This window comes from Thamnophis elegans, chromosome 2 (genome assembly GCF_009769535.1).
Source record: "Thamnophis elegans isolate rThaEle1 chromosome 2, rThaEle1.pri, whole genome shotgun sequence".
NCBI classification, from domain to species: domain Eukaryota; kingdom Metazoa; phylum Chordata; class Lepidosauria; order Squamata; family Colubridae; genus Thamnophis; species Thamnophis elegans.
In genome coordinates, this window is record NC_045542.1 from 129573085 (window position 1) to 129861442 (window position 288358).

General features: G+C 37.7%; 1 protein-coding gene across 1 annotated transcript; it reads left to right on the forward strand.

Moving 5' to 3' along the window:
• Positions 1–67692: 67692 nt before the first annotated feature.
• Positions 67693–176860, forward strand: LOC116524011 (contactin-3-like). The gene is given in 23 exon segments (XM_032239109.1): positions 67693–68007; positions 74085–74160; positions 80949–81044; positions 93180–93383; positions 98184–98286; positions 99617–99801; positions 104341–104391; positions 104394–104476; positions 118478–118607; positions 122254–122413; positions 147651–147778; positions 149638–149813; positions 157725–157842; positions 159931–159939; positions 159942–160088; positions 160181–160330; positions 161905–161975; positions 163544–163778; positions 163940–164055; positions 165211–165397; positions 169228–169340; positions 171723–171891; positions 176766–176860. Coding segments are annotated over 23 exon segments (3117 nt in total).
• The last annotated feature ends 111498 nt before the right edge of the window (positions 176861–288358 follow it).

Genomic DNA, 288358 nt, shown 5'->3' on the forward strand with positions numbered 1-288358 from the left:
ACATCACACAACATTCCACGCGCAGTGCGGCTACGTTGGCGGCGTGGACTCGGCAGGCCTTGGTGGATGAAATCTGCAAGGCAGCTACTTGAACTACTCCTACCCCCTTTATCCACCATTATAAGGTGGATAGATACACATTGGCAGATGCGGCATTAGGGCGGCATGTCCTCCAAGCAGTTCTTCCCTCTTCCAGCTCCTAGGCCAGCCTTTTCTCACCCAGGTACGGCCTAGCTTTGGTACATCTCATGCATGACCGCTGTCTCCACCAACTTTGGAGAATGGGGCATTGGTTCTTACCTGATATGCCCCTTTTCTGGGCAGGTGGACAGTGGTCATCCTCACCCTTTCCAGTCCTGGCCTAGTTCGCAGAGGGAGTTCTGGGAGAAATATTGGATCATCAAGGGATTGAGAGAAATCGAATAGCGCACAGGAGTCTACTTATCTCCTTCGTCAAGAAAAGCAGGACACTCCTCAGAGGCAATGACATCACTTTGGTAGACTCAGTTCTATTGGTTACTGGTTGAGTTAACCCATGCATGACCACTGTCTCCACCTGAGAGAAGGGGCGTATCAAGTAAGAACCAACACCTCATTCTAGTTCATAAACATTCTAAAATGCAATTTGTGACTTGACATAGCAGCAAATATTCTGCACTGACATTTATCCTAAATTATGCATTTAATATAAGTTGAGTAAATTATTGTCAGTTTTAAATAATTGTGTTGGCTATTTATGATTAGATGCCCAGTATACTTATTTTATAGTAATCAAATTTAATAAAATTGGCAAAGTAACAGAATGATGAAACAGTGTTTATTGCTTGAAAATGTAATATTTCCGGGACTAAGGTTCTCTTCATATCTGATTATATTGATTTTTAAAATATATTTTATGTTTTACTTTTTCATTATAGTTTGTAATACAAGGGCATTTTTTCCCTGATGTACTTCATAAATTGGTAAACTTGGTTGCAGAATCTAATTTTACTGTTTGAGTTGGGCAGCTAAATAAATTTGTTTAATAAATGAATAAATAAATAGTATAAGTAAATACTTTTTGTGTTGTCCCATGCGGAAACATTAATTTCTTCCCTTATCCCACTGTGTCACTATTCTATACCAAATGCTGATGTTCTTAGAAAATGGAACCTGTATAGGTGAAATTATTTTGAAAGTCAGCTGAGTTTAAAATTGAGTTTAAAAAAACAACATTCAACTATATGCTTATACAATGTATGTGTCAGGTTTCCAAATGATGAAACCCATTCAAAAAAGAAATGAGCAAAGTCCATTTTTGAAAACAAATTTCTTTTATTTAGGTAGACATTAAATTGGCAAAGTATTGTAATTCCGAATCTGACATAAACTGGAATTACATCACATAATATTGTAAGTTAGAAACATTCCTCAAAAGTCACATTCTCCAATAACACTCAATCCACATTGCCCAGTTTCTTCGAACTCCACCTTCCGTTCTCAGTAGGAACAGCCTCTGTTCCCACAGGAAAGAAGATCACCTAGCCAAAACAATTCTCACTATCTATTCGCTCCTTAGCCCCCCCCTTAAGAATGTGGTGAGCCCAAAGAACCCCTTACATAGTAAAGAGAAAGAAAAAGGAATAAATGAGTATTATAGAGAGCTAAATAAAATGCCTACACATATGTCAAATTCAGGCTTGACAGTATGTAAGACATAATAAATAAATAAAATTCCCAAGCTATGTTATTTATGAATTTGCATAATTAACCTCAATACATTTTAATTTTTAATATGTTAATTGGATTCTCTTTCATTAGCTTTTGAGGTTAGTAGCTTAAATTTCTTACCTTGCTATCTATATTTTTGAATGCCACACTTGACATCTTTTCCCTAGCCCAACTATATGAGAGATTTAGTGCGCTCATACCCTGTGTTACTTTTTGGTAAAATAATAGAAACAAAAATGAAATTCTATAGTACAATTTCTTGGTTCTGTAAATTTGAGTCTGCAGCTAGAGAAATCAGCTATATTCCTCCTCCCTTTGGGGAGCTGGATTGCTCTCACAAGACATAAATAAAATCAATCTTTACTTAAAAAATATATGAAAAGACAAAATTAAATGAAATCCCTTTGAGGCTTTAAGTATTCACAAGCAGTTATTTATTGGCAAAAGAGATAAAAATAACAGTTGTTCAAATCTTAGAAAGTAACTTAAAAGGTTCTTCTGTTGAAAAGAAAACATAAGGTGCTGTGCAAACAACAAAATTATGCTAATCTGTTCCTAATTTGGAGGTATTTCTGTAGTAAAGAGGTTCTACATTGCAGAAAATGCACATGTACTAAGCTTGTATAGATAACATAAATACTACTAACAGTATTCAGCTCTTAATTAAAAAAAAGATTCTCTAACATTAATTTTAAACAATGTTTCTAAACATTTTTATCAATCATTTAAATCAGGGATCCACAACACCCAGGCAATGACCACCACTGGACCTTGAGCCTGTTTCAGGCCGTAGAAGTGGTAGGTGAGTGCATGCTTGCATCCCCACTTGTGTGAGGAGTGAGCAAGCACATGTGTGTGTGTTGTCTATTTGCAAGAGTGGTGGATGCTTGTGCCTGCTGCTCCTGCAAATGCGCTCTTCCCCATTGTTGACATAGAACCATTCCTATTCTCCCCCCGTCCCTCCCAACTGGTCTGCAAAGCCAGAAAGATTGGGAAGCTCTGATTTAAATCATTTTTTCTTCTGTTTCAATTATTTCTGTACTTTTTCAGATATCTGAAAGATTCTAGTCTAGATTGCTGGGAAGAGGAAATAAACCTAATATTTCTTCTCAAAGTTGGTTTCCAGCTTCTGCCTCTGTTTAAAATCACATTTTTTCCTGACGAACTGAAAGAGATGTTTGGAGATTAATCTCCTTGTCTATATGATATCAGTTGGTTTGTACTCTGATTGAGATGTAATGTTGATAGCCGTGAGTGAATGTGGAGTGGAAGCTTGGTTGCCAGTTCACTAATTCAGTGATCAGAATTTTCTGTCTTTGGTTCTTTTCACATTTATTTATTTTTTTGGATCCTTTCATTGTACCCCGATTAACTGGATTTTAAACACATTAAATTTAATAAATACCCCACTTGAAAATATAAACAGTTTGCTTGTGGTCATGAATTACAATAAATTATATACATTTAGCCATTCTTCATTGTTTATATTTCAATATATTTTTTAAAAAAATTGTTTTCTATATCATTTTTATTGAAACTTTTTAAAAAGAAGATAAAATTAATATAAATTAATATAAACTAAGAAGAAAGGAAATACCAATATCAACATCTGGCTGAAATTGCATTCAACCATGATAATACTAAAGAGACAGAGGGGCTAATTCTGGTTGCACAATGCCAAGACTTAGGAACAGATGTATACAAAGCCGGAATAGAAAAGACAGCAACAGATAACAAATGCCATTTCTGCAAAGAAGCTGAAGAAACAGTGGACTACCTAGTTAGTTGCTGCAAGATGTTCACATAGATTGATTACAAACAACAGCATGGCAAAGTAGCAACAATGGTGCCTTAGAATGTTTGCAAGAAATACCTTTTGTCTATAACCTTGATGGCGAACCTTTGGCATGCATGCCAGAGGTGGCACACAGAGTCCTCTCTTTGGACATGCACGCCATTGCCAACTACTCTTCTGGGTTCCATCGTACGCATGTTTACCAGCCACTTGCTCACTTCCAGGTTCCGCTGTGTGGTCTTCATGCAAGTGCCTGGTGCACATTTGCGCCAGAACAGTTGTCCACTATGCATGCACATGATGGAATCCGGAAGAACAGCTGTCCACCATGCGCATGCGCATCGGTCAGCTGCTCTCTTCTGGGTTCTGGTGCTCCCGTGCACACGCTCCATTTTTGATACTCAGTGCTGAAAAGGTTCACTGATCTATAAGCAACAACTGATGGAACCACAACCTAGACAAAGTAATAGAAAATGAAAAAGCTAAAGTGTTCTTAGATGTTAGAATAAGCCCCTGGCACATAACATACTTGTCAATAGGAAAGAAAAAAAATCTGGCTAGTGGATATGACACAGTACCTGGAGACAGCAGAATAGATGACAAAGAACTGCAAATAGAAATAAATCAACCAAGACAAAAGAAATCAAAGATGGTACCATTAATAATAAGCATCTTGGGTGCAATCCCAAAGCATCTGGAAAACCACTTGAACACTGAACACTGTTGGCATTGACAAAATCACCATCAGTCAATTGGAAACGGTAGCTTTACTTGGAACAGCATACATTCTAATGAATTAGGAATTAATACTATCAGACATGAACATCTGCCTATCCCAAATCCTTTGGTAAAGGAATAAAAAAGCAAATCCAGTCTATTCACCTGGCTGACTGTGTGACAAACCATAATAATAATGATTTATTAATCATTTATCCAGGCCATTAATATGTTTAACATCTGTATGGAATAACTGGATGAAGTCATCTGTCAGCTTGGTCATTAAGTCATTAATATGCAGAATATACCCAATGGTATATCTCAATCCAGGCTGCTCAGGTGACACTGTTATTGCCTGCACCCAATCCTTGGAGGCTTCTTGGTTATGGATGATGAGGAAAAGACTGCATAGTTGGACTCCCTGGAGATGGGATTTTTTTAACCTTTGGTCTTCGGTGCAGTTTTTTGAGATACTGTGCAAATTAGGCCTTTTTCTAGACTTACAACTGCTAATCAAAGAGTTTGCCGCTCATATCTTAGACACCCAACAATTGAAATATTCCAGGTACTTCCTCAAGATATTCCTCCAATTTGTAAGGCTAGAAACATCGTTAAAAAATAGTTAAGGGTGTTCTGACAAATTTTACCAGTGTTAGTATCAGATTTGCAGGTGTATAATTTCCTGAGTCGTCCTCATTCCATGTTGCAAAGACAGGATCAGTAATTAAGGCTTAGGAGAGCTAATTTTGGAGTAAAAATGGAAAGTGAAAATTATGGGTTAACATCAGTGATTAAGTAGATAAACATAGTATCAACCACTATGCATAGTAAACATATAATTAAATAGAAAATTAATGAAGATAAGAGGATTCTTCTTTATTATTTAGAAATAATAAAGTTAATAAAATATATTTATTTCCTAAAACATTTGCCTAATCTACATTTTTTAAATGTAGAAGAGCCGAGGTGGCGCAGTGGTTAAATGCAGCACTGCAGGCTACTGCTAGATCAGCAGTTCAGCGGTTCAAATCTCACCGGCTCAGGGTTGACTCAGCCTTCCATCCTTCCGAGGTGGGTAAAATGAGGACCCGGATTGTTGGGGGCAATATGCTGACTCTCTGTAAACCGCTTAGAGAGGGCTGAAAGCCCTATGAAGCGGTATATAAGTCTACTGCTATTGCTATTGCTATTAAATGGCTGACTTAAAATAATTTGACCTAGATTTAAAACACATACCATTATAGTCCCAAAGAATGCAAAAAATAAATATTAGAAACATCTTCAATCCAAAGGCATTTGAATGTGTTGGCTCACATTAATGAAAATACAACTGAAATGTTCTTATCCATAATTAGTCAACAGAGGCGAAGTTTTATAACATTATGTACAAAAGGATTTGAACAGTCCCTAAAGAGCTAGAATCACATCTTCCATTTTCTGTGAAACAGTACATTATATCAAAATTTAGCACATATATAATACATACGTATACATTACATATCACCATTGTATCATAATGATTTCATTGTCTGACTTTTTTCCAACTACTTTCATATTATATTTCTGATACTCTGAAATTGATACTGTGTGTCTTATAGCTAATTGGTTAATTGATAAATAACATCATAAGACTTGACTCCTGGTAGCTATATGGAAAAAATGGTTGTACCACTCTTTATTCCAGTAATATCTTTGATCCTATCAGTTTTATATTTTCCTTTCTTACTTTTTTCCTTTCTCTCACTTATAACAAGCATATATATATTTTAATCCATTACCTCATATATACAAAATATGTGACTTTCTACTAATTGACCATCGGCTCAAGAAAGCAATCACTGTTGATATGATCTAGGAATGACTCTTTTTGAAATTCATCTTATTTTAGTAGTTATTGTAATTTACTAGTCGGTTGGATATCCGTGCTTCACTATGGAACTGGAACAGCAGTAGGTAGTATTCTTCGCCATCACATTCCATTATTCTGCAGCTGTAAGAGACAGCAGCAAACATGGTCTTCTTGAGAGGAACCTTGGTGTTTGGTTTGAACTGAGGTACATTGATGTAATAGCCATCTTCTCCAGGGCAGAACATTAGAGGGTTCTGGAGAACATCATAGGTATGGTGCATCTCACTGATTCGTAACAACCTGTTGCCTCTGCTGTGTAGAATTATATCTCCTCAAAATCCTGGCCAACAATGAGAACAGGCACTTCTGTAGTCGTGGGGGCATTGAAATGAATCTTCTGCTGGTGTTTTGCATTTGGAACAGATTTCAGGTTGAGTGGGGAAGTAGAACTCCTTAGCATGAGAGCATGTTAATAATAATATAGGAAATACTAATACTCCTGATGGTCATTTCAAAAAATCCTTTGTTAGCGAGCACCTAGAAGCCAAGAGGACATACGTGGCAAATATGAAGTTTGTAGGCTTTACGGTTCTGGAGATTTCATGATGATGCATGAGTGGTATTTGCTTTTACATATATAGCAATGAAGTGTCCTGGATGACCTTGGGATAGTGGTGACCTTTAAGGCTGAGATATTTTCCTTAGAAATTTAATGAGAAATATGAAGACATAGAATAAATCTCTTATTTACTATTCTGACCTCTTTTGTTATTTAGGTTCAAAAATGATTATTGCATCATTGTAAAAATAAAATTTATCAAAGAAAAGTGAAGCTGTACAGAACAGTGGTATATTTGTTTATCACAATTGTTGCAGATCACTTTAGAATAGGAGTCCCTAACAATCAGACCTGTGATTTCTGCCATTTCTGGAGCTTCAGACTGAAGGAAGGTGAGGTATTAAGGTATTAAATTATGTATAAGAGTGAAAAACAGTAAGATTCTTTATGAGGGTTAAGGGGCAAAATAAATGCCCTAATCCTTGAAGAGAATTCAGACATCCAATTTATACTTTAAAACCTCCCTGAAGTGGGATTTATTTTTTGAAGGATGAAAGGAATTTCTGAGGTTTCTGCAAGACTTAAAGGAATTATTTGCCTTTCAGCTCTACTTCTCCCAAAATTATTAAAATTTTGATCCACTTTGGCGGCATGAACTATAAAAGGATTCTTGGGAGATACATGCAAATTGCAGTGTCATACGGGTAACCCTTGGATTATGACCCTAATTGGGACTGGAATTTTAGAGCCGAGGTGGCGCAGTGGGTAGAGTGCAGTACTGCAGGCCACTTCAGCTGACTGTTATCTGCAGTTCAGTGGTTCAAATCTCATCGGCTCAGGGTTGACTCAGCCTTCCATCCTTCCGAGGTGGGTAAAATGAGGACCCAGATTGTGGGGGCGATATGCTGACTCTGTAAACCGCTTAGAGAGGGCTGAAAGCCCTATGAAGTGGTATATAAGTCTAATTGCTATTGCTATTGCTATTGCTATTGTCACTAACACAAAATGGTTGTTAAGGTAAAATACCAGGTGACCATGCCACTTACATAGGGGCAGCAGTTGTGGAATATGGGTTGTGGTTGTAGACCAGGGGTGTGCGGTTGTTAGGCAAGCTCAGTTCCTTTCACCTGCTTATTTCCTCCAGGCCCTTTTGGCTGCCTTGAATAGCATGGCTGAGATGAACAAGCCTCTACATTCCACTGCTACAGTATGGCGTCTACCAATGCCCTCAGCTGCTTTTTTTGTCTTTGAAAGCTGTAGAAAGACATGGCAGATAGATTCACATGTTGGTGGCAGTTCTTCATAGAAACAGCTGCAGACAAAGGGTCTCCCCTGGACTTTTGTGTTGAGGGCCAGGAGGATCTGAAGCAGGCCTGCACTAAGTCCTTCCACCCTTGGATGGTTATTCAGGATGGCCAAAAGGGCAAAGATGGGGAAGGACTTGAAGCAGAGGCAGGTCTCACAGAGAAGGAGAACATGTCTGCAGGACCCCACAGCGGTCATACAGTAAATGCTGGCTGGTTGGTTGTAATGTTGGTTGATTGCCAAGTTCTAAAATTTGGATCATGTGACAGTGAAGAGGCTGCTATGGCTGCAGCTTTGAGGAATTGTCATAAGTTAATTTTAAAATGTTATCATAACATCAAACAGTTACTGAATACATTGATGTAACTACTGTTCAGCAACAACCACTCACATATAGGAAGCAATGTGTTCTTTTGATTTTGAACAACTAGGAATACTTGCTCTAGAGCAGGTCTGTGGGCCAAATGCAGCCTCCCCCATCTTTTTTTAAATGTTCTGCAGATGGGTGGCAGATTGCCAAGGCTTGAACTCAGCTGAGCTCTCCAGGGACAGAGATAGGGCATCCTGGGCAAAAGCAGCCTATTTGTGCCTTCTTTGCTGGTCAGCCAAGCTGTGTAGTGGTTGCCTCACCCTTTGATCTTCATACCTACCAGCTTAACTTCACTTCAGCTTCAGACTTGCCCACGGAAGAGAGTGGGATTTGGCTATTTAGAGAAAAAAGATTTTTGCTCTAGAGACTACTAGGTTAAGAAATTTAATAATCTATAAAACATTAGTTGATTCCAACTAATTCTCTATAAAACATTAGTTGATTCCAACTAATTCTCCAGAGGGGATTTTTATTATGAATAAATTTAAATTAAATATTGGGTACACTTATATATAAAAACACTTTTTCTCTGAGTCGTCTAGCCAGTCCAAGTTTGATATTCATTTTCTATGGTGTTATAAAAGAAGGAGAAACATGGAAATGTTCCTTTTGCTGTTATAAATAGGCATACCATAAATGCCTTATCAAGAGGTTAACAACTTCATGCAGTTAAAAATGTTACTCTAGCTTACTTTAGGGCTATTAAAGTCTTAACCTTTCAGAATTTAATAAGAAATTTAGTTCTCTGTAAGCCATGTAGTTAACCACTTCTCCTTCAGAAAAAAAACTTGCCGTTATCTCGGCTTATGTAGCTTCTTGCAGAGCTTTAGTATAAAAATCAGTCTCAAAAGAATATTTTTATCTAGAATTTTTTGTATGCACGAAACATGAAATTCGTGATCTTTTTTACTATCAAATAGGCAAGAGAAGACGTCTGTATGTGGACATATGTTTTACATTGATTAAAATATTGTCTAGCGTATATGATAACAGAATTTTAATTGTGGTAAGATTAAAATTCAAAATTGATGCAAGTACTACTTTAACTGCTCACTTTTGTTTGCCTCAATAATAAGGCAGATAATAAGCTACTCTTCTTTAAACCAAGAATACTCTTAAAAAATTAAAGTATGTGGAAAATATATTCTATTATGAGATGCGACGCTGATAAACCACCTTTGACTAGCTTCAACAAGAGTTTGACCAGTTCATAAAAGTCATAGGGATCAATAGCCATTAGTCTTGGTCACAGTGCAACTGCCTCTAAAGGACATTGTTAGGAAATGGGCTTCTTTGAGCAGTTGGTTGATCACTATGAGAACAGACTGCTGGACTAGATGGACTATAGGTTCAATCTTGCAGGGAACTGTTTATGTTCTTCTCATGGCCCATGCCAGATTATGTGAGTCATTTTATAGATGATTTTAATTGGAAAAAGTAGTCGTGAAGGTGCAAAATAAAACTCCAAATTACTCTATAACCTTTATTTTAAAGAATGCCTTTAGGCCCCATGTAGTCTATAGAGTGTTTTTGGAAAATAGAAATGATGTGTGCGATGTGTTTTATTTGTTTGCAGGTATGCTACCTCATCCTGTGGTTGACGGAGAGGTTAAACTGTGTGTGATAATAGCATGAAGAATAAAGATGAACTTCATAAATTTACTTTTTCATTTTGAAGTGGCTAACCCTACCATGGCAAATTTTGGAAGTACTTGCATCTCTTCTCACCAGTGCACATTTCATCTTTTTTCATAAAGTTGAGAGCTGGAAATAAAAGGAAACAAAAGCTCCAATATTTCAGCGGTGCATCAGTGAGCTTATTTTTCAAACTAAGAGAAACCCAGTTGTGGGTAGCTTAAAGGAGAAAAAATAGTAATAAAAAATTGCCAGATTTTAACCAGTGACCTCACTGAATGTCAGGCTAGGGTTAGAAACATGCTGTTGGGATATTAATGCTAATAGAAGCAAAACTGAGATTGGAGTGCATCAAGGCAGTAACTCAGATGACGTGAATTTTTACTGATGCCTGCAGTAGCCAAGTGATGAAATGTAGAGATTTGCCAAAAGGAGCATAAACCAGAGAGCAACTTTTATGCAGGCACAAACCAGAAAGTGCTGGAAAACATGGGTGGAGATAATATTGAAGAATGGAGCTGTGGGAGGAATGAAGGGCATTTCCATTTGTTCCTGCCATCCAGAAAGATCAGATAACCTGGAGTGATGACTTTTTAAAAGTAAAAATAGAATCAGTGGCCATAGGGAATAGAAATTATGAGGTATACAAGGGCAACATACAACAGGCCATGATTGAAATGGAATATTCTGTCCTAGGATAAGATAAGGTAGATTTGTATTCCTTGCATATGTTAGTTGTCATGGATGAATTCTAGATTTTATGAGCTATATAAAAGTGTGTGCGTATGTGTGTGTGTAAAAAATAGACTTAATAACTACCGTGCTTTGATTTCTGTTTAGTGGTTTAGACTCGAGAGTGGAAACAAAAGACTGAGCTCTAAGAGTGAGTGAGATGGTCAGTTACTCTCTCTCAACCCAACTCACCTCGTGGGATTTTTATGGGGAAAATAGAAGGAAGAGTATTAGATATGTTCATTGTCTTGAGTTATAAAGAGTGATAAAAGTTGGATTTAAAATAGTCCAGCCCAGATTTTCTGCTAGTAGGATATCTTTTTTTTTTGTATTCTTCCCAAAGTCCAACTTTTTTGAGATTTGCAGTCATATTGATTTGATAAAACAAACAACATTAATCTTTAACGTAGTAATATTGAAATATTTTCCAAAGGGGTGGGGTATTAAAACATAATATATACATCACATGAACTGATTCTTCTATTAAACTGTTTCCTAAACAATATAAATGTCTTTGTCAATTAAGATTAATTTATTTTTGATAATTATTAGTGTAGCATATGTTGATATCAAACAAGCCTGTAAGGTTTTAAGGTTTCCGACTGTACAGTCTTTAGTTAGTCTGTGTTTTCCAGACATCAACTTTGGGTAAATCAAATCTGCATTATTGGCCAATAGACTCTGCTTTACTAAGTAATATGGTTGTACGATCAATTTGGAGGGACAATTCATGAAGCCACCAAAGCATCCCTGAAGCAGTTGCATGTGTTTCTGTTGTGCATGGAATATTCTTCCACTTTTAACATGCTACTTAAAGTCTCCATGTTAAAAATGTCTTTATGGATCAGACATGCCTACCTACAAAGTACAGATAAGAGCAACAACTATGATAAGGGATCTGAAGGCTAAATGTACAAAGGGAACTAGAGAAAGCTCTAGGGAGAGGAGGCTCAGGGGAGGTTTGGTAGCAGTCTTCCAAGGAAGAAAGGGCTCATGGGTAGCCGTCTTCCAGGGAAGAAAGGTAGATTTTTCCCCATAACATAGCACCTGAGAACAGGACAAAAAACAATGGGTGAAAGTTTGTCAAAAGGAGACTCAACCTGGCAATAAGGAGGAATTTCTTGACGGTAAGAATGATTAATCAATGGAACCATTTGCCTCCTGGATTATGGTTGTTCCATTGTTGAAGTTTTCAAGAAAAGGTTGGATGGTCATTTTTCCGGGGTGGTAAAAGGGCAGGGGTTGGACTAGAAGACCTACGAAATCCTTTCCAGACTTACGATTCTATGAATTCTAAATAAATAATTCACACTATTCTTTTTTTTTCCCTTTCTTACTAAACCACACTATTACTATTAGTGATAATGTAAATAATTTAGGAGTGTTTCAGAGTTCTCTAACTGCACATTCTGGATGCAGCCAAACTTTCCTTACTGTGGGATATGTTGCTATGGTGAGGATAAAGACTTTTCTCAACGTTCTGTTCTACATTTTGGTATTATTGCTTTTGAAGGGATTAGTTTATCCGGTGATTATAATGCAATTTATTTAGAATCTTTTCCCTTTTTTTTGTTAAATGTTAAATTAATGTCAGGATATTTTAACAATAGCATTCAATTTCTGTGTGTGAAACAGTAAGAATGTGCCTACTCTGGGTTTTTTTAATATTACATATTTATTGACAATAATTTTATTAAAATTATTTTAAGATTTAAAGGAACAGCCTTTTTTATTAAAAATGAATAAAAAGTACCAGAGTACTTTTTAAAGCTACAAGTAGTCCTTGATTTATGACCAGTTTCTTAATGAACATTCAAATTACAATAGACCATACAGCGACCTATGAATCTTTTCACAGTTATGAGAGCAGCATGCATCTGTGCACGCATTCACACAAATGCACACCATGGTCATGTGATCTCATTTTGGATGATTAACACCTGGTTCACTTTGCAGCCATTTCCAGTAGCCTGCAGGTATGTGACTGCTATTTGTAAAAGGTTTTGCAGGTTTCCAGGTTTTACTTAATACAATACAATACAATACAATACAATACAATACAATACAATACAATACAATACAATAGCAGAGTTGGAAGGGACCTTAGAGGTCTTCTAGTCCAACCCCCCGCCTAGGCAGGAAACCCTATACTATTTCAGACAAATGGCTATCCAACATCTTCTTAAAGACTTCCAGTGTTGGGGCATTCACAACTTCTGGAGGCTTCTTGGTTCCAACAAAAAAAATTCCCATTGGGAAAATTGATTGGATTAATGAATACTGTGATTGCTTAACAACCAGCAGGGTTGACTGTCATATTGGTTAAAGACCATCATAAAAGAAACAGTTGTAACTTCAAACCCAACCATGTGATCCCTCAAACGTATGACCACAATGACCTAGTGCCATAATTCTGAGCTCAGCTACCTTCATAAGTTGACAGTATCTGTGCTCCACTAATAGGATAATAAATTAGAATAATAAGCATTAAAACTCAACTATAACCTTTAAACTTTCTACAAATCAGCAAAATTGTCTGGCTTGAAAGAAAAATTGTTTATCAATGAATTATTTAAATTTTGAAACAAAATGGAGGTATTTTTTCCCTTTCTCAGCATTATAAATGGGTAAGTTAATTGTAATTCTTCAACAAAAATGCAATAACAGAATATAAAAATATGTGTTTGTCTATTGGCTTTATTTAGGAAAACAGTAAGAACAAAGTAAGTTGGATTGACAGACTGATTCAAACTCAACCTGGGTACCTACATGTCTGAAAGTAGAATAGAACCTGATTTTTTTTTAAATTCCTAGACTAGTCTCTTAACCACTACATTATACTGCCTGTCATTGACATTGTTTTCCTTCAGATTTTAATTTTACTTCAGACACAATATCAACAGACATGCTGTGGCCAGTGATGAAAGATTACTAAAATGAACAAGGTAATTGTAAATGTGGAACTGTAGAAGGGAGGGGGTGAGAAGGCTGCTGAGATGAGAACGATTCAAACAACAATAGTAGCTTAATTAAATCCATATTTTTCTTTAATATCCATCAAAAAGAAATATTATTTTTGAGCATGAATATCTCTTTGAAATATGGCATAAACCTTTGCCAGTTATTTAATCATGCACAGATACCGAATCAAGAGTTGGAAAAGGGATGTACAAATCCTCAAAAGATGTATCTTGGAAATCACTTAGAAGGTATTTTGCATAACACTAAAGTATTTCTGGAGGATTTTTCTTAACCTAGTTGATCATTTTTCTTTCAGGCTTTGAGCAGAGTAGTGATTTTTCTTTTTGTAGATTCAGAAAATTGAGGAGATTAAATAAATGGACCATTCTGCAATATTTGGAACTTTGGCTGTTTGAAAGTGACTGGAGACAACTTCTGGGTTATGGCTGAAGTACAAATAAGCTGAAGTATAGCTGAAATTATTTATTTGTGTACTTAGTATGCCCGGGACTCTGAATATTAGGCATTCCCTCTAACAAGAGTATGCCTATAATCTTAGAGTATTGAAGGTGCATAACATATAGATCTTTACTGCAGCTTCTATTTTATGAAAAGCAGTGGCTTTATATATATCAGAGGAATGGTCACTCTTCAGACCAAGTCACTGAATCGTCACTAGAGTGAGTGATCAGTTGTGTCACAAATAATGAGGTTACAGTAGCTGTTTGGAATGAATTTGAATTGCTTCCCTCAGTCACTTTTCTGCCTGAAAATGTTGGTTACAATTTGCATGCTATCCTCTGTCCTTAAATAAATGAAGCTGCCTTTATATTGAGTAGGGGATACTGGTCAGTCTTGCTCAATATATTTCTGCACTAGCTAGCCATAGTTATCCAATACTTTAAACATTTTACTTGAAGATACTGGGAAGGAAAGGTTCTTTTGTATCCAAAATGTATTGCACCTGTATGAGAGTATTGTGATCCTTGAGGGAAGAATTTATATATTGATCATTGGTACGATTTTGGGCACTTTCTTGTCTAATATATTGCTGCAAGTCTTTCTGCCTTTCACTTTATAGCCTTAAAATAGCAATAGCAATAGCAATAGCAATAGCAGATTTTTTTTATATACCGCTTCATAGGGCTTTCAGCCCTCTCTAAGCGGTTTACAGAGTCAGCATATTGCCCCCAACAACAATCCGGGTCCTCATATATGTACACTAAGGCATGTAAACAAAGAGGAAAATAACTTGCCAGTAGTGTCTTGGAATTTTTTTTATTTATTTAAATTTTTAAATATTTTAAGACTCTGCTGGTGAGTTAACCTGGAAGTATTTTCTCATCTAATCGTGTATTTAATGATCAGTTATTTTTAATAAGTTAAAATCTTTGCTTGCAGGAAATATTATGTTTATTTATCTAAATTGGCATGCCAGCAATTTTTTCCCCTTCACGACAGGGTATGTAATACAATTAATGGCTAAGAGAATATTACTTTTTTAGTGTAGCCTTTTCCTTACCATGAAAATACAATAATAATGAGTTATCACACTATGAAGATGAGCATTACATAGTTAGTCTTCAACTTTCAACCACAATTGAGTCCAAAATATCTATTGCTAAGCAAAGCCATTATTAAGTGACTTTTGCCCCACTGTATGACCTTTTTGCTACAGTTGTTAAGTGAATCACTATAGTTGTTAAGTGACTTATATTATTGTTAAGTGAATCTGGTTTCCTGCATTGATTTTGTTTGGAAGCTGACTAGGAAGGTTACAAATGGTGATCAAATGGCTGTGAGACAGTGCAGTTGTCCCATACATGCCAGTTGCCAAACACCTGAATTTTCATCTGGTGATCATGAGGATATTGCAATGGTCATGTGCGAAAAGTCACTTTTTTCAGTGTACATATAAGTGATGGTGAAAGGGGGCATACACACTTGTCTGGTCCACAACTTGGAAGAGGAGCTGCCCAGGGAGCATGTGCGTGCCAGAAAATGAACTTCTGGTTTCCGGCATGCGTGTACGCACCATCCAGCTAGTCTTCTGATTATTGGCGCACATATGCATGGGCTGATATGCTGGCCGGCACGCATGCTCATGATGGAAAACGGAAGACCAGCTCTTCCAGCTGATTGTCATGTACGCATGTGCGCCAGAAACCCGGAAGACGAATGGGCGACGCTGCATGTGCTAGGTGACATGGCTACGCATGCCACTTCGGGCACAAATGCCATAGGTTCACCACCAGAGGCCTATATCTTTCTGCTATTTCAGTTTCACCATATATCAATAATAGTAAACCTTCTTCAGGCAATAGCTGTTCCTTAGGTATATTAACCTAGTTAGCTCATATATTAAGAGGCATATAAATATCCTTTACATATAAATTTAGATATAACTTTTTCCCATTGTTTAAATTTTGCATCTATTATGAAAATAACTTTCTGAGATAAAAGTATAATTCTTGGCAAAAATAAATTCGTTTTTGTCAGAGAACTTGTCCCCAACAGTGACAATTTTAATTTCTCCCATCTAAACATGCCTTTCTTAATTTAATTTTATAATTTAATATAATTATTTTGAAATAATATACAATTCATATTTGTCATAGTTCCCCCAACTATTTTACCTTTTTTTCAATCTCAAAGCCATTCTCCTCCTTCAGTTCTATTTGATCTTCTAATTTCCACTTTTTTGTTATTTTTGCCTTTTGATTATGTATCTTAAAACAGCTAACAGTTAATTATAATAGTTTTGAGGGGGTAAAATTATGAAGTTTTACTGCTGTGCTTTGGCACAGTGAAACTGTAATTCATTGTTCATGGAAAGAAAAATAGGTGCATAATGTAGTTGTTTTTAAAGATAAAAAATCAGAATGATTTTAATACCATGACTAGATATTTTAAGTGCATTTATCTAAATGATTTTTCATTTTTTCCCTGAAATATTGCCAGTTAAAAATAAACATTTTTTAAAAATATTCCATGCTGGTTTATTACATTACAATTTTATTATTTGACTCAGGCAGTCTGAAATTTAACCACTTTTTATATATAGAAAAATTGCTGATGATTATAAAGCTCAAAGCTGAGCTAGCGCAATTAATAAAAACAATGCATGGTAAAATATGTTAACTTTGGGTAATTCCGCACAGTTTCCACATTACTATTCTATGCAATCTTGTATAATGCTGTAAAATGGAACAGTGTGCATTTTTGTTTTCTTACAAACAGAGAAATGATTATGGTAACTTAAAATTATACTTTGGACTTAATTTTACAAAATAGAGCTACTTATATTTTATAATACCTCAGGACCTTATGTGAAACATATATTCTTTCTTTAACCATTTTTAAAAAAATAATTAATCTGTGAACCTATAAAGAACATTTTACAAATAATACAATTTGTAGTTTCCCTAGTGTAGTTCCTGAGGTAGATTTCAGATGCAATTATTTTCCAGTTATATAATTCAGCTATGCTGGCTGGTGTTTATGGGAGTTAAAACTTAGCATATTCAGGCACTGCAATGTTGGAAAATTCAATTTATGAGGTAATATTTTGTTGCAAGTAGGAACAGCAAAGTATGCCAGAAAAGTTTACAACCTTAGTAATTAAATACCTTCCTTCCTTCCTTCCTTCCTCCCTCCCTCCCCCCCTCCCTCCCTCTCTCCTTCCCTTTGTACCTACCTACCTACCTACCTACCGACCGACCGACCGACCTACCTACCTACCTACCTGCCTACCTGCCTACCTGCCTATTTGCCTATTTGCCTACCTATTTGTAGGGTACCTCATTCAATTTATATGTATGCATCTCAATCTATAGGAACATTTGTATTTAGTATATGTGCCATTCTATACAATAGAGTTGACATGTTTTAGATGCCATCAATGAAACAATGCCACCTTAATGATTCCTTAATGAATCCTATCGACCAACTTTATTCCATTGGAATTCTCTTGTTTGTCTCCCTGTTGGACTTTAAGGAAGCCCTGAAAACTTGGTTCTTCCCCCAGGGTCCAGTAGTTAGGGGAGCCAAGTGTACAATATAAGCTTGGTTGAAGTCATGGTATGGCATCTTATAAAGCCTTATTATTGTTGTTTAGTAAAAACAAGTAAACAGTCATCTGAATTCATCCTCTTCTAATTCACGCCACCTGCCAATTTCATAAAATTATCCCATATCCAATGAATTATTTCCAGTAATGATTTAATTTTTTTTTGTAATGTGCTTTTTGCTCCTATGAAAAAGATGCATTCTAGTATTTTGGTATCTGACAATATAAATGAGCTGCGGTGGTACAGTGGTTAGAGTGCAGTACTGCAAATTATTTCTGCTGACTGCTGGCTGCCTGCAATTTGGCAGTTCAAATGTCACTAGGCTCAAGGTTGACTCGGCCTTCCATCCTTCTGAGGTGGATAAAATGAGGAGCCAAATTGTTGGGGGCAATATGCTGATTCTATAATGCTTAGAGAGGGCTGTAAAGCATTGTAAAGTGGTATATAAATCTAAGTCCTATTGCTAACCAATTTAAAAAAAAAAACCCTTATCCATGCCAAGCTGCCCTGACACTCTGCATCTTATGTCACTGATTGTCAGGTGTTGATATGAAAAGGATGGTGTAGCTCTACAATACTTTGGATTTGATTCCAAAAGATGTTTCAGAGTACCCTGGCACAAATATAATCTCTCTGGAAGAGAGATGAATCTCTTGGAATTGCATAACAATCAAGTAAATCCCAAAGTCCCCATTTATGCAAAGTATTGCATGTCTCCAGAAATCATATTAGAAAATCATGCTTTTTGAGCATGGTTCTTTTGAGTTACGTTTTCCAAAAGTCTCTTCTGCCATTTCAACTATTTTGTTCTAGGACATTTTAAGGTGAAAACTAATTCTTCACTTGGGTTTTTTAACTTCCTAAAGTAAGAATAAACTATTTTTACAAATCCATGTTTTTAAAAGACATACACCACACTGCAGTATTTTTAGACTAAGGAGGCATATTTTTTTTTAAAAAATTAAAATATTTAAAGTGTAGGACTACCTATATTGTACCATATGCATTTATGTATTTTATTTACCGACCTTGTGTTTTATTTCTAAAAGTAACATTCTTTTTATCTAGATCTTTGGTTCATGTTTTTCATCAAAGAAATTAGAGTTCTTGTCATGTAATAGTTCAGTAGGTGATACTGACAAAAACTTTGGGTTAGCGTTCTAATTATACTTGTCTACTGCATTAATAAAGAAATAAATCAATCAAATTGTAACTTACTTGCAAAAACATATATAGTAAAGAGGACAACCTAATTTGAAACCGTGTTCTCATCTTGCTATCATCTTGAACAATCAGTTAAATGGGTTGCAGACACTTGACCCTTAACATTAAATGCTTAGCATACTAGACTTTCAGAAATAATCTTCTAGCAATTAGTTTGCACCATGCTGCTTTTTATTTTTTGCCCAAATTCATGACCCCTACATAGCTGTAATTACACCCTTCTAAAAATGTTATCAATGGTGTTAGAGTATAATTATACCTACATAGAATCTCCTGGATAACTGAAGATTTTATGATTTCACAGACATTTGTCATGTAATTCATTGATGTTTATTATTGTTTTGTTTATTTTAGTCCTTTGTTCCTCATAATTCTTTCTAGAATGTTTATTGCAGATATTTATGCATTTATTATTTATAATATTCATGAAATCATCTGAAAAGCTTTCGAGTAATGAAAGAACATTTGATGAAAGCAAGATTAAAAGAGATTAAAAAACATCCATTAAAAACAAATGTCAAAACAATGCTCCATCTTTACCACCATGCACCTTTTGTCAGGGTTCCGACCAATGCCCTAATTAAATCATGAACCTCAAGTCAAGCTTCAAAAGAAATTCAGTTATTTATTAGGCGCTTCATATTGACATGAAAAAAGTGAAGCCAACTCTTACCTCACTTAATTCGCACCTGGGCTCTGATCATGTTTCCCCCTCCCCACAAAGTATGTTATCAGTCACATTTCCCGATGAAGCAATTTCACGGGTTGTAGATGTCACTCCCTCCGGTCATTGTGGGTCACCCTGGAGATGATCTTGACACTGACGGCTTGAATGTATTTGGTTTGACTGAAATGCAAGTTCCTCGATGCAGCTGCGAGTCCCCTGCTATGGCAACTCGAGAGCAGTCAGGAATACTTCATGAGTTGACACCTTTCTTCACCTCGCATGCTGTCCTGCACTGCTTCCCTCTGGATTATCTACATGTATTCCTCATGCTTCTATTTGCCATGTCTCCCATCTCAGAATTCCTCTGCCACAACATTCACACATCCCTATGTCTAGCACTCATTTTTCTATAGATTTTATGATTTTCCAAGTGTACCATTTTTCTTGTCTTCTACAACAACATATAATATCAGCTGTTATTTTATATCACATTGTTTTTAAATGCTATAAGCTGCTCAGAATCACTAGTGTAATATAGGCAGCTACATAAACTGAATAAATAAAATAGAGTTATTATTTATTTAACTTGTAGGGAATAAATTTAAACAGAATAGAAAAGAGTCCCTGGGTCTTCATCAAAGAAGGAAATATTATTTTAGAAATTCTAATCCCACCTCTGTCAAGTTAGCAGTTAACTAATATGAAGCGAGTCAGCATTATACAGATAGTCTTTAACTTACGACCACAGTTGAGTCCAAAATGTATGTTGCTAAGTGAGACAGTTAAGTGAGTTTTGTTCCATTTTACCACATTTCTTGCCACAGTTGTTAATCACTGTAGTTGTTAAGTTAGTAACATGGTTGTTAATGAATCTGGCTTCCCCATTAACTTTGCTTGTCAGGAGGTCACAAAAGGTGATCACATGACCCCGAGACACTGCAACCATCATAAATACATGCCAGTTGCCAAGTGTCTGAATTTTGATCACATAACCATGGGATAAGGTTGTAAGTGTGAAAACTGGTCATAAGTCATTTTTTGTAATCAATAAATAAATGTTCGTAAGTTCCTCATGCTTCTATTTGCCATGTCTCCCATCTCAGAATTCCTCTGCCACAACATTCACACATCCCTATGTCTAGCACTCATTTTTCTATAGATTTTATGGCTTTCCAAGTGTACCTGTATAGTGTAAGGATTTTGTACTAAGACCAGGGAGACACAGATTGAGATTCACCCATAGTTCACTGAGAGAATTTTGGACTAGACATTGTGTACTAGCACAACCTAAATAATAGTGCTGTACAGAACAATTGCAGAAAGTATTATATATGCTAATATGAGCTTGCATTTTACTATACTTACTTACTAAAATACATAATATGTGATTAGCCACAATGAAAGTTAATTATCCATTAACTAATCTTTATAAATTGAATACCCTATTCCGTTTATTAAAAAAATAATATCATTGTTTTAATATTCTGTCAAAATGTTTTGTTTACATTGCCCGAAAACAGATGTTCATACCTGAAGTAAGAAATAATTGTACTACTACATTCCAAGCAATATTCATTGGGGTACAAAAAGAGCTTGAAGTTTTAAACAACTTTCTCTGATTCAATTGTTCTTATGTTAAATTAATTTTAAAAGTATGTTGAACTACAAGAATTTTGTTTTCCTAAAGTATAAGCAAGAGGCATATACTATTTCCCCAAACATATCTGTCAACCTTCTCTAATTTTATAGTTTGTACTGTTTACTTCTTAGCTTTCCTGCAATTCGTTTTGTGCTGCAGAAAACCCAACTGGGATAAGATTTTGGATCAGCCATAGGCAGGTCTCAAATTCTGCTAGCTAAGTCTGTTTTCTAATGTTGACAAATATCTAATAAGATCCCCAAGGAGTATATTTTGGTTTTGGAAATATATTAAGATGGAAAGCATCTTAATTATATTGGAGGGGAAGGGTTAAAAACATTTTGATCTGATCCGTCACACTTTAGGATCCTTATGTATTTTGATTATATTTCTTGAGTTTTACCTGAGATTCAAAACATTATTACTTTGGAAGCAATACAGTCATAAATTGAGGTCTACCTTTATTGGGTTGGCATGTAATAATTGTGAATGAGTCAGCTAGCCTGCTATGTACAAACAAGACTAGGGCAGACCAAGAGGGAAAAATGTTTGCTTGCATTTTGAATATGGCTTGTGCAGAGTAGGCCCTTCATCTAGCTTTTTGGGGAGGAATTTGCTGTTTTCTTTTGATATATAACTATCAATTTCCAAGCAGATCAATATTTTCATGGTAAAACGTATGTACTGACTGAGTAGTTGCTGGCTGTAAATCCTTCCAATTTCAAACCTTTTTATAATGAAGAAATGGAAAAAGATGGGAGAGAAAAAAAGGGAATGATTTTAGTTTTTTTTCTTCTTAAAAGGGGGTTTCTCTCAGTTTCATGGTATTATCTCAGGACAGCAATCCTCTGCACCTTTTCTACTATTTGTAAACTAATAGATTGGGTTAACATTAATGTAACCATCTGTACTTGTAGGCTGCAATCCTAAATATACATTTATTAAACAAGAGACAATCAAATGGCTGTATATTTACTTTAATGGCTAGTTTTGTTAGACTCCAAAGTAAAACTAAGAATTTAGTAAGATTTCTTGGATTGCTACTGGATGGGCGAAATACCCACTTATGTCTAAAAAAAATTGTGTGCAAGGTTTACTAACTAATGCATTATAACAATAGTGAGTGTTACATAACCTGTAGCTTATTTTTAGAAAAGATACACAATTGTGTTAACTTCAGACTAATTTCTACAATGTAGGCTTTGTAATCTGAAAACTAGGGAAACAATTTTCAAAAAGGAAACCAATGTAAGTTTGCTCTAACTTCATAAAGGTCAAAGAAAGATAATTCCATTTTAAGTTTTACTTTCTTCTAGATCAGAGGTCCATGGAGTATGTATGTCTCTGAGGGAAAATGCAAAGATTTTTGTCCCATGGCTTTTATCCTCTACAAATCCAACTCTAGCTTTTTTTGGTCAAAATGCTTCGTCCAAGAAAGCTTCTAAGGTCTAGGAGACTTTTAAGACTTAGGAGATTGCCATATGTAAACTATAAGAGAAGATATATGTCAGAAAAATTATTTTATAAAATATTAGAATAGCTCTTATACTGGTAACCAGTTACCTTAAGCTCTGAACAATTACCATCAAATAAGGAATTATTATTTATTTATTACTAGCTGTACCCGGCCACGCATTGCTTGGCCCAGTCTGGTTAAATGGAAAAGGAACAAAAGAGAAAGCGCAAGGGTCATGCCGTTACCAGCAGAGGCAAGGTTCATGAGGGTCTTGCCCACCTGGCGGGCCCTGCCACTCGCTGCACCAGCCACAGCTCCCCCGGCAGAGGTGGCCCCTGCATGGAAGTGAGCCATGGTGGCCCCTGCAAGAGCTGCCACGGGGGACGCTCCTGCAGGCTCTAACCTGGCACCCTCCAAGCTCCCCATGATGGGCAGCCTCTGGAACGACGGGCTGGATGGGTCCCCTCCGGACATGGGCAGGGCGACCCCAGCGTGGGAGGGAGACTGGGGTTTTTCCCCATGGGTGTAGTGGGGTGGGTGCTGTTGTTGGTCAGGCCTCGGGGCTGCTGGGTGGGGCGAGGCTGGTTGGGGGAGATGGGGCTGGGGGCCTCGTGGAAGTTGTTGAGCATCTCCTTGGAGGAGCTGAGCTCAGGCTCCCCCAAGTCAGTGGCCCAGGAGAGTGAGACGTCCAGGATCTTGGAGGAGGAGACGTCCTTGGTGTGCGACTCATCCAGGTCGTCGTAGCTCTCTGTGTCTTCGGCAATGCTATTGTTGGAGCTGAGGCTGGCTGAGATCTGTGCCGGGGTCATGGTGGTGATCTGGCAGCCACTCTTCTTCTTCAACTGGGCACCTGCCGGACCCCCAACCCCTCCTCCCTGGAAGAGCAGCGCCAGGCTCTGTGGCGGAGGTGCCCTGGGGGGGCAGGAGGACACCGATACAGAGGTGGCGGTGCAGGCCGGGGGTGCAGTGTTGGCTGGGCCAGCAGGCCGGGCGGAAAGTCCTCCAAGCTGGCACCGCTGCTGCTGCTGCCAGCCCACCGAGGCAGCATTGCGGGGTGCACCATCTTCTTCCTCTACTGTGCTTACGCTGCTGAGTCAGGCTGTGGCTGCTTCTGCATTGGAGTTGGCAGGAGGAAGGCCCGCCGCCACCTCCGATGATGACAATGCCTCCCTCAGGAACCGGCCTGGCCGGGCTGAGGAGGAGAGGAAGAGGACACAGCTGCTGTCCCAACCTGGCTTCCCTCAGTGGCAGTGGTAAGAGGAGGCAGCCAGCTTCCCCTGAGGAGGAGGAGGAGGAAGGAGCCGCTCCTGATGATGCAGAAGTGAGGCAGCCCCCGCTGGCCACGGCCCCATCCAGAGATGCCGCCTCACAGGGCACCAAGCAGCTGCCCCAGCCCCGCTGCGCCTCAGGCTGATGCCACTGCTGCCACCCTGTCGGAGCCACCTAGGCGAAGCCATAGGTGGCTTGCTGTGAGGAGGTGTGTGGAGAACGCGCATGGCCAGCCAGGCTGAGGAGATGCTCCGCCTCCGCCTCCTCCGGAGCTCTGCTTGGCTGAGCGGGTAGAGGCTGGCTTAAGGGTGGGGGGATGGCGCAGGTGCTACCCTGCCATAGATAACAAAGGCCCGGTGGGAGGGGAGGGGAGAGGGAAGACGAAGGGCTTTGGCTCCCCTTGGTGGAAATGGCCAAAGCTCATCGGAGGAGGGGCAGAAAGGGGAAAGGGTGTGGCCACAGCCCAGCCACACATATAAAGGGACCGTCGGGACGAAGCTGGTATATGATATATGATATATGGTATATGATACAACTCAATTCCAACACAATGTCACACGAAATAATTAAATCAAAATGAAAATAAATCAAAATCTATGAAAATTCAATATAACAATGCAATCAGAAACATTGGAAAGGAATTGTGAAATATTTAGTATAGCATGTGTTGCTTTTACATCAAAACAGATGGCGCTGGTTTTCAAAAAAACATGTTTTTACCTATCACAGGTGTGACATCTATATAATATAGGTATATAAAAACACGTGCGTATTCGAATGCAACTTTGTGTCAAAATTTCAAAGCAGTCGGTGAAGAACTTTCGGAGATTTAAGATTTTGAACAAATGAACATTTACATTTTTATTTATATATAGATGGCCACTATCACAAATCTGAACAATTAGTTTTAGATCATTATTTATTGTTATGTGAACGAGCCTGCAAATTTTAGAGGCAGTGGGGTGTTGTTTGTCTTCTCCTTTCTCTTCTATTGTATGTATGAGCATAAAATGGCTTTCCTCCATTTACAGGAGAAAGTGATAAGTTTTTGCGGCAGGTAATGATTTAAATATTACGTGTTTAGATCATAGGAAATGTATTCCCACAGGGATGTTTAACATATGGTCTAAAATTTTGTTTAGTAACTATAAGCTAATTGCTTAATTAAGCACACAACCAAGGAGACAGGATCACATGTGCCGAGATTCCTTTTAATATGTGGATCAAAATGGCAGCTGTTCCAAAATCTGGCACTTTGAAGAGAAGCTCCTCCTCATTTAATTGCATTATTATTTGCATTATTTCCATTCATTTCATTAGTCAGAACTGAAAAAAAAATAGTCAAAGTTTCACATATCCCCAAGACTTAAATTCTTGCTCAGACTGATGATAATGGCATTTTGTCTGGACCTGAGCTTCAGGAACCAAATTTATATAGTACAAGTACATAGGAATGTTGTGGTAGCAATTGTACAAACATACTGTTTTTCAAATACATTTGAACAATTAGGGAATTTTGCAGGTAGAACCAGAGGAAAAGATATACTTATTGATCCTGCAAATTAATTTTTCATATTTTGGGAGTCAAGTATAATAGAATAGATCTTTTGTCCCAGTGAATCTCATTATTATAAGTATGTGGCCAGTCATTTTTAACAGAAGAACATATTTTGAAGAAGTTAAATAGAATTGTAGCCCTCTGATGAATGTCAGCGTAAGACAAAGATAAGGGCCAACTTAAAAAGTCTCCCATCCTTGGATATTCACTGCTTTGAATAATTCAAGGAGAATCTTTGCACTGTAGTATTACCTATAATTGTAGCTCCAAAATCTAACAAAACAGGAGGATGAACAGCTGGTGACTCTGGGCAGCTTATAATTAGATGGAAGCATAAAAAAGAAAGGAACTAAAAGCAAATCACAACAAACACCCAGAATCTAAAAAAAAAAAAAAAACCAGAATAATTGAATAATTTAAGCCAGCTATTGAATAGACCACACAGATATCTTACGTTCTGGCCAGTTTTATCTCACGATTTGGATCAGTGTCTGGGAAAAGGGTTATGGTCTCAGGGCTTTCAAAAGGTCAGTAGATTCAGGGCTGCCCGAACTTGGTAGGGAATTTGCCATAGATGGTGCTAGAAGGCATATTTTCTGGGTCCTGCTAGGTGTCTTTTTTTTTCTTTTTCTAAAAGCGATCTGAAGCATGTTCTACCCTGCCAGATCTCATGAGATGAGCAGGGATAATTGGAGACAGCTGGTCCCACAAATAATTTAGCCGTGTGCCATGTATTTCTCCCAGATGTCTATACAAAGCAATACAACTACAAATATGTTGGAGGACAGAGGAAATCTACCTCATGGCAGCTATTTTTATTATTTGCAATTTCCCTTATGTGATTACTTTGTGAAATTAATCCTAAGCTTAGAATAGCTTGATTAAGTTTGTTGAAGGGATTATGCACCGTGGCTGAACCATGGCTTTATTGAAAACATTTTGGGGAGACCACTGAACTCCTTTTATATTTTTAATAAAAAAAGATTTGAATGCATACCTGGATGATTTTTTGCAGGCTGAGTACTACTAAATGCAATCTTATTATGAATATTACATTTGGAGTCATTCATTGTGGGTTTAAGTAATATATTTTTTTTAATTCTAAGATGAGACGTCTTAGAGCAGCAAACAGTTTATCAGTCAGACAATGATTTTAGTTGCTGGATATATTCTTGAGCCCTTTTAACATCTAGCACTAGGAAAGAGCTTCAAATTTGCCACACTAAAATATAAAATTTACAATAAGTTAGAATTACCTTTTTTCTATCTTGGAGGATATTAAATTAGAAAAAGTTGCATAAATTGTTTAATAAAATTAATGCTGAATATAGATGCAAACCATCATGAAATAATTTGGTTTTTCTACCAAAATATTTTTTTTACCTTCTATGTGCCTTTATGATTTTTCACTAAAAAATAGGGGTTCTCTTAGGATCAAAATCTGCCACAGATAAAACATTGAATACTGTCAGTAGGTTTTATTTCAATTAAATATATGAGGATGAAAAGCCTAACATTTTGCAGCACTATTTCTTGTACCATAAGATTTTTACAGAATTTGTTGCCAAATTATCTTTAATCAGAGAACATTCTAGGTTTGCAAGAGTCAGATTGCAGTCATATTTGCATTTGAACCTGTTTTAGGCAATTGCCCGACTATATTAAGAATATTTTTAATAAACATTACTAATACACTGCATTTGGCGTTCAAATTAATGTACAACCTGAATTCATCCATCCAGTCCCGGAGGATGTGCTGTCTTTCCATATTTGAAATAAATATTTCATTTTTCTCCCCTCTTACTATCATTCTCTTACTGTGCCTCAGGAATGAGGCCAACAGAATCACTGCCCTCATGTGGCTGGCATTGTTGCTTCTGGAAGCTTGAAAGGTTTAGATGGTGACATCACCATTGCCTGGTTGAGGGCTCTTTCATGTCCCCATGCTTTCAAACGGTTGGTGGGCAGGAGCTGGAATGAAAGATAGGAGCTCACTCAGTTATAGATTGCAGATTTGTTGATTGTCAGCCCAGCATTCTAACCATATCAGTCAGCAAAGTCTACCACAGAGCTAGCATTACATGCTGCTGTTGTTGAGGAGTGAAGAGTGTGAAAAGAAAAGGGATGTTTTTCATTCTCTCTTGCCTACTTTCCCACTCCCACTGCTGGCTAACAGCAATGCCCCACCATCCCAACTCTGCTCACCCTTGTTGCACCTCCCTTATTTATGTGCTTTTTAGATGGCACTACCATTACCCTTAGTGATGCATTCATGATTGACATCCATGTACAAATGGCTTGCCCCATACTTGCTCTTTCTTATAGCTCCTACAAAGTCAGCTCTTACAAAGTCAGACAATACAATTAGCATAAGGAAAAGTTAAATTAATTCATGCATTCTCAGCCCAATATTCTGCATGTAGTTGCAAATAGTATTTATTTGGTAAATAGATACCTATTACCAAATCTAAATATTCTCATCCCTTGGCCATGGTTCATTTTATTCTTCATTAGGATCCAGACCTGATTCATACTTTTATTTAGGCATCATTATTTGCTCAGTGTTGCCCAAATCCAAGTGATTGGTTTGTTTGTTCTTGAATTCTTTTTTTTAGTGAAGCATTACTGTATCAAATTGTTATTCTTAGGTCTCATGTTTATAAACCTCCAAATGACCCTCTTTGCTTTCAGTGAATATTCTTTTGTTTTGGTTCTATTTCCTTATGAAATTAATCAATTACAACTTGATTAACTCATTTTGCTTTTTTCTTCATCCCAGTTCAAAGTACAGGAAAGTACAGTTTCAGATCATTCTAATTAAGTAGGGCCCACTACTTCCTTTAGTTGTAGCTTAATTGTACCTTCTATTCATTTAATGACTGAATTGTACTGATTAATTCCTTGCTGATATTTTTATGGTTCTTCAGACTGTGTCAGTTGTTTTTAATGGTCTTTTGTTTTAGATCATTCTCTTATAAAGTTAGAGAAGATAATTAGCATTTATTATAGTAGACAAGCCATGAGTAAAATGTCAGAAGAATTTTAACTATGTTCTTCAAGTTCTATCTTGTTGGCATGGCTGCTCTTTTTAATTTTCTGAATTTCCCTTATATGTTTGATATTGTTCCCTGGTCTGCATCAACAAAAATAAGCTGCTTTACGGATTGTATTTTTTCTTTATCTTATATAGTTTATTTTGACATTTATATTGCCCACCTAGTAAGGTCCTCATGTTCATGTTGTTCATAGTATATGTTGAAAATTAAATAGAGTATAGAAAACTGTATTAACCTGGGTCCTGTGATTTTCTGCACCAGTCCATTTGTTCTGTAAATCCAAGATTTTCTATTTGTCTGCCTTTTGGATTTCAGGCACTAACAGATAATCCTGTGTAAAGTGGCCTTTGGAATAGTTGTTGGCTTTGCTTTTCCAGAGCTGTCTTCAGTTTTCCATAATTTTTCTGAAGGTCCAGCATTCAGTCTTAAATCACAAGCAGCATAGTTTGCATACATGCTGTTTCCATTTCAAATTAGGTAGGTAGGTAGGTAGGTAGGTAGGTAGGTAGGAAGGATTTCATCATGTGAATGCCAAGACAGAAAAGGCCTTAGGCCCTAGGGCTTACCAGATGTAGCCCCCAAAATGATTCAACCCATCATGTACCCACTCTATTGGATCTGGTGGGACAGGATGAAATTGGGAATAATCTTCCAACAATCTAATAACTTCATGTCATGAAGGTTTTTGTAGTCTAAATTTTAGAATCTTAACAGGAGATATTCTTCATTGATCTATAATATTTGATAGTATATTTAATATACATTTTTTTCATTCTTTACTGTGACTGGCAAATAAAATATTTTTTTACTCATGTTTTAACAGATTAAGGATTTTGTGTGGACAAATACGTATACATTTGAGGCTGGACAACAACTAACCTCATAGTCAGAGATGTTATTCCCATGGAAACTGATGTTTCTGCTTTTCTCTGTCGGCTGCTTTGGAGGTAAGGACATATGCTAATGTTTTCCAATGAAATTATTAAAATAATAAAACTAAGCTCTATATAGCCTAATAAAATGTGCATTGTAACAATAAATATTTTTAAATAGAATTTATTTTTATTTTCAAAACAAACACAACACATAAAAATCTTCCTTCTTTACATATTGTAGAAAGTGTATCAATTGGTTACGAAAGGTTTGTGCATGTCTTCCACAGTCATCAAGCATAATTCATATTAACTCAAGTTTTTTAACTCAAATATTTATATATATTATCCTTATACCTCCATTTTTATTTGACTATAATTATTTAAATGTCCTTCATCATAAAACATACCAAGACTTAATACATAACCACATACTGGCATTTCATTTAATATTTCTAAAATCCTCCAATAACACTGAATCCTTATGTCCTATTCTAGCTAAACATCCATAATATTTAATAACAAAATTTTCTAATCCTCCTTTCCAAATCACTGTTGGCAATTTTCATCTAGTTTCCTTATATTACACTCATACATATATATAGGTTGTCATCATTATCCCTCCTTTATTTGACTATATCCTGTATCATAACATTTTCCCCCTAATAATCAAAACTTAACTGTATCTAACTTAATTCTTTTTTTATCAACCTTTGTATATAATCCAAAAGGATTTCTAATCTTCCTTTCATGGGTACCATTCAATATTCATATCCAATTATTATTTATCATAACACTACATATTGTATACATTATTATCATTATCAATTATTTCTTTAACTATATCTATTATCACTAAATTTCACTAAGTTTAACTAGTTTTAACTTATATTCTTCCATCTATCAACCTGCATCTTTCCAATAACAAAACAATCTCGTATCTTCTGCCATTTGTGGTACCAATCCTCTAGTCATCTTCTTGATCAGCTTTGTATGGACTTCTCTTAGCAAGTCCTTGCTATAAGATCTCTCATATAATCTTGATGGCCTCTTTCTGTTTCCTTATTCAGTTTGTCTTTGATTGTCAGCAGTGTTATCAAAACTTTTCCTAGTGCAATTTCTTTCTTTAAATCCATAGGTTCTTTAATTTTATCTTCTTCTATATCTTGACCTTTGAAATAGATTTCTTTCCATTTAATTCCTCTTTCTGTATTCCATTCTTTCCATTTTCAGGAACAAACCAATTACCATAGATATCAGCAGGTTTGGTCTCTTTATATTCATTTTCCGCTTTGGTTTTTGAGTTTCAATCACCCCGTTTTGCATTTGATGAACATTTTCAATTTTTTCATTATATTTTCTTGTTATGTGCTCTAGGTATTCCAGTTTTTTCTCTACTATATTTGATAATTTCTGTAGTTCTGAAAATATATTTTGCAAAGTCAAGACCTCTATTTTTCCTTGGGATTGTGTCATTCTGACAAGCACAGCTACTCTGGTTTGAAAGATCAACAAAATTAAAGCATAGATTCACAAATCCATCCGTTTCAAAAGGTTTGCATAGATTTGATCCCTGTAAATAACATTTAAAAAATAAGATAACCACTGTCCAAAACCATTCCAAATTCAATTCCGCCACTTGATTCTTCTATTTTTTAATTTAAATTGGTTTTTGAGTTTTTTATAGGCAGTCTCTTCTTTTAAAACAATAAAAATTCCTCATCAGCTGGAAACACTTTTTCTTTCCAAATCCTTCCGTTTTGGAGCCGCCTCGACTTTGTTAGCCTTGGCTGGATTTTTTGTCATCAGCTTGAAGAACTTCTCTTGCTTCTTTCGAGGATTTTGCGATAACCCCGAGATCAGCAAGACATTCTTCCAGTTCACCTTCTCTTTGGGATGGTTTAGGTCCATTTAGACCACCCAGTGGCAAAAGCGTTGGTTGTGGTCTCAGAGCATTGAGACCACACAACCATCTCATCACAACATTGGCTCCTCCTCCTATTGTAACAATAAATATTAATGTGTTATTAAACTAAGTTAATCATTTAGATTTCAGAAGAATGGGAGCAGATGTGTGTGGTTCAGAGACTCTTTAAAGCTCCTGTACCACTGAATGAATGATGGAAATATGGCAACAGGATATGTATGTAAGAGAGGATGTTGTAATATAAACAGTAAGTGACATATATCCCTTAAATCAGAGTAAACCTTGCAATAAGGCTACCACTGGTCATTTAATTGACAAATAAATAAATATTTATTTATGCATTTATTTATTTATATATTTATCAATCAAATTTGGAGACCATACATCTCATGCTCAAATGGACACAAATCCTTAATTCTCATATTTATCCCATGACTGAACTTACTCATTCTTTACCAATCTTATTCTAAGTATTTAATGCTAGAATAGTGATTTTAATTTAAATTAATTAACTATCAATTTATTTATATTATGAAAAAGACAGTTCTTCTGCCATAGCTTCCTATTACCAGGTTTTTTTTTTGCATTTTCCTTTCATATTTGCTTTAGAGATACATAACCCCTTGATAATGTATGTCTGAAATATGACCAACGGGTGTTCTTTCTACATCTAATCTTATTTTATATTGAAACCCAAATTTTAAGAAAAAATACTACAAAAACTTCACTGATTTTAGTGAAGTTTGGAAGTCCAGGAATCTGAACTTTCATTTTTTTTAATTGCACATACATTAAAACTACTCAAGCCTTTAATCATTTGAAACTCTGAAAAGCTAAGCAATTTTCAGATAGCTTGTCTTTTCACAATTACTAATATATATCTATTATTCATCTAATAGAAGATTGCTTTTAATATTGTACATAAATAGTTTGATATGAGAAGGCTATACCCTCATTGCTTGTTTTTATATTTCCATATTTGGAAATTGAGACATCTGCTAACAACTTGCTGCCAATCAAAATATGCATCTCATTCTACCTTTTCCCATCATTCCATTTAAAAATGTTTTTAACTATAGTTCTATACTATTACTTACATTATTCAGGATAGTTTATTGTAATTAAATTTACTCTAACTTTATACTTCACAAAAATGTTAAGATCTTAAAATCAACCAAGTAAAGGAATAATTTAAATAAAATTACCCATCAAAGTTGAAGAAAACCTTCCTCTTGAGGCTAATTATCTTGTATATTTACCAGTAGGTTTTACTCATTCCAACCATTATTTGCTCTTTCCTGTCATTTTTTTTCATCCCAAAATAAAGACAGAGCTCTAATAATAATTTTGAATATCTTGAAAGTCCTGAAGATTTTGGAGATTAAACTATAAGAGCAAAACTGACTTTGATAAGCAGCTGAATGTTTAAAGCTGGAAGACATGATTATAATGCAACTCTGATTTTTAAATATATATTCTTGATGCACTGAGTGGTATTCACTTACCTTCACTACTGGTTCGCAAATTTGAGCTTGTATGAATCTGCACATCCGCTTGGGCATCTGCGCATGCACTTTTGCTAAAATAAATGCCTAAATGGAATGGCATAGAGCTGGGGTGGGTGGGCAGGGCCACCTGCTATTTCTGCTACCGGTTCGGGCAAACCGGTCCAAATCAGCAGAATACCACTTCTGGAATACGCACTAATAAAGGGCAGAGTCCAGGTTCCTCCAAATAAACAAAGCCATCTCTCAGGATCTAGATCTGAAACAGATCTTCCCTGTCACAGTCCCGGACCTCTTGAATGGTATCCCATCAGAGATCCATATGACTGCTACTCTGATGGTGTTCTGAAAGTCTTTGAAAACTAAGCTCCTTCTCAAAGGCTTAGGGAGAGAGGCGAGAGTGATTTTGAACCCCTATTGTTGTTTTGCAGAAAAGTGGAGGTCTCATTGATGATCTTTCTCTTTTCCCTTATTGTTCTCGTCTTTACAATTTAACTTACCCAGAGTCGTAAGGATTGGGAGACTTCTACATTTAATAACATAAATAAAATATCTTTCTGACTTTGCCTATAATAGATATAATTTCATAAGTCTATTTTCTTGTAGCTCTTTTGAAAATCAACAATCTGTAATGAAGACATTTCTCAAATGAAGAAAGAAACATGTTTATAGATAATAATGGAAAACTGATAATAGTCTTTAGACCAAATCTTAGGTGGTATCATAAAACAACAGTTTGTAATTCTGTAAAACAATACCCCAAAAACCTATTAAAATATATTTTGGACACAACTGAACAGATGAAACCTTTCCCTTTCCCTTTCCCTTACATGCACATTACAGTTACTATAGTTAAAGTGTAGTAGAGTAAAATCATTAATAATAAATCTTATTAATTTTTACATTTACTATCTTTATATAATTGTTTAACACAGAAAAGCTTTGCAAATAAAATATAAAGCTACTTTGTTATATTTTCAGTTGTTTCAGTCCTTTTTAAGATTAGAAATTTTGTTAAATAGTTATCATCAGTTCAAACATTATTAGCTTTCTCAAATGTTTAAATATATTGCATATTATAGTTTCTACTATAATTTTTACTTGAATAAGTTGTACTCTCTGATGCATAAAGATTCCAGAATTGGAACTAGGAAGTTAATAAACCATTTTATAAACCACACCAGGTCTCATATTTAATAGATAACTGATATTTAATATATCAGTGACTGAGATATTCTTTCTGAGCATATTGTATAAAACAGTACCTTTTACACATCTTTTCAAATTATTGTTGAGTATCAGAGCAGCAATCATGTTTCAGATTTAGACCTGAATTAAAACAAGACAAACAGATAAGACAATTGCGATTCAAACTGAAGAATAACTATAAGGTTGAAAAGTGAATGCAAAACACAATACGCTTTGAGAGACAGTGTTGTATATAGTTTTTATGTTTGACTAGTGATTCAAAACATCCATGTTAACTTTTTCATTACAATTACCTTCTGTATTTTATTGATCCACATCATATAATTCACTTATTTTCTACTTCTTTAGTTATTAAAACCTATATGGTAAGTTAAAGAGACATGGTAGATATTTTGTAATCTGAAAGACATTCCAGAAGATTTCTCAAATGCTGCGAAACAAGTATAAGAATAAAATAGTAGATATTATGATTTACCAGTATATCACAGAAGTGAGTACAGCCCCTCACATTTTGTAAATATCTACTTCTGGTTTAATGTGTGTGTATCCCTTTTAACTATTAAAACGTCAGCCAGTTTCATCTTTCATCATCATCATTCTTGTATTCTGTCAACTTTAAATCTATATCCGAAACATTCTGCTTTTCATTTACATCCTATTCTATCTCTTCTTTTAAGCCCAGTTTTATTGTATCAGGCAGTCTAGAGAAAACGTTCTGTGTACATGGTTGTCAAATATCCTTGAATTCTTCTGAGTTAAAATACTTTTCTCCATTCCGTAATATTTAATTCTCTCTAGTTCCCTTTAGTAACCAACCTTTAATATCTCCTCTCATTGTGTTTTTCTCCCATCCAGAACATTTTGCAAGAAAATATTTCTTACACTTAAACTCAAAATCTTCATATATTTTTAATGTTTTTAAACAAACTATAAGAAGTATTCTTGTAAGTATTTCAAAATATTACTTCCAGTCCATCTGTCCCTTAGTCCATTTAAAAGCTTTCCAAAATCAACATTCTAATCACCCTTTTGCTGCTTCTTTTGCTGCAAAAAAGGTTTTCTTTAATCTTTAAACTCACATAAAGATTATTTCACTGTGGATTAAAGGAAAATTCCCCAATGTAATGAAACTGGTCTTTCTGAAGGATCTTAATATCCAAGAAGCAATTTGCAAACCATTTCCAGTAAAGGTCATTCAAAGGGGAAGTGGGCCTACCCAGGCTCCTTTTAAAATTAGAACAATTAATCAATGGAACAGCTTGCCCCCAGAAGTTGGGAATGCCCCCACACTGGAAGTATTTAAGAAGATGTTGGATAGCTATTTGTTTGAACGGTATAGGGTTTCCTGCCTAGGCAGGGGGTTGGGCTATAAGACTTCCAAGGTCCCTTCCCACTCTGCTATTGTATTATTGTATTAAAGGCTCTGAAAAGTAGCCTGGAGGAAGATGATCTCTCAGGTCCCAGAACTCTAAAATCCACTGGAGACAGTTCTTCATAGTCTCATTGCAGGGAGCATCTGTAGGGAGAACTCTGGCCAATCCCAAATAATCCCCGACTTCAGGGAGCCGATTCATCGGCTTTGCTTTCTGCTGTGGTTGTTGTTGTCCTTAAAAACATTGTTTCAGTCCACTGTTGTTTTCCTGCAAGTGCTTCAAATGTGGTTATAATTAACACACTGAAACATATTACTTAAAATTTTGTAGATTACATTGTTTCTATCATCTGTCTGTGTTTTATCTTTGGTTCTGGATAATTCATGATGGAGTGGTAACTGTGGGTTTGTGGGCTATTGTTATTCATAGAGGTTGGAGAATTCTGACTGTCTGAAAGAAACAATGTAATCTACAAAATTAACTGTAACCATTGCAACCAATTCTACATGGCGCAAACATCACATCAATTAAAAACCAGGTTCCACAAACACCAGCTGGCAGTCAAACGCCACAATACCAAATCCTTAATCTCTATCCACACTGACATCAAATAGCACCAGTTCAATTGGAGCAACACAAAAATCATCAGAAACACTACCACCCACCACACTCGTGAATTCATTGAAGCCTGGTACTCACAAGCAGTTCCATCAACAGACACATTGACCTACAACAGCCGATGAACCCCCCAGAAGCCAAATCAACTTCACAGCCAATCAGAGACAGCCTCAGCCAATCCACGTTACATCCTACCAGTATTTCACCTCCCAGTGACCCTGACCTGATCCTCCTTATCATACAACCCATCACAAGACCCGTCACAAGACTCACTGATGTCTCACAGCTGATCTCCACTCCTGCAGGAAGGATGTTGCAAAATCTCCATTCCCACCCGAGTCCAGGAGAAGGATACTGCAAAATCCTCATTCCCTCCCCATTCCTGGGGGAAGGATATTGCAAAATCTCCATTCCCACCCCATTCTGGAGCAGCCAGAGGTGGTATTTGCCGGTTTTCTGATCTACTCAAAATTGCCACTACTGGTTCTCCAGAACTTGTCAGAACCTGCTGGATTTCACCCCTGCCTTTTAAACAGAACACTGACACTGACATCCCCTAAACTCTGCTGAAGATGTTACCTAGCCTGGTAATGAAATATTTGGAAACCAACCCACAAACTCAGAGAATGAACCTTCACCCTCATCCTACACCCACGATACAGATGAACTATTGCAGAATTTCTCTCTGTCCAAGATGTTCTCTGAGGATGGGTTCCAGCACGAATCTGAAAACTTCTGGTCGTGGTGACTGACTCTGGTTGGGTCCTGCAACGTTGTCCTGGGTCACTTATATATTCCTTCATTCCTAAGAATTTTATCTAGATATGTGAGCCACAATTTAGGGTATTGTCCTTTCCAAGAACCAATATTTCTAGCAGCATATTTTTATCTTGTAGTCAAGATTTTATGGCTATTTTATCTACTTTATCATCACCACCATCTGTTTAAGATAATAGCTCAAAGCTAAGAAATAATTAATTTTGATTGCTTTATTTGATGATAATAAGATAATAATTGTTTAAAAACTTTTTGCTTACTCTTGTGTATATTGCTTCTTTAATGAATTTGCGCTTACAAAAACGTACATTTCAGAGTGTGCTGTGCTGAACTCTGAATGTAATACATTAAATTCTTGAATTAAAAAAAAATATGTACTTTAATTGCATAAACTTTGTAATTCATATTGACTTTTCCATCTAAGAAAAACAAAATACAGATTAATATACCATTAATATACCATTAATCTGTATTTTGTTTTTCTTAGATGGAAAAGTCAATATGAATTACAAAGTTTATGCAATTAAAGTACATATTTTTTTTAATTCAAGAATTTAATTTGTAGTATTGGTTTAGTAATTGTGTGAAAGTTAACATTTGATTGATACATTATTTTAAGTGTTGATGGTATGAGTTTGAACATTTTCATAACAATCTTTTCCATTTTTCTGATTAGATGAGACTCAGGTGCTACCAAAACTGCAGTAACCAATGAATGTCCACTAATAATATTATGCAGAACCAATTCAAGTGTGAAGGTGGCAATATTTCAGTAGCAAGTTTTTTTTTATTACTGAACTGATAAATATGCCAAAATAACAAACTTCATTTCTTCCCAATATGGCTTTCTCTTTGTATTTTCTCAGTGTATCAATGTCTTACAAATTTACTTTATATTTATTCTGTATTACAGTTCCATGGTTAGTTAAGAAATAAGAAGGCAAAACTTCATCTCACTTTTTTTAACCAAGCTCATTAGAAAAATGGCTTGTAGAAAAATGTACATGTGACCTGTACATGCAGCATGTCATTGAACAAATATGTTCCATCATTAGAGAAAGGCACTGGTTAAAATGACTTGGTCAATGATGTGAGATTTTTTTTATTATGGTACAGAATGGGCTTTCCTATGAAGTAATTTCAATATTTCATTACTTTAGTAATCAGGTTTTTCCTCATGCTAGAAAACTATGACAAACAAGAATAATAAAAAGTTAAAGTCTCTGAAGTCAAGCCTGACTCCTAATGACTTAAGGAACATGTCCATTATGAGTGTGCAAAATTTAATGCTTTCAATGCTTCTGACTTAGAAACATCTGGAACTTGAAAAAGCAATGTTTTAAATTCAGAAAATATGTTTTGACCTTGAAATGGGATTACAGTTTCTTTTGAATTCAAGGTAATGTTTTCAGAAGGAACTATTTCAGCATTGGAATATTTTACATACTGTTAATGTCCGTATAGTTGTCATGGTAACAGTATGTATTTGATTTGCATTGCTAGTGTTCAGGATGATGTTTTAACTTCCCATCTTATGCAGTTATGCACCCTCCCTATATATTGATTAGGTCAGTTCTGCTTAGGTTTTTGAGATCAGTTGATTAGGTATAATAATCACCAACCTGAAACAAGCATCATACCATTTGCTGCAATCTATGTAGTAAGACCTACCATAGATTTATTGAAAATAAGTTCAAGGCCTCTATATCTTTACTCAACAAAATTATTTTGTTGTACAGTGTATAAATGGACTGTTTAAAGTAGAGTTACAAACCTTTTATAAGTAGGTGTTCTATTAAACCTTCATATCTCCATATAAGAAATCCAGTAAATTATACCTTGTTCTTTTTTGGTGAAAATAATATAGTAGGGCTTTGGGCTTTGTCATGTGAGAATAATACCTTGAAAATTTCAGAATAAATTGTGTCTTAATGTATTCATAATTTGTTATTTAGGTCTCCCAACTTTTTGGGCATCAGGGACCGGTTCTGTAGAGAGACATTTTTCCATGGACCGGGAGGGTGTGGTTTTATGTACTGCCTGCATTTAGCGGATGGGCCTTTGCTTGTTTGGGTGGACCAGTTTCTGGCATGCCTGATGTGCAGTTATTCTGGACAGCTTACAATGCAACATACTGATATTAATATACTTAATCAGTATATTGTAATGCAATATACTGATTAACCTCTACTGCAGCGGTTCTCAACCTGTGGGTCAAACAACCCTTTCACAGGGGTCACCTAAGACCATTGGAAAACACATATTTTTGATGGTCTTAGGAACTGTGGTTGGGGGTCGCCACAACATGAGGAACTGTATTAAAGGGTCGTGGCATTGGGAAGGTTGAGAACCACTGCTCTACTGGTTGCCACACAGTATAGACTTCTTAAAATATGGTTTTAATATGACTCCGGCACCTGAGCAGGCCGCTAAGGCGTCCCAGGATCCTAGCAAAGCCCTGTTCAATGAACCACTCCAGGCTCAGGAGATTGTTCCCTCGTCTAAATTATTTCAGGACTTAGTTCAGAGGCAGTTGACACAGCCTGTCATCCTTGCCACTCCCAGTGGCAGTGACAAAAAATTGTACACAGTGGACCCCACCTTTGAGGAACTTCTCAAGTTGCCTTCTGTGGACATCAGGCAGTGATGTAGGCCATTAAAATAGCCATGTCCACATCCTTTTTTTTAATAGGGCACTCTCTGTCCATGATGAAAGGCAGTCTCTTCAGGGAGCCTGACCAACTGACCATCATGACGGACAGCAGCCTATTCAGATGGGGCGCCCACCTGCGCAACCAGGTGGCGCAGGGCAGGTGGTCCCCGCAGGAGTTATCCCATGGTATCAATTGGCTGGCGCTGAGGGTAGTACGCATGGCTCTGCGATGCTTCAGGGCAGAGATACAACATCAACATCTGTTAATCTTAATAGACAATGTAGCGACCATGGCGCATATCAATTGCCAGGGGGCACTTGTTCCAAATTCCTTATGGCGGAGGCAAAGTTTCTGGGAAGATGGGTTGAACAGCACCTCAGCTCCATCAAGGCAGACCACATCTCCGGGGTCAACAACATTCAGGGAGATAGGCTGAGCAGGGCCACCATCAATCAATCAGAATGGCACCTGCACCCAGACTTGTTTCCCCAGATGTTGTTAAGGTTTGGCCATCCAGTAGTCAACATCTTTGCCCACCCAGAGAACATTCACATTCCTAGTTTCTTCTCCAGATTCCAGACTCCTCAGGCAGAGGGAATCAATGCCCTCCACTTCCCTCCCCCCCCGGGTCTCATGTACGTGTTTCTGCCACTACCTGTCATACCCAGGGTTATCAGGAAAATCATAGTGGAAGGAGCAGACGTTCTTCTGATAGCTCCTCACTGGCCCAGGTGACCCTCGTTTGCTGATCTTATCAGCCTTTCCATCACCAAGCCCTGGAGAATTCCCCAGGACAAGGTCTCTCTCAGCCAGGAGTTTTTCCTCTATTCGGAGCCTCAGTGGCTCCAGTTGACCTTCTGGTGCTTGAGAGGGACCTCCTGAGAAGGGACAACTTTTCTACCAAAGTTATCCAAACCATTCACGCATCCAAACGAGATTCTACCATTAGTGTGACCTGGTTGGCCTTTTCCAAGTGGTGTTCCACCAACCACATTATCTCTGTGTCTGCGTCCATTCTGCAAGTTCTGGACTTTTTACAGGATGGCTTCGACAGAGGTCTGGCTCCCAACATCCTCAGACGACAGGTGGCGGCCTTATCTACGATTCTCACAGGTGACTCTCAGCATTCCCTCAGCCACCATCCTAAGGTGTGTAGTTTTCTGAGGGGGGTCACCAACCTTTGCCTGCCTGTTATCCACCATTTTCTGTCTTGGGAGCTCCCCATCGTGCTCCGGGCCCTTACCTGTTTACCATTTGAACCACTCCACGCTTCTAACCTACGGCATTTGACATTTAAGACAGTTTTCCTCATTGCCATCACATCGGCCAGGAGGATTTCGGAGTTGGCCGCGCTTCCCGAGTCAGGGAAGACTTATGCATCACCCTGACAGGGTCATCCTCCGTCTGGACCCTTCGTTTATTCCTAAAATCAACTCCTGGTTCCACAGGGCCCAGTTGGTTATACTACCGGACTTTTGCCCCAAACCAAGACATCCCAGGGAACAGTGTTGGCAAACCCTAGATATTGGAAGGGCCATACGGACATACATTAAGCAGACCACTAACTTAGGAGGTCTGAAGCACTCTTCATCTTCTTCCATCCAGCTTCCATGGGCCGCAAAGTCACCCCTTTGCCCATTGGATGCTGGCTCAGAACTTGTATCGTCTTAGCATATGGACAACAGGCCAGACCGTTGCTAGGTCGCATAACAGCACACTCCAGTAGGAGTGCAGCTACCACAGTGGCCTGGGTGACACAAGCCTCAATTGAGGAAATGTGTAGGGTGGCCACTTGGGCCTCCCCCTCTCCCTTTGCTAGAAACTACAAATTGGACAAATTTACATCAGCAAAGGCATCTTTTGTGAGACAGGTGCTACAAGGGATCCACTCCAGCACAGAGACCCCCAGCTCATCTGCTTCCTACCCTAGTGACGTTTAGCTTGGGTATGTCTCATGTTTGGACTCTCAAAGCAGCGCAAAGGAGAACGATCATTGGCTTACCTGAACAATCGTTCTCTGGTTGCTGCGGGAGAGTCCAACCCCGCCCTACGTTATCCAGGTAGGACAGGTAGTCTTGGACTACTTCCAGTATGATGGGGAAGAACATTGGATTACATTGCATCAGGACCACACCTTCATTGAAAAAACTGACAAGGAACCAGAGACATGGCTAAAAAATTCCAATTCAGGGCATAAGGCAGAATTTAACTCATGCTTGGAATCTCCCTCATCTCCCAGATAACGATTGTTCAGCTAAGCCAACAATCATTCTAAACCAATCATTTTTTACATTGAAGTTCTTTGTTATGCTAACTATAAAAGTAAACATAAGGCATTTTTTTCATGTTTCCTTTTTCATAGGGAGACCCCACTTTATTAAAGTAATCTTTTAAATGATCTTCTGACTCAGTTGCTTATTGGAAAAAGAAAGCCAAGGGAGACCCAGAGCTAGATTTGGCTATTACTAAAAGGTCATATGTAGCAGATTAAAACACGTAGAAGTGGTTTACAGGCAATAATAAAAAACAGATCAATGATAAAACACACTATTAGTTAATAATAAATGTAACTTGCTGGTTTAATTATTGAAAAAATAAGTTTAATGGAAGAGAAATATTTAGCACAGGGCTTGATCTCTAGCATGGAAATCATGTATAAAACATCAGCAAAATGCCTTGTTCATAAAACTTATCTACTTCAAAATTATATTACGGTGTTATAGTGTTGAACAATGTTTTTGTCAGAAACACATATTTCTAATTTTCTGGTCATAGACGAAAATAGCTAACTTTATTTTTTAATCTCTTTCTGCAACCAAACCACCATTCTAAGATATATGATACATGCCTTAAATAAAACATATAAATTACTTACTGAGTCTGTAGTTATGCTAATTATGGCTGCTAATTTATCACTTTGAATCTGATTATACTCCATATGAAATATACAATTTACATGGAGTAATGAAATGCCAAAAGAATGAAGCACAATTATTTTAGGTACAAGAGATTTAATTTGAAATATATCACCTGTACATGGTAATATTAGTTAATACTTCTTGCACATTATTGTTACAAATTATTTTTGTCAAAAACATTCTAGCCTATGAATTCGCTGTCAACCACTTTAATATTAAAGAGTATTTCATTCCTTTTTTTAAAAAAAAGAGGAATAATTCTTAAATTCTTTGTTATTGCGGCCTTGCCTTTAGCAATATTTTGGCCTTTTTCAATAAACTGACACTATTTTGTAAGTGCTTTTTAATTTATTTTTTCTCTAAAACATTTATATAGCTGCCCGTCTTATGACCAACTCTAAGTGACTCTGTGACAAAAGAAATGCAATTAACTATTATTGATGCTATGAACATTTTTGAATTTCATGTCATTATTTAAATTATATAAATCAGGAATCTATTGCAACTATGTCACTTATGATACCTTCAGAATATGTATATCTACTTTGATAGATAGGTGACGCAGTGGTTAAATGCAGCACTGCAGGCTACTGCTAGATCAGCAGGTCAGCGGTTCAAATCTCACTGGCTCAGGGTTGACTCAGCCTTCCATCCTTCCGAGGTGGGTAAAATGAGGACCCAGATTGTTGGGGGCAATATGCTGTCTCTCTGTAAACCGCTTAGAGAGGCCTGAAAGGCCTATGAAGCGGTATATAAGTCCACTGCTATTATAAATATAGAAAAAAGAGAATATGTCCAAAATCTAGGAAGATTCATGTAATTATAGCCATTATTTAAATGCTGTAAGATTGCTTCTGGTTCAGGTTTCAGTTGTTATAAAGCTTTTACTTAAACTTCTGGAAAATAGACTTATACACATGAGAACATAGACTTTACTTCCACAGGTCATTTGCTATGGCTGCTTCCACATTTTAGTTTAATGAAAAGAAGGACTAGGGGAGATAGCAATAGCAATAGCAGTTAGACTTATATACCGCTTCATAGGGCTTTCAGCCCTCTCTAAGTGGTTTACAGAGTCAGCACATCGCCCCCACAGTCTGGGTCCTCATTTCACCCACCTCGGAAGGATGGAAGGCTGAGTCAACCTTGAGCCGGTGAGATTTGAACCGCTGAACTGCAGGTAACAGTCAGCTGAAGTGGCTTGCAGTACTGCACCCTAACCACTGCGCCACCTCGGCTCATGATATGATAGCAGGGTTCCAATATCTCAGGGGCTGCCACAAAGAAGAGGGAATCAAACTATTCTCCAAAGCACCTGAGGATAGAACAAGAAGCAATGTGTGGAAACTAATCAAGGAGAGAAGCAATTTAGAACTAAGAAGAAATTTCCTGACAGTTAGAACAATTAATTAGTGGAACAGCTTGCCTCCAGAAATTGTGAATGCTCCAACACTGGAAGTCTTTAAGAAGAGATTGGTATAGGGCTTACTGCCTGAGCAGCAGTTGGACTAGAAGATCTCCAAGGTCCCTTCCAGCTTTGTTATTCTGTTATTTAGTTGTGAATTCTCCAACGCTGGAAAGTTTTAAGGAGAGATTCAATAACCATTTGTCTGGAATGCTATAGGGCTGTGATGGCGAGCCTTCTCTGTGGGCACCCCAGCCACCGCCCCAGCCCAGCTCCACCACAAATGCACGTGTGCCTCTTGACAGCCAGCTGGTCTTTGGGTCTCTGCCACACATGTGCAGGGGGCATGTTGAGGGGCACTCGCATTGCATTTTGGGGGTTTGTGCATGTGTGCTCCCATTTTGTGCCTAGAAAGCCTTCTGCACCAACCTGAAAGCCAAAAGTGGGCAAGGGGGAGTGGGGGCACATGCGTGGGAGTGCATGTGCAGGCGCTCACATTGCATTTTGAGGTTTCAGGTGCACACTTTGGACATTTGGCACCAAAAAGGTTAACCATTACTGGTATAGGGTTTCTTGCCTGAGCTGGGGGTTGGACTAGAAGAACGCCAAGATCCCTTCCAACTCTTGTGTTCTGCTCTATTCTATTCTATTCTTTAGTGGGTGTGTTAGAAAAGAAAAGATTTGGAAATTTTTATCGGTCAGATCTTTCTGTTGAATCCCCATTGTGTTTTTGTCTTTCAAAGTCTGTTCTCATGCACAGAAAATCTTGAAACACGATTTGTCTATTACTCACTATGCCACCAACAAAGGAGCACTCCTCGTTTTGCAAGAAGATCATGATGATGATGTGATCTCTCCCATCTTTTTATACATTCCTAGGCCAAATATAAATTGATCTCTAAGCTCATTGCCTCTTTGAACTAGGAGTGGGTTTCAACCGGTTCACGGCGGTCCCCGCAAACCGGTTGGTCGGTGAACCCAGAAGTAAGTAACTTCCGGGAACGCCGAAAAGCCCGCTTGCCCGCCCGCGCTCCTTACCAGTCTTTGAAGGCTTCTGCACTTCCACGCAGGCGCATGGCACATACAGCGTTTGCGCGATTCTCCGCGAGCAGCTGGAGCATCACGCAGGTGCTAAGACTCATGCATGAACTGTGCACGAGGACGCCGACGCCGACGAGCAACCCACCACTGCTTTGAACATAAAGAAATATATTAAGGTAATAAACCCAAATTTTAGTGGCCAAGACAGAACTGATAGATCACATCTATCTCCAAATAGTAATTTCCATTCAGTCAGCCCTTTGAGGCAAGGTCAAGAAAAGACAGGACAGAATTCTTTTTTAAAAAATGGTCTTATTTGTTATTAGGTAGAATAAAAGAACTTTGGAAAGCTTAAGCAGGTTATAGTATACCTATTGGCTGAGGAAGACTTGATAAATTCTATGAATGTGCTTTGAACTGGGATATCTGAAGTTATACTGCTAATGCCAATACTGTGTGGTGATTACATGTAGTCTTCAACTTACAACAGTTCATTTAGTGACCATTCAAAATTTCAATGGCACTAGAAAAAGTGACTTACGACCATTTTTCACACTTATGACTGTTGAAGCATCCCCATGGTTGCATGATTTACATTCGGATGCTTGAGAACTGACTCATATTTATGACCTGTATTTCCGAGTCATGTGATTGCAACCTTCCAATAAAGTAAAATGGGGCAAAATTGACTTAACACATTTCTCACTTAACGCCATAAATGTTGGGCTCAATTGTAGTCGTAAGTTGAGGACCATCTATACCTTAGTGTTCATGTTGAGACTTGGATAAAGTGAACAGAAATTGATGATTGCCAAATGAATTAATAGCTCTGTCTTATAGGTGTGTGTGTGGGGGGGGTATATGCGTGAATGTACATATAATCCCTATAGTATGTGTATTTATCAGTCTTGGGTCATCAGAAGCCTTGGAGTTTGAGAATTCTGCACACTACCTTAGCTGTTCCTAGGACATAGAGCTCTGATGTTGTTCCTGGGATCTGTGGAGTCAGAAACCCAAGTACTCCTCACACCACTTGGAACACTTTGTCATTTAGTTTCTACAGCCTCTCTAATTCCTCTTACACACATACAGAGAGAGGGGGGGGGAAGAGGGGAAGACTTGTTCATTCATTTAACTATTAATAGCTTGTCAAATGGGAGTTGATTCCCTCCCTAAATAGAGTTTATGACACCTATCTTGGGTTAAATAACACTTGGATATTCTCTCTGTGAAACATGACAAACTGCAAGGCTGAAAGGTGGCTGGTTCTTCAACTCTGGAACATCAGCTGTTTTTTTTTTTAATATGTTCATCTGATTAGGCCTCCCTGCAGATACTAAAATTTGACTCTTAGTGTTATCAGACTTTAATCAGCAAGAAAAACTGGAATCAGTTACATAGCTCATAAGAATCCAAGAACTTGTAAGTAGCTTGTTAATGATGGAAAGTTAGAAGCTGTAGGAAACGAATTCCAAAGACTGTTGTTTCAAAAATCAAATCCTACTTATAGAATCAAGATTCAACCTTTCTTACTTTTCCTTTTAGTACCTGGCCTATGAAATGGGCTACCTGAATCCATGTTTGAGTGGAAGATTCAGGTTCCACCTGTCTTTTGTTTTGACAGCTGTCAAGGCCACGATTAAGTTCTGAGGATGTTTACATACATGGTTTTGTTTTAAAATCCAGTTAAATTCTAATCTTGGAGTGTTAATGGCTTTTTAAAAAATGTGTATGTGATTCACTCCTTTGAACTTACTTTAATCTTCCTGTCATGTGCTGGAATATGTACAACAGTTTTAAGCAACTGAATAATTTACTCAGACATGGAGTGTAAACTGGGTTTGAGGGCATTCTCTTCTTGTTTATAGTGCATAATTAACTCATTATTAGAACAATATATTTTACATAAAGACTCTATGTAACCTTTAAATTAAGCTTTAAAATCAATGCTAATTTTACAATACTTTTAATGAAATTATGCACTTTTGTGAAGGGAGAAAAAGTCTTAAGTGGTAATTTAAAGGTAGGAATAAATAAATAAGTGTTATATGACCATATGTAGAATTTCCTCAAAATCTGTTTTTGCTGCTGACTGTAAAATTGTAATAGAAGAGCAGTTCCCAAATAATTAAAAGATGATTAGTCCATGTGTTGTGAGTTTAAGAAATTTCCATTGTGTCTTATGATTGCTAGTTGGTATTCATGGATGTACTTCTGTTCTTCTGCATAACACTTAGCTGTTGTTGTTAGTTGCGAAGTCGTGTCCGACTCATCGCGACCCCATGGACAACGTTCCTCCAGGCTTTCATGTCCTCTACCATCTTCTGGACTCATTTAAGTCATTCTCTGCTGTCCCCTTCTTTTGCCATCAATCTTTCCCAGCATTTCCCATCCTTAGAGATGGCTTAGAGATGGCTGTAAAAGCACTATGAAGCAGTATATACTGTATATACTCGAGTATAAGCCTAGTTTTTCAGCCCACTTTTTGGGCTGAAAAAAGCCGCCTCGGCTTATACTCGAGTCAGTGAAAAATTTGCCCGAAATGGAGGAGAAAAAGGGGCGGGGCCATGCCGCTGGGTGACACTCGTGAATGGCCCAGTGCCCCTGTGAGTTTCCCCTCCCTCTGTGTCAGTTTGCCGCGCAGCGCGCACCGCACCATCCCCCCTCCTCACGTTCTAATGTAATGCAGGGCTGTCTTACGATTCCCCTTCCTCCCCCTCCTGCCGCTCTGCAACGATGTCCCACCTCCTCCTTGTTATGGCAAGCAGCCACATAGCGATGTCCCACCTCCTCTGGTACAGTGATCCAATGATAGGAATCACTGTGCCGTGTGTCATAGGAGGCGGGACATCGCTCCCGCGGCTGCACGGGACATCATCATCACAGCGGGACATCAGCATCATGATGTGAGTGAAGTATTTCATTGAATACACCGCTAGTTTACTGTTTTTCTTTGAAATAAATATTCAAAAACATTATTGGTATCTATTTTTATTTTTGAAATTTACCGGTAGCTGCTGCATTTCCCACCCTAGGCTTATACTCGAGTCAATAACTTTTCCAGTTTTTTGTGGTAAAATTAGGTGCCTCGGCTTATATTCGGGTCGGCCTATACTCGAGTATATACGGTAAGTCTAAGTGCTATTGCTATGTTGTAGATGAGTTTACTATTTTTTTTTAATTCTGAGGCTGCTGGGTCCTTTGGTTTATGTAAGATGTTTGGAAGGCCTTTAGTTGTTTGTATGCTATGGTGATATCTTATGGTTGTAATAATCTGTTGGTTTTTGAGATGTTTGTTATATATGACAATGTTATCCTTTTCATAGCTTGTATTGGTTGTGCTGCATTGGGTTATATGATCAGGCACTTTTTGACAAAGTTGTATGTTGGAGTATGTTTTGTAGATAGTTTGTTTCCTTTTTCTGATGTTATGGATTGCTGTGATGCGTTTGTAGTTATGTGAATAATGTTTTACACAGCTCTTCTTACTTGAAATTGGATTGTTATTTTGGTAATGAAACATTTGGTTGGGGTTTTTTTTGATACACTTGTGCTTTTAATTTGCCATTATTTACACTGCTGCTGAGGATATCCAGGAAAGGTAGTGTGTTTTCTTCTTTCCAGCTTAAATTTTATTTCTTTGAAGTTGTTGATTGTTTCACGTGTCTTCTGTAGTTGTTCCTTTTTACTTTGATGGTGCCATCTATATACTAGTTTGATACTTTTGGTTGTATGTGTAGGAGTGTATAGTTTCTAGGCACTGCATTATGGTCTCTGCTATGAGTTCTGAGAGTGGTGATCCCATGGGTGTATCTATGACTAGTTGGTGTATTTGTCCATCAAACTGAAAGTAGATAGTCAGGCAGATGTTGATGAGGCACTTAATTCTGCATATTTATCATAGTTTTGGAGTATAAGACGCACCTTTTTCCCTCAAAAAAGAGGCTGAAAATCTGGGTGTGTCTTATACATTGAATACAACATTTTTTTGCCTCCTGAAGCATCACCCCTTCACCAAAATGGCCGTGCATAGCTTGTAGGAGGCTTTCAGAGAGTCCCTGGGGACTGGGGAAGGCAGAAATGAGCAAAATACATGCTTCCATAAGGCTATGCATGCAATTTTCTTGACAAAAAATGGGCTCATTTTTGTGAAAGATGGGCTGTTTTTTGCTCATTTTTGCCCCCACTCCCACCCCCAGTAGCACTCTGCAAGCCCCCCACAGGTTATTCATGCCTTTTTTAAAAAAAATCTGCCCATTTTTAGGAGGTTTGCAGCATGCAAAAACTTTTTTTTCCTTTAGTTAGAGTGATTTATGAGAAATAGATTGATCAAGTGCTGTGCCAGCAGAAACAAAGTCTTAGGTGCTGCAGATTGTCAGCAATTTCCTTCTCCAGCACATGGGTAAATTCACCTGGAAACATCTACCTACCTACCTATTCTCTTTCTCTCCCTACCAACCTACTATATTTCTCTCTGTGTCTCTCTTCCTCTCTACCTACGTACCTACCTACCTACACACTCTCTCTCTCTCCCTACCTATCTACTGTATTTCTCTCCTCTCTCTCTCTATTTCTCTCTCTATATATATCCCTTTACCTACCTACCTACTTACCTACCTACCTACCTACCTAACTAACTAACTAACTAACTAACTAACTACTCACTCTCTCTCCTTACCTATTTACTGTATTTCTCTCTCTTTCTCTCTATCCCTCTATCTACCTATCTACTTTTAAAAAAAAAATGTCTCTTCAAAACTTTGGTGCGTCTTATACTCCAGTGCATCTTATACTCCAAAATTCAGCAGATCTTGGTGTTTTTGGCTAGATTGGATATATTGTAGAGTACTGTTATTTCACTGATTTATTATTTGGATTATTTCACTGGATTATTTCACTGGTTCTGAATCTATGGATGCAAAAGGTTCTGTGACATCGAATGCAACCTTAATTTTATCGGTTCCACCACAAAACCGCGGATGACAAAATCGCGGTCGACGAAAACGCGCATTTGACGTCATCACAGCGCGACGAAAACATTGCGCTGTGATCGAAAAATGTAAAAATAAAGCGAAAACCTTACCCTAACCCCCCCAAACCTAACCCTAAACCTAACCCTAAACCTAACCCTTAACCTAAGCCTAAATCTAACCCTAAACCTAACCCTTAACCTAACGCTAAACCTAACGCTAACCTTTAACGTAACGCTAAATGTAACCCTAACGCTCTAACCCTAACCCTAACCCTTAACCTAACCCTAACCCTAAACCTAACCCTTACCTTTATGTGAATCGGCTTGCTTTAATTTTATTTTTATTTCAATTTTTAATTTTTTTCGTCGCGCTGTGATGACGTCAAATGCGCGCTTTCGTCGATCGCGCTTTTGTGGACCGCGGTTTTGACGGGTCACGATTTTATCTTCTTAAATTTTTTGTAAGACCTAAAAGTAGAAGAAATATATTCTGAATTTCTCCCAAGTAGTAGTTAATGTTGTTGTATTTGTTTATTTACACAGTTGCCAACAAATGTATGTGAATATTCTATGTTTATTTACACAGTGACCAATAAATGTATTGGAATATGCTATGTTTTATATAGACTTACTTAACATCTCCAAGAATAGATAATCTATCCAGCTAAACATATTGGTTAATACTCTTCTAGCTTTAGAAATAATGGCTTTATATAGCATGTATATATGCAGATGTGTGTGTGTGTGCGTGCATTAATGAATCTGTCTGTTAGTCTTACTTTTATGAATGGAAAACCTCAAATGCTGATATTGAGCAATTCAGCATGCAAACTGATAGGGAGACAAGTTCTGGATAATGATTCCTATAAACTCCATATAACATAGCCATTGTTGGGATTAGACTGTTACAGTCTTATGTGTGTTGAGAACACAAAATAAATAATATACTGCTAACAAATGAAGAATAATTTATTCTGGCATACTATAGCAAATGCATAATATCACTAAGATATTAGTACAAAGAGTTTTCCTTTCTGGAAACAAAAGTTCTAGTAAAAAAAAATATAATTAGGATAAATAGAGAACATTAACTTTTACAACTTAAAGATACTAGAAATCTATAAGAGAAATAATAATACTAGATAGAATAAGAATCTTTACTGGGAATGAGGAAAGATGTTTTAAACGCTTACTGTGTAATTAAATTGTAACAGTAGAAAGGCGCCAGCAGAGCAAAATTACAATAGGAAGCCAGTCTTCATAGTTTTCACCAAACAAAGCAACATTTGTTGTACAACTATTCAGCATTTCCATCAACACCCCTACATGAAGATGATTTATTGGCAAACCCGTAAATGAAATAGTTCTGATAGTAACTGCTATCTTGCTGCATAGCTCAAATCACTGCAGTGCATCATCTCTGAGGATAACCATATCAGGAAAAAAAATCTTCCTATGTTCCACTTCTTAAAGAAATTATCTAAAAAAATAAATTCTTAAAAAGACACATGGTTTGCAATTATCCTTTGCATAGATCGGGTGTCTGTAGCCCATGGCTCCGGAGCCGCATGCAGCTCTTTTGTCCCCCTGCTGTGGCTCCCTGCCGGCTGAACCACCCCTGGCTGGAATATGGAATGAGTCGCTGGAATATGGAGTGAGTCTCCACCGCTCACCATCGCTCGTACCTTCTCAGGCCAAAATAGCTTCATTTATCTAGGAACCTGAAATGACTTTTGATTTAAATCATATGGTAAAAAGCACCCAAAAGAAGAAAGAACAACATCAGGAAAAAATAAATAAACAACAGCCTGTGCCTGGTTTTGGAAATGGTTCAAGAGGAAACATATAGACAAGAGAGAGACAGAGGGAGATGAGAGACAGAGACAGAGACAGAAAGAGAGAGACAGAGAGAGGGAGGGTGGGAGAGATACCTGTTTCCCACAGAAAAGAAAACACCAGGAGCCATAAAATCTGTGTAGGCATGGCTGGGGGGGATGTGACTGCGTGGGAGTGAGTGACGTCAAGTTGGCCTTGCCCACCCAGGTTTTTCTTTTCTGTGGGAAATAGGTTCAAATGGCTCTTTGAGTGTTTAAAGTTGCAGACCTTTGGCATAGATATTGTCATTACAGCCAACAAAGATCTGTGTCCAATCTTCATTGCTCTCTTTGGGGCAGCATAGGAAAATTGTAAACATTGTGAAATCAATCAATCAGTAGAGTAGCATCCTGTTTCCAGTATCTGCTCCTCCATGTAAAGCTTCTGATAGGATTGTGCCATCAAGCCAGGGGGAACTCTTTGCAACCACATAAGAAGACGTTTTTCAGGATATAGCTCCAATCGAGCCTTTTCGTTTTTCCAGTGGCATACCTATTAGAATACTAATTGTATCCACCTACTTTACTAAGGCCCATCCTCTTCTCTTTAATTCCATCATTCTCAGCATTATATATAGTGGTACCTTGGTACTCAACTGCTTTGAAAGTCATCAAATTTGGTACTCAACACATTTGGATGTGAAAGTTTTGTCCCGGTACTCATCATTTGTTTAGTACACAGTGCTCAAGTAGAACTTGTTGCTCTTGGTTGCATTGTGACTCAATGTAGCCATGATGGCGAATATATGGCACGTGTGCCTGAAGTGGCACATGGAGCCATGTCACCTAGCATGCATGGCATCGCCCATTCGTCTTCTGGGTTTCTGGTGTGATGATCAACTGGCCTTCCTGCGTGTGGCAGTGCTGGAAAGTGGAAGAGCTGGTTTTCCATTTTCTGGCATGAGCATGTGTGCTGGTCAGCTGATTGTCATGCACGCATGCGTTCCAGTAACTGAAAGACTAGCTGGCCAGAGCACATGTGCGGGCCAGAAACCAGAACTTTATTTTCCAGCCCGCATGCCCCCCAACCTCTTGCGGGTTGCAGCCCAGATGTGTGTGCACGCTCCCTTTTTGGCACTTGGTGCCGAAAAGATCTGCCATCACTGCACTATAGGATTCTTTATGGGAAAAATTTGTTTGGTACTCATTTTTTTGATACTCATTACACCTCTTGGATCCAATTAATGATGAATACCAAGGTATCACTCTACTGTACTTTTTAAAAAGTTAAGTCTTCACAAACGCTGGTTTGTAAAGCTATGGCGTACTGGATGAAATAAATATGCTCTATTAGGGAAAGCATGCAGAGCAGTTTCTGAATTCTTTCTAATATTTTGCCAGCATGAATAAAGTTCGGCTTTTGTGTTCTTGTGTGCATGTGAATGTGTAGGTATTTTTCATCTGTGTTGCACAGTGTGGACGGAAGGATGCTGAGAATAGCTGCTTGTACCAGAAAAATACATTAGGGAACATTATTCAGGCATGTTCTCGTCCACAGCTCCTGACTGGATGTAGCATATTTTAAAACTTTCTTTTATTTAACAAGTTTCCACCACTATGCCAAATTTTGTCCTGTTTTATGTGTGGGCAGTTATCTGCTGAAAGACAGACAAAATGTAAAGAGCCCAGAGACCATTTACATACAACCATTCTTTGGATTGAAAAATTATAAAAAAGTGCTTTGTGGTAGGATGAAGGAGAAACTAATTATTCAAGCTGGAAATTTTGATAAGCGTACAGTGCTATATGAAGAGATAGTACATAAGCTTTAAAACTACTCAATGAGTTGAAGAAAATGGGGCTTTATATTCACCTAAGAACTTTTTCCATTCATGGCATATTGAGTGAATGACAAAAAATAATTGTAGTTTATTTCATCGTGTTATGGAATTTGAAAGAAACTTGTTCAAGTTGAAACTGTGTATTTAATTAGTATTGTTGACTGTTAGACACCTCATAGATTTTCTTCAGGACATTCTGCCCTTTACCTGCCCCCCTCAGGTTTTCTAACTTTGTAACTGAATCCGTCCAATTTGCTTTTGCCTCTTTTCTCTTTTCTTCCACCTTTCCTCACTCTGTAGACCATTCCAGAGAGCTAGGTCTTTGCCTCATGTGTCAAAAGTATAATTTGAGCCCTGCCATTTGTGCCTTAGGTGACAATTCTGAGTTGATTTGTTTAAAGTTCCATTCGATTCTTTTCTTAGCTATCCATGGCATTCTCAGCAATCTTTTTTCAACACTAGAGTTCAAAAATGACAATACTCTTTATTTCTGTTTCTTTAAAGTCCAATTTTTGCTTTCCTAAAAATGTCACAGGGATCAGCATTGACTGTGTACTCACCTTTGTAGATAAGAGATATGTCCCAGCAGCTGACTCCCCACCCCAAGGCTTTGAATTTTTTTTTACTTTTCTAGTGTATTTCTTGACTTTTGGTTCACTGACTATTGAAACTCAACCCTAAAAATAAAATATATATATATATCTACTACTTCAGTATGTTCATTGCCACCTCTAGGTATGTAGGAAGGTATGTAGGTAGAGGGAGGGAAGGAGAGAGAGAGAGGGAGGGAGAGAGAGATAGAAATACAGTAGGTAGGTAGGGAGAGAGTGAGGGTAGGTAGGTAGGTAGAAGGATAGAGAGAGAGAGAATAGGTAGGTAGGTAGGTAGATAGGTATATAAGAGGGAGGGAGAGAGAGATAGAAATACAGTAGGTAGGTAGGGAGAGAGAGAGTAGGTAGGTAGATAGGTAGAGAGAGATATATATAGAGAAAAACAGTAGGTAGGTAGGTAGAGAGAGAGTGTAGGTAGGTAGAGGGGGGAGAGAAAGAAAAAAAGAGAGAGAAATACAGTAGGTAGGTAGGGAGAGAGAGACAGTAGGTAGGTAGGTAGGTAGGTAGGTAGGTAGATGTTTCCAGGTGTATTTATCCATGTGCCGGAGAAGGATATCACTGCCAACCTGCAGCATCTAAATACTTGTTTCTGCTGGCACAGCACTTGATCAATGTAATTCTCATCAATCACTTTCCGAAAGGGGGGGAAAAGTTTTTGCACTCTGCAAACCTCCCCAAAATAGCCCGTTTTTTTGCGAAAATGAGCCTTTTTTTAAAAATAAAAGGCATGAATAGCCTTGGGGAGGGGGGGCTTGTAGCAATAGCAATAGCAGTAGACTTATATACCGCTTCATAGGCCTTTCAGGCCTCTCTAAGCGGTTTACAGAGAGTCAGCATATTGCCCCCAACAATCTGGGTCCTCATTTTACCCACCTCGGAAGGATGGAAGGCTGAGTCAACCCTGAGCCGGTGAGATTTGAACCACTGACCTGCTGATCTAGCAGTAGCCTGCAGTGCTGCATTTAACCACTGCGCCACCTTGGCCCATCATGTAGAGTGCTCCTGGGAGGATGGAGGGGCCAAAAATGGTCCATTTTTTGCAAAAACGGGCCAGTTTTTTTTGTCAAAAAAATTGCATGCATAGCCTTATGGAGGCTTATAGAGTGCTGCTGGGGGCTGAGGGGGCAAAAAACGGCCCATTTTTACTCATTTCTGCTCTCCCCAGCAGCTCTCTGAAAGCTTCCATAAGGCTATGCGTGGCCATTTTGGTGAAGGGGGCAGGTCTTCGGGAGGCAAAAAACTGCTGTATTTGATGTATAAGACACACCGAGATTTTCAGCTTCTTTTTTGAGGCAAAAAGTTGCGTCTTATACTCCAAAAAATATGGTAAATGGAGAATATATAGCTTTGTCTCACCCAATCTCTCTTACCATATTCTGCCTAGACTTTGGCTTCCTGATTTCTGTTTGGGTTTCACATGAGGAAGTGAGATATTCTGGAATTTCCACTTTTCCAAGCATATTCTACAGTTTGACATGATCAACACAATGGACAGTCTTTCTTTAATCAATAAATGTATATTGACTTCATTTTGATAGTCTTTAGCTTTTTCAATCATCCACTGTGCATCACGATACATATTTTCTCTATCCTTTCTAAAACCATGTTGAATATTTGACAGCTTCCTTTTCACATAAGACTCTAATAATCTGTTGCATTATTTTGTCAATATGTAAAAATAAGGGCATTGTACAATACAAGTAGTCCTTGACCTATGACCACGATTGAGCCCAGCATTTCTTTTGCTAAGTAAGACAGTTGTTAAGTGAATTTTGCCCCATTTCCACAGTTGTTAAATGAATCTGCCTTTCCCATTGACTTTGCTTGACAGAAGGTTGCAAAAGCTGATAACATGATCCTGGGTCACTGCATTAATACATGCCAGTTGCCAAGCTTCTAAATTTTTATCATATGATCATGGGGTGCTGCAACAATTGCTTTTGTAACTTTGAAAGGTCACTAAATGAATGGTTGTTAGTCAAGGACAATTATAGATGATATTTTGATTCATTACTGTTCCAATTACTATGAGGGCCATTACTTCTCTAAAAGTTCCTGAATTTTTCTACAGTGGTATGTTGAGGGCCATCTGAGGAGCCCATCATCCAACAGTAGATCATCATTCAATTTATATTGTCTATCCCTGAGGTTTTCTGGGTAAAATACAGGCGTATTTACCATTGTCTTGTTTTATGCGGTATGAAATAATAGTTCATCGTTCTTATTTAAATCATCTCCTTCCAGCATCTTCCTGTATGACTACTTACAAAAATATGTGCCTGCTTCCTTTAATGGGCAGCTGTCATGACCTTCACACCTTGGATTACTAGAATTACATACTGGTAACATAGACACCTTGAGTTTTCCACTGAGATTATTCAAGAACATCCCTTCCCATGAAGAACATCAGGATTTTAGGTGCAGGAACATTAGTACAGTAGATTTTCTAACTAGGTAAATTAATTATCTATGGCAAGGAGAACAAATATTATTTTAATATTTTAAAATTTAAAATCTCAGTTGATATTTTATGTTAGAGTTGGGAAACACCAATAAATTTAAATCACTAATAAGAATCAATATATCTAAATTACTGGATCCATTATTGGTCAATGGATTTTACCTGATGGAAACACTTCACCTCTAAATAAGCTAATCGTGTTTCCTGAAAATTCAGTAGAAATGGGAAAATGAAGGAGCAAAATTCAGGATTAGAAAACAGAGAGTACAGAATACTTCAATGGCAAATATTCACATTATAAATGTTCAAGTTGTAAAATACTGCTCTTATTATAACATTGAATTGGAGGTGACCTCTATTTCTTCTGAAGGAACTGCATTTTTACAATAGGTAGGCAGTTTCAGTTACATACTACTGGGCTTGTTACATTACAAATTTCTGTCTTCTTCAATATTTGTGGCTGAGTAATCAGTGTTGCGTATGCTTTGCTTTTGTCATTTCAACCACCATTTACTTGTTGTGAAAAGGGTAAAGGATCTTTACTTTTAACTGAAGATGATACAACTTTGAATTGCTTTGAGAACAATAAATGTTATTCTAATAGCAATAGAATGAATGGTTTTATTGCCAGTACTACGGACATTTTTTCCCCCATTATTATACAGGCTTTAAGCTTTAGATGATTTTTGAGGCCATTCCAGTTTGATGTTGTCAAGCATTCCAACAAATCTGATGAGCTGTGAAAACTGATTTAAGGGTAGAATTTATATTTTTATTTTTGAATATGGAGAAATTAATTGATGAGTTAATGGGTATGAGGATTGAGTTTTCTTTCCCTTCCTTTAAGATCCTTGATCCCACTGTGTCTTTGTTTTATTCCTCCAAATTTTTATTTTTAAAATTCTGGTTTTAACAACAGTATCAGTTTGGCTCCAATTTTCTTTGAATTTTCTCTCCCTTAACCTTCACATTTATATTGATTTCTGTCCATCCTAAAAAAAGAAACACCTATTTTTAAATGAGAGTTTTAAAAATGAGTTATTTAAAAGAAGGTAAGAAAACTGTACTTGTATTCAAATTAATTCCCAGTTGCTAACTTTTTTACTCCATAGCTCCATAACATCATAAACAGTACAAGAACATGTTAGGGATTTCAGATGTAAAAATCAAAAGAAGTTTTGTATTAATGATTACATTGCTTCATTTTTCTTCTAAAGCTCACAATATCCTTATTCGTTTCCCACAATTTTTACATTTGAGATGTTTCATAATAATAGAAATATAGTAGGGTGATTTTTCTCAATGAGTAAATAAAAATATTAATCTTACTGTACTGCATATTTATTGTGATTCTGTTTGAGAACAAAGCCAAGGATTGCAATACACAATTTTTGGTGTCCAAATTCTGATTTTTCTTTGAAAACAGACAAAATTGGATAGGGAAAGTAATCTTTATAAAAGCTTTAAAATAGTTTGATTTTTTTTTAAAAAAGAAAAACAGAAACCATGCCACACATAAAACTAAAAAATTAAGAAAGTATTAATACATTGAAATTAATGAATCCAACATTAATAATGCATCATAAACATTGTGCCTTTTTTACTTTTTTAAAAGAACCTATTTCATAAATGTTAAGAGAAGTAGCTAAAGATGGGATAATATTAGTGGAAAAATAAGAAGCAAGTCTTCAGCCTCTTGAGGTTGAATCCATAATTCAAATACTCATGATTTCTTTTGATAACTATATAAAGTTTTTCCAATCCAATCTAAATTTTAAAATGTGGAAATAATGAAATAAGTGAGAGCATACTAAAAGGAACAGTGTGAGAAAAAATAAAACATTCTTCCAGTTCTCTGACCATAGAGAACTGAGAGCATATCTCAATTGACTGCCTGAATTAATATTTGAATCTCTATTGTTCTGTTCAGAATGGAGAAACTGTTTAAAAATCTTCTCTGTCATGTTCAAGGTGTATCACTTTTTTTTATAACAGGAAAGTTTCACAATTTTTCTTCTCTACAATATGTATGTATGTATGTATGTATTTATGTACGTACGTACGTACATACATACATACATACATACATACACAGGAATGTTTAATCACTCTAATTTGAGATGATCAACATGATGTACTGCAGAAACTTCTGACATAAATTTTCATTCAACCTACACAATACGACAACTAGTTGCAAACTTCCTGGGCATGATATGTTACCTAATCCTGGCCATGCCACACCTAATTATTCTAACATTTTAGAGCAATTGGTTTGATTTATGAGATGATAATATTTTAGGAATAATTAATGGGAGCTGGTTGATTTTGTGACAGCAATAAAGATGGAACTACCATAAAGTGGAATATAGACTGTCTGCCATCAATACATCTGTAATTTGCTTCTCTAATTTATGCAGCTAGCAAATGTAGATGTATCTATGTGCTTTGGAATTTTCTATTTTCTTTTATTCAGCGAATAGGAATGTTTTGCCTTTACTAATTATTGGATTTTCTTAGAAAATGCCTTATCTTATCTGGAAGAACTGTTGCTGTTATGTATTTGCTGTATAAGATAGGGTTGGAAGTGTATCAGTTAGGAAACTGAAATAAAGCATGGGATTGACTTATTCAATTGACTTATTTCAGCCACTGTAATTTCCTCCTAGCTAACACTGTCCTCAAGCAACCAAAATGACCAGATGGAGTCTATAGAAAGCAATTGAACTATAGTATTTCTAAAAGAAAGTGTAGGAGTTTATTTATAGCATCAAAGTCAGAGCTAGGTCTGAACAGATCACAAAATTGCTCATGTGAAAGTTCCAAAATGAGCTAACGAATAAGAAGAAAGCCAACAAGCTTCCACAATATGATCTTGAACATATATCCACCATTTTCAAGGAGAACATGAGAAATCACTTTGAAGCTCTGAACGTCACTGATAGAAAACCATAGAAACAATGTAATTACTTAAAGAGGTTGTTAAGGATGAATGTGAAAGGAGACTGCCAAAGATAAAGAAACAGAAGAAAACAAGCTAGATGTCATAAGAAACCATGGACACTGCCAAGAAGAGAAAATAGTGCTGAAAGAGAGGGGGGGAAAGATATCTTGGTATGGAATTTAAAGGGTTTTAGAAAGCTGTTAGAGAGATAAAAAACAATGTTTCCACAACTGTAAAGACATCAAAGATCGAAATAAATATGGAAAAATAACAAAAGTATTTCAAAAGGCTTCTGAATTCAGAAAGTGCTTCCAACCTCAAATTGGTATTCTAATTCAATGGAGATCCATAAACATTGAAGAAGATCAATAAACATCAAAGAAGATCAATAAACATTGAAATACTGTAAGGTAGATATATCAGCACACCTTAGAAGATATTCCCAAGAATCTTTAGCATGAGGGAATGAAGTTAGATCACACTCCAATCATTACCAGTCAGAAGACTACAAGAATTGGTGCAATATCCATAAAATAATAATCAATAAAGTTTCTAACTGTGCTAGAAAATCTGGAGAATGATTCAGTAGTCCATAGACTAGTAAAGGTGAATCTATATTTCTACACCAAAAAGGAGAGATTTAACAGTTCAAAAAAATATTATACTATTGCCTTTACATGCTAGCACAATAATACTTAGATCCCAAAGTCCTACGTGGAAATTCAAATTGGGTTTAGAAAAAGCTGAGGAACTTGAGACGTTGATAATACACATTGTTAATATACATTGGATAACCAAGAAACTCACAAGAATACAAAAAAAGGTCACCATGTGTGTCATTGATTATAGAAAAAACCTTTGTGTCACTCACATTAAACTGAAGTGTGCTCAGAAAAAAGGTAGTCTCCAAATTTCTCATTGTTGTCTTGGGAAACCTATGTAAAAGTCAGGACTGTGTATGTTTAATCTTTAATGGAATTGCACTTCAACATTTGAAACTAGTATGCAATCTGGAGCTCTTGTTGAACTCCCAGATGGCCTCTCAATTCCTGCTCAAAAAACAGGTAGCATTGACCAAAAACTTTGCTCCTTTTGTGCCAGTTGTGCCCATTTCATGACAGAGAGGCTTTTGACCCCTCTTGATTGGATCACTGCGATGCAATGTACATGGGCTTGCCTTTTAAGACTGCTCAGAATGCATCAGCCTGGGCAGTGACGAGTATGCCATTGTATTCATACATATCCCCTCTGCTTTGCAAGCTGCACTGATGTCAATTGACTTTCTGGTGCAATTCAAATCTTTTTGGTTTCTTTGGAGGTTACCTATCTCCATATGTTTCTGCTTATCTAGTCAGATGAATTGGAGTGGGCACCTATAGGCCCTATCAATTAAGCAGAGTTATCTTGTGGGTCCTAGGAAACAAGGCTTGCCTCTGATTCTGCAAAATAACATTGATTCTATCTTGTTGACTTTCTGCAAATGTCTGCATATCCAGATTTGCAGAAACTGGAAGTTTCTGCACACCTGGAAATTCTTTTAGGACTTGCTTTAGGATCACAATTGAGCCTTTTTTCTTTGCTTTTTTTTTTGTATTTTGCATTTGCTCTTTGGTCTTTTGGGGTTTGGCTTTTAGTTAGCTGTTTTCTTTTTCTTAACATTGTTTTGTTTTATTTTTTAATTGATCAGGTTCTTGTATAGTTGTATGGCTTCAAAATTAATATAATAAATAAAATAAATAAACTGAACAAGGAAAACCTATCTTTATGACTCCTTAGGCTTAGGCAGAACCTTTGCTATGTCCTGTTATATGACAGGTAGTCCTCATTTAATGACTGCCTGCTTTAGAGACTATTTGCAGTTAGATCAATGAAGAAAAAGTAACTTTTGCAATCTATACAAATTTGTAAAGCTGAGTTAGATCATAAACAATCATGGTTTCTTTAGCATTTGTTTCACTTAATAACCAATTTGCAAGTCCCAATTATGATTGCTAAACTATGACAACCTGTATGTTGTATTAACTCTTTGAACGGAAGAGACAATGGGAGTTACTTTTACTAGGAAAAATAATATATGAGAATTGTCATAATTTGTGTCTCTGCACTGAAAATATAATTCAGCAAGTCTGATGAAAGTCATTTATTTAGTAGCTTTAAAACATAATTGGACAGAAACACTTTTGAAAATTACTACTTATGGCTCAGTTATTTAGCTTAGTAGAGTATAGAATGCTAGAAGTGACATGAATATTTTCTTTAGTTTTCTTTGGGGAAATAAAAAAAAACGTATTGAATCTTGTTTCTATCAAAATATTCAATACCAATAGCATATCATATTTAAATTTTATTAGTTATTTCTTCTACACTCATACGTATTATTGATAACATATATGTAGATGCCGTTTTAAGTCAAAGTCATTATATACATTATACGTTTCCGTTGTCCATAATACAGTCACATAAAAATGTGTGACAAAACATTAAGATATTATATTTTAAGATTTAACTTTTGTCTTGGAGTTTTATAAAATAAGTAAATATATTAACTTTCTCTTATTATCATTATATGCATGAAAAATGTGCTTAGAGATTAAACTATGAAAGACCCTTTTGGAAAGTTTGAATACCATTTTTTTTTTTTACTATATGCAAAGTATCAATCTTTAAAATGTATGAAGAAATGCCATGCTTCCTTTGAAAATCAAAAGCTATTCATTTCTTTTATAACATGCTTTTTAATTAACTACTTTTGTCAACACTTCTGAAAGGAAGGCAAACAGAAACAGCCCTCAGGAGATGAATGCATAGAATTTACATTTTTAATTTTTATTTGAAAATGATACAAATTAAGCCTCATCCGTAATTGCCAAAAGAAGGATGACCAAGGAATTTTAATATAGCAACAGTAACAGATTATCTTAGCCATCACTTCCCAGTTTTCATTCCACTCTCAATTATAGCAACTTTTATGTTTGTTCCTTAATGTGGGTCAAGAGCATGACTGAAGCGGCACTTTTATACTACTTATTTCTAAATATTTATTTATTAATGTATATAATTTATAGGCTGCTCCTAAATATATAATAGGGAATTAAAATGTACAATTAACTAAAAATATACTCACATGTTTGTATGAAATTTGAAATCACAAATAAAAGCAGCAACAATACTAACAGAAGACCTAGTCATAACTCAAGAGTCCAATCCCTTTGGCTTTCTGAAATAGTTTTCAACTATCATTTCAAGGAGAGTAATACTCCAGAGAAGGTAAGTGGTGACTGAAGAAGTATGCTTATGTGGCCCCACAAAGTGACACACTCTAAATCAGAGGACATGTAGTGAGCCTTGCCCATCTTTTTTTTTTAATCAGGTGAGTAGATGCATTAGGAAAAGGAAGTTCCAAAGATAATCTAGGTGCTTATCAATAACCCATTTCTTAAGAGTGATATCTAAAAAATTAATTTTGGGGAGCATAACCTATTCAATATGTACAATTGAATATCATTAATGTTCTGACTCCTTGTCAATGGATAACTTTCCATTCGTGATTTCATTATATCTTAAATTGGATGAAGATAAGGTTAAGCATTGTACCATATCTAAGGGGCCTGGAGCTACAGTAAGTCTTTCCTCCTTCCAACTGGAAATATCTTTCAGAAAATTGTTCAAATTCAATGTGCTCATGCTTTTAAGCCTCATAGATGGGTGACACAGATCCCATGATCAATTCCATGATCAAGGTCACTGAGAAATAAAATAAAATCAGGTAAGATCTCACTACTCCATACTGGCCTTCCCAGAGATAATCTATCAATATGGTCAGTACCTTCGCCATTGAAGGCTGAACTTGCATCTAAAACTGATCTAGACAGCATGTTTCCTCCATAGTCCTCTCCAGTTGCAGCCCAACCACTTTCAAGCACATATTCAACACTGCCCTCGCCCAGGTCTCTTTTCTTTCTTTAAGACTTTCCACACAGGAGGGACAAGACTTTCATAATCAGGAGATGCCTAAACAGATTCTGCAGAGGATCCTATCCATTTCTCAGGATTCATAGGATCAAACTCATCTCAGATAATATTGCAAGAAGGACTCTCACCATTTCCTCTAGAAGCCTTTATCTCTTGCACGCTTAGAATTTTTTTTTCAATGGTTCCTTCAATAATATTCCTGCCCATTCATACTCAATTGGTATAGATGTCTTAGCAAGGGGTCACTAGATAGCACTGTGCAAGGGCAATGATAGCAGAGAAGTACTGACATCTTGCCACTCTTATCACCATGATACATAATCATTTTTAGACTACTGCCTGTATTTGATCAGGTTCATACTTGTTTTATACTAGTGGTATTTTAGGTAACTCTTAGTTCCTTTTATTTCCGGAAGCACCTCAGAATGCTAACAGTCCCCAAGGGTCATTGAAGAGACAAGGTACAATTATGTCTAAGTATATTGCTGCCTTCCTATTCCAACAAAAGTATGAAGACCTAAACAGAACCTTCCATTGGAAAAACTCCAGATATGTCAGGAGAATTTTAAGGTAAACTGATAGAATAGACATACTCATTGGTAGTTTTCATATTGAGGGGAGATTTTCCTTTCCAAGTTAGGTAATAATCCTACATAATAGTTCTGTATCTTTCAGACATAAAACCCCAGATGAAAAAGAAATTGTGTGTGTGAGACCTTCTGCATGTGTATGTGAACCCCCCATAGGGGTGTTTTTGCCTTCTCCAAGCTCAAAGCCCTCTGGAGGCTGGAAACAGGCCCATTTTCCGACTTCCGGAAGTCCCATTTTTTGTCCTCAACCAGGCTCTGGAGGCTTTCCTCAAGCCTATGGATGGGCAAAAACGACCTCCAAAAATGGAGCATAGGGGAGCTGGCACTTCCCCTACCCTCATGCTCCCGTTCCCAACACATGCATTTGTGACCCTCGGACATGTGTGGCAGACTCTAAAATCAGCTGGCCAGTGGGAACCGCACGTGCACGCATGGTGGAACTGAGCTGGGCTATGCTAACCTGCAGAGGAGGCTCTGCATGCCACCTGTGGCATGCATGCCATAGGTTCGCCATCATGGATATAGAGGCAGAAATTGTTGAAGTTTATGAAATAAATTCAAGACTTGTGAGAACAAGAAATGTTCTAAGGGATGTTTTGTTGCACTGTCAGGAAGGGATCAAAGTTTGAAGCAGCATTTTAATACAAGCTGAAGATTGATATTATAGATATAATTGTTTTTAAAGAAATTTCCACCAGAATTTTACATAAGAGAAGAATTATTTTTACAAATATTCCATTTTGGTGGGAAAAACTGAAAGAAGTGATTTCAAGCACAGTTTCAACTTAATTCTGTCCAGAACGTGAGAAAAATTTTGGAAATAATTGAAAGAATTGGAAAATAGACAAATGGAAGTATCAGAAAAAAGTATACAAAAACTTCAACAGATACTGAATGGGAAGATATGGGTATTGATTCAACATTTTTTTGGCTTGATTATGGATTACAAATGCTTAACATGGCATATCAATGGAGCGAATGTTCCTCAAAAGAGGGGGGAAAAACAATTTGAGAAAAGAAAACAAATTTAAACAGAAAAAAAATGAACAGTTTAACTTTCTGTTTATTTTTGTTCCATTTTTGGTACTGTTTTTTTTTTTTTTTTTTTTGCATATCTGATAAGATGGATGTATTTTTATATGGACTATATTGTTAGATTTATATTGATTCAGCATCAGTTTTCAGAAATAAGGTGAAATTACTTAATAAACATAATTAAATTATGACATAATACATAATAAGTATTTTTCTCAACCTTTAGCTTTTGCTCTTATGCAATGCTCATTGAACTGAATGGATTTTTGAATAGATATGTATAGGAGTGTGGTGACATCTGAGTTAGAATAATTGTACTCCTAAAAAAGGGAACATCTGAAATATGGTTTGTTTGATTGTTTATACAATAAAATGAACAGTGCATTGAGATTTTAATTAGCAATATACACTCTTCTGCGGTGAAACTGCATCTAATAATTACTTTTAGTTCCTTTGGTTACTTCCATCAGCACTAATTGAACCTGAAACATGTTTAAAAATCAAAATCAAAACCTAAGCAGTTATTTGTGGCATGTAAACACAAATCTTTGCCATTAAAACTAGTGTTTACATGGAATCAAAGAGATTTATCAATCAAATCAGTCACTGTAAAATGTAATGGGCTGTCCTTCACTTTGAAATTATTCATCCATCCATCCCCAAACTACCCTTTCTGACATCTCCTGGCCAGGATTAATTGCTGTTTCACTTACATGTTTGCTGAATATTCTCACTCTTCTTCGTGTACCAATAAGGAGGTTAAAAGTTGTTCCCAGAGCTTCTGTCTGGGAAATGCTACCTTATGATTGATGCCCAATGCTGCTTCTCTCTTACTGTTTTTATCCCAGGCACTTTAGAAGATTATTCCACTTTAGCCATAGAGATAAATATTTCCCTAGAATGGGGAAAATGTGTATTTGGAATGTGGACATTATTAATCCTTTGTTAATGAATGGCTTTACCTAAAATTGATACTTTACTTAACTGACACACACACACACTGAGAGAGAGAGAGAGGGAGGGAGGGAGGGAGATAAAGCAAAATTCCATTCACACATCATCACAAATCTCCAGAACCATAAAGCCTACAAATTTCAAATTTGCCACTTAATGTTCTTGGCTTCTATGTGCTCACTAATAAGGATTTTTCAAAATGACCATTAGAGCATTAGTATTTCCTATATTGTTGTTGTTTTGTTGTTGTTGTTGCTGTTATTATTAACATGTTCTGATGCTAAGGAGTTCTACTCCCCCTCCTCAACTGAAAAGAAATCTGTTCCCAAATGCAAAACACAAGCAGAGAAGAAGAGTTTCCATTTCTGTTTTACTTTCACAGCAGGAAGCAGTTTTACTACAGAACAGTTGAGCTAAGCTATGGCCAGGCTCCTTCCTGCCTCCTCCTTGCTCACACAACAAATACTGTTTGAGTTGCCAAACACCCTCAACTCTCTCACACACTGACAGGACGCTAGCCAGATGAATACCGATGGATGCTAGTAGACAGGCAGATTTTTTCTCCTTATTTTTCTCCTCAGTTTAGACGAATCTGTTCCTTATACTACAGGGCGGGGCATAACCTTTTCCTAGGGGGTCACAGCAAGATCGACAGCAGTTTACAACTTCCGCGACACCTCATTTTAAAGCCCATAAAAAACTGAATTGAATGAGCTATTAAATGTTAAATTTGCTTTAAGAATGGCTGGAAAATTCGATTCGGAAGAACAAAGGATCATTGACAGAATAAAATGCATTGCCTTTCGAGAGGCTCGCGATGCTGGAGCCAGATCTCAATTCGCCAGATCTCAATCCGGCAGAGAACATTGGGGCCATAATTAAGGATGAAGTGGAAGCTCTGATGATTCAGGAGCAAGGTCAAAATCGATATTCGGTTGAAACTTTGAGAATGAATTTGGAAACTGTGTTGAAAAATCTGGAAAATCGAACGGAACTGTTTGAAGATTTGTTGTGTTCTTATCCACCTCGTTTGAATGCTGTTCGAAGGGCTAATGGTGGTCATACTGACTATTAAATCGTGTCAATAAACTCAGTTTTTGATGGGCTTTCGAATGGTGTATGAATTATTTGTGTTGTTATTACAAGTGTTGCTGTGACCCCCTAGGAAAAGGTTATGCCCCGCCCTGTATAACATCAGTTAAAGGGAAAAGACAAAAAACACAGAAAAAGATTTACAGATCTGATTAGGAAAACACAAGTAAAGGAAGCTGCACACGTATCATCAAACTCATCCCCAAGTCAGTAGACAGGCTGTAAAAAAGTATACATCTTATAACCCCTATATTAATCAGTCACAAATGAGATCAATGCCTTGGACTAATAAGTATTTGTCTGGTTTTAAATATGAACCTCATATTGATTACTCCAGGGACAAGGTTGTTGATCTTGGACCCTGGTTACCCTGTGCCTGGTGCCATACTCTAAAGTGGCAGGATGAGAGTCCCGGGATGTGCTGGTAAAGTCCACCTCCCTCCCCTTCAGCCCTACCCTGAATGCTTACACAGCCTTCCCCCCCCCACCAGCATCCAATAGCAAAGCATTTTCTTTCTGCTCTCTGGAAGTACAATGAATGCTTCCAAATGACATCTTTTGGAGCCAGAGTGGTGAAGGAGGAAAATTTTATGCCAACATTCAAAGTGCAGGGGCAGGTCTATCAAAGGACAGGGAGTATCATGGCCGGCCTCAGCAGCAGCCTTCATTTCTTCAGATATACTTTGTTGTTGATGATGATAATGACAGGGACATCTATTGTGGAATCTACCCAGGCGTTAATCCACAACTGGTTAGCCAACTTCCGAAGTTGCTGTGTGAACACAACAAGTATATTCTGGAACTTAAGGCTGCTGTTGATTCTGTTCCTAAGGGCCACAAGTACTCCCAAGTGGTGATTAACACCAATAGGAAGCCTTCTGGAGAGCTCTGAGATTGTTTCAATGCTCCCATAACTACAGAAGTGGCTGATATCATTGTCAGTCAGGATTTGAGAAGAGAGATATTGTTCTCCACAGCAGAGCTAACAGGTTGTTACGAATCAGTGAGAAGCACTGTGCCTATGACACTCCAGTACCCTGTCATGTCCTGCTGTGGAAAAGATGGCTATTATATCAATATACCACAGTGTGAACCAAACACCAAAGTTCTTCTCAAGAAAACTATGTCTGCTGTTGTCTTTTACAGTTGCGTGATGGCAAAGTATACTACCTACTGCTTTTCCAGTTCCATAACAAAGCAAGGGTATCCAATTGATATGTGTGTGTATGTGTGTGTGCGCACCAGTGGTGGGTTCTGGATCCCAGTGCAACGGGGCCCGGCGTCCACCACATAAATGTGTGCAGCATGCGTGCGTACTTACCTCTTGCGACACCTCCACGAACGTCCACAATGCTCCAGCTTCTTGGCGGAGCATCGCGCAGGTGCCATGTGTTCCGTGCGCATGCATGGAAGCGAAAAAGAGCTCAAATACAGGTGAGCTCAGGCGAGCAGGTGGGTCCTCTGGAACACTGTGCCTTAATGGTACCCGGTGCTCCAGGCAGGCACTGGTATGTCCGTACTGGGGCGTACCGCCTGCAACCCACCACTGGTGCACATGCGCATGCACACACACCCGCACACACACTATCAGGGGTCAGGGATAAAAAGAGAAATGGATTAAGTTAACATTTTGAAAAAGAAGTACTATAGATAATTAAGAGGTATCTTTGTTGATAAGGAAATGTTCTGATATTTTCTTATAAGTTATATTTAGTTAGGTTACCTGAAAATCTGTTTTGTAAAGAAGATACCCACCATGTCAAAAGAAATCATCATCATCCTTTCTTTTTTAGCTAAGAACTGAATTTAAAAAAATATTCTGGCATACTTTACTTTTTAGATATGCACTGTTCTATTGAAACAATAGTAGAACTTGGTTGGAAAACAAATCTTTGAATTAGTAAGCAATTTGTGGGCTTCTATTTACAGCATGAAATTGTATACTTTTATTAATTTAATTTACAAGTTGCTACATTTAAAGTGATTTAAGGCATGAACAGCTGCAGCTAGTATTATAAAGGCAACAAACTACAATAATAGCCAGTAAAAGAAATATAGAATTTAATGATAATTCCTAGGACTGGGGACTCTACATTACTCAAGTCTCAAGAGCCTTCCGCATTTTTTAAGAGCTTGCAGAAGACCGAGAGAGAGGAGCATCCCTTGCCATTGGGGTTCAGGCTGTTTCAAGAGAGAGAATGCTGTCAAGTTCCATGCAGCTGGCAAGATCAAGGAAATAAGAATGACATGCCTTTCAGCAAGGCATCTGTAATGCTAATCTAGGGTAAACACAAAATCTTCAAGCGCTAATTGGAGGACTCCACACAGCATGATACCTTCATAGAGAATGGCCCTTGTCACATCTATCAGTAAGTTAGGACCTTCAGCTGTCCTTCGTATTGTCCTTGGATTGGGCAGGCATAATCTATACAGAATAGGTTGTTTTGAAGATTCCCAGCTCTGAACTTCATAGGCAGTAAAGGCACCTTAAATTGTATTCAGACGTTTTTTAGCAGTGTACATGGTGTAACCATAATAGTGTTATTATATAGGACTAATGAGAAATGTGACCTAATTAGCTGAGTGTGCTAAAGTAGAAACGGACAGTGTCAAAAAAAGGAAAAAAGCCACTACCTCCCCCCAAAAAGAAAAACCAAGCGTACAGAAAACACAACCACCTGAATGTAATAAGGTCTCTGGGATACTTCCGTCAAGCATTTTTTCCTCTGTATGCTTATTAAGGAATTTCATGGCAAATAATTGCAACAATGCATGTCATAGCAGGGGTAGTATCTGAAAGTAGCAGAAAGGTGTAAAATTAACTTGTGTGTCCTCATAATCAACACTCATAAGATAAGGATAATACAAATGTGTTGGTAATACAGGTACTAGAGAAATACATGTTTGTTTGTTTTTTAATTTCTGTGTGTCCAGAGTCATAGGCCATTGTCTCTCCCAGTGGAAATTTTCCTGTATTGGCCTTCGGGGGACAGCTTAAAGGAGCAAAAGACATGAGCCAGAGTAAAGGCCCTCCAGTGGTCTAAATATGCTGTAGTTAGAGACAGAATACCTCTTGGATTTATGGGCAATAAAGGACTTAGATAGGTCAAATTGGCACTCTCTGTCTACTGCTTATTGAATATTTTGGTCTGTTCCCATGCTGAGTAGAAGACCTTGACAGAAGCCCAAGGGTGAGATTTTAGTTCTTGCAGCCTTTTTTCACATGGACTAAAAATCATGTGGTTATTGGGGCAACACCAAGCAGAAAACAGATGGTAGTGAAGACAGTGATTTATATTATTTATAGAGCAATTTATTTGGCAAAATTGAAAATCACTGTATCACTTCAATGGGTGTTTGCATTTACATTTGGCCCAAGAAATCCAAAGAATGCATTTTTGTAGTTTATATTAGCCACAGTTACTGTTCATTCGGGAGGGAGGCAGAGTGATATGTCTCTCTGTGTGTTTGTGTGTGTGTCCGCAAACCAAGCAATAAAAATAGAAATTATGTGGGCTTTCCTTTTGTGAAAATCACTTCTTCAGTTATACTCATTTATCATGTATTTTGTTCCTGATTTCATTATATCAGATCCCAGAATATTTTCTGTTTGTAAAATGAAAGTACAAGAAGTGTAACTTTTTTTTTATCAGTGGAAACAACTGTTTTGAAAGCAGCAGATTTCACTTGATTTTTAATTATGTCAGATGCATTGTTAATGTTAATGTACTTTAGTATTTTCTTTCTTTATCAGTCTTTCTAGAACTCAATAGCAGAAGTTGATTTCTCTCTGTGTTTGTTATTCACTTGATTTAAGCCCTCCGGTTAGTACTACTTTTTACATTTCACTGCCATACCATACATTTGATTTTGTTCTTCCTCTTTTTATTTTAATCCACTCTATATATTTTTTCTGCTTTTTTATTAGTTAATACAACAGCTATTACTCTACTCCTTGGTTTGGGATACTGTTGAATTATTTTCTCATTATCTCTAATAGCTTTTTAAACTTTTCAGTCAATTTAAGTAAAATTTTACTTTAAATGCAAAATACTTCTAATCTAGATATCTCTGAAACCAATTGGAGTGTTGTTAAATCCATTTAGTTTAATTGGTGTTCATAATTACAATGGAGAACAAATATTTCTTTCTATAAAATCCTGTTCTTTTAGTGAATCACCAGGTTTATTGTGCTGATATTGCATTGTTATGTCCTTTTGTTAGATATTTTACGCCTTTACTTAACTATACACAATTTTATATTCCTAACAATAAGCACAATATTTCCTTGCAGTGAATTGCAAAATTGATAATTATTGATAATTATCCCTTTCTCATTTGAGGAAAAATATTCCATGAAATTGTGGCTATGCAATTGGAAGTACTTACTGACTTAAACTATTTCATAGTCTTTCAGAATTTGCTTTTGTGCTGTCAGTCCAAAAAAGTAATTGGAAACATGCATTGTATGATCAGAATTCATTTTTTAAAAGCATATATTCTCAATGTTGGATATATAATTCTGGATCATAAGGAACTGTGGGAGTTGATTTAATCTTGGACAGTAGATGTGTAAAATACAATGATGAAATATAATGATAGCTAGGTTCTCAGTTTGATATGGCAGGCTGTCAGGTTGTAATTAGACAATGAAAGAATTACATACTATTTAATAAAACTTTCTCTAAATTTTTTTACAGTTTTAAATGATAAATTATGCCCATATCAATATCAAGAGTAGATATTAGCAACTTATCACTGAATAAGGAATTGGGCCTTGGGCTTATTATCTGTTTCTGGAATACAGCTTATCTTTTAGACTGCCCATTATATTATCAGGTGAGAAAAAATCTGGAAAAAAAGATGGACAATCTCTCAGCAAAAATAAAGCAACGGTATGATTCCTTTGATCTGATTCTTATGTCTCACAGATATTATCTTCATTTGCCCTTGGTGCACCAGTAATACGTACAGTAGCAGAAATGATATAAAGTATGCAGCCTATGTTGAATTAATATTAATATTTTCTATTTAATAGGTCTAGTTTTACTTTGTTCATTGTTAATAGTCTCTTACGCATTGTATAAAGGAACTTGAAGGAAAGAGAGTTCAAAATTGGCAAGATTGCGGATGGTTTGTTGCAATGTAAGCCTTGTCCCCTTTGAACATGCAGATACCACTGAAATGATACAATTACATCTATGGTTAGATTAAGAAATCTTTATATTTGTAAATAGTTTGTTGAACAAAATATATAGAAATCAATATTTACCCATCATATTTCCCTATGAGTTTTTAACTTACTTTCAAAGATACTTTTAATTAGCTTCACTTCTGAACAGAGTGGCATAAATTATCTTGTTATGAAATGATTTTTTGTTAACTGTGTTGTAATTTACTATAATAATTTGATTTAAAACTACCTAGACCCCTTCCAGTCAGGCTTCAGACCCGGCTACAGCACAGAAACCGCTTTGGTCGCATTGATTGATGATCTCTGGAGAGCCAGAGATGAAGGACATTCCTCCATCCTGGTCCTCCTTGACCTCTCAGCGGCTTTCGATACCATCGACCATGGTATCCTTCTGCGACGACTGCGGGAGGTGGGAGTGGGAGGCACCGTGCTACGGTGGTTCTCCTCCTAACTCTCGGACAGGTCGCAGTCGGTGTTAGTGGGGGGGCAGAGATCGTCCCCTAGGCCCCTAAATTATGGGGTGCCTCAGGGTTCGGTCTTATCCCCCCTACTATTCAACATCTACATGAAACCGCTGGGAGAGATCATCCGCAGGCACGGGATTAGATACCATCAATATGCGGACGATACTCAATTGTATCTGTCCGCCCCGTGCCAACTCAATGAAGCGGTAGATGTGATGAGCCGGGGTCTTGAGGCCGTTATGGACTGGATGAGGGTTAACAAGCTTGTGCTCAACCCAGAAAAGACCGAGTGGCTGTTGTGTTTTCCTCCCAAAGATTTGACTAATATTCCATCACTCAGGCTGGGGGGTCAAATTTTACACCCCTCAGAGAGGGTTCGCAACTTGGGAGTCCTCCTGGATCCACAGCTGTCATTTGACCACCACCTAACGGCTGTGACCAGGGGGGCATTCGCCCAGGTTCGCCTGGTGCGCCAGTTGCGACCCTACCTGAATCGGGAGGCTCTCACAACAGTCACTCGGGCCCTTGTGATCTCTAGGCTGGAATACTGCAATGTGCTCTACATGGGGCTGCCCTTGAAGAGCATCCGGCGACTTCAGCTAGTGCAGAACGCAGCCGCGCGAGTGATTGCGGGTGCACCTCGATTCACCCGCATAACACCTATCCTCCGCGAGCTGCGCTGGCTGCCTGTCGATCTCCGGATGCGCTTCAAGGTGCTATTAATCACCCATAAAGCCCTACATGGCAGTGGATCTGGATACTTGAGAGACCGCCTTCTGCCAATTACATCCCTGCGACCAATAAGATCCCATAGACTAGGCCTCCTCCGTATCCCATCGGCCAGCCAGTGTCGGCTGGCAACCACAAGGAGGAGGGCCTTCTCAGCAGTAGCCCCGGCCCTTTGGAACGAACTCCCCGTGGAGATTCCTACCCTCTCCACCGTCCAAGCCTTCCGCATAGCCTTGAAGAACTGGCTCGCCCGTCAGGCCTGGGGATAAGGATAGTTACCCCTCCCGAATGATGAATGTATGTTGCCTACCATTTTATTATATGTTTCTTTCTTGATGTTTGTATTCCCCCCTTCCCAGTTTTATGTGAGCCGCCCTGAGTCCCCTCAGGGAAAAGGGCGGCCTACAAATTCTAATAAAACTCTAAAACTCTAAAACTCTAAAAAAACTCTAATAATATTTATTATTAATAAATTACCAAATAGTTATTGTTTTAAAGTAAGATTAAAACATAAGTATGATTCAGTCGGTTATGTGAATACAGACTTTTGAGTACGTAATTGAAGTAGATTGTGGGAAACATGATGCACCTAGTATTTATTGCATGCTCTCTAGAGCAGGTATGTGAAACTTGCGTGTCACGGCAGTGTCATGTGATGTATTGAGATTCCCCCCCCCCTTTGTTAAACCAGGTGTGGCCATGGCCCCCTGGTGGTTTTAGGAGCTATCCTCCGGTGGGTGGGGGAGGCTGTTTTCACCCTCCCCAGGCTCCTATAAAGCCTCTGGGCAAAAAATAACCTCAAAAAAAGTCTGAAGTCAGCTGATCAGCTGTCAGGGCAATGCCTCGTGTGCCCTGACAAATGGCGCCACATGCTACCTGTGGCATGCATGCCATAGGTTCGCCATCCCGATACTAGGTGCATCATGCTTCCTGCAATAGGACAATTAGTCAATAAAACAGCGAGAGAAAGTTCTTCTTTATAGAAGAGCCACATCAAATAATAGGTTTTCCACTTTTCATTAAAAGTAGAATGGTTTCCTCTTTTACATACAAAACCTTTTCTGCTTTTCTGTTCCTTTCTTTCAAATACTTTGATTCCCAATAAACTTTGTTTCTGAAACTTCTCAGTTAAATCATGTGTAAAACACACCTACTTTTTTTGTATGTTTGTGTGTTCAAATGCATACACAATTTTATAACTTTCTATATTTATTATATGTTGTTATCTTTTTACAACCCATTAAATTGTAGGTCTGAAGGTCTGTATTATTTTTATGAGTGTATTGACTTTAGATTATAAAGAAATGTATTATAACAAGTGTTATGGTAAATATCCCTACATGATGCATTGATACATTTATAATAGAAGCAAGCTTTACATTTTCTCTATAGTGAGGAATAGGTTAAGAATATTATTTTAAATAACACTGGCTTCACAATATTTACACAGAATGATTTTCAGGAACACTGCTGAGCCAGAGATCATTAGTATTGGATGGTGTTTGGTTTTAAGTTGTGTTCATCTAGCTTTAACAAAGCTGGCTGTGCATACAGATCATTCTTCCTGTAGTCATCAAACCAATCTGGATTTTAGTTGCTTCTGTTGTTAAATCCTTTGTAAACTAATGAGCACATCTGTATGGGCTTATCTACCCTGCCAGGTTACCCTGTTGTCAGTAGGGACCATTAGTCATTTTAGAATAGCAGGAATAGACAATTCATTCACTTCTTCACTCACCACAAAAACTCTGCAGGTGTGCTTTTCTGCTCTGCTTTCAAAATGCTGTTTCTTGCTTCTGTAATCTCTTTCTGATTTTATTTATTTAATATGCAGCCCATTTCACTATTCAAAGTGACTGCAGTTTCTACTTTTTTCTCTTACCTCAGGTGACTGGAAAAATAATAAAACAAGCCACAATAGCATAGGTTAATCCTCTTCAGACAAACGTTTAACCTGGACTAAAGGCTGCCACGTTTTAAGCCACTACTTGATTTACTAATCTGTGCAAATAAGGATTTTTTAAAAAAAGTAGTGTTAAGTTTTGAGCCAGCAACAGGCAAGAGTAAGATTCACAAACAGGAAGGAAAGTGATTTGAAAATTGGAAGCAGTAAAAAAGCAGGGAGTATCCAGTGGAAAGATATGGTAACCTTTAGTTCAGGTTAAACGTTTGTCTGAAGCAGGTTTTCCTAAGATATTGTGTTGTGAAGCCAGAATGAACACAAGATAGGAACAGTTTAAGAGTACAGCATGGATATAAACAGATTCCTGCCTTTCTTGGTATAGATTGATTTGTTACTTTAATGAGAGACACACACAACTAAAGCTTTGGAAGATAAATTTGCTGACCTCATTCACTTAATATGTAATTCACTGAATACAAATAGCGTATTATACAAATAGTGTAGATAATAGTGTTAGATTGGTTCAGTTTGCCCTCAGCAATTTACTAAGCAATTTTAGTTGCTAGAAGCTGTTTCCAATTCTTTCAGTTACAATAAATTCTGCAGCTGACATGAGGCCTACAAATGAAGTGAATTTCTTTTCACCTAGATTAGAATTGGGTCACTTCTTTAGGAAACACCTCATTGAAACAAGGATAGCCATTCTTCATAGGCCTTATGAACAGCAATGATCAATGATTTTCAGAACAATTGCTATAGATACTTCTCAGAAAAAAACAAAACAAAAATTGAATTGTTGCACAGGGATTTTGAAAAATGTTCAGGGAAATTTAAGCTGTGGGTTTCAGTTGCATACATTTTTTTTAAAATGTCACTTTTGCTATTAGCAAAATGTCATTTGTGTTATTATATTGAAGATTAAAATAACTGGAACAACAAATTAGCACTACTTCTATTCAACAAATTGTCCTTTAAAATGGTGAGGTACTGAAATGGCAATTATTGTTGTTAAGTGACTTGGGTAGATATCTGTTGTTGCTTTTTTTTAGTACTAAAAATAAAATTACACTTTGGAAAATAACTTTTTCCCTCCAAGCCATTATTTTCATTATGCTTTGTTGTAAAGATCATTTACTTTAAAGTGTCCTTTGGGTAGTCCATTGAACATCTGTAGGCTAAATAAACAGGGATAGAATCAAGATCACGTGAAGTGTTAATACCACTTTATAATGCCTTGGTAAGGCCACACTTGGAATACTGCATTCAGTTTTGGTCGCCATGATGTAGAAAAGATGTGGAGACTCTAGAAAGAGTGCAGAGAAGAGCAACAAAGATGATTAGGGGACTGGAGACTAAAACATGAAGAACGGTTGCAGGAACTGGGCGGTCCTTCTGAGGCACCCTAAAAAGTTGGCTTTTCCAGCAAGCAAGCCTGGCCTGAACAAAACAAAATAAATTATTGATCACTGTTAATTTTAATTTGATTTTTTTTTAAAAAAAATGTCATTGTCAATTTTAATTGGGTTTGGGATATTCTATTTTTTTTTTTAACTTTTGTATTATGTGTTTCTTTTAATGTTGTATGCCGCCCTGAGTCCTTGGGAGAAGGGCGACATATAAATCTAATAAACCTAAACCTAAAGAGAAAGAAGAACTAGGGGAGACATGATAGCAGTGTTCCAATATTTCAGGGGTTGCCACAAAGAAGAGGGAGTCAAACTATTATCCAGGGCACCTGAGTGTAGAACAAGAAGCAATGGGTGGAAACTAATCAAGGAGAGAAGCAACTTAGAATTGAGGAGAAATTTCCTGACAGTTAGAACAATTAATCAGTGGAACAGCTTGCTCCAGAAGTTTTGAATGCCCCAACACTGGAAGTCTTTAAGAAGATATTGGATAGCCATTTGTCTGAAACGGTATAGGGCAATGATAGCGAACCTTTTTTGGCTCGTCTGCCATAAGTGGGGGGGGCACAGGGGGGGGTCATGTGCGGGCGTGCCATACCCATAATGCAGTGCACGACCCCCCCAGTGCACATGCACGCACTACAGGCGCTCCCCCCATTTTTTCCATGCTTTTTTCGCCCTCCGGAGCAGTCAAAACAACTGGCAAGCAAACCAGAAGTGACTTCCGGTTTGGTCGGATGATCGTTTTGAGCACTCCAAAGGCTTCAGGGATCTTCAGGAGGTTTCCCTGAAGCCTCTGGAGCAGTCAAAACGACCCTCCGAACTTCCGGTTTGCCCTTAGGGCCAGTTTTTTGCGCTCTGGAGGCTTATGAAGCCTCCGGAGGGGCAGGGCGGGCTCTTTTCACCTTCCCCAGGCTCCTATAAAGCCTCTGGAGCCTCGGAAGGGCAAAAATGGCTTTAAAAAAGGTTGAACTCAGCTGGCCAGCGTGCACATGCGCGCTGGCCAGCTGTCAAGGCAGCCCCTCGCATGCCCTGACAAATGGCTCCGCGTGTCACCTGTGGCATGCGTGCCATAGATTCGCCATCACTGCTATATGGTTTCCTGCCTAGGCAGGCAGTTGAACTAGAAGATCTTCAAGGTCCCTTCCAACTCAGCTATTGTATTTTATTGTACCTATGAAGCTATGTTTTATAAAAATTATAAGCAAAAACACAGATTCTAAGTTCTTTTGCAACTCTATGAACAAATCTTAAGGAGAAATATGTCATATTCTTCACCTGTTTGTAATTAACTTGAAGGCAGAATAGGGTGTATAATGTACATCTGGGAATGTAGCACTGGTTTAATCACTATTTGAGAATGTCCAGTAAAGTAGCCATCTAGACTTTATTGCAAGAAGAGACACTGGATAGAAAATGAACTACCTCAACACCTTTTGTTCTAATTTTGTCCCCAACTTTCTAGTTCACATTTGGGTTCCAAATTTTATATCATTTACATTTTGCCCTATTTCCATTTTTCTTTTCATTATAAAGAATGCTTATACATAATAGCATAATTATTTAGACTTATATACCACCCACATTACTTTACAGCACTATCCTGCATTACTTGTATATATTGCCCCCAACAATCCTGGTCCTCGTTTTACCGACCTTGGAAAGATGGAAGGCTGATCCCCATCAGGATTGAACTCCAGGCTGCGGGTGCAATTTGCCTGCAATACTGCACTTAACTACTGCATCACTAAGTTTCCTCTCTAAGTATTTAGAAAGATAATTTCCAAATATTAAGGGTTTCATTTAAAAAAAAAAGAATTATTGAATAGATCTCTGCTGTGAAATTTTTGACTAAATAGTTTTGAGACTTAAATGCAGGATCATGTAATATGCATCCATCCAGATTTCTGATCCTATCAGCCAAGCCTTCCTAACCAATATTTGAAAAGACATAGATTCACCTCTGTTTTAGTTGAATAATGGTAGATGTTGAGTCTGTTCTTCATGATTGCACTCTTCACAAGGAATAGTGCAGAGTTGCTAAAATTAAGGGAAATGAACTGAAATACACTTTAGTATTAAACTTAGAAATACATTTGTTTGTTACACTGTATACGCTTGTGCTCCTATAGGATGTGATGAAATGACTCTAAAATGATCATAATGTATTTTCATTTTTAAAATAACGCATAAGAACAAATTTTGTACTACCCTTTAATAAAGGAATTTTTGGATTTCCAAAGAGTTGAGGATAACATATAATTTTAAGACATTATAGGAAATGTTTTAGTATCACATAAAAGAAAAGAAGTAACTGATTTCTCTTGTTTAGGTGTAACCTGACAGATAGATAATTAAATTAGAAGTAGAGAGACTTCTCTTTTGATATGAAGGCTACTGGGAGACTGGGAAACAGTCATTTTCTTTCAGCCCAACCCATCTTACAGGGTTGATGTTATAGGGGAAAACATTCTGAGTATTACATGTACCAGTATGAGATATATAAAATAAAGGTGGATTATAAATTAAATAAATAATATTTCTATCAATTAAAGTATGTTCTTCAGGTAAGCCTTGATTAACAATCACTTTTCAGCAAGCATTTGAAGTTGCAATAATGCTGAATGAGTGATATGATCTAGCATCACTCCTGTAGTCACGTGATAATAATCCGGCCACTTGAATAGCAGTTGGTTTAGACTAGAAGGCTAAAGAAGAAATATGCAGAAGGTTCTTTCAGTTTTTATATTAAAGTTAATTGCAAGCCACAGATAGTGAGAGTCATTTCATATATTGGTAAGACAGGCACCAGCCATTTTCCAGCCAGTTAGTTGTGCAGACTGAACCCTCTCCAAGCAGACAGATCTCTTCTCCATGCATTGAAAGTGTGTGCAACAAGAGGGAGGGGAGAAAATCACATTTATAAGTGTTTGAACTGTTTTAAATTAAATATTACCTTGAATATTGTTACTTTGACATTCCTTCCTAATCAATATTATGTATTATATATTATTATATATAATATTACAATATTATTAATATAATACAATATTATTATATTAAGCAACACTTGTTGCTTTGTATTATATATCTAATTTGATGCAAAAGACACATTCAGCTTCCTTATTTTGAATATGTGAATGACGGCATAAATACAAATGGTGAATTAAAGTTTATTGACAGCTGTTGGGTTAATCTTGGACTACGTTTAGAGAATGCCAGCTTTGGTTCCCTTAGAAACTAATGAAAAATTACCAGTATAACTGATGCATGCAACTCTTTCCTCTTTCTTGGAATATTTATTAGTTACGTATTATTTTTTATTATTTTTCCTGTATTTTAATCCCATTCCATTTTTTTCTAGCTACATTTTTTAAACATATACTTATTGTATTTAAATGATTGCATATCAATCATTTTTAAATTCTGCCAGGTTTAAATTTAAATTGAATTGTAATTGACAATTATAAACAGCTCTAGCATGCCTTTTGCTAAAGTCTTTTAAAGTGTCCTTTCTCTGGGAGTCATAGTAAATTCCCTACGAGTTTTATCTCTTACAATTCTTTCTACTTCAGCAACAGAAGAAATCCTTCATTCTTCATTCATTCAAATGAATCCTGACATTCTTTCTGATGTTTTAAGTCATTGGCAAGCAGTTACAATTGTAATTTTCCTTGCTGACTGACAATAATACAACTTTCAGATACTCTGTGAGAAGAAAAGTTCCCCCAAATTTTGGTGCTTTTGTTTTCCTTCTGCTAGAAAGAAAAAGGAAGGTAAAGAAAACTCTTCATCATGAACTGAATAACATCAATTAGATACTTGGGTTGGTACAGTTATTGTGAACAAGACAAGGTTGTAATGTTCATATTGAAAACACTGATTATGAGTAGTAGAAGCTGGTTTGCATTCCAAATGAAGCAACTTTGCTAATAATAATCTTTATTAGAGAATTTGATTCTTGTAATGAATACTTTTTATGAAAATTAATTTGAAAGTTAATGGAAATGCATCAATGAGGACCAAATGCAGCTCTTTTTGTAGCTGACTCCATATAAAAACTTCTCTCTCTCTCTCATTTTCTTTTTGGAAACATAGGTATTGAACATTTAAAGACAAAAATAAGAAGTACTGTATCTGTGCGGGAAGGGCAAGGGGTTGTTCTTCTCTGTGGAGCACCAGTTCATCCTGGAGGTAAGGAAACAGGAATCTATTCCATTATTGACCAAAATGATTGATAGCGGTCTTTCCTTAGAAAATGTTATGAATCTCTGAAAGTCGCATTTGAATCTATATTCATGATTACATTATTTAAATTGTTGTATTGTGCTATTTTGCTTATTTTTAAAAACTTAAATATAATTTTTAATAAACTGGCATGCTTATGAAAGGAAAGAAAGTATGGAAGAAAGGGAATGGTTTCAATGAAAGAGAATATTTGTAGATCAGGGTTGAAATAAGGGGTACTTGGTGGTCTATGATCTTGGTTATTTTCTTGCAGACATTTCATTACCCAAACTAGGTAATATCATCACTGCTAGTCCTGATGACTAGCCACCAACAATGATATTACTTTGTTTGGGTAATGAAATGTCTGTAAGAAAACGACCAAGTTCTGAAAGCGCCAAGGACCCCTCAGGGAATGGTTTGAATAAAGATTGACTATTCTGATAAATAACAATCAAAGCTATTTCGTGGAAGAAGTCCACATAATAAATCAAAGTAACATGTCCAATATTCCCAAGGTTCAGTGTAGCAGGAAACTCAAATCATAAAAACACAGATCTAGCTAAATCCTACTGTCATTTCTTCTGCATTTAAAATTATTTGTTTTAAACTTGTCTCTAGATTCAGAACTATCAGAATTATGTATTTGTGTTATATAGATAACAGATTTATTTTACAAACCGATTTCATACTCCTCAGAATTGAAACCTATTTTTTTTCTAGCTTCCAAAAGCTGCATTCACATTATTGAATTGGAAGTGCTTTCAACACCTGCAGATATTGGCAGTAAAGATTCCATCTGTTCCTTTAAAAAAAAATATTGTTAAGTCTTTAAATTCATCTATAGATGAAAAGGAAAAAATGGCAAAGTGTTTGCTATTCAAAATTAGAGTATAGTGATATGTTAATCAGAATGCAATTTTTAATTCAGGCCTTCTTAGAAGCAAATCCATTGAATTTAGTGCTAATCTTGGATCTTCATAACCATGATATCCTTTTGTCTCTGATAGAAATCAAAGATAAATACAAAGGAATCAAAAGATGTGTGAATGAGTATGTGTATGTGTGCTCTTGTACATAGTCTACTAGCGTGGATAAAAAATATTATATAAATATAGTAAATAAGGTTTAATGGTAAAACCTCTAAGTTTAGAGTTTTAAAAATGTGCTTTTTAATATCTTAGTTAGGAACACTTAACATATGAAGTAACAACAACAACAATAATACAATGTAATAATTTGTTGTGGTATTGCCATATGAATTTGAAAAGAAGGAAGTATAAATCGCTAATGTGTAAATATCAGGAAATAGTAGAATAAAAGACAAAATTTGGAGAATTTTCAAGATCTGAAAATCATGATTTTTCAACATCTGAAAATTGAAATTGAAATATTATAGCATAAACTGACCGAGTGGTCACATGGGTTATTGGCACACTAGGTGCTGAACCAAAAATTCTTGAACAATACTTGAAAATCTGTGCGTTGATAAAATTTTCATCTGTCAATTAATGTAGTATATGTACTTGGATCCGCATATACACTACACCAATGCATTCCAATACCTTAGGTTCTGGGGAAAATTCAATGTATGTAAAGGCCAACATCAACAAAACAACTGACAGCTGTGATTTCACAAGCAAAAATACTACCAATAATAATAGATGCCTTGTGTACAATCACAAAACCTCTGGTGCATCACTTGAATTGACAAAAAAATAGCATCAGTCAATTACAAAACAAGTTACAATGCCATCAAACAACAGCTTCTGCTATAACATATTCTTTGGAAAAACTCAATAGGTAGATAAAATCCAGTCTAGATCTCTGGCTAACTCTGACAAACCATAATATGATACCTTTAGCACCACCTAACAACATCTGCATATCCAGATTTTGGGGAAGAACTCAATATGTAGATAAAAATGCCAAATCCATTCTAAATATCTGGCTGACTGTGTGATCAATAAAGGAATCTCAGTAACTATTCATCTACATTGGAGGCCATAATATTTATTCTTTGTCACAAGAAACACAACCAAAGCCAAACATTGTGAATTATTTATCACAGAATCAGGATCAAAATGTGTCTCTTGGTGCCAGAGTCTCTAAAGTATAAATGTATGTGGGGGAAAATTCTTATATAGTTTCTGTTGTTGATGCAGAAGTCAGTTTCTATAAAGTTGAACATATTCTAAATAATCTTGTAAAATTGAACACAATCTAAAAATTATTTGAATTAGTAATTTAATATATGAGAAAAGCTTATATATCATATACCCACAATTACTTAGATTGTCTACATAGTTATGGACCCAAGCCAGTTTTACCTTCATTGCACATTTCCTCGCTTATATTAAATTCATTTTGACCTAATCAATTTCATACCAATGTAGTTTATATTCTCCATGTTATGATAGCTCATGGTGACTTCTTGATTAGGTACATCACTAACACACTGATTTCAGCAGACCTCATTCTGTGTTTTGCTTTATACTGTGCAACATATTAGGCAAATGTTGATAATAATTAAAAGAGCAAATTAAAACCTCATTTTCATTTGGAACTTTCCATTTCATTTAAAAATGTTTCAGGTTATTTTGTTGGCAGTTTTCTTGATTATATGCAGCCTCCTATGCCTTACATACAGCTTTTGTATCAGATTAAAAAAAGTTCCCTCTCATGAGGAGTTAATGGACATTTAAATGAAGGACTAAATATTTCTTTAGTTTATGTATACATGTTTCTTTATCTAGGTTTGTATGTGTGTGCTTGTGTCTCTATATATTTTATCTATCAATAAGTTTATTGGATGAAGCTCTCAGTTTTGTAACCAAGCTGGCTGAATTAAAATTCAAGGGGAAAAGGAATAGAATTGGAGAAATAAACTCACAATAGGCTTCTAGATAAACAGCTGCTGTTCTCACAGTTGGAGAACAACAGTAACTCTGACTAGACATAGAAATGGGGGAGAAAGGGGTACATACATACATACATACATACATACATACATACATGACAAGTCTCAATTCAGAATATCAGACTTAAAAGGTAAATTTTCCACAATCTTTATAACAAAAACAAACTGATATTTTAATGAGGTGGCACTGTATGCAATTTGGGAATCCTTCTGGATAATCATCTCTTACATAATCAGCAAGCAAGTCTTTTGAACAAAAGCATCCTGTATGCTATTTGCTTCTGTCTCTGGATTGGATGGTCCTTCTCAATAATCAATAAGAAGCACATATTATTTGCATGCAAAGCACTACTTTAAATTCCTACTACATTATCACTTTAAAGTGGAACAGGTAGTGAGTACTCAGAGTGAAAAATCTATTATTTCACAATTACTTCATAAATAAGGAAAATAATTTGAGACTTTTTTAAAAAAAGATGGGAGAAAATAAAAATGTGAGATTCATCCATAACTAGTAGCAGATGTCAAAATGTCTTTCAAAATCTTAATAGCTCAAACTATCCTGAATATACAATTTCTACCTGTGAAATATAGTAAAATAGAAACCTGTATGTACCTATAAAGTATTACTGTGATATGATACACTAATTTGTTTAAAACAAAGAAAACAAAATGTTGCTATGAAAAGCAAAAACAGAATGAACAATTTTGCTTCCAAATATAATATGTAAAGAATGTCTTTTAGTCTTCGGTGAGGCAGTTTTTCAGAACTATTCTTCATAAGGCTTTGTAGAATACACAATTCTCATTCTCCACCCCCCAAAAAAAAAGAAAATCCAGAGCAACATTGTCAAAAAATCAAAAATGTCTGCACTATCTTCACTGTAGTGGAAATTATTTCCTTAGAAGACATCTTCTAGAATACACACTGTAAAATATAAAGCAAACAAAAACAACAAGGCTCAACTGTGAAATCTGACAGGGAGGTTTATAAGTGCTAGCTTAACTGTGGACAACAGTTGCTAAAATACATGAGGGATTGGCAGGTTTTTACAGGTTATACCTACAGAGATTCTTTAACTGTCTATTTCTGGTTGCATTGCCAATTTTACATGATATCCTATGAGAAAAATTAAAGAATGTTTGAAGTTAAATCCATGAACTAGAGCCCTGAGGAATCCAATGATACATACAAAATAACCTATGAAATATTTCTCAAGATCAACAAGAGATATTTTTTTCCAATGCAATAGAATACATTTGCTCATAGTATGAAAAGGTTTTACTGAACTTACAAAACATGTTTGTTTTTATTAAAACCTTGAGATTCATGGACTGGAACTAGGAACAAAAGACATAAACTTACAATTGAATAGATCTATTATTAGTAGCAGAACAATGCTACATTCTTAGCTTTAGTCATTTCAATAGAAGAATATGTGTGGGAGGAATACTTTCACTGTAGTTGTGGTTGGAGGAAGGGAGGAAGATAAGGAATCACTGAAAACACAGATTTACAGATAAATTCTGATATATCTGTCATTGTTCCTATTCCTCAAACCACAGACAATTGGCATTTTCAAATTCAATTACAGCATTTGTTAAAGATATATTGTCCTTTAATAAAGATTGAAAATTATTTCTATCTTTTGTGAAGTCAAAAAATTATTAATCACCATAAATATGTATCTATTGCATAATAATTAAAATCCTTAACTAGTATATTTATTACATGAAAAATATTTGTACATATTATTTATTTATCAAATCAACTTATTCATCACCTCAGTCATTGAGTGACTTGTTAATTTATATAATAGGAATAAAAGATCAAGTTAAAAAGTATTTTCAATTAATGACTTTTCCCAACAAACATACCAGTTTGTTTTCTATACCTTTATTAAAGAATTTATTTGTTAAAGAATTTAACTGACAAATTATCACAACTAATGTCTTTTCATTATCAACAAGACACAGTTTCTAATTCTTTCAACCACTGTATTGAAAACAATTGTATTGTTAAAAATACCGTATATACTCGAGTATAGGCCGACCCGAATATAAGCCGAGGCACCTAATTTTACCACAAAAAACTGGAAAAGTTATTGACTCGAGTATAAGCCTAGGGTGGGAAATGCAGCAGCTACCGGTAAATTTCAAAAATAAAAATAGATACCAATAATGTTTTTGAATATTTATTTCAAAGAAAAACAGTAAACTAGCGGTGTATTCAATGAAATACTTCACTCACCTCATGATGCTGATGTCCCGCTGTGATGATGATGTCCCGTGCAGCCGCGGGAGCGATGTCCCGCCTCCTATGACACACGGTACAGTGATTCCTATTATTGGATCACTGTACCAGAGGAGGTGGGACATCGCTATGTGGCTGCTTGCCATAACAAGGAGGAGGTGGGACATCGTTGCAGAGCGGCAGGAGGGGGAGGAAGGGGAATCGTAAGACAGCCCTGCATTACATTAGAACGTGAGGAGGGGGGATGGTGCGGTGCGCGCTGCGCGGCAAACTGACACAGAGGGAGGGGAAACTCACAGGGGCACTGGGCCATTCACGAGTGTCACCCAGCGGCATGGCCCCGCCCCTTTTTCTCCTCCATTTCGGGCAAATTTTTCACTGACTCGAGTATAAGCCGAGGCGGCTTTTTTCAGCCCAAAAAGTGGGCTGAAAAACTAGGCTTATACTCGAGTATATACAGTATTCAAAACAATTACATGCAGAGTTCTTTGTGGGAGATTAAAACATCAATTTGTCATTTGAAATCTGCTATAGTTAATGTAATGGTACTGGAATAGAGTTTGAATGCCACTATTAGTCTGGAATAATTATTTCAGGAATAAGATAGAGAAGTAATCTATTAGATCTGCCTGGTTGGCAGAGAAATTAAATGGACATTTTTTTCATAGTGAGCCCAAATATGTGAAGGTGTTTGGTAAGAGATTACCATTTTAAATACAAGGTAAAGGTTCCCACACACATGCATGCTGGTCGTTTCCATCTAGGGATGGTGCTCATCTCTATTTCTAAGATGAAGAGACAGCACTGTCTGAAAACGTCTCCATGGTCATGTGGCCAACATGACTAAATGCCTAAGAGCGCTGTTACCTTCGCACCAAAGATGGTTCATATTTTTTTACTTGCATTTTTTATGTGCTTTCAAGCTTTTAGGTTTGCAGAAGCTGAGAGAAGTAATGGGAGCTCACTCCATTACACAGCGGTAAGGATTTGAACTGCTGAACTGCTCACCTTCTGATCGACAAGTCAGTGTCATAGCCATAGAACCACCGTATCCCCTACATTTTAAATATAGCATCACTGAAAACAAAAGGGTTCCTTTTATAAGGTTTTAAGTCCTGCCTGTCCTTGGCTCTCATCAGCTAGCCATACCCTTACTGGGATTTGAACCTGAGCTGTTTTTACATGTTTAGCAGTTGTATTAGCCACTAAGGAGTGGATCATTAATTAGTGACCAGAGTCACTTGATTGAGTTGGCAACTATAGAAATGAAAAAGAAACAAATAAACCATTGGTGGGCTACAGAAGGAACATAGCAATAGCAATAGCAATAGTTAGGCTTATATACCGCTTCATAGGGCTTTCAGCCCTCTCTAAGCGGTTTACAGAGTCAGCATATTGTCCCCAACAACAATCTGGGTCCTCATTTTACCCACCTCGGAAGGATGGAAGGCTGAGTCAACCTTGAGCCTGGTGGGATTTGAACAGCCAAACTGCTGAACTGCAGTCAGCTGAAGTAGCCTGCAGTGCTGCATTTAACCACTGCGCCACCTCGGCTCTTGATAACAATAGTGCCCTCTTTCCAAGAGAATCAATTAAAATTTGAGATAAGCATCAAGTGTGAAAATATACACTGTATATACATCAAAATCTATAGTACATGGCAAAAGTTCAGGATTTTTAATAGTCTAATTTAAAAATAGTTTAACAGTTTCAGGAGATTAAAGATGACCTTGATAACCTTCAAGTAATTTGCCACTAGTTTATGATTTCTCTTCTCCCCATTAGATAGTTATCACTGTAATAAGACAAACTTTCATAAGTGCATATAAATTTAAAGTTTCCTTGCAGCTCTAAATGGAGTTAAGAGTTGAAAAATAGCACTTTGTCTGTTGTTACTTTGAAAAGTCTTTCAGCGTGTATTTGGCAAGAAGGTAAGAAATGAGGTCAAGACTCCTGCTGTATTGTGTGTCCCCTGCTTCTCCCATTTTATTTCAGCAGAGTAAATCAGTTATATCATCAAATGAAATTGCGACACTAGGGACACTGATACTAGAACAACCATGAGAGAATGAAGTAGCTTTGAAGTTAATGAATGAAAAGTCATTCCATCTCATTCTCAAAATATCCCATTGGAATGTCTGTGGAGATTCTCAATTATCCATGTCATGGTTGTCCCAAAGGTCCTTTTCCCAAAAGGCAACTGGATCTTCTTGTTCTTTTTTTTTCTTTGAAAATGTTTTGCTTCTCATCCAAGAAGTTTCTTCAGAACTGTTCTGAAGCTTGGACGTTTTCAAGCTATGAAATACCTCTGCTTCTCTCACCTGCAGTTAATCAAAACTGAAAGAGGCAGTTGTGTCCCTGTCTTAGTTGTTCATAGCAAACTCCTAGGATTTGGAAATTTAGAACTTTGTTCACAATATAGTTAAAGATATGATATGTCAACTTTGATGCCTTTCTTGCTTGCTGTGCTTTTTTGTAACCAGATTCATGGAATTTATTTTCCAAGGTTCATTTAGTATGTTTTTTTGCAAAAAAATGGTCATCAGTGTATTATTAATATCAATTTTTAGCACTGTTAATATCATAGCGCTCATGGAGAGTATTTTATAGCAATTCATTGAAAAAAAAGACAAACTGAAAAAGAAGAATGAAAAGAGGAGGAAGTTTTAACAGGTGCTAGAAAAATGTGTGCTATACAGATGGGCCTCCTGTTGGCATCTTCCTGTAAAACAATTGAGAGGGTAAAAAAGTCATGGGTCGATCATAAAATATGATTAGTGATAGATTTGTAACTATTTTTCTTTGTCTCTGAATCAGAGCACACACTAGAAAATACAACTCCAATTTTTATAGGTATTGTATTTAGATTTTGTTTAACTTAACAGAAGTGTAGATGAAACAGCTGCAGTACATCAATACAATGCATGCAGGTTGACTTTGGATAGAATTACTGTACCGCTACTAAAAGTTTAACTGGGAACATATCATTTTATTGACAGCCAGATAAAAATGGACCAAGAAGTGCTGCTACTAAAAAAAAAAAATGTTTAAATGCACTGGTGTCCAAGAGGGAAGAGAAATCACAAAATGTCATTATATGACGTAGAACTCATATCTTATTTAATTGCATCCTATGTAGATAATACATAAGGGCAAAGTTTATGCTTGTGTTATTACAAACACACACACACAAACACACACACACACACACACACACACACACACAATTTATGTATATATGCCTTCTCAATCTCAAGTCAACTACCAAAGGCTTGGGAGTTTGAGGATTCTATGCAGCATACTAGTTGTTCCTAGCATTCACCTTTCTGGACAGGAAACTCCTGAGATCTATTGGATCTTCCAGTTTAGGAGTTACAACAATGAGTACTCCTACCACCACTGGACCATTTTGTCTTTTACTTTCCCTATCATCTCCAGTTGGTCTTTCAGGCCCTGGTACTTCTCCAGCTTCTCATACTCTCTTTTCCTGATGTTTCTGTAATTTGGCACCAGTACTTCTACTTCCACTGCTGTCTTCTGGTCCTTAATGACCACTATGAAATCTCATGATGAGTCAATATTTGCCTGCCAATCAACCAGACATCATGGATCTGGAAGTCCTACTAAATCCTAGCCCTGTTATTCTTTACTACCTTTTGTGGAATCTCCTATGTGGATTTGGAATGGTCTAGCTTGTACAGATGTTCCAGTATAAAATGCCAGTTCTAATATTTCAAAATCATTGTATCCCAATCATAAATACATCAATCCTTTTAAGGTTAAAGGTTCTCCAATCCTATTCTGGTTCTCAGCTCAGTGCAAAGAATTGGTTTCTTCTTTCAGAACTTTTAATTAATTGACATGAAACCATATACCATAAAGGAATAACTATTTTTTATACCATACTGTTTGCAGTACAACAGAGTGTTGGATATCAGGTTAAGAGCTTTTAACTAAGATGACGTCTTAATTATGGTATGGCATTGACATCATGATTTATTTATGAGAACTCTATTCTTCAGGTACCATAAGAATGGCTTGGATTGTATGTTAATGTTTATCATCCTTGCATTCATCTCTTCATGTTTTATGGTTTTATTGTGAATCCATTTTAACAGTTGTATTATTATAAAACTTCATATTTTTTTAGAAAGAACAAAGAATGCTCTTCAGCTCCTACTATTAACATCTTATCAATGTCATGATTTTGATTGTGCAAATATGGTATTTCATATTCAAAATTTATTCAGTTTAACCTAGTACTTAAACTTTCTCACCAAAACATTGATTCAGAAATAGGTTATTCAAATCACTTGTTTAACAAGAGCACAAATCAAGACCATTCCTTTTGCACAAAAACACCTGCAGTTATCAATCTGAAATTAAGCAGACACAGGGAGCTATTCTTTCAAATTGAAAGGCCCATAATTGTTATTTTTAAAAATGGACTCAGACACAAAAGCATCTGCAAATATTTTTTTTTTTCTGAGACAGATTAGCATTATCATTTCAGAAATATCTACTGGGAAGAAAATACAGCAATTTGAAAATTACCTACCTGGATCAAGATCTATGATTGATGTACAATTCTAAAAAATAAATAAAACTTGCATAATAATTTATCCTCTATCATGTCAACAAAAGAAATGTAATTATAACCATAGCTTGTAATAAATAATAGTAAAAGAACATTAACATCATAAATACACACCAAACATTAGTTTTATTTGACGATAGTGATAATGTATTAAATGCAAATTTAACAAATAAATTATTTCTTTTTCTGTAACTGCAAATAGATTTCTAGACATAGTGACCGTGTGCATTTTCACTTTTTATTTGGACAAAAAATACAAAGCCAAATTCTATTACTCTAAGGGAAAAATGTAGCTGGGTTTAACTATTAATCCAAACATTAACTTTAACACAAGCCCAGTAAAAGTTCATTAAAAATTATGGGTGTTCAGGAACTAAAAACTCAATGAGATCATGCTTAGAAAGTAAATAAGAGAGTGTATTTGGATTTAGGGTGGGGATATTGTTTGGGAAGAATTTGGGAATTTGCATTTTTTTTATTTGGTCCTAAACATTCACAACATACATTGTGCAAGGAAATCAAAACCATAATCCATGAGGTGGTTGGTGCATTAAGAAAAATAGCACCCCAATTCTTACCTCCAAACCCTTGTTTTTAGTTTAATTTTTGTAATTCTAAGCTGTTTTTATAGTTACAATTGTAAAATGTTTGTATTTTATTGTTCTGTAAGCCACTCTGATTTTCCTTGAACTGTGAGATGGATAGATTCATATTTATTGTAATTCTTCAAGGGTTTTATCTAGTGAACATTTATTTTCAGTCTCTCAGGGGCACAGAAGGGTTAGAATTTCATATCCCGTATATTGCAATCCATGTGATAGTATTTTAGAAGTTATTTTCAAAATGAAACTTGGGTTTCATTTCCTTCTCTCCTATGTTTCAATATGTAGTTTGTGGTATTGAAGTTCCTCTAAAACTTCTAGATTATCTACATAATTCTGTACAAATATTTCAAAGGCTGTTTTTGAAGAGTGCACCTTTATTTTTATAGAAGTAAATATTCAAACATTGAGATTTCAGTTTGTGTGGCTAATTGGCATTATCTAGACCAGGGGTGTCAAACTTGCAGCCTAGATGTGTTACATACTGGTCACACCCACCCCTGTTTTAGCGAAGGGGGAGATGTCATATGTCACATGATGACAATGTGATGACGCAAGTTTGAGACACCCTTGGTCTCAAACCTGCAAATATTCTTTCAAATTAAAAGGCCCATAATTGTTATTTTTAAAAATGGACTCAGACACAAAAGCATCTGCAAATATTTTTTTGCAGCCTGCTTTGAACTCCTTTGGCAATTGCTTTACTTGTTCTTTCCACATAAAGAATGAATTAGCAGAGAAGCAGCTAAAAAGGACAGGTGGTTTGATTCCTCATGCATAATGGAATAGCAATAGCACTTAGACTTGTATACCGCTTCATAGGGCTTTGCAGCCCTCTCTGAGAAGTTTACAAATGTCAGCATATTGCCCCCAACAATCTTGGTCTTCATTTTACTGATTTAGTAAGGATGAAAGACAGAGTCAACCTTGAGCCAGTGAGGATCAAACTCCTGGCAGTGGGCAAAATCAGCCTGCAGTACTGCATTCTAATGACTGCGCTACCACAGAAGAGGTGTAGTAGTTATAGTTTTTCAACTTTTGTTTTTATATTTCATTCAAAGATGTCATACTGGAACTGTTTGGGGTTTGTTTTGCTATTATTTTTTACTTTTAGTTTTCCTCTCATGTCATCAATTTTTGATTTGTTTGTTGGGTTGTAGCTGTTTAGTCTCTAACTCGTATCTGACTCTTTGCAACCCCATGGACCATAGCATGATAGGAACTTGTCCTCTTGTTCTTTCCCCTTATTTCAGTATCAATCTATCATATCTGAAGGCTTTCTGAGACTTTAGGGATTTGGTTAGATTTAGAATATCTCTTTCAAACAGTGTGTTTATTAAACAGGATTAAAAGTTAAGATATGTGGATAGGTTATTTACCTAAACAAATAATCATATGAAGCATAGCAGGAAAGCTTCTGCTCATTGCCATCTTTTGTGATACATTTTGAATGAACAAATATTGAGATAAATATGGTTGCATGGCCTTATCAAGAATTTTTGTTCTAAAAGCACATTAGGAAACAATCCTTATTTATAAAAATTGGGGAAAGTTGCATAAAACTGTCCACTTAATAAATTATTACATTTTATATAAATTATTATATAAAGTTGTATAATTTACAACTTTTCCCAATTATTTGCAAGTAGGCAATATTCAGATTTAGCATCTTAAAAGAAAATATTATTTTGTGATGGAATTATGCATATATATTTTCACTTCTTTTCAGAACTTTCCTATGCTTGGATCTTCAATGAATACCCAACGTTTGTGCAAGAAGATAGTCGGAGATTTGTTTCTCAGGAAACTGGACATCTGTACATAGCTAAAGTAGAGCCATCTGATGTAGGAAATTATACCTGTGTCGTAACTAGTGCTGTAACTAACACCAACACTCTTGGATCACCAACACCTTTGGTGCTACGGACTGATGGTATGCATTTATACTACTGTGGTGTAGTCAAGTGTATATGGTTTTATTGCCTATATTAATTTTTGGAAAGACCAATTGTTTGGATATGTATAATTTTGAAACATTGTAAATTTCCATAATATTTACTGTTGTGTTTTTTTTTTTATAGAGAATGTTGTACCTCCTTATTTCTATTTATAAATAACTTCAATTGTAGCATGTATAAATTAAGTGTGGGAATTTTTCACTGTGCATAATACTCACAAACATTTTGCCATAACCAATTAATGTCAAGGAAGGATAGAATGCAGCAGATGAAACATCACCTGCAAATTTTATTACCAGTGCAAAGGTCTAGAGCAGGAATAGGATCATATGGAAAGAAACTAAGTTTGCCAACTCTATGGTTGATTTTTACTTACTTTCCTTGTTTATGGAAAGGGAGGGCCTTCCTTACTCTTCCTTCAATACATTTTTCTCCCTTCACGACAACCACCGTAACCACACAAATCCTTGATGATGGGAATTCAGAGATACCCAGATGTGCATTTCCATTCACCAAAGAATTGTGTACCAATTATGGTTTGTCATTTATACTAGCTGTTATTTCTATGTGTATAATAAATTATTTTTTACACTTATTCAAAATTGCAATCAAGATTTGTAACAGTTCATCAGAGTTCTGCTGCCATTTCATTTTTACAGGCAGATGTGTTTGTACATGCATGAAATATCAAGAAGCAGTTGTGATGAGAACCTTGAAAGTTACCTAGTTAATTGTTACATTTTCCAGTACGCTGCTTGGAGAGTCCAAGCATGGGTTAAACTTAGCCAATCTGCCCAGACTGAATTGAAACTTTAGCCATGCCTCTGATATTGCCTTAACTTGCCAGATTTTCAATTCAGGCAAAGCCCGGTGGACACGTTTCAGTTTCATTTGTCCTTTTCAGATTGCCTGGACTCTCTAAACTTCATTTTATTTTGTTTTGTCTTTTTTTCTGATAATTTTTGAATTTCCCTCCAATTTCTTCCAATAGAGAGCAGGAGCTGTGAGAAGTACTTATTAAATTCCTGTCTTTTCTCCCCTCACCATTCTGACTCCCATGGTGTCCCGGGCTGGGTGCTGTGGAGGTCATTGGCAGCTGCCGGTGGAAGCGTGGGGTCAGAGTGCCGATGCCCACACGATCGCGCCGCTTATTAGCCTGCGATCGCTTTTTTCCGGCAGGGGTTTTCCTCACCGACAGGAAGCTATATACAGTGGATGCTGGTCTTGAGGACCTACTGAAGCTGCCCCCTGTGGATGCGCCAGTGGCTGCACTCACTTCTTCCTCAGTCCTTCCTCCCGACCTTCTGAAAGGGCTCAAGGCAGAGGACAAGAGAGCAGAGAAGGCCTGCCATAAAACTCATCAGGCAGCCTCCTGGGTGATTAAGACGTCCGGCTCTGCTTCCTTCCTCTCCAGAGCCTCTTTCCTCTGGCTAAGACACTTACTTTCCAAAATCCCAGGTGGGGATAACAGACTCAGACAGGATGTCAATAAAATTAGTGCGGCCACTGAGTATACGGCAGATGACACCTTGAATGCCACCAAGTTTGCTTCTAGAGCCATAGCTTCCAATGTTACCACCAGTTGCCTTTTATGGCTCAGACATTGGAATGGAGACATGCGATCCAAGTGGAAGCTCGCTTCTGCTCCATTCAAAAGCTTTTGGGGGAGCCTTTGACCCAGTCCTTATAAAGAATAAGGACAAAAAGAAGGTCTTGCCTTCAGTCACCAAATAATATGATCATAAGGGTTCCAACTTTAATAGAAAGCAGCACTTTCGGGCTTCAGATCAACCTTCCACATCAGGCTCCTACCAGAAGTCCTACTCCCAGAATGCTGGCGGGTCTCAGGACCGTCAGTCCTTTCGAGACAGAGGCCGCCAGCAGAACTACTCCAAGCGGCCCTTCTGTGGGGGGGGGGGGTCTGGTTCCAGACCGTTCCACTGGTATAAATGACTACCATCGGAGGGCTCCCATAGGAGGGTGTCTCTAACTGTTCAACGCCCAATGGGAGCACATCACATCAGACCAGTTGGTCCTGCAAATGACCCACATAGGTCTGACATTAGAATTCCTTTCCTCCCCGCCCCGCCACTTGGAGCCAACCACCAGATTACAGCACCTCGGCGCCATCATAGACAAAGTTGCGTGCCAGGTCTCCCTGTCCTACGACCGAATGATGAGCATCAGGTCGCTTGCGCAGCAAGTTAATCAGTTGTGGCACGTTCCAATTGTGCAGTTATCCCAACTGTTGGGCAAAATGATATCCTGTCTGTCCATCGTGCCTTGGGCCAAGCTTCACTCTCATCACCTGTAATGGCTTCTCCTGCCTCACCAGACAGCCAAACAGAGAAATTTGCAGGAGCTGATTCTGGTTCCCCCTCAGGTACGTCAGTCCCTCAGATGATAAATGACCTCCACCCTGACGTAGGGCTCCTTCTTCAGAGAACCAGATCGTTTCACCATCATGGCGAATGCCAGCCTATTCCGCTGAGGGGCTCACCTCCACAACCAGATGGCTCAAGGCAGGTGGTCGCCGTCTGAGTTGAAGCACAGCATCAACTGGCTAGAATTGAGAGCAGTGAGGTTGGCTCTGCGTCACTTCCAGAGCAGCATCCAGGAATACCACGTGATTATCTTTACAGACAATGTAGCAATCAAGGCACACATAAACCACCAGAGGGGCACCCGATCCAGGCCCCTGATGGCGGAGGTCAAATCCTTGGGAAGGTGGGCAGAAAGACATGTGTGCTCACTTCAGGCGGAGCACATTTCCAGGGTGAGCAACATCCAGGCAGATTGGTTGAGCAGGGCCACAATCAACCATTCAGAGTGGCACCTGCATCTGGACATCTTCCATCAGCTGTCCCAGAGGTTTGGCCGTCCAGTAGTTGACCTGTTCACCACTCCGTAGAATACTCACCTCCCCAGGTTCTTCACAAGGTTCTACAGCCCACAAGCAAAAGGGGTCCCTGGCTGCTGGGTCTTCTTTATGCATTTCCTCCACTTCCTCTCCTGGCCAGAGTAATTCGAAAGACAGTGGAAGAGGGAGCAGAAGTCCTTCTCATGGCTCCCTTCTGGCCCAGGAGGACCTGGTTTTCCGACCTCATGAGTCTGTCCATCATCCACCTTGGCAAATTCCCCCGCACGAGGTCTCTCTCAGCCAGGGAGCTCTGCAACACCCAGAGCCCCAGTGGCTGCAACTGGCTGTGTGGCACTGAGAGGGACTTCCTGAGCAGGAGCAGACTTTCTGCCAAAGTCATCCACACCATTCAGGCATCCAGAAGACCGGCCACGACCACACAACGTAACACCGACTGCGGCTACTGTTCCCAGATGCTGGACTATTTGCAAGATGGACTTGAACCAGGGCCTGGCACCTAACACCCTCAGGTGCCAGGTGGCTGCCTTATCCACTATTATTGTGCATGACAGTCATTCTTCACTTGGACAACACCCCGTCATCCGTAGCTTTCTGCGGGGTGCCAGAAATCTTAGGCCGCGGTCGTCCATAGGTTCCCATCATGGTGGTGTTACAGGCCCTTATTTCCGTGCCCTTTGAACCTCTGCGCTCCACCAGCCTGAAACATCTGACCTTTAAGACTGCCTTCTTAATTGCCATCACGTCTGCGCAACGAATCTCAGAGTTGGCTGCTCTGTCGGTTAGGGGGGACTTGTGTCTGATTCTCCCTGACAGGGTGTTCTTTGTCTGGATCCGACTTTTATTCCCAAAGTCAACTCCTGGTTTCACCGAGCACAGGAGGTCATTCTGCCAGACGTTTGCCCGCATCCCAGACACCCGAGAGAAAGGAGGTGGCACATGCTTGATGTCCAACACACTTTTCGCAAGTACATCGAGCACACGGCTGCCTTTCGGTGTTCTGAGTCACTTTTTGTCTCTTTTCAGCCTGCTTCCCAAGGGCGTAAAGTCTCTTCATTCACCATTGGTCATTGGCTGTGGGCATGCATCTCCCTCGCTTAAGTCTTGCAATCCAGACCAGTGACATGCCATATCACTGCACATTCTACATGGAGTGCAGCTACCACTGCGGCCTGGGCCTCTCTGGTGCCGATAGAGGAGATTTGCAGAGCTGCTACTTGGACTTCCTTGTATCCATTTTTTCAGAACTATAAATTGGACAAATTTGTTTCTGCAGAGTGGGCCTTTGGGAGGCGAGTCCTACAGGGGATCCATAACAGCGGAGGGACCCTGGATTCTTCAGCTTCCCGCCCTAGTGACATTTAGCTTGGGTATGTCCCATGCTTGGACTCTCCAAGCAGCATACTGTAAAATGACCATTGGCTTACCTGAAGGGTCATTTTCAGTATGCTGCAAGGAGAGTCCAACCCCACCCTGGGGTCTTTCTCCGCTTTCAAAGACTATTTGGACCTGTTGTTTATGGACCGTCTTGTACTTCTTATCAACGTGCACAGTTCCATGCCTTCTTTGAAAATCTGGCAAGTCAAGGCAACATCAGAGGAGTGCCTAAAGTTTCAATTCAGTCCTGGGCAGATTGGTTGAGTTTAACCCGTGTTTGGATTCTCCTTGCAGCGTACTGAAAAACGACCCTTCGGGTCTGCATTCTCTATTTTCTTATACTACATTTTCTAAAGTTAATAGGAGGTAATTTGGCATGTTGAGTCATGTCAGCTGTCAATCAAGGGATAAAACCATGACTATGGAAGTTGTAATCCATTTGTACTTCAGTAGGACTCTTGTACAGTTGCTGATCAGGGTGTTAAGTTTTTATTTATCTTTCCCTTTTCTGGTACAAAAGGTGTGATGGGGGAATATGAACCCAAAATAGAAGTTCAATTTCCTGAAATAGTTCCTGCTGCTAAAGGATCAACTGTGAAGCTAGAATGCTTTGCTCTTGGAAAGTAAGCATAAGAATTTTATTTCTATAGGAAGAATTGGACATAGAATGTTCTTTTGCATATGTTGTACTTATTTGAACCAATTTCAAATGAAGTAATACTGAATTACAAACTGAGGAACTTTTTATAAATGGACTATTTATTATGTAATTATCTAGATCATATAGTAAGAAATGAACATAGATTTTATACTGTGCATTCAGTATTAACTTTATATAACAGAATCTTGAAACTAGTTTACGTGGATTAACTGAAATACCAAAAAGTTGCAATAATGAATACTAGTGGCCAACTTTATATTTTAGCAATATAAATTCAGAGAAATTTGCCAACAGCAGTAAAATTAGAATGAAGCTGTGCATATTAGGATTTTTGATAAATGAAAAATTAAGAAGTTCTCAATTTATTATTAGCAAAGTTGATTCTTGGGACAAGATTAATAGAAGGATGAGTAGCAGATCAATTATTCAGTGTCATCTCTGTTTAAGCATAACATGGCTTCTCAAGGAGCAACAGGGGATTCAAAAAATAGCACACTGCTAAGGACATATGGACTTCATAGGGCTATTATGCTGATAAAAACATCTTGTAAACCAGGGGTGTCAAACTCAATTCTATTGGGGGCCGTATCCAGTTGTGTTTGATCTCAAGGGGCCAGGGTGGGCATGGCCAGCTTGACATCACTTGTATTGGGGGCACCTGTGGTGGCTGAGCACTTTGCCAGTGAAAACAAGCTCCTATGCTTCATTTTTGGCTGCGACAGCCTCCTGCAACCCTCTGCCAGTAAAAACGGAGCTTGGGGGTGGAGCACACGGTCCTGGCAAGTTATGTTTCTGGCTGTGATGGCCTTCTGCAATGCTCTGCCAATGAAAACACTTGGGGGGGGGGGTCACATATGGTCTTCCTGAGTGTTGCTTTTGCTGGCAGAAGCACCAGGGGCCAATCCTTTGCTTTTTCCAGGTTGGCCCCGTGGGCCAGCTCTAAACACCCCATGGCCAAATCAGGCCCCCGTGCCTTGAGTTTGACACTTCTGTTGTCTTGTTTTCTCTTCTTCCTTTCCTTCCTTCCATCCATAAAGTGGAAAGATTGATTTCAATTACAGTTTTATTCCATCTTTTTGAAGGTTTGAAGAAGTTTGTCTAAAAAAATTAAAATCACTCTTGGGCGGATTTAAACAATTAACTAACAACTCTCTTCCAAAAGCATACCAAACACTGCAAATTCCTTCTAATACGTAGATCATATTAATCTATTTTAGATTTTTTTTAAAAAAATCAGATAATTATGTACAACATAATCTTTAAAATATTCAATTTCAATTTCATTGCTGTAGTCCAGTTCCTCGAATTAACTGGAGAAGAACTGATGGGACACAATTTCCAAGCAAAGTAATGTTGAGAAAATCCAATGGCATGATTGAAATCCCCAATTTCCAACAAGAAGATGCTGGTCTCTATGAGTGTATCACTGAAAATACTAGAGGGAAAAATGTTGCAAAGGGACGACTCACATATTATGGTAAGCATTTAAAAAAAAACAGAGTTCTAAAAGTATTTAAGGAATATTCATTTGAGAGGTGCTACTATTCCCCATTTTCTCCAACTACAAAAAACCCTTTGAAGGAATTTCTGCTGAAAGAGTGTGCAGCCCAATATTAGACTGTGAGGTTCTGTGGTTAAAGTTGGGCTTGAACCTGATCTCTCAAGAACCTTCCCAAAACTCTAACTCTGCAATGACATATAAAAATAAATGTGTTATATCAGTGATATAAGTGTGTATGTGTTCGCTTTGAATACTGAAGATACTAATTCACTATTAGCTTTTGATACCTTTAATTTACCCTTCTTGCCCAAACACTTAGAAGTTAGAGACTTGTTGAGAATTTCTACACACACACACAGACACACCCGAGACAAAAAAGGTTCGCCATCACTGCCATATAGGAATAATAAAAAAATAAAATAAATGAAAAAACAAATCAAAATATTTGTTACGTCAATTGTCTACATGTTCGATGTATTTCTTGCTATTGCTTCTCCCAGCAAGCATTTCAACCCATATCGGCAGGTAGTTCTCAGTTTATGACCACAATTGTGTCCAAAATTTCTGTTCCTAAGCAAAACAGTTAAGTGACTTTTGCCCATTATGTGACTTTTCTTGCCACAATTGTTAAGTGATGCACTGCAGTTGTTAAGCTTGATTGTTAAGTGAATCTGGCTTCCCTGTTGACTTTGCTTGTGAAAAGGTTGTAAAAGTTGATCACATGACCCCAGGACACTGTAACCATCACAAATACATATCAGTTGCCAAGCGCCTGAATTTTGATCATGTGATCACAATGAGACTGCAACAGTTTGAAAAATGGTCAGAAATCACTTTTTTCAGTGCCGTTGTAACTCCCAATAATCACTAAACAGTTGTTCAACATATTCAGAATATTAAATTTTGTCTAGTGCTCCTCCAGCCTCTACATCTTAACTTCTTTTATGCAGCTATTAATTATCCTGTGTGTGTTAGACTTTCTTCATAAAAACAGAACTTAAAAGACTTATATTATGCTGCAACAAAATAATTAATTATCTGAAACATTAATTTTAGTTGCTTATTTTAATGCAAAAATAATACTTTCACAATTTCTCTACAAGGCTATTGTACATTATCTGCTTTTTCTAAAATATTTCTTTGCAAATTATATGGGCATAATGCAATTTTTCTTCCTATTTTCTTTATTTTTGCTTAATAAAATATGAAATAGGCAGTCTATGAAAATCCTCTTGCACTTTAAAAATATGCACTCACTGGGTGCCAACAAAGTATATTGTTATTTTATTTGGGGGGAGGAGCTGAAGAACTAGCTAAATGTTAATTAGCAATATTTATAAAACATTACTCCCCAAAATGTAATTTTCCTTGTGAAAATTGGAAGTTAAGGATTGTTTCACTTCCAGTTGGAAAGAAAATGCATAATGCAAGTAAGGCATAAGGGAATATTTTAATAATATTTTATTCTATAAGGCAGTATAGCAATGCAATGTGCCTTGTATTCTATAAATTAAAAAAACAATTAATATAAATAAATTTAGCATATAAAACAGAAAAGCATTGCCAATCACAGCTGTTTTAAGTAAATAGCATAAGACTGTTCATCTGCTGCTTAAAAAAATAATACACAATACAACAAAAATTAATTACCAGCAAATTTATCAACAACTTTGATAGTTAACTCTAACTGGGGATTCAGCTACATTATTGCCAGTCATATAGAACTTTCAAACTGATTATTTATTTTATTGGCCCTGAACTGTTGTTCGTGTCATGGGACCAATGTATTTCTCTTTTTTTTTCTTGTTTGGATTGCAAATATCATATATTGATGTTGCCTCCTACCCCAATTCAGTGCAAATATTTTCCTGGAAATCAACCCACCTTAATGTAAACCAAATTGTAAAATCTAAACTTGAAAAGCTTTGTTTCTTTCTTTCTTTCATTCATTCATTCATTCATTCATTCATTCAGCCACCCATCTTATCAGATGGTAGGGCAACATTGATATGCACAATGTAATAAATGCCTAACTCACTTAGTCTCCCTTTTATTATACAAGATGTATCAGTTCAATTGACAATACAAAGGATATTGGAAATAATTGAAGGACTGATTCTACCCATCAGCTGGAAACATGGGCAAAAATTGGTGTATTATGGGTGTTTGTTGAATATTGATCTATTCAACAAAAACAGAAAAACAATACAGATTTTTTTAATTAAAATCGTAGAGATTCATAATAAACCTATGTTTTGTAGGCTTTCATGATTTGGTACAAAACTGCCACTTTAGATGATGTTTTCTTTATTAAATAAACAAGCAACATCTTTATTTGGATTTTGATCTTCCAACCAAACTTTGAAAGCAAAATTTGCAATTTAATTTAAAAGTCTGTGTTCCATTGCTTCTCTACCCATATTTTAGAGAGAAAAAAAGTATACCACTTCTCTTTGTTAAGCAACCTTTCAGGCTATATTATTTTCTCTATTCCAAAATGTTAATAGCCTATATCCATGTTTCTAAATATTCTTAACCACCACTATCTAGCTACATTGAAGAACTTACATTTCTTGTTTTTCTAGTCAGAGTTTTTGCTGACCTGTAATATGTACCTAAATTTACACAATTCAGAAAACCCCAGAGGACATCTGGCTAGAATAATAGTTAAACGTGTTTCTTGAACTTTAGAAATAACATATTTTAGCTAATGCAAGTTATTCTTCACACACAATATTATAAATAAGAATATCACCCAAAAAGATTTCACAACACTTTGACTTCTTTCCTTTGTGTTTGGTCCATGAATGTCTTTATTAACTTTGGAAAGGAATGGAACAAGGATGAGTGTAATTCTTTTCATGGAACTTTATCCTGGTTCCTTAAGATTTAATATATTGGCTTTCTAGACAGGATGATCATGAATCTCCCCACGCTTGGTCCATCCTGGCCAAAAGAATTTGCATCTTCTTAGAGTTTTTCATGCCCCATATGATAGGAAAAGAGAATCAGGTTGTTCTAATGGTTAAACCTCCAGGCTAGAAACCTGGAGAACATGACTTTTATCCTGCCTTAAGCACAAAGCCCGTTGGAGACTCTGAAGAAGGGGCGCTGGGATTGTTGTCTGCACTTGGGAAAAGCAGTGGCAGTCAGGCAAAAATTATTCCCTTTTCCCCAAGGCCAAGTCTGCTAAAGCTTTCCCCTCAAAGTTTACAGCCCCATAAACTTGAGAGGTGGTAGGCCCATTCATTTATTAATTCCACCCACTTGCAGTTTACTCACAAGCATCCTCGCTGCCTTCAAGCTACCTGGCTAATTAAGCCAAAAATGCTCATGGCCAGAGGAAGCCTCATTTTCCCCAAGCTTACAGAAGTGAACACTAAGATAAAGAGGGGGGTGTTTGTAGGAGAACAGGAGATAGTAAAACAGTAAGCAGGTGGGGAAGTGGGAGAAAGCCAGAAAAGGAGCACTCATACTGAGGTAACATCTCATCACAACTAGTGCAAGAACTTTAGGAGGCAGGCAAAGGTTGCATGCCATTTTACAGACTGCCATTATGTTTGCTTGAAGGACTGAGTATTAAAGATGTATTTATGTGGCTACATTGACTTGCAAGGCCTAGGAGGGTAGAGTTAACCCAGAACAATAATCTGTGATTGGGCAAGGTATGTGCCACAATAAAGTATTGTGTACATAAGTACTATGCTATGGTGTGTCCAGTTCTTGGGAAATGAAGAACCCTCACGGGGACTTTGGGCCACATCCTCTCTCTATATAGAGGAACAAAATTGGATACATAGGAAGAAAATTCTATAGCCAGATAACGTATAACCAGGAACAGTCTTAGATTTCTGTCTATGTCACCTTGATCCAGATTAAGTCTGCTTTAAAAACAGGTCAGATCTGAAATGGAAGCTCACTTATCAGTCATATGTTATCAATGCCTGATAAGTAAGCCATCTCAGAGCTAGGGAGCTGTGTGGATGACCCCAAAGTCTCTTTGACACCATGTTTCTATTATTTCAGTGTCTATCATGATGCTTTTTCTTTGCTCTTATTTTTGCAGATATTGTGTGTGACTACCTTATGTAGGCGGTAGGTTTGTGGTTATAAAACTTTCGATACACTGTGGCAGATTCCATAGCTTTAGCAATTAGACATAAAAAACATGCAATAAATGAAATGTTTATTCCATTCCCTGCCAAAGTGATTTAAAGGTTAACTAAGTTTAGTAGATAGTAATTTCAAAGGCAGTAAATTATGTTGAACTTTCATTCAATCATGTGTCTATATTTATATCTATAGTACATTCTGTATCCATGCCTTCCTCCGCCTGGATGTTTGCATATTAGTTAAGCAAGACAGTGAAATTACTATGTTATGCGATGAACATTTAAAGAATATTTTTGAGTTGAATTTCTTGCGTTCACTTATTTTTGCTTTTTCCAGTTCCCAAACATGGTTTGTCTTTATTAATTCTCTTATTTTATATTTCCCCTTTTTTATTATTTAAAGCCAAACCTCACTGGGTTCAATTGATAAAAGATGTTGAAGCTGCAGTGGAGGACACATATACTGGGAGTGCAGAGCAAATGGTAAACCTAAGCCTTCCTACAGGTGGCTGAGAAATGGAGAACCTCTAGCATTAGAGGTAATGTGTTTTTGTTGTTGATCTTGTTTTGGGAAAAAAATTGTGCACAGGTTACATTGGATGCACATTAGTAGCTTCTTGAATTCACCCAAGTAATTTAAAAAAAGGTAGTTTGTAATACTAGTCAGGTAGTCTTTGGGCAATTCAGTAGTTATTAAAAAAATCAGTGCCATAGCAAATTTTTTCTGCAGTTTTTTTTTTTAAATTATGCATCTTCCTTTTGATGGAAGAGGGAAAAATCAGGAATTTTGAAGGAGGCTGAGAAAATGCATGTGAACGTCTTGTTTTCATTATTTAATCTTCTCCGTAGTGTATTTCAAATTGTTTGTCTTCCTGTGTTAAAGCATGAGACAAGAAGGCATCTTAAGGGAATTCTTCCATGGCTGTCTTTCAAAACAGGAAGCATGAGCAGTCGGGGAAGCTCCCATATATAACAGAATGCAAAAACACCAGCTGCTTCTTGCCATGTTGCAACATTGTTCAGATGTAATATTGAGGCAAGCTGAAAAAGATCCCCAAAAAGCATTCTGAAGAAAGATTTGTGCATTCTGTAACATGAAAAAAACCCGTAACTTTTTTGCAGCGGAGAAAAAAAAATACTTGTTTAGCCTGCTTTAAATTAAATTGGTGATCTGGGCAGGGTGCTAATCAAACTGACCCCATTCAAATCTATCATTATATAATGTAGATATATTGATAGACAGCTTTAGTTTTAAAAAATAAATGGGAAAGAGGAAAGACAGAGAAGGCCATCTGTTAAGGCAACTTTTTGGCATCAGTCATGAACATCACAGTATTCCCAAGATAGCTGTTTAGGCAACTGTTTATGTGCTCATAAACACGGTGGCTCAGTGGCTAAGACACTGAGCTTGTCAATCAGAAAGGTCAGCAGTTCGAATCCCTAGTGCCACATAACAGAGTGAGTTCCCGTTACTTGTCCCAGGTCTGCCAACCTAGCAATTCAAAAGCATGTAAAAATGCAAGTAGAAAAATAGGAACCATCTTTGGTGCGAAGGTAACAGCGTTCCATGCGTCTTCGGCATTTAGTCATGCCAGCCACATGACCACAGAGACATCTTTTGACAGCGCTGGCTCTTTACGCTTTGAAACGGAAATGAGCACCACCCCTAGAGTTGGAAACAACTAGCACATATGTCTGTGGGGAACATTTGCCTTATCTTGTGTGTTTGTGGTATATAGAACAATAGAGAGTTGTTTTAAAAACTTTTCCAGAGTCATCAGAACTCCCTGTCTCTTCTGTGTTTATAAGTCTAAGATTAAAATCGTATGTGATGTTGCACATTTTAATTATATTTTCCCGGTATTTGTAGCATGATAAAATAAACTAATTTCTTTTACAACATAAAGATGTTCGTATTTTGAAATAAGTTGGGAAGTTATAAACAAAAGAAATGTCAGGGTGCCCACAAGTTGAAACAGTGCCTGTAAATCACTTCTACTATGATTAAGATTTAAAAACAATTTTTTAGTCCACTAGCAATGCTGTTCTTTCAGAATAGCACAGGAACAAACAGAAGTATCCCTTTTCAAATCGTGATGAATGGATTTTCCCACCTGTGAGATCTTGGGAAGAGAGGACCATAAAGCAAAAATAAATCAAGAAAAATGAAGCAGTGTTCTTTTTAGCTTATGTCCATGCGCTAGTAACAGTAATTTTAGGGGTCATTAAGGTTATTAGATCCATTGTATAAAAAAAGTTACAACTCTTGATTTTAATGTCCATTGACATATTTGTACAGCATTATATTTTCTTCTATCCTGTCTCCTGTATAGAGGCAGATAATCCAAAAATAAATCTCTTCAGTTTAGCAACCTCTGCACAATATGAACTTCGATAAATATGATACATCAAAACTAGTATCATTCTCCTGTCATTTTTCAGAAAAATATGTCACTAGTATTTAAGGACATATTTGCTCTTTTCCATAACTTCTGCTTTATTCAAATAATTATGGAATGTGAGATTGTAAGTGACCTTGGACATTATATGGTCTAAACTCACTGGTCAGTACAAAAAAGTAGTACTATAACTTATTCAACAAATGTTAATCTATCCTCTGTTTATATCTTGAGCAAAGGAGATCCAGGCTCCCCAGGGAGATGCCGTTCCATTGTGGAATAGCTTTAACCAATAGGACATTTTAGTTAAGTGCATTCAAAATCTATTTTTGTAATTTAAACTCATTCTTTTTTTCTCTGCCTCCTGAAACTACTCTGAACAATTCTGCCCTGTCTTTTGTATGACAGCACTTCACATATTTGATAGCAGCATCATGTCTCTTTGCAATCTTCTTTTCTCCAGGCTAAAAACACACAATGATTACAGGTATTCCTTATAAGTTTGTCCTAACTGGCTATTCCTGATTGCTGTTGTCTGGACATATTCCAGTTTGTTAGTGTCCTTCTAAAAATGCAGTGCCCAGAACAGAATGCAGCATTCTAGGTGTGGCTTGGTTTATGAGGAATAGAGAGGAATAGTGATTTCTTGACATTGTACTTCTGTTGAGGAAGGCTAGGATTGCATGTGCTCTTTTGCAGCTTTGTCACACTCATGGATCAATTTGTGAGGCACACAAATACTTTTGGTGTGGATTACTGCCCAATATAATACTTCATCCTTTAGTCATCCTTTAATTTTTCTGTTCAATGTGGTTTACATTGAAATTCATCTTACTAGCTCCTGTCCATTATTACAGTTTCTCAATGTATTCCTGAGTCTTGATACTAACTTCTGATACTTGCTATCCCATTATTTTTGTAATACAGTTTGCTTCTGGGTTCAATTCAAGGTGTTGGTTTACCTTTAAAGACCTTCACAGCATGGGATTCAGGTTATCTGAGGAACCATCACATCCAATTGGATTAACTTCCCACTCACTCCATGTGAAGAAGCTTTCTATAAACCCCATCAGCCAAGGAATTCCTAGTAGGGTCTAGGAAAAGAACCTTCTCTGCTGTGGCCCCTGCCTTCTAAACCTCTTCCCACCAGAAGTGAGATTTCCCTCTATCCTTCTGGCTTCCAAAAGGGTCTTAAAACACTAGCTCTGCTGGTTGGCTTGGTGCTCTCGTGGGGATGTCCTCTGCTGGTTGGTTAAGTGAGAGAGAGAGACAAAACCCTACCCCTATACCCATGATGGCGAAACAGTGCCATGTGTGCACGTAGAACCATTTGTCCGGGCATGCGAGGTGTTGCCTTGTCAGTGAACTTCAGCCTTCTTCTTGGCTGAAGTCAACTGACAGGGCAGTTGACTTCTTTTGAGGTCATTTTTCACCCTCCGGAGGCTTCAGGAGCTTCCCTAAAGCCTCCGTAGCTCGAAAAACTGGCCCTATGGGCAAACCAGAAGTTCAGAAGGCCCCTGAAGGCTCTGGAGGATGAAAAATGGCCCTATGGCAAACTGGGAAGTCACTTCCTGTGTTTTAGTTTAACTTGGTCTAGGATGGTTGCAGCCTCCCCATTGAAACTATGGTTGAATCTGTCCAGGATTGTGAGATTAAATATTTTCCATCCTGTCTTTGACTGCTAGTTGCTGTTAATAGATGCGCTCTGCTGGTCTTCTTCCTCACCACGCTATCAAAAATTGAGTTCATTGGCATCATTTTTATAAATCTATGCAGCCAATTGCATTCTATTCTAAATGTTCACAAGCTCATTGCTTAATAATCTATTCCAGGATTTTGTTTGCAATTTACATCAAACTAGGTCCATCCCACACCCCTTTGCAAAAATTGGAACACACTTGCCCTGCTCTAGTCTTCTGGCACTATACCCATTGTCTTCTGAAAATGTTCATCGTCCATGATTTCTGAATGATCATACAAAAGTCTATGGATATGGTAGCTACAAGCTCCTTTTAGACTCTTAGATTTTATAGTTGATTGCATGAATTCCTTGTTTTCTAACCGAACTATACCAGCTTATCTTTTTATTCTTCTCCAGCAGCATCTGTTAACATTCCTTTACACATTGACCATTATGTGACCTGCTGCATGGCTGTTAATTCTAATGTTCTTATTCAGTATTTGTCTGAACTTGATGGATTGGTTTCCTGTGACCTTCTATGTGTAATTTTTATCTCTGGTAACTGATATCCAGACCTGATCAGGTTATTTCCTTTTTGCCTTTCTATGTATGTTTACATATTCTTAGGTTCAAATTCCTTTAGTTGACTTCTCCCACTATATTATTTCTCATATGTAACATTTACTTACACTGGATTGCCACTCCCTTTGTTTTTCAGTTGTTCTGCTTAGTTCCATTTCTGTTCATGAACTCCATGTACTTTAAGCTTATAATAGATTCTTCAGGGAAGAAGACTGAAGCAAAACAGTTCTGCCCCCACTTCAATATTTTCTCTTAGAAGTAGACCCATCCCTCATTTTTTCCAGGCCCCCCTATTTACTACAGAGTAAAGTCCGGACATTTTTTGTGACAATTTTCTTCTTTTGTTTTATCTTCCTTTGTTAGTTTAAATTCCTTTTGTGCTTTAGCCTACTTTTTTCCCTGCAGATATTAACTACTTGGCTGTTACATCCATCTTCCATTTCATATGCAGAATAATAGAGTTGAAAGGGACCTTGAAGGTCTTCTAGTCATACCCCCTGTTCAAACAGGAGACCCTATACCATTCCAGACAAATGGCTACCTAACCTCTTTTTAAAAACTTCCAATGTTGGAGCACCCACAACTTCTGGAGGCAAGTTGTTCCACTGATTAATTGTTTTCACTGTCAGGAATTTCTCCTCAGTTCTAAGTTGCTTTTCCCTTTGATTAGTTTCATCTATTGCTTCTTGTCCTGCCTTCCAGTGCTTTGGAGAATAGCTTGACTCCCTCATTGTGAGAATTCCTTTGTGGCAGCTCCTCAAATTGGAACACAGTTATCATGTCACCCTAGTTCTTCTTTTCACTATACCAGACAAACCCAGTTCCTGCAACCGCTATTCATATCTTTTAATTTCCAGCCCCCTCATCTTTGTTGCCCTTCTCTGCACCCTTTCCAGAATCTCAGAGAAGAGCAACAAAGATGATGCATGTTTTTTTAAAAAAATTGGATCAATCAAAAACACCTTGGCACCCACAATGGATCATTAAGCTACTTCCTTTTAAAAAGGAATGAAATTATTCTCCCAGTATTGGTTTCTGAGGATGAAACAAACTTTAAATATTGACTTCAAATTTTGTCAGCTGTTTTTCTGTTAAGTTTTATCTAGACATCTATTCCCATGAAATATACTAAGTTGAACATTATGATTCAATAGACTAGAATAGAATAACAGAGTGGGAAGGGACCTTGGAGGTCTTCTAGTCCAACCTCCTGCTTAGCCATTTCATACAAATGGCTATCCAACATCTTCTTAAAAACTTCCAGTGTTGGGGCATTCACAACTTCTGGAGGCAAGCTGTTCCACTGATTAATTATTCTAACTGTCAGGAAATTTCTCCTCAGTTCTAAGTTGCTTCTCTCCTTGATTAGTTTCCATCCATTGCTTCTTGTTCTGCCCTCAAGTGCTTTGGAGAATAGTTTGACTCCCTCTTCTTTGTGGCAACGCCTGAGATATTGGAACACTGCTATCATGTCTCCCCTAGTCCTTCTTTTTATTAAACTAGACATACCCAGTTCCTGCAACCGTTTTTCATATGTTTTAGTCTCCAGTCCCCTAATCATCTTTGTTGCTCTTCCCTGCACTCTTTCTAGAGTCTCCACATCTTTTTTACATTGTGGCGACCAAAACTGAATGCAGCATTACAAGTGTGGCTTTACCAAGGCATTATAAAGTGGTATTGACACTTCACATGATCTTGATTCTATCCCTCTGTTTATGCAGCCTAAAACTGTGTTGACTTTTTTGGCAGCTGCTGCACACTGCTGGCTCATATTTAAATGGTTGTCCACTAGGTTTCCAAGATCCCTCTCACAGTTACTACTATTGAGCAAGGTACCACCTATACTGTACCTGTGCATTCTGTTTTTCTTGCCTAAATGTACAACCTTACTTTTTTCACCATTGAATTTAATTTTGTTAGATAGTGCCCAATGTTCAAGTTTGTCAAGATCCTTCTGTATCTTAAGCCTATCTTCTGGAGTGTTGGCTATTCCTGCCATCTTGGTGTCATCTGCAAATTTGATGAGTTCCCCATTTATCCCCTCATCCAATTCATTGATGAAGATGTTAAAGAGTACTGGGCCTAAAACAGAGCCTTGTACTCCACTGCATACCTCCCTCCATGTAGATGCAGTTCCATTGAGGACTACACGTTGAGTGTGGTTGGTCAGCCAGTTACGAATCCATCTGGTGGTGATGCTGTCTAACCCACATTTTTCTACTTTGTCTAGTAGTAGGTTACGGTCTACCTTATCAAATGCCTTGCTGAAGTACAAGTAAATTATATTGACGGCATTCCACTGGTCCATTAATTTTGTCACTTTGTTGAAGAATGCAATAAGATTAGTCTGGTATGATCTGTTTTTGACAAACCCATGTTGGCTTTTGGCTATTACTTCTAGGTGTTCGCTAATTCATTGCTTGATTATCTTTTCCAGAATCTTCCTTGATATTGAGGTCAGGCTGATAGGTCTATAGTTTCCTGGATCTATTTTTTTTTTCTTTTTTGAAGATGGGAACCACATCAGCTCTTTTCCAGTCCTCTGGCAGTTCCCCGGTGCTCCAGGATCTCTGGAAGATATAGTTCAGTGGTTCTGAGATCTCGTCTGCCAGTTCCTTCAGAACACTCAGGTGTAATGCATCTGATCCTGGTGATTTGAACTTGTCTAGGGTAGACAGGTGCTCACTTACCATTTTCTTCCCTATTTCAACTTGTGTTCCTAATATGATTTTTGTGGTGCTGTATTTGGTAGGTTGGACTGTTTTTTCCCTTTGTGTAAAGACAGATACAAAAAAATTAGTTAAATAGTTCTGCTTTCTCCGTTTCTTGTCACATTCTTGCCATTTTCTCCCAGCAATGGACCAATTGTTTTTCTTGTTTTTAACATGTTGAAAGAAGCTTTTTTTGTTATTTTTTTACTTTTGAGGCAATCCTTTCTTCATTGTGAGCCTTAGCTTTCCTTACTTCATCTTTACAGGCTCAGGATTTGTTTCTGATATTCTGCCTTAGTTATGTCCCCCTCTTTCCACTTTTTATCTTTATTCTTTTTGTCTTTCAATTTGTCATAGAGTTCTATATGCTTATAATTCTTCATTAGAGAATTCAGCTTTCAGAGTACACATCAATGCCAAAAACCACTTTAAATACTAAGTCTGGTACTAGCTTTATCTCCATTTGGAAACAATTTATAAACTATATTTCTTCACATACCCTTCTGCTATGTAACTTTAAAACTTCTGATTTTGATTGTTGGTCATAAAGTTAAGTATGGTTGCTATAGTAAAGGTAAATGAGTCCCTGCAGATTTTATTCTGCTAGTCATTGCCAACTATGTGGGTCATGGTGCTCATCTCCATTTCAAGGGCCATTGAGACAGTACTGTCTGAAGACATTTCTTCAGTCAAGTGGCTAGCATAATATCATGCTGGATTGTTACCATCCTACCAAAGTTGTACCTGTTTAGCTACTCGTATTTGTATGCTTTTGAACTGCTAGATTGGCAGGAGCTAGGGAGAGTATTTGGAGCTCACCTGGTCATACCGCACTTGGCATTCTAATCTTATCTTAATCTCTGAGCCATTGTTCCACCACCATCGTTGCTATATATGAGTTACGAATTCTTATTCATTTAGTTCTTTTTCATCAACTTCTTTCTTTGATTCTCTTATTAGTTTTTAGAGAGCTAAACTATTGTATCTATGTTTTTTTCAGTCTAATATTATACTTATCATTTTTAAGTACTGGTTTTTGAGAAATTTCCAATCCATCTATTCCACCTTTGACCTGAAAATTTCTGTCCATGAGATCTGTGTACTTCTGTAAGCTAATTATAAAATGTTATTCTGAAATCTGTACATGTAGCTGTTTCATTTCTTGTAATATCTTGTAGTCAAATGTGATTTTTACTTTTTCCCCAATTTTTTTTTTATTGTTTTACTTCTTTCATCAGATGCTAACAATAGATCAGGATCAAGTCTGGAATAGTGAATGATCTTTTCTCTTCTACAACTTAAGAGTAAAACAGCAAGACTGTAACAAGAGTCTTTAGATTTAGCCCAACAGATATTTAGAGGAGCCCAAAAAGATGGCATAGAGCTAGCCTCTGTTGTTAAAACCTCCCTCTAAAGCCACTTTTTAATTTTTTACTATCTCTCTTACTTTTTTTTATTCCATTTTATTTAATTTTATTCTGTTGGAGATCTATATTTTTCCTGTTTTTACTGGATACTGGTATTTTTATCATCTCCACCATGGGGAAAAGAAAGAAGAGAAATTGCTTTTCCGTTCCCCGCTCATGCGGCTCACAGGCTCACGATGCCCTTGGCTCTATGGTTGTGGGTTACAGAGTGTACAACCATAGAATGTACTCCCAGAGCAGCATCATCATCCGTTGCAGCTTCCAAAGCACGGAGGTAGGATACCATTCTTGGAGAATGCTCTATGGTTGTACACTACCATAGAGCGTACTCCCAGAGCGGCATCCATTCTCCGTGCTTTGAAAGCTGAAAAAAAAACAAGCGGAGGGTGGCGCCAACAGCAGATGCCCTGGCTCTGCAGGTACTGTAGAGTTAGCTAAGGGCATCATGAGCTTGCAAGTCATGCAAGCAGGGAGCGGAAAAGCCACTAGCGCAACCTTCTCTCCAGCCATGCAGAGCCCCATTCATTCACCTAGGGGCATTCTGAAGGCGCCAAGTCATGGGAGGTGGAGGGCAGCGAACAGGCGCTCGTGTTGCTTGGTGACTTCCGGGTACCGCTAGGTCAGGGGAAAAGGGGGTTGCTGGGTGGCTGCTTGCGAGCGTGCTCACCTCATGGCTGCTGTGTTGCTGCTGCAACAGCACAACACAGCCATTCAACCCTGAGGCTGTGCCTGGCTCTTCGGGAGCCTGGTTGTAAGGGAGCAGCCTCCAGGCAACCCCCCTTCAGCTGGGCACAGCACCACTGACCGACCTAGCGGTACCCTGAAAGCAACAAGCAACGCAAGTGCCTTTGCCCCCACCTCGTTCCGACGGCTAGGCACCTTCGGGATACCGCTAGTGCTCTGCCTGGTTGGAGGGGGGGATTGTCCAGGGAGCTTATTTTCAGGGGGGGGGCTAATATTTTTGCCCACCCGAAATATGTGGCAAGACTTTAATTTCAGGACAGGTCATATTTTCAGGAAAACGGTAGAGGAAAACGGAGATCCAAAGTACAGATAGTCTCTCCCTTAGTCATCTTCTACAAATGTGAAAGGCAGTTAATTCATTTGCAGGTTGAACGGCTCCCATCCAGGAGAGATTTTTAAATGAATCCTTCTATCATTCAAACATTTTATTCTTGGCAGCATGTTGTTCAGAGTGCAGCCTTCTTTGAGCAAGTTTGAGAATTTTCTACTACCTGTGTTTAACACAAAGAGAGTTAATAATAACTGATCTTGGCAATAAGAGTGCTTTAAATTACAGTTTAATTGTAGCAACATAAAAGTAGGTAACTCCAAGGATGTTCTATCACTACTGTCCTTGAGAAGAGATAACAAAGTAATCTGTACCATAGAAGGTCAGTTTTCTGAAGAACATTACGGACAAAACTGATTAACTCTTTGAGTACCTTGCCAGATACTGAATAAGTCAGTATTCTAAAAAAGCTAGACCAGCGGTGTCAAACTTGCATCGTCACGGCAACGTCATGTGACATATCATGACTTTTTCCCTCTTCGCCAAACTGGGTGTGGATGTGGCCAGTGTGTAATGCATCTGGCCCTCAGGCCACGAGTTTGATAGCCCTGAGCTACATGATCTGAAGAGAATTATTAGCAACAACATGTAAAGTTGCTAGATCTTTAATAGACTTGGTCACTCCAACTGTCCAAGAAAATACAACCTATTTTGAGAATCTGGTTATTCATCCCCTATTTTAACATGGAATATAAATATGGAAAAGAGATCAAAGAGTCTTTGGGAGTGTTTTCTACCTTACTCTCTACTCCTTAATAAAACACCACAGCATACAGAAAATGTACGTGATAGAATTGAAATAGAAACTGTCAGATAAAAGGAAGTAAGCTGCAGCCCAAATCTTGGTGAGTTACTAATTGAGGAGGCCTTTGGAATAGGAACCATTATAAAGACATCACCCTCAGCTCAACACTTATTTTGGATGTAGATACTATTCTGAATTGTCAACCTGAAAAAGTATCCAACCAAGTTTCTGCTCACCTCAAAACCCACTGGAGCGTATGGAACTTTAAGACAGTGATGAAGGTAAACACATTTCAAACCTACGTAGGTGGGTTTTTTTTAAACCCTGGAGGAATTTTGGATAACTTCACTCTAGTTGAAAATTGAAAAATTGTTTTTTAACCCCAAATTCCTGTACCTTTTCAATCACCCCAGTAACATTAAGTACTGACTTGGAATATCACTGGCTGGAAGAACACAGTAACAGATTAGAATATAATGGAGTTCTTCTCTAACTTTGGCTTCATAGTAGTCGAAGAGGCATGGATGACTACAGATGTGAAAACAATTCATTTACTAGGCTTTAAAGCCTGGACTATTCCTGAAAGGAAATATAAGAATAAAGGGTGTATTTATTTGAATGCTGATTACTTGTATGTCATATAAGGTGATATTTTATCTAAATGCTGATTCCTTGTATTTAGCACATACACATTTTATTACTATATTTTCTTTTATCTACTTTATCCTGGATTTAGATCATGTATTTTATTTTTATTATTTTATTGATATGGTCATAAGACTAATTAATTATTTTTAAAAACATGCTTAGTAATTGATTGTTGTTATGTATTTTATTGCTAAACATTGTATAATCTCACTCAAGAAGATACCTCTAAATATTTATATGACTTGGTAGTCTATAACATACTACCACAATAGGGGTTTTTTGGTTGTATTCTTTTACTTTCATTTACTTTTGCCTGAACACTTTTGACTGAATTTATTATGCGGTAACAAAGCAGCAAATAAATTATCTCAGATCTGTTCACTCAGTGGATAATATTTATACTGTTCAGTGCAAGAAAAAAGAAAGATAAGTAACAGAAAGAAAATAAACATTTTGATGTGTTCTTTGTTATTTTCATCATTTGGGAAGAAGTGGGGCGAATGTAAATATTTAAAAGGGCTGAAATGGGCCCTTTTGGCCAGACTGAACATCAGAGACCAGAATACAAATGTTGTGACTCCAGCTACAAAGAATAGAAAGTACACCAAGTGTCTGATTTTTGAGAAAACTGGCTTGATTTAGAAGGATGATTCAGTCAAATCTTCTTTTGATTACACTATTTTTCAGGGTAGACACACCAGAGTATAAGACGTACCAAGGTTTTGAAGAGGCAAATTAAAAAAAAAGTTTTGCACTCTGCAAACCTTCCCAAAACAGCCCATTTTTTTTCAACAAAAGGGAGGGGCATGAATAGCCCTTAGGAGGCTTGTAGAGTGCTCCGGGGGGGGGGGGGCAAAACAAGCAAAAATGGTCCTTTTTTGTGAAAACAGGCCCCTTTTTTGCTAAAAAAAGGGGGGGCATGGATAGCACTCTATAAGCTTTAGGAAGCTTATTGAGTGCTCTGGAGGGGAGTAAAATTGAGCAAAAAAACAGTCCATTTTTTTCTCATTTCTGCCCTTTCCAGCCCCAAGAAGCTCTCTGAAAGTTTCCTACAAGCTATGCCCGGCCATTTTGAAGGGGAAGGGGTTTTGGGAGGCAAAAAAATGCTGTATTCAGTGTATAAGACACACAGCCTTTTTTCGGAAAGGAAAAAGGTGTGTCTTATACTCTGAAAAATACGGTAAATCTTCATCTTAAGCTTTACACATCTGTAGTATATATACTGTACTGATTAAAGGCAACCCAAGTCAAAATATTGGTTAAAGCTAATTCTAGCAGAGGAACCTACCTCCCCCAAATATCACATACTGTAGTCCCTATATATCCTATGCATTCTTCTCAAGTACTGTATCTCTTCCCACTCTACCCATTTTCAGAGCACTGATCCCATTCCCTAGACTACACCTCTCTTCTTTCTGACCAGTAATTGCCTAGAGAAATTAACTTTTCCAAAGTTTATTCTTGACATGTATTTTACAAAAAATGTTATCTATATAAAGGTTATTTTAAACCACATGGGATGAGGAAACTAATTGAAGAGACAGTTCATGTTTGCAAAGGGTAAACGTCTCCTAAGGTTCTCTCTGCCCACCTTGTCAGACTTAAAAACAATGTCATTTAATATCAATATAAAAATAAAGCCTCATTACTTCTAGATAGAAAATGAAGTCTAAGCGGGGCTGTTGATGTCTTGATTGAGGTCCAGCCCCGCTTAGACTGGGTGCATGTTGTGTTTCTTTTTAATCTGCTGTGTTTTATTTGTTTTTAATCTTTTCTTAATATTTCTATTTCTGTAAGCCGCTCGGAGTCCTCCGGGATTGGGCGGCCTATAAATTTAATAAATAGAATAGAATAGAATTAAAATGTATTTGTGATGTCTGAAGGAAATGTTATTCATTGATTGATTCATTCATTCATTCATTATGTAGATTTAAAAAGTACAATGACATTAAAATTAAAAATATTCAGCCAAAATAGATGATCACTTCTTGCCTTAAATAATTTGGGCCTAAATAACTTTAAATATTCCCTTTGGGAGGATCAGTCTGCCTGCTTTTTAAGACCAGGAATGGAGTATCTTTTTACCTTTATGCTTTTGAAGACTGTTCAGTTATGTTCAACTAACAGAGAAGGCCTTTTCCCTGGTGGTCCCAGAAATAAAAAAATGAATTGCCATCAAAGACAGCTTTTTAAAAAGCCCTAAAGATGTGTTGTAAGCATTCCAATGAATAGAATGCTTTGTTGTACTGGATTGAAGTATTACTGAATTTTTATAGATAATTAAATAAGAGCATTCTGTATGTGAACTATCTTTTGCAAATCTTTATCCAGTAGCATTAATTCTTCAGCATCATATAACATACTGGCTTTTTCTGTGTACTCTATAACACTCTTCCTGCTCCCTGACAAAGTTCTTGCTAATCTCAGATCACTTCCTTTTTTCCTTTCTTCCAAAACATGCATGTGGAAGGCACAGGCTATTTTATTCTCTTTGTGGTAGGATGTACTCCACAAGCTGCTAGAGTTTACCTGTCTGTTTAATGTACATCTTATAAATAAATCTCCTTTCAGTTAAAGTTATCAAACATGCTTCACTATCAATGATCACATCGATTCTATGTTCTTAGGAATGTTCAGATACAAAGCAGATACTTCAACATCAACCAATCACAATTTTAGCCCCAAAGAAATTGTGTATTAGGTAGAAAGCTTGACAAGTATTTGTCAATGTGAATATATATGAGTATATAAGTATATATGAAAGACTACAGAGAACAGAAAAGATTCAAATATATAAGTCGAGCAAGAATTAGACTTCAAAATGAGTTGTCATTTTCAAAGGGAGAAAAACCCCTACTTTTTTTCCTCCATGTAAAAACATTTTGCAGTAGACAAGCTTTGTAAGCCCCCAAATTAAAGTAAGTTGATCCCAGGGTTGTTAGGAATAGACCTCACTGACAAGCAAATCCAACTCAATCCTTTCAGAATTTGAAAGAGGATTTTCAAAGCTGATGTTTCAGTCCAATGCTTATATCTACTGCAAAGCTCTCTAAAGCTTTGTCTCTCATAAAAACCATTATTAGCATATCACTCACTTTGGTCAATGCATAGAAATTCCAGAGTTGCCTTAAACATCAGTTAAGCTATGTATGAATTCTTCAAATGAAGTTTAATGAAGGCATGAGATACTGCTGTGCAGCCAAAACCTCCTTGCTTGTCTGTTTCTTCAGTCACGTAAATATATTCCTTTTTAATGTTTTGCTTTTACTATCCAGGGAAGAATACAAATTGAAAATGGAGCTTTGACTATAACAAACTTAAACTTGACAGATTCTGGCATTTATCAGTGTATAGCAGAGAACAAACATGGTACAATATATTCCAGTGCCGATCTCCGAGTTGTAGGTAAGTCACAACTTTACTTTCTGTCTTGTTGTTATTCACCAGATATTTTTCCTCCTGCTGCAGTAGCTGTCATGTTTTCCTACGCCATATTGAAAATTTAGCAAAAATGCTTTCACAGCACTCAATTTATCAGCATTTCTGTGTAATTTTCTCAACGTATCTGAGGGATGTGGTGGAGGATAAAGAAGCTCACTATATTTTATAGCTCAATCATTCACTGATTTAAAACAAGGACACCAAGATAAATTATTAATGATGGGAAGAAGAGACACAAAGCTTGGATACCAGCCCAGTGATTAAAACTAATCACACAATTGAGAAGCAACATTGGCTCAGCATATTACTGACCTTCTGCATTGTAGCTTTGGTATACTTGAGAATGCAGTGTCATTTGAAAATGACTGATAAGTTTCTCTGACTTTTTTATTGATAATATGAGTGTAAGGATCCATTCTTAGTTATGAAGGTGATATAGATAGTTCCCTACTTACAACACTTTATGACTGTGTGAAGTTACAGCAGCACTGATAAAAGTGACATGACCATTTATCACCATTGCAGTAGTCCTGTGATTAAAATTTGGGCAATTAGCAACTGATTCACATTTATGATGGTTACAGTGTTCCAGAATTATGTGACCTCCTTTTGCGAACTTCTGACAAGCAAAGTCAATGGGGAAATCAGATTCACTTAACAACCACGTTACTAAGAACTTCAGTGATTCATTTAAGAACTTTGGCAAGAAAGATTATAACTGGGGCAAAACTCACTTAACAACTATCTCTCAGCAACAAAAATTTTGGGTTCCATTGTGGCCGTAAGTCAAGAATTAACCTAGTTTGCTTTTAGAAGGTTTTATCCTCATGCACAGGTAAATTGGCAGAGGTTTTGCTATGTTCAAACAGTAACCAACTTTGCATCTTAGTAACCAATTTTGAATTTTTATATTGTTTCTTAAATCTGTTTAGGAGTCATATTGTGTATCCTTTGAGTTAAGGAGTCATATTGGTCTCTTTGGTACTGTGTAAGTGAGAGGGACAAATGCACCATTCATGCATTTTTATTTCTTTCCATTCCTTGGTGAATTGCCTTGATCTGCTCCCATATACATAACTGCTTATGTGATCAGCAGAATCGGGCATATACGATAATAGTGAAATAATAGTGTTAAGGTAGTTGAAAGATATGAGTGCAAATCTGAACAAAGCTATTAATTAGACCATTGATTGTGCAGTTATCAGTTTTGATGCCCAAATTAACGTCTGACAATTTAACTCATAATATAATTTATACAGATCATTTAAATCTAGATTGGTCAGTGAAACTGATTTTTGAATGAAATTAAGGAGTAATCTGTCTTTGTCCAATCTGGTGCCCAGTGATCATTCTTCTACCATGTTAATCTTCAAACATCTTCTTCCAGGAGTTTGTTCATTTGTAATCCGGATACCTGAATTTTAAATTTAAGATTCTCTTTGTTTAGCAGAAAGACAGACTAAAATGTATCTAACAAAACTGGAAAAAAATCTCCTGAAAAAGTCTTCAACAGTAATATTATTTTGAAATAGACGAATAAAAGAAAACTCTTAAGTCATTGAATGAGTATAGCAGCAACATACAGTAGGCTTAATTAATTTTTATGTAGCTAAATGCAACTTCTATTTATTTATTTGTTTTATTTACATTCTTGAACTCAACGTCTTCTTCCAGGAGTTTGTTCATTTGTAATCCGGATACCTGAATTTTAATTTTGACATTTTATTTAAAAAAATTACATTTATTTATTGCAAGCTCTAGAGAACTTTATGATCTATATTAGCATAGAAACCCATAGAATAGATAGATGATAGATAGATAGATAGATAGATAGATAGATAGATAGATAGATAGATAGACAGACAGACAGACAGACAGACAAACAGACAACAGACACAGAGTGAATATATTCAGAAAGGTCCTTGGTGCTCTCTGAGCTTGCTTATATTCTTGCAAGCAAACAGACCAATCTGTCCAGCTAAAATTATAATGTTCCAGACCCATTAATTCTTGCTGAACTTTGTGTGATTCAAGTAGAAGTCTTGTTGGAAGAAAATCAATTTCACTCTACTCCACATCCCCATTCTATAATATAAAGTCTTACAGTAGCCAGTGAAGCCAGCTAACTGGCAGTGCCTTCCCAATTGTGGCTGATCTCAGAGTAGAATTGGACCTAGTTAGAGAAAGTAAGTAGCAGAGCTTTGGCTAAACTGGGAAATTTCCCTCCCAGAAAGAAATACTTGAATGTCTCAATGAAAGTACCTATAGTCAAGCTCAACCTGAAGGACATTTGTCAGTGAAAATATATTTACATGTTTTTTTTGCATTTTTGCTAACATTATCCCCCATAGTCCTTTGAATATTTTAAACAGAACATAAGGAAAGAAAAACATAATTTATCTTCTCTTTCTCTCCCTTAAATCTTCCATCTTCTCCCTGTCTCCTTCCCCAAAGTCAAAGGTATCACCAAGCAGTCTCCTGACCGAGACTGAGTAGTATCTTGCTACTCTTTTTCTATCTCCAGGACAGTCTTCACAATAAATTTAAACTGCAATTTTGTTATAGTTCTTGAAAAATCAATTTATGGAAGTGCTCTAATCTAATCTTACATCTGTTCTCCCCCTGTATTTTCTGAAAATCTGTTTCCAAACATAGCAAAACAGCTTTGTTATATAGAAAATGCGGTAATGAGAAAAGGTGGCAATGCTTCATCATTAGCACCATTAATAACTTAGTAATATCTTCTTGAAATAAACCCCTGCAATTGAAACCTGAACTCTGACTTGAGTTTGATTCCACTTAGTTAATGCCTTTTTCCTGACTACTTCTAAAACGAGTGCCAAATCACTCTAGGATATTTCTCTCTATCTTCCTATGTCAAAACAGGGTTCATTGGCTTATTTATTGGGGGAGGGGTAGCAGTGTTTTCACAAAATGGTGGTTGCACTTTCAAATGCCTGCCATGGGACAAAATGGCTGGTAGAATGGTCATGACCAGTCACAAAATGCTTATTTACCATAAGGTAAAATAGTTTCTCAAGATACTTTGTACCTCATCAGGATTTTCATCGAATACAAAGACATTACTGCAAATAAATATGATGTGAGATGTCTTTGCTTTCTTTTATAGCACGCCAGCAACTTGCATTTATAAAAATAAAGTTGGACAGAGGGACTCACTGAAAGCAAAGGAAGTGTCTGGGGCCTATTGTTACCACTAAATGCAATGTTTTAATATCAATTGTACTAAATATTGTGAATTCAGCCAGGCAAATGGGTATCAAGTCAATACCTATCGTTAGAATGTCACAGCAAGGGAGAAACTGGCCACTGTAAAATGACAAATGCCTGAAAATGTAGGTCTTTGGAGTCTTCTCACAACCGGTGAACTGAAAGTAAAGCCTTTGTTTAATCCCATTTTAATTCAGTGGCATTTTAATGTACAATTTCTATTTCAGTGCTATTTTGGCTATTTTGGCTGAACAGAATAGGAATTTCATATTCTTCAATGGTTAATGAAAAAGAAAAAAAGTAACATGAATTGTGTAACTCACTGAGGACATGCTGGAGAAGTTGTGTTTCATAGTTAATATGTTTCTTCTGCTGCTAGCTTCTGCTCCTGACTTTTCTAAAAGCCCAGTGAAGAAATTGATTCAGCTTCTAAAGGGCAGCACAGCTCATTTTGAGTGCAAGCCAAAAGCTTCCCCTAAAGCGACAACTATTTGGAAAAAGGGAGGTGAGCTGCTCCAAGAAATGAAAGGTATTATGTTGTGAATGTCTTCCTGTTATAATTTAAATATTGTCATATTTTGAAAGAAACAACAACACTAATTTAAGATAGGTGCCAAATGTGCTGAGTAAGTAATCCAATTTCTATACTGTATATACCCTGTTTCTCTGAAAATAAGCCTCCCTGGATAATACCCAATTGGGCTTTTGAGCACATGAGCTAAAATAAGCTCTTCCCAAAAAATAAGCCCTCCCTGGAAATATTGCAACACAGCAACAGCTATGGGATGACCACGCTTGCCGCCTCCTACACCTCAAAAATAATAAGACTTCCCCAAAAGTAAGGCCAAGCGCTTAATTCAGGGGTCAAAAGAAAATGAGACCCTGTTTTATTTTCGGGAGAACATGGTAGTACAGATGAAAGAGGAGGTTTCTACTCACTAAGAACAATATGCCACATAAAAGTATCTTGAGTGAAATCTTTTCCCAGGTGCTTATTCGAAATTGTGTTGGGACTATTAATGACGGACTTTAGGGGAAAAAAATTACCACCTTTGGTCTTTACAAACTTCTAAACAAATGCCTTAGATTTGGCTTTAGAATTGCCACATCAATTTTCACACCTACTCTCTGCAGAAACTGAGCTACCTGCGTTGTTATGAATGAAAGTTAGGTGTTGGTTGATAAACTTAACTATGAAAGTATTTTACCACTGTCTTTAGCACTATATTAGCATGTGTGATGCACTTCATTTTGTGTTTACTTCTTCCATGCCAGTGTTCCTTTTTGTGTGTTGCTTCCCAGTATGTTAATTCTGTTTGAGAGTTCTGAAAGAACCTCTTATGCAGGTGCTGTGAATAATGGATTTGGAGCCGTAAAAGGAGCAAAGATGCAACTGAGCATTTTTCTATAGACTCAGATATTTAAGTCTCATTCCCACTTGAAGGATTGGAGGAGTTGTAATATATCCAAATAGTAAGGTGATCCATGTAACTCCAGGATTCCTATTATCTTATGGCCTAGATCTTGGGTTTGGGCAATGGTCAGGCTACATAATGATTGACTTCAAGTTGCCTTTCCAAGTTCTTTAAATTGTAGCCTATATTGTTCTGATCTTACTCCATTTCAACTTTCACAAATTCTTGCTTTCTTCTCATGTCCTTCTCATTGTTGCAAGCAAAAAAAAAATATACTAAAAATTGGAGGTTATTCCACCGAAGATGATCCAAATATACACACAACACATCCCTACAGATCAGTAAATTTTATTTTATATTTATATATTGAAACTTTGGAAAAGTTATAATCATAGCACATATCCTAAATGAGAACTTCAAGATTGGGGAAAAATGAAAAAAATAATAATATTAAATATGGTCCTGACTCAGCTATTGTTTTGAAACAATTCAGAAAATTAAGACTTTCATACCCATCTTTTACATACTTGTTCATCTATCCAATTATAAGCACTGCTTAATTCACATTCTTTGTGGGTGTGGAGGCATTGGGATAGATAGAAATGTCAATATACAAAGCCTATGAATGGCAAGTACCTGTAAGTATGTCTGGAAGAGGAGTTAGAAGAGAAAAAGGTTTACATATTCTTGATAGGGACATTCAACAATGACTCTGCCATCAGTGCTTAATGCTAAGGTTTATTGTAAATTCCAATTGCCATTTAACTGATATAAACTCAATTTATTAGAACAGAGAGAAAAGGAAGTCAGCATTTTGATATTAATGCAGTCTTTCTTATTATCTCATCCTTAATAAACTGAGTAAGTTGATCTATTCATCCATCCATCCATCCATCCAAGATAGAGAAGGGTGTGGGTGGGAGACAAAGGGTGAAAGGGGAGAGGGAGAGTGATAGCTAATAAAATCCAGAATAATATAATGAAGTAGAATAATGGGAGATTCAAGGCAGACATTTTATATAGTACAGTATGTAATAAATTATACAAAAGTCATTTTTACAGGTTATACCAATGACTATCAACTTGAAGGATTTTAGAAACTTTGATAATATCTTTTCAGGTAATGTTATCAATGACTATTAATCATGATGGCATTTAATTATTTCTAGGATCAGAAGCACATTCTTCTCAGTATCAATTGATGGGAAAACTCACGAAGAGAAAGCTGCTGTTCTCAGATCTTTCTTATGGAAAGTGTAAAAGAAAATGTGGTGAATTAAACTGATTTTTAAAATCTAAATAATGATATATATTTTATAAGGAAAGACTAGCTAATGATACAAAAGAAAATATACTGAAAATCAAATCTAGTAGATTTTCGAAGCATTCTTAGAATGACAGGATAGAATTACAGATGATTGCTGATGATGATATCTGTTCTATCAGATCCAAATCTCAACAATTTTTTGGATCATCTCCAAATTTTTCAATCATATGGAGTTGTTGTTTTCTGTTGTTTTATGCTTTGTCTGATGTCAGTTTTGATGGTGTCTGGTTTGGGTGACCTTGTTTCCTTTTAGTGCTGGTCACTCAGAGCATAATTGCCTTTTCCTGTGATTGCATAAGATGGCTGAAATAAGGTAGAATTTTGTGATTTTGTCTTCTAGCAATCTGGTTTCATATGCTCCATCCCTTGCTTGGTTTTCACCTTTGTTATTCAAGGAATGTGCAGAAGGCTTCTGTAATACTACAGGTCAAATATGTCAATTTTTCTCCTGTCTGGTTTTTTCTGACTTTCTCAACTACAGATAACTGTAGGAAATATGATAGTGCAGACTAATCTGCACTTCCTTGCCAGATTGGTGGTCTTGCTTTTCTATACTCAATTCATGCTTATCATTGCTGTGTGATCCAGTGCAATTCAACACTTTTATTTCTGGACTGTGATTACTGTATTGATCAATTTGTGCTCCTAGGAAAGTGAATTCTTGTGTGCATTCGATCTCTTCACTGTCAAGTGAACACCATTGTTATTTTGACATTTTCATTCAGAAATTTGCATCATCAGCATACCAAAGACTGTTGATATTCCTTCTTTCAATCTTTATTCTTATTTTTAATTCTTCAAATTGCAGCTTCCTGACAATCTCTTCAGTTTACAGATTAACAGAGTTGGAAGGGACCTTATAGATCCTTTCACTCAAGCAGACATTACACCATTTTTGACAGATGGCAGTTCAATCTCTTTTTGAAAGCTTCCAGTGATGAAGTTCCCATGTCTGAAGGCAAGCTGTTCCATTGGTTGATTGCTCTCATTGTCAGAACATTTCTCCTTATTTCCAGATTGAACCTATCCTTGTTCAGTTTTCATCCATTATTCCTTGTCTGGTCTTCAGGTGCTTTGGAAAATAGCTTACTTCCTCCTATCTGTGGCAGCCCCTCAAATATTGGAACATTGATATCATGTCTCCCCTGGTCCGTCACTAGACTGCCCATGCCCAGTTCCTGCAACCGTTCATCATTTGTTTTAGTCTCCAGTCCCCTAATCATCTTGGTTGCTCTTCTCTGTACTCTTTATAGAGTCTCAACATCTTTTTTATAGTGTGGCAACCAAAGCTGGATGTATTACTCTAGGTGGTTTCTACTAAGTCTTTATAGAGTAGTATTAGTATCTCACTTGATCTTGATTGCATCCCTCTGTTAATGCAATTTAGGATTGCATTGGTTTTTTTAGCTGCCACCGCACACTGTTGGCTCATATTTAATTGGTTGTTCACTAAGACTCTAAGATCCCTATTACAGTTACTGCTATTAAGTCTACTTTCACCCAGTCTATATGTGTACTTTTGGTTTTTCTAGCCTAAGTGTAAGACTTTACTTTTCTCTACATTGAATTTCATTTGGTTAGATAGGGCCCAGTGTTCAAGTCTGTCAAGAGGCCTCTGGATTTTAAGACTGTCATCTAGGGTGTTGGCTATTCCTGCCAGTTTAGTATCATCCGCAAATTTGGTAAGTTCTTCTATTTCCTCTCTAAGTTGTTTATGAAGATATTCAAGAGTACTGAGCCTAAGACGGAACCTTGTGGTACCACACTGCTTACTTCCCTCCATGTAGATATAGTACCATTAAGAACTACTCACTGAGTACAGGATGTCAGCGAGTTACAATTCCATCTGATGGTGATGCTATCTATGCCACATTTTTCTAGCTTAACAAGAAGCACCATATTTTTCAGAGTATAACAGTCCGTTTTTCATAAAAAATGAGCCTTTTTTTGCCTTCCCTCAGCCCCCAGCAGCACTCTGTAGGCTTCAGCAGGGCTAGGGCAAGGCAAAAACTGGAGCATTTTTGCCTTGCCCCAGCCCTGCTGAAGCTTGAAGAGTGCTGCTGGGGGCTGAGGGAAGGCAAAAAAAAAATTTTCTTACCTCTTTGAAATCTTGGGCGTCTGGTGCGTCTTATGCACTGATGTGTCTCATAGTCCAAAAAATACGGTAGGTTGTGGTCTACTTTGTTGAATGCCTTGCTGAAGTCTAAGTATATTATGTTCACTAATTTAGTCGTTATGCTGAAAAATGAAATAAGATTGGTTTGGACTGATCTGTTTTTAACAAACCCATGCTGACTTCTAGTTATTGTTTTACTCATTTCTAGATGCTGGCAGGCCTGCTTTTTTTTTTAAATTATACTTTCCAGTATCTTTCCGGGTATTGTTGTTAGGCTGATTGGTCTGTAGTTTCCTGGGTCTGGCTTTTTCCCCCTTTCCCCCTTTTTGAAGATGATAATCAGCTCTTTTCCAGTCCTATGGTAGTTCCCTGGTGTTCCAGGATTTTTGGAAGATGTAGTGCAGTGGTTCGGAGATGACATCTGCCAGCTCCTTTAGAACTATGGGAAGTAATTCATCAGGTCGAGGTGGCGCAGTGGTTAGGGTGAAATACTGCAGGCCACTTCAGCTGACTGTTATCTGCAGTTCAGCGGTTCTAATCTCACTGGCTCAAGGTTGACTTAGCCTTCCATCCTTCCGAGGTGGGTGAAATGAGGACCCAGACTGTGGGGGCGATATGCTGACTCTGAAAACCGCTTAGAGAGGGCTAAAAGCCCTATGAAGCGGTATATAAGTCTAACTGCTATTGCTATATGTTGTATATGTGTTTGTGTGAGGGATAGATGCAGGAGCCATGGAATCAGAGAGTAAGATGTTTATTAGTAGGTGACAAGCGATTCCGAATGTGTTACAATGTCACAGTATTTATATTCTCAGGTACCAACTGTCATTTAACTGTCATTACAACCACCAATCACAGGCTGTGCTTCGCCCCCAATTAGAACGCAGCACAGGCTGTTGCTGGGCTATAACACTCCTTCCCCCCAGTTATTTGCATACGTGTATTTTATTTGCATTTTCCGTATTGTCAATTTGCGTGTTATTTGTTTGCATTTTTGTGTTATCTGTTTATTTATTTGCATTTTTGTGTTCATGTTCAACATTTACAAGTATTTGCATTTTTTGTTTTTGTTTTATGTTCAACATTTACAAACTCTTTTACAAACTCTCCTTCCCCCCAGTTATTTGGCACATTTTCATATTCACATTTGCATATTCACATTTGCATATTTACATTTGCATATTTGTATTTGCATATTTAAATTTGCATATTCAAGCTCTGCGCATGCTCACAAATCATGGAGGCTGGAGAGCTTACATGGAGGGAAACTCAAAGAAGTCCTGTTGGTAACTTTTCTGTTGGGCTTTGTTCGATCGGCATGCAGGCAGGGTTCCGCTGTTGCTGGAAGGTTTAGCAGACAGGATTTCTGCTGACTTTTGCTGCAGAGAATGGTAGGCTTCTGAAACGGCTGTGGAGGCTTCTGTTAGAGAGCGGAGACCGGCCCTGGAGGCGGCTGAGTTGTTCCTGGCTCGTTAGGAAGGCAGCAGGCAGGCTTTTGAGTGGCCAGAGTTGCTCCTTGGGAGGCAGGCAGCTTTGTAATGCATGTAGCAGGCTTCTGACAGGCTGGTAGTAGGCTGCTGGCTTTGGAGGAAGAGCAGGCTTGTCGGAAGCTGCTTCTTTGGAAAGCTGTATGAAGAGTCAGAGGCTTCTTAGGCAACAGTATCCGTGTATTGCAACACTAATGTTTGTAACAGTAGCAAACAGTAGACCGGATAGACTCTAAAGTTGTGTCTGGTAGATCTTCGCAGCAGAGAGGCAGGCAGACAGGCAGCTTCAGCCACGGTTGAGCCAACGCGATTCGTAGCTCGTCCCTGAGCAGAGGCGGCGGCTCCAGCCAAGGTTAAGCGTAGGTTGCCCGTCCCTGTGACTGATGGAGTCCGCGCCTGTGGATCTACTCAGGTTGGCGTGATCGGAGGCGAAACCTGAGGCAGTGGCAACTGCTGCTGCAGCTCTGACAGGTCTTCAAAGTATTTCTGTTCGCGTTTGCTTGGTTGCATTGCGACTGGCTTATTGTTTATTTATTCTTATTCCAGGCTCTGCGGAATCGCGATCCCACCTTCGTCGCCAGTGTTGTATATGTGTGTGAGGGATAGATGCAGGAGCCATGGAATCAGAGAGTAAGATGTTTATTAGTAGGTGACAAGCGATTCCGAATGTGTTACAACTGTCACAGTATTTATACTCTCAGGTACCAACTGTCATTTAACTGTCATTACAACCACCAATCACAGGCTGTGCTTCGCCCGACCAATTAGAACGCAGCACAGGCTGTTGCTGGGCTATAACACTATAGGTCCCTGTGGCGCAGTGGTTAAATGCAGCACTGCAGGCTACTGCTAGATCAGCAGGTCAGCGGTTCAAATCTCACCGGCTCAGGGTTGACTCAGCCTTCCATCCTTCCGAGGTGGGTAAAATGAGGACCCAGATTGTTGGGGGCAATATGCTGACTCTCTGTAAACCGCTTAGAGAGGCCTGAAAGGCCTATGAAGCGGTATATAAGTCTACTGCTATTGCTATTGCTATTTGTATTCATCTAGATCAGACAGGTTTTCTCTTATCTTTTTTTTTTTTTTTGCTTATTTTAACTTTTATTTCTAGTCTGTCTTTTGCAGTTATGTTTTTGGTAGGTTGGACTATTGTTTCTTTTTGCATGAAGGCCGATGCAAAGAATGAGTTAATACATACATGAATGAAATGAAAGATGAAAGATATATTTTGTATTCAATAGAGCAGTTGTAGATGTTCTTTTGATATTCTTGAGATTTTTCTATAATTCAGTGGGAATTTGCAATATGGTTACAAATACCCTGACTCCTTCTGAAGACAGTTTGAACTTTGAATAACTCTCAGCAGACATTATTGTATGATTTTAAGAAAAATCTTGCCAGTATGAGGAATGAGGGCAATTTTGCAATAATTTGAGCAATCCTTGGAGGAATCATCTTTTGGCACTGTTTATTTTCAATGCTCTGGCCATTAGTTCATTTTTCAAATTTTCTGGCACCAGGTTCTTGTATAGGCCTCAGCAGTTCTGCCGAGGTAGGTATCAACCCCTCAGGTATTGTTGGTTGGCTGTGGGCTCATTGTTCACCTACGTTCCCTAAAGATGACTGTTTCTATTTCTGCTGCCTTTTCTTATCAGTTTCCTTTCCGAGACTGGTCTTCTTTGTTGCTGGCATACAGCTGTTCTCTATATTCTCAGCCGTGTTAGTCAAAAAGTCCTTTCTCATGTTTGTTTTTATGATACTTTTACAAGCAGTAAATGCTATTGGAATCCTTTTGACTTGCACAAATGCATTCCTGATGTGACTCTTCATGCAGTATTTTTCTAGCTGTTTGCAGCACTAGCCCCAATAAACTTTGTTGTCTTTCCTTGCTGCTCTTTGGAAATCCACATTTTGAGTCTATTTGATTTGACTCATTTTCTTTGCTTTCTGATAGTTTCATCTGAGAACCATTTGCGCTTTTTTTCTGGTTTCTTGTATTTCTTGCAACTTCTCAGCAGTGTCCCACAGTTCAATTTTTTTTTTAACCTCAGTGAGTGAAAATGTGGAAGGGATGTCAAAATTCTTTGATGGTACTGCCTTTGATGTTATGTAATTTGACTCTGATCTTAGTCACCAAAATTCATGCAGTTAGCAGTTCAGTGATGGCTGCATAGGACATAGTCAGTCTGATTACAGTACAGTTTATTTGGTGGGTCCAAATGCTTATGCTATTTGAACTAGGTATTCATGATTTTCATGGTAAAATTGAACCCAACAATTGCATATATATTATTCCCCTCACCAAGTTCAAAGCTTCCAGTGATACCTATTTCTGCTTGCCTGCCAATTTTAGCATGTAAGCACTTTGGGCATTTGCTCCAGAACTTTTTCAATGCTGACAAAGAAGTCCTCTGTGTCAACTTTATTGCATTAGTCATTGGGGTGTAGACTTGGACAACTGAAATTTTAAGGGGTTTGGTTCAGATACAGATGATCATAATGTGATCATCAACTTACAAGAAGCTTTCCGCTGCCTGGCAGATGCCCCTCCATTCGTTTCCCTGGTGACATGTCACAAGTAATAGATAGTTAATTCCTCAGACTGAAAACAGTCATTTTCTATCCATCATAGCTCACCGACTCCAAGTTGGTTGATTTTCAACCTGGCCCTCTCCTATTTGATAATGTCTAATTTACCCTTGGACATTCCACATTGCTATCCAAAATATCTCTGTACAGTACAGATCTTTTGTTTCAACAATGGCTGCATTAGCAGTTGGGATTCCTGCTGCATTTGCCCCAGGCATGTCATTAATGCCTTAACTATTCACTGCAGGTTCTTACTCTTCCCCAATAATTTGCTAAATACCATCTGACTTAGGTATCCTACTATGCTCATCATATCTGATTCATTTGAGAGCCTTTCCAAAAACAAGGTTTTTTACCAGGAACATCACCAGTTCTTACCTCAACCCTCTATTTATTCCGACTTGGTAATGGCTGGCTTACACTTTGATTATCTATGTGTGAAGAAATATTAATTGGATTTAGAAAAGAAAATGCAATATAAACTATTTACAGAAGAAAAAAGGTGACTACTTCGTTTAGACTACCAAATCACATCATTTACATGTATATAGTATGTATATGTATATTTGGGATTCAGCCAGTTGTTTCCGGTTCGGGCAAACCAGTAGCAGTGCCTGCGGGAAGATCTGCCCACACATCCTGACGTAATGTGCAAACACTGTGCATGCCCAGAAGGCGGTGTGCATGTGCAAATGAGGTGCAAACAAAACGAGCACGCTCTCACATTTGCAAACCTGTAAGGAAGATAAGTGAATCCTACCTCTGATATGTATATGTATGTATACATGTTTCGGTGCACACATAGAAACATCCTATCAGATGTATATACTCAGAGGAAACCACATAAAGGATGAGGTGAAGAGATGGAATCTCTGACATTTAGAGAAAACTTAACATGTGTCTTAGTGATATCACAAAAACATTCTTAGAGTAAAGCATGCACATAATAGAAAGAACGCACAGTATCTATTCAGAATTGCTGATGCTTAACAATGAGTTGTTACTGCTCCCTCCCCTACTTGTTTACTAGACAATACAAATTATTCAGGAAATTTGATGTAGTGCCAAAGGAACTAATAAAGCCAAGCAACCTGGCAGCACTATGACAGTTTAGAATCAATGCTGACAAATGCAATATATGAATGTTGGAAGGGAGATATTGAACTATCCAGGTATAAGAGTCGGTTGTTATAAATTAACCTGTAACTGCTTAGATTGGAGCCTCATTTGTAGAATGTGTTCAGTCTATAGCTGCAGTCAGAATAAAATGAACTAAGATATCAAGATAGAAAAAGATGTGTAGTAACTTGAATTGTTGTTACACAAATTGATGTTAATGCCCTTAGACATTTAATATTCTATCGCAGAAGGGGAATCAGCAATGCCAAATGACAATTCAAAAGAATTGAGAATACTTTCAGATGAATAATAAGGATGAAAAATGGTAATTTATAGCTTGAGAAAGATATATATACAAATTGATGGAAATCTTTAGAATAGAAAAAAACTTTATCACATTTAATATACCCTGAAGTCAGTTAATATCTAACATCTTTAAATGGAGGAATAATGCAGTAGAGGAACTTCAACTTTGAGGAAACAAATTGCCCGTATAGTCCTTCCTGGAAATCTATGACCTATCTTTCTGACAGTTTGCTTTTTCAGAGATAGAGAAAGCAAAATAGATCAATTATTGGTTTGATTCAATTGATAGAAAAGACTTAGTCAAGAAAAAAAAAGTAGTATGATCAGTAGTGGGATCTTTGGGGTCAGGTGATCAGGTAGCACTCGATTATTGATGGTAAGGAAAATTAAAGCGGAATGCAGTTGAATACATATGATGATTTTTTTTAAAAAGGTGGATTTAAATGTTCTTTATAAAGTAATGAAGAAGCTGATAGAAAATGCTGAACTTAGTGGAAATATTTGTTCTCCATATTTTGGAAAATGTTACTTCTGTTAAAGAATAACATTTTCATTTACCTCTTTCACAAGGTCATATTTGATCTTCTATCAGTACCTTCCACAATTTATCAAGCCAGGGATCACCTATTTACACCCATGCATTTGTCTCTGTTCAATGTAATTCTATTACTTTAGTCTGTCAAAATAATTTTGAATTGTATTGTCAGCCTCAAGATTCTTAGCCAATTATCTTCATTTCAAAACAATATCAAGTGTGGGGGAGAGATAGAGAGGGAGAGGGAGAGAGAGAGAGAGAAATCTTGGAAATCACATGTGATTACAGTTAAATATGTGTGACATATGATGGAATCACAAATAGTAAGGCATTCAACTCTAGTCCTGTTGACCAATTTGAGTGCTAAAATTTCTAAATCTTGGGAAGTAATCCACTTCTTCGTTTTCAATCAGACTACATTCCAAACTATTCTGGCAACTACACTTAAAATTATTCAGAAAACTTGAAACAGTTTGAATAAAGTGAGTGAAAGTGACCAGAGGACTAGAAATGAAATCATGTGAAGAGTTTTTAAATGAATGGTTATGCAAACTTGAGAAAATATTAGTACAGGTAGTTCTTAACTTGCAAACTTTTTGTTTAGTGACAATTCAAAGTTACACTGGCACTGAAAAAAAATTACTTGCAATCAATCCTCAACTGTCACAGTATCCTCATGGTCACATGATCAGAATTCAAGCACTTGGCAACCAGCAGTCTTCCCGATGGTTGTAGCACTTTGGGATCATGTGATCTCCATTGGTAACTGTCCCACCCAGCTGACTACAGAGTCAAGTGAGGAAGCTGGATTCACTTAATGACTGTGTGATTCATTTAACACCTGCAGTGATTTGCTTAAAAAAACGTGGCAAAATTATAAAATTGGGTATTGCTATTGAAATACATGAACTTCTATAACAAAGAAATAGGTTACGTCCTTTTGACTCTGATGCTAGAGTTCATGACATGGAAGAATGGATTTAAATTAGAAAGGCAAATTTCATTTAAATGCTACAAAAATATTCCTTGGTTCCAAGTGGAAAGTGGACAGCCAATTGCCTTGGTTGCTTTAGTTTGGACTTGTTCACTGAACAGCAGCTTAAACATGCTGGCCAAAATGGCTTCTTACAGCTAATTCTTATGACTCTAATCCAAAAGGTCTGTACTTTTGGGCAGAGTTTTTGTCTTGGAAACCTAGACAAAAATGTGAGGCTAGGAGGGAGGTATTAAAATAGTGTCCCATCTATATCAATGACCTGTATTGTTTCACTGGATTTGTCTTCTTCCCCATTCTGATGAAGCCCACCTGGAGATTTGAATTCTTTATCTCAACTCTATGGAAATAACCCTGCTAAGTTTGATAGCTGGATGAAGGAATATAAATTGAAATTGAATCCAGACAAGATAAATATTTCTGTTGGTAATGGAAAACTGGATTTGAGGATTGATGTTTTTGACAGGATTACATTCCCCACGAAGGAGCACCTTTGCACTCTAGGAGAGTTGATTTGTCTCAGCTACTACAGATGGCAGCTCTGATGAGGCATGCCTTTGATTAATTACACTGTGAGTTACTATAGCTTTTAATTCCTTTGGTGTTGATTATTGACTCTTTGATTAGATCTAATATGATTACTGCAAGCTTTATCATGGACTCTTCCTTGAAAACAGGTTCAAGTTCAGATGTCTTATGTTGCCTTTTGGGAAACGTATATACTAATACCAGTTGCTTATCTGACACAATTTAAGATCTTGATACTCATTTTTAAGGCTGTCTTTCTAAAGGACCATATAATGACATTTAAACAAACAATGTGAGAAATTTTGGGGAGGCAAGGGGAAAAAATGAAAAGGAAATTAGACATAAGCAATCAAGAAATAGAAGGAAAGTCCATTGGTAGATTATCTTATAAATGGCAATTGAGTCCAGGTGGCAGGACATCTAGAAAGAAGTAATTCATATCAGTAAAATAGATCCTGTGTTAATGAACTCAACATAAATGAGCAAAAATGTATCCCAAGACAAACATCAAGGACACTTTATGTACCCTATAAAATTCTTGCTTCCTTAGTCTTCTGAAATTGTGTGGAACTAAACAAACATGCTCTTTTGAAGAAGCCTCTACAATTCAGGAAGGTTTCCTGATGCACTGATCATTGACTCTGGAATATACTCTCTTCACGCCCCCAATCTGAGCAAAACCCGAAAAAAAAAAAAGAATTTGCACCTCGAAGAAGGGGGGGACACGAGTTACTCCCCTGTATACCTTCTCTGGACCATAACTGGACGCTAATTATTCTAACCATCTTGACACTGAGAGCCATTTGGCTTTGCCTGAACTCGCATCCTAACAGCTGCGCAACCTATCTTTTCTTTCTTTTTTTTCTCTCCTTCTTTTCTCTTGCTTTGTATGGGATATGTTTGTGATATGTATGCAATTGAGTGAATGATCCCACTTTTTATTACCATTATTGTTGTATTCTGTTTTTAACTACTACGTGGGGACTGCCTGGGTGAGTGAATGAGTGTGTTTGATTCGGAGGGCCTGCCGGGGAATGCGGGAGCCATAGGGGTGGTTGAGGGAACCACGGACACGGGAGTGGGCCGGAGCATTACGGTCGTAACAGAGAGGGGCAGATATGGCGGGGACTTTAGGGCAGGCCTTTACCGGGGAAGGAGGGTTCGCTACGTCACAGAGATCCCTCCTTCCAGCCCTATGAGTCCCACTCCAAGGCCAGATGGCGCGAGTAATCAGGACCCTGGTCTCAGGCTGCTGTCACTAAATGCCAGGTCTGTAGTTCACAAGGCTCCCCTCATCCGGGACTTAATTTTAGACGAGAGGGCAGACCTGGCATGTATTACTGAAACCTGGCTGGGCCCGGAGGGAGGAGTCCCCCTCGTAGAGATGTGTCCAGAAGGTTTTCAGGTGCTTCATCAGCCGAGAGTCCAGGGAAGGGTGGAGGTGTGGCTATTGTTATCCGAGAGTCTCTAGCACCTCGTAGGATCCCTGCTTCGGAGCTTGTCGGGTGTGAGTCCCTGGGTGAAGTTGGACCTCAAGGGTCAAGTGGGTTTGCTGTTAACGTACCTGCCTCCCAACAGCATTGCAGCAGCCCTCCCCTCGCACCTCGAGTCGGTAGCCGAGCTGGCGATTGAGTTCCCCAGGCTTATGGTTCTGGGGGATTTCAATTTGCCTTCGCTCGGTGAACACTCTGATGGAGCGCAGGAGTTCATGGCTTCCATGACAGCCATGGGCTTGACCCAGGTAATTCGGGGCCCAACCCACTCAGCGGGTCACATGCTCGACCTCGTATTCCTCTCGGAGCAGTGGACTTGTGATCTTGGTCTGAGGGGTAATGAGATCATACCCCTGTCGTGGTCAGACCATTGCCTACTGAGGCTTGACTTCGGAGGCCAAACCTCCACTGTAGGGAGGAGGAACCGACCAGATGGTTCCGCCCCAGGCGACTTATGGACCCCTTGAGGTTCCAGACGGAGCTTGGGGTTATTCCTGATACTCTCGCCCACAGTCTGGTGGAGACCCTGGTTGCAGCCTGGAACTCGGCAGCGACGGGGTCTCTTGACCGGATTGCACCACTACGGCCGCTCCGAGGCTGTGGATCCAGGAGGCCTCCTTGGTTCACCGAGGAACTCCGGGAGAGGAAGCGCCGGAAGAGACGCCTAGAGCACTTGTGGAGGTCCAACAGATCCGAATCGAACCGAGCACTTCTAACATCGTGCATCAAGGATTACATGAGGACAATTAGGACGGCAAAAGATCTTACATTGCCACCTTGATTGCCTCCGCCGAGTCGCACCCAGCCGCCCTGTTTAGGAAACCCGTTCCCTCCTAAATAGGAGGGATACGGGGGACCCCTTGCAGGGTAGGGCTGAAGAGTACGTCCAGTTCTTGGTGGACAAAGTTGCTCGGTTTCGGTCGGAGTTGGACTCCGATTCTGCAGGCCCAGCCGAGGCACAAGGGGATAATCTGGTAGACCATCGCTGGGTTGAGTTTCAGGATGTTGCCCCTGGGGATGTGGACAAGGCCATGAGAGCTGTGAGTGCCTCCACATGTGTACTGGACCCGTGCCCCTCCTGGCTGGTTGTTAACAGCAGGGAGGTGACACGGGGCTGGATCCAGGTGGTTGTTACCACCTCCCTTCAGGAGGGGGGTCTTTCCCCCCGCACTTAAAGCGGCAGTGGTGAGACCCCTCCTGAAGAAACCATCTTTGGATCCAGCCGTCCTTAACAATTACCGTCCAGTCTCCAACCTCCCCTTTGTGGGGAAGGTTGTTGAGAAGGTGGTGGCCTTTCAGCTCCAGCGGGCCTTGGAGGAAGCTAGCTATCTTGACCCATTCCAGTCCGGCTTCAGGCCTGGCTACAGCACAGAAACCGCTTTGGTCGCATTGACCGATGACCTCTGGAGAGCCAGGGATGGAGGCCATGCCTCCATCCTAGTTCTCCTTGACCTGTCAGCGGCTTTCGATACCATCGACCATGGTATCCTTCTGCGACGACTGCGAGAGGTGGGGGTGGGAGGCACTTTTGCAGTGGTTCTCCTCTTACCTCTCGGACAGGTCGCAGTCGGTGTTAGTTGGGGGGCAGAGATCGAACCCTAGGCCCCTAACATATGGGGTGCCGCAGGGTTCGGTCCTGTCTCCCCTACTTTTTAACATCTACATGAAACCGCTGGGCGAGATCATTCAGCGGCACGGGATAAATACCATCAGTATGCGGACGATACCCAGCTGTATCTGTCCGCCCCGTGCCAACTCAATGAAGCGGTGGATGTAGTGAACCAGGGACTTGAAGCTGTTAGGGACTGGATGAGGGCTAACAAACTCATGCGCAACCCGGATAAGACCGAGTGGCTGTTGTGTTTCCCTCCTGCCAATTTGGCAAGTATTCCATCGCTCAGGCTGGGGGGTCAAACATTATACCCCTCAGACAGGGTCCGCAACTTGGGAGTCCTCCTGGACCCACAGCTGACTTTCGAACACCATTTGTCAGCTGTGACCAGGGGGGCATTTGCCCAGGTTCGCCTGGTGCACCAGTTGCACCCCTACCTGAATTGGGAGGCTCTCACAACAGTCACTCTTGCCCTTGTGACCTCTAGGCTGGAGTACTGCAATGTGCTCTACATGGGGCTGCCCTTGAGGAGTATTCGGCGACTTCAGCTAGTCCAAAATGCGCGCCGCGCGAGCGATTGTGGGTGCACCTCGCTTCACCCACGTAACACCTATCCTCCGCGAGCTGCACTGGCTACCTGTCGATCTCCGGATACGCTTCAAGGTGCTACTTGCCACCCATAAAGCCCTCCATGGTAGTGGATCTGGGTACTTGAGAGACCGCCTACTGCCAATCACCTTCATTCGACCAATTAGATCTCACCGATTAGGCCTCCTCCGAGTTCCATCCGCGATCAATGTCAACTGGCGACCACGCGGAGGAGAGCCTTCTCGTGGCAGCTCCGACCCTATGGAACGATCTCCCCGTGGAGATCCGTACCCTCACCACCCTCCAGACCTTCCGCACAGCCCTTAAAAACTGGCTTTCCTGTCAGGCCTGGGGCTAAAGATTGCAACCCGCCCGAATGGCATGAATGTTGTGTTTAATGATGTTTGTTCTATATGTTAAAAGTTTGCCCCCCCCCCGCTTTTTAAGTTGTAAGCCGCCCTGAGTCCCCCCAGGGAAAAGGGCGGCATAAATAAACTTAAATACAAATACAAATTTAATATCTGTGAAGACATTTCTCTTGATCAAGCTCTTAACTGAAATTAAAATGATTTACTATATTCATTCAATTTTTGTAGCTGTCCATCTGGAAGCAAGTGACTAAGTGGCTATAGAATTTTTTTTTACTTTGGTAGTTCATAATTTAATCTATTACTTCCCTTCCCCTCTCCAGCCATTTTTAAAAAATGTACAGGAATCCTTCATGCCTTTTTTCATTTCGTGTCATGGTCTATGCTCATTTTTTTTCAGGAATTTATTTACCAGAGAAGAAAGAATAATAAACACTTTATTTTTGTTCTGCCCTATCAGTTATGTCCATATGTTTTAAATTGTCTCATTTTCTGCAGATTGAGCAATTTAGACAAGGGGAGAAAAAAATTCAGAACGAAAAGCATCAAACCAGGCTTCATCCCATGTTATAAAAATATCCGCAATCATATTATTGCAGATTCTAATGCACAGTTCTAAGAACATTTATTTGAAATTAGTCTTACTGAGTTCAGTGAACATTATTCCATATTCATGGGATGGTAGCATAAGTTATATTGGAAAATTCTTATGCAGCTGGATTTTTTCACAGAGAAGGAGGGACATAGAGCAGTACCCAGTAAGAATTCACTTCACATTGTCTTCATGCACAGATGTGTTCAAATACCCTCTTGTCAAAAAATAGTTATTAAATTTATACGTCCTCTCAAGCATACATCAATGCCTTTGATAAGACAACTATTGAGAAATTGTTTCTTGAAAATGCAGCCTTGAATTTTTTACCTAAATCTTTCAAAGGTATCTAACATGAATGCATTAGATTAACCTAGGATTAGCTACTAAATTAAAAGTGATGTAAATTCAGGGAGGGATAAAATAGTTTCATGGATGTATTCTAATTCTTGTCTTTGAAATGAATTATCTGAAGCCTGAGGTATAAAGCTTCTGTTCTGGATGATGGACTATTTCCCATCAAAGTAATACTATGCAGCTTCTCATCTTTTCAGAGTTTCTTCATAGAGCCCAGACAGCTTTAATTTTTAAGAGCCTATTGCTTCATTTTAATTTTCTTCCCCCCTGATTTTAGCCTATGAATAAATAACCAAGAAAGAAAACCAGATGTCATGTAGTATTAACAAAGGTTTAAGGGCATAAGAGGAAGTTAGTCAGCTTTTTCAGATTTTATTTTAAGTTTATAGTAAGTTAACAACTGTTGGTTTATTGAACACTGTCAGCAAAATAGTGTGTTGTCACCATCTGCCATATTTCAGTCTGAGCTCCGGAGTTGTAACACATGATTGGTTCTAAGGGCTACAGTCCCTTGCCTTTTGGCAATGTCTAATAGCATCACAGATTTTCTTTAATTAATGGATACCTACCCTCTTGCCTTTCAGTTTGATTCCTAGTTAGATTTAGCAAACAAAGGTTTTGATGTATGTTTGTTTGTTTGTTTAAATTTGCTATAGCTGCCCAACTCCATTGTTTCTGGGCAGTGTGCAAAGCTAACACATCCATCAAAACAAGATAAAATATAAAGCACATAGTCCAGCTCAACAGCCCATGTTCACAGCATTACTATAAAAAAGACACAACATATCCTAGCCTGCTCATTTTCCTCCATTCAGGGCAGATGGTAAACACTACAACAAGTCTTCTATTAGCTTGATAATTGGATTCAAGTTATTGCCAAGAAAAAAGTTAACATGTCTCACACTGAGCTCACTAGAGGTGTACTTGGGTGTCTGCTTCTCCAGTGGATAGTCAGAGGACTGAAGACAGTCCAGGAAAATGCTTTTCTCCTAACTGACAGATGCGAGTTGGGAACTGAGTTGATATAGCTCTTTTGGCTCCCTGTAATGAGTTTTTGACAATTTCAAAAAAAATATTTTGTTAATATTTTTTTCTGAAAACTACCCAAAGTCACCTTGTTTAAGTTAGGCAGCCATGTAAAATGCTACTTTAAAATAAATAAGTAAATAAATAACATCAGTTTTCAAGGAAACTCATTTTGTGTTAGTGCTGTAGAAAAGAGTCACAAGAAGGAAAGTGCGGTGGAATAGAGAGAGATAGGGCTCTCCATTTTCCTAATGAATATAATTGTGTACTCCCCAAAAGTTTGCCCCTCGCTTTTCTATTCACCAATTTTTTAGAGCAGCAATAAATCCCTCATGAATAAACAGAAAAATAAAAAAATATTGGTTATTCTTTGTTGGATTGTAGCCTGCCTTATTGAAACAGCAGAATACCTTAAAATATGGGCAGTGTTTGCACAAAAATCTAGATCATAATCTATAATTCAGGTGTTCTAAAATACTTTCTTGACATTTCCTGGGGAGATTTGGAGAGTTGTTGAAATGTCAGGTGCCTGAAAGACAGCACATATTTCTATCTTCAGAAAGAGAAAGAGGAAGATCTGGGAATTGCAGGTCAGCTTTTTTGACATCCATCTGTGGGAAGTTTTTACAGGAGATGATAAGCAGATAGATCCGTAAAAATATTCAATTCTCAAGAACAAGTTTTGAGAGACTAATTTTAATTTATTATTTAACTAAGAGGTTCCTTGGCATGGTGTGGGGGCATTTTATATAATATCCTGATTTGACAAAGCAGTGTTACCTGTTTACCTTCTTGAGTTCTGCAAAGTTCAGCAAAGTTTATTCTGCAGCATGTTTTAATTTAGTAAGCGATTAATATATCAAAAAAGCTTAACTTGCACTTATCCTCCTGCTAAAATGCTGGCAAATGTTGGAAAGTAATACATCCCTATTTATTATCATATCAATAGGAACTTTAGTGGTTTTTTTAATTCTCTGAGAAAAGCCTGACAAATATATACAGCTATTTTTGAGTTAGTAGCTATTTGAAAATAAAGCTCTTTTTCATAACCTGTATGCCCCATTTTTTTATTATTACAAGCAATTTTAATTTCATACACCCTGTACTTTCATGATGTTTTCCATTTAAAAACAACTTCCATACTAGTATATGTGCACAAGCATTTTATGGCTTTTTAGAAATAAGCAAAAATATTAGTGTCTAAAAGCAAAATGCTTCAGGTTCTACTTTCCTCAAATGTTCTATGAATTAAAAAGCCCCACAAGCAACATGGCGGTTGTAATAAAGTGAGCATTTTGAAGAGTAATATTCTTGCAAATGACTGTTATCTGATACTATTCTCCAGGTTGAATGCATATGATTCTTGTAAAGATGCAAAGCAGGCAGTAAAACCAAGCGGGGGGGGGGGGCTGGACAAGGCAGGAGTAGAAACCCCGGGTCTGTTCTATTTGCATGTAAAATCATGAGACAGCAGTTTTGTACAAGAAGAGAACCTAATTGTATATGTATGCGCTACCTGCATATCGCCTTCGACCCATTCAATTATCTGTTTCCCATTCTGATTTAAAAAATGAGGCATGGATATAGAAAAGATACGATAAGAAAGATACATTTCAAGAAAGAAAATAAGTTTCACTGCCTCTCAGACCTACATACCTATTATTTTAAATGGTAAATAAGCTTTTCCCCCTTCCTTTTCATACATGAGGAGATGGAAAGTGTACTAGCTCTGTTATCCATGTATCTAGTTTGACTTACTGCTTTAAAAATGCAGCATTTTGTCAGGCTGATTTCATTTTGCGGTGCATGGTACAGCTAAGAAAGTAAAAGATTGCACTTGCAAATCCCATGAGAAAGTTCTGAACAGAAGTAGAAGATTTCAAATCATTGCATGGATTAAAACGTAAAGGAAACAAGTTTTATAACACCTAACATCAGAATATTTCAAAAATTGCTCCTATTTTCATTAGGAGAACTGAAAGTCAAATATGGACACAGCCTCATGGTCTACAAATATATGTTTATACTGCTGATTTTTTTTAAAAAAAAATGGATGTGCAGAAAACTACTCATTACAGAGGGGTGTCAAACTGGTGGCGTGTAGTCTGGATGCATCCCGTACAGGCCACACCCACCCAGCTTCATGAATGGGGGAAATGTTGCAAAATGCCATGTGACAGAAACTTGATGCGGCGAGTTTGACACCCGTGCATTACTGTAACTACTTTCAATAGAAATGAAATGATATTGATAAAGACTCCTCTAAGAGCTTCACACCAGCAATATTCACGGAAACTATTCAATCCTAAGTTTCTGATACCTAAAAGAAACTGCCAGTAAACAGAAGCAAACTTTAGCTAAGCACTATAGAAACCCATTTGGAGGTATATCTGCAGCACTCAAAATCCATCAGATTCCATAAACCAATTCTAATGTGAATGTAGTTTGCCAATCTAGAGTGCTATATGGAGATTTAATCTGCTATATACTAACGTTTATGTTCCCTAATACCCAAGCTCTTACTCTTCTTTTATATTGCTTTTAATTTTTTGTTTTCTTATATAGCCTTAGCTTTTTATAATTATTGTTTATTTAGATTCTGATGTCTTTTTTATGCTTTTTAACTGATTGTAGCACACCCTCCTCAGTCTATTATGAGTTTTACCTGCCTATTTTAAACAGGTGGAAAGCAGGTAGACAAACAACTTATATGTGTACTGCTGTATTTTCAGACATGCCTTGGCAATATCTTGAGTTTCATGCTGCCCTTAAAAATGAAATGAGGTTTCATTTTTAAAGACACATTGAAAACACTGCATCAATAGAACACAGAATTCATAAACATGTAGCAAAAGTAATAATTTCAAAAAGATTTATCTCTAACAGTTTGATTACTTGACTTAGGCTTGGCTCTTGTGCTTGATATTTGATACCTATGCTTGTGAAACTACAAAGGTGAAGACTGCATTCAGTTTTGTTGAATGTCTGGTACTTAACTGTTATTTTAAAAGATCCTCTTGCACTATTTGAAGAATGGTCCTTCAGAATGCATACAGTACAATACGTAAATTGAATTCTGTTGGCTTGAGTATTTCTTGAGCTTTCTTGGGTTCTCTGTAAATACTCTGCACCCTTGTATGCTGATGTGCTTGACAGTGTTGAAAATGCATGCTGGTTTTCAGTTCTGTTGGAGCTTTAAGATAAAGAATGTGTATTTCCATTTTTATTTAATTTGCATTTGTATTTTCATACAAGGGAGCAATATGTATAGCTGCTTGTTTGTTTTTCTGCTTTGATGTTGTTAAAATACAAATGCAGGTAGGCTCTATTTTCTGTCTTTAATATTTTCAGGCAGCAACTGAGGAGTGCTATTTCTGGATTTACTCAGGCCCATTTCTCTGGCACTTTACTCTGTTAGATGAATGATGGGCAGCAATAAACATAGACTGCCAGAAAGGCTACTTCCTGTGAACCTGGGGCAAAAAGCAAGGAAAGAAAGATTGTTCCAAGTACCCATTATTTCTATAGCCATATCCTTCATAAACACATGAGAATGCAGCCAACTTGTAATAATCCAGAATATTAGGGGTTGGACCATTTCTAAGCTTATACACTACAAGAGATAGGCCATTCTCAGCTTACACATATGATCAGTCAATATATTTGGCTTTGTTTCTATATACAGTAAAAGTGTTGATAAATAAGGATTTTTTTAAAAAAAAAAAAGTAAAGTCCTACTGCAATTTTGTGTTTGTTTATATCAGGTCAGAGAAACTATTGCTAAATTTCTAGTTTCATCCAGAAAACCTTTAGCTACTTTACATCTTTACAGAGTTTGGAAAAATGGAATATATGTAATATTAATGTAAAGTTTCCTTGTTTATTCTTTATATGTTTTCAGGGCAAAACCCTATCAATTTCACCTGCATAAAAATATTTAAATTATGTGTGCACACACACATACATATAAAACATGATCTGAGGTTTATGCCTTTATAAAATGCAAAGTTTTCAACCTCCATTTAAAACAATTATAGGTGGGATTATAAATATTGTGACATAGTTAAATTAGATTAGAACCCTCTGTGTCATTTTGTGTTAGTCACTCTAGCTAATTCCTTTTACAGAGCTTTTGACAGACCATTTCAAAAAACTCTTCACTTGAGGGAGAATAACTTAATAGGGGTCAATGTAGAAAAATATATTTATTTCTTTTCTTATATTATCAGTTAGATAATTATTGAAGCCAATATAAGCACTTATTGCAGTTTTAATCAATGTCGAAGAGTACTCAAAATCCATATGTGATGCTAAAACAATGAAATTGATATTTTAATAAATAAGTCATAGCTATAATTTGACATTAAAATGGAGGAAGCTGCAATGTTTCCATTTTCAATATTCAGTTTTAAAGATAGGCTATTTTAATGGAGCCAGTCATTTGAAAAGGGCTTGTTATTAAACAATCTATGTGCTTTTTTTCCCTCAGTACTCAATCTTTTTGTAAAAGTAGGCTGTCTACTGTTTTGACATGTTATTGTTCTTTGGTGTATGCATTGGCCTGTTTTGGTAATGATGCTTTTACTTTGTTTCTTATAATGTTTTTTTAATGGTATCAATTTGTTTCGTGTCATTTTAGAAAGTAGTTCTGAGACCACATGTATTGAGCTGACATGATCCATTATTATAAATTATTAATATGGTTCATTATATGTCAGACTGTTTGATAATTGTTTATTATAATTAGATAATATACATTACTTTAATATGGTAATCCTTGTTTCTATTGCAAAATCAATTGGAGCTGCAAAGATTGTTTTTATTGATATAGAAAGGTAGCGTATGTATATCTGTAGAAATATCTGAAAACAATATGAGATTATAAAACAAGCTTATTGAATAACATTTGGATGATTTTCTCCTCTTTCATTATTGCTTACTCTACCAATGAAATCATAACATGCACATGGCAACTTCAGTCATGTTTCAGTTCTGTTTTATAATCTGTTTTCCAAAGTGTCCTTGAGGGCAGAGACTGATTTTGCACCAAAGCAAAGATGGGTGTCATAGATCTCTTTCTCAAAGCAAGTTTTCCTATTTATAAAATGTTAATTGATGTGTTGGATTAGAAATCAAATCAGAAGTTTCACTTGGAAGGAGAAGAAGCAAAGAAACAGACCTCATATAATTTGAGACATAAAACAGCTTGCATGGAATGTGAAATGACAGTAACTAATTTTTCAGAAGAACAAAGTTGATAAACCTTGGATCAACTGTGTCCATCTGTTTAATTCACCACTCAGTTTACATTATTCTGGTTTCATTCTTCAGCATCCAGTTCCCCAATCCATGCCTAGGGGAAAAAAATAAAACATTGCTTCCAGATTCCTATATAAAAAGTCCTTATACACATCCACTGTCTTTTCTCTCATCAATTTTTCCCTCATCAGCTTTTTCCCTCATCATAATAAGTTCATTTATGCTTTGCAGCACCTTACAAGAGTCCCCTTTTTCCTGCTCCTTTGTGGGCCAATGCTCCCTCTAGCCCAGTGGTGTCAAACTCAAGGATCCGGTTTATGGGGTGCTTAGATCTGGACCGGGGCCTGCCCTGGAAACAGCAAATTACTGTTGCACTGTACCTCTGCCAGTGAAAACAGAGTTCAGGAGGGCCATATGCGGCCCTCTCAGGCTGTTTTCAGCTGTGACAGCTTCTTGCAGCCCTCTGTCAGCGAAAATGGAGCTCGGGGGTGTGTGTTCCCAAGCTCCTGTTTTGCTGGCAGAAGGTTGCTGGAGGCCGTCAGGGCAGAAAATGGAGCTTGGGAGCCCGTTTTCACTGGCAGAGCACTCAGGCCACTACAGGCACCCCTCCCCCCAACACAAGTGATGTCAAGCTGGCCACATCCACCTCGACCCCAAGGTCAAACACAACCCTGATGCAGCCTTCAATGAAATTGAGTTTCACATCCCTGCTCCAGCCAATCACTAAGAGAGTACTAGAGCAGAAAATAGCTGGCAGAGTGCTCTCTCTACCTCAGTTTTCACCTTGACACATTTCAGTTTTTCAGTGAGGAAAAAGAAAGGAAAGTAAGCTGAGGAAGTAACAAGTCAGTCATCATTCAATGGGGAGAACTAGGGTGCTTTGGGTTTTGCAGGTAAGGGGAAGATCCAAAAGTAAAAAAAACCAGGAATTCTCAATTTCTGAAGCTGCTCCAGAATAAGTGAAATTTATACTATAACATTTCCTCCGGAGCAGAATTTAATTTTCAAAAATAATCAGCATGGCTTTTGATGATAGCTGAAAGAGTAAAAAAAAAACCCACCTGATGCATATATCCCTTATTTAACTTGCCTTTTTAAACTAGAAGCTGTGATTATACAATGAAGAACAGTCTATTAATGAGCCAGCAGAGACCAAATAAAGTTTGAAGAACTTTCTAATTCTAAAGTTGTAAAAATGTAACATGATTGCAGAATGTACTAATGATATTTTTCAATTACTTTTGGTATGTTGCTTTCGTATGAATCATCATCATAAGATATGAATGGGGAAGTAGCAGGCTGGTTGAGCTATTCTTCTGTCATGGAAAGAGGACCACAGCGCATGAGAAGTGCAGCCTTTATTCTTCAGACAATTCCTGCTTTCATATTTTTAATAATGCTTATGCGGTCTCATTCTTAGTAGTGCTTGCAAAGGTCAAAGGAACAGCTTGTAAAATATGGGAAGGATAGTTACATATTCGGATTAGGTTTGATACTCCAATACTCCATACTCTGGTTCTGCTCCTTGGAGGCACAGTGCAGCTGCAACTACTTTGGGAAAGCTACTTTGAGTCTTGTATGAATCTGTTTCTGTTTAAGTTAATTTCAGCTGCACAGTACCGTAGACAGTCCTTGTTAAAACACTCCAAACCTGCCTTTTGCCCTTCTCATAGCTTGACAAAAATTGAAAATGAAAAAATAAATCCACATCTTATTGGTTTCTTTGGAGGAAAAAGATACATTCTAATCATGTTGGGGAAGCTATAATCTTCCATTCCATATTGCTTTCTGGAAAGGGCATCCCCCATAATACAATAAGTAGTTGCATATTTTCAGAAGGTCTGATTTCATTCACACTGAAGTGTGGAAATTTAGAGAGAACTTCCCAAGCAAATATATTATGTAATGAATATAGTATGGAACATACTCTGTCATCTAAGATACAGAGACATATTAGAATTGTTAGAACTATTCATAAATATTTTAATTGTTTAAACTCTAAGTTATAGACACACACTCATCTCCCAACATATAACATTATTTTTTCTACATCTTTTATTTTTAGAATATCATTCTTAAAAGATGGAAGCTTCCAAATAGCTAATGTGAGTAAATCAGATGCTGGAAGTTATACCTGCCTGGCAGAAAACAAGTTTGGAAAAGCTAGTAGCTCAGCTACTTTATTAGTAACAGGTAATTAGATGGCTAATAGGGTTTTACTTGAAAATTATATGAATTGAGTAATGTGTGAAAGAGATATTTTGATTTTGAATTTTCATCTTATAATTCAAATGAAATACGTAATTTGAGATCTTTCTAAATTGCTATGAATGCCACACTATACAATTTTTCAAAGGTTCAGAACTGCATAGAATAGCCATTAAGCCTCTGGAAATATCTATTAAAAGCAGAAAAGCATGAGAGGTTAAGATATGCCATCAAATGTTAATATTCTGAGAGGTAGTCATGGATCTCCCCTCCCAAATCTGAAGAAATGAAATGGAAAAAAACAGGGAATGATCTTTTATTTATAGCCATGGAATGTTCCAGTAAAGGTTCAAAAGACAGGATTTTCTTGATCTATCAGTCAACAGAGAATGGTAGTCAATAATATAGCAGTTTTGGCAAAGAAAAGATGTTGTACACAATTAGAAAATACAGTGCAGCAAGAGGGAGCAAGGAAAATCATTCACAGAACCTTTTCAGTTTACTGAAGAAAATGAAATATAAATTTGTCTACAAATAAAAGAGGAAACCTGCTACAACAATGTCAAAATGGTGGACACAGACACACAAAGCCCCAACTTTAAAAAAAAATGTATAGTAGACTTCCCCAACCTTTCCCGCTTAGTGAACCAGCAGCGTGGGTGTGAGGGGATGGTTCCACACGAGCGACGACAAACATGCACGCATATCTCACACAAGGGGGGATGTATGTGCGAGCTTGCTCCCCACTTCCGTGGCCTGGTTCCAAATGGCTCAAGTGCTGGTAGTGGGCTAGGTTCCAGGGTTTGGGGACTTCTGATATATAATACTTTGTATGTAGAAAATTGATTTCCCAATTGTACCCACCATTTTGAATCGATGTTCCTCATTATAAGTACCTCGGGAAGAAATACCTGTAACTTGGGTCATCTTTTTGAAAAGCCAGTTTATTTAATTTGTATATTAAAATAATAGATCAATAATGATTTTTTAAAAAAAATCCAAAATAACTTAGAGTTGTTTTAGTTCTCTTCTACATTAATGGGCAACCTGCAGGTTGCAAATTTCGTGCACTATCAGCATCCTTTTGTGATGCCTGTAGCAGGCCTAGAGGGGCCAGGAACAATTTTTACACAATAAAATTATTGTCAGCTCACTATTGTTTGACCATTTTCCCCATGGAATTTGAGGGACAACACAAACTAGTTTCATTTTTGCTTCTTACACCTCATATTAACCTTCCTCCCTAAAAAAAATTACAAACAGGAGGAAGAATATTATCTTCTCCTTACATCATATGGATCCAAGTGGCAAACAAATGCCATCATATTGTAATATTTATCATATTGTAGGAAAACTGATGAGGCTTGGATCTGTCTATCGGGTTAAGCATTTCTGAGTTAAGCCATACTGGTGTTCACACTTTGTGGTAACCAAAAAGCACATGTTTACAAAGTATGATTGCTTCAATAACAGTGTTATGTAACACGAAACCAACCACCCAATAGCATACATACAAAAAAACCTACTGAATCTTTCTACATGTTTCTCTAAAGGATTACTGGACAGAAGTTATCAAACTCTATCTGGTTTATTTTTTAAAAACAAATCTGAAAAATTTTAAGTTCAGTTTTTGCAAATATAGCATGATTACAACTTTATTAATTTATTTTTCTTGTTCATATTTCTGGACTATAGATTGAGTTTGGAAAATAGATAGCTTTGAGTTGACACAGTTTCTTCAGTGTATTTTTAATGGAATAGAACATTGATTTAAAAAGCATCATGAATGTAACACAAGGAATGTAGCACAAGAAGCTAGAACTGACTCTTTATGTTCGTTGCAGATCCAACCCGGATAACATTGGCACCATCAAATATGGACGTGACTGTAGGAGAAAGTATAATTTTACCCTGCCAAGTTCAGCATGACCCACTCCTGGATATAAGTTTCACATGGTATTTTAACAGTGCATTGACTGACTTCAGAAAAGATGCATCCCATTTTGAGAGAGTAGGTGGGGTAAGTTATAATGTAATTGTGTAAATTTACTTTATTATTAGACCTAGAATCGTGAAAAAACAAAACAAAAGCAACCCAATTAAATTCCTCTTTAAATTGTATTCTGTTGTCTATAGGAGTAGAAATAGCACTTAAACTTATATGTATACCCCCTCTAAACAGTTTACAGAATTAGCATATTGCTCCCAACAATTTGGATATTCATTTTACCTACTTTGGAAGGTTGGAAGTCTGAGTCAATCTAGAGCCCATCAGGATTGAACTCTAGACTGTGAACAGAATTTGCCTGTTAGCCACCATTGCTCCTATAACTAGCATTAAGACTATAGTTTTGTGGTTAAATAAATTATGATAGCATGGAACTTATTTTATACAGGCAGTCCTTCACTTATCACAACATTTGAGCCCAAAATTACAAAAGGTAATCACATGACCCCAGGACACTGCAACTATTAGGCATATAAACCAATTGCCAAGTATTCAAATTTTAATCACATGACCACAGAGATACTGCAAGAGGCATACGTGTGAAAAATGGTCATGTCACTTTTTCAGTGCCTTTGAACAGTCACTAAACAAATGGTTATATCTTCTATTCTGGATAGCTTGATAGGCGTTCTTGAAATTTTGCTCAATATGGTTACATTTTGGTTACAGCCCCAAATAACTTTCAGGAGAGCTGTGCACATTACCAATGATGTTCCATTTTCAAATAGGCAAACATTTTATATTTCCATAATTCTAATAGTTTTTTAGCTATCGCCTCTTGTTCCTTTGTTTCAACTTAAAGTACTTTTTATTTCCATGAAGTTTTTAAAATTGCCTTGTGGGTTTTCAAAGTTTGCTTTTAAGTATTACTATTATTATTGTTTGTTTAGATTTTGGATGGTAAAAGTCTTAGAAATGATGGATTACAAACCATTGACTAATTTCCATACGGTGTAACAGTATAAATTCAGATTATGTTAGGTAACTACCAATATTCCCTGAATTATTAACATTGCAATTATGATTTGAGAAAGACTGATATCAGCTGAAATTGTGCAGATATCAGTAGTATAATGCTGTTGCTTATTTAATTCCACCCAGCCTGTTGACAATTTGTGTTCTATGGGTCACCAACCTGCTCTTCCTGTCACTGTAAACTACCCACAATAGCAGAGATCTAATTTTGCCAGCTGAAACTGAATAAAATCATTTCTGCTGCCAAAACTGCATAAAACATTGACAGTTTCAGAGCTTTCTTTCTCTGTTTTCATAGCATTCAAGATTGATATACATGAATTGCACTGATTTTAGCGATATGGTGAATTATTAGTATGGGTAGTCCTTGCTTACTGACCATTCAAAGTTACAAACAGTGCTGAAAAAAATTGGCGTGTGACTAATCCTCACAGTTAACAACCGTCTCATCATCTCTACAGTGATGTGTTCAACCAGGTTGCATTTACAATGGTTGCAGCATTCTGCAGACACGTGATCACCAGTTATGCTCTTCCCAACTCCCCAAGGAAAGTCAGTGGTGAAACGGGGGGAGATAGCAGGTTGTGGTGATTTGATATCTTGCTTAATGATTGCAGATGATTTAATAACCATGGTGTTAAAATAGATTACAAAATCAAATGTAAGGTATCATGTGGTACCTCACTTCACAATCACAGCATTTAACAACAAGTTTTCTGATCCTTGTCATATGTCAAGAACCACCAGTACTATAGATAAAGGTAAAGGTTCCCCTTGCACATATGTGCTACCCTGTTTCCCTGAAAATAAGACCTCCCCGGGTAATAAGCCCAATCGGGCTTTTGAGCACATGTGCTAAAATAAGCCCTCCTCAAAAAATAAGCCCTCCCTGAAAATATTGCAACACAGCAGCAGCCATGAGGTGATCACCCTCACTGCCTCCTGCACCTCAAAATAATGACCCCCCCCAAAAAAAATAAGGCCAAGCACTTATTTTGGAGGTAGAAAGAAAATAAGACCCTGTCTTATTTTTGGGGAAAAACGGTAGTCGTTCCTGACTCTAGGGACAAGTAATGGTAGCTCACTCGTTACACAGTGCTAGAGATTTGAACCGCCGAACTGCTCACCTTTCTGATCGACAAGCTTAGCCACTGAGCCAACTCCAAGCAGGGATCAGAGAGGCTGGTTGGCCACCAGGAGGCGCCTGAGGCATGGAGCAGTGGTGAAAGCCAAAGGGAATGTGCTCCTGATGTCAGGCCTTGGAGCAGTGGGGAGGAGACAAGGGAGTTGGTCCTGGACGCCCAGCAACGGCGGGCAGATAGACGTAGAGAACAACTACGCAGATACAGAAGATAATTTGACTCAGTGGTTGCAATTAGGCTCCTCCCAAGACAGTATATAAGGAGGGACTTTGTGAGGAAGCTAGTTGCAGGATTCAACTTAATTATCAACGCTGGAGAAGCTGTTATCTGTATCTGTTGCAGTCTGGGTTGCTGTGCGGCCAAGGTTCTTTATCTGTTCCTTCGTGTTTGGGCTTTCAGCCACCAAGATTTATAATCCTGCTAATAAAGTTGTGGCATTCCAGCTAAGCTTGTCTCGGCATTTGTTACTGGACGGAGGAGGGGGTCAGAATATATGTATGTATGTATGCCTGCGTGTTTGTGTGTATGTATGTATGTATATGTGTATGTGTAGTGTCACAACCCCTGTGTATACACACACACACAGAGTATATGGTATGGATTTATACATGTATGGATTTTTCTATTTGCATCAAAAATACTCAGGCCTTTAAAAATTATTCTCTTTGACAGTCCCACTACTTAGTTCATATTTTGAATATTTAGAACAAGATTAATTTTACTGAATAGGTCACTGAAAGAGATACTAAATATGGGAGATATACAGCCCATGTTTACACACATACACACTGTATTTTCTGTTTTGAGGATTTTTTTATATTGCCATTTCTTATTTAATGTGAGAATCTATATGCTTTGATTCCAAACACCTCAATTTTTTATATAATAAAAAAGAATGTAATCTTCATTTATTTATTATTTGCTTCGCTTCCATAAAGGAATAGCCAATCATATCCATTCAGTTAAGAAACAAATGCAAAGTCAACAGTTTGGCTGAAGATATTTTATATTGAAGATATAATTTAAGGTTTAAAACATTCAAACTGAATGTATATTTCCTGGTGATAAACAGTATGAATATATGAAGTAAATTAAACTGCACATAAGAAAATAAGATTAATCCTAGTGTCCCCTTTAAAAATAAAACAGAACATGAAATATGATTGCAAACTGGAAAACACTTTTTTAAATGAAGTCAATAATTCAAACAATCTGAGAGAACATTTTCATGGACATTATGAAATGAGGAAAGTGGTATCACTTATATAAATCCCTAGTACACAAGCCACGGTTTGAAAACACAGACAGTCCTCAACTTATTACCATTTATTTAACAATCATTCCTAATTTGAATTTGTCTAGTTCAATATTACCTATATCTGTGTTACAATTTGAGTGTACAATTTATTTTCTCCAATAATCTCCATTTTCAAAAAGCAAAATTTGATTTATTCCAAAAGTTACTAACAAAATACATAATAAATATAATTGCATTTTAGATGTTAATTGCTTGAGGCAATACTGCCAGACAATACCATTTCCTTTCAGGTTACAGTTATGTTTCTTGCAACAATTCTGTAGCAGAGCAGTTTTATTCTATATTCCAATCAAAGCTCTCTTTCTTGTTTTAAAAGTAAGGGACTATGTGGTAGCATGAAGTACCTCAATACTTGGCATGAAAATCAGAAAAAAAGTAGAGGCAATTGTTGTTATTTTAGTTATGATTCTCACTTGAGATTAAGACCATTTTTTTAATTAATTGCTGTTCATCAAGATAACATGAATTGCTTTCCCAGAGTATACCTTGAATTATGAAAATTAATATATTAATCAACAAGGGATTAAAATGTGATCAGATAATTTCTACTTTTAAAATATGTAGATATAACAACCTTAATAATGCTAACGTTAATTTTGGTTTAAAACTCAATAGTTTAATGCCAAATGATACTACTGTAGATATTCAAGATTAAGTCCTGGAACTATGATAGTGATGAACCCTATTTTCTCTTTGCAGAAAGTCCTAAATTCATTTCCTGGGATCTCCAGTTTAAATTAATCTTAGGCACTAAAATGCAGAGCCCTAACATGAATGAGAAACGTACCAGAAACTTCTAATAAAATTAAAGCTCTTAGGGGACATTTGGACTCTTTTATGAGAATAGTCAATTATCATAACAATAATAATAACATAATCAGGTGGCAGATCAATTTTTTTTTTTGAAAATAAATGAAGAAGCATTTCCTGAGCTGAAAAGGAGTCATTTCCTCATAACTGAATCTATTTTCGTTAACTAGGAGCTAAATTTCCTCAAGGCAAATCATAGATGCTGGAGTATCTTTTTCTCCTTAGACCTTTGACAGATTGATCAATAGCTTTAATGATCCTTAGAGCAATAAAGGTGGGTTTATGGTTAGTCACTTTGCTGATAAGGTCAGAAGAGAACTGAAATAAAATGTTATCTGCAGTGGGATTCTCAAAAGAAGGCAGTGGGAAACCATTTTAGAATTGTTTTCAAGAAAACAAATTATGGAGATAGCTGAAACAGGTAAACAAGTTTGAATGCCAAATGTTGGTTCTCAGGTCAGAAGGTATTACAGTCAATAATGGCCAATATTGAAATGGGAAGGGAAGGGTAGACTGAGGGAGAAACTGAAGCTGACAAAGCAGAAATGAAATGAATAGGAATGGGATGCATTAAATCGGATGGTTACTATAAAGGATATGAGATCTTGTTAAGGTATGGAATAGCAGTCATAAAATTGACATTGCTAAGTAAGTTTTTCTCCATAGTTCATAAGTAACAGAATCATATTTCTAAAATTGGTGGCTAATTCATTTAGAAGTGTTGTACAATTGTATGCTATGATTATAGATGTAGTGGTTAAAGGCTGAATAATTCTGTGACAGATTGCAGGAGGTAATCTAGAAGTGTAACACATCCACCGGCTCACTGCTAATTGCTTATTACAATAAAAAGTTGGAGAAAGATGAATTTCAAATTATAGGACAATTTCAATCATAGAAATATAAAGACAGGGGAGTATAACACTCTGGAGTACCACATTTCCAGGAGATCTCCAACCTGGAAATAAGGAGCAATTCTCTGCCAGTAAGAACAATTAGTCAGTGGAACAGCTTGTTTCCTGACATTATGGCTATTCCATCATTGGAGGTTGATATTAGACAACCATTTATGAAGGATGTGTATAAAGCCGTGATGGCGAACCTATGGCATGCGTGGCATGAGCCCTCTACGGGCACTTGAGCCGTCAGCCCACCTCACGTATATCGCGCATGCGTATGTGCCGCCTCCTGGCCAGCTGATTTTTGGGTCTCTGCTGTGCATGTGTGGGGGTGTGGTTAATGCAGGAGATGTGCATACATGCATGGGAGCGCATCCTCTGCAGCCTGTTTTTGGTCCCAGGAGGCTGCAGGGAGGACTACTAGGCCCAAAATGGTGCAGGGGTGTGGCACGCACATGCGCGCCAGGAGCGCTGAGGGTCATGTGCACATAGGCAGGGGAGCGGAGCTTTTGGCATGTCATGACAAAAAGGTTATCCATCACTGGTATAAGGACTCCTGCCTTGAGCAGGAGTTGGATTAGAAGATCTCCAAGTTTCCTCAGATCTATGATTCTGCGATTCTATGATATACAATTTAATCATAAGATCATAGGAAGGAATAGATTTAGTACATTTAACTTTGTATGAAAGAGACCTGAGCAGTGACGTGCAGTCAGGGGAGGCAGGGAAGGCACAGCCTCACCACTCCCATGATGAAAATGAAAAAAAAAATGTAAAAGGAAAAAGGCGAGAGCTGAGGTCAGGCTGAGCTAGTTGCTGCCTCACCATGGATGACTTTGCTTAACTGTTTAAAAAAGCCTCTAAAAAGCGCCCTCTACTATGAGGCTGGAGAACAGTGTGCCTCATCTAGTCTGACTTTAGGAGTTTTATGATTACTCGAGCAGAGTTAAGCAAGGGTTAAAAGCCTAAAAATTCCTGACATAGGTGAGGCATGCCGTTCTCCTGCCTCACAGTAGAGGGCGCTCATTTGGGCGGGGCTTCTTCAGAGGACCCTAGGCAAGAGCAGAGTTGAAATCTTCTCTGAAACAGCTGGAAAAGGTACATGTGGGTTGGAGGGAGGTGGAGGAATTCAAACTTCATCCTCCTGGTGTGGGGCTTTGGGCAAAGGCTGGAGGGAAGAACCCTGGCTCGCTTGTGTTCTCCCTCCCCAAGTGTAGTTTGATTGCAGGCAGAGCCACGTTGCCTTTTCAAACTTGTAATCAGTGAAGCTGAGCTGGATCCTTCCGGGGCTGGGGAAAAGTATGTGTGCTCCACCAGTATGGCTCTTTGACTGGCTTCCCCTCCTCCTGTGGTCTCCTCGCTGGTGCTCTCCCTCCAATCCACCTTGTGTGTGTGTGTGTGTGTGTGTGTGTTGTGTTTGTGTTTGTGAGTGAGGGAAGGGGGTAGGAGACATAGTCCAAACCAACTTCTGTGTGTGTGTTTGAGAGAGGGAGGAGAGAGGAGAGAGGGGAAGGGAGAAGAAAAAGAAAGAAGGAAACTTGTTTTGCAAAGGAGAAAAACAAATGCTGTTGCTTTAAATTGGAACTGAGCATGCCTGGTTGTGGAATTCTGGGAGTTGAAGTCCACAAGTTTAAAAAAATTTGAAACCCACCAGTATGTCAGTGCCTCACCATCCATAAACCTCACCGCACGTCACTGGACCTGAGAAACAATGGGAAGAAATGAGAGATATTGGGGGTTTTTTAGGGTAAGAAAAAAAATCCTAAAATTTGAAAGAAAGAAAAAAGTCACTTTTGAAACAACCTGTCATGGGATCCAGATAAAGACAGGATGAAAGCCTTACACATCCTTAAAAAATGTAAAACAGCTAAACATAGGTGTGGTGAGAACCTAGAATAAAATCTTATACAGACTTCATAGATCATGCCAAAATAAAGTATGAATGGTAGTTAGAGATAGAAAATAAAAATGGAATTCATGTAGTTAGCATCTTTTTACTTATTTTGGCTGGCTTCTATTTTTGTTAGTTATTCTGCTGTGATGCAGTTCCCTCAAAGCAAAATAGGAATTGAAAGTACTTGCATTCCTCTCCATGACTGTCCCCCTATGTTTTTTTTTGTTTGTTTGTTTGCTTTTTAGAATTGGATATATCCTTTCCCCTTTCTTTCTTTCTTTTATTACTGATAGAGTGAGGAAACATTTTTTGATTGGTTTTAGCTTCAGTGCTTTAGTCTTCTTTCTGCAGATGTTAGTCATTTTGCTGGTATAATACCTTGTTGATTATACCTGTCTTCCATTCCCTATACACATCCCCTTTTGTTCTTAATTCAATTGAAAGTTCCCAGAATATCCACAGGAGCTTCCTAAGGTATCTCTTCCATCTTTTCTCTCATTAGAAACAGAAGCTTCAAATTATCTTTGGTATCTTGTTTTGGAGCATTTGGAGCTGAGTATTTCTTTCCACGCAAAGCCAGCTGGTGATTCTCTAAAACTGTTGAAATGAGCTTTCTCAATCTAAGGTGCAAGTATGACTGTGCTGCAGTTTCTCCAATTTTCCCCTTTAAAAAATAGTACAGATTTTAGGAAAAGATACGAAACAACTTTTTTAACCTTTAAAATCAGAAGTACTACATTGTCATACTGCTTATCACTGTATTACTTTCCGCTTCAGTTCTCAGCTTTCTACTCCACTCTCTAGCTGAGAAAAAAATGTTTTGCAACTGATCAATTATATTGCAATAGAAGCTAATTGTAAACCATTTTTTATTCCTCCCAACAGAGTGCATCTGGAGACTTAATGATTAGGAATATTCAGCTGAAACACAGTGGAAAATATGTGTGTACAGTGAAGACTGAAGTGGATAGTGTATCATCTGCAGCAGATCTTATAGTACGAGGTATCTTTTTTTAAGGAATACCATTTGGAGGTATATATCTCATTTCTTCAAGTAGAGCATGAGAATGAGTCTCTCTTAATCACAGTATATTTTACAAACGTGTACCACTTTGTATGTATTTGTGTGAATGAAGGCAAGCGATTACAATTTGTTTTAGTGGAAATGCCAGTTTATTTATTATTTCTGTCCTGCCTTTATTATTTTTACAAGTAACTCCAGGCGAATATATCCAGCACTTCTTCCTCTCCTTCCCCCCTCCCCCCAACAACAACAACCCTGTGAGTGAGCTGAACTAATAGAACGTAACTAGCCCAAAGTCACCCATCTGGTTTTCATGCCTGAGGCAGGACTTGAACTCACTCCTGCTTTCTAACCTGGCCTTAACCATTAGCCCAAACTGCTTCTCTGACAAGTTCTCCTTAATAGTGAATTAAATACATTAATGAATTCTAAAAAAATTAATTTAGTTATAGGTACTTATATATTTTAAATGTCTTTCTACAGATAAAGCAGCACTTATTGGTTCTGTAGGACTGAAGTCTTGCTATTAAAAATTTGCCTTGAACTAGTGGTCACAATCCATATTCATTCCACTGTTCCCAGCTACATAAAAATACTTACAGGCATTATTTGATAGATAGGGAAATTACAATTAAATACAAGATTGGTGAATAGGATGCTTTCCAGCTGGCACATTAGCATTTTATACTAGTGCAAATCCATTATTGGTTACCACATATATTTTACATTCAACATTATTTTGTATGACTTGGTACTGCTTACATTTCTAATATAATTTCCCCAAACCATAAGAGCATTTGTGATAATTGAAGTGACTATTGCTTTATAAAACTATTGGGCATCTTCAGAAATGACCTGTATGAAAAGCCAGTCATCTTCACATTTGATGTGCCTTGCTTTCTTACAGACACAGTGCTTTGTGTTTAGGTAAGAATAGTATTTTCCCCATCAAACTGCCTGCATGTGTGAATTAATTTTGCAAGCTTTCTTATTTAAACATGAGTGTTCAGAATCAAGCAGTATTTGATAATATAGGCTCCATTCCCAACCTTAGGCTGATAATGGAATTATCATTACAATAATTTGTAGTCTGTTTTCCAGTATAGACAATAAAATATTTTTAAAAGTTTCAAAATACAAATATAAAGCTGATCTCTCCCTATTTATAGTGCTGATAACCCCGTGTTGCCTGGGTATTTATTTATAGGGGGGAAATATCCAAACCAAACATAATTTTTAATGTTGGATTCCCCCCTTACCACAGAGAGCCCCTTTGTGGAGTACTGTGAAGTCATTTCCATGGCAACTCTACTGTGCTGTACAATAGAATCCATTTTAAGGCACAGCATGCTGTATTGTAACAGAACACACACTGCAAGGGATGTTATGGGTGTCTTACCCCCACAGTATTTGTTTCCAGAGAGTAAGTCATCTGTGTACCAAGTTGGTTGAAATTGCTCAAGGCATTCCAGAGTTATGCTGGAACACACACACACACACACACACACACACACACAGAAAGAGCCATATATATATATATATATATATATATATTATATACTAAGAAGAACATGAGTTGGAGAATGTGTTAAATATGAACTTTCCAACAATAGAAAATTATTGTTTTAGTGGGGCTTTAATTTGCTCTGCTTTCTCCCAAAGACGCTCCTCTCTTAGAAGAAAAGTCAAATCCCTAGTGCTGTATTGCTGTCCATGGTGCTGATATTGTGTTAAGCTTCACAGCAAAACTGCTTTAGATAGCAACTTGTCAGACCCAAAACATTGACAGATTCAGGACAGGATATTAAAGACTAAATTAAAAGGCACAATTTAAAGGTAGAGAATCTATTGTCCTTTTATTGAATTCCTATTTTACAGCTTCCTTTTATTACTAAAATAACAGATCAACGGTTTGGTTGAACGTATAACTATCTCTTTTTTACTTTCTATATTGATTATTCTTATTTACCGTGATGGAAAAATAAAAATCATTTGGTATTATGTGGTAATGATTTTTAACTTGCAAGATCACAACCTACTTTAAAATGTGCTATCTTATTGCATTAGGTTCACCTGGACTCCAGAGCATGTAAAAGTGGATGAAATAACAGCCACAGCAGCTCAGATTTCTTGGTATGAAGGCTTAGATAATCACAGTCCAATCACTGGCTACACTGTTCAAGCCAGAACACCATTTTCAGTGGGTTGGCAAAGAGCCAGAACAGGTAAAGTTATAGCTATCCTTAGAAATTTTATAACTTTTTTTTGTGGGGGGAGACGAGAAATTTATAATTTCTTCCAAAATGTTTTATGACAGTTCCTGATGTCATTGATGGGAGAACATTCATGGCTACTGCAGTAGATTTAAACCCTTGGGTTGAATACGAATTCCGTGTAGTTGCCAGCAACAAAATTGGAGGTGGAGAACCTAGTTTACCCTCAGAAAAAGTAAGAACTGAAGAGGCAGGTTAGTGGGTCTCTTTGTTTGCTTGTTTTATTTGATAATTCAGCCTAGCAAAATGGGTCTTATTGCTTGCAACCCTTGTAATATATTTTCCCACCTCACTGCCCGACCTGGCTCAAGAGATGGGAGGATAATGTGTCATTCAGCATCTATCAAATATTAATATTTGACGTGTATGCAATTATATCATTTAAACAATCAAAAAAGAAGATTGAATAATGTAGTGTTGCTATGCTACTGAGATTCAGTCAACTCAAGAGTCAACTATTCTTTAAATTAAAAAAATCCTTCTACAAGAGAATCTTTTTAGCATAGCTTTCGCTGGCAAAGTTAATGCATTGTTTTTGGCACCAATGAACACCTTTAGATGAGGTGTAACAAATGTATCTTAAACCCTCAAGGTAAGGGGAAACTAATTTCAGTCAGCAAGGGTGGGAGATTACTAGACAGGTCACTAAGTATTAGTCTTGTTTGATGTTTAGCTCTGGAATATTAAAAGTGGAAAGAAAAAAACCTACCTGGGAACAATAAAAATATTCTATATTGCAGTTCTTTTATAAAGTTTAGAAAAATAAAATTAATGTAGATACAAGATCATAGCTTAGCTCACAATAGTTTTTAAAAAACCTATTTTACAATTTTCAAAGTGTAAGGAAATAAAGTAAATTTGTGTGATTATGGAACAGAAGTGTTATACAGAGATTTATTGCATAAGAATAAGATTTCCTTTAGAATTTTTTATATTAACACTGCCAGTGTTGCTTGTTGTCTTACACAGTCTGTTTTGTCATATATGTGTGTACATATATTCTCTCTCTACTTTTCAGGCTAGCATAATAATGTAGGTAGTCCTTGACTTACAACCTCAGTTGGAACCAGATATGTCATTACGATCATAAGTCGAGATACTCACATAACCAGCATTGATTTTGTAAACAACATTTACAACATTTTTTGCATCAGTCATTAAGTACATCTGTGGTTATTAAGTGGATGCCACAGTTGTAAATGTAAGTGCATTCTTCCAAATGTGTAGTTTTCTTGTTGGAAACTGACAAAAAAGTCATCAAATTGCATAGTCACGTGACCACAGAATACTGTAATCAGGCATAAAGACAAGGGAATTCCAAATTGCTTGAAATGCATATATGTGACTGCATTTCAAGGGATGTTTCTGTGACATAACTTTTGGCAGTGCCAGAAATTCTTTACAAACTGTAAAGCATAAGGGCCAGGGCCATCATAATTTTGATCATTAAATGACTGGTCGTATATCAAGGACTACCTGTACTCCCAATGCATGAGTGTTTTTTTCCCAGCTGCTTCATGTAGCTGTTAAATAAAAGAGAGGAACTAAACCCCACTACATTGATATAACCACTAATCAAAATGAGCCACTAAGGAAATACTAGAAAAAGTGCTTTTAATCCCCAACTCCTGTAAGCAGAGAAACAATACCATTATGATACTGAATATTGCTCAAAGGTTCAGAAGTAGATGATTGTCCAGCTGCCTCACCCCAGACCTTAACAAGATTATCATATGATAACATATAATGTTGCTTTTCTTCTTCACAGTTCCAGAAGTACCACCATCTGAAGTAAGTGGAGGTGGAGGCAGCAGGTCTGAATTGGTCATAACATGGGATGTAAGTAGTCCTCCTCCTCCTCCCCCTTCCCACTAATTCATAATTAACTAACAGGTACCCATCCATACTAACCTATTTAACTATGAATGTGAGTAACTGACAAATACATATCATATCCTAGACTTGTTATGTACATATTCCGTTTCTTTTTTTTAAAAAATGATATTTTACTGTGGTACAATTTTTATACATTTATTTACATAGTTAATGTAACATTCCATAGTTTTATCCATGGTTTTCCATATTTGTATAGGAGGACCAACTGGAGAATCCTGGGTCCATTTTCCTTAGCCCCTGGCCATAGACAGCTACCCAAACATACACACAGTTGTTTTGCTAATACCATAATAAGAGAAAGAAGGAAAAATGGTACCTCCAACCATAATCTTTCCATTTACAAAGCTCCTGAAAGCAAAAGATAGCATAAGCAACTGGAGGTTATTCTAGAGTAATGAGAAAACCTCATGTGGGAATGCCCTCCATTAAACTGAATAACTCATTCATACGTATACCCATACTTTGAATTATGCTCCACCTTTCTACCATATGAATAACTCCATAGCCTTTTTACAGTTAAAGCTTATTGTAATGCTACTCTGGTAACATTAGGCAATAGAACTTAGGCTTCAGTTTTATTTCACTAGTTACAACCTTCATCTTACGCTCGTTTTTCATTTTTTTATAATTTGTAATTACAGTTATGTAATTTCTTTTCATATCCAACAGTGTCTTGGGTATTTCACATTATTTTTATTATTTTATCAGGTTTTCTGGGAATGAAATAGATGTTATTCATCTTCCTTTTAATACATATGAATTTATTACATAGCAGTAATTAAATATCTATTTGGTTTAATATTAGTATTTCGTCTTCCTACTTTATGTTAAAGAAAGGCCTATTATATTCTGTATAGCACCCAGTTAACTACTGGTGGTTAATAACTGGTTGACAATGATCACTAGATAGGCTTATGCAGTATATCTTGTACTTGCATTTTGACCTTCATTGAAAAGGCATGGAACATTTAATTTCAGGTTTTAATAAAGGACAAGGTGAACAGTCAACCTGAAATCAAGCACTTTATTAACTAACTTGATATATTTTTGTCATTAAAAGAACTGGTTTAAAAAATCTGACAGATTTGAAGGCATTGTAAAACAAACAGAGCCGTCTTCAGAGCTTTAACTAAAATAACTTGGAAAACATACTGTAAGTCCCATAGAACTATCTATATGAAATTCCATGGACTTCAAGGTCCTAGATGCCAGTCTTTCAGCTTTATTTAATATACTATCTTAGCAGTAAGAGCCGCTAAATGTCCTGGGAGTTACTGCCAAATAAGTAAGCTTACAAGTAGAAGTTCAGTGTATTCTAAATTTTCATATGGTGGAGGTCATTTTTTTCCTTTACTAATCTAAAATTATACATTCAGAAAGCTATGCTATTAAAATGATTGATAGAGGTTTTATGAGATCTCAAATCATTGTCAAATTGGAAGGTTACATTTCTACAAGGATGATGAATAGATGATTTTAGTATCTTATTTTCATGCCATCTCTGTGTTTAGCCAGTTCCTGAAGAATTACAGAATGGTGAAGGATTTGGTTATGTAGTTGCTTTCCGACCTCTTGGGATTACAACCTGGATACAGACAGTTGTTACATCACCTGACACCCCAAGATATGTCTTTAGGAATGAAAGCATCTTACCATTTTCACCCTATGAAGTCAAGGTTGGAGTATACAATAATAAAGGAGAGGGACCGTTTAGTCCAGTGGCCACAGTGTATTCTGCTGAAGAGGGTGAGTTACTGAATAATTTTATTAGGCGTTTTAGCTGAAAATGAATAAAAGAAGAATTTGCTTTGTTAATTTCAGTGCAGGCATTTGAATTGACTGGCAAATCGTGACCTTAGATTGCTCCTTTTTTATTGGTATTCTTTATTCGTTGTTTCCTAATTCAGAGCCTACAACAGCTCCTTCTGGTGTTTCTGCAAATAGTCTTTCTTCTTCCATAATTGAAGTTACCTGGATTCCCATTCCTTGGAAAATGAGCAGTGGGAGATTATTAGGCTATGAGGTAATACCAAATTTTTGTCGTACTTCTTACCCTTACTGTGATGGGATGCTTTTCACTTTCAAGTAATTAATTCCCACTTTAGTTAAATGGCTGATTCTTCAAAGTTGGAAAAGCAGCTTTCTGCTTCTGAACCTAGATGAACACATGGCATAGCTGCAAATTAATCTGATCTTATGGGGAATATAAAAACCAAATGTAAATATTCACAGATTTTATACACAACTTGAGTTTTAGCTTTTTTGCTGGCATTACACCAGATCAATTATAGCAAGATCACAGAAACTGCACTGAGAATGAAAATTAATTGGCAACCAACTTCTATACGTGCTTGATTGGTAACTGCTCCATCTCCACCCATGACAAGCACACAATCTTCAATCAAAATGCATCTTATATACAACTGGTTGCATTTAAGTGCACAAAGGTTTTGGTTTTGGAAAATTGAATACAAGCAACGCCTTTTTTGAAGTTAACTGCAAAAATAGGTGCAGAATTTGATACTCAGGTACACAGTTTGATTCTGCTGTTTTTATCTAGATAACAGTAGAAAATATGGTATACCCATCCAGCATTAGAAGTCTATTCACTAAATATATAATAAAAATCAAAATAAAACTCTTTAGAATTTCATAGAGGTGTATAGAGTATTTTTCTCCCTGGTGTTTTTTTTCCACGACAACCTGGAAACAACATTTCATTTCAGCTATTTTAATTAAGCAACATATGATAAAGTAGGGGACACAGTGGCTCAGTGGCTAAGATGCTGAGCTTGTCAATCAGACAGATCGGCGGTTCAGATCCCTAGCACCGTGTAATGGAGTGAGCTCCCGTTACTTGTCCCAACTTCTGCCAACCTAGTAGTTTGAAAGCATGTAAAGCAGCAAGTTGAAAAATAGGGATCATTTTGGTGTGAAGGTAACAGTATTCCGTGAACCTTCAGCATTTAGTCATGCCAGCCACATGACCACGGAGACGTCTTTGGACAGCGCTCACTTTTCAGCTTTGAAACAGAGATGAGCAGCCCCCTAGAGCCAGAAACGACTAGCACATAAGTGTGAAGGGAACCTTCATCTTTACCTATGATAAAGTGTAGATCTGAGCAAACAATGGTATCAACAGTGTGATTTAAATTAATCTGTTACTTATTCCCTTTAGGTAAGATATTGGAACAATGGTGGGAAAGAACAGTCTTCAAACAAAGTAAGAGCCACCGGAAAGGAGACCACAGTGAAAATAACAGGCTTGATGAGCAACTTGGTATATTATACAGCTGTTCGAGCATACAACAGTGCAGGAGCAGGTCCTTTCAGTGCCACTGTCAATGCTACCACAAAAAAGCCACGTAGGTATCTTGAGGAGCATTAAGAGCATACTTGCTATCTCGGTGAATTAAAAATTACTCTTTTGTCTTCTGGAAAGAAAATAACAATTTAAATATAATGTGGTGTATGCTACTATAGGCATTGTGAGATACAGAAAAGCAATTAGACTTCAATATATTCCTGCCCCAATATTGTCAATGTATTAGAAACATTACTATTATATTGAGGGTAATTAGAAAGCCCTTTTTATATGAATTCTGGAGCTTCATTTGTTCATTAAAGCCTGGCTGTTCTACAACGTATTTCATTTTCCTCTTTATAAAAATGCTTTTGAACTTCCATTGATTAAGAATCTGTGTACAAGTAGTCCTCAATTTGCAACCTATTGTTTAGCAACTATTCAAAGTTAAAATGGATTCCCTTAAAGATGCTTTTGACCTGATTCTGAAGTTCTGACGGCTACCTTCTCCTACCCCTTGAGTCATAGGACTACATTTCAGGCACTCGGCAGTTTACTTAATCCTGGTGCTGGTTTAATGATCGTATTATTGGCTTAATTACCACCACAAAGATGTCTGTACCATGTTTTCCCGAAAATAAGACAGGGTCTTATTTTCTTTTGATCCCTGAAATAAGCGCTTGGCCTTATTTTGAGGAGGTCTTATTATTTTTGAGGTGCAGGAGGCGGCGAACGTGGTTACCTCATGGCTGCTGCTATATTGCAATATTTTGGGGAGGGCTTACTCTCAGGGGAGGGCTTATTTTAGTGCATATGCTCAAAAGCCCGATTGGGCTTATTATCCGCGTAGGTCTTATTTTCGGGGGAACAGGGCACTGTGATTATCTGGTCCAATCATGTGAGGATCCACTTTACATCAGTCACAACTTTGCAAGAAGGCTCCATTACAGTTGTAACTCAAGGACTACCTGTACAAAATTTTATACACCTATATGTCAAGGCTATATATAAGCATAAGTTATTTCAGCTTCCATTATCCCAAGTTTAGAAAAGTTAATTTCCATTTCTACCAAGTCTCAAAATCACTTTAACCTCTTTCGCTCTTGAGTAACTACAAGCAGGAGTTCTAAACAGCTTTGTAAACAGAAATAGAAAATTAAAAAAAATTCTCTATTTTTCTTCCTTCTTTTATTGTCAGTATACCCAATGAGTCTTTCTAGGTATTGGTTCCTTTTTGTGATCAACACACATCAAACTGGATTAGCAAAGTTCTGTCAGTGTTGTTATTGTCACAAACATTTTTGAGAGTTGCTTGCATTTTTCTATAGATATTTCAGAGGATTCCGTAGACTTCCAACTTGATAATGTCCAGAGACCTGATCTAACAATATTTTATTAATGCAATTTATATAGCTGCTTATTTATACAAGAACTCTCAGTAACAAACCTTATAATAGCAGAGAGTTTTGTAAGTGGGGGCTATCTTCTCAGATATTTAATATTTTTATTTTACAGATTTTCAGTATTCACTTTTCATCTTTGTCTGAACTTTGATTCAGTTATCATCTGTCTACTAGTATCCTATAAGAGAGCCAGTTTAGTGTAGTGGTTAAGGCATCAAGCTACAAACCAGAAAACTGTGCGTGCTATTTCCACTTTAGGCACAAAGCCAAAGGTCCTTGGGCCAGTCACTTTCTCTCAGCCATAGAAAGGAAGTAATGGCAAACCACTTCTGAAAAACCTTGCCAAGAAAATTTCAGGGACTTGTTCAGGCAGTTTCCAAGAATCAGACACGATTGAATGGAAGAAAGAACTAGTAACCTTTATCATACCAATTAGAGAGTGTAAATTCTTTCTAAGTTCAAATATCCTTTTAACACTTCTTGTTTTTCTACAACTTCACTTTTGATATTTTTACAGCTGTCATTGCAAAACTACTTGTTTCTTCTAATAGTTCTTTTGAATTCTTGGTTTAGTTCTTTCCTCAGATTTTTATCTTTTCTGACTATAATTTCTCTTCTTGATAGTTTGCATCATTTGTTCTAACATCCTGTTTTCTATCTTCTGTTTCTTAGTTGATACATTCATATACACGTTTACCATCTTCTTTCATTCTTCTCATATTGTATAATTGAAAATGGTAGGTATATGCTCAAGATCATATTACAGTAATTGATTGGTTTTCATCTGCTGCTTTAGCTCAGCTTGGGAATTGCAAAACTCCTATAATGAATGTCAAGAAGCACAGTGGAAAAAATGGGATTGAGAAACAAAATCATAACTACAATAACCATCCCTAGAAATGAACAATGAAGATATTGAAGTGGGGGATACTTTCTGTTTTTTAGGATTGACTGTTAGTACTATCAGAACCACCAGTCAAGAACTACCCTGCAGATTTGCCCATTGTAGACAGCCATGAAGGTCTTTGAAAAGATATTCAGATGCTGGGATGTGTTTATTCCTACAAAGATCAAAATCGTGCAGACAATCTATGGAAGCAAAAGTTGAACTTTGAAGAAATAGGGATATTGCTTTTGAGCAAAAAATGAAATTATCAAACAAATCAGCCCAGATTTCTAACTTGAGGCATAAATATCCAGGTTCAAATAATATGCAATGATCTAGTTTGCTGGAAGAGAATCTGGAATCCTGAGAAAGATGGAAGGATGCAATAAAAAAGACAGCTAGAAGCAAGATTAGTGAACTCAGTTACAGTAGTAAGGGATGCATCATTGGATGACCTGAAGGACCAATCAAGTCAAAAATTTCGTGGAAAATCTGTGGTCCCTTTAACTTGGTATAACATAATCTGTCATCTCAGTATAATCTCCAAAATTCTTTGTTCACTACAAAATTGAAGTCAGATAATTCTTTGTTGCCTCTCCCTCTCTCTATCTTTTTTCCAGTCTCCAGTTTTGTCACTCTTTTCTATTTCTTATAACTTTACATTTGCACGGATATTTATAGCATATAGAGGCTATTGTGTATCTGATAATTCATAGTCGTACCATCAATACCTATTAAATTGGAGTTCATCCTTGAGAGTAAGCTACACAACTGATCATTAGCATGCTTAGAAATTGATGTCCAAAGTTTAATTATTTATGACTTGAACAACTGCTAATCTAATTATCCTGCGATTTTAGAAAATAGCAACTTGTGACTAATGGGTCTTGCCTTGCAATCAGATAGGACTAAAATCTATTGAGTTTTCTGAATAATTTCAGCAGTATTTAGAAGAGTGGCTTCTGTATTCAGTTTTGCTGGAATTCAATTCAAGATGGTGGAATTATTTTCCCATGCCAGGCTATGTGTTCTAGGATTCCCTGATCCCCAGGGAATTCCAAATACATTGATTTTTTTTCTATATTATATTGTAATTATTTTATTGAGTAATTAAATTGTCAAGAGTTGGGATGCTGCCTCCTTGCAAAATCCGAATGGTTTTTGTTCGTCCATCATTTGATTCAAAATGTAAAGTGGTGTCTTTTCTTTGCAGTCATTCATAGGAATCTGCAACAAGCCATTAAAGGAGGAAGAGAAAAAGAGAATAATGAAAAATAATTGCGTAGATAATTATGCAAAGGATCACCTGTATGTTTACATGTCTGTGTGTTTGCATGTATTCCATTCTAGTTTGTAGTAATGTTATTTAGGCCTGTTTGAAATGGCATAAGCATTACTTGCAAGCTTGGGTTTGAATTTCACTCAGCAGAATATTCAGTGGAATTCAGTCACTTAAAAAAAATTGTATCCTTCTAAATGTTTTCAAATACAAAAACAGTTACAAAGGATGTGGTGACAGTCAGATACCTGAATTATTTGCTTTGACATGAGAAATTTCAAATGCCAAGTAAATTTAAACCTTGTATTCATTATGTTTTTAAGCACCCAGCCAGCCTCCAGGAAATGTAGAGTGGAACATTACAGACTCGAGGGTAGTGCTGAACTGGGAACAGGTCCATGCAATGGAAAATGAGTCAGACGTAGTGGGCTATAAGGTAAGTTCAAGAAGGCATACTGACGTAACTAAAACCGCACCTTGGAAATATCAGCATTCTCTTTTTTCACTACAGCTATGTTATTGTCCATTTTAAAATCTAGGGCTATAGGTAGACCTCAACTTGCAACACTTCATTTAGTGACCATTCAAAGTTACAGCAGCATTGTAGAAAGTGACTTGTGACCGTTCTTCACGCTTACAATCATTGGCAGCATCCCCATGGTCACATGATCAAAATTTGGATGCTTGGCATGTGATCACCTTTTGCAATCTTGGGGGAAGCCAGATTCATTTAACAGCCACGCTATTAATAACTGTAGTGATTCATTTAACAACTGCAGAAAGAAAGGTTGTAAAATGGGGCAAAATTAACTTAACAAATATCTCATTTAACAACAGAAATTTTGGGCTCAATTTTGGTCACAGGTTGAGTCTACTTGTAGTCCACACAGGTTTTTTTTGCAGTCAACACAGGCTCAAAGACCAAATAAATGAATAAGAAAATAAACAAATAAAAAGATATGTCATTTTAATCTAGGTACCTTGATTCTTATTGATTTATATTCATATTGATGGTATGTAATTATATATTTATGTATTTTATACTGTATAATTACTGTGATTATTGTGTACTGTTTAATTTGTATACCACTTTTCAACATAAAAAGGTAAAGGTAGAGGTCTCCTTTGCATATATGTGCTAGATGTTCCCGACTCTAGGGGGTGGTTCTCAACTCCATTTCAAAGCCAAAGAATCAGCGCTTTCCGAAGATGTCTCCTTGGTCATGTGGCCAGCATGACTAAATGCCAAAGGTGCACAGAACGCTGTTACCTTCCCACAAAAGGTGGTTCCTATTTTTCTACTTGCATTTTTTACGTGCTTTCAAACTGCTAGATTAGCAGAAGTTTGGACAAATAATGGGAGCTCACTCCATTACGCAGCCCTAGGGATTCGAATCGCCGAACTGCTGACCTTTCTGATTGACAAGCTCAACGTCTTTTCCACTGAGCCACTGTGTCCCCTACTTTTCAACATAGATATACCATAGAAATTTCCAACAATAAAACAATACACTGATTTATAGAAAGAACTAAAACAATTTATTTCCATCCCCTTTCAGAACATATAACAATGATTGAATATATTATTTGGGGGAGGGGAGAAAGATGCCTATTAAATAAGAATATCTGTTAAATGCAAATGTCATACTTAGTTAATAAGCATAATTATTTAATTGCTGTTTTATACCTTTGTACTAATGTGCTTTGGCTGACTAATCATATGATTGTGCAAATGATATATAAAAATGAAAAGTATATAATTATGCAATTACATTAATTGTTTGAATTGCTTTGGAAACAAAGAGTTTGTCCATTGTTTGGAGTGAAGTTGTAAGTAGAACTTTGTTGGTACATCTGAAATGTATTGAATGGAGGGCCAGACAATTGAAGTTGTACTGTGTGCATTGTTTTCTTACAGTTCCCAGACATCTAATTTTTCAGTTTTAATCTTTGTACATCATCCTTTCTTCAGCAAATTCTATACAGCAGACAACCCTCTAACTATAGCCCACCTGTGAGACAGTGGTTGTCCAAGACTATTCAATAAAGCAAATAATATAAATGTAAGAAGCAAAAGTGTTAAGTATCCCTCAAGTAGCCTATTCCTGGGCTTCTGGATGGGACCAGTTTAAGGAACACAGACTACATTACACTTTCTTCTTTCTTCTCTCAACTTCTGGTTTACTATTGGGTAACATTAGGAAAGATGAAATAAGCAATCTGAAAAAGTTATTGAATGCAGAACTCTGAATAACCACAAGTAACTTTAATGATAATATTTTACAATATGCAGAATAAAATCAGTTATTAATTAAGCTTTTAATTAAGCTTCTTAGAACAAAGTCTCTATTCCTTCAGTCCATATATTATGAACAGTTTAATAAATTATCTGGACTATGGCCATTTGTGTGTTAATTTTATTCTGTAGAATGTTTATTATAGTGGGATTCTGCATATTGTTCTGAAATGAATAATCATTTAAATATAGCATGAAAGACAGTTGTTTTATCCAGAATCATTTCTTTCTATGTACAAGATTTCTTTTACTATGGTTCATAAATATTCACATTTTTTTTTGCTTTAATATCCATGTATCATACGCCTAGTTCCTTACATACTTACCTGAATTCTTGCTCCAGGAAAAGACAAATTCAAATAGAATAATGATCTATTTAAAAGATCCCATGACTGAGAAACCAAAATATCCAGCCTCTTTTACAGTCTTTTTCGGGAATCTTTTTTCCCTTATATCTAGAAATAATATTAAGTGATAATTAAGTAGCATCACTAAAGTTTCACTTTTCTTTTTATGTTGCAGGTTTTATATTGGACTAGCAGTCAGAACCAGCTCAGTATCCTGGACACAAATAGAACATCTGCAGAACTTTTGCTTCCTTTAAACGACGATTATGTTATAGAAGTGAAAGCAGTGACTGATGGTGGAGATGGCATTAGCAGTGACCAGATTAAAGTCCCTAAATTAGCAAGTATGTTTACAGGATGCTAATGCACAATGCTTTGTTAAAAGATGGTTTATCTTCAGGATGAAATTTAATATAAGATGTGAATGTTATTTGATGAAAGAAGTTGATCTTTTCTTTCGGATGAACTTGCTTTCAAATAAAGGGCTGTGTGCTGAAATTTCTACTTTTAGCATATCATTTTGCATAATATGGCCAAAATAGGAGGTGAATGTTCAATTTAAGAAGCAGAAGGTGTTTCACCTCTCATTTACAATCTTCGAAGAGTAGATTTTAAATGGAAACTGCAGGAACTGAATAATGCTTAATTTAAGAAATTAAAGAAAAGTATCTTCAGTTAATTTAGCAGTAGAAATAGAACTTAGACATACATACTGCTTCACATTGCTTTACAACCCTCTCTAAGTGGTTTACGGAGTCAGCATGTTGCCCCCAACAATCTGAGTCCTCATTTTACTGACCTTGGAAGGATGAAAGGCTGAGTCAACCTTGAGTCTGGTGAGATTCGAACTGCCAAATTGCAGGCAGCCAGCAGGCAGCAGAAGTAGCCTACAGTACTGCATTCCAACCACTGTGCCACTATAGCTCTTACTTGTATAAATATCTATATTTCCACCTAGTTATTTCTGATAGATCAAACATATATTGTATTCTGTAATGTATGTATGAACTCAAACCTTATTTTAAAAGTATATTGTGCATTTCAGTAAAGATAGAGTAAATGAGACAGTCTGGCTAACTGTGGCAGATTCTAACAAAGCTAGGAACAGACAGACCTTGCTAATACCTGATTACAAGACCACCCAAAAAAGTCCCAGGGTTGTAAATTATATTATAAAACTTTTGATTGATGTATGGATTGATTGATTGAATCATGGAATTTGCAATGACAAATCTCTTTCTTGGTACTGCTTAAAAAAACAATATGAACAAGTCCATATAGTTACACAGAACCAGGCCCAACCTTTCAAAAGAAAGTTACATTAACATATAATGTGTTTTGGAATTTATAATATAGGAGTAGTCTCTTCGCAAACAAAACATAAAAGAAGAAGAAAAGGATGAAAGGCCAGGGTAACATTAGAAATAACTTCCTACGTTTAGACCTCTATAAATTTAACTGAAAAAAATGTTTTCAAAGTCCTAAAATCTAAAAACTTCTCGAATGCCAGATACCTGTGCTTAATTGGAGAGATGAAATTTATTGGCTGTATAAACATAATGAAGGCCAAAATACATTGTCAGTATTTTCTATCTAGCTTCCACAGACAATTATTTGTGTTGAACCCACTGGCTACTTTCACACACTAAATAATTTCCAAACGAATTAATTAATTTGATTGTTGTTTTAAAAAAATTGAATGTCAGAGCCTGAATCAGTAATTGTGTTTGTAAAGAATGACAAATTAATCTTTTCATTAGTAGAGACGATTAATATTTACCAGGCTTTTCAAAAACATCACAGAATTACAATTTGAAGAAACAGTGGCAGACAAAATATATGTACCAACAGAGGAACTGTTTGTAGCTTAGGGTTTAAATGAGGGGTCCTTGGTGATCTCTGAGTTTGATTGTTTACTTGCAGATGTTTCATTACTAGAACTGATGATAGAATAGAATAACAGCATTGGAAGGAACCTTGGAGGTTGTCTAGACCAATTCCTTGCTCAGGCAGGAATCCTATACCACTTCAGACAAATGGTTGTCCAATCTCTTCTTAAAAACCTCCGGTGTTGGAGAATTCACAACTTCTGGGGGCAAGTTGTTCCACTGGTTCTAACTGTCAGGAAATTTCTCCTTAGTTCTAAGTTGCCTCTCTCCTTCAGTAGTTTCCATCCATTGCTTCTCCAAAGCCCTCAGATGTTTTGGGGAATAGCTCGACTTCCTCTTCTTTGTGGCAACCCCTGAGATATTAGAGCACTGCTATCATGTCACTCCTAGTCCTCCTTTTCATTAAACTAGACATACCCAATTCCAGCAGCCTTTCTTCGTATGTTTTAGCCTCTACCCTCCTAATCATCTTTGTTGCTCTACCCTGCACTCTTTCTAGAATCTCAACATCTTTTTTACATTGTGGTGACCACAATTGGATGCAGTATTCCAGGTGTGGCCTTACCAAGGCATTATAAAGGGGTATTAGCACTTCACATGATCTTGAGTCTATCCCTCTGCTAATGCAACCTAGAACTGTGTTAGCTTTTTGGGCAGCTATAGCACACTGCTCGCTCATATTTAAGTGATTGTCCACTAGGACTCCAAGATCTCTCTCACACAGTTACTACTGTTGAGCAAGGTACCACCTATACCAGTGATGGCTAACCTTTTCTGGACCGAGTGTCCAAAGTGCACATGCACTCCTGAATCTCCAAAATGCAATGTGTGTGTGTGCCCTCCTCATGATGGCTCATGTGGCATCAGAGAGGGCACTACATGCCATCTCTGGCATGTGTGTCATATGTTCACCATCAAGGACCTATACCGTACCTGTTCATTTGGTTTTTCTGATATTTGGGTATATAGTTTGGGTATTGAAAGGACTGCAAGACCAACCTGAGGGACCACCAAGCATCCCTCAAAATATATGTATTTATTAGGAATGCTATCCTCAGGTCTGCATCAATATTTCACCTATGGGAATTTTGACCAACTTAACAGATTCCAAACTCTAATTAAGTACACTTGTTTTTTCAGTGGTCTCATCCAATTGGATGTTATCAAGAACAAGAGAGATACAGCTATATTATCTTGGAATGGTTTCCCCTTTAGCCAAGAGTGAAACCATTAAGGTTGAAGATTTTTATCAGTAAAGATTTCACCAAGTCTAAGGAGTCGTTGTTTATATCAGATAGATAAGATTCTGATTAATTGTTCTGTTGGAAAATTTCCCCTTAGTTCTAGGTCTGTTATTGTTATTGGTAAGATGTTTCTCATCTTCAACCTTAATTATGAGAAACAATTAAGGAATTTCTGTTTTTCATAATTAATTGGAATGAAGATTGAGGAAAAATTTCCCAACAGAATAATCATTGAAAAATTTGCCTCCAGAAATCGTCGGTGCTCTCTAACTCTGGAGGTTTTTAAGAAGAGATTGTGCAACCATTTGTCTGAAATAGTACAGGGTTCTTGCTGTTGCAGGGATTTGGACTAGAAGACCTCCATGGTCCCTTCCAAGTCTGTTATTCTCAGGGCGGAATAAATTACAGCCTCATTATGAGCCTTTAGTGATTAAAATAAATGCTTGCTTAATTCTGTACTGCATACTCAATCACTACCACAATAAAAAGTGATGCTATTGTTTTATTTTGCACAAATTGGAGAATCAAAATAGTGTGATGTCAGTGGTGTGCATCAAATCATTAAATAGTAAAATAACTACCGTATATACTCGAGTATAGGCCGACCCGAATATAAGCCGAGGCACCTAATTTACCACAAAAAACTGGAAAAGTTATTGACTCGAGTATAAGCCTAGGGTGGGAAATGCAGCAGCTACCGATAAATTTCAAAAATAAAAATAGATACCAATAATGCCATTGCCCATTGAATAACATATACAGCCTGCCTGTGCCCATTAAATATACAGTAGCCATTGTAAAAATTTGCTCTGCATAACAAATTATTATCACACAATACCGGTGTATTCAATGAAATACTTCACTCACCTCATGATGCTGATGTCCCGCTGTGATGATGATGTCCCGCCTCCTATGACACACGGCACAGTGATTCCTATCATTGGATCACTGTACCAGAGGAGGTGGGACATCGCTATGTGGCTGCTTGCCATAACAAGGAGGAGGTGGGACATCGTTGCAGAGCGGCAGGAGGGGGAGGAAGGGGAATCGTAAGATAGCCCTGCATTACATTAGAACGTGAGGAGGGGGGATGGTGCGGTGCACGCTGCGCGGTAAACTGACACAGAGGGAGGGGAAACTCAGGAGCGCTGGGCCATTCACGAGCGTCACCCAGCGGCATGGCCCCGCCCCTTTTTCTCCTCCATTTTGGGCAAATTTTTCACTGACTTGAGTATAAGCCGAGGCGGCTTTTTTCAGCTCAAAAAGTGGGCTGAAAAACTAGGCTTATACTTGAGTATATACAGTATGCAGTACATATACAATGCTAACACTAAGAAAAATATGAAATTATTCATTCAAAAAACAGCAAGAAATAAACACCATATTTCTATGAAACAGTGAGATATATATTATTGAGGCTGCATAGATCCCTTAGTAAACATTATACATAACGTTCCCAAGAGACCAAAAAACCAAAGAACCTCACAGTCCCTTTTAAATATTTCTTTAAAAGCATGTCTGTCTACATTTCCCTCTCTAATTATTGCTAGCTTACTTCTAAGCAGCTAGGAATATATAATATACAGAATGATGCCCAGAGCAATTTCAAACATATTTTAGTTTCAATATTTTTTTCAGTTGTCTGGAGCTTCCCAATGAATTCTACAATAGTCTTGCAAGCAACTCAGAAAAATAGGGATGAATCACATGTAAGGATTTTTTTAAATGCCTTTGAGGGCATCTTAACTCCTGGCAACTACATAGAATTTTTAAGCAACATTTTTCAGAAGCAGTTTGCCCTTGCCTTTCTCCTAAGGCAGATAAAGTCACCCAGCTGTTTTCTTGCCACAGGCATGGCTATAATTCACAGTCCCCCAGTATCTAGTAGAGTGCACCAAAATAACTCTCAGGGAATTGAGTTTTTAGTATATGAAGTTGTGGTTGAAGGCAGGTAAAAAAAAATCCTACAAAAATCAAAAGCTTTATAAATCCAAAGAACATTGAGTTGAAGAGCAAGGTACTGTTAAAAATACACCTTTTTATCTTCTTCCACTAATATTTTATTTTGCTCCTCATTTGTTTCAGGTATGGATGCAAGAGGAAGTTGTGCAGAAAGCTTAAATTGCCTCTCCAGCTTGATGTCCATAACTCTGTTCTTGATTTTCAATGCAATATTGTGATAGTGTATTTTCAGATAGTGCAAGACCAGGTGTATCATTTACTTTGAAGTGCTTTTTAAGACAACAATTACAAGACCAACAGAAATAATAGGTGGGAGTTAATATGCATGCATTTACTACCAGTCTGCATTTAAACATTTTTTATCCTTTCTGATATTTCATTCTAAAGAAATAAAGCATATCCATCTCAAACAATTCCTTCTAAAGGAATATAAAATGCCTTAAGACTTAATGAACCAAAGGACTTTTTAACATTACATATTTCTGATGTGACAAAAATAAGAAGATGAGCATTGGAAAAATGCTTTGAGAGTCTTTATGTTTTCCAAGTAACAAGAATATTTTAACGTCTGAAATAAAACCTTTTAATATTAATTTGCATTAATTACAAATTATATTTCACCACTGCTTGATGAAAAACCTTGAATAATTTCCTTAAAGCCTCTCAGTGCTAGACTTCATTTGAATAGATGATCATCTCTGTTTATATTCATATAGACTGTACATATTTACTTTTGTTGTAAACTGTTAAGTATAAAAGAAACTGGTTTACTAAAAAGTTCATCACGCTTCCATTTTTATTTTTTTTTTTGTTTCATTAATGTTTGGTAACTTCTGGTAGTTTTTTTTCTGATTTTTGTTTGTTTACTTGCTTTATTGGTAGAGGCTGTTCATGGAGATAGTATTCTCCTCTGTTCTAGACTGATGCAATCGCCTAGAATATCTTAGTTGAAAAATGTATTTGTACAATTTCAAAACTTAAAAGTGGAAAATCCCAGGACTGGCTTTTACATTAGAGCACTGAATGATATCTTATCTTTTTCATGTCTTTCCACCCACATAAAAAATGAACTGTGCTTCTTTTCGGTTCAAAACCATATTAATCTATGAAGGTACTTCAGAAGCTCTACAGGACAAATTCACTTGCAACTCTTCATCCATGCAGCTTTGAATTCGGTCCTTAACATTTAGGATCTTCTTGATATATCAAAGTCTGAAAGTATCTGCACTTATTTTATTTATGCTTGCACATCCTTTTAGTAAGCTACTGTAGCTCTTCTTGTTCTCTTAGTTTTGCATTGTGTTTTTGTCTGTATTAGTATTTTGCTTTGCATTTTTTAGAAACAGATGAAGTGCCCAGAACAGAACATCACACTTCCAGTACAATGCACCAGAGCCTTATAGCCAGGAAATAACTTCCTAAATATGTAATGTTTGAATATGCAACCCTCAATTTGTTGCTGTCCAAAATGCCAGGTTATACTCTCTTTGGATGTAAGTCCAATTGCAATGTTTCTACCCCATTGTTTAGAATTATTCTGGATGATAGATTCATTCCTGCTCTCTTATTTATATAAACAAATTTAATTTTCTTTTTGACCAATTTTTCATTGCAAATAATGTATAAGCATTCCTGTTTGGCATATCTTGTTTACAATTTCAATGCTTCTAAAATAATTCTCACTCCAAATACAATTTGTATGGATTCACTTTTTCTGACCTTTCTACTAAATACTTGAGTTAGACTCTTGAACAAGATCTGTAAAAATTCAAGCATTGCTCTATATTTTATTAGGTTTTCAGAACAAAAAATAATCACAGCTTTGACAGTTTCTCCTTTTTGGTGTCTGTATATAATGTACATAGTAAAATAACACTGTAGCTACTGCCTCCTCAACATGGAAAATGGGAACTATTGATGCTTCCAAATGCTTGTCTTTCAATGGGAATAAAGTTCCTTTACATAATACATAGCAAATTTTCATTCACTGAATGGTAACTTTACCATTCATGTTACAAGAAAATTCTACACCATGTTCCTATGACTACCATTTTCATGATCAACTTACTGGATTTACCTTCTGCTATTGTCTCCATGAGATGTTTAGAATATACTAGTTTCATATTGAAAAAGTTTTGCCTAATTTTATTTCAACTATTAGCTGTGTGTATATATCCTATGGCTATCTGTATGTATTTTTTTATTCTAATAAAATATTTATAATATTGAAAATTTCTAGTTATGTCAGAATTTCAAATATTTCAGTGTAATGGAAAAAACCATGGATAGTTATTCTTTCTAAGTGTGTGTCCCTGTTAATACATATAGTAGTTAAGCTAGAAGCCAAGATTAAATTTATGTGTTTAAAATTATTATAGGTGTTTATGCTTTTTATCAAATACATAGATATTATTTTGGGGATAGAATATGTATTTCATAATTTGGGGAGGGGTTAGAGTCAGGGCAACTGAATAGAGCTCAGTGTTTACTGGGATCTGGCCAGAATAACAGCAATAGCAATAGTTAGGCTTATATACCGCTTCATAGGGCTTTCAGCCCTCTCTAAGCGGTTTACAGAGTCAGCATATTGCCCCCAACAACAATCTGGGTCCTCATTTTACCCACCTCGGAAGGATGGAAGGCTGAGTCAACCTTGAGCCTGGTGGGATTTGAACAGCCAAACTGCTGAACTGCAGTGCTGCATTTAACCACTGCGCCACTCAGCTCCATCCAATCATCCTGATTCTACTCCAAAAAAATAATAATAATACAGGGGTGTTAAAAGGGAGTTTTTATAGATATTCTATTTCTAGAAAAATCCAAAATATTCTAGTTTGAGCTCAATTCATGAAATGCACTATATAAGGCTTATCAAATTTAGTCATGAATGATGTCAGCATTCCTAGTATCATGCAGAATTAAATCAGAGTCCAAGGCAAAACGATCCTTTTTGTTCCAATTTAATAAGACAGACATCTTAGGCACATCTGTGTTAATCCCAATACTGGAAATGACATCAGAATTCTACCCAGTTAAAAGTTCATGATCTTGTCCCCACACCCACAATCCATCACATAGTCCAATCTTCTTCTTCCACGATGGCATCTCCACCCAGCTGCTTCTGGTCAGGTGTGAAAGTGCAGAGACGAAGGATGACCTTGGCTTCTAGTAAAGAATGAAAATAATACATTCCACAATCCTACTCCTTCTATTGCCCCCTCCCATCGACTATACTAAAGAAACAGCATAATGAAATAAGAGAAAGTGTGGCAGGCCAAAATTCTAAAAGGAATATTGCTGGCCTGAGAAATATATTTATATAATCAGAAGTATAAATTAAAACGTAGAATCTTCTATAACTTATAAAAGTTCCTTAATATATATATTTTAACTAAATCCGTGAAGACAGAGAATTTTTTAAAAAAATCACTAAGGTGTGCAAACAAGAAACAGACCAAATTAGCTTTCATCAAATTTCTTTTTATTCCTAAAGCAGATCCTAATCTTTCAAACCATAAGGCTAAGCTTCCTTAGCTGTACTTTTTAAATTAGGACAATGCTACATGAGACTTAATTATGTTCAATATCAATTTTATGGGATTAAAGGATTTGTGAACTAAAGAAAGGTGTGAAGACTGCACTGTGGTAAATTTATAAACATTGGGCTGGATCCAGAGTTGTCCCTCTGAATAGAATAACACATAAAACAGAAAAAGGCACCATCTGAATGTTTCAATTTCTTTTACTAGTCACCATGTTCTAATACACTTTATAAAAGTGTTTTCACCCAATAAATACATAAGGTGTTTGTACTTGCACTGAAAGTTTTCAAAAATGTGAATCCCTACTCTTGCACCATTCCATAATGTTCCAAAACAGCATGAGTCTCTCTACACTGCCTTCAGCATACCCAAAAGTGGTTTTAGAAATTGCTCTATTTATAATTGCTCTCAAATGCTACCATGCAGCTCAAACCCATTTTCTCAAGCCAAATGTGAAAGAAATGAAATCCTTTTCTGCCCTGTTGCAGACTGGAATAGGGAAGTAACTGGACCATATTATTAAGAAACAATATATTTTTGTATGTATTGCTGGGTGCCACAAAGCCTCTTATTTAATCCATTTAAGGAGCCAATTGTGGATCAAATGTGATCCATAATTTCCACATGAGCTCTGTGATTCTGAGCCAAGAACTGAAAATAAAATGAGGTGGGAGTCCTTCATTAGTACACAAGTTGGCATAACAGTATATCTCCCAATATTTTAGACTCTGAAGAGCTGAACCAAAAGAATGAAGACGTAATACTTGTTGCTACATTTCTTATTCTGGACTAGAAATATTGTTTAACTTTATAGGTGAGGATGGAAGACTAGATTTATAACATTGCCAGCTATATACACTCTACTCGGTGAAACCAGGAAGATGTGCTTGATTTATGTGATGTCTCTTGTACTACATAATCCAACCCTAAAAAGACATGGACTACATCAAGGGTGTCAGACTCAAGACCCATGGTGCTTAGATCTGGCCCGTGGTGCTGGCCTGGAAATATTTTAAAAAACCAGCCTATGTGCTTCTGCCGGCCAAAAAGGGCATAGGGGAGCTGCATATGCTTCTTCCCCCACAGCCCATTTTCATCTGGCAGAGTGCTGTAGGAGGCCGTGGGTGACCCCTGCCTGTTTTTGCCACCAAGGTGCTACAGGAGGCATCCGTGCTGTTCCTCCTGCCAGCCCACGGAAGAGAACTACAATGCTGATCCGGGCCTCGAAGAAATCCAGTTTGACACTCCTGAACCAAGTAATCATGCAAGATCACGTTTGTTTATCAAATTTATATTATCTTGCAAAACTGTGACACAGTAATCCCAAAAGGCAATATATAACAATTGTTTAGATAACAATTGTTATCTAAAACCAGTAGACATTATTGCTAAGAAACATGAAAAACTATAAAAGCAGAACTAAATAAGGAAAGGGAAACAATAGAGGGATATCAAAAATAAAATAAAATAAAAAAATGCAAAGATATTAGGTAGTTATGCTTTCAGAAGTAGAAGTGTTAATGGTTTATTTTTTATCAATTAACAAAATGGAAAGTAAATGATAGGAGAGAAATCCAAGTCAAATCGGTATTTGGTGTGACCATCCAGTCGCACAGTACTCTGTGTGGGGTGGTGTGTGTGTGTGTGTGTGTGTGGTGTGTGTGTGTGAGATAGGTAAATAGATAAGATGATGGATGGATGGATGGATGGATGGATGGATGGATGGATGGATGGATGGATATAATAGACACAATAGGTAGATGATAGATAGATAGATAGATAGATAGATAGATAGATAGATAGATAGATAGATAGAGACAGACAGACAGACAGACAGATAGATGATAGGTAGGTAGGTAGGTAGGTAGGTAGGTAGATAGATAGATAGATAGATAGATAGATGATAGATAGATAGATAGATAGATAGATAGATATATAGATAGATAGATAGATAGATAGATAGATAGATAGATGTTTACATGCCTGCTGGCATGACCCGGTTTATGAAGGTTTATGAAGGTTTTATGGACCTTCAAAGGTGATAATGCTGACTTCATCTCTGGGGAGGATTCCACATGCAGGTGGCAGAGCCAAAAATTCCCACTGCTTAGGGCCCACCAAATGTAGCTCTCTGTACAACAGAACAGAGAGCTATTGGCTATTAGATCTGGGCAGGTGAAAGCAGGAAAATGTGGTTTTTAAGAAGAGATTGTACAACCATTTGTCTGGAATCTTATAGGGTTTCCTCCTTGAGCTGGGGTGTTGTATTAGAAGACCTCCAAGGTCCCTTCCAACTCTGTTATTCTGTGAATTCTGTTATGATGATGACGATTTGGACTAAAAGATAACAAAATATTGTTGAGATAAGATACAGTAAGCTAGAACCAAGATCAGAACGTAGATTTAAATATTGTCTCATAATGGTTGCGTTGCTCAGATATCAGCACCCTCAAAATTGGTTTCTTGTCATATCTGTTAGAATATGCAGGTTAACTATAATTTGCATAGAATGCACAGAAATAATTTAAAAGGCTATAACTGAGTCAGAAATTTCTCCCTGCTAGGCTCCTGGCAAAAGATGCAGCATGGAATCTATGGGGTTTAGATAGTGATACAAATTCCAGATCAAAGATTTGTATATATGAACTATGCACTATGCATATATGAACTGGTACTTTAAAATTAAGACAGCAACACACATTGCTTTCATATTAATTATTGGATAAGCACACATAAGCACACATTTGTTTATTCTGCCTTTTTGGCAGGAATAAAAGTGCTGGGCTGCCAAAAAGATGACATAATCTTATGAATTATACACATTTTGTTCAAGTTAAGCTATTGCATTCCAACCACTGAAACATGTCTTTGAAGATGGGTTTCAGCTATTTTTTCTATTCGTTTTAGTAATCCAAACAGTAGGGAATGTATTCACTAACACCAATTATTTGTTTGGTCTTTTGACTAAAAACAAGAATGCATATAATTTCTTGACTGATGATTATTACAATCATTTTTTTAACAAGGGAAATAAAAGGAATAGAAAATGACATATCACTAGCAATCCTGGTTGGGAATTATGGATTATTGGTCTTAGGGAGGTATGCGGCAGAAGATGGTCTCGCAGGTATCCGACAAAAACATAGTTATAATGTCATGATGAAAGCTCCACCCCTAGCATAATTGTCTGTGATGTGCACAAGTAGAAAAGAGGTAGAGTTTGTGCCTCACCCCTGTTGTTCTGCTGGGGAAATACTAGACAGGCTGGCAAGAGTTAACTACTAGGTATAGCTTTACAATGCAGAAAAGCATAATAATCAATGAGAAAAGACATTTGGGTTGAGACTACTGCAAAATATGTATCTTCCAGGTATGTATATTGGTTAATAGATATTCATATAATTTATTGTTCTTCTAGACAATTCATAACCTCTCTGTTCCATCTCTCTTTATCTGGAAATAAGAACAAATTCTGACCATTTTAGGACTAAAGTGGTCAATCCAATTCATAAAGTATCTTCTGTTTGTAGTGAAATTCCTGCTCTGCAGCTTTTTCCAATGAGTCAACATGAGCAGCCAAGAGGCTACACACTGATGCAGTATCACAAGTTTGAAGCACAACTAAAACAAATTCTAAAATAGTTCAAAAGATTTTAAAAAAACAGAAGTCTTTATTTTTAGAAACTGAAATACAGATTTCAGCACAGTACTACATTGCCCCTTTAATTAGACTCATTAATTATATTACTGCCAATCTTTATAGAGGCCCAGCAGGAAATATTTCATGAGGAATTATCCAGTTTATTGAGTTATTATTTACAGGAGCTAGGACTGAAATTACTAAAGATAAGCAATTCATTGTTGCTTCTCTGGGAATTGGCAGATCATATAGGTAGTGAAGTAGCAGAATACTGACAAAAGCAAAGAACCATTAGAACCATAAGTAGTTGGATGGCAAGGATCTTTGTGTTAAAGAAGTAAGGGATTCTAGAAGCTGATTCAGTTTTTGTTTTCTCTTTGTTAAAGAAAATGAAAATGTATTTTCACAAGACAATCCATAGAGCTAAAATGAAAATATTCTAGACAAATGGAAAACAAAAAAATAATTTAGACTAGCTAACCATCTGAGAGTGTTTAAGGTAGTCAAATAAGAAATTACCGATCATTCATCAAAACTATATATCCGTGATGGCACACCTATGGCACTAGGGTCACAGGTGGCACACGGAGTCATATCTGCCAGCACATGAACTGTCAGCTCCAGCATGCATGTGTGCACCGGCCAGATGATTTTCGGCCTTCTGGAGGGCCAGGCAAAAAAAAAAGTGGGCCCAATGGGCCAGCCAGAAATTTGGAAATGATCTGTTTCCGGCTTCAAGGGGGCTTCCGAGGGACTGAGGGAGGCTTTCCTGGAGCCTGGGGGAGGGTGAAAAACAGCCTCCCCGCCCCCCAGAGGAAATACCAAGTTCAACTTGGAGGTGGGCAGTGTGTTGCATGTGGCGGTGGGTTTTTAAGAAAGATACATTTCAGAAAATGTAGTTTTTGCAAGTTATCTAACCATTGATTACTCAGGACTTACTCCTTAGTAAAATTACTGACCTGACACGCATTACAAAGACCTGGCTGAGAAGGGTTAGATGTAGTGTCAATCTTTCCCAGGTCTATCCACCAATTTTTTCCACAATGCAGTAACCTAAAATTGGAAGAAAGGCGGTAGGGCTATAGTGTAGAGCAGGGATGGAGAACCATGGCCCTTTTATAACTTGCTGGCTCAGGAATACTGGGAGTTGAGGTCCACAAGTCATAAAAGGGCAATGGTTGTCCCCCATCCCCCCCACCTCCAGTCTAGGGGACTCCTATCTCTCTCGCCAGCAATATACCAATTTTGCTGTCTTGCTGCTGCCATCTCTCGCCTGGAATCAGTTAGCCTTAGGAATCTGTTAGTGACAATCCAGCTTGTTGCACAACAGTCATCTTAGCTATCTTAGCTAGATGAAGTAATATCATCTTAGCTAGATGAAGTAATATCTAATATGACCTAATTTTCTTTCTTCAGAGGCAAAAATAAAAATACTCAACCAGGAAGATCGTTCAAATTATAAGCCACTTTGAAATATTGATTCTTAAGTAAGACTATTGATAAACTCATGGATCCAGAATTCATGGCTACAGAAACATCTGCATATAATATATTTCTGGAGTCATTTTAGTTAGAGTTTGATATAGGATACTGCTTTGATGGGCCTATGACAAAAACTAGGCGCACTCTAATTCTCATGGTGTATACTTTATCGTCATGTCTCCTTCACAATCTAACCCTGCTCTCTTCACAATCTAACCCTGCTCATCTCAATCTAAAGCCCATATAGAAGAGAAGAGGAACAGAATAGAATAGAATAAAAGAGTGGAAGGGACCTTGGAGGTCTTCTAACCTCCTGCTTAGGCAGGAAACCCTACACCACTCAGACAATGGTTGTCCAGCATCTTCTTAAAAAACTTCCAGTGTTGGAGCATTCACAACTTCTGAAGGCAAGTTGTTTCACTGATTAATTGTTGTCACTGTCATGAAATTTATCCTTAGTTGTAGGTTGCTCTTCTCCTTGATTAGTTTCCACCCATTGATTCATGTTCTACCCTCAGATGCTTTAGAGAATAGCTTGACTCTGTCTCCTTTGTGGCAACCCTTGAGATATTGGAGCACTGCTGTCACCCCTAGTCTTTCTTTTCATTAAACTAGACATACCTAATTCTAACAACCATTCTTTATATGTTTTAGTCCCCAGTCTCCTAATCATTTTTGTTGCTCTTCTGTGCATTCTTTCTAGAGTCTCAACATCTCTTTTTACATCATGGCAACAAAAACTGGACGCATTATTCCTAATGTGACCTTACCAAGGGATTAATACTTCATGTGATCTTTATCCTATCCCTCAGTTTATGCTGCCTAGAACTGTGATGGCTTATTGGCAGCTGCTGCACACTGCTGGCTCATATTTAAATGATTGCCTACTAGGACTCCAAGATCTCTATCACAGTAACTACTATTGAGTGAAGTATCACTTCTACTGGACCTGTGCATATTGTTTTTCTTGCCTAAATGTACAACCTTAACTTTTTCACCATTGATTTCTTTTTGTGAGATAGTGCCCAATGTTCATGTCTGTCAGATCCTCTGTATCTTAAGCCTGTCTTCTGGAATATTGGCTATTCTGCCAGGTTGATGTTATCTCCAAATTTGATGACTTCCCCATCTATCCCCTTGTCCAGTTTAAGTCTTTCATGCATGTGGTAAAATAGCTTATGAGTGCTTACATCTTTTAATTGTATTTTTCCAGTCTGAAAAAGTGCTACCTAATTCTTCTATCTGAGAATACCTAAGAGTCTATCACTTACTGAGTTCATTATCCCAAAAGCAATATTACCAGTAGATTTACAACTGCTGAAACTGCTTCTTTATCAAGTATACATTGAAAATATCATGAGATCAGTCCGTCATCTCTTCTTTTGAAGAATTAATAAACTAAGATGAGTAAATGTTAAGTATACAAGTGGCTAGAAAGATTTTTCAAGTATCTTGGTTGCCTTTTCCTTTTAACAATGCAATTTTATAATAAAACTGGCACAGACATCTATTCATATGATATCTGTACACAACTGAAACATATCAGTTGTGCAAATGATTTGAGCCTCCGAATGTCTTTCTTATGTGTAAGAAAATAGAAATCCATCAAAAACTTACTGCATGTTAACAAATGGCCACAATTTCCTTAACAACTCGCTGAATGACAGTGACAGAATCACATTCATCGTGATTCATCAGCAGGCTTGATAATGATCGCTGTCTTTAAGTTGTGTACTCTTTCACTGGTTTCTAAATCTGTGTTGCATATGCTTATCTGTTATTCATTGGCTTTTATTTAAGGATATCCTTAGTTTTCATGGGTTTCCTTCAGGACAGTGGTGGGATTCAAAAAAATTTACTACTAGTTCTGTGGGTGTGGCTTGGTGAGCATGGTGTGGCTTGGTGGGCATGGCTTGGTGGGTGTGGCAGGCAAGGATACTGTAAAATCTCCATTCCTCTCCACTCCCGGGAAGGTTACTGCAAAACCTCTCCATTTCCTCCCAATCAGATGGGACTCGGAGGCAGAGAATAGATCAGTGTGGGCCAGTCAGAGGTGGTAGTTACTGGTTCTCCAAACTACTTAAAATTTCACTACCAGTTCTCCAGAACTGGTCAGAACCTGCTGAATACCACCTCTGCTTCAAGGGGAAAAACATTTGGCTCAAATCAGACAATATTGCCTGATCCCTGCCTCTTAAAGAAAAACCAGGAATTCATCATGTAAGCTACTCATACTAGTCTTAAATATTTATCTCAAAAGTTCATTGCAGTCCATTAGCTTCTAGGAACAAACCTTTCTAAAAGTCTAAGTTTTAATAAGATTAGAACCCTTGCTGAGACAATGACAGTACTATGGCCCATTTTGGTGTCTTAACAAAACCTAAGTAGGCAGGATCTTCTTTAAGGAGTTGAAATCTCCAAATATTCAGCACCCAAGTGGAACAATGACTCTATTCTTATCCACAAAAAATGATTAGCAGAATTTCCACTTTGCAAACATGATACCAGATACAGAATTAGAGACTGGCTACCTTATATTTGCTTACAATCAAAATAAAAATCTATGAATACATCATTTTATTATATAATTTCCCTAAAGATGCTTTCATTGAGATATTTTTGTGAAATCCACCCAGGTAATCATCTCTGAGTTGAGGTTTATTCTTTAAGAATCATTCAAGATAAGCTGGCTTTGTATTATTCAATTTATTTAAAATTCAAAATTATAAATGGTGGCCTTTAATTATTAATATGCTCCTGGGATGAATATACTCCTCTTCTTTAATGCTCTTGGGATGAATGACCTGCTTGATTTACATGTAGAATTCTGATTTTACATGTAATTCTGTAAGAATAAAAACAGTATAATACAATTTTGTCCCATTTAATTGAACTAAATGGAACAAATGGCTGTCTTCAGTAATAAGAAGCTAGGAATGAATCAAAGAAGCAGCTGACTTAGGTTCCATATGTTAAGCAACATAAAATTTAATGTTTTATTTTGGGCAATCAACATACTATATGCATTAACATTTATTTATTCATTTATTTATTCATTCATTCATTTATTATCAAATTTAAGCACTGCCCATCTTGCTATCCAGGTAAATCCAGGTGACTCTGACTTACAACTACAAATGATAAAATTAAATAGGAAGCATATAATTAAGAATTGAATTAAAAACAGGCTGAAGAATAAAATAAGGATAAAGTTCAAAGATGTATTAAAAGACTAAAGTCTGATTAATATAAATACAAGCTTAATTAACATAAATGTACGAATGCATTGGTTGTTCAACCTTCTGTAGGTAGTTTGGAATCACTGTTTGGCAGAAATACTGCCAGTCTTTTCACAACTTTGTTTTTAAAGGAATTTCTGTGCTTTCTTTAATAGCTTTAGGCTGTACTAAGAAGCTGAAAAGTGTTCTAGAAAAAAAACCAATGACAAAGTCTTCAAGATTGCTACTATGTTGTAATGCTGATACCCACAAGGTTTCCTTAAGTCCAATTAACTTCAAGATGTTTTCACCTTATTATAATTATACCCCTTTCTCAAATGGCCCCATTAATTCACCTAGCCTTCCATTCGATTCACAGAAGAAATTACAGCTTTGCTTTATGGCAATGGAATAGTAACCCAGTTCAGGGTGACTGCAAGATTCAGGGGTTCCTCACTTACTGCTATTCTTTCAAGCTTCTTAATTGGTAGAATATGATATCCCACTTTGTCTATGCCACTTATCTGATGTTGTCTTTTCCATCACTCAGTTATTTTCATGCATTTAGCTGCCTAGAATGGGTGGCATATAAATTAAATAAATAATAATTTATTTCAATTTCAGGGAGCTGAGTTAAATTTTCTTGCTGGTCACTTATCATTCATCTATCTTCATTACTCTTATTATGAGCAATTAATGTGCGGAGTCTGTCTTCCAAATTTATGTTGAGAGTTCATTGTCCTTGACCTCACTATATGGGCTTAGAGTGCCATTTGGCTATTATATTCTATCATTTAGTTCTGAACATATTATACTACTGAAGAGGCAGCCACTCTATTTGAGTGAATACATATATAACATGCTTTAGTACAATTAAGTTTCTGTTATGTATTTTGCATTCCCCCCTCCATTTCTATTCTTCTTCTTTCACAGAAGACAGATGTTCCTCAATAAATCAGACCAGTTCTGGGAAAGCATCTTACATATGATTTCAATATCCTTGCAAGTGATTGCTTTGTTTGTCTCATCTAACACTCATGCATTTTCTCTCTGTCTTTATTTGTCATCCCATGGCAAGAAATAGCAAATGTCTTCATACACCATAAGATTCATGAGCCTTAAATTTATCAACTTCAGTTCAGATTCCTATGCCTCTTTAATCGAAAGGCTTAAAGTAGAAATATCTGACTTATGAGGCAAGTTCTAGCAGTCCAAAAATAATAATCCAGAGCCTTTTAATTATTTTGTTTCCAAGGTTCATTATCAGGGCATGAAGAACAGTTGGGTCCAGGGCAGTCGATTCTCAACAATGCCACTTAAAAAGTGTAATTCTTAAAGAAACAAAGACATTCAGTTGTTAAACAATATAACACGGTTTAGCTCTTGAAACAAAAATATTTAAACCCAAGGATTTTACAGCAAGTGTTCAAAGATTAAAATTTGGAGAAATAGTTTATCCATTTGATCTCTATAAAATTCTTTGCAACTTTTTGACTGCCTGCAGTCAAGATTACCAACAATAAGAAACTAGGTAGGTAGGTAGGGAGGTAGGTAGGTAGGTAGGTAGGTAGGTAGGTAGGTAGGTAGGTAGATAGGTAGTGATGATAGATGATTGATAGATAGATAGATAGATAGATAGATAGATAGATAGATAGATAGATAGATAGATAGATAGATAGATAGATAGGATAGAGGAGATATATGATGAAGAGATGGATGACGCTAATGGATAGATGAGAGAGGGGGGAAACAGACAGAGAGAGAGATTCTACTTCCTTCCCAAGGATCATGCAAAAAATCCTTGAAGAATTACAAACCCCCAAATTCCTATTATTAAAAACAATTTCCAGAATCAGTACTAACATAACAATATTAGCAAGCACTTTTTTCTCAATACTTTTTTGTGGGGCAAGGGTGAGGGATTTATAACAGAGCATGGATTCCCTGCCAATGTTTTGTGCCATTAGGATTTGAAATTACTTTCTTAGGGAAATTCTTGCAACTATAAGTGGTCCAGGGTGTGTGAGAATACACTGCCTTTTATTATACAATACGCTGCACAGCAGATTAAAAACATTTCCCTTGTTTTTCTAAGCAAACCTAAAACAAATCAGAATAGAAGTTTCCCAATTAGCAACCACGGAAATTGTAGAATGATAAAGAAACATGAAGCAAACAAACAACAAAATGTATCTTTAGTCTTTCAATACAACAAGATAGTCTTAAAAGTGCCAGGGAAAGAGTGGAAAACATTCTCATGCATCCCAAGAGTGAACAGAAAAACTGGAGACTCTTCTACAGAAGAAAACTTTTAGGAAAATGTAGAAGAGGTTTCAGCATAGTATTATTCTGTATTGTTATTCTTTTGTCCAGTCTTCCTTACAGAATTTACTTTTCATTAATACATCAGCCTTGAGTTCATAGAATCACTGTTCTTTTGCAAAAGTGTGCTGTAAGATTCTCAATTGGCAGAACAGCTTTCCTTAGCTGTTCTGCCAGTTCCAAACTGAATCTTTTAGATAGACAGACCAACAGATATTTATGGATAAGCTTTGCAATAACCTCACTGTCCATATAAGTCAATTAGAGAATTAGGTAAGAAAAAAACATAGGAAAGTACCGATTGTGTCGTTATGACAGGTAGTGTTGAATCCAAGCCTAAATCCAGAAAATGGCACTTACGGTAGTCACAATACTCATAGATCTTTAAAACTTTTTATGGTTGTCCTCAAAATAAGTGGTGATGGTGGTAAAATGATTTGAGTGTTGTAATCTCCTGTCACTTGTATGACTAATACTTTGAGAAATACAGTGATAGGAGATTGCACTGTTAATCAAGTGAATAATTAATATCTATCATTTTGTATAGTCTGTCATCTCATATATCAGCAGTTGTCATAGTAGAAGAGCAGAAAGGAATTTTATATACAGCACAAGCTTAAATTGTGAGATTTATCTGCAGACATTGTGCTAATAGTAGTCAATTCAGGCGTGAGTTGCTGCCGGCATCGCTGCCGGTTTGCTTCACGTGTGTCAGATGACTATAAACTGACTGTAAGTTGACTATAAGTTGAATATTAATTGTTTTGCACATGTGCAGAACATTAAAAAATTACTACATCGGTGATCAGGGAACTAGTTCGGGGGCGTGGCTAGCTGGGGTCATTGTCAGTTCAGGCAACCAAGGCCAAAATACCATTACCGGTTCACCCAAACTGGTGCAAACCAGTAGCAACCCAGCTCTGAGTCAATTAGAAAAAATATATAATAGGACTGTATAATTCATGGAGGATCAGATTTTTAATTAATGGCTGTTTAGAAGTCTTAAGCAGAATGTTTATTATTTAGAAATGACTGGAAGGAAACTAATAGTCTCCCATCAGGTTTCCAAAAGCATAATGGACAATGAGTAACACAGACTGCTGTGGATCTGCAGTATCTAGCATGACTTTTCTTATGTATGGCCACAAATAGATTTAATGACTGAAAGAATGATCTCTACTATGTGTTTACTCTGAACTGATTGAGCAATCATCCCCAGGCTGGGATACAAGATGAAAGAGTCACAGTGTGGAGGAAATGTCATAATATTTTGCCACAGGGTAGCAAAATTCACAACTAGGTGGAATTCATTCGAGTTTCTGGCAAATAAACAGGATTTGCATTGGAGTAAGATATTAAAATCTGAGCTTGCTTAGCCTTGAGAATGGAACACTACAAAGGCAGGATTAAGTCCAAATATTTTATTCCCAGTCAGAGAGATAATGGAACAAATTTGCTTTCTGTTGCAGGAAGAAGTTCAGACTTCAGTACAGGGGAGAAGTTGTTTTTTATTGGTATAAGTTACAATTCAACAATGGGCTACACACACACTTTAAAAATTTTTAAGTATAAATTGAAGGGCAGCTGCCAAAAAATCCTTGATGTCCATACATTGCCACAACAATTCCTTGTATTGTCAAGGGATAGAATTCCAGATTCTTCCTAATGCTATGGTTCTCCCAATATTAGCCATTACATTTCCTTGGTATTTTTGAAGGCTATACTAGAATTTTTTCTCTGCTCTGGAAGGGTTCCTAAGGAATTTTGCTGAATCTTGGGCAGTTAGGTGAGCTGACACAGATCATATTATTTTTAGAATTCCTGAATATTGCTATGTACTTCCTATGCATTAAATTCCATTATATTCCTGAAAATTTCTCATGTACAAGGAAATATCTGAAGCCAAGAAGGCTATGGCGGTCCTGAGCCATACTATAGAGCAGTGATTCTCAACCTCAAGAATTGTAAGAAGAATGGATTTCAACTCCCGGAATTCTGAAGCCAAATCAAAATAGCTGGAGGATTTTCAGGAAGAGGTAGCGAGAAGGAGGCAAAAGTAGAAATGAAAAAGGAGGCAATCAATCTGAACAATTATACATGTTTATTTCCCCAATGTTTCTTTACCTGGATCAGCCATACATATTTGACAGCAAAATAAAGATATTTAGCTTTGCTGTAGCATTAAGTGCTGATAGATTTTTGACTATTATACTTAATTACATTTCAGTGCTGTTGCTCATGGTGACCATCTCCAGGGAAGATAGTTGCTATGGCACTTTTGCATGTTTTCAGAACAGTCTAAAGTAAGGACTCTCTTCCACTTACTCTGAAAGTATTCCACATTTTACAAAGATTTGTAAAATTTTTGGCTTTGAACACTGAGAACAATATCTGATTTCCATCCATTCCTTTTCCCCAAAGGCAACTTGGTTCAGGGAAGACAAATGTGGACATTTCCTTAATTGTATGGAAGGAAGGAAGGAAGGAAGGAATGAATTAGGGAGGGAGGGATGGAAGGAGGGAGGGAGGGAGGGGAAGGAAGGAGTCAAGGAATGAGGGAGGGAGGGGAAGGAAGGAAGGAAGGAAGGAAGTGTTTTCAATTTTTGATATACTGTATGTAATTTTAAGATTAATATATATTACACTAAGCAAACTAGAATACTGGATTAACTTTGTAGGAGGCAGCTTCCTATGTTTCTCTTGACATAAATAGGAATTCTATAAAAGCATATTGTCATAAAAGAACATTTTAAAAAAATAAATAGGACTTTTTAAAACAAAAATTGAAAAATTCACACAATTATACCTCAAACCTGAAAACAAGTCAGCATAATATGTATGTGAGTCCACACAAATACTAGATCCAGATTGTTTCAGAAGAAAGGCTGAGGTGCTTTCTGGCATATTTCTGCATATTCAAATTGAGGTACAGTACCTGCTTGAAATAGTACACATTTCTCTAATGTAGAAAAACAGAAAAAAACACAATAGAAGGAAAGCACTACCATTGGGTTACTTTAGAGCTTTGTTTGAAAAACAGTTCTGTGTAATGTATCCTACTGACAAGATTATTATTTCACTTTCAGTCAATTTTTTGCAGTAAACAAAATTAGGTGGTGTAAATCTTTAAAGAAGTTTGGTTTCAAAGCATGTAGGACAAGAAGAAAATCCTAAAGAGAATAAGTTCTGCCCAGTCAGCATTCCAAGCAACTTGAAAGCAGAAGAGAAAACAAATGGAAAATCAGCAATGCAGAATGAAAGAGTGTAATAATAAAGTACTGAAAACAGTAATCACATATTTAGTAGGCAAAGAAATACCATTTGAAAAAACCTGTGAAAGTGAATGTTTTCCTCTTACAGTAAGTGTCAGCGTTCCAAGTATCATGTAGAATTAAATCACAGTCCAAGGCAAACTATCTTTAAAATTCCAATTTAATAAATCAGACATCCTGGCATTATGCTATGAAATCCTAATTCTGGAAGTTACATCAGAATCCCCCCAGTTAAAAGTTCATGATCTTGTCCCCACATCCACAATCCATCACATGGTCCAATCTTCTTCTTCCACCTACACCCAACTGCTTCCGATCAAGTGCAAAGGTGCAGAGACAAAAGATGACCTTGAGCTTCTAGAAAGGAATTTTTTATTTTGAAAACAACACATTCTATCCCTTGCTATCCCCCCCCTTAATGAGAGTGTGGCAGGCCAATGATTCTTAAAGGAACCGCTGCAGGCCTGACAGTAAGTTAGGTGCAGTGGTTAAATGCAGCACTGCAGGCTACTGCTAGATCAGCAGTTCAGCGGTTCAAATCTCACCGGCTCAGGGTTGACTCAGCCTTCCATCCTTCCGAGGTGGGTAAAATGAGGACCCAGATTGTTGGGGGCAATATGCTGACTCTCTGTAAACCGCTTAGAGAGGCCTGAAAGGCCTATGAAGCGGTATATAAGTCTACTGCTATTGCTATTGCTATCTCCAGCTATGGCAGCAGCACAGTCATTGAGAATGTGTTTGTGGACAGGTATGGTAGTCCTCGTTCTACAACAGTTTGTTTAGTGACCATTCAAAGTCATAAAGGCAACCATTTTTACCCCTATAACCATTGCAGCTTCCTCGTGGTCATGTGATCAAAATTTGGATGCTTGGCAACTGATTCATATTTATGGTGGTTGCAGAGTCCTGGGGATCACGTGAACAGTTTTTGTGACCTTCTGACAGCAAAGTTAAAGTGGAAGCTAAATGTCTATGGAGATTCTCAGTCATCCAGGTACAGTTCTCCCGAACGTGCTTTTTCAGAAATAATGAACATGTCAACATTAAAGAACCCTCTCTCAGCAAAGGGGAAGGGATACAACATCATCTATCTCCAGTTTATAACAGAGTCCTTTCAACAGTTTCAAGAAGGCTCCACAACTATTTGCACTACTCAGGTGACCCTAATAACACAGATAAACCTCCAAGTGGCCTCAATGTCTTGCTAAAGAAATGCAATTAACCAGCAGTCTGCAAGGAATATAAATCCATTCCCCACCATCCAGCCAGAGCTGAAGAAGCTTCTTGGATGAGAGAAAAATGTCATCAAACAAAAAGCAAGGAAGTTCAGTATCTTCTTGAAAAAGCACCTTTAGGGCAATGGGATAGCTACCTTTACTTAACAACTGTGTAACTAACTTAACAACTACAATGATTCACTTAACAACTGTGGCAAGAAAGGTCATAAAATGCAGCAGAACTCATTTAACAAATGTCTCACTTAGCAACATCATTTTGAGGCTGAATCATGGTCGTAGTTTGAGAACTACCTCCATAGTATTTTGAGGAATCATTCATTGAAAAGTGCTTATCATGCACAGAATATATTTTCTTTAAATTAAAAATGTTCAATTAAGTTTCTTTAAATTAACCGATCCCAATGCTTACTAACTAAAGGACGTGCAAGCTTTTTGTCTATGAAGTTTGCTGTGACTTAACACTCCCCATTTTTCAGTCCTCCTTGTACGATAACCCCAATTTTCTATACAATTTTCCCCAATGTACTTATTTTTGCAAGGACTGCATCTAGGAGAAAAATGCATCTTTGTTTCTGTAGGTATGCATTTTGGGGGCTATGTTTCCCAAGTGCATATCTCTGCATATACTTCTTTGAGTGGCAAATCATTTTTATATCCCTCAGCGCTCACTGAAGAAATCTAATGGCCATATCAAATTTGGATTGCACAATTTAAGCAAAACAGAAATAAGAAGTGAAATAGAGGCATTATATCTTAAGCAGGTTTGAGAAGCCTGTTTTTTCTTTAAAAGTTCTTACTGCTGAAGAACCACTGAAAATGCCAATGTCAGCATTCCAAATATCATGCAGAATTAAATCAGAGTCCAAGGCAGAACTATCCTTAAAGTTCCAATTTAATAAGACAGACATGTTTGCATGAACTGGGGAATCCCAAATATAAAGCTTCCTGGGATTCCACCCAGTTGAAAGTTCAAGATCTTATCCCCCACACTCATAAATCTACCACATAGCCCAATCTTCTTCGGCCATACTGGCAACTCCACCCAGCTGGTTCCGGTCAGGTGCAGAAGTGGGGAGACAAAAGATGACATTGGGCTTCTAGAAAGGAATGACAAGAACACATTCCACAATTCTACTCCTTTCTATTCCCCCTCCCAATTACTACACTAATGAAAGCATAATGAAATAATAGAGAGTGTGGCAGGCCAAAGATACTAAAAAGGAATAAGACTGCAGGCCTGACAGTCAGCTCTCCAGTAACATTATCTTGTTACCAACCTATCCCATTTCACTTTTGTGAGCCCATTTTTTTTTAAAAAAAACAAAACCAACAACCTATCTCCATTATAGATGATTGAAAAAAAACCTTGGAGAGATCATTTTCTTTGAATGAAGACTGAAACATGTAAGGCCGTTTTGTGTGCTTTTTCTTAAATGTTAAGAGTGCTGCATTGAAGAAAACGAAAATCCTGACCACAGCAGAAACAAGAAAAACAAACCAATGACTTGGAAGTGTCTTCACTTTATTCTCACACGTTTGATTCTCTTTAATTCATTTCAGGTTGTCCTTGATTTTCAAAAGTTCATTTGGTGACTGAGGAATTCTGGAAGTTGAAGTCCATTCATCTTAAAGTCAGCAAGGTTGGGAAACATTGCTATAGAGTCGTGGTGGCGCAATGGTTAGAATGCAGTACTGCAGGCTATTTCTGCTGTCTGCCAGCCACCTGCAATTTGGCAGTTCAAATCTCACCAGGCTCAAGGTTCACTCAGCCTTCCATCCTTCCAAGGTTGGCAAAATGAGGACCCTGATTGTTGGGGGCAATAGTCTGACTCTGTAAACCGCTTAGAGAGGGCTGTAAACCACTGTGAGGGGGTATATAACTCTAAGTGCTTTTGCTATAAACCAGGGGTATCAAACTCACGTCATCACTGTGGCATAATGTGATGTATCAAGACTTTCCCCCCCTTCGCGAAACTGGACGTGGGCATGGCCAATATGTGACACCCCCAGCTCGTGGGTCGTGAATTTGACAGCTGTGGGTTATAGACTGTGGGTGGATAAACACAGAGTGAAATCTCCTTTCTAAACAGCTAATGTGGGTCAGACAGTGTCCTTGATAACAACAATAAGCACTTGTGATATTCCATACTGCTCAATATTTCAAAGAGCTGGTGACACATTTAATTTATTTGTTTACAGATGATGTCACACGGTATCATTTCTTTCCTTCAGAACTTCCTACAATATCTGTACAAACACAAGAAGTGAAATCCACCCAGGTAATCATCTCTGAGTTGAGGTTTATTCTTTAAGAATCATTCAATGAAAATAATTACTCTTAAAATATAGGAAACTAGAAGTGTTTCATGCTGGGCCACCCTGGAATTCTCTGACTTAATTTTAGCTCCATCTTCTAATAATGCATGCTTTGTTAAATGAACTCATGCATGGGGTTGAAAATTACCAGGTAGATGTCTGAAAAACTTCCCTAAGCAATTTGATTGTAGTCTAATTAGTGTTCTAATGTATTTTAAAATGCGCACACATCATTATTTCCTCTTCATTAACTGCTGATATACATTTTTTTATTTAAAAAAGCACAGCCGTTTCAGTCTCCTAAAATAACAAAATTGGGTTTGTCCACCTTTCAATTCAAAGACTCTAAGAAAATGATTAATACAAATAATTTCAGCCACCTGCATAAAATCAAGACACCACCCAATTTAAAGTTGATTTTAAGTTGTGACACTTGTCAAAATTTATATTTGTAATGCTTGGAATACTAAACTTTTATTAAGCATGAAATTCTATGTCAGTAATTCACTTGTAAGCCACATTGCATTTGGGCCATTTATTCCCTCCAAAAATCCATAAAGAAGAGTGGCTGATTTTTTAACGCAAAAGACACACTTGATTTTTAGATGGTAAATTAAGACCCATACACCCCAAAATGGATTGGGACAGAACAAAAAAGTGTATAACACTGTTATAATTAATTTTGGAATAATGTCATTGAAATGTAAAATTAATTATGCTTAGTTACAAGGAGAGGTTCATTTCGCTTTCCTTCTAAAGTTTTGCTGATTTGTTTACTATAATGAGGCTATTAGACTTATTTATCTTTGCCTCTTAATTATATGTTTGTATTTATTTCTGTATGATTTTGGTTGCAGGGAAAATATGTATAAATTGCAATTTCTGTTTCCTCTTTCTTGCCTTTACTGTGTTTCTCTAAAAGTACGACAGAATGTTATATTAATTTTTGCTCCAAAAGACGCATTAGGGCTTATTTTCCAGTAGCTCTTATTTTAGGAGAAATACAGTACTTAATGCATCCATCTGGCTGATGATCTGCACTGGGACTTATTTTTGAGGTAGGGCTTATATTACGAGCATCCTGAAAAATCATGCTACTGCTTATTTTCCAATTGAGTCTTGTTTTAGGTGAAATACGATACATTAAAGATTGCCTTCTTTATTAAACGCCTTTTACTTGTCTTTTTCAATTAGGTTTATATAATATTAACAATAGCAGCCTCCTGATTCTTTATTCCTTTGTGTTGAGTGGAAGAGGGATGTAAAGATATGTTTGACAAACACCAAACAGGATTTAAGAATGTTAGAAACATTATCACTGCAGGGGGTATGCACATGTGTTTTTAACTTTATGCTTCCTACTTTATGGGAATAAGTATTTTGCTTGTTAGAAGGAAATGGTTTTAATATTAATTGTATCAGATGGCATTTTCCTTTGCAACAAGGAAAGGATTGGATCTCCTGCTAAGCGTAGACAAGTTTTACTGAAATGAAATAATTTTAAAAGTTAATTTAACTTTTTTTTTTTTTAGAATTCTGATATTTTTCCTTAAGGTGAAGAGATTTTAAAAAAACTTGGATAAAAGACATGTATATAAATGGTAATTCTGAATGTGGAATATGAGTTGCTATTTTAATTATTAGGATTTTCTATCGAGTTTATATACTGTAAAATTTAATTTTTTCACATTTGCTAACATGCATTTCTGAATTTAATTAGGGGATATATAGCATTCCATTAATCCTCACTTTTTTTAAAAAGGGCATATTTTTATTTAAAAGGAAAAAAAAATGTGACTGTTTCCCCCCCTGATTTCTAATTCATTGATATCTGAAATTAAAGCATGAGATACAAGGGCTGTTAAAATTTCAAACCATGCTTCTTTGAAGCTTATTACTATTTATGTACATTTTAAGGTGATCTTGAATGAAATTCCTGTTAAAGTGAAATCTCTAAAATTGGGGAAAATGCTTAATTTTGGTGATTTTCCAGTTGATGGTTATGCAAAGAACATAAGGTTTTATATTTTATTAGACGTCTAGAATAAACCTTTTTCAAATAAATCCCTCTTTCCATTTTAATGATATAACCTCAGCTTAAAAGTAGCATCTAAATCTGATTTGGGAATAAACCAAGCTTCTTACAATATTATTAATTTTCCTCAGCTCCATTGCAATCTGATGTATTATTTTCAACATCTAAATTAGCCTTCTTTTTATAAAGAGCAAGGAAGAAGACTTTTGAACAGGTTGAAAAATATTTTTGGAGTTTTATTCCAGACATATTTTTAGGCAGCAGTGTCCAAGGCGGGAATAATCAGTCAAAAAGGCAAAAAATGAGTAACAACTATGTGTTTGAAGCCCCACCCCTTTTATATGTATGTCAAGATTATACAAAAGTTTGGTCACATGTCTGTGGTCCACTTCTTGGGTTTTCTTAAATTCCTCTACACCTGCTACATGGATTCTGCTGGTCTTAGTTTTTATTTCTTTTTCTCTTGCAATGCTTCTAAGTTCTGAAATTCCCTTTATCCATGAATGCTTTTAAGCACATTTACATTTTTATTTATTTAATCAGTTTAACAAACCCCACTGTAGATGGCGAGGTGGCCCAGTGGTTAGAGTGCAGTACTGCAGCCACTTCAGCTGACTGTTAGCTGCAGTTCGGCGGTTCAAATCTCACCGGCTCAGGGTTGACTCAGCCTTCCATCCTTCCGAGGTGGGTAAAATGAGGACCCAGACTTTGGGGGCAATATGCTGACTCTGTAAACCGCTTAGAGAGGGCTGAAAGCCCTATGAAGCGGTATATAAGCCTAACTGCTATTGCTATGGCGACTGCAGCCAAGAAATTAAAAGACACTTTCTCCTGGGGAGGAAAGCTGTGGCAAATCTAGATAGCATACTAAAAAGCAAAGACATCACCCTTTCAACAAATGTGTGTATATAGTCAAGGCTATGGTTTTCCCAGTTGCAAAGTATGGCAATGAAAGTTGGACCATTAGAAAGGCTGAGCTCCAAAGAATTGAGGCCTTTGAACTATGGTGTTGGAGAAGACTCCTGCGAATCCCTTGGACTGCAAACCTGTCAATCCTTAGAGGAGATCAACCATGACTGCTCTTTAGAAGGCCAGATCCTGAAGATGAAACTCAAATACTCTGGTCACCTAATGAGAAGGAAGGACTCACTGGAGAAGAGCCTAATGCTGGGAAAGATTGAGGACAAAAGAAGAAGGGGGTGACAGAGAATGAGTTGACTGGATGGAGTCTCTGAAGCAGTAGGCGTGAGCTTAAATCGACTCCAGAAGATAGGTGAAGACAGGAAGGCCTGGAGGAATGTTGTCCATGGGGTCACGATGGGTCTGACACAAAATTGCAACTAACAACAACAAAAAGTAATAAAGATCAAAAAGTAAGAAAACGGAAGAACAGGAACATAGATATGTCCCAATGTGGCTTACTGTACTCCAACGTTAATGTTTTTTTTAATTAAATGATATACAAATAGAATGAATGGATAGAAAGAGAGGGAGAGAGAGAGAATTCATGTTATGAGTTGACAATGTCTTCCACTTCCAACATTCCAAATATGTCTATTTGGTCCAAGGTTTCCCTATTGATATCAGAAATACTTGCGCTCATACAGTGTTCATTAAGATCCAACAAGATGTTAATATCTCAGGTTCTAACAGGATAATATTGTATGTCAAATGAAATTTTTTACATTTAGCACTTAGCAACAGCACTTAGACTTATTTACATTTCACAGTGCTTTACAGCTCTCTGTAAGCAGTTTACAGAGTCTGCATCTTTCCCCCAACAATCTGGGTCCTCATTTTACTGACCTCAGAAGATGGAAGGCTGAGTCAACCTTGAGCCTGGTGAGAAATAAACTCCTGCATTCATCTACTTCATTATGTTGACCTTTTAGAGATCATTTTTAGGAACAGCATCAAGGGGTCACATTCCTCCTCCTCCTCTTCCTCCTCCTCCTCTCTCCCCTATAAGCATAAGTTGTTTACGCCTTCCACCAGCAAGCCTATTATATTGAGTTGCAAGAGTATTGATTGAAAAATCTGCTTATCTCCAGTCCTGTTCAGAAATTATTTGGATTTCGCATTGCTTATTCCTTGCTAAGTCTGTATAAGATCACAGATTTACTGAGTATTTGAAAAAACAGTGCTGTGCATAATTCAAAAATATTTTGGGGAAAAAAGTTTGCATCTCACACGAACACAATATCTCTTTGCTATTGATTAAAGCACTCCCCAAGAATAGATCAGGAGTCACATGACAGACTTAGATTGACTTGGTTAACAAAATGCACAAGACTGTTGTAGGCAGATAACATAAACACAGCAGGCAAAGAGAAAAGTCCATATTCTTTATACTGTATATACTCGAGTATAAGCCTAGTTTTTCAGCCCACTTTTTGGGCTGAAAAAAGCCGCCTCGGCTTATACTCGAGTCAGTGAAAAATTTGCCCGAAATGGAGGAGAAAAAGGGGCGGGGCCATGCCGCTGGGTGACACTCGTGAATGGCCCAGTGCCCCTGTGAGTTTCCCCTCCCTCTGTGTCAGTTTGCCGCGCACCGCACCATCCCCCCTCCTCACCTTCTAATGTAATGCAGGGCTGTCTTACGATTCCCCTTCCTCCCCCTCCTGCCGCTCTGCAACGATGTCCCACCTCCTCCTTGTTATGGCAAGCAGCCACATAGCGATGTCCCACCTCCTCTGGTACAGTGATCCAATGATAGGAATCACTGTGCCGTGTGTCATAGGAGGCGGGACATCGCTCCCGCGGCTGCACGGGACATCATCATCACAGCGGGACATCAGCATCATGAGGTGAGTGAAGTATTTCATTGAATACACCGCTAGTTTACTGTTTTTCTTTGAAATAAATATTCAAAAACATTATTGGTATCTATTTTTATTTTTGAAATTTACCGGTAGCTGCTGCATTTCCCACCCTAGGCTTATACTCGAGTCAATAACTTTTCCAGTTTTTGTGGTAAAATTAGGTGCCTCGGCTTATATTCGGGTCGGCCTATACTCGAGTATATACGGTATATCATTAGAACTAGATAAGCAGACACGACTTCAATTCTTTAAATATTTTTTTTATTTTTTAAAAAAACACAACACAAAAATCCTCCTTTTTTTACATACTGTAGAAAGTGTATCAGTTGGTTACAAAAAACTTTCATGCATCTCTTCCACAGTCATCAATCATAATTCATATTAACGCAAGTATTTTAATTCAGGTATTTATACATATTATCATCATCATACCTCCATTTCATTTGACTACAATTGTTTAAACGTCCTTCATCATAAAATATATCAAGATTTAAAACATAACCACATATTGGCGTTTCATTTGCTATTTCTAAAATCCTCCAATAACACTGAATCCTTATGGCCTATTCTGGCTAAAATCCTCCAATAACACTGAATCCTTATGGCCTATTCTGGCTAAACATCCATAATATCTAGTAACAAAAATTTATAATCCTCCTTACCAAATCACTGTTTACAATTTACATCCAGTTTCTTTATGTTGTACCCATACATATATATTTCCCTTTGTATCATTATCCCTCCTTTATTTGACTGTATCCTGTATCATAACATTTCCCCCCTTATAATCAAAATTTAACTAAATTTAATTTAGTTCTTTTTTATTAGCCTTTATATATAATCAAAAAGATTTCTAATCTTCCTTTCATGGGTACCATTCAAATATTCATATCCAATTATTACTTACCATAACAATACATATGTATATATCGTTATCATTATCAATTATTTATTTGAATATATCTATTGTCACTAAATTTCACTAAGTTTAACTAGTTTTAAATTATGTACTTCCTTCTATCAACCTGTATCTTTCCAGTAGCAAAACAGTCTCATGTCTTCTGCCATTTGTGGTATCAGTCCTCTAATCATCTCCTTAATTAAATTTGTATGGACTTCTCTTAGCAACTCATTGCTTATTAAGTCTTTCATGTAATTTCGATGCCCTTCTTCTGTTTCCTTAATCAGCTTATCTTTAATTGTCGGTGGTGTTATCAATAATGTTGCTAATAAAATCTATCTCTTTAAATCCATAAATTCTTTTTGTTTTTTCTTCTTCTGTATCTTGCCATCTGGGGTAGAGTTCCCCTCCATTTAATTCCTCTTTCAGTGTTCCACTCTTTCCATTTCTAGACACAAACCAATCACCATAGATATTAATGGATTTAATTGCTTTATAGTTATTTTCCTCTTCGGTTTTTAGGACTCTAACCTCCACTGTTTCCACTTGATAAACATCTCCAACTTCATCATATTTTGCTGTTAGATGCTCTAGGTTTTCCAACTTCTTCTCCGTTCTCTCAAATGTATTTGATAATTTCTGAATTTCTAACAATATATTTTGCAGGCTTAAAATTTCTTTCTGCTGTTGAAGTTGTGCCATTATCTCCAGCTGACAAACACTGCTGCTCTGGCTTGGAAGGTTTTTACAACATTAAGCATTATTTCATAATAAGGTCTTATTTTCACTTTTCTCTGGTTAAAGATATACTTCAAAGGAACATCTGTATGCTTTTCTTCTTATCACTCTCTATAAACAAACAGTGAGACCTTGAAGTGCCAACCCAGAATAATCAGTGAGGAAAGTAAGAGTGGTTTGTTTCCAATGCACAAATCTCCAGCCTCTGAGCAGCAGTGTTTTTCTTTTCCTCTGTTGTAACAATTTCTTTGTTTCCTTTTGCATCTTATTTTATATTCTAAGTTTAAAAAGTCAAATTCTTGAATGAGTTAGAGAAGAAAAGGGGAAAAAACACCCAAAGTAGTGAAGAAGTAGAATTTTAGTCCATAGGTTACAAAGAATAATAATAAAAGAAAAAAATAGAAGAAAAATTAATCCATTTGTTTTAAAAGGCTTGCATAAATTTCATCCATGAACATAGCATTTAAAAAGTAAGATAACTCACTGTCCATAACCATTCAAAGCTTAATTCCGCCGCTTATTTCTTATGTTCTCAAATTTAAATTAACTTTAAGTTTTTTTATAGGCAGTCTCTTTTAAAACGGCAAAAATTCCTCGCCAGCTGTAAACACTTTCTCTTTCTGTATCCTTCCATTTTGGAGCAGCCATGACTTCATCAGCCTAATGGCTGGATTTTTTGCCGCCGGCTTGAAGAACTTCTCTTGGATTCATCAGGGACTTTGCAATGTCCCTGAGATCAGCAAGACATATTCTTCTTGTTCACTGTCTATATGGGATGGACCACCCAGCAGCAAAAGTATCGGCTGCAGTCTCAGAGCATCAAGACCGCACGTCCGTATTGTCGTGAGGTTGGATCTTCCTCCAGACACGACTTCAATTTTATCTAGTCCAGCCTTTCTCAATTTGTTTTCCTTGCAAGAACTCTTGAAATAATGGTTAGACCTCATGGAAAACTTGCATAAAAATTATTGCATCTGCAACTCATGGTACATTAGCAGAATCAGTAAAATTGGTTGCAGGATGTAAAAATTCCCACCACTGAGAGAATCCCCCAACACACAAAGTTAAAAAAAAGTTATTTTTTTTTAAAAAGGTCTTGTTTATTCCAAGTGGAAAAAGACTGATCTCGGTTATCAGGGAGATTTTAGACTATGACATACATAAACTACTGTATGCTTCTCAATAGTTACATATTAATGGTGTTATATTCTAAGGCAGGGTTGTCAAATTGGATTTCTTCAAAGGCCGGATCAGCATTGTAGTTCTCCATTTTGCCCCAATTTGGCAGCAGAGTGTTAGAAGAGGCAGTCCAGGCCAAAAATGGGGCAAGGGGGGGACTGCACGCAGCCCCCTCATGCCCCCTTATGGCCAGCAGAGTGCTACAGGAGGCCATCCAGGCAAAACACAGGATATGGCACCCCCTATGCCCCATTTTGGCTGCAAAAGGCACTGAGGGCCAGTTCTTTGCTATTTCCAGGTTGCCCCAACAACTAGATTTAAGCATTCCATGGGCCAGATCTGGCCTGGGGTCCTTGATTTTGTCACCTCTGTTCTAAGGCATCTGTTAACAGCACTTATTTTATAAGTTATGTAGTTTTCCAATGCTACAACCTAAATTACTAAAAGCAAAGAGTGATTTTATTCCCATTTGTCCATTGTTTATACAGTAGATATTGTGTTTTATTCTGAATATTTCTGTTTACAATGGGAAATTGTTTTATGAAATTTTCTTAGGATGGATTTCATGGAAATTAAAGCAATATATTAAGCACATTATGGATACTGAAAGCATATTCAATAGACTGAAAATAATAAATAAATAAAAGCTCTTTTTGTTTACATCATTTTAAATGTTAATTCTTATGTTTGTTTTTTATTTGTGAATTATATCACAGACATAAAGAACACTCTTTGTTCTGTATAATCAGATTACTTATATGCGAGAGAGAGAGAGAGAGGGGGGGGGGGGGAGGGGGGAGAGAGAGTGTGTGAGTGTGAGTGAGAGAGAGAGAGAGAGTGTGAGAGAGAGATGGGTACTGTTGCTGAATTGGCTCCTTGCCTGGATTTAGAAAGACAGTGTTGAATGATAGAATGACCAACAGGGGACTGGAATAAGAATGGACTGTATTTCATGAATACACAAGGACAAATCAGAAACTAGAATGTCACTTCTTGATATAGAGTAATAGATGTGAGAATAGTAGCAATCTGAACTGAAAAATACTTCAAGAACTAAAATGAGAGACTTATAGATTTGTCAATCTACTTTTAGGGGTACAAGTGTTGCCCCTAAATATGTGGTAAGCTGACCCATGTTGAAAGATCTAAAAAGGACTTCAGCTTTTGTCCCCCCCCCCAAAAAAAAAAATCAATGAAATCTTTTATGCCATGGCACAATTAGATTATACAATTAAGTCAAATTAAGTAGGAAGACAGTTTCAGACATCATACAATTTTCTAGAACCATGATGTCATTCATTTTGTTTGCTTGGTTAAAAAAACAGCCACTGTTTTCACTCATTATTTGTGTGTTAAAAACAAAGGATAGTATTTGATGGGGAGGGGAAGGGATGGGGAGACAAGGGGAGGTGAGGAGAGATTCATGTTATTTTTCTCTATCCTCGCTTTATGAGCATAGGCTGAAATCCAAATTCTTAATCAAAGAAGCAATTTATTAGTAATTAATTAATTCAGTAAATGTGACTGAATTATTGATTTTGTTCCAGGTTCTATAGGTGATAGCTGTCCCTGTCTTATTTCTCTGAACTTCTTTTTTCCCCCTTTTTTCCCTTTTTCCTTTTTATATTTTCTATCTATAGATTTTGATTCATTGATTTATTAAGTCATGTACAAGATTGCATAATTGTACAGCTACTTTTGGCGTTTAAGGAGGAACAGACACTTTAGTTATTTTCTATTTTTGATTGCGGTCAGGAACAGTCAAAGCACCTTTCTTTCATTTTTCTTAAGGCTAAAGGGAGAAATGTAGAAAGAAAGATATCCCTAGTGTGATAGATGTGTTTGTGTGTCCAACAGAAAGTTGAGCCAGAGTGATGGCTGCTTATAATTATCTTTTCCTGGGAAAACCTTGGAAGACAGGATCTGCTTAGTAAGGTTTAAAATACCATGATTTCAGGTTTGCAATAAGGGACCATTCCAGTGCCTATCTTCAGATGGCAGCTGCCTGGTAGCTTACTTTCCTCAACGGTTTGTGCACAGTATATAAAAGTCATTTTATGTCCAATATGCTTGCATTGGTTTACATAATAATGAGACAAAATTTACCTTAACAAAAAGTTTATATAAGAATTCACATTAGCAATATAAGAATTCACATTAGCAATTGTAAACAGAGAGCCAGTTTGACATAGTGGTTAAGGCATCAAGCTGGAAACCAGCAGAGCATGAATTCTAGTCCAACTTAGGTGCAAAGACAGATGGATAACCTTGGAACAGTCACTTTCACTCAGCCCTAGAAAGAAGGCAAGGGCAAATCTCCTGCCATTGCCAACTTCAAATTTCAACTAACAAATGCTTTGTCTTACACATTGGCAACAAAAATCTGAACACCAAATACAAACTGGGTGGATATGACCTTGTAGACAACCCTCACTCTGTCAAGGACCTAGGAGTACTCATCTCAAATGATCTAAGCCCCAAGCTCACTGTAATAGCATTGCCAAAAAAGGCATTAAAACTTGGCTATTCTGGCAGGCCTGGGGGCTGTTGACCTCTTGATCAAGGTCCAGCCCCGCTTAGACTGGGTACATGGTGTGTTTCTTTTAATCTGTTCTCTTCTGTTTGTCTTTTTACCTTTTCCTTAAAATTTTATTTCTGTAAGCCGCCCGGAGTCCTTCGGGATTGGGCGGCCTATAAATTTAATAAATAGAAATAGAATTAAGAGTTGTTAACCTAATTTTGCAAAGCTTCTTCTCTGGTAATATTGTACTGCAAACTAAAGCATACAAAACCTTTGCCAGACCAATTCTCGAATACAGCTCATCTGCTTGGAATCCACACTGTACATCAGACATTAATACAATTGAACGAATCCAGAGGTATTTCACGAGAAAAGTACTCTACTCCTCTGTTCACAATAGAATACCTTATGGCACCAGGCTTGAAATTTGGGGCTTGGCAACCTAACCTGCCGCCTACAGTCTGACCGAAGCATAGTACACAAAATTATGTGCTACAATGGTCCTACCTGTCAACGATTACTTCAGCTTCAATAATACATGAGCAAATAATAGATACAAACTCAAGGTAAACCGCTCCAAACTCGATTGCAGAAAATATAACTTCAGCAACAGAATGGTAAATACCTGGAATGCTCTACTTGACTCTGTTGTTACATCCTCAAACCTACACAACATCAACCTCAAACTGTCTACCGTGGACTTCACCTCATTCCTAAGAAATCCATAAAGGGGTGTGCATAAGTATAAATATAATCTTTATTGTCATTGTACAAAATACAACAAAATTGGTTTTAACCTTACTGGTGCAAAATTATAGCAGAAACAAAAAAAGGAAAAAAAAGGGGAAAAACCAGCATGTGCATGGAGTGTGGTTGTATTTAAACTAGAAGATCCAATCTTTAGTAACTCCCTGTGGGTATATACTAGTTTTTGCCTAACTCCACTGTGACACCAGGAGCTCAAAGCCCCAGAGTCTAAGTGCGCCACCATGTTGGAAACTTTCCAAGTGGAAATAAGTTCATCAGTGTGCCGATCGTCCCTGTTCTACCCTCTCCATTTATTTGCACTCATATAAGTGTAAGCTCATGTCCATGCTTACACTTATACCTGTTATCTTGTACATGTTTGACAAACTAAATAAAATAAAAATAAATAAAATAAAAATAAATCATTTTTGAAAAACATGTCCAGGCAGTGATTTATTTCCAATATTTGAATGGAAGGGGAAATAGTTTTAATAGATTTTGAAGATTCATTAAAATGGAAAGTTGCATATCAGTTGCTATAAGAATTTTGGAATTTTTCTATAGCGCTAGAAAGAGAGCTGTATAAACAAAGCTTTTTCTTCATTCTTTGTGCTAGATTACTCCAGCTATCCTATCAACTCTGTTGAACAAAAATCCAACTGTCCATCTCTTTGTCTGCCCTGTGCCTCAAACCATTGCCTGGGGGGGAGGTATACCCAGAATGCATCATATTACTTCATTTATTTCATTTTAGGCATCAAAATATCTCAAGCCAGCTTTTTTTTAAGCCAGCAAAATGGATTTTCACTTAATATAATTACAACATTTAAGAAGAGTTATGGTTTATATTGAACAAACTATTTAGCATCAAGTTAGGGTAAATGTAACTTTATAATTGGAGTTGGTTTTCTTAAAGCATGAGCAGCAAACAAGACACTATATTCAGCCAAATGAATGTAGATTTTCACCTCAGCATTAGCCTTCTACCATATGTGGGCCATCATCAGAAATGTGATTATGAAAACAGTAGGAATCTTCTAACTTTTCTATAATTCTGCTGTACTGCAGAGGATCTATTCAAAAAGATCAAACTGTGACTAGATGCTTCCTAGATTGCATTAACAGAGGGATAGAATGTAGATCACATGAAGTATTAGTACTGCTTTATAAAGCCTTAGTAACATGACACCTGCATCCAGTTTTTGTCACATTATAAAAAAGATGTTGAGACCTTGGAAATAGTGGAGAGAACAGCAGCAAAGTTGATTAGGGGCCTACAAAGGAATTATATCTAGCTTAGGGAAAAGAAAGACTGGGGTGACATGAGATCAGTGTTCCAATATTTGAGGGGATGCCACAAAGAAGAGGGTAGTCAACCTGTTTTCTAAAGCACCAGAGGCCAAGATAAGGAATGCTAGATGGAAACTAATCAATGAGATAACCAACCTAGAACTAAGAGACATTTCCCGATAGTGAAAACAATTAACCATTGGAATGGCTTTTCTTCAGAAGTTGTGCTCTATCACGGGTGGCTTTTAAGAAAAGACTGGACAGTCACTTGTTTGGAATATTATAGGGTTTCCTGTTTGAGCAGGGGGTTGGACTAGAAGATCTCCAAAGTGCCTTCCAACTCTACTTTTCTGTTACATACACAAAGCAACAAACTCTCTGTTAAGACTACGTGTTCCTGAGAAAGTCTGGAACATCCAATGGACATCTCTGTCATTTCCAGTTTTTAAAAGTCCAAATATTTTGAATAGACAAAGCTGTGCAGATCTATATTAACAATTCACTCTCCCTCCTCCACCCTTCTGTTTTTCTTCTTTTTCCTTTCATGACCAATATTGCCTATTCCCCCTGCGCAGCCTCCCAGTTTTTTGACATGTAAGCCATCACATTCTCCACTGTTTCTATGCAGCAACTCCAATTCGTTCATAATTTATTTTGCTATTTATTGAAGACATTTGTTTGCCTTGAAATAACAGTGTTTTCTGGACTCTTTATCATCAGTATTTTTTTTTTAAAAAAAAACATGGATAAAATAAAACAAAACCATAAAATAAATTTTTAAAAAACCCACACACGTTTGACAACAATATAAAACAAAATTGACAGCAAGCGCAAAGCTGAAATAAAGATGTTAAAATTGAGAGACATGAAAGGAAGCTCCCTGTGTTCAGAATGCAACTGCTGATTATAAAAGTTGGCAAAGAGGAGGAGGGTTCTAAAGAGCTATTTCCAGATGCATAACCTGTTTCCACTGGTCCTCTCTTCTGTTTCACCTTTAATTCATTTTTGGGGGTCACCAGGAATACTTATTACATTTGTAAATTATAGGAAACTGTCTGGATACCTAATAATCTAAAAAAAAAATTCAAACACACCTTGAAAGGTAAGAAAAAGCTTTTTGAAAATAATAGAACAAATTTAATAAGGGTAAAGGCAAAGCTCATCCCTTGGGAAAAAGAAATCAGGCAGATACACCTGACTTGATAATAATGTATCAAAAAAGCTCAAGACTGTATTGGTTGGAAACATATGGGAGAGTCCTTCATCCTTCAGTAAACAGATGATAGTGGTGGTGGTGGTGATGATGATGATGAATATCTCATCAAAAAGAGTTATGGGAATTGTAATCAACCACACATTAAAAGTCAGTAGTCCTCGATTTATGACCACACTTGGGACCAGAAAAGTGGTAACTAAGTGATTTGCACCTAATTTTATGATCTTTTTTTGCCATGGTTTTAAATTGAATCACATGGTGATTAAACAAATATAGCTCCCCATTGGCTTTGCTCATTGGAAGTCCTCTTAGAAGGTCATACTCACGGCATCATGTTGCCATACCATGATGTATTGCAACATTTTTCCCTTCACGGAGCTGGGGTGGGCGTGGCCTGTGCATGACACATCTGGTCTGTGGGCCACCAGTTTGACATTGGTTAGAAGGTTGCAAATGGCAATCAGGTAACCCCAGAACACTGTAACTGTTGTAAATATATGGTGGTTGCCAAGCACCCAGATTTTTGTCATGTAGTCATGGGATTTCTGTGACAGCCAAAAGTGCAAGAACTGATCATAAATCACTTTTTAAGTGCCTGTAACTTTGAACAGTTCTAAATGGGTGGTTGTAAGTTGAGGTTTATTAATAGTATGACATGGCCATTAAAATATAGATTCAATTTAGGCTAAATCAATAAAATATGCTTTAAAAAATTAGTAGTAGTTGTTTTAACTGTTCAATTATATCTGACTCTTGGTGACTTTGTAGGCAAGTAGTCTCCATGCTACTTTGTCAAGCACAGCTCTTTTAGTTGTTGGATGTTCATCTTTGTATCTTTGATGGTATCTAACCAGTGAGTTATTTGCTTGCCCCTTCTTCTTGATCCACCAGCCATTCCTAGCATCACTGACTTCTCCAATGAATGTGCACATGTGACATTGCCAAAGTAAATAAGACAAGGTCTAATAAATAAGAGGAATTTGCTTTGGCAACCCAAGTTGGATGAACACATTGAAAAAGTATGAGAGTAATGATGGTTCAGAACCTATCTAAAAATTTTAAAAAATTACAAGATCCTTTGGATTATTCCAGTCCATCCATCAAGGATGTGGCCTACAGAATTTAATAAACTGGTACTGGAATGTAGTGCTCTGGACCTGGTCTGGCCCTGAAATAACTATTTCATTTGGAGAACAAAGTCTGAGACATCACAGGTCAGAAGTTAACTTTTAAAAAACCAGCAGATCTGGTGCAGATTTGAGAAATGCTGATTTGAAAACTGGGGGAAGGGAGGGGGAAATCTTAGCAATGAGAGCAGTTTAAAGTGAAATTGGTTATCCAGAACATGGGGGTATCTCCTTCATTGTATGCCTTCAAGCAGAGACAGGACAACTATCTGGCAAGCAGAGAACAGCAGGTTTGACTTGATGCCTTAACATTTGTTTCCAATTAAGAGCCCGTGAGTTATTTTTAAAAGTTCCAACAAAACCAAACACCGAGCAATAATACAATTCTTTGTACCCTGTAATAATTACCACTGTGCAAAATCATTCTCCCTGGGCATGAAAGACGCCAATTCAATTATGGCTTTCATTGAAAACCCGAGGCTGAAAAGTTGTAGTACATATTAAACTTCAGGGGGAAAAATATAACACTACATACTTAAACTGTATTATTACAAAAATCTGGGCATCTAGGCTAACAAATGCTAATATGTTCCTTTGTTACCGTCTAATTTATATGATTCATGTAAGCCTGCAGCAAGAAAGCACTTGTACTAAATTCCATAAGAGATTTTTTTTTTAAAAAAAGAAAAAAAACCCATGCAATGAATTGTAGAGGTATTAACATTCATGTCTAGTTGTGTTATTAAGCTGTACATATCAAATGTGGTAGTACAAGTAGAAAATGTCATAATGAAGTAGAACAGTGTTTAATCCGAAAAAAAATTCTAAAGGTCATCAAAGCATTATATAAAAACCATCTGTGCATGTCAGCTTTCCAAAATAAAGAAGCAAAAATCATGCTAAGGATAAATGGGATGGTCTAAGCTTTCGGTATTTTCTTGAAGTATGTAACCCAGTTTTCATCCTGGCACAGTTGTGGTCTTTAGCTATCTCAAAAGGAACCCTTAGTGCTATGCTTATCAGAGAGTACATGTGTTCCTATAAATCGTGGATAATCAAAAACACCTTTGTTTGTGGCAGATGAAATTGTGGTGCTGGTGATCTCTGCTCATTAGTTGCAAGAGCTGAAAACTGTTCCCTGTAAATAGGCAATGATTTATTTATGCCTCCCCATTTTCAATAGCAAGAGTCTTACCAATCTCATACTTGGCAGCTCTTTGAGTCCTTTAAATATTTCATAGGAAAATTCTAAAGATTTTTTTTTCATTTTTTTGGAAGATCGCAGCACAATACAGCTACAGCAAAAGGGAATCGCAAAACCAGGAAAGCTTCTTACAGCAAAATTCATAGCTTTTCTTCCCCCCCCATCGTTCCTTCCCATATTTCCTTCCATCCTTTCATTTCTCCATCCCTCCATCTTGTACAAAACTAGTTCATAAAAATTATAGCATATATCAGGCTTTTTTTCCCCTTACGATTTGAGAACAGTTGAGAGCATTTTAACCCCAAGGCTCTTAAAAGTTCACTTTTATCAGATACAACATCCTCAGTGTGTAGTTGAGTCTGCCGCTAAGAGCCTCTCATGGAAAAATATTATTCCTATGCTGAGTTCTCATCCTTTTGTGCTGTGGAGTATACTGATGTCATGAGGTCACATCTATTAGTGGCAGCTATTGATGTGAAAAAGACTGACATTCAGAAAGAGTTTGGGGCAGGTGCTTGACCTCCTATTGTTTCTTATTGTGAATGGTTTTAATCAGACATTTCTAGATTCTATCTGCCCATGTCAATTTCAAAACTTTACAGGAGTGGATAGCTGTCCTACATTTGAGTAGATAGTGTAGTAACAAGAGAAACAGTGTGAAAGAGTGTGGAGGGAAGGAAGCAACAGTTAATGAAAGTGCCACAATATCCATCTTGGTTTAGGTCACATTAAAAGATGGTTGCATTGCTGTAGTTGAGTCCAATAGAGTTACTGATTCTTTGGGATATAGAAACATTAATCAACAACAATAACTTAACTATGAGTACTTAAGACTTGATTCCAAGGCTATATAAGACAATATCAATATAACATGGCAAGCAATAGAAGAATATTCAAGAACACTGGAGAATATAATAAGACAAACTAAGACCTTACATCCCTTCTGCCAGTCTTATAATTCCAAAGAGATGCTGATAGGAGAATCTCTTCAAAGGCAGCAAACATTTGACATCTCCTGTTTGGATCTGCACTAAAGTTTCATGCCATGTGTGGCCTTGACTAACCTGTATGGGTTCTGAACCACCATTTCTCACACACATTTTTAATGGGCTTATCTCACTTGAGTTGCCAGTTGCCAAAGCAAATTCATTTTATCTTGTCCTTGGGATTCTTTTGTCTAGTTCTGTCAAAATGAGACCATCAAGATTAAGGAGTACTTAACACCATGTGGGAATGGGCCATTTCAATCTGTTTTCTAAAGTTTTTGGAATGACGATGAAAGATTATCTGACTTTTTACAGAGAGCCCAGCAAAGACAAGGGAAACAGCATATAGCCAAGTATAAATCTTTAGTGACTAAAATAAATGTTTATATAATTTTGCATTACACTCTTAACCTTTACATGAAGATACACAAGCACTATCCTATTGCCCCCCCCCCCCCCACCAATCGTCCAATAAAACCACTGGCACTATAATGGTGCATTCCAGATGTCAAATTTCCTTCATATAACTGCATAGAGGATTGCAGTATTTTTTTTTAGAACAGAGAATACTGGAATACTGTCAACTTTCAGCAATAAAATACAACACAAGTGTCCCCTGAAGGATGCTTCACTCAAGCCATCTGCATTTTTGATTTACATGGCTTAAAATGCCTTCATTAGTTTCTTCCAGAAACGAATAAACTATGTATGTGTGTGTGTGTCTGCCTGTGTATACATTGGTGTGTGTGTCTGTGTATATCTATGTCTGTGTCAAACTGTGCAATATTATTTACAAAAGGGATGGAAATAAAATGAGTTTTAGAAAGTAGGAGATTCTTGAAATTAGAGGAATTAACAATAGTTAGTTCTTAACTATCTGAGTTTGAATCTCTGTAGGTTTCGTTAGGTTCAAAGCACTAAATTGATTCTTAAAACTATAATAGCTGTAGGGCCATCAGTTACTTCTCTGTATTGGAACCCCAATAGTTTTGTTCAATGAATTTAGTGGTGCAGATGGAATATAATTTTATTCTATTTCTTTTTAATAAAATATATTAAAACTCTACATTTATTTAAAAATCAGGCATAAAGGATGAGCTGTTTTGAAAAAAAAGGAATTTGAGAGAAAGCAGAAGCATTAGATCTATCTATCTTTATTTTCTTTCACTGTAACAATAATTATTATCCACCAATTTTCAGAAGGGTCAATGAATGAGCCACTCAGAATGTTAGTGCACAAGATAGGGATACATTTCTTTGGGATGCAAATCCAGAACATTCAAGCTCTCTTATGGAGGAATAAGCTTTTTTCCCTTGTCATATCTCTGAAGTTTACTAGATGTCTTTGAGCTAGTGATTATCTGTCAGCATCAATAACTTCATAAGGCTATAGAGATATGCACAGTAGCTATTTTTTTTTGTATTACTGTATTCCAATACACATGCTCAGAATGGCCTAGATAGCTTGACATGATTGGCAAGCACTTTTTTCTTTAAAAAATATTCTGATGTTGAAAGAGGGAGATCTATTGTAGTTTAGCGAAACCAGAGGAATAGACTGTCCTATATTTTAAAAAAAACAACCAGGGAAGACGGATAGACAAGTATGTGAACTTTTTCTGTTGCCTTTGATGGGTGATGCACTACCAAGTTAATATTTGTCAACATTATAGACATTGTCTGCAGGGATAGAGGGATAGAGGTAGTTGTTTAGTAAATGTTGATTATTAGCCTTCTTTTTTAAGTTGAAAGGACAGAAAAGTCCTTGCAGTTAGTCTTACTGTGTATTAGCGATGTAGGCAGGCGTGATGTGTATATTCATCTTACTGTCATATGATATTGAATTTTATGTGGAAAAAAAGAAGACCAAATCTTGAGGCATGGGAATAATTGTCATTCCAAAGGTTAAGCTCATCATATTCTGTTGATGGTATCGAATCTGTTCACCTGATTAAAATCCTTTGTTTATGATAAGCACTGAGAGATTGTTTCTCAAAGCTGACATGTAAGAATATGCATCTCTTTTTTATGTCAAATGAGATACAATTTGCCTTATACACTTGCTTCTTATTCTCACCCTTGTATTTGTCTCTCCAGCCAAAGGATATTTTAATTATCAGCCATTTTCTTCTTTTAAACTGTCACCTTAAGAAAGATTTTGTAAATCTAAAGGACTCTCTTCAGAAAACTTGATTATTATTATTTTAATTTGCTAAACCCAAAAGAAAGGGCATAACAACATTTCCAGGCTTTGGGGAAAGGAGATTCTAAAAACTGAAAACATGGATAGTCAAGAAGATAATTAAAATGGAACATAGAACAAGTCCACTCAGGTTTCTTATTTGAGGCACAAATGACCAGGGTCAAAGAATTGGTGTGAAACTCTAACTCTCTAGTAAAGTCTATAATTCAGGAAAGGGTGTGAGAAACAACTTAAACAGGATGGCCAATTGCAAGATGGATGCACTTAATTATATTGCCAGTGGGTGTACCATTGGGTGACCTGAAGGATCACATTGGATATAAATAATTGTGAAAGAAACCTAGCAGCAGGATTGGTATGTGGTTGATGAGATTGAACTGATGTGACATCAAACCTGGATTCAAAATAATCAGAATCATGATCTAAGAAGATTTTGAAACTCTTTTTTTGAATCTAAGTGATTCCATATTGTAAATAGCAAACTCAACAAGTCAACATTTTTTTAATCAGCAGGAGTATAGTGTAGCATATTGAAATAACTGTAAAAGTGGGTTCCATTCAGTAATGAAATTCAATTTTTTTTTATTACCGGTTGTGTGGGGATGGCTTGGTGGGCGTGGCAGGGGAAGAATACTGCAAAATCCCCATTCCCACCCCACTCTGGGGCTAGCCAGAGGTGGTGTATGCTGGTTCTCTGAACTACTCAAAATTTCCGCTACCAATTCTCCAGAACCTGTCGCAACCTGCTGAATTTTACCCCTGGTTCCATTCCTTAGGCCAAAATCCAAATCTTTTGTGATAAAGATAACAAAACCTATATTCAGCAGAAAATATTTCAACTTATCCAATATCACAGATTCTATATTGGTAATGCAGAGAAATCTTCTCTGGGATATATGAAGTGGAAGAAGGTAATTTGTATTCATCCAAGTTATTTAGACTTTCATAAGTGATAAATAATACTTGACATACTCTGGAAAGGGCATAGTAAGCGGTAAGTATCCCGGCTACTGAATACATAAATGTTGTTGCAATGGAATCAGTACTATAGAATTTTTTTTCCTATCAGCTGTCAGCCCAGAATGTTATCTGAGGCAAGAGAGGCAAGAGAAAAAGCAAGAGGGAAAAAAATTAAATGAAATATTTTCAATATTTATGTCATTTAATACACATTGATTGCTGCTTATGTGAAGGAATAAGCATGCCAATGTGGCACTTTACCCTGTGTGATAGCTACCAAACAAAGTGGTTACCAAACAAAAAAAATAAAGATTTCCTGCCTACCCAAGTGGAGTTATTAGCTTATTGCCATAACACAGCAGTTGATTGCTTCATTGGACTAGATCTATTAAATGGAGCTCATGCTATGATTTTCCATTAATGAAGATATGAAAAGCTGACAATTGTGTCCATAGTTAAAGATTCCTTGTCTGAAGGTGTGTAGAAATTGGATTTATAAAAGAAACAATCTAGATTGAACTAAGAGATAGGGATGGCCTCTTCTGGATGACTAAATATAAGCTATTTAGATCACTGTAAACCTCTACACTGAGAGAACAACCCTAGGGAGATGTCTATGGAGATTCTCAGTCACCCAGGTCATGATTGTTCCAAAGGTGCTTTTTCAAGAGGAAACTGGACTTTCTTATTTTTCTTTGAAGATGTTTCACTTCTCATCCAAGAAGTTTCTTCAGGTCTTCAGAAAAGCCTCTTTAAAAAAAAAAACACCTTTGTGGCAACTCTAGGGAGAAAGTGGCTACATATTATTTTCAACTTTTAAGACTTTGGTGCAAAAAATAATGCCAGTGCATTACTGAGTATAACAATATTGTTTCCCCATTCACTTGAACAATTCATTATTTTACTGCAGTTCTTTATAGTCTTTAATTTTTTTGGTGGGGATAGTGACTCTATCTAGATCAGGGGTAGTCAACCTTTTTATACCTACCGCCCACTTTTGTATCTCTGTTAGTATTAAAATTTTCTAACCGCACACCGGTTCCACAGTAATGGTGATTTTATGAAAACCTAATGAAAATGTTTTTAAATAATGCTATGAATTTTTCTTTAAAGTCAATTAAATTAAAAAAAAAGGACAGTGCTTCAGTATCGGACAAAACCCCTACCGCCCACCATGAAAGCTGGAACGCCCAGTAGTGGGCAGTAGGGACCAGGCTGACTACCACTGATCTAGATAAAAACAAAAGAAGGCATACAACAGTAAAGTTTACAGTCACAGCAGAGGTGGTTTCCTACCAGTTCGGCCCATTTCGGCCGAACCGGTAGTGGTATGCTGGCTTGGGTCACAGAACTGGCAGCAACCCAGGCTGGCCACATCCCCAAACTGCTTCCCTGGTTGCCGCAGTCACCACCACAATCTTTTTTTGGAGTTCTGTACATATGCAGAACAATTTCTATTGAAGTATGCATGCCCGTGCATGAGCAAACCGGCAGTAACGCTGGCCTGAGTCACAGGTGTACTTGTGACACAAATGGACAAATGGTCCAAAGTCCAATGTGGCGCAGTGCTTAAATGCAGCACTGCAGGCTACTTCAGCTGACTGCAGTTCTGCAGTTCAGCTGTTCAAATCTCACCGGCTCAGGGTTGACTCAGCCTTCCATCCTTCCGAGGTGGGTAAAATGAGGACCCGTATTGTTGTTGGGGGCAATATGCTGACTCTGTAAACCACTTAGAGAGGGCTGAAAGCCCCATGAAGCGGTATATAAGTCTAACTGCTATTCCTATTGCTATTTTGAAGTCTCTAAAAAGTTTCAAGGCAGAAGCTTCAGTGGTATTCTCTCCTATTGTCTTCTCACTGCATCTGATATTTGCGTATTTTTTTTCCATTGCTTTTGCTTATTGAAGTCACATCTCAGCAATTCAAAGTGGACAGGGGAAGTTGAATACTGAGTGAATTACTGGGATTATACTTGAAATAACTAGTTATAGTACTTTTGAATATCGTTCAATATCCATCATTTCAAATACTGAATATTATTTTGGATAGCTCCCCTCTTAAGGCAATTGTTCTCATTCCCTTATTCTCCCTAAAGGTCATATTGTACGTAGGGAACTATCCATGGGATGAGGACAAGTTCACTCTGTATTAGTCACTTGGTAAGGATTATGTTCAACCCATGGGACAGAAATAATTTGTGGATGTTACCAAGATTTGAAAAAGACACGCTATTCAATTGAAACTATTCATTAAAATTTCAAAGTATGCCATCCAATATTTGTGGGGCACCAGGCATTCGTGTTTAAATCATCTCTTCAAAAGAAACCATTATTTTCCCATTGTCAATCCACAGAAAATAACGGCATGAAAATATCTGAGAAAAGCAAAATCTGACATGCAACTGGTAGAAGATCATGTCATAGTAGCAGGATAAAAAGGAATCCCCCCCCAAAAAAATCTATTCTTGTTTAATGAATATTTGAAAACCTGACTATAAAGAATAAGCACTGTAACACAATCAGCAATATTATTCTTCCAAAATGAAGGGACCAAGCAAAATTGATTATAGCCTGGGCAGAATAATGAGAGAAGAAATTGGTGAGTAAATGATGCACCCAACAGAATTTTTCGGTTCATTGGAAACCAGTGAACTATTTTCCCATCCAGTCACACTTTAAAAGAGCACAGTTCTAATACGTTTCAACAATATCTATCCAAGCAAAGGACTAATGATTGGAGCATGCAGCAAATATAAAATCAGTACAAAACCAAAATAGAAATAGATAATTACAGAGGCAATATCTGATACTTCTTCCAAGACTGGTTCTTCAAACAATTCATTTCCTTTCAAAATGCAAATATGATCATTTATCATTTCCTATAAAGTTAACATTTGCAGTGACAATTTTTCAGCATCAAGGGCAAACACTGAATAATATTAAATAATTAATATGGGCAAGAACCAGTGATGGTTCATGGAGTATAATACATTAGCAAAGCTTGCTGAATGAAAAGGGAAGAGGGGAGGGAATAAGGATGGTGGTTTTTTTTTTTTTTTTTTTGCAAGGTGAGGTTAGAATTGGCAGGATGGTAAACAGAGTGTTTGAAGAAGATCCTTTTGAACCTTCTCTCTTTCATCTAAAGGATTAGTATCCTTGCCAGCTTAGTGTCATCTGCAAACTTCAGAAATATTCCCATAAATTCTATGTCCAAATCAGTAATGAAAATATTGAAGTGTCAGGATCCGGGATAGAAATTTGGGGCACTCCATTCAATATTGTACTTCCCTTCCAGCTAAAGTGGAGTTATTTATAAGCCTTCCTTTCATGACATCATTCAGCCAGTCTATCTGATAATGGCATTAGCTAGCCCACAGTTTATCATTTTATTAAGTGACTAACAAGAGACACACTATTGAAGACTTCTTCCTTTTTTTTTTTTTTTTTTTTGGCCCTAGAGGGTTAAGACACCAAAACAAACCTTGATCATGAGTTTAAGTGCCACCTTAGCTGTCAAAGGCAGCTGCTTGACCTTGTTATTTGTAAAAATAATAATGGCAGGAAACAAACAAACAAACACACACACACACACACACACACACACATTACATACATACATTATCCATAACATTCTCTTGATATACTAATTTGTTTGTGTTCTAGCCTGAGAACCAGGCTGGTAGGAACATAGACCAGGCAGGTTATGAAGTAAAAATAACTTTTATTTTCACTAACAGTAACAGCTAACAAGTGAGGCAATTTAGTAACCGGCAACAGGGAACTCTCTGTCTGACAACTCTTTAAATAGCAGCTGTCAGACAGACGGACAAATGATGAAGCTCCATTTTCCCGCCTTGCGTCTGTTATGGCTCAGCCTATAAGAGGCACCACCTGGGAGGCACGCTCCGGAATCGTCGCCGTAGAATTGAGGACTTTACAGTTTATTATTAGAATTTTTTTTTGCCACCCATCTTGCTTTGTGATAACTACTAAGCTACTAATTTCATCAAATGAGTTTAAAGTTAGTCCAGAATGATTTGCTTGGGACAAATCCATCTGCCTTCTCTTTCCCCCTTTTTAAGATGAACACTGCATTGGTGTTCCTCCTGGGATTTCAAAGGCATTCTAGAGATTACCATGGATGTATGGTTCTGTAATTACTTTTGCTGCTCCTCCAGCACCAAGATATCAGGCCCAGCCCAGACCATCAGCACTTAGGCAAGAAAAAAAATGCACAGGTATAGAACAAGTGGTATCTGGCTCAATAGTAGTAACTGTGAGAGGGATCTTGGAGTCCTAGTGGACAATCACTTGAATATGAGCCAGCAGTGAGCTGCAGCTGCAAAAAAAAAAAGTCAACACCGTTCTACGCTCCATTAACAGAGAGATAGAATTAAGATCATGTGCAGTGCTAATATCACTTTATTTTAATGAAATAAAACTGTGCTAACAATGAATCCTGCCATATATTTTGCCTTACAGCATACTTCAGTGTTTTTTCCCAATAATATTAATATTTTATATTTTAATTTTCCACAATCCCTGTGGCAGTTTTGCTGTTATTATTACTGATTTCTGTTTTGTTTTTATATGTTTTTAAACACAAGGTACGCCACTTTAGTTAGATCCCTTCAGGTTAGGTAGCCTTATAAATCAAAATAAATCAGTAAACACTCTAGCTTGTAATATTTTTCAATCAACTCTTGTCTGAGGGAGGGGTAGTTAACCTGCCATCAGTTCTTCTCACATCTGCTCCTGAACTGAATGACTTTATAGCCTTATTTTATTTTACCATTGTGGAGGAGGAATATTTTTTTTTCCTGGCATCTCTCACCGAAAAGTAGAACACACAAATTTGCTTGGATCAAAAGAGTGACGTATGATTAAAATCTGGAGAATCTGAAGTCCAAATGAAGCAGGATCTACATCAAGGTCTATGAACCAGGAGATGTCCACCAATTCTGGATGTTAGAATTCAAATCAAGATTGGTCATAATAACCTACGTTTTATTGGACAGAACCTGTTTTTGATCAAATAATCTGTTACAGTTCAGCTCAAACATCTGTGGTGGTTTGTTTATCTGACTTTGCAGTGTAATGATCCAATGGCAGGGGTAACCTGGTGGCCCATCCTTTCAGTAACAAATTGCATTCACTCAAGCACTATGAAGAATAGGAACACTGTGCGGGGAAGTGGCACGAATGATTAAAGAATTCTTCTCTATCTTGTTTTGACCTCATATGCTCTTCTTGGTTCTGCACTAACTAACATGAAGTCAAGCAGCTAGCCTCTTTAGAAATGGGAAGACAATAAAGCATTGTCCTATTAGCTTCAATCAGGATTCCTGTAACCAGGACAGATGGCTTGCGAATATTTCTAGGCCATGTTAGAACTGAGAAATGTGTTCTGCAACGTGGTATCACTGTCATGTAACAAGTGCTGGCCATGTTCTATTAATTTTTCCTGGAACAGATGCAGAGTAATATGATGAGGATGATAAGTGAGCTAGAAAGTAACTGCAATGAGTTGGATGGAGGCAACTATGAATATTTAGACTTGCAAGATGCTTGAGAGACATCACAAAAAAGGAGGACATGACCTCTCTTTCCATGTTATAGAACCATGATGACAAACCTATGGCACACATGCCACAGGTGGCACGCAGAGCCCTCTCTGTGGGCATATGAGCCATCACCCCAGCTCAGCTCTATTGTGCACGTGTGTGTGCCTTCCGCCAGCCAGCTGCTTTTCGGGTCTCTGCCCTGCATGTGGGAGATGTGCTCGCATTCATGCATTCATGGAGGAGCACATGGGGGTCACATGCACATGCATGGAGTCACATGCACATACATGGGTTAAATGCACATACATGGGGGTTGTGTGTGCATCAGGGGGAGTGGGGGGTCATGCACGCATGTGCGGGAGGGCAGGGGAGCATGGTGGAGTCACATGCACGGGGGCCAGGTACACCCAGGGAGTCATGTCCACATGCGCAAGGGATGGGGCACATGCAGGGGTTTACACACACATTGCATTATGGGTGCATTCTGCATACAATGACAAAAAGGTTAGCCATCACTGTTTTAGAATGAAGGACCTTTTGTTACACAAATCCTGCTAAACATTTTAAAAAAGCTCTTCCTAACAGTTTCATAGAAGAAAATATTGGGTTCTCCTTGAATGGAACAGAATGTTAGATTTGATGGTTTAACTGATCACTTTTTACTTGGTCTTTCTCTAAAGATAGTAGCCAGTTGGGAATGGGAGTATTCACAGACTTGAGAGACTAACCTTTGCTTTGTTGAAAAGATGGAAAGAGAAGGAGGTACCTAAACCCACATGTAATAAAGCATAGATTAGAAAAGTCCAGCATTAATTCATTTGAAAACTTTAAAAACCCTTATATACTTATAGAAGGGACATTTGCAAAATAATATGTAAACATCACATTATTTTGAAAAATAAAAAATAACAGAAAAAATCTGGAAAGAAAAATCACATTGTGCGTACATATTGCAGAAAAGATTACTTAAAAAGTCTATTCATTAGATTTAACAGTGAACACAGTAGAGATAGATATAAAAGCATTTTACTGTATTATGAGAAAACATAGAGCACCTTATCATTTTATTGTGCCAAACTGCAACAGTTATCCTGTTTCTAGAAATATTTCTACCTGTTGACTAATATTTAGTGCATATTAAGTCTGTAGAGATTCTCAGTCATCCAGGTCATGGTTGTCCCAAGGTGCTTTTTAGGAGGCAACTGGACTTTCTAGTTTGCTTGCTGTTGTTTTAAAAAAAACATATTAAAGACAGTCCAGTTGCCTTTTGAAAAAGCACCTTTAGGACAACTACACATTAAATAGTGAGTCCTTATTTAAGTATCTAGTTCGCCTATCTATTTTGTGTCTTTCTTAGATTTAACCCATGAGCTTTCAGATCTGATGTGATGTTAGTGATTTAGGATCCTGGTTGGTCTGGTTAAAAAGGAGCCCTGGGTTGCTAATTTTCCTACATTTCTTCTGCAGTATTCGGCGACATTTTTCTGATGTGTGCTGTTCATAGAATTTCAGCAAGAGTTGAGTGAATTTCTTTCACCCGTCTATTTACTGTATTGAAGATTCATGATTCTTCACTAGAGAAAATTGAGTTCTGCTCTTCGAAACAGCCTGCCAAGGTTATTTGTGTTTCTTTGGTGAAGGAGACTGAAGTCCAGAGTGCTCCTTTGGAGATGCATTGTGTTTTTCTTCCATTTCACTCTGCAATGTAGCTTTCAAATGGCTTCTGAATTTTGAGAATGGTTGTCCTTCTACTGAATGGAACAAGAGATGCTTGCTTGGCGACATGGTGGCTGATTAAAAGGAGAATCATTGTAATTCTTCTGAAAAGACTTCTGTAGACTACTACCTTGATAATCATGTACACTATAAATCATATTTAATTCAGAAGAAGTGTTTGAGCTGAATAATTGCATCTGCCAAGCTGAGCACAATAATGTGTTTTTGTTTCTACAATAACCTATAGTGGGAGTTGCACTGGTAGCCCTTGCACTTTGAACAAATGGATGTGTAGTTACTGTATTTCGGTGATTTGGACAATAAAATCCAAAACATTTTCTCCCCTATTTTTTCCCTAGGATTAGTTGAAGCTACAAGTTCTGTCAAAGGACAGGACAGAACAAGACCTCTCAGCCGGATAGTTTAGACCTGTCAGGATCCCAACTGGTAGAAATCTTTCATAAATAATTTTTACTGGGACACCTTGGGAAGCAGGGATCTATCAGGATGATTCGAATCATCAAATAAAAATATGTAAAGTGTGTGCATGGGTAGGGAAGAACTCAAATATCAGCCATTATAATCTATTGTGTGCATCTCCATTGTTGGCTTGATTCATAATATATTCATCCACTCACACAAAAAATCCATTTTTATTTAGTATTATACTATAAGACAGTGTCATATTTATTTATTTATTTGCCTATCTTTTTGACCCAAACTCGCCCTCATTTATTGTGCCAGTTTCTGATGAGGTTCTGACAAAATAACATTTGTGAAATCACTCATGTAATAATTTTAATGCTGCAAAAAGGGTATGTTACTATGATTCCACGTCTGTCTGTCTGTCTGTCTGTCTGTCTGTCTGTCTGTTTCTCTGTCTTTATCCTAGAATCCTAGAATATATAAGAGGTATTTTCATAAAAATGTGCAAAACATTGTGGACTAATAAATATTTTTGTAGTACTTGCAATTTACTTGCAATTTACTATTCAATCATTCCATGAGCAATATAGGACAACAGTTGTTCTTATTTTTTTATAAATTTCTTATCCAAAATCATTTCACCTACAAAGGCAATATTGCACACTTGTGAGTACATTTTTATATTATCATGTCTATAAAAGGGGCACAAAAGAATAAATAGTAAATATAGGTCACAACACATACTAGACCCATTTCATAAGATATGACACATGTTCAAAAGAGTGGAGTTTGCAGCCTGATGTAACAGGAGAAAATTGTGTGATGGTTTGTATGCACACAGGAGAACTAGAGATCTGCTCTAGCTAGCAGATCTTGAAAACTTGTCTTCTACAGATCTTAAAATCTTACCTCAACAAAGGGTAGAATGCAATTGGAGTTGATGTTGGCCACAACAAGAAAAAGTGGTACCAGATGTTTTTATTTCTGTATTTACTGTTTTTGCTTCCATTTTTGTGTGCGATGCTTGGTTTTATTTAATAATTGTGAATCACCCAAAGCTACAGTTCTAAAATTCGTGACCACACAAATCTTTTAAATAAATGAAATAAATAAGTAGGTGTTTAACAACAGTTGTCTGTTACATCTGTCTCCAGCAATACAGAGAGTAGAAATTTTGTAAGTATATTGTGGTACCTTTTTTTTCCTATTACAAATCCCCAAGGATTTGCCTTTAAGCATTTTTTAAAAAAATATGTACTTATTCTCTAGACTGTCAGATAAATACATTTCAAAATGTATATCTATGAATTAAAAAATGCTATTACAATTGGTGTTGTTATAGTGCAGCTTTATATCAAGGGATATTTTTAGTAATGAATATGTGGACTGGGCATTGCATTAATCAATCAGTAATAAAATGACATATTTATCATTCCAGAAGTCTTTGGAGGTAAGAACATATTTTAGCAGTATGTCAAAGGCAGGGTTTCAGCTTTAATCTGTATGTCTCTTCTTTTTGGAAGCATTCTGAATTATTGCAATATTAGTTCTGAATGGGTGATTCATCTACAAAATGAACAAAGCACAGATGAAAAAGAGAATTTAAAAGCCAAAGTTACTCAGTTGAATTTATTAAGAATTCACCCCCTTCATCTCTGTTGTGTCTTTATCTCTTGTTCTAGAGAAGAAATTAGGGCTTAGAACTTGTTCTATACAAGAAGACCAACTATAATGACTGTATGAACAATACCCACGACCAGAAGTGTTAGTAGTTGTAATAAAATATGAAGTTGAGGCAAGGCATTGATTATGTGGTCATGGCTACCATATTGATTTCCTGGCTCCCCTTCTGGATCATTCCATAGCCATGAACCAGATGCCACATTCTGTTCTCCTGCCATCATAGGGAACAAGGATACAATAGATGCAATATAAATGGAGTCATTCAGGTAATACTTTGGCTGTAATTAGAGTATATCTCTGCTCACATCTTATTTATATCTCCAATATTCTTTTTCTTATTAATATGGAACTGATCTTGATGATTTGGATAAGACCAAGCAGGGTGAGATTTTGGATGAGAAGTTGAGACATTATCCCAGAAGGATTCAGTGACAATCTGGATTCCATATACAGTACCTGCTAGAAGAATGTTGTTCAGTGTCATTGGAATCAAGATCAAATCATGGACAAAAGCAAACATCTGAGGCAGAGAGAAGTAAGAGACTGCATAAATAGAGGGCTAGACTCAAAATCATGTGAAGTGTTAATACCACTTTATAATGCTCTGATAAGGCCCCCCTTGGGATACAACATCCAGTTTTGGTCTCCATGATGTAAAAAAGATGTGGAGACTCTAGATAGAGGGCAGAGAAGAGCAACAAAGACGATTAGGGAACTGGAGGCGAAAACATATGAAGAACCGTTGCTGGAATTGGGTATATTTGATGAAAAGAAGAACTAGGAGTGACATGATAGCAGGGTTCCAATATCTCATGGGCTGCCACAAAGAAGAGGGAGTCAAGCTATTCTCCAAAGCACATGAGGGCAGGACAAGAAACAATGGATATAAACTAATAAGTAGAAAAGCAACTTAGAACTAAGGAGAAATTTCCTGACAGTTAGAACAATTAATCAGTGGAACAACTTGCCTCCAGAAGTTGCAAATGCTCCAACACTGGAAGTTTTTAAGAAGAGATTGGATAACCATTTGTCTGAAGTGCTATAGGGTTTCCTGCCTAAGCAGGGGGTTGGACTAGAAGATCTCCAAGGTCCCTTCCAACTCTGTTATTCTATTCTATTCTATTTTATTCTAAAGAGATACTTTTAAATATAGAACATCTCTTGGTGGATCACATCAACAATGCATCTCATCACTTAATTCCCAGGAAAGTCCAGCCAGAAAAGTTCAAAAATTAACTAATTTGAACATTACATGGTTATCAGCAGTCAAGTGATGAAATATATTTTCATCACTTTTTCCTTGGAACAGAGCGATATTGCATTTATTTAACATAAAAGACAGCTACAGCCAAATTTATTTTTTTCACCACTAAAAGATTTCATGTACTGGCATGAACTCCTTAGCACAATGAATGTGCCAACTGTCAAGTTAATTATACAGTTTTTGATGAAGCATGTTCCTCTAACAGCTGTCATTTATTTTCCCCGTACAGGTAGTGCTCTTTAGAAATAAAACATTCACCCTCTGTGACCATTCTTGACTTGATTTTATTGGTAAGTGAAGGGTATTTTTCTTTTAAAAGAAATCTATTTCAGCAAAGTGAAGGAGAAGAAAGGGTCTTGTCTTTCTCCTGCTTGCTAAGAGCCTTCTTGAAAGGGAATGATGGTTATTCAGTTAACATGAGCTGCAGTGGTGCTGTGGTTAGAGTGCAGTACTGGAGGATACTTCTGCTGATTACCAGCTGCCAGCATTTTGGCAGTTTGGGTGTCACCGGCTCATGGTTGACTCAAGCATCGAGGTGATAAAATGAGGACCCAGATTGTTGGGGGCAATAGGCTGACTCTGTAAACCACTTAAAAGGGGCTGGAAAGCACTGTGAAGCAGTATATATAAGTCTTATTGCTATGCTATACTACTATATATTATTAACATGAAATAAAAAAAATGTCTGGATAGAGTTTTGTGTGTACTTTTGACTATGCAAGCCTACTTTGTGAAGAAATATTCTTTTCTTTGAAGCCTCATACAAGCTTTACTGAAAAATGGTAATAAACTCCAATTTTTAATATAATTCAATGCTTTTAAAAGCATTGAACACTCAGCACCATGTGAACAAACCTATGGCTATTAAACTAAAACAGAGTAATAGTGGAAGAAGTCCATGCTGTATAAATCAGACTCCCAGTTGTAGTGATTCTGACTCTTCTCTATGGAACAAAGAAATCACAACTACACCTTTCAAAATGCAAAGTATATATATTTGAGTTTGAATGTTCACAGTAGAACTACATTCAGTTTCTTTATTCATACATTCTTTATTCAGAAGCTGTACAGGTAGCATTTGACTTATGACCACAATTCAGGCCAAAATTTCTGTCACTGAGAAATTTGTTAAGTGAGCTTTGCCCCATGTTACGACCTTCCTTGCCACAGTTGTTAAGTGAATCACTGCAGGTTTTTTTTAAGTAAGTAAATGAATCTGGCTTCCCCATTGACTTTGCTTATCAGAAGGTCCTAAAGGAGGAACATACCACCTGGGAACCCCGCAACTGTCATAAATTTGAATCAGTTGCCAAGCATCCAAATTTTGATCATGTGACCATGGAAATGCTGCAATGGTCGTAAGTGTGAAAAATGGTCATAAGTCACTTTTTCAGTGCTGTTGCAACTTTTAATAGTCACTAAATGACTGTCTAAGTTAAGGACAGTATATATACATAAACTGTCTAAGTGTGTGTATATATATATATATTTAAAGTCACAACCCCTGGTATGCCCAAATATGGGAGGAAGGTCACACTTCCATTCGATTCCCAGCAAGGGTATGGCTAGCTGATGAGAGCTAAATAGCTTGAAATAGATCTATACTAGTCTCCCTTTATTTATTTATCAGCATAAATATAACATATATATATATATATATATGTGTGTGTGTGTGTGTGTGTGTGTGTGTGTTTTATTTGTGCTGATAAATAAATAAAGGGAGACTAGTATAGATCTATTTCAAGCTATTTAGCTCTCATCAGCTAGCCATACCCTTACTGGGATTTGAACCTGGGCTATATTGCACACTAGGCATACTAGGCAGAGATCTTAGCCATTAGGCCACAGGCTCTTATCCATTATCAGCGAAGCCAGGGTGAAAGGTATCTATTAGATTTTTTTTTTTACAACCCCTGGTTATACATATGTGTGTGTGTGTGTGTGTGTGTGTGTGTGTGTGTGTAAGTGTGCAGATTTCGTAGATTTTCATGGGTATAGGTATGCAGGTCTTGGCATATTCGGGTCTTTTCCCGTGTAAGATTGACAGTATCTTGGTGACGTTTCGACAAGGTCACATTGTCATGCAAGCACAAGCATGGATATAGATATGAATTATGTTTTTGTCAAGGCACCTGGGATGCCCCAGATATGGGAGGCAGCATCCTTTTGCCTTTCAGCTAGAACCTTTCAGGCCGAAACCATTTTGCATTGAATTTTTTTGCTGATAAATAAATGAAAGGAGACTAGTATAGATTTATTTCAAGCTATTTAGCTCTCATCAGCTAGCTGTACCCTTACTAGGATTTGAACTTGGGCTATTTTACATGCTAGGCAGTTATAATAACCTCTAAGCCACAAGCTCTCCTCCCTTATCAGCTGAGCCGGGGGAATGATTAAATATTTTTGTCAAGGCTTCAAGCTAGGAACTGGGAGTTCTAGTTCCACCTTAGGAACAAAGCCAGCTAGGTAACATTGGACCACTTTCTCTCTTTTTGAAATGAGGGAATGGCAAGCCACTTCTGAAAAACCATGCCAAGAAAACTTTCAGAATTGGACACGATTGAACAGAAGAATACATGTATAGTTTTTATACACATTTTATATGTGCTTTGCTTATAGGAAAACGTGTTTTACATATGTTTCTCTAATGTTTGCAGCATTACACATATTTTACCCCAATAAGTGCAATTTTGTACTTGGGAGGGAGGATTGAAAAATTCTGAAAAGGATGGATTATGTGTTTCAGTTTTCCAAAGATCAATGCAGTAGATAGCAGACCAGCATATGTGCCTAAAATTTTAATGAATAGAATTTGTCATCCAGACTCTTCTTGAATTCTGAATGTGCACTGAAAGGCAGATATACTGTTTGTGTGTGTGTATGTGTATGTGTGTGTGTGTGTGTGTGTGTGTGTGTGTGTGTGTGTGTATTTTCTCCCAGCTTACTAGATGAGTCAGAGGGAGACATGAAAAGCTCACTTGGTTTGGATCAGATTTCTTCCCACAAAATTGGTTGAAACTCTGTCCGTCCAGTTCATATTTATATTCTGCACTTCTGTTTTCCGTATATGTGTCTAATTGGAATAAGAATGAAGAGTTAACTTGAAATGAGCTGGGGGAGAGGGTATTGTAGTAAAATATTCAAGTGTTTATGCTGCATTAAAATAGATGCTAAATCACAATTTTAACAGAATGTTAAGAAATTAAAGCTGAAACCACATGGTGCGGCTGACAAGCATTAGTGATGAAGTGCGTTCATTTGTCCCTGCGAGAGCTTTTGCTTTCAGTTGTTTGTGCAGACTCCTTGTTTGTTAGACAAAATAATTTCTGTTTAGAAGCGCCATTGTTTCTGACACTTTGGAAGGGTGAATAAACAAGGTAAAGTCGGGAGAGGAAGAACTAAATGAAAATCTTTCAGCCGAATTGCTGTTTAGTGGTAATACCCACCGGCTCTGGGCTCTGCTGTGTTTTGTCAGTAATACATCAGTTCCAACGTTTATGTCAGAGCTCTCTGCAGATAATACCGTTGATTGAAAAATGACAGCTCCAAAACTATATGGTGGAGCGTGAAGGCGGGAAGGGGTCTAAATATGACTTTAGTAGCAAAATGGCTGATTATTCTCCATCATTGAGTTCTATAAGCTACTTTCAGCAGAGCACATTAACATATCACAAGCAGACAAGATGTTATCCCTGTGCCTGCAACTAAATAGGTATAATAGCATCGCTAATATGAAAACTTGCCTTCCTCACTGTATTTGTCGCTGTAACTATTCATCTCTCTTTTTTTAATGCAACCCAGCAATGTTGGTTAACTATAGATCTGCTGAAGTAGCAGTGCAATGCTTCTAGCATTTCCTGACTCGCTTTTTCGCTACATCCTCAACTAATATTAGTGTCTCAAACACCTTCACCAACTTTGCCTGTTCACAAAGTACAGACAGATAGAGAAATGGTTATTCAATCTCTTCTTAAAAACTCCCAGTGTTGGAGCATTCATAACTTCTGGAGGCAAGTTGTTCCACTGGCTAATTGTTCTGTCAGGAAACTTTTCCTTAGTTCTAGATTGTCTCTCTCCTTGATTAGTTTCCATCCACTGCTTCTTGTCCTGCCCTCAAGTGTTTTGGAGAATAGTTTGACTCCCTCTTCTGGCAAGGTGGGCGTGGCCAGGTGGCAAGGTGGGTGTGGCCAGGGTGGGTGTGGCCAGCTCAACGTCACTCATGTTAGGGGTGCCTGTGGTGGCCCGAGTGCTGTGCCAGCTAAAACGGAGCTCGGGAGAGCCGTGTCTGGGAGAGCCGTGTCTCCCGAGCTCTGTTTTTGCTGGGAAAGGCACCACAGGCAGTTCTTCATTGTTTCCAGCGCGGTCCCAGTTACAGCCTCTGGGCCTTGAGTTTGACACCCCTTGTCTAAGTGCTATTGCTATAAAGAATGCAGAATGCTCATGAAGAAAGCATCCCCACAGAATGAAAAATCTCAACCAATGTTTTTGCTCTGTCTGCACCTTGCTAACCCACTTCCTTCTAATAGTTGCAAAATGCTTTAACTGCCTGTTTCATTCCTAAGCAGTCACACAAACAACCACAGCAATCCATTTGAGCTCACTTGAGCATGCATTATGCTTAGGCTTGGATCTTTCCCTTCCAGGCTGGAAAATTAACTTCCCCTCTGCCTTTACAAATCAGTTTTTGCACATTAAGATCAGGGGTTGCAGCGTTATAATATAAAATGTTTTGTTTGAATTAACAAACATTTGGTTTAAACATTTGCAGACAACGGTGGCTTTTTGTTTCTGTAGCTGCTTGCTGTCCCCTCTACAAGCAAAAAAGCCACCCCACTTCTCTTTACATTAAGACCACTGTGTAATAGACTTTGCAGATCTGGAAACAACAGTAGTGGTCTGTGAATCATTGAATGGCCTGCACAGTCCATCCACATTAGGGAAATTAATTGCAACCTTCACATTGCTTCTAGAGGTGTTCAGCAGAAGAATCAAAGTATCCTAGCCATAGCAAACCTATTGATAAATACTGTCCCAAATTACACATATCCAGTTTCCAAGACTATAAGATCCAGTTTGGTGTAATGCAGACCTGGGCATTTTATGCTTTGTGGACCACGTTCAGCCCTTCAGCTGCCCCTGTGTGGCTCATTGCAACATCAGGGGTGGGGCAACATTGGTGGGTTTGGGGTTAGATCAACTCTGGCTTTGGGCCACAGCAGAGGATAGAGACATGGTGGTGGCATAATAGTCCCAGTTTCTCATATGGCCCTTTGGGAAAAATAACTGCTCACTCCTGGGGTGATGATTAAGTTGCCTAGAAACCTAGAAACCAAGAGAGTGTGATCTAGTCCCATCTTAGGCATGAAAGCCAGCTGGATGCCTTTGGGTCAGTCACTCTCTCTTAGCCCAACTCACTTCACAGGGTTTAACATATTAACAGATGTGGAAGGGACCTTGTAGGTCATCTAGTCCAATCCCCCACCCAAGCAGGAGACCCTACACCATTTATGACAAATGGCAGTCCAATCTCTTCTTGAAATTTCATTTCAGTGTTGAAGCTCCCACAACGTCCAAAGACAAGCTGTTCCACTGGTTGATTGTTTTCATTGTCAGAACATTTCTCCTTATTTCTAGGTTGAATCTCTCCTTGATCAGTTTCCACCCATTATTCCTTATTTAGTTAAAATAAATAGATGTACAAATACATAATCAAATGCTTTGAAAAACGTTGTTTCCCCCTGTAAAGTCAGCCCACATATGTGACTACATAAGAAATGGCAAAGGGATTTTAGTTGCAGCTGGTCTAGGCATTTGAGTGTGAAATCTCCTGTTTTATATTTATTTATAAATATAAATAAATAAATAAAAAATCTTCCCCATTAACGGATCTAAAGGTTTTGCATGAAAATCTCATTAACTGCTGGTGGAAGGCAGTCTGTCGTATGGTATAAAGACAGAGATCACCACGAGCAGATAGAGAGAAAACAGGGAGCTGGCTGTGATTGTTGTTGTGGAGAAAAATAGGAGAAGGAAAGAGTATTAGTTATGTTCATTCCTTTGAGTTATTTATAAAAATAATAAAGGCAGGACAAAAACTTTCTTTGCTTAAATCTGGTTGAAATGATTATGTAGGAATCTACTCTTCTTGCTTATGAATGAATGCTTAGTGCCTGACATATTGCATACCAATACCAGACCTTGGGTAGTGAAAGACTAGCACATGTAATGGTGTAGGGTAACATTCTATGACAGTCAATTCATATATCATAGAAACTCTCTACCACATCTAAAGCACTTACATTAACATTGAACAATAACAACAGCAAAATAAAAAAACACCAATACTACAAATACAAATATTAATATCATATAAGTTGAAATTCTGAAATGGCAGGGTCACATACAAAATTAACACAAACATATCACAAAGACAATTCAGAAAGAAAGCTAGTACAACAGAAATTGTGGGGGTTCCAACACTGGAAGTTTTTAAGAAGAGATTGGACAACCATTTGTCTGAAACCATATGGGATTTCCTGTCTGAGCAGGGGGTAGGACTAGGTGACCTCCAAGGTCCCTTCCAACTCTTTTATTCTGTTTTCTGATTTTCTGAATGTCTATTGCCCAAAGAAGTTGAAAACAAATCAGTTGCAGAATGTCATGCATTTGAGAAGTAAGGGCCCAAGTGAAAACAAACATCTTAAACTATTGCCAAAAGTTCAACAACAAAAATACAAGATGTACTTTCTAAGCAAGATGAGGGTGGTTTTAGCCGGCAAGGGCTCTCTGCCCCCTCCCAAAAAAATGACCAGAGCTAGAATTTAAGTCCTGGATTTGCCCATTGGCAGCACTTCTAGCTGGGCTTCCTTTAACACTCTGGAAAGACCAATGTAACAATTACCTTGGTAACTGTTTGGCCTCCTGGAGATTAAGTGTAGATCTCTTTTCTTAGCCTGCTTTTTCAAACCTGTAATCCTTCCTACTTGTAGTCCCATGGATTTCAGGAAGTGCATTTAAAAGTAGTTCAAAAGTGGACCCAATTACTGACAGATCTCCTTTACTGAGTGGGTCTAATGAAGACTGGATAGACATTTTTTTAAAGGAGCCTATACATTTACTTCCTATACTGAATAAAAAGTTGGACTCTCATTGCTCGGAGTATTCAGATTCTGATACTGCAAGCTCAACCGTCAGTGTACGTGGGAAGATTTCAAATATTATTGTGGTTTCATACAACATATTTGCTGCCCTGAGCACATCCTCAAACTTTCAACAAAGACCTATCATGACAGAAAACAAAAGAAGGGAGGGTGGCGGAAATCACCCAGTTGTAGTAAATTGGAAGTTGCTAGCAAATACTAACCATTGGATATCTCTCTGTTTGTTATCATTACTTCCAAAATCTTATTTGGAAGCAGGGGTGAAAACAACTTACCTTTGCTACTCGTTTGCAAATATGAGCGTGCTCAGGAACTTCTGCACATACGCAGAGCATCAATGATGTCTGGATGTTTGGGCGGAGCCTGCTACTGAGCGTGCCTGAAAAGATAAGTAGAAACAGTGAGGGGAGGGGGGGGTTCCACCGTGCCATGCAATATAAATTGTGTGTCACAGCTGATTGTTGGAAATATCGGTTTGCCCGAATTAGTAGCAGAATTGGTAGCAGTTTTTACTACTAGTTCGGGCAAGCTGGTCAGAACCGGTAGCATTTCACCCCTGTTTGGAAGGTTAGGGAGAATACTGATGGCAGATATAAATACGCATATTATTGACCCCATAACTTTATTTCCTTGTACTATTTTCATCTTCTCTTCTTTTGTCTGCTTTAGAAATGTGGAAAGTGAGCAATCAGACTTCCTTCCTATCTGTGAATGTCTACTTAATAAGGCATATTTTTATATTACTGGCACCAATTTGTCTCCTGTGTGTCAGTGTTTTCTTATCATTCTCATTAGACCAATGCAAGGATGGTCGCTTTTTTGATGTGGGTATAATAGCGATTAGTTCAAGACTTCTAACAGGCTGGGGGCGGAGTACCTTCTGTTATGAATCATTGGTGAGATTCATTTAATATGTATTTGTGCCATATGTTATGCTGGAAAGAAGAGGAAAAGAAGGGAAAGGAGAAGACATTTAAAGGGGGGAAATGTACTTTGTATGCATAGAAATAGCACTTTGGAAATTGTTACAGTTCTTTGAAACACCTTATGCTGAGAAAAATGTCAATGGAAACAGTTCTGCTCTTGATTCTTTGGCTGATTACTTTTTTTCCCCTTTTCCTTTGGCTGGTTCTTTATCCCATATCCATTTCAGCATTCAGAGTCCAGCAGATGGAAAGCATAGAAGTGGGCTTTTCTCCCACATTGCATGCTTGCACATGTGTGTAGAAAGGTATGCATGTAGGTGTTCTGACCTAGGCTTCCTGATAAAGCATAACTCGCATGCTTAGTCCCAGAAACCATCTTTTATTTAAACGGCTGTGAATTATGGCCATTCACAGCCCGTAATGTTTCACAGTCTGTGAAGAGTCCGACAGATGTCTGCCACAGTCTTTTAGGGTAGTGCTTGATTTGATTTTTGATTTTTGATTTTATTGGAAATTTATATGCCGCCCTTTTCCCTGAGGGGACTCAGGGCGGCTTACAACAGTGAAGGGAAGGGAGTGCAAGACAAGACTTAAAAAAAAGGAACCGTGATTAAAAGAAAATTGGTCATAAAAACACAACATTCACTCAACATTCGGGCGGGGTGAGAGTAATCCTATCCCCAGGCCTGACGGGATAGCCAGTTCTTAAGGGCTGTGCGGAAGGCCTGGACTGTGGTGAGGGTACGGATCTCCACGGGGAGGTTGTTCCATAATGTCGGAGCAGCAACTGAGAAGGCTCTCCTCCGCGTAGTCGCCAGTCGGCACTGACTGGCGGATGGGATTCGGAGGAGGCCTACTCTGTGCGATCTGATGGGACGCAGGGAGGTGATTGGCAGGAGGCGGTCTCTCAAATAGTCAGATCCACTACCATGGAGCGCTTTATAGGTGGTAAGTAAGACCTTGAAGTGCACCCGACGATCAACAGGTAGCCAGCGCAGCTCACGGAGGATTGGTGTTATATGGGCGAACCGTGGTGCGCCCATGATCACTCGCGCGGCCGCGTTCTGGACTAGCTGAAGTCGCCGGATGCTCTTCAAGGGCAGCCCCATGTAGAGCACATTGCAGTATTCCAGCCTAGAGATCACAAGGGCTCGAGTGACTGTTGTGAGAGCCTCCCGGTTCAGGTAGGGCCGCAACTGGCGCACCAGGCGAACCTGGGCAAATGCCCCCCTGGTCACAGCCGACAAGTGGTGGTCAAAACTCAGCTGTGGATCCAGGAGGACTCCCAAGTTGCGGACCCTATCTGAGGGGAATAAATTTTGCCCCCCCAGCCTGATTGGTGGAACGTTAGCCAAATTTTTGGGAGGAAAACACAACAGCCACTCGGTCTTTTCCGGGTTGAGTACCAGTTTGTTAGCTCTCATCCAGTCTTTAACAGCCTCAAGGCCCCGGTTCATCACGTCCACCGCTTCATTGAGTTGGCACGGGGCGGACAGATACAACTGAGTATCGTCCGCATACTGGTGGTATTTTATCCCGTGCCTTCGAATGATCTCGCCCAGCGGTTTCATGTATATGTTAAATAGCAGGGGGGACAGAACCGAACCCTGCGGCACCCCATAGGTTAGGGGCCTCGGGGACGATCTCTCCCTCCCCACCAACACCGACTGCGACCTGTCCGAGAGGTAGGAGGAGAACCACTGTAAAACAGTGCCGCCCACCCCCACCTCCCGCAGTCGTCGCAGAAGGATACCATGGTCGATGGTATCGATGGTATCGAAAGCCGCTGAGAGGTCGAGGAGAACCAGGATGGACGCATAGCCTCCATCTCTGGCTCTCCAGAGATCATCGGTCAATGCGACCAAAGCGGTTTCAGTGCTGTAACCGGGCCTGAAGCCAGACTGGAAGGGGTCAAGGTAGTTAGCTAGTGCTGATAATCACCCACCTTTATCTCCCTTGAAATGCTGCCAGAGACCTAATTGCCAAATAACTTTGCAAGGTCAAACGGAGCACAGAGTTAAATGGAGCTTCTCAAAATTTGAACCAACCAGAATGAACAAAGTTGCTTCCTGCAAAGGCTCACATCCGTTTGCTCCTCTTTTATGTCTTATGGGATGGGCCAGTCATCTCCAAGCCTGAGTCACCCTTTTTGTCTTAATTGTTCTTGCCTTCTGGAAGGTCTGCACATGGGCACAGTGGGAACAGGCTCACATTATTCTTCTGCCTCACTGATGTCAAACTCCGGAGGCTCTGGAGGCAGCATATAACTACCAGATGGCCCTGGCCCCCTCTCTGTTTCCGATACAGAGCCCTCATCCGAGTCTTCCCCAGACTTCAGGATTGGCCCATGTTCCTCCCCAACCTCCTCACTGTCCGACTCTGCTGCCAGCTCCACAGGCCGCCGGCAGACCACAACAGTATGTGTGCTATGTATTATGTTTTCAATACCTTGTATATGGAGATTCTCAGTCACCCAGGTCATGGTCATCCCAAAGGTGGCTTTTCAAGAGGCAACTGGACTTTCTGTTTGTTCTTTGAAGATGTTTCACTTCACATCCAAGAAACAGAAGCTTCTTGAGTGAGAAGTGAAATGTCTTCAAAGAAAAACCAGTTGAAAGTCTAGTTGCCTTTTGAAAAAGCACCTTTGGGACATTTTCAATACCTTGTGTTTATTGCCCCAAACAATTCCAAAGCAGTGATGCAATTCTGTCAAAATCAATCAAACAAGAAAGAATAGAAAGTCTTATTTAAAGAGGTAAACTTTAAATAAGACACCAGTCTATAAAAACATTTAAAAAGTAGATAGTACTTTAAAGTCTTAAGCACCTTAAAACTATTATAATAGCAAGACAGAACAGACACAACAGTTTCACAGACACAAGCCTGGGAGGAGAAATATGGTTGAAGGTGTTTTCAGAAGCTTATAAGACTTGGTGTCAACCACAGCTGAACAACGAGGGAAATTCATATCTGAAAAATGAGCTGAGAATGCTGTCTTTCAGGTTACTAAACAGAACTGATTATTCAGGTATGATGTTATATAGCACTTTGTATTTTATTTTATTTATTAAATATATATGCCATTCATCTCACACTTTAAGTGACGTATACCATTGTGAGAACATAGATTTTTATCTTGGTAGAAAACTGCAGCTTCTGTGACACTTCTGAAGAGTTGTGATATATTCACAGCCCAGGCCATGAAAATTTGCAGTAGCTGCAGCCTTTGAACTACCTCAAAGTTCGACCCATATACAGAATGTTTGAAAAACATTAGCCTTGTCATGAGTAATACTCATCACTGTCACCTGGATATCCAAGAATGATCATAGCTGCTAAACCAGCCAGAGCTGAAAGATATTTTGTCAAGAAGGCAATTCATTCCTCCACTGAGAGCGCTGGCCGTAGGAATCTTCCCAATTTCAATAGTGTCCTGAGTCCTTCAAAGTTGCAGGTCAGTTTGCCTTCTCAACTGCTTTTCCTGAAGAGGAAAGCTTGGAGACAAGGTATACCAGTGGTTCCAACCTTGTTTTGGACATTTCCCACCTAAGCATCTCTAAAATCCTGATTCCCCCCCCCCCCCCGTGACATATAATTCTTACTTTACTCAAAAAGTTAATTCTACTCACGTGGAGGAAGCCTAAAAGGCCATTAACTTTGTTTAAACAAGGTTCAAATTGACCCATTAAAAATCAAATTGCCCCCTTGTGGATATACCCAGACACACACACGCACGCGCGTACACACACACAAACGCACACACACACACACACACATATATATACACATATATATACATATATATGTGTATATGTGTGTGTGTGTGTGTGCGCGCGCGTATGTAGATGTAGATGTAGATTATATATATATATATATATGTGTGTGTGTGTGTGTGTGTGTGTGTGTGTGTGTTGTATTTGTGCTGATAAATAAATAAAGGGGGACTAGTATAGATCTATTTCAAGCTATTTAGCTCTCATCAGCTAGCCATACCCTTACTGGGATTCGAACCTGTGCTGTATTGCATCTTAGGCAGATGTGTTAACCATTAAGCCACAGAGTTCGACTCCTTATCAGCTAAGCCAGGGTGATAGGTATCTATTTAGAGTTACAACCACCGGTATGCCCAAATACGGGAGGAAGTTCACTACTTCCATTCTCTGTCCATCGGCTCGTCACAAGAGACAATCCATCCTTATTTATCAGCACAAATATAACACAAATATAACAAAGGCAACAGTAAAAATATTGGTTTTTTGTCGTGATGGACTCTTGTGATGACTATATATATATATAGTCACAACCCCTGGTAAGCTCCAATTATGGGAGGAAGCTAACTGCTTCCATCATCTGTCAATCAATTTATTTATTTATCAGATATATCTTAGATTTTTACAACCCCTGGTAAGCCCCAATTATGGGAGGAAGCCAATTGCTTCCATCATCTGTCAATCAATTTATTTATTTATCAGCACAAATAACACACACACACACACACACACACACACACACACACACACACACACAGATAGATATATATATATATATATATATATATATATATATATATATATATATATATATATATATATATATATATATACACTATATTTGATACAACTGTCTTTTTGAGGAGACAATTGAACACTACTTCACTGAGGTCAGGATGAATTTACCACTATCTATATGTTGTATAGGGGCAATTAAGACACTAGGTTTGTTGACCAGAAGGTTTGCGGTTCAAGACTCAAGCACTAGGTGATAGAGTGAACACACATTCTTGCCCCAGCTTCTGTCAGCCTAGAAGTTTGAAAGCATGCAAATACAAGTAGATAAATAGGTACCACTTTTGGTGGGAAGGTAACTGTTCCATGTGCTTTCAGAATATAATCATGTTGGCCACATGTCCACGAAAGCGTCTTGGACAGTGTTGGCTCCCTCAGTTAGGAAATGGAGTTGAGCACTGCCTGTTAGAGTGAGATGTATCTGGCAGAGAAAACTTTTATCTTTATATTTTACATGTTGTGACAGGAAGCCTTGACCATCCAAGAGGGATATGGATCTGAGCAGAGGTGGTATTCAGCAGGTTCTGACCAGTTCTGGAGAACCTGTAGTGGTAATTTTGAGTAGTTCAGAGAACTGGTAAATATCACCTCTGACTAGCCCCACCCCCATCTATTCTCTGCTTCTCGAGTCCCAGCTGATCGGGAGGGAATGGAGATTTTACAATATCCTTCCCCTGCCACACCCACCAAGCCATGCCCCCAAAGCCACACCCACCAAGAAATTTCATGTCCACCAAGGCACTCCCACAGAACCAGTAGTAAAAAAATTTGAATCCCACCACTGGATCTAATACACAAGTAGATGCCTTCATAGCCCCAAGGCGCCTGTCCATTTCCTCAGGATCAACAAGTTCAAACACTTCCCAGATATCAGTCAGAAAGTGCCTCAGTTAACTCCACAAGGCAGATTCCTTGAGTAAAGTATCACTAGATGTTCCTTTGGTTTTTTTTTCCTCATCATGAGAGCTAAGGCCACCTTAAGCAAAGTAAGAAGAGCAGAAAAAGAGTTATGTTTTGCCACTTTTATTGCTGAAAGCCAAGCATTGAGAAATATTTTTAATCTATGTTCACTCAAGTCTATTCCTTATCTTTCTCAACTCAGATAGGAAATCTGCTACAGAGTAGGAAGTAGTAGCAATTCCATCTGATTCCTAGAATGTAGCTTCACCATCAATTCTTGTTATACGCATAATAGCTTCTCCCAAAAAATTAATAAGCATTACATTTAAAAATTATATTAATTTGGCACTTCAAAAACATTAAAATCAAGTCATTGTTCAATCATTTAAACAGACACCAAATATAATAAGAATCATCCATCAGAACAACAATTAATAAAAATGTCTATTCAGGGGGGAAAAACAGACCAGATCTAATATTATATATATATATATATATATAAGAGAACTCCAGAATTTGGATGGAGTACAAGCTCATATTTAAAATTATAACCCATTAGGAACATGGGATTTTACCAATGGAAAGAACTGGTCTGGAATCATATCAAATTTTTAAAAATGCTTGTGGAAGTTATTCATCTCAAAATCAAGAATACTAACAATGAAAACCTGAACTAGTATAAGCATGATAAGAAACCTTAAGAATGGAATTACATCCATTTGTCTCATGGTCCTCCCCAAATTAAGGGTTTCTAACTGTTGATAAATATTTCATTTATGACAACATAGTCCCATGCTAGCAAACCTATGGAGCCATTTCTTAGGCATGTGAGATGTTGCCTGGTCAGTCAGCTGATTTGACATTCATTTTTGGACGTTTTTGGCCCTCCGGAGGCTTCAGGAGCCTTCCCTGAAGCCTCCAGAGGGAGAAAATTAGTTCTATGGGCAACCCGGAAATCCAGTCCTAAACTTCCAGTTTGCGTGTTGGGCAGTTTTTCACCCTCTGGAGGCATCAGAAGGTTTCCCTGAAGCCTCCGGAGGGCAAAAAATGGCCCATCACGCAAACTGGAAGTAAAAGAATGGGCCGTTTCTGGCCTCCGGAGGGCCTCCAGGGGGCAGGAGGCAGTTTTTGCCCTCCCCAGGCTCCTAGAAAGCCATGTGCACATGCACAGGACAGTGGGGAGGGGGTTCATGCACACATGTGCAGGGGGCACCGTGCAGGAGAAATATTAAGTTAGGGGGTAACATAAAAGTGATAGCATGTGCACTTGTCCTTTTGGCACCCTATGTCACTGACATAGGCTCTATTTGCCCAATACCTATCATTGGTTAAACTATGATTTATTCAATTAACTCAGGGATCTGGATTTCAATACAATACACAAACCCCACAAAGTAGTCAACTATATTTCTGTCTAGGATATTGTACAAATCTTGCCGTTATTGTTTTCCAGGCTGTGAAAGGACTTCATTGGAAAACTAATGTGATGTCTTTAGATGGTAATGTGATATAAAAATCTTACCTTAAAATATTTTTAACCATTTCTCGTCCATATCTGAACTAGATATGTAATCATTGTAGAAAGTATCACAAGAAGATTCCAGAGGAATAAAAAGTATCTTGATCATAGCAGGGAACTGCAGTGGGGTGTAGAACCATAAGTGCTGGAGGATTTAGAACAAGAAATTTAAAATATCAAGCAGGTTTAGCTTACATTTGTAGTGATAGCATCACATACTGTATAGGAGATGATCTGAGACTGTCAGTATGATGTGAGAGATTAGCTGCATTCAGCTTCAACACCCGCTGAGTTTCCAAGCTTGATAGACTTACTATTCTAATCCTGTTTAATGTATTCCCCACTTCTTCATTTCTGATTATATCCACGTTTTCTAAAATTCAACTTTCAGTGTGACTGCGAGCCTGCTAATGAACACCGTACAACATTATTATAAAATTGTATCACAGCGGCCAGTTGTTTCGCCGGATTTGGCATTGGTTACTAGTCGGGCCCCACCCAGGGGCTAGGATGTCGTAACATATTTTCGTAATATGCCTGCAGATCCAAGCAGTGCGGCTTTTTGCATTTGACTGATGGTGATTTTGTCAATTTTTAACTGTTTTAAATGTAATTCCAGTGCTTTTGGAATAGCACCCAGTGTGCCAATTACCACTGAAATTACCACTGCTGGTTTGTGCCATAGTCGTTGAATTTCGATTTTTAAGTCCTGGTATTTTGCGATTTTTTCATGTTCCTTCTCGGCGACCCTGCTATTACCTGGTATTGCAATGTCTATGATTGTGACCTTGTTTTTCTCAACCAGTGTGATGTCTGGTGTATTATGCGCCAGTATTTTGTCTGTTTGTATGCGAAAATCCCACAAGATCTTGACCATCTGATTTTCGGTGACTTTTTCAGGCTGATGTTCCCACAAGTTTGTTGCTGTTTTAATATTATAATTTTTGCACAAATTCCAATGGATCATTTGTGCTACTGAATTGTGCCGCAATTTATAATCAGTCTCTGCGATTTTTTTACAGCAGCTGAGTATGTGATCAACAGTTTCATCAGCTTCTTTGCAAAGTCTGCATTTGGCATCATCAGAGGATTTTTCGATTTTGGCCTTAATGGCATTTGTGCGGATAGCTTGTTCTTGCGCAGCCAGGATTAGTGACTCTGTTTCTTTCTTTAATGTACCTGTTGTTAACCATAACCAAGTTTGTTCACTGTCCACTTTATCTTTTATTTTTTCCAGAAATTGGCCATGCAGTGCTTTGTTCTGCCAACTGTCCATTCTTGAATTTATCACTTCTTTTCTGTATTCTTGTTTCGTCTGTTGGGTCTTCAGTAGTTTTTTCTTCTTTACTTCAATTAATAGATGTTCTTGACTTTATTAATCGAAGTAAAGAACAAAATATTATTATTATTATTATTATCATTATCATCATTATCATTATCATCACCATAATCATCATCATCATCATCATTATTATTATTTTGCTTTTGTTATTCTGTTTATTTTACCTCCTTAAAATGCCTACTGAGCTATTTGAATACCACTCCAATATTTCAATATTAGCATGCATTATAGCAATGATAGACACCAGGGTGTCTATCATGGCAATTAAGGCTTAGATCTAATTCTAAGGGACAGCTGAAAAGCTATTGAGCTGCATCTGGACTATACTACTTCAAGTTGCAAATCCTTCTCTAATGAAAATAATGACAAAACTAATGTAAGTACCCCCCTCCCAAATAAATCTTAGTGGATAAAGCTAGCTGGGGGTGGGGGGGAGGAGGAGGAAATTTATCCATTTCCTACTTACTTTTGTGTTAGGGATGTACCCTAGTCTTGGCTTGACAATGTATATAAGCCATGATTGTAACAAATGTATCTGTTACTTTAAATGTAAGAGAGAGGTAATTGGATACTATTGCTTTAAGCAGCCATATAAGGAAGTAAGAAGTAGTACGGAGTTCCCCCTGATGCTCCTGATGCTCCTGATTGTTCCTGATTATTATTGACTGTTACTATACGAGCTTAGTATTTGGAGAGAAGACCGTGTATTGGATGGTGGCTAGTCTATATAATAGTTACCTGTCTAGATGGTGAATTGTGAGTTGAGCAACTGTAACTTCAACGTATTGTAAACAGACTGTGTATATACTTCAAGACTGCTTATAGTCTGTTTTGGAGACTATTTATCCTATTTTTGTTACGCAAGTAAAGCTATTATTTCTTTTACCTTCGGTGGCTGTGAGTGACTATTCAGTGGCTTATTCATTACTAACTTCTGCTGCAGAACTCTAGTCTCCTAAAGGGGATAGACTTAACATTTTGTATATGGGAAAGATATTTGTATGAAATATTCCTTGTAAAGGGTTGCAACTCAAACATTAGTTTATCATGTCATCTGTCAACTTGCACCAGCTGGTTTCAGTGTTAAGTAGCTTATACTTATGTGAGTCTCAACAAAGGAGATAGCAACTTACTGCAGTTTCTGAAGTTTATTGACCTTGTGCAAATACAAAGCCAAGTTTATTCACTAGATCCTAAAAGCAAAAATCAGATAATTGAAGGAAACAAGAGGAGCAAATGGTCCCTATATTTTGCTGGACCCCTAGAATTTCTGAAAGACTGCAGGCTGAATGTTTTGTAACAGTTTGTACTGCTCGACTGCTGTTATCTATTGAAGATGGGAGAATTCAAGTTTAATTGAAAGGAAAATCATTTTTTCATTATTATAAGTTAGCCAGAAAAACCACCCACACCCACTTTTTCCAGCATCTGGAAATTATAAGTGAATCATAACATGGAAATTAAGCTAAGGCTGTAATTGCAATAATGCTCACTGGAAAGCTGTTTTTATCAAAATCACTGGGAAATAAGTTTAGGATTGAAGTTTTAATGTGCAGTAGAGTATTTGTTCCCTTTCCATCTATGTCATACCAGAAGATTTATTCTATTTCTGCCATTGCTATGGTGAGCAACTATTTTGATACTATTCCATCAGTAACTAAAAGAGTATTTGCAGTAAATTGTAGTATTCAGAAAATGTATAAAGAAATGTGGTGGACTACCGGGTGCCAGGATTCTCTGAAATTCAATGACCAAGGCACAAAGGCAACCCAGCTATCCAATTATTGGTTAATAAGCAAAACCTAGGAGTAGGAAATCTAACCAGTAGGTTTCCACAGATTTTCTCATAGGAGGAGCAAGAAACCGCTGCTGAGCTGATGGAAGGGAAGTCCTTCAAAAGGGAATTACTGGGAAGGAGAAAGAGGCATGTTTGGAAGAAGAGAGAAGCCGGTGATAACTAGCAACTCAAACTGGATCTAGACAGAGTTGGTTTTGAAGAAGTTGATGAATGAGTCTGAGATGAACTGCATAGCGCTGCATTTCTGAAAAGTGGCAAATTTGAAGAAAGACTGGAACCTGACTTTCCAAAGTGGAGCAATGTTTAATCTGGGAAGAAGGCTGAGGAACATCACCCAATTTAAGTGTACAAAGTATTAAACAGACACAAGAGTTTTAGTACTATATAGTTAAACTGACATGATACTGTAGTAATCAGAGAGTCATGCCACAATTATAACATAAGCTGTCAAGTTACCCTTGAAGGCATGAGCTGTGAGGGACATGCTTCAAAGTGCTCATAGGGTATATCTGTTTTACGAGTTGCACTGGTTACTAATATTCTTTTGGGTAGATATTCAAGATATTGATTATAACTTTTAAAGTCCAACATGGTATGGGGCCTGGTTAAGTGAGGAACTTCTGATTTCTGTGGTATCTCCTATAAGCCAATAGGGTTGGCATGTTTCAGGTCCCTTCAATTAAGCAATGTCATTTATCAGGACCGAGAAAGAATGTCTTCTCTGTCACGCTATTTATCATCTGGAATAAGATGTCCCTTGATATCTGCGTGGCTTCCATTCTGATAGCATTCCAGAAAGCCCTGATGTCCTGGATTTTGTCCCAGGCCTTATGTTAGGGCTTCTGTCAGATAGCTTTCTTAAAGTTTGCTAATAAGATGTTATAAATAAGGTCAAGGTAAAGGTTCCCCTCGCACATGTGTGCTAGTAGTTGCTGACTCTAAGGGGTGGTGCCCATCTCCGTTTCAAAGCCGAAGATGTTTAAAGTGGTCACGTGGCCGGCATGATTAAACACTGAAGGTGCACGGAACACTGTTTATATAATATGTAGATGCTATAAATATCAATAGGTTTTCAAATGCAAATGTTATTTCTGAACTCTATCTCGAAAAATAAATAAACTTTTTTGTTTTATGAAAAACCAAGAATAAGGGCCAGTAAAAAAGGATTAGTCTTCAATATAGGAAAGGCAAGATATTTATAGTCTTTGATCACCAAAATGTGTTTTCTTACTGTTTATGAGATAACTGTTTAGCTATGTAATGGAAAGACTGATCAATATTATTCAGAGTGGTCAAGATTTAATGATGTGTTTTAAAATTAGACTGAATGATTTCCTATATGTAGCATAATATGTTTTGATTGTTTGCTTTTCTGTTTTTACTTTTTCTCCCTCTCTTTTCTCGCTTATTTCCATATTAAAGCAATATTTTAAACATGAAAAATGATATCATATTACCTCTCCCTGGTATTTTCATCATAAAGCTAATTTAGCACCAACTTCTTAAATAGAGTGTCAACAACTAAATACAACAGTTGAGATGGAGATATGAGCTCTAAAATAAAATGGAACTATTACTTTCCATAATATGAGAACTATACGTCTGCAGATGCATCTTGGAATCATACTTTTTGAAGCCACATTGCACTCATTCACCTTGTAATCAATTAAAATATCAAGATCATTTTCATGAATCCAATCCTTCCTGTTCTGCCCCCTCCCCCCGCCCAATCTGGTGAGTCACGCCGACACAAGCTTACTGTTAGCCACGCTTTATTCACAGTAATTACTCACAGACAACACTTTGGTAGCAACCCAGACTCCCACAGATAAGAGATACACACAAGAGCTTCTCCAGCTTAGTACAACAGTTGTGTCTTGCAAAAGATCTCCTCCCAAAGTCTCTTTTTATATACTCTCTTGGGAAGAGTCAAATCACAACCACCTGGGCCTGATTATCTCCCCTGAGTCTGTCTTCATAATTGCTGCCTTCGCTTCTCCACCCTTCTCTGCCGAGCGTCAGGGGCCAACTCTCTTTGCTCCTCCCCACTGCTCCAGTGTCTGATGTCAGGGACAAACTCCCTTTGACTTTCACCGCTGCTCCATGCCTCAGGCGCCTCCTAGTGGCCAACCAGCCTCTCTGGTCCCTGCTCGGAATCTGAACCCTGTCCAGGATCCTCCACATCTTCCAGAGCCGACACATAGGGTCCCTCGCTATCGGAGTCTGTCGGCAGCTCCAACGGCTCCTGCTGGGCTACAACACTTTCCCATGAACAAAAACCAATAGAATTAAAGCTACATTTTCATGTTTAGGGACTCTGTAGTGCTTTCTCACAGTTTTTGGCTGGAGACTCTAAATCAGCGGTCACCAACTGGAGGTCCGTGGACTATTAGTGGTCTGCAAGAAAATGTTGGTGGTCTGCAGAAAAATTATTTGCATTTTTATATTGCGCTAAATCAGGGGTCCTCAAACTACAGCCCCTGGGACGGATACATGCAATAAATGTTTGTGTTGCTGCAGAGAGTCTTCCCCTTTGGAGTCTTTTTGTGTGGGTTGGAGGGGGGCAGAAATTTCAACTTGGGGTCTTCTTCAGCCTCCTGGTGCAGGGCTTTGGGCGAAGGCTGGAAGGAATTTCTGTGGGTGACGAAGAGCCAGAGGACCTTGTTCCAGTGGGACTGCATCATGGCCTGGAACTGGCTCACCATCTCTGCCTGCTAAGTCTCCAGGTGCCAGTGCCTGGCCTTGCACTCCCACAGGTTTTTCCACTGCTTGAAAAGCCTATGCTCATAGTCCTCAGTGAGGTGCTTCTACTGAGCTTCCTTCTTGGTCAGATCCAATTTGAACTGTTTTGCCAACTCTTTCTCATGGAGGCTGCTTAGCTCCAACAACTGCTTCCTGTTGGGGTCTTAAGGAACCTGGGTGGGGAGGGGAGGAGTGGCTGGTAGGGAAAGGGTAAGTAGAGGCTGATGAGGCACCTCTTGATGTGAATGACATTGAGTTGGCCATGCCCACCCATCACATGATCACCTAGCCACGCCCAGCCAGCCGGTCATTAGGCAGATCATATTAGTGATCCACAGGATTTAAAATTATAAATTTAGTGGTCGCTGAGGTATAAAAGGTTGGTGACCTGTTCTGACCCCCCTCCTCCATCCAGTAACAAATGCCGAGACAAGCTTAACTGGAATTTCATAGCACTTTAATTAACAGGAAACATAAACTTCGGTGGCTGAAAGCCCAAGCATAAACAAGCAGATAAGAACCTTGGCAGCAACTCAGACTTCGACATAGGCAGATAACAGCTTCTCCAGCGTTATGAATGGTTGAATCCTGAAAATCAGACTCCTCCCCGAGTCCCTCCTTAAATACAATCTTGAGAGGAACCTAATTACAACCAGCTGAGTCCAATTATCTTTTGAAACTGTGTAGCTGTTTTCTCTGTCGATCTGCCCGGCATTGCCTGGCATCCAGCACCACCTCCCTTGTCTCCTTGTCACTACTCCAAGGCCTGACGTCATGAGCACACTCGCTTTGGCTCTCACCGCTGCTCCATGCCCCAGGGGCCTCCTGGTGGCCAACCAGCCTCTCTGCACCCTGCTCAGAGTCGGAACCCTTTCCAGGGTCCTCCACCTCTTCCAGAGCCGACTCATAAGGCCCCTCGCTGTCAGAGTCTGTTTGCAGCTCCAACAGCTCCTGCTGGTCCACAACAGTGACCTCTGCTTTAAATATAACAGACAGCTATCTCCAGATACAGCATCTGTCTTTTTCAAGCAGCACAGACATTGGTTAACTTAGTTAACTAAAACAGAAGCAATAGTCCAAAGCATTTGGACAATCATTGTAGAACTCCCAACAATTTAGAATATAATAATAGCATTTCAGAATACAAAATAAATACAAATTAAAGTGCATAAATAGCAACAATGTCCCCAAAGAAATGATGCACAACTCCAGACATAAAAATATAATGTTAAAAACAAAAACCTAGGGGAGGAAAGCTTGAGTCCAAACAGATGGATTCAATAAACCAACTCCTGATCTTCATGAATCTTTTGGTAGATATAAGCAACCATATATGAGTAAAGAAATACTTGGAGACTTTGCAGTTAACTAATAAGGACTCAAAGAGCTCTTCCACAATTCTCATAGACTATACAGTACCTGCAGTATGCAAAACAACTCCCTTGAGTAAATGTCCACAGATCATGTGGTGACTGAGAAAATCTTAATTTTCTTCTCACTCACTTTCTACAATGAAGGCTCTCCATGCATTCTAAGCCATGATTCATTGCATCTGCTTTTAGATTTTCTGCTGCTGGCCTTTTCACTGTCTGTCAGGCTGCTTCAACATCTGTAATAGAGGAAGATAAGAATAGACCTGGGCAACTGATCATTTCATGCAGACAGCAAGTCTTTAATTGAGATACTTGGCACAATAGCAAACTTTTCCCCCTAGCAGATCTTGAAATTCCATAGAATCATCCTTTATTTTGCAATAATGAATACAAGGGAAACAATTTCAAGAAGAAAATCGAATGTCAGCCCATTTGTCTTTTCTTGGATAACGTAAGTGCTTTACATAGTTCTTTTGCTTTGTATTTTTAGACATAACACTCCCATGGTCTATAACTACAATGGGGGAAGTGTTTTGAAGAGGAATTACAGAAAGCACTGTTCTATTAAATAAATTTAATACCACCGAAAGGATGATGTATGATTCTAGTCAGTGAGTTTGGGATTACTGCTTAATTCTCTACTGTTTGGCAGTCTCACTAGGCAACAATTTCATAATCAACTCCATGGCTCAGATTTCTGGAAGCTATTTAGGGATAAGAGTTGAGTCCAAAAGACCATAGCCCAATGCCTCGGATGTTCTTCATCAATATGAGATGAATTTAAAATTTAGGTATGGCATTTCAACTAATAATACATGTTCTATTATATGCCATTACAGTCTTATGGGATGCTTCTTTCCCCACTTCTTTTGGCATTTGTATCTAGTTTGTCGTGGTTTTTGTATTTTCAGAAAGAGAATTGACATGTGCATGGGAAGAGTGGAAAAATATTTTGTTGGATATAATGATTCTCTTTCCTTTCTCAAACAATTTATTCCTCTAAAACGTTTTTTTAAATGAAAATGCAGAAGAATCTGGGACTACCAATTTACATTTTGTGTGTGTGTTGAATATCTGGTTTTGTGTAGTGTATTCTTGACCTAGATTTTAGACTCATGATATCATAACTCTTGAAAGCTATTTTCAGGACTCCATCTGGAAAATGACTGGAATTTTCTTTAAAGACTGTCCATATTTAAGGTTATAATTCAATGTAAATTTTAGCCCTTTCTTCCACATACTCTTCCTTTGATCCAACTGTATATTTATACAAGCATTTTTGCCCTGTTTTATCATGTGATCTTTAATGTATTCATCTTCTGTTTCCACTTTCAATACTAAGGGTTTATACAACTTAGTAACAATATGAGCATCATTTGTACCCAACTCCACATCAATATATTACCTGAAATAAAAATAACATCCTAGTTAAAACGTTCATCTTAATTACATAAATTCTTCCAAAGAATTAAAGTTGCAATTTTCCCCATGTCATCATATCTTTTCAAACTTCATTCTATACCTTAAAACAATTATTTTGAAACAACATACAATTCATATTAGCTCTAGCACCCAAATATTTGACTTTTTTATCAATACAGCACAAGATCTAAGGAGACTAAAGCCTTAGTAAGACCATACCTGCATCCAGTTTTGGTCACCACACTATAAAAAAGAAAGAGTGCAGAGAAGAGCAACACAGATGATTAAGGGACTGGAGGCTAAAACATATGAAGAACAGTACAGGAACTGGGCATGGCTAGTCTAGTGAAGAGAAGGACCAGGAGAGACCAGTGTTCCAATACTTGGGGGCTGCCACAGAGAAGAGGGGGGGGGTCAACCTATTTTCCAAAGTGCCTGAAGACCAGACAAAGAATAATGGATGGAAACCTATCAAGGGGAAAGTCAATCTAGAAATAAGGATAAATTTTCTGATAGTGAGAACAATCAGCCAATGGAAAAGGTTGCCTTCGGAAGTTGTGGGTGCTTCCTCACTTGAAGTTTTCAAGAAGAGATTGGACTGCCATCTGTCAGAAATGATGTAGGGTCTCCTTCCTGAGCAGGTGCCTGCACTACAAGATCTCTGAAGTCCCTTCCAACTCTGTTTTTCTGTAAACTCTGTAAATAGCTAGGTTTTTCTCAGGGTGACAAATCTCCAATAACCATCAAAATAATTCATGGGATATTGCAGCAGTTTTGCATTTGGAGTCCTTTCATTATGGTATGGTACAATTTCAACAGCCTGCGGGGATCTTAGGATACAATTTCATGAGACTGGAAGCAGAGTGAGGCAAAAAGTCCTTTCACTCAAAGCATAGATATGCCTTTAAGAATATGGCAATGATCCAATGCAGTGTCCAAAGAGACAATTGCTCCCTTGAAACAATATCTCTTCATGCACTGATAAAACAACTCGAACAGAAAAAGATTTGTTGACCTTCTTCGGAATTGCAAGTCAGGGACTCATATCTTCTATTATTAGGATCACCACTTTGTCTTGAAAACTTCTCAATCGCTTACTGAAACTATCAGTTGGGCCTACTTGAGCACAGTTCTCTGTGCTTGCATCACACGTCCTTGTTTACAATAGATCCAGATCAAACGATATTTTCTCTCTCATCTTGTCAATCTTTGAATAAGAAAGTCCAGTGAAGTGGAGGAAGAAAGGGAAAACAAATTCACATGGCTTAAGCCTTTGATAGAAAGGCAGCATTAAAACAAAATGAAGGATTAATTAGTTAACTAAACAAACAAGCCCTTTCTGGAGGAGTAGCCAATGTCACGACGATACGGACGTGCAGTTGCGATGCTCTGAGACCACAGCTGATACTTTTGCCACTGGGTGGTCCAATTGGACCTAAACTGTCCCGCAGAGATGGTGAACAGGAAGAACAGGAAGAATATGTCTTGCTGATCTCAGTGACATTGCAAAGTCCCTGATCGATCCAAGTTCTTCAAGCCGGTGACAAAAAGTCCAGCCACCAGGCTGATGAAATTGGGGTGGCTCCAAAATGAAAGGATATGGAAAGATAAAGTGTTTTCAGCTGGTGAGGAATTTTTACCATTTTAAAAGAGACTGCCTATAAAACTTTAATTTAAATTTGAGAACAGAAGAAATAAGTGGCGTAATTAAGCTTTGAATGGTTTTGGACAGTGGGTTATTTTACTGTTTAAATGTTATTTTCATGGATGGAATGTATGCAAGCTTTTTAAATTGAATGGGTTAAGTTTTCTTCTTTTTTATTATTATTTTTTGCAATTTATGGATTAAAATTCTCCTTCATTACTGCATGTGGTTTTCCCTTTTTCTTCTCTATTTCATTCAAGAATTTGACTTTTTTAAAACTTGGAATAAAAAAAGATACAAAAAGCAACAAATAAAATTGCAACAGAGGGGAAGATGACACTGCTACTCGGAGGATGGAGGTACATGTATTGGAAACAAAACACTTTTACTCTCCTTACTGATTATTCTGGCTTGGCACTTCAAGGTCTCACTGTTTTGTTTAGAGAGAGCGATAAAAAGAAAAGCACACAGATGTTCTTTTGAAATATATCTTTAACCAGAGAAAAGTGAAAATAAAACCTTATTGTGAATTTATGCTTAATATTGTAAAAACCTTCCAAGCCAGAACAGCAGTGTTTGTCAGCTTGAGATAATGGCACAATCTCAACAGCAGAAAGAAACTTTAAGTTTGCAAAATATATTGTTAGAAATTCAGAAATTATCAAACACATTTGAGAGGATGGAGAAGAAGTTGGAAAATGTAGAGCATCCAGTAAAATATAATGAAGAAGTTGGAGATGTTTATCAAGTGGAAAAAGTGGAGGTTAGAGTCCTAAAAACTGAAGAAAAAATGACTACAAAGAAATTAAATCCGCTGATATCTATGGTGATTGGTTTGTGTCTGGAAATGGAAAGAGTAGAATATGGAAAGAGGAATTAAATAGAGGGGAACTCTACCCCAGATGGCAAGATACAGAAGAAGAAAAAATAAAAGAATTTATGGATTTAAAGAGAGAAAATTTGTTAGCAACATTGTTGAAAACACCACTGACAATTAAAGATAAACTGATTAAGGAAACAGAAGAAGGGCATAGAAATAACATGAGAGACTTAATAAGCAATGAGTTGCAAAGAGGAGTCCATACAAATTTGATTAAAAAGATGATTAGAGGACTGATACCACAAATGGCAGAAGACATGAGATTGTTTTGCTACTGGAAAGATACAGGTTGATAGATGAAAGGGTATAATCTAAAACTAGTTAAATTTAGTGAAATTTAGTGACAATAGATATAGTTAAATAAATAATTGATAATGATAATAATATATACATATGTGTTGCAATGATAAGTAATAATTGGATATGAATATTTGAGTGGTACCTATGAAAGGAAGATTAGAATTTTTTTGGTTATATATAAAGGTTAATAAAAAAGAACTAAGTTAAATTTAGTTAAGCTTTGTTTATTAGGGGGGAAATGTTATGATAAAGGACACAGTCAAATAAAGGAGGGATAATGATAACAACGTATATATATGCACATGGGTACAACATAAGAAAAGTGGATGTAAATTGTAAACAGTGATTTGGAAAGGAGGATTAGAAATTTTTGTTACTAAATATTATGGATTTTTAGCCAGAATAGGCCATTAGGATTCAAGTGTTATTGGAGGATATTAGAAATAGCAAATGAAATGCCAGTATGTGGTTATGTTTTAAATCTTGATATATTTTATGATGAAGGACATTTAAACAATTATAGTCAAATGAAAATGGAGGTATGATGATGGTAACATGTATAAATATATCTGATTTAAAATACTTGAGTTAATATGAATCATGGTTGATGACTGTGGAACAGATGCATGAAAGTCTTTTGTAACCAACTGATACGCTTTCTACAGTATGTAAAAAAGGAGGATTCTTTGTGTTGTGTCTGTTTTGAAAATTAAAAAATAAAAATTAAAAACAAACAAACAAGCCCTTTCTATCACTCTTCTCTTACCCACTTCAGCACTTTAAAAATAGCCTCTTTTTCTCCTGGTACTTTCCTTGCTGTCTGTTCTGCATTTTTACTTCTCTGATTAACATGCGTACGGTTAGGGTACAAATAGTTTTGTGAAGCTTCAAATGAATGATTTGAATCCCCAAACCTCCCATTGAATCACCTCTTCAGAATAGTTTTCCAAATTGAAGTTGTCATCTTCTAATTAAATTGGGAGTTTCTGATGCATTTTAAAGCGTTCTGAAATGTTTGGACATTCAGTGATTCATGGGATTTATCTTCTGCCACATCTCAATCATTTTTGACCAGTTGAAGCTTCTTATCCAGGTAAGTGTAAGTTCAACAACTAGTAATGCCAAACTTCTGATTGTCCCACTGATCAGATGATTCTCGTATGTCCAAATAAGAATAGGTTCGGTGCGGCGGTGTTTTATTTGTATGTTTACAAAATGGATGCACAGGAATAATTGCACCAAAAAGATTCCAGGGTGTACTGACCTAGGCTTCCTCAAAAAGCACAAAGCTGAGTCCTGGTCCTGACAAAACCCAATTTATTAAACGAATGTGAATTCCTCTCATTCACGGTCAACAAGCCTGACAGTCTTTCAAAGAAGTAATTATGACTACAGACCTTATCTATCTTGGAAGGCTGCCATGTAAATATTGTCCAAATGAGGTGCTGTGCAAGGAAAGACTGGACACATAGTCTCTGAGATTCACACACAAATTTTCACACTCCTGAAATGAATCTAATTGTTTCCTGCCAAAAGCCCACTCTCCTTTGGCTCCTCTTTTATTTCCTATGGGAGGGGCCAATCACCTTCCACCTGTGATTTTACTCCCAAGTTAACCCTGATTTCTGACTTGTTCTTTTTTTCTGGCAGCATGTGCACACTGGGACCAGACTATAGTTGTTCCTCTGCCTCACTGCTTTCTAACTCTGTAGGCACCTGATCACTGCCAGGCAGCCTCGGCCTCATCTCTGCCTCCAATGCAGAGCCCTCATCTGAGTCTTCGCCAGCCTCCAGGACTGGCCCATGTTCCTCCCCAACCTCCTCATTGTCTGAATCTGATGCCAGATCTGCTGGCTGCTGGTGGGCCACGACCCAGGGGTAGAGATGAGGCTATTGTCTTTGTTCAAGTGAAAAGGTGACTTGTTTCAATAAGCAAAATGGATCCCCTTAAGTCTCTGTGCTACAGGAGAAATGCTACCAGTTTGGGCATTTTTGGCCCATGATATGGGATTCATTGTGTGTTGAAACTAATCTGTCTGGCAGATCTTCAGAACAAACCATCACACACCATAGGGACTCTAGGATGATGGTTTTGATACACATTACATGGATCTTTGCATTGCCCAAACTATCCAGTTTGGAACCACTTCATTCTGCTTAATCTTCTCCTTCAGTGTCAGCTCATAGAAGCAAGTGGGCCACATTGTTTTATGAAACATCTCCAAGAAAAAAGCTTCACTTATCCAGATATCTTCCCTGAAGCAGAATATTCCCTTGAAGATTTGCACAGTCCCATGGATGTATTTATAGACCATTTCAGTCTAGTGCAGGGTTATCAAACTTGATTTCATTGAAGGCCGCATCAGGGTTGTGTTTCACCTTGGGGGACGAGGACAGAGGCATCATGGGCTGGTCCTTTGCTGATTATAGGGCAGTCCAATGTGCCAGAGCTAAGCACCCCATGGCTGGATGGGTTGCAGGCGGTCCGCCCCAGTACGGGTCTACCAGAGCCTGCCCGGAGCATCGGATACCATTCTGGTATGGTGCTCTGAAGGGCCCACCTGCCCACCCAATCTCCTTATCAGTCTTTTAAGTCTTTGGCACTTCTGCGCACATGCACGATGCATACAGCACCTGCACGACACTCCGCTGAGCAGCTGGAGCCTCACATAGGCTCGCGGGGGCCCTAAGATGCATGTGCGCACTGCGCACATCTGTGTGCATGCTGCACACATCCATATGGATGCCGCTGGGCCCGTTCCAACTGTACCAGTTGGAATGGGATCCGGAACCCACCACTGGCTGGATCCAGCTCCTGGGCATTGACCCCCCCTGGCCTTGTGCTTAAGGCATCAGACTAGAATCCATGAAATCCTGAGTTCTAGAGACCATCTTTAGGTATGAAAGCCAGGGTGATTTTGAACCAGTTTCTCTTTGTCAGGCCAATCCACCTCACAGGGTTGTTGTTGTGGGTAAAATAATAGGAGGAACAAGTTTTATGTCTGTTTGTGACCTTGAATTATTTATAAAGGAATAAAGGTGGGGTAAAAATAATTGAATAAGTAACATCTAATAATAAAAATTTGGATACTTAACGTCTTGTTCAGGTGCAATACAAGCAGAAGTGAAAAACAAAACTCTTTGTGAATACATAGCATTTATACAGGAAGTTCCAGGATTCCTTGGTGGAAAAACTGCCTTATAATTTCAAGGTGGGTTTTTACAAATGGGCATTCAACTCAAGCAAACCATAACACAATTGGAGAAAATGGCTTAGGAGTCAAAAGTCTTTTTTCTCCTTTTGTTTAATTTACCCATGTTTAAACATCTGCTAGGATGAGGTATGGGTGAATGAAAGCAGATTCTGTTAAGAGCTGAGCAGCTGAAATGTATGTTTCATCCACCACCACCATCCCCCTCCCACGCTTTGGAAAAGATTGCCATGTCAAACCTCTAGAAGAGGAACAGCTTGTCTCGGAGGAAAGAGATGGAATGCAAAATTTGCTTGGGGTGCTGTGCCTGATGGTGCTAAAATCAGAAGGCCATGAAGGGCAGAATGTTATGTGCAGAGCCTGTGACAAAAAGTTCATCCTTGCCAACTAGAACAGAAATAACGTTATGCAAAATCACAGGAGATGCATTCATATGGCGCCCAAGCAATCGAATGCTGTACCTGTCAAAAAGGTTTAATGCTTAGATGTTGGCAGGCAGAATGGATAACGAACATGGGAATGTTTGCGGAGGATTAATGACATTATTTCACTCTTGCAAGAAGCAGCCTCTGAGGACATTTTAGCTTTAGTCGTTCAAAAAGGCACATGCACAAGATGCTGTATCTGGCCCACAGTTGTATATAATGTGGAGAGCATATGCAGATTAAATTGTCCCCCTCCTTTGAAAGGTGCCTTCACAGCCCAGATAGCACATATGCTCAATCCAAAATAGCCTAATATTCATATGCAGAGGTCAGCAAGGAGTTCTCTGAATGTAAGCCAAACTTGGCAGATTTAAAAGTGTCTCTTCCAGCCTTTCGCTACTGTTTTTTAAAACTCATTTTTTTTGTTTAATCACCATTATCATGGCCATTATTTACACAAATGATCCAAAAAATGCCCTACCAGTTTTTCGTAACTTTGCTTTCAATTGTTTTGGAACTACAAGTCCCTGTTGGCCCACTGACTGAGAATTCTAAGCACTGCAGGACAGTGGTGGGTTCTGAATCCTGTTGCAACTGGTACACTGCGACGGGGCCGGGCATCCACCATGTGCATGCATAATTACCGCCTGCAACTGTCCAGCTGCTCAGCAGAGCATCACGCAGGTGCCGTATGCTCTGTGCGTGTGCACAAATGGCCCGGTTGGGCCAAATACTGGTAAGGACGGTGGGTGGGTGGGCCCTCCGGAACACCATACTGGAATAGTACTTGGTGCTCCCAGCAGTATCGGAAGTACCGGCCATAACCTACCACTGCTGCAGTCTAGAAAACAATGACTACCAAGAAAGATACCTACATTTTTAATGTCACTTTCCCATGTGCCTTATCAGGGGTGAAATCCAGCAGATTCTGACAGGTTCTGGAGAACTGATCGCGGAAAGTTTGAGTAGTTTGGAGAACTGGCAAATGCCACCACTGGCTGGCCCCAGAGTGGGGTGGCAATGGAGATTTTGCAGTATCCTTCCCCTGCCATGCCCACCAGGCCACGCCTACACACCCAGTAGTAAAAAAAAAAATTGAATTTCACCACTGGCCCTTATCAATATAGAGCCAGGGTTCAAATGACTTAATGTAAAATAAACCATTCCTGGAAATCTTTAATATTCCTAGCACAACCATGTATTTATTTCACAGATGGCTAAGCAAATTCAAGCAGCGACTTTTGTAATCCTAAAATGACAGGCACGATTTTGCATTTAATGAAAATGTGGGGCGGCGGCGGGGGGGGGGAACCACAAAGTAAAGGCAAACACACGGACAAAATGTGAATGCAGCTGTTAACAGACAAGGGTGGTTACCCATGAGCTGTCACTAGTTTTGGGATGCCCAAGAAATCAAACCGCGGATCTTAAAGCAGAAAAATTGGGATCTCTGTCCCTTTGATAAAGCCTCCCACCTGGCAATTTTTCACTGATGTCCTCACACGGAAGAGCACCCTCACGTCTCATTTCTCACGCTGCAAGAGAATGATAGAGGAGCGGTTGTCATCTTCACTTGGAATGATTACTATAGCTTTGCAGGTGCAGAACACTTGTTTTCATGTTATTAGGTGCAGAATTAGGTTCTTTTCAGCCAGGAAGCCGAAAATGCCTTCTTTATTTTTGTCTACGCAAGAAATTTCTTCCTTCATATCTATTGTATTACACTAAATCACATCAAATCCTGTCACATCACTTTATTAGATCTTATATTAAATCATGTGAAGCACGGGAAAGTGTATACTGGGCAAAGCTGGTATTACAAGCCTGTCCAGTTATTAAAAAGGCAGGAAAGGCCCTTCAAAGTCGCCTCTGCTAGCAAAGGCCCACTTGTTAGGTAGGTAGGTAGGTAGGTAGTTTTATTTATATGCCGCCCTTTTCCCTGGGGGGACTCAGGGCGGCTTACAGTTCAAAAGGAAGGGAGGACATACAAATTAAACACATAAGACAGTACATCGTTAAAAACACAACATTCATACAATTCGGGTGGGTTGAAGTCTTTAGTCCCAGGCCTGTCGGGACAGCCAGGTTTTGAGGGCTATGCGGAAGGTCTGGAGGGTGGTGAGGGTATGCATCTCCATGGGGAGATCGTTCCATAGGGTCGGAGCAGCCACCGAGAAGGCTCTCCTCCGCGTGGTAGCCAGTCGACACTGACCGGCCGATGGAACTCGGAGGAGGCCTAATCTATGGGATCTGATTGGTCGAGAGGAGGTAATTGGCAGTAGGTGGTCTCTCAAGTACCCAGATCCACTACCATGAAGGGCTTTGTAGGTGACAAGTAGCACCTTGAAGAGCACCTTGTTAGGCCTGTGGGGAAAGGTTGTCCTGAATCTTTCCCATCAAAGGACCTATTGTTCTTTCTTAGCAATAGCAATAGCAATATACCGCTTCATAGGGCTTTCAGCCCTCTCTAAGCGGTTTTACAGAGTCAGCATATCACCCCCACAGTCTGGGTCCTCATTTCACCCACCTCGGAAGGTGGGTGAAACCAAGAACCTTTCTTGGTTTTGAAAAAAAAAATAGCCATCTTTTAAATTAGGTTTTTAAATTAGTGTTCAACATATCTTAATTTTAGTACTAGTTGTGTATTCTTATGGACTTGATGCTCTGCTACGTTTGATGTATTGTCCATGCCAGTAGGGGTTTTGTTTTTTGAGTAATGGAAATGGAAATAAGCTGAGATTTTCACTGCAGGTAGTCCTCGACTTACAACCACAATTGAGCTCCCAAATTTCTGTTGCTATGGACTACCTGTACATGGGATGTATCTGAGGATGGAGTAGGATTAAAAACCAGGAGCATCCTCCTTTACAGTAGAGGACATGATTAGCTACAGCTATTAAAAGTGGAAATTAGCAGCTCCCTGGCCCACCCTTCTCAGTCCCAATCCCTCTTATGTGGCCAGTTTCCCTCAGACATCATTGAGGACATTGGTCTCAGTGAGATATGTTAAAATATGTATAGTGTATGATTACCACTTTTAATGTCTGGTTTGAATTTAGAAATAAAATATTCTAGGCCTTCATTTTTGTACTGGTTCCAAATTTGGGAGGAAATCTCACAGAGTGTGACACATCCTTTTGTTTACATATTTGAGCAGATCTTCTGTGCTAATAGAATCCATTTCTTTCGGTACAGTAATATTGAATACAATACGAGGCACAACATAGTATGTCATATTTTTTTATTCTTTTAACAAAAAATCCTCTAGTCTTGCAATAGAAGTAGAATTATTCTTTTTTTAATCCTATTTGTAGAATTCATTGTCTCTGACAAATGCAATTCTTGCTCAGAGACAATGAGATGGAAGAAATGTATATGATCAACCTGAGATTGTTGTCCAAATAATTGTATTAATTTTCTGTTGATGTGAACTCTTGCATTCCTAATATAATGCATACTGATATAGACAGGTGCACAGGAATGCTTAGTGCTTTATTGGAGATGTCCAAAACCAAAAAGTTCAAAGAAACTACAGCCAATGAAAATTAGTAGAGAGTACAGAGCCAAATATTTTATTCATATTTTGTGTAGATATTTAAAGAGCCTTGGTTGCAGTGGTTAGAGTGGAGTACTGCAGACCACTTCTGCTGACTACTGGCTGCCTGGAATTTGGCAGTTCAAATCCCACCAGGCTCAAGGTTGACTCAGCCTTCCATTTTTCTGAGGTGGGTAAAATGTGGGCCCAAATTGTTGGGGGCAATATGCTGACTCTGTAAAACCACTTAGAAAGGGATGTAAAGCAATATAAAGTAGTATATAAGTCTAACGGATATTGCTATTAAAGTAGATAGACATTTTCCTTGATTTTGAGTCATGGCTAAAGTGACCAGATGTCCCGCATTTGGCGGGACAGGCATGCTTTTGCATAACTTTTCCCGCGTCCTGGGCCATTCTTAAAAGATCCTGCTTTTTAATTTTGGCGCCTTCTTCGATCACTTGCTCCCCCGCCCATCCGCTGCCACTTGCATGGGCAGGGTAGTGTAGCGAGTGAGCGGGCGGATGGGCGAGGTAGCGAGCTCGCCTTTCCAGACCCACTTCCGGACAAGCCGTGGGAAAGCCTCCGCTTCTCCGAAAAGAGCCACCTGTGTGTGTGGCCCTCGGCGGGGTCTGGAAGCAGCGCCTTTCCGCCAAAGCATCCCTCATGCACTTTGGGGGCTGGTGAGCGAGGCTAGCGCAGCAGCCGGAGACTCCTCCGTGGGACCCCTTCCGGCTCCGTCCGCTTCCCAGCCTGTCCTGGCTCTCCTGACTCCTGGGGCCGCTGCTTCTCCGAACTCAACCAGAGTAAGTGACGGGTGGGGTAGTGTAGCGAGTGAGCATGCGGATGGTGGTGGGATCGCCGCCCGGGAACCACCAGAAACCTTCCTGCCCAACACCGGCTGCACTGCAGCTGACTCACTCCGGGCGGGCTGGGAGGCTTTGGCTGTCCAGGCAGGAAGAGCCGCGAGCAGATGGTGATGGGATCGCTGGCCGGGAACTGCCAGAAGCCTTCCTGCCCAACACCGGCTGCACTGCAGCTGACTCGCCCCGGGCGGGCTGGGAGGCTTTGGGCGTCTGGGCGGGAAGAGCCGCAAGTGGATGGTGGTGGGATCGCCGCCAGGGAACCGCCAGAAGCTTTCCTGCCCAACACCGGCTGCACTGCAGCTGATCACCCCGGGCAGGCTGGGAGGCTTTGGGCGTCCAGGCGGGAAGATGGTAGTGGTATCGCCGCCCAGGAACCACCAGAAGCCTTCCTGCCCAACACCGGCTGCACTGCAGCTGACTCGCCCTGGGCGGGCTGGGAGGCTTTGGGCGTCCGGGCGGGAAAACTCCAGGATGATTGAGAATCCCCCCTTGAAATTATTCCGTGTTATACCAGATAGGATAGAATATTGCCTTTTCCACTTTCTCCACTCCCCCCAATGGCGGTTAAGAATCGGCAAAAATTTGGGGCTTGTGTCTGCGGGAGAAAGAAAAGAAAGGAAAGGAAAAGAAAGGAAAAAAAGAGAAGAAAAGATCTTTTTCTCTCCCACAGTTGTTTCTGCGGGGCCGCTTAGAGGCATTTTCCCCATGGAGCGCGCACGCACGCTCCTTTAAAGTTGCAGGGAGAAAGCGAGAGGTGAACCCTACTTCTCTCCAACGTGTCTGAAGCGTGTAGGGGAATCGCTGCCCCCCTCAGGTTTCAACTTCGGGGGAGTGACTGAGCAAAGGAGGGGAGGAGAGGGGAGAAAAGGGGGTTTGTTGTAGAGTTGATAAAGCTTTAAGAGTTTGGCAGCGAGAGGATTCTGAATGGATCCCGAGTGATTGGGACTCGAAACAGCTCTATTACGTCCTGCTTTTTGTGGGGGAAAGAGAGAGAAAGAGGGAGAGGAAAAAAGTTTTGGGAATGGCCATAGCCTTCCTCATCTGGATCCTGGAGCGAAGCGCGGAGAACAACACAAAAAAAGTGTTGGGTTTGGTTTTTTTGGGATACTCTGATTTTCGTCTCTCTTGTTACTGTTTTCAATTCAATTCTTTTTTCCCCAGTCTTTTTTAAAAAACTGAACGCTTCTACCTCCACCCCTCCTCTGCCGTCTGCCCCGAGGAGTTTTGGAGTGGAGGGGAGGAAGAGGGTTTGAGGCGCGGGGATGGAGGTGGTCGCCGCCGAGTCCCCCCGCCCGGATTCCGGTGGAGAAAAGAGGACAGGGGTGGGATGGGTGGGTGGGGAGATCAGCTGGCCAAGATGGCATAACCCCCGCTTTCCAAGCTCGCAAAGAGCCTCCCACTCCCAATTTATGAATTTGCCTCAAGGGACAGAATGTCAAGTTCTCCCTAGAATTATTTTACACTGAGGCTTTTAGCTTCAGCATCCCTGTTTTTAAAATACTGAAGACCCATCCTGATCCCTCCAATGACGTTCCAGATAATGAAATATGCACAGTATGTTGTAATAAAAAAAAAGTTGCCAATTATCATGGTTGAAACAGGATCTGAATTGTAGAACTCAAATTTGCTTGGCATAATGTTTAAAGGACTTTGATTTGAAGAGAAGAGATTTCAGAGGAAGAAATGGCTGTGGCTTCAGAGGAACAAGTGGCAGCCTCAAGTTACATGAGCTCGCCATATGTCATACCTACATGCTTGCAAATTCTTTTACTTATCGCACCAAAGACCCAGCTAGGAAAAATGATAACACATGGAATCCTTTAGTGAATGCTATGCAGCAGTATGTGTATCAAAAGCATAGATTTACAGGAGCTTAGTAGAAACGTGCTGTAGTACTAATGCAAATCAAAAGCAGAAGAATTTATCCTTGAGGATCTTTACTATTTTCAGCCTCTTCCCTTTTCAGGCTTCAGAATTTATGGAAAGAGAGAGGGAGAGGGAAAGGGAGGGGAGAGAGAGGGGGGGAGTGTGTGCACGGAGGGGAGATTTTCTAAACCCCATTGAATCCAGAGGAGGGGAGGGAGGGAGGGAGAGAGAGAGAGGGAGGGAGGGAGGGAGGGAGTGTGTGCACGGAGGGGAGATTTTCTAAACCCCATTGAATCCAGAGGAGGGGAGAGAGAGAGAAAGAGGGAGTGTGTGCACAGGAGTGGGGATTTTCTAAAAGTCCCATTGAATCCAGAGGAGGGGGGACAGAGAGAGAGAGAGAGAGAAAGAGGGAGTGTGTGCACAGGAGTGGAGATTTTCTAAAAGTCCCATTGAATCCAGAGGAGGGGAGAGAGAGAGAGAAAGAAAGAGGGAGTGTGTGCACAGGAGTGGGGATTTTCTAAAAGTCCCATTGAATCCAGAGGAGGAGTGTGTGTGTGTGTGTGTGTTTGTGTGTGTGTGAGATTAGATCCCACAGATTGGGCCTCCTCCGAATTCCATCCGCCGGCCAGTGTCGACTGGCGACTACCCGGAGGAGAGCCTTCTCTGTGGCTGATCCGACCCTTTGGAATGAACTCCCTGTGGAGATTCGAACCCTCACCACCCTCCAGGCCTTCCGCAAAGCCGTTAAAACCTGGCTGTTCCGACAGGCCTGGGGCTAAAGAGCTGTTGCCCCCGTCTTGAATGGTATGACTGTTGTGTGTTTTTAAATTATGTATTGTTATGTATCGTTTATTTTTTATTTTTTGTCTGTACCCCCCCTTCCCTGATTTGATTTGTTAGCCGCCCTGAGTCCCCTTCGGGGGAAAAGGGCAGCATATAAATATAATAAATGAAATGAAATGAAAATGAAAATGAAAATGAAAATGAAATGAGAGAGAGAGAGAGAGAGAGAGAGAGAGAGAGAGAGAGAGAGAGAGAGAGAGAGAGAGAGACTATCACTAAGTGTTGTAGCTTATGATTCTTGATGAATGTATTCTATTTTTTTTTTATGTACACCGAAGACAAATTCCTTGTGTGTCCAATCACACTTGGCTAATAAACTACTCTACTCTACTCTACTCTACTCTACTCTACTCTACTCTACTCTACTCTACTCTACTCTACTCTACTCTACTCTACTCATTTCTATTTCAATTCTAATAAGGAGTTTAGCTTCTCTCTCTTGAAAATGTAAGCTAGCATAATGCAAGCTAGCTTTAGCTTTCAAACAGTTCATTTAGTGACAATGGCATTGAAAAAAGTGACTGATGACCATTTTTCACACTTAGCAACCATTTTTCACACTTAGCGACTATTGAAGCATCCTCATGGTCACGTGATGAAAATTTTGATGTTTGGCAACAGATTCATATTTATGATGCTTTCAGTGTCCTGGGGTCATGTAATCACCTTGTATGACCTTTTGACAAAATATAAAATTTTTAATCAAGCCGCTCCCCCCGCCCCCGGTCAATGGTGTCCCTCTTTACCAATCTGAAAAATCTGGTCACCTTAGTCATGGCAGAATGTTATTAAAGTCATGTTTTAAAGGGATTTTTTTTTTGCTATTGCAAAATCCAACTTCTAAACAGCCAAGAAAAAGGTAAATGATAAGATGGAAGTGAGGGATCCAGTATTGCACTTATCTCTCTGAAATCAGACCTTTTGAATTAGAGATTTTCTGTTTAATCCAAGGAAGTCCCAGAATTTAACTTTAAATAACTTTACAGAAGAAGAATTGCCCCATGATCCATCTCCAAAATCCAGATTGGACTTAGAAATAGGAGATGGAAAATCAAGCTTAAAAAAGAATATAAATTAAGAATATTCGTGATATGTAGATTATTTTTAATTTGCTTACTCATTTTGATTACTCATTTGTGATCATAACAAGTGGTTGACTGTTCCCGCACTTCCTGAACTGTAATAATTATACATATGTATATATTTATGCATGACTGTATAATATCCTCAGTTTGTTTTGGCTTGATTTAGCTCTTAATATAAAGAAGAATGACCCTGTATGATAATATCTGTCAATTATATTGAGAATTTCAATAAACACATATGACTGTTTTATGTTGTTTAGAAGATTAGTTTATTCAGGCTGCGCATATGAAAACTTGACAAAAAGCACATGAATCCAAAGCTTTCATCATTATTGAACCTCTTTTAATCAGCCAAATCCTGAAAGTGCACTTTCATATTTATATTTCATTGGGTTTAATTAGACATCTTCACAGAGATGAGTAATATTACTAAAGTGCTTTAACTATTTGTCATACTTTTATTAAAATAATGTGCTAATTGGACTTATTTATTTATTGCTTACTTTCTGGGAGTCATTTTTATTTGTTTATTTCCCACAACTAGCATATCTGATCTGCTAAGTATATTTTATTCCTTACTAAAAGTCTGTTCATTCAGAGAGTGTTTAAAGTTATGACAATGCTAAAAAAATGGATTTGTAATCAGTCTTTGAACTTATAAGTGTTGCAGTGCACCTATGATCATGTGATAAAAATTAGAGCCACACACATTTATGATTATCCTCCTGCTTCCCCACTTCACCCCAACTGACCTTTGTTATCTCCGCTTTCTTTCTTTCTGTTGGACTCATTAACCCAGCCCTGGCTCTGTGGTTCTTGCATTTACATGGCTTCAGATTTGGGGACAAAACAGCCAGTTCCAGAGTGAGCTCTAGAAGTGCTGACAGACAATGGGCAATCAGCTCCAGCACTGCCAGATAGACTGCTGTTTGAGTAGATAGAGGAGGTGGGGAAAACCAGCCGAGCAAAACCAGATGCAGTTGCTCTCTGAAGATAAAAATTAAAATTAAAACAGTCCCTGTGAGTTTTACTCTACTACTTGTAGCTGACTTTATGGGGTAGTGCACATCTCCATTTCTAAGTTATTGAGCCAGAGCTTTCTGTTCTTCTGGTGTATCCATGGTCATATGGCCAGCATGATATCGCACTTCAGCGCAGAGTGTGCAGTGAACATAGAACACTGTTATCTTCCCACTGAAGTGGTACCTATTTATCTACTTGCATTTAAATGTTTTCAAACTGCTAGTGTCAAGATTTGAATCACACTTTTGCTGTTGCAGCCATTATTGCTTCTCAGCTTGCCAACAAACCAGGGGGAGGGAAGGGTGAGATGGATTGTAGGCTCCTGACATCAAGAAGACAACCCATGAGAGCCAAGGACACTTTGGCAAGTGTTTGCCAAAGCGAAATACTTTTTCTCATAACAAAATAATGAGATGCAATTGGACAATTGACCTGCAATAATTGGGGGAGGGAGAATCTTATATTATAATTATGTGGATTTGTGTTGGAATTAGCTAGATCTGGTTTTATCTTCATCAGTGCAAAAATGATGTTAACTCAACAAAGTTTTGCATTCAGAGATTCGATCATCTCGACCATGCTTGTTTGGTTGGGTTCATCAGTCAAAACATTGATAGCAAGATTGGTAGGAACTGAGGAAAGCGACAAGAACTCATGCTTCATGTGTTGGTAGGCCTTGAACCACTGGAGAACAGACTTTATCTGACATTGTTTAAGCCACTGAACCACCGCACCTTTCTCTGACAATGAGGGCATCGAGTTATTGCCCCTTCCAATATAAGATCTCAGTGGACTGCATACAGTGTAGCGCAAAGGTGCTCTGTAAGACTGCTAGCATGGAAGGAGTCTTGCTTCACTAAATGAAGTACACCAAGCTGCTTCTATTAAAACAGAGTAGCATGCTCAAGCTGTCTATTGACAACGACTGCCATTTAAATTCCACTCCATGGGCCTTGACTTCTGGACTTTGCAATCCTGACTTTGAACCTTCACCAACCAACTAATCTGATATATGCTTTGACCATCAAATTCTCTCTGACTACTCTCCTATATGCTGCTTTGATCTAGAACTCTTATAAGCCAAATATTCTGAACTTTGGGGAGAAACTAGTCTCTATATTGCAGTATATACTCTGTACTGCAAGTGTGTTAGTTTGCAAGCCCTGTTTAGCAAAGACAACAAAATCACCCCTATGCATCTTTGCTTGTGCTTGGCTTAGGACAGGACACTGGAACTTTTTGCCATGCTGTGGCTCTGAGATTTCTTTCCAAAATCTGGCTCTGGTGTTGCTTAGCCTCTTGTCTATCCTCCCACACCTGGAAGAAGCCACTTACCTCCCTGCTGGCTGGCTTGCAAGCCGCTTGGGACTTGCATCTCTTTGTTGGCATCCTCACTGCCTGTGGTTGTGACTAGGTAATCCACAATCCTTGCTTCATTATAGCAATGGGGATTGCCAGGATTTCCATCGCTAAGCAATGCACTCATGTAATGTTATGTTTTATTACCGCATCATTGAGTGATGGAAATTCCAGTCCAAATAATGTCATTAACCAAGGACTACTTTAGGCCACAAAAAGTGAAATGCAATGTATGTATATATTAGGCTCCATCCCTGAGAATATATTTGGCAACTACAAATATGTACCTAAAAGCCTGAAGTGATATTTCAAAGACTAGTATTATGTTTCAAGACTGAATTCTTCCCACAATATCCTCCCAAACTTCATGGCTGAGAATCAACAGCTTTGAAAAATCCCAGTTTCAAAAGTTTTTTTTTTTTAATGTAGAACAGGGATTTATTTTTATTTTTTAGATTGTTTTAATCCTACCTTTATTATTTTTATAAATAACTTCAAGGCAGCGAACATATCAAATACTCCTTACTCCTATTTTCTCCATTACAACAACCCTGTTGTAATAGTTTGTTAAAATAATTTGGGAAGCTTATTCACAAAAAATTAAACTGTGTTTTTCCTAGTAATACCATTGCTTTGCTTGGGTCTCATAAGCTTTCTGAGAAATTAAAATGGAAAAGGCATCTACTCTAAGCTTTGTTTGGAAATGTGCTTATTTTCCCACAAAAGGGACACTGGTAAACATTTTTTTTAAGAACGGAGCTAGAGAGGGGTGTGTGTGTGTATGTGTGTGTTTCTACAACCAAAATCCCCAATTATATACAGAAGTCACATGGGACCAAATGTGATTTGGATAGTGGTCCTTTTTGGGGGACAAAGCATGAGCTGTAGCCATAGCTTTTGTTCTTATATCTTTTCATGCGACATTTATGAAGTCTGAAGTGTTTAGTTTTAAAAACATAGGGAAGCAATCTATCACAAAAATAAGGCTTTATTAATTTTCTTCCTGTCGTTTATGTAACTTAGAACTGCATCAGGAAACACATATCTTGCTCTGAATGTGAATGTGTCCTCTGGAGGTCTTAAACTGTATTAAGTGAATAGGTTGAATTTATACCTTCTGGTTTATCTGAATGTATATATTTCTCATGGAACCAAAGATTTTGTCTCTTAGCTTTTAATGGGAGACTATATGAGATTCCGTGGTTTATGTTTTATCAGGTTAGCAGCCTCTGTAGGCATAATGGCTTTGAAACATTTCTGAGACTCCTGGAGGGAATTTAAAGTATCTCTGAAAGCCTCTGCATCCTGTGATTCATGTTTCCATTATGTTGCGATGTTGATGAAAGGAGGAAGATGTGCATTGAATGTACATCAAGGATTAACCACGCACATGTGCCAAGGCGCTTATGCGGCATAACTAGAGGCTTGTTCCCCAGAATCAGTGCTATAGCATCAGTCTACAATCAGCTGTGCAAACTGCATGGAAGGTTTTCTAATATATCAACATATGGTCAGCTTTATTTTTTTGCCAAAAGAATCCAACATAAAATTGCTATGTGCAATTAATAATGTAACCAATTTGGGTGGTTTTGTTTTAATTCAAAAAAAATATATCCAATTTTGGAAATATGTACTCTAAGAATTTTTTTTTGTCAGATTCTACTACATCAAAGAATACCCAGCAATTCCAAAGACTGAAATGAAATCTAGAGAGATTGAAATCTGATCTTTGAACACTGAGGTTTCTTGTTAATGCTGTTTTCCCTGAATGCACATTATCATTCGATCATCTGCTAATAATTTTATAATATGCATGTCTACCCAGAACTAAGGAGCAATGAATTCACTGGAACTTGCTTATAGAGCTTTACAACTTGAATATAAATTGACATTTTAAAAAAATGATTTGTATGCCACCCACTCCGTTTAGGGATTTATGGATCCAGGTAGTTCACAGCAATTTATGAAAATGATTATTAACAGAAATAAGGAGCAAAAACAAAACTCTACCATGGTTGCAATAACCCTTAGAAAATCTATATGTTGCCTATTCCTTTAAAGGCTCTGGCTGACTTATTATGTGAAAATAACAGCAACAGTTAAATCAGTGGTATTAGAAGGCATAGAAGTTTGAACCTGCTCTTAAACTGTGGCATGAATGCTGATTTCAGGGAAAATCTATTCAATAATACTCCACCATAGAAAAAAGGCGATCTGTACATTATCAAATGTATCTGTGGACAGAACCCAAAGATGCTTCTTTTATTTAGTTGCAGTTATCTGCCTACTCAATCAATTTGAGATAACAGACAATTCTAAAACAATAAGACATGTATAAAATCAATCCACAGTGCCATAAGTATTCATGTTAGATTATCCCTCCATCCATCGATTCTTATATGGTTCTTTCCTCACCCAAACCCTAATAACTGTAGAATTAGGACCACTCTGAAGTTAAAGCAAGGCTGTTCTAGGTCACCTTTGGGATTCTTATCCCCTTACCTCCAAGGAGCTAGCCCTTATTATATTAGTTCATTATTGCCCATTATGTGCCATTAAGCTTTTACCAACCACCTAGATGATCTGTCATCATCCTGGCTCTTTAGGTATTCCTTTAGGGTGCCCATCACTGCTATACCTGAATCCATCTATTTTTCTCTTGACCTTTCCCAGTATCAAAGAATGGATCTCATCCCCATAATATGGTAATTTGAGCTTGCTTCCATTGTGCCTAGAGTAAGAACTCTGGATCAATGTATGTTTGTTTCCCTGGCTATCTGTGGAATTCTAAAAAGTACTCTCCAACCTGAAGTTCAAAAGGATCTAACCAACTTCTTCATATGTTGTCTTAACCTGTGCATATATGGGACAGGCAGCTTCTACTAGGAACTCATGGTAATGAAAAAAAGTTTGTTTGTTCTGCTACTTTTGGGTCAAATCAATCAAATGATCCTATGTGGCTTACAAATCCTGTAATGTAGCAACCCTTAGCATAAACAACAACCAAGAAAAATGTATGAGAAGTTGAAAATAAGGTGGGGGAACCCAACAATAATACCTAATAATCTAAGACCTAACATTAGGCAATTCTATCAGTCAGTTGGACAAGCCATTTAAAGCTGCATATACTTTGATTTGAGCTCAAAAGGCAGGCAATAAAATATGGACTGCAATGTGGTTTCCAATCACTACTTGTATTACTACATTATAAATCAGCCACAATATTCTATCTCCTCATGGGCTGACTTGTGTATGACGTTAGTTCAGGTTTAAGACTGCCAATGAATCAGTGAAGCCAAGTGTTCTCCATCAGGTAGAGGCAAATCAAAGCTAACCAAAGGATTTATTGTGCTGAGGATCTGGGCTAGCATCAGTACTAGACCCAAGAGGTCCCCCCAGTTGCAAATCTGCTGCTTAAGAGGATGTAGCCTGGCTCCATCCAGAACCTAGAAACAGAACAGCTCTGTATCACCTGAATTATTGTATAATAAACATAATGCAGAACAAGATACTGAGAAATAAATTCATGGAATATTTTTCTATGGACACAACCTAATCTGTTTATGAAGCTTTCTTAAATTTTCTCCACGGACACTCCAGTTCAGAGGTGGGTTCCTACCTGTTCGGACTGGTTTGGCTGAATGGGTAGTAACCTGGCCTGCCACTGCCCCTGAACCAGTTCTCTTGGTGGCGCCATAGGTGGCGTCATCTTGTTTTTTTAGTACTGTGCATGCACACATAGTGTGCACCAAGAGCATTTGCAGCGTATCCCTGAGCGAACCGGCAGTAGCAGCAGCCAGAACCCACCCCTGGTCCAATTCCTACACAAGTCTGTCTCAGCTGTCCAGCTGACGAATCAAGGAAAAAAAATTCTCCTGGGACATGATTTTACCAAGAGTATAATTTTTACTGAATAAATCCACATTGTCACAGAAGAAGCGAAACCAACTCTGGGCTTCCTGCGCAAACGCATTGATAGTTCATTTCCCCTTTCCTCATTGGTCCCACACACAGTCCATTACATCCACCAATTACTTCTGTTCATTTTGTTTTAGGAACCAGCCGATAACACTGTGGCATCTTCTCCGGGTGTCCTTAAGGGGGGGAGCCAATGAGAACCAATGATGCTTGGAGGCCATTCGCCCCCACCCTTGCATTCCAATCCACATCCCCCCCATTCTTTATCAAGCTTCGAGCAAAATGGAATATAGGTGAAAGTTCAAGTCATTCTTGACAGTCTAAAACTTTAGAGAAAGTGGGGGGGGGGGAAGGAAACTATTAACTATGGAATTCAGGGTTGCTCACCATTCCTAAGCCACAAACTATCAGTACTGTTATTCTAGTGTTGTCAATGGAAGAAAAATGATGCTAACAATAAGCATGCATCCCTGTCAGCATAATCAGTTACTTGTGGCATAGATTGTCATTAGATATGACACAGATTTTTGTTACACTGCTTAGCTGGCTGCAAATTGGACTTGTCATACTGGTATTTTCATGAGTTCTTCATTTTCTCTGTTTTTGTTGCTATAGCGACTGTCAAAAGTCAGAGGAAGAAAACAGGCAGATCCAAATGGAGAATTTCTTAATTTTAACAGATGTCTCCATCTCTAGAATTTCCTATGACCTTTGTTCATTATACTTCTATTTTCTTCTTGATTTTTTTTAACAGTAAACATGCAAGAAATTTGACATACTCCAAAAGATTCCATAACCTTTTGTGGCCTTGATTTGGCGTGATAACTTTCCAGAAGGGAAATTTAGAAGAAAGCCATTCAGCATTGATTTTTTCAGAAGCAAAAAGCATTGTGTCTCTGTATTTAATCCTAAGAATCTCATTGGTACATTAAATTGAAAGAGAAAGACTGGACCTATGTTATCCTATTAACTTCACTGTTAAATTTTAGTATCCAGGCTGAGAATGGTTTTTCTTCATTTTTGCAAGATATTCAAACTGCTTTTGAAACTTGAGAATGAATTACAGGTCAAAATAGGCCCCTTTCTAGAAAAACAGCTCTGCGGGAAACATATATGGCTTCCTAATGCAATTTTTGGCAGAAGTTCCAAGACTTCTAGCACAGATCTTTAAATCTATGCAAACAAATATCATGCTAATCCTAAAAGTGCCCTCTCAATCCCATAGAGCTCATGATAGAGGAGTTATTTAAAAAAAATGGGAGAAATAAAATATTGCATTACTTAAATGCATCTACTCCAAAGATGCTTTTTCAAGAGGCAACTGGACTTTCTGGTTTTTTCTTTGAAGAAGTTTCGCTGCTCATCCAAGAAGCAAAATATTTCAAAGAAAAACCAGAAAATCCAGTTGCCTCTTGAAAAGCACCTTTGGGACAACCATGACTTGGATGCCTGAGAAACTCCATAGGCATTTAAATGCATCTAAAAATAGTGTAATCTATGCATCTTCTCAGTGGAAAAAAAGTAAAATACCTGGAAATAAAATTTAGGCATGAAGTTCAAGTTCAAAAAAAAAATTGAGTTATAGCTAGTTTTGTTCTTGTGGCTAAAGGTTTTTAGGAAATGGGGAGGGAAACCCTTCCCCCAAGATACATTACTATCAGAAGTGGGTTGTTCCAGTTCGGCCAGGATTGGGCGAACCAGTAATGCCAGTGGTGGAAGGCTCCGCCCACCCACTGAGATGCTTCTGCGCATGTGAGTGTGTGTGCGTGCATGAGCGAACCAGTAGTAAAAAAAAAATGGAAACCCATCACTGATATGTATACATAGTTTTAAATGTCCCTAAGGCAAATCATCTAATCTTATATCTCTCAGACGTCTTAGACTTTACCTAAAAATAAAAAAAATAAAAAGTTCTGGGCCTTAGTGGAAAATACCATGTTGAAGAACTTTGCTAATAAGGTAGTTGTGTTACCTGATTCTCTTGGTAGTGATGAAACAAATTATATTGCTACAATTAAAACAAATTGAAGGATTTAAGTTTCCAATCAATTAAGAGATATCATAGTGAAGACAGTTTTTAAGGAGGGATCTCTAAGTAGATTACAAATAATCATATCTACAAGGATACAATTTCTATTAATGGTGCTAGAAAAAAACCCATTTTTAAAAAAATCCTCATAGAAAATTATCTGAACTCTGAGTAATGTGCAAATTGGAACATAGCTATCCAATAGATCTCACACTTCTCCAAATATTTGAAACATTAAATCGTATTCTCCTTCCTCATCAGTCCTTTTCAGCATTTACTTATATATGTCAAAATGTATGTGAACTTTTTGCCTAGACACTTGTTTTCTAATAGTCTTGACATTAACCTAAAAACACTGACATTATGGTAGGCTGCTCTGTCCAGAATATAGAAAATAAAGTTAGAAAGTAATATAGAAAAATATGATATCTTTCTGGGTTGTGGTTGTATGGAAACATTATATTTTAATCCCATTCCTCTGTTAACCCTTCTTTTAGATTAATCATAATGAAATTTAAGATTATTAACAAGTTGAATTGAGGCTGGTGAATGTCAGGCTGATTGACTAATGCTGATACTCCATTTCGTAGGATGCTCTATATAATTGGAAACACTTATCTGTTTGTCTAAGTTCTCTGTGGCAGCTCCGGCCCTTTGGAACAAACTCCCCGCAGAGATTCGGACCCTCACCTCTCTCCAGGCCTTCCGAAAAGCCGTTAAAACCTGGCTGTGTTGGCAGGCCTGGGGTTGATGAGTTCCCTTCCCCTCTTGAATCATGTGGCTGTTGGTTGTTTTAAATGCCCTGTATTTTTGTTGTAGTTTTTTGTGATTCCCTTCCCCTCCTTGGGTTTATGCGCTGCCCTGAGTCCCACTGGGAATAGGGCGGCATATAAATAAAATGAACCTCGAACCTCCTTTACGACATAATTGCTACTTTTTGCTACAAAAAGACTACCTTTTACTCTTCCTAAAGAAAATATTTTGAATAGGAAAAGGACAAGGTTATAGCAGAGATCAGTCTACAAGATGATTCAGGCTAAATCATTTTCAGAAATTCTTTAGTAAAATTGGTCCATTTACTACCCTACCCTACCCTAATTGAGAGCGTGGCTTAATTTCAGACTCTGATTCTGGAAAATTCTATTCTATTCTATTCTATTATATTATATTCTATTCCATTCCATTCCACTCCACTCCACTCCACTCCATTCCATTCCATTCCATTCCATTCCATTCCATTCCATTCCATTCCATTCCATTCCATTCTACCCTGTTCTGTTCTGTTCTGTTCTATTCTATTCGAGAGAACAATAGGTTATCCAGGACACATAGTATAATTACAGTCCCCCAAGTTATTTTTTAATTAATGCCCCCAAATTCTGCTAATTAACCATATATATGACAAGATTTTAATATTTACATATGAGTAGTTAGGATTTTGCATAAGGCTTCTGAATTCCTGAGAAATCTAACATAGAAATAATGAAATCTTGTTAACTATGCACATGATTCAATGAATTTTCATGGATGAAATTTTTAAAAAAGCCCTCAGGAGATTTCACTAAAATATGTATATTTTTAAATTAATATTTTGGAGTGTTCTTGCTCCTTTACATCTATAGCAATAGCAATAGCAGTAGACTTATATACCGCTTCATAGGCCTTTCAGGCCTCTCTAAGCAGTTTACAGAGAGTCAGCATATTGCCCCCAACAATCTGGGTCCTCATTTTACCCACCTCGGAAGGATGGAAGGCTGAGTCAACCCTGAGCCGGTGAGATTTGAACCGCTGAACTGCTGATCTGCAGTGCTGCATTTAACCACTGCGCCACCTTGGCTCTTGAGAGACATCTGTATGTGGAACATGAAAAAGTAAACCAAGACAGACTTGATTTAACTTACAATCACATTTGGTCCTTTTAGTTTTTGTAAGATCAGCTAAAGTCAGGTGTGTAATGTCATCTTGCCTCTCTAATATAATGAACAAATATTTCAGCAATAACATAACATATAGAAGGTTTTTTAAAATTACCTTCTATCTGTTCTCTTTAAATGTAGATTTTATTAACTGAACATGAAATATACTGTGTTCAAAGAAAAAAAAATAGGAATTTAGTTGTTCACAATAGTGCTTTTGTGAATTGAATACAATATCTGGGATCAAGCTGTCTAATATATAATCAATGTCTAATCATTGATACTTTTATGACTAAAATATTCAGTAATTTTTAATACTTCAGGTTTTTGAAAGAAAAAGCAAATATTTTTTCTTATATTTAGCATTCAACAGTTTTGTACATTTTAGGAAAAGAGAAGGATGATTGTCTGAAATTTCTGTCCAGAGTAAGTTCTCTAGACATCAAGTGAAATGTTAATGAGTGCTGGTTTGGTAAAGCTTTTGGTTCCAATTTTCCTGCTTCAAAGCTGAAAGGTCAATTTAATTGACACTTTTCAGAGACTCAAGTTCACTGCATCCATACAGCTTGCGCATGAATTTTCAATTCAATTTCCAGCCTCTAATGGGAGCAGTCACAGATTCAAATGCCATGTTGAAGTGGCATAAAATGAATTATGTCGATAACAACATTTCATCAACCTCAAAACTATTCTGTGTTATATCTAAAGCAATAAAGTGGTGTAAATGAATTGCTAAGTCACAGAAATATTGATGACTTACTTCTCATCAAAGCTCCAACAAGTTGCTTCATTCACCTTGTTTTTTTTTAATTGATAAAATTAGAATTTCAAGATGTTGAATTCATACAGCTTCTAGACTGAAAACTATCTAAGTCTACATGTATGTGGGTGTTAGATGCACAAAAGACCTAATTGAACATTGCTGGTAGTGTCAAACAGCTAGCTATTACAAGTTATACAAGACAGTTTGGTGTAGTGGGGAGAGGATAAGTGAGAATAATTCTCCCCCCCACCCATTCCTTAGTATTATCAAGATTAAATCAGAAGAGGCCTACAGAAGTTACTGCCAAGAATTACATATGGTATGCTGGCATTATTCATAATCTCATTCCATACTACGCATCTACTATCAACAATGTTTATTGAAAGCCATTGTGAAAAGCTTGAATCTTCAGTCACAGAGCCAAGGATGGACACTATTGTATGATGTATGTATGTATGCATGCATGCATGCATGCATGCATGCATGCATGCATGTATGTATTTAGAGAATTTCTCACATTCAGTGACTCTAGGCAGTTTACAAAAAATAAAACCTAATATACAAAGAGTAAAAACAATAACTCCCACCTCCCTGGTGACCCCAAGCAATCAAACAAACTACTTGACAGGCTTCATTAGCCTCCTAAAATTTCAGCAGGACATTCAATCCCTGAATACAGGAGAAATTGCAGGTAGAACACTAACTGTCCTCTAAATCTTCCTAAGGTCTAAAGCTTTTATCCAAGGACCTCTGGTTTAGATTCTTCTCTGTGGACTGTGAATCTGCCATCTAGTAGAATCACATCAGGAAGACAACACCGAGCCTTTCTCTCATAAATAATTTGAAACAATTTTATATAGTAAATTACAAAGAAGCCTTTCAAATTAAGTTTACTTTATGGTTTTTGCAAGATTCAAAAAATAGAAATAAAATCAACACAAATATTGAAAATGATACACACATTAGAGCATAGAAGAACACAGATATGTCTTGAAGAAGATTCAAGAGTCAGATGGCTAGCCTGCTCTGCATCTACTTACTGTAATTTGCAGCCTTGGCTAGAAAGACATGAGAAACTACAGCCAGAAAAGAAAAGCACAGCTGAACCTCCAATTGAGGAGGCAAGGCATGTACCAAGGCAGATGGTAAAGTCCATCTACAAGACAGGTGGAAAAGCAGCATCTTTAAGCCCTCAAAATCCTTGCTTCCAAATCCACCAATTTTCATTGGCTCTAGACTACACTTGTCTTTGCCATTCGGGTGTTTTGGATTGAACCCATCACTCAGCCTAGCTGGTAAGGAACTTCTTTAGGAAATGGTCCAACTGCATTCTTCTCAATACTTGGCATACAATTCAAAGCAATAAATCCCTACAAGGATGTCTTCCTCTTTGGTTTAACCCACTCACCCCTCCTTTTTTTAACTTTAGCCAAGCTTTTTGCTCCCCACACTCCTTATTTTCTGTGCTATAGTGTCCCATCCTGTTTCTGTAACAGGTAATGTAAGGCCATTGTACATATATCATACAGAATATTCCATTTTTAATATAGTTTGCTTCTTTTTCACTAAATTTAATAATAGCTGTTCAAATATAACTACAAAAGAAACATTAATGTCCAAGCTTGCACTTATTAACAATAGTAATGAGTGAATATTACATTCCAAGACTAAGCAAATATAAAGTATAGAGTTTGAGACAAAGATTGAGAGAAATTGAAAGAGAGGGGGGGAGGGAGGGAGGGAATAATAATAATAATAATAATAATAATAATAATAATAATAATAATAATAATAATAATAATAATTATTATTATTATTATTATTATTATTATTATTATTATTATTATTATTATTGAACCGGGATCCATCTTGGAAACAAACCAGTTAATGTACAACGCAGCTGTAATAGTCACTAATGAACTAGGCATTAAAATTAAAGTACCTAGTCACACAACAGAAAAAGCATCAAAGCCAAAGTGGAAAATCCGTCTAGAACAAAAAATCAAAAAATTAAGGGCAGATGCTAGTAACTTAAAGAACATGCATGAGCAACGGCTTAAAAACAACAAAATCATAGATCGGCTAATCAGAAGATATAGATTGGATACAAGAAACATCAATGAAGCTGTAGAGATTGTAAAACAGCAGATAACAGCAACAGCTAGAAAAATTGAAAGATATGAGGCACGAATCATCCAATATAAACAAAATCAGCAATTTCGATCAGACCAACGGCATTTTTATCAAAGTCTTAATGTGAATGGTGACACCAAAAGTGAAAAACCAGAAAAGCAGGCCACAGTTGAATTCTGGAAAGAATTGTGGGAAAATGCAAAGGACTACAACAAGGAAGCAAAGTGGATACATGACTTTGAGAAAAGCATTGGCAACAAACAAATGCAAGTATTAGAAATAACAACTGAGATGATCAAAAATCGAGTTAAAAAGGTAAAGAATTGGACATCACCTGGAAAGGACCAATTACATGGTTTCTGGCTCAAATATCTGACCAGTTTACATGCAATATTAGCCAGGCAACTGAATGAAATTTTACAAAAGGGCCAAATTGATGAATGGTTGACAACTGGAAAAACATACTTGATTCAGAAAGATCCAACTAAAGGAACAACACCTGAAAACTATAGACCAATAACATGCTTGCCAACAACCTTCAAATTACTCACAGGCATTATTGCAGATAACATGATGGATTATTTGGAAACAAACAACATCTTGCCAGTAGAGCAAAAAGGCAACAAAAGAAGGAGCAGGGGCACAAAAGATCAGCTTCTAATTGATAAAATGATATTAGAAAATTGTAAGAACAGAAAAACGAACTTGAATATGGTCTGGATTGATTACAAAAAGGCATTTGACTCACTGCCACATAGTTGGATCATAAAATGCTTAGAAACAACTGGCATTAGCAAAAATATTACATCCTTTACTGAAAAGGCAATGAAACAATGGAGAACTGAGTTGGCAGTAGGGAATGAGAGCTACGGAATGGTTAATATCAAGCGAGGAATTTTCCAGGGTGATTCACTTTCACCTCTTCTCTTCATCATCGCAATGATCCCACTATCAGTAATCTTTAAAAAAATGAAATTAGGCTATCAAACAGCCAAAAAAGCTGAAAAAATTTCGCATTTACTATATATGGATGATTTGAAACTCTATGGAAAGTCAGAAATAGAAATCCAATCATTGACAAATACAGTCCGAGTATTCAGCACCGATATTTCAATGCAGTTTGGCATGGAAAAATGCGCCACTGTATCCATAAAAAGGGGCAAAATCACTGCATCTGAGGGAATTGAAATGCCCAATGGCCAACTAATTAAATGCAAAGAAAATGAAGCCTACAAATACTTAGGCATTCTGCAGTTGGATAACATCAAGCATGGAGAAGTAAAAACTATTGTCAGGCGAGAGTACACCAACAGAGTTAGGAAAATTTTGAAATCTAAATTGAATGGTGGAAATACAATCAAGGCCATAAATACCTGGGCAATACCAGTTATAAGATACACAGCTGGCATAGTTAACTGGACACAAGCTGATTTGGACCTTTTGGACCGAAAAACCAGGAAACTAATGACAATGCACTACAGTTTACATCCACGTGGTGATACTGATAGACTGTATCTGCCCCGAAAATCAGGTGGCAGAGGATTATTACAAGTGAAGCAAACAGTTGAAGAAGAAAAACATGCACTGGCTGATTATTTAAAAGAAAGTCAAGAACATCTATTAATCGAAGTAAAGAACAAAAATCTACTGAAGGCCCAACAGACAAAACAAGAATACAGAAAAGATGTGATAAAATCAAGAATGGAGAGTTGGCAGAACAAAGCACTGCATGGTCAATTTCTGGAAAAAATAAAAGATAAAGTGGACAGTGAACAAACTTGGTTATGGTTAACAACAGGTACATTAAAGAAAGAAACAGAGTCACTACTCCTGGCTGCGCAAGAACAAGCTATCCGCACAAATGCCATTAAGGCCAAAATCGAAAAATCCTCTGATGATGCCAAATGCAGACTTTGCAAAGAAGCTGATGAAACTGTTGATCACATACTCAGCTGCTGTAAAAAAATCACGCAGACTGATTATAAATTGCGGCACAATTCAGTAGCACAAATGATCCATTGGAATTTGTGCAAAAATTATAATATTAAAACAGCAACAAACTGGTGGGAACATCAGCCTGAAAAAGTCACCGAAAATCAGATGGTCAAGATCTTGTGGGATTTCCGTATACAAACTGACAAAATACTGGCGCATAATACACCAGACATCACACTGGTTGAGAAAAATAAGGTCACAATCATAGACATCGCAATACCAGGTGATAGCAGGGTCGCCGAGAAGGAACATGAAAAAATCACAAGATACCAGGACTTAAAAATCGAAATTCAACGACTATGGCACAAACCAGCAGTGGTAATTCCAGTGGTAATTGGCACACTGGGTGCTATTCCAAAAGCACTGGAATTACATTTAAAACAGTTAAAAATTGACAAAATCACCATCAGTCAAATGCAAAAAGCCGCACTGCTTGGATCTGCACGCATATTACGAAAATACGTTACGACGTCCTAGGCCCCTGGGTGGAGCCCGACTAGTAACCAATGCCAAATCCGGCGAAACAACTGGCCGCTGTGATACAATTGTACAACAATAATAATAATAATAATAATAATAATAATAATAATAATAATAATAATAATAATAATATAAGTTCAATTCAGGCAAAAGCATCACTGCACTAATTTAGGAATTAATGGGAAGAACAGAAAGTCACCACACAGAATCACTGAATGAGGGGATGGGTGGTTTCTAAATCTATGAATTAATTAATTAATTAATTAATTAATTAATTATTCTCAATTCATAGCAGTATTTTCATTTAAAGAGCAGGCTGGACTCTTCATCCTTAAGACTATTAGAAGCTGGCATAGGATCTCTGGAGTGTAAAGGAAAACAGAAGAATTCCCCTTGACCATCGAGTAGCTTTTACATAGTTCTGCATTGGAACATCAATGGACCAATTATTAAGGAAAAGCCAGAAAAAGAAGCAAATGCAACAGCAGAAGCAGAAGAGAAAGATGAGAAAGAGAAAAAGGAAGAGGAAAAGGAAGAAGAGAAAGAATTATCTGCATTCTCTAAATACTATGTATGCTATTTAGAACAAACAGAGGCAAAAGAGAAATGAGGAAGCTAGTCCAAGTTATTTGAATGTACTATATAAGCTGGTACTGGACAACCCATCTGTTTCCCTATAAAGCAGGGGCATCACATCAAACTCACATCATCATGGCGGCATCATGTGATGTATCTGGACTTTTTTCCCCTTCACTAAGCCAGGTGTGGGTGTGGCCAGCACGTGATACATCCAGGCCATGGCCCGGGAGTTTGACAGTCCTGCTATAAAGCGTGGGATTGAAATATTGTGTAAGTGAGGCTGAAGATTGACAACTTTCTGTTTATTCTGGATATGGCTGAAAGCAAAGAAAATCAAGGGAGACTGTAAAATACTGTGTCTCCAATGAGCTCCATATACAGTAACTGCTAGTTTTTTAAAACTGTACTTTTATATATATCATCTCTCACAGCATTTTTAGCTTACTTCCTATTCCCTTTTGTGGTTTTTTGTTATGTTGTCACTTCCTTCATCTCATTCTTAGCTTTTCTGCCCTCCATATTTCTGTTTCTTTCTCAACTTCCACTGTCCTGGCTGCCTCAGTGTTTCCTTTTCTACCTGTTCTGGCCATCCATTTCTTCTACACTACCTGCTGCTTCTGCAATTTCTCTTTAAAACAAAAATGCCAAAGAAATAGCTTTCAACCTTCTTTACAGGAGTTATAAATTTACCCCTTACTCTGTGGTTAGAACATAGCTCTTTTCTTTCTATAATCTACTGTGTCTAATCATCAAAACTATAAATCATAAGGGCCTTTTTTTCCTCACAAAAAATCCATAAAGGGTTTCCGGTCAGCAGTAAATGTAGATATTGTATTTCTCTAATCAAAAATGTCAATTTAGCCATCTCAGTAAATTCCATCCTCTTCACCAACCATTCCCTTAGTTTAGGCCAGTAGTAGTCAACCTGGTCCCTACTGCCCACTAGTGGGCTTCCAGCTTTTATGGTGGGTGGTAGGGGTTTGCTGTAACTCTGTTTTATAAATTTAATAAAGAAAAGTTACTTCCCTACTTTATAAATCACCATTACTGTGGAACCGGTGGGCAGTAAGAAATTTTTACTACTAACAGAGATACAAAAGTGGGCAGTAGGTATAAAAAGGTTGACTACCCCTGGTTTAGGCAATGTCAATTATTTCCATTTTTGTATGGAAACCACAATAATCTCACTGTGGTTATCATATAAAAAACAGTTGCATTACTTTTTATACATAAATCCCAAAGAAAAATATCTGGTCTCAATTGTATGTTAATATTTAAAATTCTCTGAATCACTGTTTGCATTTGAATCCAAATTTGTTTATATTTTTTACATGTCCAACAAACATAACTTTTTTACCATGTCCTTGTTCATATTTTCAATGTAAATTTGAAGTGTCATTATACATTTTAGACAATTTTTCTGATGACATATACCAACAGCATATCATTTTATAAAATGTCTAAGATTATAACATTATTTCAACCATACAGTATATTTTTCCATTGTTCATTCTGTATATTATTACCAAAGTTTTAGCCTACTTTATGATATATTCTTTCATTTGTTCTTTTGTTTTGAATTTCAATAAAAGTTTATACGAGCTCCCTGTTGAGATCTGGATCCTTACCACCCTCCCGGCCTTCCGCAAAGCCACCAAGTCCTGGCTGTTCCAGCAGGCTGGGGGGAGCTGAGAAGCATCTACCTCCACAGAAATTGTGAATGTTGGTTTTGTTTTTAATATGTTGTCTTTGTCTCATTCCCCCTTTCCCTTGTCTTTTGTGAGCCGCCCGGAGTCCTCCGGGAGTGGGCGGCATACAAGACAAACAAACAAACAAACAAACAAACAAACAAACAAACAAATAAATAAACAAACAAACAAACAAACAAACAAATAAATAAATTTCAGCAATTAGATGAATATTATTTGCGCACAGTTTTATTTCAGTCTCAGACTTACAGTGTTTAAAATCCCAAATTCTTTTGTGAACTTTAAATATTTCTAATATTTTAAGTACGAAAACCATCATTAAAAACTATATCCCTTAGCCAGTAGTTCTCTTGATTTTATTTTGCATCTTTTTTCTTTCTTTCCTAGTTTTCTTTTACTTTTCTATTACTTGTGTTTTTATCTTTTTAATTTCTTTCTTATTTTCTTTTTCTCATTTCATATTATTATACATCATTTTTTACCTTTTTAAATTTTTTTTAATAAAATCAAGAGAGAGAGAGGGAAAGGGAGAGAGAGAAGGTGAAAGAGAGAGGGAAAGAGAGGAGGAGAGGGACAGAGATGGTTTGCTCCCAGTTTGGCCCGGATCAGGCGTCCTGGTAGTAACAGCGGTGGGAAGCTCTGGCCACCTGCCTGGACATTTCTGCGTATGAGCAGAAGCATCACACGTGTGAGTGTGTGCACATCCATGAGCGAACTGGTAGTAAAAAAAAATATGGAAACCCATCTCTGGAAAAGGAGGGAGGTGAAGGGAGAGGGAGGGGAGAGAGAGAGAGAGAGAGAGAGAGGGAGGGAGGGAGGGAGGGAGGGAGGGAGGGAGGGAGGGAGAGAGAAAGAGAGAGAGAGAATGAGAGAATGAATGAATAAGATAAGTTCAATTCAGGCAAAAGCATCACTGCACGAATTTAGGAATTAAATGGGAAGAATAGAAAGTCACCCCACAGAATCACTGAATGAAGGGATGGGTAGTTTCTAAATCTATGAATTAATTAATTAATTAATGATTCTCAACTCATAGGACTATTTTCATTTAAAGAGCAAGCTGGACTCTTCATCCTTAAGACTATTAGAAGAGAGAGAGAATGAATATAAATATAAAATAAAATGCCGTCAAGTCAAAGCTGAGTCCTGTTTTCACTGTGGTGTTTGACTCCTACCAGCCTGTCACAATAAAGAAAAAAGGAAGGAAGCCATTCTTTTAAGTCTGCTGTCACCTCTTGTCCTTTTGGATCCGATGTGGCTGGCTGAATCCAAAACAAGATTCAAAATGTAATCTTTTGTGTTTCCCTTTGGAGGAAAAAAAACCCCAACTTTTTTGCATTTACTTGATACAGAATTAGATAAAATTAGCATAATCTCCTTTTCCCTTGCACTCCTGAACTTTCCATCCACAACTAATCTCTGCTCCTTTCGGACCAATAGAGCTCTATCAATAATTTTTTTTTTAAAAAAGCTCAACTTTGTTGCCAGTGATGTTTCATAAGTTTGGCCTCAGTGTTAATTAATGCTAGCATTCGCTTATGAATTTTAGAGAAAACTGCACTAAACCAAAGGCTTTCATCACAACTTTACATCTAAATGAGAATCAGGTTGTTATAAGACCAATATAAGTATCTCTCTGTGGGATGAAGATGGGCAACTTAAATTTTAATTAAAAATTACTTGTCCTCATCAGTAAAAATTCCCATGCTATTTCCAGATGGATTATTTGAAAATCTTCTATCCCCTGACTCCCACCCCAAATAGGTTCTAAAATTACTCACTATTCTAAGCAGTTTAGATTTTTCAACTAATTTCATTTCAGTAATTTCCAGTCTGATGAGACATGCAAATTCAAGGAGCAAGGTTAGGTTAAGTAAAAAGCAAAATAAAACAAAATGCATTTAAATAACATTGTACATGAAAGATTCCCATTGAATCTTCATTTGGAGCATTCTTGCTGTCAATACGCTTCTTTTAAGTATCACATTCATGTGCTCTTTTGTTATATTGGTTTACATTGTTTACATCAAAGCGACCTTGACTTTGTGTCTGAATGGTGAAAAAAGTTCAACTCCAAATCTCAACCAACAAATGCTCTGTCCTACACATTGGTAAAAAAAATCAGAACACCAAATACAAGCTAGGTGGATACGACTCATAGATGAAATTAACTCTGTCAAGGACATTAGAGTACTCATCTCCAATGATCAAAAGCCCAGAGCTCACTGTAACAGCATTGCCAAAAAGGCATTAAGAGTTGTTAACCTAATCTTACAAAGCTTCTCCTCTGGTAATATTGTATTGCTAACTAGGGCATACAAAATCTTTGCTAGACCAATTCTCGAATACAGCTCATCTACCTGGAATCCACACTGTATATTGGGCATTAATAGAATTGAGTGAGTACAGAGATATTTCACGAGAAGAGTACTATATTCCTCTGCTCACCACAGAATACCCTACACCAGCAGGCTTGAAATTTTGGGCTTGGACAACCTAGAACTATGTCACCTATGGTCAGACTTAAGTGTAGTACACATAATTATCTGCTACAACATCCACCAGTCAATGACTACTTCAGCTTTAACTACAATAATATAAGAGCTTACAATATATACAAACTCAATGTAAACTGCTCCAAACTTGATTGGAATATGCTATCTGACTCTGTTGTTACATCTTCAAATCCCCATAACTTTAACCTTAAACTGTCTACTATTGACCTCACTCCATTCCTAAGAGGTCTGTAAGGGGCGTGCATAAGTGCACCATCTTGCCTACTGTCCCCGTCCTACTGTTCCCATTTATTCATACCCATTTCATTCATACTCATGCTTATTCTTATACCTATTATCTTGTAAATGATTGACAAATCAAATAAATAAATAAACATTGTGTGGACAATGCGATCATCAATAAATATTTGTGGGACCTCAAAACACTCCAAAAGGGACACTGTCAAAGAAAAAGTAATAGGACCAAAGAGAGAACAATGACCTATCTGAGAAACCATTTTATCTGAAATATCTGGAAAAACATCCAGACTGCTCAGTTAATTAGTTGTTCGCTGAAGTTAGGTCATATTTGCATAATATGAAGGGGGCATGAGGGAAAGTCAAGGGATAGCATAGGAAAGTAACCCAAAGATAGCTGAGGTTTGAATAAAGGATTAATCTACCACATTTACATATTGTCTTTGTCATAAAGCAATAATGATTACAATATTTTGATAAGTGAGTTTTACATTCTGTAGAGGAAATGTAGATGCCAATGGGAGCTTTTGTTCAAATGCAACTTTACAGGGTTTATCCATCTTGCAAATTGAAAATCTGAGTTACTATTTTGAGCTTGACAACAAAGAACCATTGGATTTTGTTGAGGGCATTCAGTCTTTTATTGCAATTAATTAATTAATTCCATGTCTGAAACATACTAGGTAAAGCAAATTAAATTTTATATAGAATAGCAATAATAATAACATAATAAAAATAATCAGTATATCAAATAAATCTCTACAATTGAAAATTTAGTTAATAAAGGGGGTTTTAAAAACATAATCATGCATCTTTATTGAATGCACCATTAAGAAACGCATGTGTTGTATCTTCTACTGTATTTTACCAGAAGAGAAGATTTTCCTGAAACTTTTTTCAAGTAAAACTGTTGGGAATGTGTGTAAATGAGCTACGATCCAATTGAGATGATCAGGGTGACCTTTACAGATTTAGGCTCATCCTAAGATCTTCCTAGGGTAGCATCAGTGGCTAAGACGCTGAGCTTGTTGATCAGAAAGATTGG